This window comes from Moschus berezovskii, chromosome 3, assembly GCF_049115385.1.
Source record: "Moschus berezovskii isolate FMDL1 chromosome 3, NW_MosBer_1.0, whole genome shotgun sequence".
In the NCBI taxonomy this organism is placed as follows: Eukaryota; Metazoa; Chordata; class Mammalia; order Artiodactyla; family Moschidae; genus Moschus; species Moschus berezovskii.
The window spans coordinates 108,448,831-108,691,549 of NC_142462.1; the positions used below are offsets into that span (position 1 = coordinate 108,448,831).

General features: G+C 40.5%; 1 protein-coding gene across 5 annotated transcripts; it reads left to right on the top strand.

Moving 5' to 3' along the window:
- The first annotated feature begins 1,019 nt into the window (after positions 1-1,019).
- Positions 1,020-233,868, top strand: CALD1 (caldesmon 1). Of its 5 annotated transcripts, XM_055421298.2 has the most exons (16): positions 25,623-25,938; positions 75,102-75,142; positions 105,752-105,844; positions 129,453-129,564; positions 194,955-195,101; positions 199,015-200,101; positions 201,331-201,408; positions 207,431-207,573; positions 211,899-212,157; positions 214,809-214,949; positions 221,482-221,525; positions 221,631-221,709; positions 223,883-224,020; positions 224,467-224,562; positions 230,797-230,877; positions 233,748-233,868. In XM_055421298.2, exons 4-16 carry the CDS (start codon positions 129,494-129,496, stop codon positions 233,751-233,753), a joined length of 2,370 nt encoding a protein of 789 aa, XP_055277273.2. In that variant the 5' UTR covers positions 25,623-25,938; positions 75,102-75,142; positions 105,752-105,844; positions 129,453-129,493; the 3' UTR covers positions 233,754-233,868. The 5 variants fall into 5 exon arrangements, with proteins under 5 accessions (XP_055277274.2, XP_055277273.2, XP_055277272.2 ...); XM_055421299.2 differs by lacking the exons at positions 25,623-25,938; positions 75,102-75,142 and adding an exon at positions 1,020-1,129; XM_055421297.2 differs by lacking the exon at positions 75,102-75,142.
- The last annotated feature ends 8,851 nt before the right edge of the window (positions 233,869-242,719 follow it).

Here is a 242,719-nt window from a genome sequence, read left to right on the forward strand (position 1 = left end):
CTCATCAAGAGGCTCTTTAGTTCCTCTTCACTTTCTGCCATTAGAGTGGTATCATCTGCATGTCTGAGATTGATGATATTTCTCCTGGAAATATCTTGATTTCAGCTTGTGATTCATCCAACCTGGCATTTAGTATGATGTACTCTGCATATAGGGCTTCCCTGGTGGCTCAGAGGTTAAAGCGTCTGCCTCCAATGCGGGAGACCCGGGTTCGATCCCTGGGTCGGGAAGATCCCCTGGAGAAGGAAATGGTAACCCACTCCAGTATTCTTGCCTGGAAAATCCCATGGACGGAGAAGCCTGGTAGGCTACAGTCCAGGGGGTCGCAAAGAGTCGGACACGACTGAGCGATGGAACGGAACGGACTCTGCATATAAGTTAAAAAAGCAGAGTGACAATATATGGACTTGACGTACTCCTTTCCCAATTTGGAACCAGTCAGTTGTTCCATGTCCAGTCCTAACTGTTGCTTCTTGACCTGTATGCAGGTTTCTCAGGAGATAAGTAAGGTGGTCTGGTATTCCCATCTCTTTAAGAATTTCCACAGTTTGCTGTGATCCACACAGCCTATGGCTATGTGGATCATAATTTGTATCTTCACACTATTTAGCATAGTACCTCGTACTTAAAAGGCATACTACTATTTATTTAGCAATGAAATAAATGCATCCAAGGCCAGATCTACTGCACAGCAGTAGCCTGCGACCAAAAAGTTCTTACAAATAAGGATAGAAAAAGTCAAAGCTCCACTTTCTAAGTTTCAAATAAATACTTCCCTTATTTTCTCTATCAAAACTCAGTACTGAGCATATTGAATTTGGTCAGAATCAACTGCTCAGTTTAGAGTGTAAACTAAAATAAACTCAAGTAAACATTTTTCTTTCTCTTTCTTTTTTTCTTCCTTGGGAACAGATGACACTTTACTAGACAAAAAGGAAAAATATCTGGGTGAGAGAAATTGGGTGGGGCCAGTTAAGCCCACATTCCACTACTAGATTTAGTTGAAAATACCAAGCTGTTTTCAAGAAGTCTGAATTTAACTGACTCCCTCACACCGTACTCAGGGGTGCCTTCCTTGAAGAACTGAAAGCAGAAGGAGTTGGGAGCTGAAAGTAATGCAGAACAAAAGGTAATTATTTTAAATCAAAACATATGCAGGAAGGGTGAACTTAAGCTAAATTCCAAGGGGCAATTGCCACTCAGATTTCACTTCTCAGACCTATCTTCTCTGATAAATTTTCCCTGGTTACATTTAAAAAAAGAGGTGGGGTGGGGTTTGCTTTACCATTCTTTAAAATAGCACTTTTAAATAAACCGTCTCATTTTAATATGCTAGTGCCTCTCATCTCCCGATTGCATATAATAGCTGGTACGATGTGGTCTTAATATGTAAGTAATGAGAAGATGAGGAACGAGTGGTAGAAGAATTAAAAGGAGGAAGAAAAGTTAGGAAAGATAGTTCCTGCACTGTTTACTCAATGTCTAAGAGTTCTGGGAGACATGGGAAGCCTTTTGGTTGTGGCAATGGTAGAATTTATTTTTCAGTTTGTAATGCATAATGTTATCTCTCATGGTTGTGTGGATTCGATGAAACAACTGCTATTAGTTTGGGATGATTGGGGAGAATCTATGGGCAATCAGTGCAAAGAGTCTAACTGGGCTGAAATCTCCAACAGTGATAACTTTGGGGCACAGAGCTTAAGTCCTGTCATTTGGACTTTGGGGAAGGAAGAAATTGGTGAGAAATAATAATTAGAGGTTAGCCTAATGAGGCTAGAGAAATGAAAACAGAGGCTTGTTTATATTTCTTCACAAGTTCAGAGAAAGGCCTGTCAGCCCTGGCCCCACCAATGGAAGTGACGCAAGAGTGCAGAGCAAGGAATAGGACCCTCAAGGCCAAAGCCAACAGAGTGAGATCAAGGGCAGATGTGCCCAGGGTCTAGCCTCAAAGGGCTTCTGGCACAGAAGGGCAAGATGCACCCGCAGCTAGGGACCGAGATGGACACGCTAACTTTGTGAAGGGATTCTGTTTAGCCAACCCTAGACCGGGGCGTTTCAAGGTTCCAGAAAGCAGCAGGGAGTTTTAATAGTGCCTAGGAAATACACAGATATCTGAGAAGCCAGAGGTGCAAGAGTGGGTGACATTTCTGGAGTTTTATTTAGAGAACATAGATTTCTAGAGCTCAGAGTTGGAGCAAAGATGTTCTTGATCTCACAGAAAGAGCAAATTCTGAGACCTCTTTAGGGAATGCAATTCACAGTAAAGAACAGCATTCTAGGAAAAGCAGGTCTCCCAGAACTAGAGAAATAAGAGGAAGAAAGAGAGAATGACCCCTTCAGAAACCCCAAAACAACTGTTCTGATAAGGTGAGAGCACTGAGGAACTCAGGGTCGGGATGGGTACTGCCCCTCAGGGTCCTGAGACCTACCTATCCTGAGTAACACCTCTCCAGTGGATGACTTCCTCTGGCTCATTTCTGCCCATTGATGACCCAGCCTAACCTCTAAATCCTCCAATAAAATGGCACCAGCTACTTTACCATCCTCTCCAAACATCTGGCCTTCCTTGGATCTTCCTCTTGATCATGAAATTCCTTTTAAAAACCCCATTGGTTGCCATGGATTTAAAAAATTTTTTTATTTTTTGCTATTTTCTGCTCACTTAGGGCTTTAACATTCCCGATGCTTTCTCTATTAGTTCGGGTCCATTCAGAAGATAAAACTGCTACTAGTTATTTGAACAGAGAGAATTTAACATATTTTTAAAGCCTGTTAATGAGACATAGAGCTGTTAGCAAAGTAACTAAAAGGATAAATGTGTGCATGCTAAGTCACTTCAGTCACGTCCTACTCTTTTGCGAACCTCTGTACCATAGCCCGCCAGGCTCCTCTGTCCATGGAATTCTCCAGGCAAGAATACTAGAGTGGGTTGCCATTTCCTATTCCAGTGGGTCTTCCCAACCCAGGGATCAAACCCAAGTCTGTTGAGTCTCCCGCATTGGCAGGTGGATTCTTCCCCACTGTGCCACCTGGGAAACCCAGTACCACGATATATACATAATTTATATTCAATGGTCAATTCTAGATCTTACTCCTGTACTAGTTTTATCTGTCAGCAATGTGTCATTAATGTTCTCCTTCTGAGCAGATGGCCCCTAACAATTCCAGAGCAAGCTGTTTCTCGTCTAACTCATCCTCACTCTGAAGTGTTTCCGTTCATATGTTATTCATGTGAATAGCTCCTTGACATATAATACCACCTAGGCTTCCCTTATTAGAGACCCATCATTGAGGACTAGGACTTGCTCTCCCCTCACCGTATTTCAGTATGGAATCTCTTCCTACCATGTCTCAAAAATCACACTGTGATGTAATTTCAAGTTCCCTTTGCTTATGCCACACACTCGGTAGGTCAGGGAGACAGTTTGGTGTAATCCTGGACCATATTATGTGTGTGCACTCAGTTGCTCAGTGTGTCCGACCCTTTGTGACCCCATGGACTGTAGCCTGCCAGGCTCCTTTGGGTCCAGGAAATTTTCCGGGCAAAATACTGGAGCAGATTGCCACTTCCTTCCCCAGGGGATCTTCCTGACCCAGGGATCGAACCTGTGCCTCCTGTGGCTCCTGCATTGGGAGGCAGATTATTTATCGCTACGCCTCCTGGGAAGACCCCTGAGAAACCCCCTGGACCAGATCGCCCATATCTAAATCCTTGCCTTCCCTTTCACTTGCTGTGCATGTCCTTGTGAACACAGCTTCTTAAATAAGCTTTGTTTCTATAAGCTTCATTTCTCTATCTGTAAAGTGTAAGCAATAATGGTATCTACTTTAAAGGATTGTTTTTAAGTGTAATAGTGATTCAGGGAGTAAATAATCAATGACAGGTATTATTATTATAAGGATATTAAGTCTATCAGTTATTTCCTTCTCCTCGCCAATACTTTCTGGGTACAAAACACTAAGTCCCTCCCAATACTCTTATTCTTCTTCTCATCTTACTACAGGTACCACTTTCATAGGTTTATCAAGGTGACTGTCTCCCTCTCCTTCTTTAGTTTTCAATCAAGTCAGTTAGATTCTGGTTATACATATTTCCTTGGCCACGCATCCATCACTCCTCCCAGTATCTAAGACCATAGTTTTGTCTTTTAAATCTCATTTCTCATCATCATCTCTTTATTGGGATGTTCAACTCCCACATCGTCCTTTCTCTTCCAAGCCTTTGCTGTCAGTAGAGAAATTATGTCTATCATCTATGCTATATTGGCTTTTGATTCCTAGTCCAAGGCCTCTTAGTTTCTTTTCAGTTAATGTTGTTCTTGCAGCATTTTAAACTTGAGATGTGCTGGGAGGAGATTTCCAGGAGCGAGTTAATAGCAATCTTCAAGTGGCAGAGGAATCATGAGAGCAGGCATGAGAGCATAAGATAATAACTTTCAAGAGCTTGGTGATCTGTCTTGGGTATTTGACTTGGACAGAATGCTTCTTTCATATAGGTTAAGCAGGGCATCTCAAGACTGTCAGAAAATGAATCTGTCTTTGTTATGCCAAAGAAATCTGTTATCTAGTCAAAACAACTAGTCAAATAATTTCCACATTAATTTTTCATTTTATGCTTGCATTTGCACATCCAGCCCAAAACTCTCCAAGGAATAAATTATTATTTCAATATGTGAAGGTTTAGTTTCTTTTCCTGGCTACTCCAAACCATCCAAATTATAAAAGTTAAACTATCTATCGTGCTTCATAAACGTACTTCCAAGAGCCAGAGAAGAGGCATCAGGAGTAGGGAATTTCTTATGTGTCCATGCATGTACAGAGTTCAAGCTCTAGGAATAAATGTGTCAAGAATGTGTAACTGCTGCCGAGTAATTATGCAACTTACATTTCTGCCAATAAAATTTGAGCCTGAGTTATGTAAGACTGAATTATAAATCCAACCTTTGCACCAATTATCACTGAGATGTGGAAAGAAGGAACATTATAAAGAGTAGGGGGAAGAAAAATGAATGACACGTAGTAGTCTTTAGGTAAATCTGGGAGTGCACGATAAATGTTAGTGTTGGTTACTTTAGCTTATACAGCTGCCACTATCATTTTTTAATTCCTGCAACATGTCTTCTTTGTGACGTTTTAATAGCACACTTGTCTCAAGGGTGCAAGCACAGAATGGGAGTGTAAATTTTTTAAAATGTCAATAAAAAACACATATATTCTCCTGTTCAACAAAGGTAAACGTTAAAAGTAACTAAAACTGACTTCCTTGCCTAATCCCAGTTGGCTCCCAGAGGTGTCCCCCATAAACTGAGGTATAATCCTTCTAGTTCATTCACATACAAAGACATATATATATGTTATATAATACATATAATTGTATAATATAAATATTATATTATATAATTGATTAATGTATGTGTATGAGAGTATGTTTTATATATCTGGTATCATACCATACATGTCATTATGAAACTTACTTCTTTCACACAACAGTATATAATGAAGATCATTGATTTCACTACATACAGATCTATCTCATTCTACTTAACTACTAAACTCTATCTGCATACAAATAAGATGTTTCTAGTTTATGTGATTACAAACAATTCTGCCACGAATAGCTTGTATATGTGAGAGTAGAGTTTTCTTTAAATGGAGAAATAAAATTGTTAGATCCTAGGGCATATGCATTTTTAATTTAAATGTGTATCGTCACATTCATACCAGGAATGCAAGAGGATACCATTTCACTATACCCTAGCCAACAGTGATCTTTTACATCTTGTCGATCTGAAATGGTATTTCTTAATTGATGTGAAATGTTTTCTCATTATTGATGTGGTGAAAATATGCTTCATTGTTGTTCCAATTTGCACTTCTTTGACTGGGAGTGAGATCTGACATCTTTGTCTATGTTGATTGTTACTTGTATTTCCTCCTCTTTGAATTCACTTTTCATATCCTTTGCACACTTTTCTACTGGATGGTTTATTGATCTTTTCTTCTTATTGACATAGGAGTGCTTTAAATATCTTGGATTTTGATCAAGGCAACTTTAGGGACACCATTCACACTGTGGTCTACATGAAAGGCTCCCCCTGGTGGTGTGCGGTGTACAATTTACATGGTCACACTTGGCAGTTCATCTTTTGTTTGTGGTGAATTATGTAAGCATTTTACCCTTAATCTGTCTCCTGTCTTTTAACATTGGTTGTGTTATATTTTTCATAGTAAGAATAATCATACCTAATCAGTCTTTTCCTTCGTGTTGTTTGCCTTCTCTGTCTTGTTTAAAATGATTTTTCCTACCAAAGGTAATGACACATTTTCCTGAATTTCCTCTGATTGTTTTCATAGTTATCTTTTAATGCTTGTATCTTTAATGTTTCTGAAAATTATTAAATTTTGTAAATGATGTGAAATAGGAATCTAAACCTTATTTTTCCTATTAATCATAACCAATAATCCCAACAAATTATTGGACAGTTATCCTATCCCCTTATCTAAAATACTACCTTTATTATATACTCTTTTTTCCTGTACTCATGACTGCATTTGGGGGTTCTACACTATGGTCTTATGATTAAAATAATATTTGGAGAAAGTACTCGTTTAGCTACACTAGGGTTATCGCCATCTACTAATAACTGAGAGGTTGAGATTAAAATAAGAATCCATTCAATATTGGCTTTAATTCATAGTATACAACTTGATGTTAAACTTTGTGTAATAAATTATGTGAAATTCTCACTTCTGAGAGGAGGCTCAGTCTATCTTATTAATCTGTCTGTCATCTTTATAGAGTCCCTACATTGAAGACCCTGTCTACTTGCTCTTATAAACATATAGTTAGGACTGGTGGATCTTAAATAATGTCTCTGGTGCCCAGATTCTGGTGCCCAGATTCTGGTGCCCAGCTAAGCAGCCAAACTTTTTCTTCCTGAGTACTGTGCTTGACTTGAAAATGCTTAACTTGATTTAACCATGTACATAGTAAATTAATAAAAATTAATAACTATATCTTTTAACTTTAAATGAATAGATCACTTGCAACAAAAGTGTAAAGCATTTGAGCTTTTCTGTAGGGCCGTGAGGACCTTAAGTGTAAGATACATCTGATAGCCCAGTTTGACAGTTAGTCAGCACTAAATACACATTTGCAAGGTGAAAGAAGCTAATACCAGGCTTAACTTTAAAGAAAAACTTTATTTTTAATGGGAGTATAGTTGCTTTACAATGTTGTGCAAGCTTAACTTTTAAAAAAAGCATTATTATTATTTCTTTTTTCTAGGCACTTTACTGATTTGCTTCATTCAGAGTTGCTATTTTGCTCTTATTGCTTTACAATGTATGATATTAGAAAAGTTCAGTCACTCAGTCATGTCCGACTCTTTGCAACCCCATGGATTGCAGCACACCAGGCTTCCCCGTCCTTCACCATCTCCTGGAGCTTGCGTAAACTGATGTCCATCAAGTCAGTGATGCCATCCAACAATCTCGTCCTCTGTCATCCTCTTCTCCTCCTGCCTTCAATCTTTCCCAGCATCAGGGTCTTTTCCAGTCGGCTCTTTGCATCAGGGGCCAAAGTATTGGACTTGGCATTAATCTGTATTTCTTAGCCAGAAAACTTCAAGTCAGTTTATCCTTTTATTTGAGATCTGTTTAAATCCAAGACTTAGTTATTTGGTTATTGGTTAAAAGAAAAAACAACCTGAGGTATAAATCTCTTTGTCCATATTTGCTTTCCATGTAGACCAATTGAATGAAAATTAACTTTCCTCTCCTTTCTCTCTAGATATGCTGGTGTTTTTGAGTGATGCTAGCTCATTCTGACTGCTATTTGCAACTCTGTTCTTTCTTAAAGCGTGTGTGAGATAATGCAAAAGACAAAGTCAAATCCTGGATTCACAGATTCTTAGAACTGGAACTGCCTTGAGATATTCTAGTCTAACCATCTCATTTTAGAACTGGGATGAGTGTCCTGTTGACACAATTTGATATATATATATATATATATATATAATAATTTTAGTGATATATAGTTAAACTTTATATGAACTAATCATTTGGGATAAGAGTCTAAATATATTTACAAACACATGAAGTTAGCTCTTCTTTCTTTAAAATATCCATAGCGCCTACTGAATGTACACGAATGTGCAATTATAAGAATGTGAGGATGGAGAAGTTACTGATCACCCATTAGCCTGACAGGAATGGTTAAAATGTGAAACAATTTCCAGCAACATGGGGAATTCTGGCTGGCTGCTTTTTTATTTCAAAGTCTGTTTTCTTTATGAAACAGTTTCTTATCACATTTATTTATTATTTCTCAAAGGGGTGCTGGGAAATATTCTGCCTTTATTGCTATTCTCATGTTCACACGTGAGAAAATCAAGTTCACACAGAGCTTAGCATTCTCTTCCTGGAAATATGTACTTAAAATAACCCACAAAACACTCAGCTATCTGTCACTCAGCCCAGCACCCTTTTCTAGTCCTTTCTCTTCCAGCCTGAGGGCTTTCACACAGATGAAGCTGATATTACATGGAAATTCCCCAAATCAAGGCTTGTTTAAAAATCCCCAAGAGACACTGTGCTAGGCATATCCCCATGTGGCTGAAAATACATGCACACAAAATGATACCAATAAACTTGGGCAGAAGATATGTGATACCAAAAAGGCACAATTAATAGAAGAATGGTTGTCTTCAGCAGGGAGAGGTGAAATAAGAGGATGTTGTGAAAACAACATTAAGTTTTATTTTTGCTTTCCCCACCCCCATTCCTCATCCCAACCCAGTTTTCCAAAAATATCTTATTCCAATATTTAAGAAAAACTGTAGTGTTTTTCTCTGCACACAGTGGAATTTCACCAATTTCTTCGGAATGACAAGTATCAGAAAAAGTTCTGCGGCTGCTAAAATCACTGTTCCATAATCTATCAAGAGGCAAGATCTCACAGGAAGAAAATTTGCAGTAGATTAACTTAAAGTTAAAAAAAAATAATAACTGACAGCCAGGAGACCACTTGGGTTTTAATCTCAGTTCTGTGCTGATAATGATAACCACTCATAGCTAATAACTTTTTTAACAGTTTATAAAACATGTTCACATTTATTCATCTATTTGATCTTCATAGCAACTCTTCAAGGGAGCTGTTATATAAATGAAAGAACTAAAGCTCAGACTGCTTAAATGACTTTTTAAAAATCATTTTAGAATATTTATTTTTACTTATTTATTTGGCTACACCAGGTCTTAGTTGAGTTAAGGCATACAGAATCTTTGGTCTGTGTTGTGACAGACTGGAACTTTACTTGAAGCATGTGGGATCTAATTCCTTGACCAGTGATTGAACCCAGGAACCCTGCAATGGGAGTGCAGAGTCTTAGCTACTGGTGATCTATACTCTTTCTGTGTTCTGAGGGCAGGTTCCTAACCTTTCTTTGCTTCTTATTAGTAAATATAACATTTGCCAATTAACTTTACAGGAATGTATGAGAAAAGAGATGATACTATGAATGAAATGGTTATTTGGGATAAAAGTGCTAAATAGGTTAATTAATATATAATAATAAGTTGAGTATTATTTAATTTAAATTAAATTAAATAATGTATTAAGTAATTTGAGTACTATAACATTGTATTAAATTAATATATACATTATGTATAAATAAATTAATATATTATTTATGTGTAAATAAGTTTACACAATATATGTGTATATATAGGTAGATATAGTTCGTTACCATTATTTGTATGTTATTATTATTATATGGCTTATTATTACTTTTGAAATATTTGTAACCAAGTCTTTGCAGTTTATAAACTATATTAAAGGGATGGTATTTATCAGGGACCTAGGAACATTCAAATTAGAGCCACACAATCAAGCAGCCTTCTCTTTGAGTTTCTCAAGTGAAATAATGTACAGAATCTAGTGTTGGGTGAAATATCTTTTTATCTATTAGCTGGAGATCTGGCCCCAAATCCAGGATAACTGCCAAGTGAGATTGGCTGGATTAAATTGAATCTACAATTGAATCTTGGATTTTATCCCTCCATTAAGGAAGAAGCCCATTAGCCAGAAAAATGAAGAGAAAGTATGTGAGGGGGGAGTGGAGGAAATGAATGGCCCACTGCTCTCCTGAGGATAGCCAGCTCTCCTTAACACTCTGATCCGGAAAAGCTAGAGCATCTGACCCTAAGGAGATCTACTCTAAGGCTTTAGCTCCTAACACCTAGAAAACTAGCCCAGTTGGTGTCCTTGAGCTTGACCAATCCCTAGCAATGGTTTTCTTCTATGGAAGGGAAGAGTGTTAACAGTGCTGGATTGAAAGAGTTGCTGAAAGTTCTCCTATCTGTTTCCAAAGTAAGAAGGATCCCCAAACTTGGGAATGATATTCAGTTCAGTTCTGTTGCTCAGTCGTGTCCAACCCCGTGGACTGCAGCACGCCAGGCTTCCCTGTCCATCACCAACTCCCAGAGCTTTCCCAAACTCATGTCCATCGAATCAGTGATGCCATCCAACCATCTCATCCTCTGTCATCCCCTTCTCCTGCCTTCAATCTTTCTCCACCTCAGGGCCTTTTAAAATGAGTCAGTTCTTTTCATGAAGTGGTCAAAGTATTAGAGCTTCAGCTTCAGCATCAGTCCTTCCAGTGAATATTCAGGACTGATTTCCTTTAGGGTTGACTGGTTGGATCTCCTTGTAGGCCAAGGAACTCTCAAGAGTCTTCTCCAACGCCATAGTTCAAAAGCATCAATTCTTTGGTGCTCAATTTTCTTTATAGTCCAACTCTTACATCCATACATGACTTCTGGAAAAAGTATAGCTTTGACTAGATGGACCTTTGTTGGAAAAGTAATGTCTCTACTTTTTAATATACTGTCTAGGTTGGTCATAACTTTCCTTCCAAGGAGTGTCTTTTCATTTCATGGATGCAGTCACCATCTGCAATGATTTTGGAGCCCCAAACAATAAAGTCTGCCACTGTTTCCACTGTTTCCCCATCTATTTGCCATGAAGTGATCTGACCGGATGCCATGATCTTTGTTTTCTGAATGTTGGGCTTTAAGCCAACTTTTTCACTCTCCTCTTTCACTTTCATCAAGAGGCTCTTTAGTTCTTCACTTTCTGCCATAAGGGTGGTGTCATCTGCATATCTGAGGTTATTGATGTTTCTCCCAGCAATCTTGATTCCAACTTGAGATTCATCCAGCCCAGCTTCTCTAAAATTCATTCATTCATTCCATAACATTTTGTGTTAGGTATTACACTATGTATTGGGATACAGGGATGAGTATTTGCTTGTGACTGTGTGTGCATATAGAGAAAGAGATATGGACAGATTATGAATAATTGACTTAAATGAAAACTTGCAGGAAATTGTCCACTCAACAGAGAACAGATATAGACGTAGTCCTCTGGAGATAATTTCTTGGAAAATATATTCCTGTAGATTATGTGAAGATAGTCAATTACAAATAATATATAAATTTGAGATATGTAAGTTGAAAGAATTCAATGTATATGGCAAAGAGAATTCTGGTGTTTTAGACCTTTGGACAGAAGAAAATGCCAGTATTCCCCCAGTACTATTTTAGACGTTCTCTCAGCAATGGAGTCCTATTCTTTCAACAGAAATGTTCCTTAAAGACTGGCATTTTAGTCAGTCACCACTGAAGAAGCGAAATCATCTCTCCAGACTGGCCAGCCTCTTGGGCATTGGGTCAGAATGTTCCCTAATGCCTCCCTCAGCATCCTAAGCTGCCTGTTGGAAAGGAGACTTGATTCAAATGGCCACCTCAATTTTCTGTCTCAGGATATGTTTTAACTTTTAGATAATAAGTTAGCACTCTAGTTTCTAAGGCAACACTAGTCATACCCACTTGTCCGTTATTTTTATCATGGCTCTTACTTCCCTGCCTTCCAGAAGAGCCACGAGAACCCAATATCCCCAAAAGTCTATACATGGATAGTTCTGTTTGAGGTATGCCTGGTATCCATATGCGTGTGGGAGTTCACCTCCCCCAGCCACCTGCTCCTCTTAATTAGGATTGCAACAGCAAGATTCCAGGGTTCCTGGCCTAGACCCAGTCACACTCACCAGTCCCCAAGCACTGACTTGAACTCTCAGTTTTGGTCCTAGGTTTGCATACAGTTGAATATAAATAGTTTTTGTCAAGATTTTACTATTTCACTTGCTTGTATTTCCCAATTCTGGTCCCCCCAAAGCAGTGTTGGGGGGACATAAGTAAGCATAATATATGCCCCATGATTTTAAGTATGATCCCTGTTTCTATTTAAGTTTTTTTTTTTTTTTTTTGCTTATTTTATTCATTTATTTTTGACTGCCCTGTGTCTCTGTTGCAGGGAGAGGGGCCACTCTCTAGCTGTGGTGTGAGGGCCTCTCATTGCGGTGACCTCTCCTGTTGTAGAGCACAGGCTCTAAGGCAGGCAGGTTTCGGTAGCTGTGGTGCACGGGCTATATTGCCGTGAGGCATGTGGGATCTTCCCAGACCGGTGCCTGAAACTGTGTCCCTTGTACTAGCTGGTTCACCAGGGAAGTCCCTGGCCCCTGGTTTTAAAAGTTCTGTGCCTTGTTTACCACTGCATCAGTAGGACCTGATAGTGTTAACAATGCACAGCTGACAATCAAGAAATATTTTTTCATTATCAATTCAGTTCAGTCGCTCAGTCGTGTCTGACTCTTTGCGACCCCATGGACTGCAGCATGCCAGGCCTCCCTGTCTATCACCAACTCCTGAACTTTACTCAAACTCATGTCCGTCGAGTCAGTAATGACATCCAACCATCTTATACTCTCTCATCCCTTTCTCCTCCTGCCTTCAGTCTTTCCCAGCATCAGGGGCTTTTCCAATGAGTCAGTTCTTCGCATCAGGTGGCCAAAGTATGGGCATTTCAGCTTCAGCATCAGTCCTTCCAATGAATGTTCAGGACTGATTTCCTTTAGAATTGACTGGTTTGATCTTCTTGCATCCAAGGGACTCTCAAAAGTCTTCTCCAACACCACAGTTCAAAAGCATCAGTTCTTTGGTGCTCAGCTTTCTTTATGGCTTTCATTATCAATTAATTAACCATTAATGAAATAACAGGATAAGCCACATTAGTTAATTAATCTAGGATGTAAAAGTCCACATGAAATGATCAAGTCAGTAATGGATAAATAGAAAATGAGTCGGTTTGACATCAGGTTTGTAATTCATTTAAGGAGGGCTGTTAACTGAGGGCTGAGATTTTAGTGATGGTTTGCAGGTGGATCTGGAGCCCAGGAAGTATGGAGGAGGAGGAGCCAGGTGACTGGAGTCCCTGAGGCAGAAGGTACATCATCAGAATGGGAGGGAGAATGATTTGTGTCAGAATCATCAGAGGAGCAAGAAAGAGGGTGATTATGAAAATCACTGTAAAATACCAAGTCAAGTTTTGACTTTATTGTTTTGGTGGTAAGATGATACTGAAGATTTCTGAGCAAGGAAATTCGTGATAAAACCTAAAGTTCAGTGTTAAATATGTATTTTTATTTAAAAATACATGTATTTAAAAGGCAAGCCCCTTTATGGGAAGGGGCCATACATGGCCTTATATAGGACCAAGAAAAGTTTCAGTATGGGGAAAGTACTTCATAAATGTTTGTCCTATGAATAAATAAATGAGTGTTTAGTTCACAAAGCAACTTCATAACCATTTTATCTCATTTAATTCTTACATCTACCCTGTGAAACAGCTATTATTATTCTCTGAGAGAGATCAGACCTGGGCTTAGGGGGGGATGTCCAAATTGTGGGAAAAGAAAGAACAAATGGGAAAATCAGAGAGGCCAGAGAGGTAAGACAACAGTCAGGACACCAGGGGCAGGAGCCACCAAAGACAGAGCCAAGAGAGCTTGGGGGCCGGGGAGGACTGCACGGGGGTCAGCTCTTCAGGGGTCACAGACAGGACTGCTCAGAAGAGGGGGAGGAGGGGACAGAAGGGAAAATGTCCAGGGCCAAGAAGAAGGGAGGTCATGGAAGAAGAAGTGTGGGGGGAGACTGCATCATAAATGCATCGTTTGGAGAAATTTGACAATGAAAGAGAGGAGTGAAGTTCAAAGAAACAAGACGCAAGGTGATTTTCCCCCCAAGCCTCGGACTTGTTTTGGACAGAGGGCACTGACCAGTGCAGAAAGAGGTATGCATGAGGGCGCATGAGGTGAGGTGCTGCCAGACAGCAAAGACATCTCAGGTCTCACACGCGCGCTCTCGCTGATGTCATGTGATCAACCCCAGCATAGCTTGATCAGTGGTTAGATGTAGCTAGTTTGCTTGTTCCGGAGAACCATCCTTCCCCATGTACTATCTTTGAAAATATGTTTTCTTTTTTTTTGGATCTTAAAAATAGTCTGACCCCCCCCCCCCCCCGCAAGAGAAATCACTGCCTCTTAGAGGACATTCTGCCAGGCCAAAGCTACAAAACCTCACCCAAAATAGATCAAATATTTTAAATATTTTCTTATTTGCACCCCTCACAAGTATGCCTGCAATGCAGAGCCAATTATGAGACTGACTTTTTTTTTTCCTGAAATAACAGAAGATATATTTTCTGGTAAAAAAAGTGGACACTAGGTCTCACCACATGGTGTTGGTTGGATTTCAGCCAGCCTTCCCTAAGCCTGGGACAGGGAGAGGGAACACCTAAGGCTGGGTTAACACGTGCAGAGTAAGGAGGTCTCTGTTAGCACGAGTCCAGCTCGTGCACTTGTCTGAGCTTCCCCATTAGAACAGTGATTCTCTAAAGGCAGGTGCAGTGTTTTTACAAGATTACAAAAGGCACAGAGCCTAACACTAAGCCTTTCAGGTAATAGATGTTCAGAGGTTGGTTGAATGAATGAATAAACAAAACTGTCTGAGAAGAATCCAGTTTACAGCTCTGAGTGGCAAGAGGAATTTCTTGTGACTGAAACCTTTTTGCTTTCTCTGAGGGGAAAGCAAGTACAACAGAAAGAGTGAGGGAAGAGTGGAAACCATAGAGCCATAAGAAATAGGCAGACAGAGGTTTCTTGTTGGACACTGAGGGAATTGTTTAGTCCTGTTGGGTGGAAGTGGAGAACAATAACTTGTCTCAGATGGCCCTTCTTCCCTCCACACTGGATCGTCTCCAATCTCACTCCCTATTTTGTCAAGTCCTCACCCTTATCCCATGCAACCATGTCCTTCTTCTACCTGGTGCCTTGGGAGACCGGCCCCTCCTTCTTTCTTCTTTGCCCCATAAGTGAAGGCTCTCCCTTCAACCGTACCCTATTCATAAAACATAGGCTATGGCTTAAGGTGTTAGCCCTTAAGGGTAACTACTGTTTCCATGGTGTCAAAGCTTTATGACAAATGTGTGACTAAGTTGAGGACTTCCCATTCAGGGCAGATCCCCTCTCCTGCTAGTCAGGCTGGCCCTGAGTGAAGAACACCACTCACTGGTCTGAGGACAAAGAAGGGCAATGGCTTTTCCCAGTGTCCTATAGGTGACCGTGTATTCGTGCCCTGGAGAGAGTTCTCATCTGTATAGCAGTTTCTTAAAAAAAAAAATGTTTAAGGATAGAATAAAACCTGTGTACATGCTCTGCAGAATTAACAAATGTAATAATTTTGTCATCGTTGCCTGATATCTTCTTTTATATATTGCAGAAAATTTTCAAGTTCCTTGATTTTGTGGCCGTTCTCTCTCCCTCTCATGGGAAACCACTATGTTGAACTTTGGGGCTTCCCAGGTGGTCTAGTCTGCCTACCAATGCAGGAGACGTAAGAGATGTAGGTTCAATCCCTTGCTTGGAAAAATCCCGTGGAGATCACTTTGGTATTCTTGCCTGGAGAATCCCATAGACAGAGGAGCCTGGCAGGCTACAGTCCATGGGGTCACACAGGATCGATCACAACTGAGGTGACTTTGCAGTAGCTTGTTGAATTTGGTGTGGTTCTACCATCACAGGTATTTATATAATTCATAGGAATAGAATCAATCACCCATCCCTTTGGGCTGCTATATAGTATTCCATCCTGTACTTTAATTTATATAGCCTCTCCCTCACTGATGGCTGTTGGAAATTTGGCAATGATATTGCAATTACAGATGATATCCCAAAGAGCTGCCTTTTACATGTCCCCTTGTTAAAGAATGTGGGAGTTTCCCAGGAAGATATACCTAAAAATGGAATTGCTAGGTAAGAAATGTATATACGGAACATCACTGGATGTTGCCAAATCACTGCAAAGTGAATGTACCAATTTACTTTCTTACACAAAATATATACACATTGCCAGCAATATTTAGTTTTTCAAAATCAAATGTCTTTTTCTTTACCAATTTGCTGGTCATGAACTGGTGTCAATGTTTCATCATGCATTTTCTGGTTACTAATGAGTTTGGGCATCATTTCATGGCTTTTGGCCTTTGAATTTTTTTCATCTGTGAATTGTAATATCCTGTTTCCATTTTCCACTGGGTTTTTCTCTGTGTGTGTCTTTGTGTCTTTCTCTCTCTCCCTCCCATACCTACCACAGTTGATTTTCAGGCATTTTTTGATATTCTAGATTCTAATCTTTTATTTTATACCTTGCACATATTCTCTTGGCTTGTCTTTTTACTTTGTATATGATGGCTTTTGTTGCACAGAAGTTTTTACATCTTGAAATTTTGAAGTAACTAAATTTTCTTTAGTTTAAATTTCTTTAGCTTAATTTTTACTTTATAGAAATAAATATTACTTAGCTTTTTCTTGGTTAAAAAATGTTTCAAAATCTCAGTGGCTTATGACAAACATTTATTTCTTACTCCTTGGTCAGTAGCAACTCTGCTGGTCCTGGCTGGGTTCACTGCCCCAGCGGAGCTCTTTGTGTGTCCTCTTCTGAAACTCAAGCTGAAGAGCAGCCATGATCTGGGCTGTATTCAATTCCTGCTTTGCTATAACAAGTTACCACAAACTGGGTGGCTTAAAAAGACAGAAATTTATTCTTCCACCATTGTGGAGGCGAGGAGTCCAAAATCAAGGTGTTGACAGGGTTGTTGGCTTTTTCTGAAGACTCTGAGAGAGAATCTGTTCCATGCCTCTCTCCTCGCTCCTGCTGGTTGCTGGCCATCCTTAGCATTACAAATATTTATTTACTTATTAGGCTGTATCAGGTCTTATTTGTAGCACCCAGGTACTTCACTGCAACACATGGGATCTTTCACTGTGGTGCGAAGGCCTGTCTCTAATTGTGGTGCTCAGGCTCCAGAGTCCATGGACTCAGTAGTTGAAATCCATGGCTTAGTTGCCCCACAGACTTAGTTCCCCCATGGCATGTGGGGAAACTTAGTTTCAGACCAGGGATCGAACCCATGTCTCCTGCATTGGATGGTGGATTCTTAACCACTGGGCCATCGGGGAAGTCCCTGTCCTTTTCTTATAAGGACACTTATCATTGGATATAGGGCCTACCTAGATAATCCATCCAGGCTACAGTCCAGGGAGTCAAAAACAGTCCGACACAACTTAGCAACTAAGCACAACAGAGATAATCCTGTATGATTTCATCTTGAAATTCTTAATTATTAATACACCTGCAAAGATCCCATTTTCAAACAACATCACATTGACAGGTTCTGGATGAATATATCTTTGCAGGGGATGGGGAGACCCCATTCAATTCCATGGTGCCTGTTATCACAGCAAAGGGCAGACACTCAAGAGTAAAAGCAAAATGTGATGCCTCTTAAAGCCTCCACTTGGGATGGGCACATCGTCACTTTCAGCCAAATCCACGATTCACAGCAAAACCCAGGTCAAGACCTCCTAGGAAGAGCACTGTGGCAATATAAGGCAGAGGACATGAGCATTTAATCCCAGGCTCAGAGGAAGTGAACATTTGGCTGTAAGAATCCAATCTATTACAAACCGCATTATTTTTGAAGTCAAATAATACATGCAGCTTTCAATAAAAGGCAGTCATCATCTACCTCACCCACTCCTGTAACTGATCTTCCCCGTAGGCAACGACTCTCAATGACTCCTTCTCAGCCTCCTTTCCTGGGCTCTCAATGGGGTGTCAGTTCCCACACCTCCTCTCTTCACTGCCTGCATCATTTTTTTTGGGGGGGGTGGTGGTGGTAATTTGTTCCTGGTTTAAAAATACTATCTATAAATGGACAACTCTCAAAGGTGCATCTCCAGCCTCATCCTCCCCGCTTAACACCAGATTTGTTCATCCCAGGACCTATCTGTGCTTCTACTTGGATGCCTCTTATCATCTTAATATGCTTAACATATGTCTCGTGTGATTCCCACCCCTCCTTGAAATCTGTACCTCCCTCAGTGGTCCCCGTTTCATGAACTAACACTCCCACTCAGTTTTCCGGACCATGAAAGGAGATATCCTTGATTCCTCTTTTTCTCGCATCCCTCATTCAAACCATCCAGATGTGTCCAAAATTCAGTGCTTTCTCAGTCCCCTGAGCACAACGGCCCTAGTCCCAGGAGCACCTCATGCCTAGGAGGAGGCAACAGCTCCCTCCTGCTTCTTCCCTCGCACTCATGCCGCCTATTCTGCACAAGTGTGTGTGCACTCTGGCAGAGTGACCCTTTTCCCTCTGCTCGACATCTTCCAGTGCCTTTCCCTCTGACTTGGAACAAAACCCAAAGACCTTGCCGTGGCCGTAAGGTTCTGGATGATGTGAGCCATTGGAGGTCACTTCTCCCAATTACTCCGAAATCTCTGTTATTCCTTCGGTACGTACCTGCTGTGCTTGCAGCCCGGAATGCCCTTCCCTCATTTAGCCTCACTGCTTACCCCTTCATTTTTTTTATCCACTTCTCTATTAAGAACTTTTCCAGAGGACTTTCTAATTTCCTCTCTTCCTCTGCACTTTCTTAGTTTTTCTGTACAGCTCTTTCCCCTGACTCATATTATATATTTAATGTATTAGCTAATGCGTTTATCTGTCTCCCTTCATCGAAATGTATTTTGTTCACAGTGAACGCCTAGAACAGGCCCTGGCATGTGGGTGAGACTCAATAAACATTTGTTCTGTGAATGAATGAACTATTGTAGGGGGAGTTGGTAACTGCTTTCATATTCATAACAATACACTAATTCTACTATTTATTAAAAGTTCAAGAGTAGATATTTATTACTAATTTCCTGCTAAACAAAATGCAGATTTAGCTCTCTTATCTAGCATCATCCCACTAACATGTTCTTGCTCATTCTCCTCTGAATCTAATTACATCATCACTGTTTTGGTGAACTCAGCATATAATGTTTACACAACTACGGCTGTAAATTTTTCTCACAGTTGACCTGTGTCGTGTACAATAGCCACTTTTCCTTTCTCATTCAAATATTTAATTTTTCCTGAAATTATAATGACCTCAATCTTATAGTTACTTATTTTCTACATACCTATCATAAATACTTTTCCCAAGAACATATCAGGTAATCTATCTACTTGCCTTTTTCTTTTTTTGTTTTTTTTTAATTTTTTAAAAAATTTATTTAATTGGAGGCTTTGCCTTTTTCTTAAAATATCTTTCCTGGAGTCCTCTGCTCCAGTCTCTACTGATTGGTTTCTGGACCAGCTGTTGTCCTGGAATTTTCTTTTACCATCATCATGAGACCACTTTTTACCTCTGTCTTTGGTTTGCATCCTCTGTTTTCTGACCCTTGTCTTTGAAGCTTCTTGGTTTCTAGTTTTAGCTCCTACTTTTTTCTCCCTTTATATATATATAAATATATAACATTATATATATAAATATATAACATTATATATATATATAAATATATAACATTATATATATATATAAATATATAACTTCAAGAACTTGATGACTTCAGAATACAGTTTGTTTTCATTCATTTTACTGGATGACCAGTGGGCCCTCTGAATCTGGAAACTTCTGCCCTTTAGTTTGAGGAAATTTTAATTTATTATTTCTTTTGTAATTTCCTTCCCACAATTTTCTGGAGTGCTCAGATGTTGGCTATTTGGTTGATTCTCTAATGTTCTTTTCTTTCTCCCATCTTGTCTTTTTCTTCTACTTTTCTGGAAGATTTTTCTAAACTTTATCCTCCATTTCTTGAATTGAATTTTTGTGAATTTCTGTCATAGTGTTTTTCATTTACAATAGTTCTTTCCTGTTCCCTGAAAATACCTTTTTACAGGGTATTTCTCTTGTTTCGTGGCTACAGTATCTTCTCTTATCTCTCTGAGAATGGTAATTATTATTTTCGTGAAGTTATATGGTAATTATAGTTTTCTTGAAGCTTTCTTCCATTTTTCACCCTCCCCCTTTTTCCTCTGAGTTTCTTTTTTTCTGTTCTAATCTTTCTTTCAGAGCTTTTCTTTAACTCAGTGTTCATATTTAAGAGTGAGATGCTAAACAGCTGATTGAAAGTTCCTTTCAATTCACAAAAATTCACAAAAGCGTTTTGGGTGATAAGATAGACATTTCCAGAGTCCCTCAAATTTTGTGCCTTTAGATCCTTTTTCCATGGGTCTGCCAGTTTCTCTGGAGTGGGATCCCCCAGTTTCCTTTCTGTGGAGTACAGGCTAAGTGTTCCTTGGGCAGACATTCATTTCAAAGTATGTTTTCAGCACATGGCATCTTTTCTGTCCACTGCTTTGCCTGACATTCTGAGGCCAGCACTTCTCTTCAGAAAATGAACTTCACGTCTGTCTGGTTGGGTGAAGGGTGGGCATCTGGGTTGGTGGGGACAGAGGAGTATCTAGGCTTCTAACTGTTCCTTACTTGGATTTTCAGCCTAACCCGTTTTCCGCTCCATCTCTCACCTCAGAGATTCCCAAGCTTCCACATCCTGAGTTTTTCCTGGTTCTGAGGCTAGAATTGGCTTCTTTCTTGTTCATCGGCCTTCTGCTCCACAGGGTCAGAGTTCAGTTTCTCAGCTCTGGTAAGTCAATTACTAACCATCCATCTACCTTCCATATTTCAGAATTTGGCTCACATTGACCTGCGTTGACTCTTTTCCAGTACTCTTTGCCCTGTAGGATTTATTTATAGTTTTTTATTTCTTTGTTATCATTTTGATGAAATTTGGGGAAGGAGCAGAAATAAATGAGGGATGTGCATTTAATCTGCTGAGTTTAACCATATCCTCAATTTTTTTTTAGTCTTTTCATTTGTATGTTCTGCTTTATATGATTTAAGAATTCTGCCATCCTCTATCTTAAATATATTCTCCTACAATTTTTCCTAATCATTTTCAAGTTTTGTTTTTCATGTAGTCTAGATTCTTTTGCTGTGGGTGGAAATTCTGAATCTAATTGTATTATTTTCATATAATTGGTTGTAACCTTACCATGAAAAATACACCATTTTCTCCCTAATCTATAATGCCTTCACTATTATTTTAAATGTTTTCATAAATGCTTGGGACTGTTTCTAAGCTTTCTACTTTATCCTGTTAATCTATTTGTCTTATTTTAACTAGAATTATCTTATAAATATATTGGTGCTTTTCTTTAGACCTTTACTTTTCCATATTACTTTTAGGATGATTTTGTCAAATTCTATAAAATAGATCATTTAGGGATTTTAGTTGTAATAGTAAATGCATAGGTTAATATGAGAAGAATTTACATGTTTATGATTTTGAGGTTTGCCATTTTATAAAAGTGATATAGTTCACCATTCAGGCAGACCTTTTTATGTCCTTAAATCCAGGACATAAGCATTTTATAATTTTCTTGCACATATTTTGTTACATTTATTTCCCAGGTAATGCACACTTTTGTTGCTAATAATAACACATTTTTCCACTATATTTTAAAATTAAAGATGGCTGGTTACAGAAACTCTGAATTTTTGCGTACTGAACTTGATTCCAATAATCTTGCCAACCTCTTGTAGTAGTTCTAATATATTTGATGATTCTCTTTCTACATAGATAATCATATCATAAATAGCAAATAAATAAATCGTATCATAGCAAATAGCATGTTTTTCTTTCGAATTTCAATAGCTCCTATTTCTTTTTTCTATTTCTTTGTCTTGGCTAGGACTTCCAATCCATTTTTTAATTGCAGAAGAGATAATAGTCATTCTTGTCTTTTCATTGATTATAATGGGAATATTTTTAAATTTCATCATTAATTGTGATGTTTGCTCTATATTTCTGGTAAATATCTCTTATGTTGACAAAGATTCTGATGCTAGCTTTTCAAGAGGTTTTTTTTTTCCTATAAGTGATTACTAATTTTACCAAGCATTCAGTTTCAGTCTCAGTTCAGTTGCTCAGTCGTGTCCGACTCTTTGCGACCCCATGGACTGCAGCACGCCAGGCTTCCTTGTCCATCGCCAACTCCTGGAGCTTGCTCAAACTCATGTCCATCGAGTTGGTGATGCCATCCAACCATCTCATCCTCTGTCGTCCCCTTCTCCTCCCACCTTCAATCTTTCCTAGATCAGAGTCTTCCAATGAGGTCAGTTCTTCGCATCAAGTGATCAAAATATTGGCGTTTCAGCTTCAGTATCAGTCCTTCCAATCAGTTCTACCAAGCATTATTTTTTATCTATTGAGATGAGCTTTCATTTTCCTTTTTTCTATTTTTATAGACTTTTACACTGCTAATAGTGTATAATATATCAATAGATTTTCAGATTTTGACCATCACAGAATTGGCCCTGTCTTTTTGTTTTTTCACTGTTAGATTCAATATGCTAATTTTTTCATCTAGATTCATAAGTACATTTAGTCTAATTTTCTTTTCTTTTTCTTTCTTTCTTTTTTTTTTTTTTTTACCATTTTTGTTGTCCAACTTTGATATTAACATTCTACCAATCTGATTTTATTGTTTATAAACTTGAGTTTCTGGACATACTTCATTTGAGTAAAAGAAGGTATGTGTGTATGTGTGAGACAGGTTGTTTTACTGCCTTTTAAAGTGTTTGAAATACATGTTCAATTCAATAAAGTAGATATTTTAAGTTGGAAAAATGTTTATTTTTCATGGAACTCAATGAATTGATTTTAATTTTGAATGAGAAAAGTATGGCTTGCTTTTACTTTTCCCAAACTGACACACTAGCAAAATAAAACTGCTCACCACTGCATGCTTGCAAATACTTAGTTGGAAATGAAAGAATACAATGAATCATCCAGGTGTTTCCAAATGTCTTTTTAGAGTTGTTATGGTTTGATCAGGTAGATACAGCCTATGCTAGGCAAGCTGTTCTTTATCTGGGATGATCCAAGTGGGAAATATATTCCACAGAAGTTTCCTATGTAAATCCTGTATTTTTAGTGTCATTTACAAATGACTTCTGGAAAAAGTGAATATTATTATCCCATGACAGGGATTAGCAACATATATCTCTTTTCTTTCTTTTTATTTCCTTTCCTTTTTTATTCCTGTTTACTTTTTTTTAAAGTAAATAGACAATGAGAAAAGAATTTTTCTATGTCATGGTGTATATTACATGAAATTTGTTAAATTATTCTTCCAACTACATAGTTCCTGCACAATAAGTCTATTTTCAAATACACAAAATAGGTGGAATGATTGCTCATCCACAAAACCCTGGACTCAGAATTTATCTAGGGAAACATACATCTCTTTCCTAAAGACATAATCCAAAAATATTTAGCCATTTATCTCCTAAAAACCATGCAAAATGCATGTCCTTTCTATGTTTCCTGCTGATAATACTTTCTCCATTTGTAGCACAACTTTTCTTTCCTCTGGAAAGCTGGTACTTATTTTATTCATAGATGGTAAATTATGCCCTGATCCTGCTCAACCAAAGGGTATTACTCAAACAAGCAGGGAGAATGCTGCTTAGCATATAATCAGCAGTGGCCATGGAAAGCAGCACATTGAAACAGGCCTTACTGAGTTACAGTCATACTGCCTGGAGACCACAGGCACCAAGCCTCTCTTGACACAGGTCCTATCTTCACATAAACTTCACCAGCCAAGTTGTTTTCAGAGCTCAGGGATGCCTGCCCCACCAAGTGTTCAAGCTCAGCAGTTTACCAGACTGCGGAGTGTTATTCTATCTACAACCTGTCCCCAGCAGCCCAAACTGGTTGTGTTCCCAAAGTTTATTTCCAAATCATTTCACTGGGATCAGAGAGCATTTTCCCATAGGAACAATTTTTATAAACAGTGGTGTTCCACAAATGCCTGGTTGAGCCACAGCGTACTTGAAATGCAGCAGTGACCGTCCTATTCCCACAAGCCGTTATTTATTCTGCTTCCCTGGGAAAGTGCATTCTGGGTTTCAACTTGGGATGCCTGGAGCTCACCTCTCCCTCTGCCTGGCAGCCTTTGCTGTAGATTTTTTTTTTTAGGCTGTGCTGCAGTAGCAGTTGGAAAGAGGGGACAGAGTAGCCTTTCCCCCAAAAAGGTGAGTGTAGGTTGACAGAGATGCCTCTGGGTAACTTAGTGCTTTGGAACTGAGGAAGAAAGCCACGATGGGGCTCAGTCACTTCCCCAGTCTTCTGAGGGAGGCAAAATGGGCAGGGACTTTCTCCTAAGTAGAACTCATTTCTAATTCGGATCTTCCTAAATAGGAAAAAAGCTTATACAAGTTATACCTAAGATTTTTGAAGACCATGCTTCTGGGCTTGTAATTAGCCAGGGAAAATTTATTAACTCCTTCTGGTTAGTAATGGAACAGTCTCCAAACACAGAGCAATAATGAATGAAGCAGAAATGTAGCACCTAGCCCCAGCACCTGGCTCACAGTCTCTTGTTACTGAATTGAGTACTGATCGACTGAATAAATTCTGTATTGAGAAGTACAAGACCACAGAATATATATACACACAGGCTAGTTAATTTCAATTCAGCATCTCCTAATTCTGACCCTCTCACAGCACACATCCTACCAAGGAAGAGTAATTTGGAGTACTTTAGGAAGACACTAGGCTGTCAGTGTCATCTCTGTGGGCATATGCATCCACCTACACTAGCTCCAAAGCAGGTGCTAGATCCCTTTACACCCTCTCTGTTGTGCAGTTTCCAGCATTATCTCTCTGTCATCAAATCTGAGTAAACAGAGGGAAGAGGGAAGGAGAGAGAAAGGTGATGTGGAAAACCAAAGAGGATAGCCAAGTCTATAGGACCCTGCCTGGATGAATTTCTGGCAGCATGCTTATTCTACTAAAAAAGACTTGCTTTTTTTTTTTAATTAGTTGTTTTTATAGCACATATTTTAGAAGGCTGTGCCTCTTTCAGTTTAAAATGTCGCCTGTACATTGGACCTGGGTCCTAGCCATTTCAGGCTTTAAAATTGCATACACAATTAAATTCCATTTTGTAAGTACAACTACTTTTAAAAGAAATAGGCTATCAAAACTCTCTCAATTAAAAAGCCTTTCCCAACCCCCACCCCAATAAACGTACAGACTGTTAAGTTTCATGGACCGTGCTTTCTTTTTAAAGCTCCATTTGTGTTCTACAAGACAGCCTCTTTCTCTAAGATTAACATTTCTTATGATTGTTCCTGACAATGGATTCACTTCCAGAGGCCCTGCTAAGGATAACCAAAAAAGGGCATGTAGCAGGCTGGTTTTGGCAGCCTGCATGCAGTTTCAGAGCTTTTTAGGTCTTGGTTTTTTCTGATGAGTGATTTCCTGAGCATGCCTAGGGAATGACAGGCATCTCCACAGGCAGGCTGCATCCACCTCGGCTGGGGTGTCGTCATTGGCTGCCTATTAGAAAAACTACAGGACAATGCATACCACCGATGCCGACTGTAAACATAGGGGATATGTGTTCACTTAGCATGGACTTCTGGGAGGGGCTAAGGAAGGGCGGTCTGGAGTTTTATTGAATAGAGCAGTGTGTATTAGGCTGCCTGCCTGCCTGCCCTCTTGCTGTGCTCCTGCTTAAAGAAATCAGTCCTTCCTTTCCGACTTAGTCCCCGGGAAGAAGTTTCAGCCTACGAGGTAAGGCACAGAGGGCTTTCTTTTAATCTCCTCCAGAGAGCGTGGGGGCTTTCTCTGGGTTTCAGTCAGCATTCCTGGGCAAGGTAGCTGGAGATGCAAGATTATAAAAGTCAATAAACCACACAAATGCTCGGGATTGGGCTTTGCTGCCCTGCAGATGTTCCCGGAAGACAAACAGGATGAGATTTCAAGTTTTGTTCTTAGAGTCAGGATGAGAGGAGAGATTATAGAGAGACTTATATTCAGGGACAACTGGCAACTTTGATAAGATAGCCTTTTGTTCAGGAGTGCCCTGGGGATTGTACCTGATCGCCATAGGCCAGTGTCAATAGTCATACGGTGCCTATTAGCTCATGCCAGCCATCTCTCCTGCATCTTTTATTATCAGAGATTTAAAGAGGTTTTGCTTTAAAAGCAACGATAACTTTCTAGGTGGATGAGAAGCCAAAAGTGATCATTTTAAACCAAACGCATTTACATTTTATTCTGCTACCAGTGTTTAAGACTTAACTTCTAGAGCTGCCAGGAGATAAGGTCGGGGGTGAGGGGAGGAAGAGCACTGGCATTTAGCATCGGCTGGGTTAATGTAACTGATCTGCTATTTGCCCAGACAGAAGATGCCTCCCGTGGTCTGTTTCCTATAAAACCTAATAATGAGAGAATGCATGTGCTAGTGGGTGTGTTTTTAGAAATCGCATTTCACATCTGACCAAACTGTTTCTCAAGAAATCCTATTTTCTGTTTGAAAGCATGCCTGAGTGTCACTGGAGAATTTGAAAAAGGTGTAGGTTGCAAGTTTGCTCTGGGAAGGGAGGGAGCCGGCTTTCATTTCAAGATAGTCAGACATATTGGGGCATCTTAAACAGCAGTACAAGGCAGCTAGTTGGTAGTAGCCTGGAATTCCTTTTAGAAAGAGATGATTGTAAAGGGTGGGGAAATTTTAGTGGCAATACATGATCAAAAAAAAAAAAAGATGAGTGAGAACAAAGTACTTGGTATTCATGGATCCCATCTGTTTATCAGACTATGCAGATGGACTTGTGAGCTGGAACAGTGAAATCCTTCTAACGTGTTTGGCAAAACCAGACGTGGATGTCTAGAACTTAAGTGAAGACAAGGTGGTATGGGGCAAGAAAGGCAAATCTGAGCATTTTTTTCAAAAATAAACCTGGATATTAAAGGTTTCCAGTTCCAAATGACTGACTCGATTTGATTTTATTCCATGAATAGAGTTGGTTTTGTGTTGAGATTCATTAAATAATCTTCTGTCTTCGTATTTAAAAGTTTGGGGATACTTTTCTTGAGAATGCTTCCCACTCCTTCTAGAAGTGATATATGAGAACAGAATTCCCTGTGAGTTTCTCTTCCTGGAACAGTTCTGAGTAAGTGTGAAAGAAAGGCTGCAGGCAAAGCTATAGTTTGATTATTGTCATTCCCTCGAAGAGATCAAGTTCCAAACTATTTTCACAGTGTTTTTAATGTCAATCAAAATATGGATAGCAGTTTCTTTCTCAGCTGCTCTCTAAACCATGTAGAGAATGTAGTTTGGGAGGAAATCTATAATCTTGGGATTTGAGGATAAATTCCATTTTGAAACCAACATCTCTGAATCCCTGACAGTTCACACTTGGCTACCACCACTCTCTCCTACCTTCCTCGTATGCTCCCCAACCCCCAAACAACCACAAAAATACATTTTCTCAAAATAATGCTTCAAGTGTTCTACTCTACATAATTATGGAGCAGGGGGATTTGGGTATTATACTTTAGGTAGGACTTCAGGCCACTCTTTCTGTTACTTTTGTTGAATATTAGCTAGCACACATCTCCCCAAATGGTAAAGCAAAGGAGCACAATGAAACCACAGTGCAAAAATTTTTGTTTGATTAAAATCATTTAATAAAAAGAAATACAGTGGCAAAAATCTGGACTAAAAAGTCACTAATGAAAAGTGATCTCAGCACATAGGAGGAATGTACAATAAATTGATCCATAGGTAACATGCTGGGTTGTTTTCATTATTCAAAACCAGCAGAATGTACAATTTAAATAATTCAGATCAAAAGACTGCTTTAAATAAACACGCACTTCTTACGTTGAAGAAAAGGTTCAAACTGAAGTTTAAAGGATTTAAATGAGATGCATATTAAGTATTCCCTGACAGTGAGGCCATTAGCAGTTCTAATTGGCTCTTGTGACTGGCCTGAGGATCTGCTCTGGGGCAGATGGTATACGGTGGTTCTGTACCTGGCCATGTTTTCTGTTCTGATGAGTACAGTGTACCTGTGTACATGCTCACTCAGTCATGTCCTGCTCTGCAACCCCATGGACTGTAGCCCACCAGGTTCCTCTGTCCATGGGATTTCCCAGGTAAGAGTACTGGAGTAGGTTGCCATTTCCTTCTCCAGTGGATCTTCCCAATCCAGGGATCAAACCCGGGTCCTCTGAGGCTCCTGAATTGGCAGGAGGGATTCTTTACCAACAAGTCCCTTGGAAAAGTCCCCAAAATGTACCTTAGGAGACCTTTTCTTAAGAACACATGTAGTTATCTCCATTTGTCATTTTCATGGTAGGATGGTTACTGGTTAGTCATTCTTTAGCAAGACAAAAAATGACCTGTACGTGGGCATGAGGAGGGACTGGCAGGTTCCCCATCTGCCTGCAGCCTGTCACATGTCTCGGAAATGTGGTAGGGTGAGGCCGTGGTGGGGGACCAGGGAAAATGCTGACGGAGTGGTATGCAAATAGCATGGTAGGACTAAGGAGGAGGTTAGAAAGATGCTGCCAAATAATCTTCAGACTTTAAAAAAGAATTTTCTGGGTAAATTCTCCCAGGGCCCAAAAATAGAAACATTTTCTCCTTACTGAAAGGCCGTCATCCATCAAGTTAATTCAAGTTTGATATTGGAGAAATGCCCATAGGATTGGAGTATTTGGTTAATTTAAAGAGATGCTTGTAGCTCTGGCTTCACTCCTGAGACTCAGCCTGAGTACTGGTTCCCCTATTTAAAAAGGCCTGAACTTTGAGGGAAGTCATCAGTCTTTGGCCTCATCTGTGGAATGGGCCTTCTAACGTTTCTCCTGCCTCCTGCAGCGGTTAGGATGTGTGAGTGAGATGAAGCTGTTTACCTTCTTCTCTATAGGCTCGTATGCTCCACTGCCTTCAATTTGAGTCCTTTGGACATTATGCTCATTTTGGCTGGTATCTCCCCTTCTTATCTTTTTCCCTAATTATCTCCTCCATTCGTCCTCACATTTGAAGACCTTTGAGTGATACCTTCTAGATCCTGGTTCTTTCTAAAACCCAGAACCGAGTTTAGGGAATACTGGTCCACCCCAGTGCCAGAACCGAGTTTAGGGAATACTGGTCTACCCCAGTGTTGACTAAACTTTGGCTTTCATAATCAGAGACCAGGATGACAGAAGTTTCAGGAATTGAATAAGATGGGTCATCAATGGTGTGAGGCCACATCCAGGAACCAGGAAATCTGAAGATCCTGTTTAATAGAAGACCAGTGACAAGGTGCTGACAACAGAAAGGCCTTGGTAAATGGGGCAGTTTCTCTGCCCTCAGCCAAAAGCACGGAACGAATCCCAGCATGTCAGGCCTGGGTTTTGTGAGGAGGCTGAGGTAATCGAGAGCACCTGGCTGTGGTTCCTGTTGGTACTGAGACAAGAGACAGTCATGCATCTGGCCTCTCATCTCTGCTTGCTTCAGTCTTCAGCACCCCCAGCTGGTCCCCTGTGACGGACCCTGGGTGGCATCCCTCACTTCCTACCCCAGGCCTCTGCTTCTACCAATTTCTCTAGTTCTTCCATCACCAGGCCAAACAAGGGGGCTTTCCTGATCCAATACAGACAATTTACAGTGGCTGGGCTATAGGGTGAGGCCCAGACAATAGCAGAAGGATCGAGCCTAAATATGCTTGAGATAGGGAAAGCCTCATCACATTTTTAGGTCAAGGGAGAAGGGTGAGAGCAGATGCAGAGCAGTTTCTGTGGTAAAGAGCCACTCTTCAGCTCACAGGCTGGCTGCTGGTGGATGAGTGTTGTGAGCAGAGGGGAAAAGGCAGGGGTGATGGGGCTGCCCTGTCAGCCTTCCTTCCCTGTGCTGCTGTTGTTGTTTTCTCATGGAAGCCTTTTAGAAACTGATTAAAAACTCTAACCCCTCAAAGTCCATTGAGAACCCACTTTTCTGACTGACTTGTGAGAAACCATTGAGGCTGGGCTGGAGAGTGGGATAAAGTGTTGGTTCTCCCTGGAGACAAGAGTGAATGGGAGCAGAACATGTGAGGAGGTGTCCTTCCTTGTTTCCCAGATTCTTTGGAAGGAAGACAGGGTGGTGTAAATATACACATATATAGAAGGAGATGACCTCATATGGCTTCCATTTCGAAGAAAACATCGTCTCTAGAGAAGCAGTATTCTGTGGAGAGCTGAGGGGCTGAAGAATTCAGGAAAGGCTGCTGTTAAGCTCTTAAGTGTATGTTGAGAGCTTAGGAAAAGGATCGATAAGAATGGTTGAAAGAAAATGAGTATGAGGGGAATAGTTTAGGTGAATTGGGTGTTCTTACTAAGCACTCATTTTAGAACATGACCTTTCTTTTAAAAAATGTATGTGTACCACTGATGGCTAACTTGAAGATAAATTAATTTTTAATAATTTCCTGAGGCTTCTAACATGGTTTTGAAAATATATAGATGAAAGCACTTAACTGCAAGGAGGTCATCCCACTGCTACTACTGCTAAGTCGCTTCAGTCATGTCCGACTCTGTGTGACCCCGTAGACGGCAGCCCACCAGGCTCCGCCATCCCTGGGATTCTCCAGGCAAGAACACTGGAGTGGGTTGCCATTTCCTTTTCCAATGCATGAAAGTGAAAAGCGAAAGTGAAGTCACTCAGTCGTGTCTGACTCTTCACGACCCCATGGACTGCAGCCTACCAGGCTCCTCCGTCCATGGGATTTTCCAGGCAAGAGTACTGCATCTCACTAGGAGGGGAATATATTAAATAGGAATAGGTAATTAGTTTCTTTTACCCTCACATGCAACATTCCCTCTTGGCTCAAGCTGGGGAACTGGGCAGGTTTCACCTGTGTGCTAAAGAGCGGCAGGACCAGGGTGAGCCCCCCACCCTCACCAGAGACCCTAGGGCCAGAAGTACCAAGGACCTTCATTCCACTGGAGTCAGGAGGGTCTAAGCCACATAGACGTAAAATACACCGATGGGCTAACATGTGAATTACAGCCAGATAAGTAAAAGAAAAACAGCAAAAACCAGAAGTCAGACAGAGGTTAAAAACCAAAAGCTTGCTTAGCAAGGCAGTGAACAGACAGGTACAGTAACATATGTGAGAACTCTTGGCACACTGCTTGGAACAAATAGACCCTTATATTAATCAGCTTCAGTAGCTTGAGTAAAGGGACAGAATGAAAAGATACATGTGGAATAATAAAGGGATGGAATTTCAAGGAAACCCAAGGATAGAAGCCAAGATAGGACCAGAGTCCAAGGAGAATGGGGCTGCTATCAAGGTGGGTCAAACCACCCAGCAGAGGGCCATGTGCTACCATTAACGCAACTCAGCTGTAGCACGTATGGCTGCTGCTTTTTGTTGACCTGCAGACTGGGAAATTTTTTCTGCGCTTCCTGGTTAAATTCTGAGGGAGAAAATGTGATTGGTTCAGCTAATAACTATTGTTTTTGGCAAATCCCTTAGGAAAATCAAGGATGACTTGCATGCCTATGGATGAATTACCAGTGTGTCTGGCTGCAGTCGTCACCCCTGGGGAAAAATATAGCCCAGTGGGCAATTTTTTAGTTAGAAGAGAAAGTTAGGCATGGAAAGCAAATTAGCTGAAATGTCCAACAGCTGTCAATGAATATCATTTGAATTTTTATGTGACAGAATTTTTGGAGAATCAAACACCCACTGTCAGAGTCATACAGTTCCTAATGATCACTTAGGCATGGAATTGGCCTGGAAGCTTGTACCATTGATAATTGAAAAGATAAGAATTATCCATTTTAGAAAGATTCCAAAGAAAACATGAGTATTTTCATATGCGTCATTTGTGTGATATGGCTCCCCACAAATTAAGGCAATCTTTAAAATTAAATATGCAATGCCTTAGTAATGTTAATAAATAAAAATAACTATCAGTACATCTCTTAGGCCTTCCCTGTCTCAGTTGGTAAAGAATCCGCCAGCAATGCAGGAGATCCTGGTTTAATTCCTGGGTTGGGAAGATCCGCTGGAGAAGGGATAGGTTACCCACTCCATTACTCTTGGGCTTCCCTTGTGGCTCAGCTGGTAAAGAATCCACCTACAATGTGGGAAACCTGGGTTCGATCCCTGGGTTGGGAAGATCTCCTGAAGAAGTGAAAGGTTACCCACTCTAGTATTCTGGCCTGGAGAATTGCATGGACTATATAGTCCATGGAGTCCCAAAGAGTCAGGCAAGACTGAGCGACTTTCACACACACGTATCAATACATCTCAGTGTAAATCACAGTCCTAGTAAGTTAAATGCATAAAAGCTAATATACTGTTAGTAAACATTTCAGTTCTTGGTAATGTTTGCAAGACAACAGTGCATGCTAAGTCAGTTCAGTCATGCCCAACTCTTTACAACCCCATGGACCATAGCTTGCCAGGTTCCTCTGTCCATGGGATTCTACAGGCAAGAATACTGGAGTGGGTTGCCATACCCTCCTCAAGGGGATCTTCCCAACCCAGGGACTGAATCTCTTATGTCTCCTGCATTGGCAGGTGGGTTCTTTACCACTAGCACTACATGGGAAGCCCCCACAAGACAGCAGAACTAAGTATAAACAATTCATGGATTTTTAAAAGCTAGGCAAGACCTTAGGAGTCATTTAGCTCAGGGCATGATGATAAGTTTTCATCTGTTTGCCAACTTTAAACAGTTGGTAGTGACCATCTGGAATACTCTGTGAAGAAGGATTCTGAGGCTGCGGCTAAACTTCCTTTGGGCAATTAAATGCTGTCATTGATAGTGATGTCTGTTGTATAAGAAAAGAGCCATTGCTGCTCAAGTACCATGTATTTCATGAGATTAATATAGTCTGTAGTTTCCTAACCTCTGTACCTTGGACCCCTGGGAGGCCACTAAGTTACTGCAAGAGGTAAATAAGTCCATATATGCAGTAAATGATTTTGAGAAGCTGAGTAAACAGTATGTGCTACTATTTTTCTAACTATATAGGTGCATTATGATGATAAAAATGTTAATTTATTGTAAACAGTTATTGAATTCATAGTAGCTTTTGGTATCAATGGACCTAAAACATGTAATCATATTGTGTGTGGGAAGGTTGGAACAAGAAATTTGGGATCTTAAGAAGAAATTATTAAAAAAAAATGAATCAGTAATCTACTCTTCATTTTCTAGATGAGAAATTAAAGCTTAACCACACCAAGTAAAATTACACACATATTCGCAGGTTTCTTTGATTCATGTCAGTAAGGTTCATAATGGCAGGAAACATCTTTTTTTTTTTTTTCCATTATATACCTAATGCCTGGCACATCACAGAAAACCAGTAAATACCTGCTGAAAGAAAGAACAAACCAAGTGACTCGACCAAGGTCACCCAGTTAATTAGTGGCAAAGGTGGTTCCAGAACACACATGTCCTAAGTCCCATGCTGTTAATCTTTCAGTACACCAGATTGCTTCTCCTGGTAACTTAAGAAAATGTCCCTCCCATTTTAACAGTTTATGGATTTGGATTGTACACCGCAGCCCAATTTGCCTATCATCCAGGAGATCTTAATCAGAGTCAACTGTAGGGTTTTCTGAAAACATCCCTGAGACCCATCTACAGAGATTCTGTTACAGTAGGATTAGAATGGGATCCAGTTTATGAAACTCCCTGTGATTCTGCTAAAACACCCCGACTCAGAAACAGTTCTGTACATCTGTGCTTAAAATAACTTATAGTAGATCCATGGAATCACTTACTCCTCAGAAGCCTTGTTGTTTAATTTCAGATAATTTCTTTCCAAAAGTTACAGCTGTCTATTCCAAATAATTGGTATTGCTAAAGAGTCTCTCCAGAAGCACTAGAATATTTATCTGAAAATTCCTCCAGCTTCCAATACTCTTTTGGTTTGGCTACAAAGTGATCAACCCTGTAAGGTCAAGCTCTCTGATGAGATTTCCAGTGTTTGCTTTTGTAAAGCACTGAAAATGTGGCAAGAATAAAATTTCTCATGGTATTTCCACTTCCTCTTCCAGCCACCATTACTAAGTGGAATTTAGGCTTCAGGGGAGGGGCGAATTGAAGAAAAATTGTCTCTTTAAGTATTTCTGTCCTTAGGATGTTTTGAAGATTGGTTACTTTAGATAGTTAGCTTACCAAGAAAAACGGAAAATGTTTTCCTCTGTTTTCCACTTTGTGGTGAAGAATGTACAAATCCTCCACTCTCACCATCTATCTCCTCTTGGTCTGGGGCCTTGGATGCTTCCCTGGGTGGCCCCTTCAGAAGTCTGTTAGCCCTAAGAGACAAGAGGCCTCGGGTTCATGGACAGGGGGAGTAATTTGTTTGTAGGACAGAAAATCCATCCCTAGGGTTTTTCTTTACACAACAGTCAGGAGGTGCCTCCGAATTACGCGGAAAAATCTGCTATATTCAGAGCACCAAGGACATAAATTATATTCACTAAGGCTTGTAGAGTTAAAACCATATCTGTATGAACAACCTGGTCCAATAAGAATGCCAGAACAGTTGCTATATTTGTGCCGATGGTATTTAGTTTACAGAGCAGTGCTTCCACTGTGTACTGAAAGCAGAGCTTGCTGGAAAAAGCAACTAAAAAGGAATCAGATTAGGACCCATGTCTGCATGAGGACACAACTGTGACTCAGTCTTCTTTTCCTCTGAAACGTCTCCTTACCCAGTAGCGTGTGCAGCCAGCTCATGCTAGCTACCAAAAGCCAATTGCTAAATTTTCAAGATTTTGAGAACTAGTCATTATACAGTCATTATCAAAAATTGAATTACATAGACTTTCAGTTAAATTATAGCAAATAACAATGTGAGAGTTGGACTGTGAAGAAAGCTGATTGCCGAAGAATCGATGCTTTTGAACTGTGGTGTTGGAGAAGACTCTTGAGAGTCCCTTATACTGCAAGGAGATCCAACCAGTCCATTCTAAAGGAGATCAATCCTGGATGTTCATTGGAGGTACTGATGCTGAAGCTGAAACTGCAATACTTTGGCCACCTCATGCGACGAGTTGACTCACTGGAAAAGACTCTGATGCTGGGAAAGGTTGGGGGCGGGAGGAGAAGGGGACGACGGAGAATGAGATGGCTGGATGGCATCACCGACTCTGTGGACATGAGTTTGAGTGAACTCCGGGAGTTGGTGATGGACAGGGAGGCCTGGCGTGCTGTGATTCATGGGGTCGAGGAGAGTCGGACACGACTGAGCGACTGAACTGAAGTGAACTGAACTGAACTGAACAAGGTTAAAAAAATACTCAAAACTGATCTCTTCCTAACTATTTTACATTTTACTATTAATTATGCTGTCGAGGTTAGTTACATCTATTTTATCCATATAATGGAAATACCACCAAATACTGTGCAAGAGAACTTCTTCTCCCAATTCATTCACTGATGACATGTTGGGAGCTTGATGTCAACCATGATGGAAGTATTTACACCCTGGAAATTAGGAAATATCACAAATCAGACTCCCCGCCCCTGCCAACCCCCAGGGATTGTTATTGAACATTTATTAGCATACCATTGACCCTAAAATATCAAGTCAGTAAAATTAATTGAAGAGTCAATCAGGATATCCCTGATGTTTAGGTACATGCATATTCATAATGTATGCTTATGACTGCCTATTTGTTTACTTGTTTATTGTTTCCCATGCTCCTACAACAAAGCACTATGAACTCAGAGACCTTGTCTGGATTTTTCAAGTGCTATGACTTGAGCCTAAAAAAATGCCTTGCCCCACATAAAGTAGGTGCTTAATATGTGAGTTAAATAATTAAAGGAATAAATGTCCATAATTTCTTCTTGATAAGAAAGGCGGAAGCCAATATTCATGTTTGAATTCATTGATTGTTCTCTAATTGTATCAGTCCTGAGTGCTTACAACAGCCCCTGACAGCCCCCTAAGTAGCTAATTAAATAAATACTCTTCATCACAATCAGCTTGACAGATGAGGAAACTGAGTTACACAGTTAGGTTAAGTAACACATCTAATGTCACACAGATAGGAAGCAGCAGAATCAGGATTCAAACCTGGATAAACTGGCTCCATAGTCCACATCCTCAACCACCACACTGTGCTGCCTAGTTACTCCATTCGAGCTTGTGTATGTTTCTGGGGATGCGGCCTATCTGAGAACACACTTTAAAATCAGGAAGACTTGAGCTGGAATCTTAAACTTAGCGTTATCTGGCCCATTTCTTTACCTCAACAAGAGGATCATTTTTTCCTCCTTTCTGTCATTGTTATAAGGACTAGAAATAATAGAGTTGAATTGCTTTGCACATGACAAGCACTAAGTTAAAAATTGTCAGCTACTAGCCGTGGCCTCCTGTGGAGGCATGGGACTCCTTTTAAAAGTGCCAGCGCCCTTAGCTACCCATTCTCCCAAGTTGCCTACCCTACTGCTATCCTGTAGACAGAGCAAAAGGAGCCAAATTCTTTCATGTCCAGTGCTCCAGGAAGTAAAACTAGGACCAATAGATACAGTTTAGAGAAACCCTGTTTCAGGTCAGCATAAGCGCTTTCTAAGTAGATCTATCTGTCTCTGGAGCTCAGACAGCCCTACTCTGCAGAGGCAGACAACCCCCACCATCCCTTTCAACCACAGGATTTTCTCTCCTACACTTATCATTGGGTCTGTGCTGCCTCGAACAGTCTAAATCATCTTTTATCTAGTATGGCTAAAGAGTTTTATTATTCCTGAGACTGGGTTGTTTGTAGGATTTTTGTGTTTTAGACTTAGAGTGAGAGAGGTAGAGAGGAAAGAGGAGAGAATGGGAGAAGGAAGAAGATTGAGACTTATCTAGGGAACAAAGCACTGACCTTGGAAGATAGAGCAAACAAACGAAGTGATTGATAGCTCCTCTGAGCCTCTAAGTTAGAGATGGTTGTGAAGGTAAGCTAACTCAGTAAACTACCCTGTTGGCATGCTTGTTACATGACAGGCACTGTTCTAGTAGAAGATAACTATCTCAGATCAGTAAAGTAAATTCAGTTCAGTTGCTCAGTTGTGTCCGACTCTGCGACCCCCATGGACTGCAGCACGCCAGGCTTCCCTGTCTGTCATCAACTCCCGGAGCTTGCTCACACTCATGTCTATCAAGTTGGTGATGCCATCCAACCATCTTATCCTCTGTCGTCCCCTTCTCTTCCTGCCTTCAATCTTTCCCAGCATCAGGGTCTTTTCCAGTGTGTAAGTTTTTCGCATCAGCTGGCCAAAGTATTGGAGTTTCAGCTTCAGCATCAGTCCTTGCAATTAATGTTCAGGACTGATTTCCTTTAGGATGGACTGGTTTGATCTCCTTGCAGTCCAAGGGTCTGTCAAGACTCTCAAAAGTAAATTAGTTGCCCAAAGTCACACAACTGGCAAACAGCTAAGCTAGATTCAATAATATTCCCTGACTCCAACCTTTTCCATTTCCCTACAGCTGTCTGTTCTGTGTCTTTCCTGGGAAGAGCGATGGAAACCAGAGCAGGAGGTTTCCATAACCAGTCATTATAATTTGTCAGAGAGCCACACTGCAGTTCAAATAGACAAGCACATTGTCTTTCCCTGCCATATAAGGAAGCAGGGCTAAACACCACTGCTTTCACTAGTGACTCAAGAGGTTATTCAAGTGAGTGTTCGATGGGATGAGATCTAGGCCTATAACAGCTTAAAAAAAAAAAAAGTAATGTGCAGAAATATTTTTGTGTTTTCTTTTTCTGGTAGCAGAGATAGTTTAACAAGCAGGTTAACAAGTCTTTTCTCTAACACAAGATGAGATAGTCTGTACTAAAGGAAAACTCTTTGTCTAAATACATCAAGCTGTTTTGGGTTTTAATCGTGTCAAATTTAGATACTCAAAAGGTGGAAACAGCTGATTCTGTGAGGATCAGGTGGGAAGTCCTCCGCTTTGGTGATCAGCTAAAGAAATGAGGGTCTGCTTTCCGTGACAGCTGTTCTCAGTGTATTTATTCATAAGGCTCCACATTTTAAGTTTGGTCTTCCTGCCCCAAACTCAGAATATTTCTGTGATCACCCTTCACCTTGCCACTCAGTCATAGTGTGGATTTCAGACCACAGGCCCTGTGATCAACTCCATGGAGGGAGAAACTGAGGCATGAACTATCAAAATTATTTCCTCAGGATCATCCAGTCCCACTTGCCATAGGGACTCTTTCAGATAACTCAAAGAAGCATTCCTTAGTCTTCTTAGGGAGATGAAAAAAACTGTAATTAGTCTGGCGAGCTTCTCCTAACTCTCTCATCTTCCACCAGACTGCATCTCTAGGGTATCAGTCTCCAAGGACTGCTATAATAAAGAAACACAATCTAGATGACTTAAATAACAGAAACCTATTGTTCTGGAGGCTGGAAGTCCAACATCAAGGTGTCAGAGGAGCTAGTTCCTTGTGAGGGCTGTGAGAGCAGGATCTGCTTCAGGCATCTCCCCTTGGTTTATAGATGGCCTTCTTCATGTAAACATAGCATCCTCTCTGTATGCAAATTTCTTCTTCTAAAGTTACCAGTAGTATTGGATTAAGGCTCATCCAAATGACCTCATTGTAAATTGATTGCCTCTGTGAAGATCCTATTTTCAAAAAAGGTCACATTCGGAGGTACTGGGGTTTAGGACTTCAACATAAGAATTTTGAAGACACACTTCAACCCTATGCCCCAATTCAAAATAATGGTAGAAATCTATGAAACATAGTTTTTGAAACTCTAAATACCAAAGACCCTCTTGCTGGTGGTATTCCATCTTCCCTCTGGGTGTAAGCAAGGCTTAGCTAGAAATCACTTGGCCTTTTGAACTTGCCCTTGACATTTACTTTCTGCTTTTCGCAACACAAAATTCCGATCCAGGAAAAAGTCAAAAGAGGTCTCTGAAATGACGCAGCGAAGGGCAGCTTCACATACTGTGGCCTATCTGTGGAAGCCTGTGAAACCACAGTGGCAGACAGTCTGGTATGCAGCCATCAGAGGTGGGGGAAGGGGCTTGGTGGGAAGGCTTGCTCTTTGCAGCCTGCAAGATTGAGAGGCAGAGAGTTAGGAGGAGGTGAGCAGCTTTGGAGCAGCAGGCTAGGAGACAACAGCAGATGGGACTTTATGCGTGCCTACACAGGGTGGAAAGCCAGGATGGCCATTTTAAGTCATTTTTATACATGCTGATCATAACCACGAATCCCCCAATACAGCGGGAAATATAGGAGTCTAAACATATCTGTGCTCTGAATCATGTCTCTTGTCTTTGGTTTCTTCTATCTCTTCCCCATCCATCTTTAAGTTTTCATACGCTTTTTCCTCTACAAGGCCTTTCTAACTTCAACTGTGTTTGGCATAATTGGTTACAAATTGTCTGTACATTATACCTGGTCTCCTTTTCCCCCTCTTTCTTTAGCTATTGTTTCCTTTTACCCCTTCCTTAAAACTCTTCTTGGTGTCATTGCCCAGGTTGAGTCCTGCTTATGGGTACATTCTGTCTTTGGCCAGAGGTGGTCTATACAGACGGTAACTCTATCATTTATTATCTAAACCAGGAGGGAAAGGAAGAGCTATTAATAATTTTCCTAAAATAACAGTTCTAAGTGGAGACAGTCCTGGGTAATTTGGGATGGACCCATTATCCTACCCATGATTGTTTTCTGCCTTCCATAGAGCCTACTTCACTTAGCAACAGCTCCCTCTATTTCTGGATCTTAGAAAAACAACACCATTTATGTTCTGATTCTTCTTTTTATTTTCACCCCCAGGAACCTTTTTGTATTTTTTTCATTGTGAGTTTCTATTTTCCCTTATCCCCTCCTCACTTTTCTTTCCTCTTCTCTATTCCAGATCTTACGTCACCACTTGAGTCCCTCTTCTTCTCTTTGTTTTGCTACAATCTTGACTGCATCTCAAAAAGGCTACATTTGTTTGCCATAATACATGCAGGACAAATCTGTCGCACACACACACATAAACACCACCACCATCAAATGGGTCTCAAGTGAGTCCTTTATAGGACTGTCACCAATTCAGCACCTCTGCTCAGAGACTAGAACAATCTCTGTCCTACATAAGCAGCCATACCTAGAACTGTCACATAGATGCATTCTGTGTATGCATCTGGGATCTTACAGGGCATATTTGCAGTATGTGTACATGTATACACTTAGAGTTGAAAATATATGACCTGAAAAAGATAGTCAAAGCTGACTGTGTTGTGACTTCAGTAAGCTGGATTATTTTAGCCTCTAAAGTAATATATCACTTCATGGGAAATAGATGGGGAAACAGTGGAAACAGTGTCAGACTTTATTTTTTGGGGTTCCAAAATCACTGCAGATGGTGATTGCAGCCATGAAATTAAAAGACAATTACTCCTTGGAAGGAAAGTTATGACCAACCTAGATAGCATATTAAAAGCAGAGACATTACTTTGCCAACCAATGTCCTTCTAGTCAAGGCTGTGGTATTTCCAATGGTCGTGTATGGATGTGAGAGTTGGACTGTGAAGAAAGCTGATCACTGAAGAACTGATGCTTTTGAACTGTGGTGTTGGATAAGACTCTTGAGAGTCCCTTGGACTGCAAGTAGATTCAACCAGCCCATCCTAATGGAGGTCAGTCCTGGGTGTTCATTGGAAGGATTGATGCTAAATCTGAAACTCTAATACTTTGGCCACCTCATGCAAAGAGTTGACTTGTTGGAAAAGACTCTGATGCTGGGAGGGATTTGGGGCAGGAGCAGAAGGGAACGACAGAGAATGAGATGGTTGGATGGCATCACCAACTCAATGGACATGAGTTTGAGTGAACTCCGGGAGTTGGTGATAGACAGGGAGGCCTGGCATGTTGCGATTCATGGGGTTGCAAAGAGTCGGACATGACTGAGCGACTGAACTGAACTGAAAGTAATATATACTAAAAATCTAGTAATGGCTGCCATAAGCTTAACATATGCAGAAATAAACTTTGAGGTGAAAAGATTAAGAATAAACATTGACTTAGATCTCTTTCAAATGCAGTTCTTTTTATGATTCAGTCATCTGCAACTTACGGTTCATTCTGAAAAATCACATCAGTTATCATTCAAGGTCATGCAAGGATGTGCCTTTTCAACTCTAAAATGAGAAAGGCAAAATAGTTTCCTCTTGTGAATTACTGGAAACAAGCCCTCAGTTCTGAAATATTTGACAGTATAGCACTGTGTCGGGCTTCCCTGGTAGCTCAGTGGTAGAGATTCTGCCTGCAATGAAGGAGACAGGACATGGGGTTTCAATTGCTGGCCCAGGAAGATCCCCTGGAGAAGGGGATGGCAACCCACTCCAGTTTTCTTGGCTGGAGAATCCCATGGACAGAGGAGTCTGGCAGGCTACAGTCCACGGGGTCGCAAAGAGTCAGACACGACTGAAGAGTATGACACAACTGAAGTGACTGAGCACAGATGCATGTAGCACTGTGTCAGCCAGAAAAAGCTGCTTTTGTCTTTTATTTATTTACTTATTTTAGAATTTGGATCATAATTGTCACTCTTTTTTAAGTACTCAAAAAATTAATAAATAAGGGAAACAGAAAGAAGATACTTTTTGGAAGGAAACAAGGGTTTTGTTAAAGTTTACTCCTTTCTTCCCGCCATCCTTCCTTTCTCCTCGCCATCCTTCCTTTCTCCTCCCACTACTGGACTGCCTTCCCTTTCATCTTCCCCCCCCCTTTTGCTTTTTTTATTGAGGGTGATAGGGAATAATTTATTAGAAAATGAGATTTGATTAAAACAAAAGTAGAGAATGTTCACTAAAACCTTCTGGTCTGATTTTGGAGCCTGTGGGAAAGACTGACTCAAGGCTGAAGTGTGACATCCTTCACATTTTTTGAGGTGCATGTACACTGAGTTGTAATATATGTACAGTGAAGTGCACTAATCTTAAAGGTACAGCTGGAAGAATTTCTACATATGTATACACCTGTATAACTATCCTCCAGATCAAGATGGAGATGAATTCCATCCATTCTCCTCTAGCCCCTCTCCCCATTGCTGTACCTGGGCCCAGGGAACCAGTGTTCTGGCCTCTGCCCCTTCCATCCATTTGTTCCTAGACTTCATGAAGGGGCACCCTGTGTGGCTTGTGAAAGGTGCCCTGTCACCAAGCCGGCCAGCTCTTCACCCCTGACCCTGCCTGTGGCGTCCTTCACCCTTTCCCTCACTTTGCTGACAGTCCATTGAATGATTATACCCCAGTTTGCCTGGTGGAAAACTCAAGTCATTTCTGACTTTTGATGAATATGACTAGAGCAGCTAGGTATGTTGTGGCACTCCTCCTGGTGGATCACATTCAGCACTCAATTCTGTGGCTTTTTTTCCCTCTACTATTTATTTACATATTTATTTGGCTGCTCCGTGTCTTAGTTGGGGCACATGGGATCTAGTTCCCTGTCCAGAGACGGAAGCCCAGGCCCCCCTGCATTGGAAGCACAGATTCCTAGCCACTGGACCTTCAGGGAAGTCCCTCAGTTCTGTGGTTTTTCCTCCAGGTGGTGCAGGCATGATACTGATGCCCCTCCCTGATCTCCTTCTATTTGTTGTTGCTGTAGCTGTTGTTTCTTCTCCCATTGAGATTTATTTGGTTGAAAATGTTCTATAGCTGTTGGGTAGCCATATGCTTTAGCCATGAAGTTCTTAGGTCTCTCTTGCTTAGATATATCTTCTTTAAAATATTGATGATAATAAAAGGAAAACTCAATTTTCAAACACTCTGCAGGGTAAGTATAATATACAGTTATGGCAATGATGGAATGGAAATATCTAGCCAAGGAGCTCTCTAGTGCCCCTAAGATTGGATACAGAGATTATATCAGCCAGCCTGGAACTGCTGACCCACCTGTGCTTGAATAAATAGGAAATGAGAATTATAGAAGTTTGAGAATTTTTTTATATGTCTTAGGTTTCCATATTTCTGCTTTTCGTTACGCTGTTAAAACAGTCTTACCATTGGGAATAGTTTGCTAATTCTTTTTCCTGAGAGCATGTGCAATGAGGTTTAAGTTTTTGCTATCTTGGTTCTTATGTTTTGTGGGCACCTCAGATTCCAGGTGGGTGGTCTCACAGAGAAGTGGCCCTGGTGCCTGCTTCATGTCTAGAGCTGATAACCTGTGTGGTTTTGAACAGACTTTTATGCCTCAGGCTTCCTGGTTAGAAAACTCATAATAGCCTTTTTCCTTCTCTGTAAACCCAGGTAAGGAGCAGTGAGATCTTAAACATAAAGGCACTTTATGTAGTAAAGTATCTTTAGGACATAGTTTTCTTTTATTTATTTATTTATTTTTGAAATATGAAGACTTTTGCTGGTTGGTTTTCTGGGAAGATATAAGTCATATTGAATACATTCTTAAAGAAAACTCTTTAGATTCTAAGTTCAGAATTTGAAGTTTCCAAAAATTATGCCGTGCCTGACAGCTTCTGCTTTCTCTTTCTGGAGTAAGCTGCCCCACCCCTGGTTCAGCCTTTCCTTCTCTTCCCCCCACCCCTTCCCCTTCTCTTTTTTTTTCCTTTTTAAGGCTTCTGGGACAAGCACATTCCTTTATATTCTTGCCCTAAAAAGCAGTGTTGACCAGCATCTTGTTTGGAGACAATCTGAAACACCAAGGTGCTGAAAAAGGATGGTTAAGACAAACTACCATCCAATTTGAGCTTTTTCTCTAATGTAGTCAGAAAAATTTTTTTACAAGCTTTTCTGAAACCAAAACACAAAGCGAACAGTTGCAGATCTTAGAATCTTGTCACCCTCCAATTCGCTAAAATTGTCTGCATCAGCATTTAAATTTCTAACACATGAGATCACATATATGAAAGTGCTGTGCTTTGTAATGTCTGTGATTATAGTATCTATAGCCAAATATGTTAAAGTTTAAAAATGCTCTAGGAACCTAAGGAGAAGAGTAGAAGAAAAGCAAGTTTGATCCAAACAAGAGTACTTGGGCCAAGCTTGCACAAGCAGTCCCATGGGTGGGTCATGCTGTTTATTATTTTTAATCTAAAATTTCATTTTAGAATAATAATTTGTAGATCTATAGAAGAGTTGCAAGGACTTTGCAGAGTTCTCATATACCCACACCCAGTATCCTCTGCGGTTAACATTGCTGTGCACGTGTGTCACAACAACTGAAACATTATCTGTAACATAATTATTGACAAAACTCCATAATGGCTCAGATGGTAAAGAATCTGCCCGGAATGCAGGAGACCCGGGTTTGATCCCTGGGTTAGGAAAATCCCCTGGAGAAGGGAATGGCTACCCATTCCAGTATTCTTGCCTGGAGAATCCCATGGACAGAGGAGCCTGGTAGGCTACATAGTCCATGGGGTCACAAAGAGTCGAACATAACTGAGCAACCGACACTTTCACTTTCATACTTTATTTGGATCACCTTAGGTTTTGCCTGGTATTCTTGGCTTAATTTTTAAGCCCCTTAAAAGAATTGTGCTTTACAGTAAAAGTTTTATATGTACATCATTAGAGATATGGATGGAACATTATTGCATGTATGAAGATTGTGTAATCCCCTGAGGACTTTCTACCTGAAATACCCAAATACTCCTCTGGATTCTGGCTTGTTTCCCTTGAGGCTGATGGCAGATTCCTCAGCCTGCTCTACTTTGATGCCAGATTCTGGAACCCTCTCGCTGCTTTACTGAGATGGGTCATCCCAAACAAATGGTAACATCCAGCAACACCTCCCACTCTCATTTTACAGTTTTAGGCAGAAGTATTAGAGTGAAAGGGTTTATTTACCTGGCTGTTCAACTCCTGACACTCTGCTTTGAAACTGCATCTTATCACAGTTATTTGTAGGAGCTTCAACACTAACAAAGGCAAGAAAGATGATCCATGATCTCCCAAACCTTGAAATCTATAGGTTTTAGCCAATTTGAAAACACCACAATTTATATATTTTAAAAAAAGCCTATTACTAAAACATAAATTATGGAGGGACTTGCCTTATAGAAGTTATCTCAGTAACTGTCTTCCTTATACTGAGCTTCCAAACTTTCTCTGAAATATGAGTTAGCAGTAGATAATAGCAGAAAGAGTTGGCAGTAGATATAAGTTAGCTAGATAATAGCAGAAAGAATCCGTTTAATTCTGCCTTTGAGCCACTTGATGATGTCAGACAGGTGACTCAACCTTTTGGTTGTCGGTTTTTGTAATGAAGAAGTTGTACTAGATGTGGTCTCTCCTAGCTCTAATGCCCTGTGGATCATTGGCTTTATGACTTCCCCTCAAAAGGCTTGCTATTGTCCTTTCTATCAGGGTTACCTCTCTAATGTTGTGCTTTGGTTGGCAAATCATCTTAAAGGGAGAATAACAGCTAGTTTGGGCATCCCTGGTGGCTTAGCAGTAAAGAATCTGCCTGCAATGCAGGAGACTTCCAGGAGATGCAGGTTCAATCCTGGGGTTGAGAGGATCCCTTGGAGAAGGAAATGGCAACCCACTGCAGTATTCTTGCCTGGGAAATCCTATGGACAGAGGACCCTGGCAGGCTACAACCCTTGGGGTCGCAAAGATCAGACATGACCAAGCAAGTAAACAACAACAACAAAAAGCTAAATTAGGTCACACGGTCATTAGAAATCAGTTGCTTTCAAGGTAGCCAGGCTTTCTTTTTTGTTTTTTATAATGGTTTGTTTTTAAAGTAGATTTTGTGTGGAGATGTAACACATGCAATGAAAACAATAAAAATGAAAATATATATTAATGAGGAAGGTATCCTTTTGTTATATTCATATCAAAATTAATTGAAGGAATCTACATATCAGTGAGTGAAAGTGATAGTCTTGACTTAAAGATAGTCCTTAAAACCTCCTGATAAGAACATTATCATCATTGAGTTTGTTATCTACGTATAAATAAAGCTGGTAAGAGATACCTTCCATAAAAGAAATGATTGAACTGACTCTAAAATAGGAAGACATCAAAGTCGAGGAAGAGAATAAAAGCTAAAGCCATGGAGTGGAAATGGTTACTGGGTTTAGCCATCTGCTTTGGTCTTTCCTGTTCCACATGTAGCTATATAGTTTACATAAAAATATCTCTCCAGAGGATCAGAAAGAACAGATTTATGGAACCAGATGTGAGTTAGCATTTCTACAGGTGTGGCTCTGCAGCTGAAAGAACATGTTGTACCAGGGATGGAGTTTCTTATTATGTAATCAATATAAATTACCTCTAGACTTTTACAGAGGTTGATAAAGCAAACATGTGTCATTTGGACTGGCCTTCTGATATATAAAGAGAACCTGCTCTACTTGGGGCACAACGTGAAAAAATGCACCATGTAGTATTTATGAAAGACTTGGTAGCAAATGCCATCACAGTGATCAGGCAAAGTTGTTACAGTTTGCACCCAGAGGGAGTAGCTGGTGAATAGATGGAAATGGTATATATGTATTTTTCTTCATCAGCAAAAACAAGGAACAGGTCATAAGCATTCATGACATTTTTCAGCATCTGATAATAAAGGGCCAGGAGAATGAAAATGATTCGAGGACTGGGGAAAAGAAAAATAGAACATGAGAAAAGATGAAAAAATTAAACTAAAGAGGCAAATATTCTGCTTAAATGATACCTAAAGTCAGGACTATTTAAAAAAATTAACTTGGTAAATCGCAGAGCACTTTAACAATTACACACAAAAAGAGGATTTGAAAATTCTAGACAGTGAGAGTAAAAATGTTGATGGCTAATTAACTTTGGTCACTAGATTAACACAAATGTTTTGATTCTTTAAAAAACTGGGTGCTTTTATGTTAGATTATCTAATGAAACAAAAATGAATATTCTGACACTTCTCCTTTGCTTAAAGCTTTTTTGATTGAGTATTTTTCAAATATCTTATATACTTATTAATTTTTTTAGTTTCTTAATCTGGTAATTACTAAGAGAGCTGTGACTGTGAATTTGTCTACTTCTACTTGTAAAATTTGTCATTATTATGGTTCACGTGTTTTAAGGCTCTGTTATTGATACATATATTTTCGTGATTTTTAAATCTTTCTGATGGAGTGTTCCTTTCATCATTAATTCACCTTAAATTCTACTTTGCCTGCTATTAATATTGCTCCAATGCATTTCTTTCTATGGTTATTTACTTATTAAATAAATTTTAAACCTTTCACATCAGTATTCCTATGTGAAATAGAAATTAAAAACATTTAAAAAATAAAAATAAAGTGGCTTTTTCATAAATGGCATATAGACAAATTCTAAATATCCTCAAAGATTTTTATCATTTGATGTATAAGCCCATTTTTTATGATTCATGATATATACATGATTCATGATGTTTGAAAATTCTGAAAACTTAGGACGAACTTAATTTTTTAAAAAGACACTTATTTATTGGCTGTGATAGGTCTTCACTGCAACACCAGGCTTTCTCTATTTGCAGTAAGTAGGGTCTACCCTTCATTGGGGTGTGCAGGTTTCCTATTGCTGTGGCTTCGCGTGTTGCAGAGCACAGCCTCTAGGTGCAGGCTTCAGTCATTGAAGCACACAGGCTCAGTAGTTACGGCTCTCGGGCTTAGTTGCTCTGCAGCAATTGGCATCAAACCAGTATCTCTTGCATTGCAAGATGGATTCTAAACCACTGGACCACCAGGGAAGCTCTGACTTAATTTTAAATAGTAAATTAGCTACATTTTAACATAATTTGCTCACTGTATTTTTCTTCAAGCTTCAGAAGACATTTCAAGTGAAGTGTCTCTAAATTTAAAGCAATGGGACCAATTATTAATCTTAAAAAAAAAGTATATACACTATTTTCCTTGAGTTTCCAGAATTGTTAGACTTTATGTGGTGTGTTTATTATATAAGATATATTGCACATATTATTTGGAAACGGAACTAACCTGCAGAATAAGCATGCCAAATCCTTATCTGCTGTAGCAGAAAGTTAACAGGTAATCTCGAATACTAATAAGACTACCAAAATCAAAACAGTTTGATATTGGTGTAAGAATTAACAAACAGATCTATGAGACAGAAGGGAAACTACTGTCAGAAATAGACATCATATTCCCCATTTTTCTAATAATATTATGTATAAATATTGCTCCTAGCTGACCACATAGTATATATTAATACTATTATTACTTTTTATTTGTTATATTACTACCTTCCTTCTTCCAACTCTCATAATTTAATAGTTACTTTGTTTCTTTTACCTGCTTAACTTTCTATCATTAATGCAAACATCGAACTCTTTTCAATACAGTCTAATACGTCAGATAAATTGACTTTTTTTTTTCTTTAAAGGTATCCTTTTTGGAAACAGCTTAGAATTTTTCTAGGTTTGTTGCACTGCTAGCTGTTCTAAATCTTTACTTCACAGTCATCTTAGGAATTTCCTTCCTAGGATTGAAAGGAATTTCCTTTGCATGTGGGTTGAAATTTGAATCCTATTCCCTGATTCCCATTCTTTCCCTTTTTTTAATACCTTGATTTGAGGGAGAAGATCATCTAGGATCTTCCTGAACGTGGATGCAGAGGAGAAGAACAAATTTTAGTGTCTTTCATTTATCTTATACTTGGTTGATTATTTGGTTACACATAATTCTAGGCTGAAAATCATTTTACCTAGAACTTCTCAAAGTATGCCTACATTGTCTTCTAGATTCCAATCTTGATTTTTTACATCTGATGCCATTTTGAGTCTGAACGTTTGTATGTTGCCTGATTTTTTTTTTCCTCTGTGGAAGCATTTAAGATCTTCTTTTTATCTTTAATATTCTGAAATTTTATGACAATGTACCCTGGTATTATTTGGATCTTTATTCATTCTTTTGAATACTTTAGTGCACCTGTTGAATCTAGAAAAACACGTCTTTTAGTTTGGGGAATCTTCCTTGTATCATTTTGGTGGCCATTTCCTTCTCATTAATTTTGCATGTTCTCTCTCTCATATCTTATACACTTATCCTCTGGTTTTTATGTTTTCTCAGGTCTTTTTAGATCTTATTCTAATACCTGAGAGGTTTCCTTAATTTTGGCTTTATATTCCTTGTTTTTAACCATAATACTTTGAATTTCCAAGAATTCTTTGGTTGTTCTTATTGTTTTGAATGTTCCTTTTTATAACATACTGACTTTTTTCAGAGATACAGTGGTTCCCCCATCTCCTTGGAAATATCATTTATACTTTTAAGTGCTTTTCTCTTCCTGTCGCATCTATGTTTCTATATTTTGTTGTTTGTGCTGGTTTCTGTCTTTAATTCCTTCCGAAAAATACTGGTGATCCTTGACTGGCTGTCGATATATGGAAGTGAGACAATAAAACACCAATGAAACTGTAAGTACAGGGGCACTCTTAGGCCCACTGGCATATATTGGACCAGTTTCTTTCAATGGGCAGTCACCAAATGCCTATATCTCTAGATTCTTTTCCTTGAATGAGTTTATCCAAAGACATTCACAATCTCATCCTGGTACTCATAAGCACACCTCCAGCATTTTGAGATGTTTTAAGGCCTGAGATGGTTTCTTATTTGTCTTCACTAGTCTGTCAGTTTCACTGGTTTTAGATCATGTGTCTCTGCAGTTTCTGGGCTGGAAGTTTTAAGTGGGAAGTTCAGATTTGGATCCCATTCCCTTACACAGAAAGAGGTCTTCTCGCTTTCAGTCCAGGGTTTGACTCTTGCTGACAGATTCTTTCCCCATTAGTGAGTTATCATAGGTAGAGTATTCCTATTCTTGTTCACAGATGGAGCACCATCTTCTTCGATATAGTTTTTTCTGTCATGTTAACAATGAAATGTGCCACACCGTCAGTAAAGGCTAACCTCTTTGTCTTTGAATTCCCTCTGTATTCTGTAACTTATGAGTGTTCCTCTCTTGCTTTCAACCTCCTATGTTGTTGTTCAGTTGATAAGTCATGTACAACTCTTTGAGACCCCATGGACTGCTGCGTGCCACTTCCCTGTCCTTCACGATCTCCCACAGTTTGCTCAAGTTCATGTCCTTTGAGACAGTGATGCTATCTAACCATCTCAACCTCATTTAACTGTTTCTAAATGTTTTTCTGCAACATTTACGTGTTTGGAGCATAGTAGGAACACTTCTTGAATCTGCTTAGTCTACATGTTAAGCAGAAATATAAAATAATTGATTCAAAATACTTATCTCTTAGAGCTCTGAGTAAGTTATAATGCCTACATTTGTTTTTGTGTATGTTATCAGTCCTTGGTCATTAATTTTATCTGCAAAAAGTTTTCTCAATATAGTTTTTATAGTACTTGTTTTTCTGTGTATATCAGTTAGTTAAGTCACTAAACAAACTAGTAATTTGGGGGTATTGGTCTAAGGGACATTTTTTTCTGGTAGCTTTTTTCCTCCTTTTTTTTTTTTCTTCCTTTAAAGTCTGACTCCCCAAAAGTAGATCTGATAGATGAAACTGAATGCTTTGGAATATCTTGATAATCTTTGTTGCTTTTTTTTTTTAAGTTTCAAATTTTTACCTATTTCTTCATTCAGTCTGCATTATTATTAATAATTGAGGAAAATTAAGTTAACCTACTGAAGATTTAGCCTTGAATATATTTTAAAAGGAAATTTGTTGCCTCCTCTGAGATAGCTGTGATGGGAGGAAGATACTCAGAAAGTCAACCTTCTGTGTTTGTGTGTAGGTAGAGAATTGTTACGGGCTTCCCTGGTGGCTCAGATGGTAAAGAATCTGCCTGCAAGGCAAGAGACCTGGGTTCAATCCCCAGTCAGGAAGATGCTCTGTAGAAGGGAATGGCTACCCACTCCAGTATTCTTGCGTGGGGAATTCCACAGACAGAGGAAGCTGGAGGGCTATAGTCCATGCAATTTCAAAGAGTTGGACATGACTAAGAGACTAACATTTCACTTTTCAAAAAACAGTCATGATGGTCGGAAAAGCTAGTTTCTACTCCTATTTATGTTTTTCCATGCTCAACTTCTTAAACAGAGATGATTCTCCTAATGGGAGAAATATAAACCTTGCACCTTAAGAATCATGAAGAATATGAGATCTGGAGACGTATAATTGCATACATATCTAAACATTAACCCGACTATAGAAAATTCTTTCTGTGATAGAATGACAAGAAGTGATTTAAGAAGTCTCAAATCACTGGGTGTATAAAGACAACATGGCTTTATTTTTTTTTTTAATTAGTACCTTTAACTGTCCTGTTTCAGACTTCCTTTTATCATAGAGTAGAGGAGTCCCTTAAATACATCTCTGCCCAGCATCCAAACTCAAGAAAGATAAATGTTTATTTTAAAATTTCAATCTCATCTCTTATTTGATTCAAAGCTCTGCTCCCACCTCTACTCCCAGGATAGTCTAGTGGCTTAGAGTAGCATGGCTGAAGCTCTTCAAAAACTCCCCCTGCCCCTCCTTCATCAAGGTGAATAACTCTGGAATCCAGGGGGTTGGGAGAGGAGAGAAGGAGGAAGAGGTCTCTACTGGGCTTCCACAATACTGGTTGTTGTGACAAGACCTACTCTAATTTGCCTGGCTCTTTGTGGTTAATGTCAGTAGTCTCTAACTATCAGATACAGTCACTGCTTCCTCCCAGATAACCAGGTATGTTACAATGGAAACAAGGCTCAGAAACTAAGTTCTGCACACATGCAAACACTCATTAGCTGGTAGGCACAAAAACAACTAGAAAATCTGTTCTGTAGACTTGGAGAAGCTCTCACTTTGTCCTTTCAGTTGCTCTGACAAACACCTTTTACAAAAGGTTTACTCCCTGGCAAGCATTACAATATTCTGATGACTGCATCAGTTTCCCTTCTAGCCAGGTCTAAATTTTTAAATGGGCATATTTGAAGCCCAAATAGGATCCTAGAGTTATGGCACTTCTCCAATGCAGGGCTTGCCAGATTCTTAATTGCTATATACACTAGGATGAGATGCATGAACAACTCTTTCTAGGCAAATCAATCATATAGATTGAACCCCCACTCACTTGCCAAATGAAAAGCTACTTTTGCATCCTTTATGCTAATTTATAGGCTTCTTAGATATGTATTTAGATAGTGGTATTTTGGGCTTCCCTTGTGGCTCAGCTGGTAAAGAATTTGCCTGCAATTCGGGAGACCTGGGTTCGATACCTGGGTTGGGAAGATCCCCTGGAGAAGGGAACGACTACCCACTCCAGTATTCTGGTCTGGAGAATTCCATAGACTGTATAGTCCATGGGGTCACTAAGAGTCGGGCATGACTGAGTGACTTTCACTTTCACTTCCAGTGGTATTTTAAACATCAGTCTTATACACTTCATGGAGTGTATATTCCTAACCAGAGTCCTTCATATGCTAATTAACAGTAGTTCCTAGCATACAGGTTAGAGTTAATTTACACACACATGCATTTGTTGTTGTTCATTGCTCAGTCATGTCCAACTCTTCGAGACCCCATAGACTGCAGCATGCCAGGCTTCTCTGTCCTTCACCATCTCCCAGAGTTTGCTCAAACTCACATCCATTGAGTCGGTGATGCCATCCAACCATCTAATCCTCTGTCGTCCCCTTCTCCTCCTGCCTTCAGTCTTTCCCAGCATCAGGGTCTTTTCCAATGAGTCAGTTCTTCGCATCAGGTGGTCAAAGTACTGGAGCTTCAGCTTCAGCTCTAGTTCTTCCAATGAATATTCAGGGTTGATTTCCTTTAGGATTGACTGGTTTGATCTCCTTGCTGTCCAAGGGACTCTCAAGAGTCTTCTCCAACACCACAGTTTGAAGGCATCAGTTCTTTGGCGCTCAGCCTTTTTTATTCTCCAGTTCTCACACATATGTATAAATTACATTGAATACACTGAGGTATTTAAAAATAAAATTTCAACAGTGTAACATTGGTCATAACTCTGAACTAACTCTTTGAAAACTAGTAATGAGGAACCCATTCCAGAGGGATGAAAAAAAGTAGTTAAGGCATCTATTTCTGCTTCATTGACTATGCCAAAGCCTTTGACTGTGTGGATCACAATAAACTGTGGAAAATTCTGAAAAAAATAGGAATACCAGACCACCTGACCTGCCTCTTGAGAAACCTGTATGCAGGTCAGGAAGCAACAGTCAGAACTGGACAGGGAACAACAGACTGGTTCCACATAGGAAAAGGAGTACGTCAAGTTTGTATATTGTCACCCAGCTTATTTAACTTATATGCAGAGTACATCATGAGAAACGCTGGGCTGAAAGAAGCACAAGCTGGAATCAAGATTGCTGGGAGAAATATCAATAACCTCAGATATGCAGATGACACCACCCTTATGGCAGAAAGTGAAGAGGAACTAAAAAGCCTCTTGATGCAAGTGAAAGAGGAGAGTGAAAAGGTTGGCTTGAAGCTCAACATTCAGAAAACAAAGATCATGGCATCTGGTCCCATCACTTCATGGGAAATAGATGGGGAAACAGTGGAAACAGTGTCAGACTTTATTTTTTGGGGCTCCAAAATCACTGCGGATGCTGATTGCAGTCATGAAATTAAAAGACGCTTACTCCTTGGAAGGAAAGTTATGACCAACCTAGATAGTATAAAAAAAGCAGAGACATTATTTGGCAACAAAGGTCCTTCTAGTCAAGGCTATGGTTTTTCCCGTGGTCATGTATGGATGTGAGAGTTGGACTGTGAAGAAAGCTGATTGCCGAAGAATTGATGCTTTTGAACTGTGGTGCTGGAGAAGACTCCTGAGAGTCCCTTGGACTGCAAGGAGATCCAACCAGTCCATTCTAGAGGAGATCAATCCTGGGTGTTCATTGGAGGGACTGATGCTAAAGCTGAAACGCCAATACTTTGGCCACCTCATGTGATGAGTTGACTCACTGGAAGAGACTCTGATGCTGGGAGGGATTGGGGGCTGGAGGAGAAGGGGACGACCGAGAATGAGATGGCTGGATGGCATCACCGACTTGATGGACATGAGTTTGAGTGTACTCCGGGAGTTGGTGATGGACAGGGAGGCCTGGCGTGCTGTGATTCATGGGGTCACAAAGAGTCGGACACGACTGAGCGACTGAACTGAACTGAACTGAACTGGAGGAGTCTAGGGTGGTAAGAAAATTACAACTAGGGGAAAGACTAACATAAAAAATCTATGTTTACAAAGGAAATGATAGTAAGGCTAAAACCCATGAGGATAATATATTCCTCCAAGCTTTCTACTTTCAAGCTAAAATTACCAATATGATTTATATATAATAAGTCCATACTAAGTCGCTTCAGTCATGTACAACTCTTGAGACCCTTTTACTGTAGCCCACCAGACTCCTCTACCATGGAATTCTCCTTGCAAGAATACTAGAGTGGGTCGCCACACCCACCCCAGTGGATCTTCCGCACCCAGGGTTTGAACCCATGTTTCTTATGTCTCCTGCATTGGCCAGCAGGTTCTTTACCACTAGCACCACCTGGGAAGGCCCTTATGTGTAATAATGGGAGTGCAAATAATATTCTTGCTACCAATCATGCTGCTAGCCTTTGACTGACACTGCTATTTAAATGTAGCATTCTTTCTCATGACTTCAGAGTTCTTTTCAATGCAGTATTCTAGGCAGCGGAAGCTGATAGATTAGAATTGACAGATAAGTGAGAACCTGGTGTAGGACAAAAGTCACAGGGTCTGTGCAGTATATAAGACCTATAGGTAAAATTTTGAACCCCTTCAAATTTTCATTTCCTCATCTGTAAAAAAAAAAAAAAAAGGCATGGCTGGAAGTTATAAGAACTAAATGAAATAATATAAATAACTTAGCACAGAGCCTGTAGAGGTTCAATACATATTAGTTCCCTCTTCTTGTAACCTTAATTTTTTTTTTTTACGAAGATGATACATGTTACTTTCAGCTCATGTCTCTTCTATGAGAACAACTCTTCATCTAGAACAAAATGTACATTCGACATGGTACAGTTGTCTATATTTTGACTGTCAGTTTTAGCCATGTCTGTCATTTTTTATTTGCCAACATGAAAGAAAGGTTTAGGATAGTAGTCACATTGGAAAACAAAGACAATAAGATTAAAATTCCCTCAAATCAGCTTTGGAGCCACAAAAAAATATTAATGCCTTGACAGCTTACTCACAATTGCAAGAGGCTGTGAGCCAACATCTTGCTTTGTATCATAGAGGTGATGAGAACATATTTTCATTGCTAGAAAAAAAATTAAGCTATACAGACAGAAATGGGACATGAGAGCCAAATTCCACAAGAACACCCTCAAGTTTAAAGAGAATTTTTTCCCCATAATTTGACAAAGTTTAGAAAACCAAAGACTATACACTTTTAAAGGATTCTTGGATAGCTTACAGATATAGTAAGGTCACCAAAACACTTAGCAGATATTGAATTTTAATAAAAGTACTTAAATTGATTAATATTAGTCTCAGAAATAGCATAAACTTAAAAATCAGAAATGCTTACTACAGTGAACGTATTGTGACTAGTTGCCAATTGTCTAATTAACCCAACTGGCCTAATCCTGCATTTTCAAGGAACAGACAGTTCCTGCCTGTGTGAAGAGAATCAAATGGTTGGAGATGGCAAATCATCCAGTGAATTATCCTCTGCTGTCTTAATCAGTGTTTTCTAGATTTTTCCAGTTTCTGACACACCTCTGAGTTGCCAGATTATGCCTGGCGCGGGTCTAGTCTCCCTTTCTCTGATTGGTTATAATTATATGGGTTATAATTACCATGATTTATTTACAAGAATATGCACTATGAACACACTGTTGGTAGGATATCTGCATGTTGTTTTTCCAGTCATCAATATATTCTTGTATAGCACCATAGGTCAAAAGTGTGCCCTCTGCAATGGCTCCATGGAGTGCGAGCTACAGTCTACAACCGATGATCTGGCCATAGAGAAGATCAAACCACTGACTTCTTCATTCATGTTCTTCTTTGTGGTGGCGGAAGGCCTTCTCTTTACCCATACTCAAGTGTATGCCGGTTTTTAATTGGGTAGCAGTTTAATGAAACCCAAAGTTTATCTGTGAGGTTTGCTCAGGTTATCATTCTGTTCTCAACCTTTGTATTCTCAGTCTGAATATACCTCCCATTCCCTTTCAGCTGACAGTGCAGCTGCTAGGTGTGTGTAGGCAAGACTCTTGGCATCTCCTGGACCAATGAGGAATGAGGTTACATACACCCAGGTTACATACATAATTTTCCAGAAACATGTCTATCAACACAAGCCATCACCTAAGAAGAATGTGTCTTGGTCCTCGGGTCCTTTTTCATTCACTCTCTACAGACTGAAAGTCAGTAATCCATAGTTCAGTTCACGTACCACCACCACCTTCTTGTCCCAGTCAGAGTGGATGGAGAAGTTTCCCACAACTTAAACCTCTGTGTATTATATCTGACCAAAAAGTTTACTATTCTTTTCTCTCCACCCCACCATCAGGCAGGAACAATTTTCATTGATCTTTGTATATCCTGCCCTCAATTCCACTGTAAATTACAACTTCAAGTCCAAAGTAGAGGATCAACAAATGCTGAATTGAATTCAGTTAATTGAAGACAGGAATGTTCACTGACATGATTAATACTTCTGATATTATTCTGTCTCCCTGGCAGCTCATAACTGGGGAGAAGGGTTGCCAAGTACAATCAGAATTCGCTGGAGAGTTTTTTCAAACTACCCAGGCTGATAGTGTGAATTTTGCTACTCAGGACATTCTGAAATTATCCTCACCTGTTCTCCCACCAACCCTCATCCTGGTTGAGAACCTTCAGAGAAGGCTGTCTAAGATTCACCATTAGAACCTTCTATTTACTCCTATTCATTTTAATGAAAACTTCATCAGTTCAGTTCAGTTCAGTTGCTCAGTCGTGTCCGATTCTCCGCGACCCCATGAATCACAGCATGCCAGGCCTCCCTGTCCATCACCAACTCCCAAAGTTCACTCAAACTCGTGTCCACAGAGTCGGTGATGCCATCCAGCCATCTCATTCTCTGTAGTCCCCATCTCCTCCCGCCCCCTTACTCCTATTCATTTTAATGAAAACTTCATAAAACTACCCAAAGCTGTGTTTCCATCACATTTGAAGTTTAATTGACTGATAGCTTGGGTGTGATGGAAATGCTTAGCTGGATTATCTTAAATTACATTTAAACAAAACTATTTACAAAAGATCTACTTCTTGGATGGGCTATTTTTAATGTTTCCTAAACAAGTTTTTGTAGGTGGGCCAATTTTCCCTCTTTGCTTGTCACTTTAGAAGCCCATTTCGACATGTTCTACCCCTGATCTGGTTCTCTCACCCCACTGGCTACAGAGTAGTGCGTTCTTGTTTGAAAGGGTCAAAACATTCAGAATCTGACATCCAAAATATGTGCTCTTTTCCCTTTTTTTTTTTCCTCCTGGAGTCAAAACCCCTGAAGTATAAATCCTTTTTAAATGAAGAAAACAGTGCCAAAAGGAATGAAACATTTTTGGTCCCTCTCCAAAACAGAGAGATAGCACTGAAACAGGAAGTGGATGATTTAAATATCCACTCGGCATCTTGGCAACATATTTATGTTTGAGGGACTTAAGGTTAAAAGGTTTTAGTCTGGCCTGGGAACACTCTATCTTCCCTTCGGGTTTGGAGCTTTGGGGAAAACTTTTAAGCACTTATCAAATATTCGCAATTAGTCATTTTTTTCCTGAGACCAGACTGTTACTAAGAATGTCACAGGACCGTGCTCCTGATATGTAGCATGCCACCATTACTCTCCTGCTTCTTATGATTATCTCTTTAGCCATCTAGGCTGGTATGGTATTTTCTATAAAGAAAGAAGAATGCAGTCTCCAGTTCTGCTTCTCCCAAATCTGGAACTACACAGAAAAACTGAACAAGCAGAATACAAAATTGGGGTTCAACTGACTGTGTATTCCAGGGGCCACTGAAGGACTCCATCCTCCAGGAGAATGTCCCTCTCCCCTCTCTAGGCTCTACGCCTCTCTGCTCTCACATCACCACCTGACCATACTGTTATCATTTATTTTCTTTCTCTCTTTTTCTTTTTTCATTCTTTCTTCTCTTCTTCTACCTCTCTTTCATTTCTCTCTTCCATTTTATCCCCATTCTTTCAGGTAATGCCTTGTGGACCATTTGTTGAACTTGGGATTTTATTCTGTGTAAATCAGGAATCAATTAAGTTAATTTAAGCTTTAAGCAATTAATTTAAGCAAAAGAGTGATGTGAATTGACTTAGCATTTACATCTGACTCCTGTGTTGAGAACATACTCATGTGGGGAGGGTGGGGCGGTGGGGAAGCTGATGTAGCTCAAAGAGAATGATGGCTTGAATTAGAGTAGCAGTGATGGGGACAATGAAACGTGATCAGCTTCTAGATATTTATTTTGAGCATAGAGCCATCATGGTTTGCTAATGAATTGTAAAGTGAAAGAGAAACAGTAAGTGGTATTCTGGAGCCAGCTCATTAGAGCTCATGAGAACCAATAGCTAAATTTTTAGGAATTTTGTAAGCCAGTTGTTAAACACAAGCTGTATTACAAATTAATTATATAAACTTCTAATTAAAAGCTGTATTAAAAGAAAGGTTGCTGCTGCTGCTGCTAAGTCGCTTCAGTCGTGTCCGACTCTGTGCAACCCCATAGACGGAAGCCCACCAGGCTCCCCCATCCCTGGGAATCTCCAGGCAAGAACACTGGAGTGGGTTGCCATTTCCTTCTCCAATGCATGAAAGTGAAAAGTGAAAGTGAAGTCGCTCAGTCGTGTCCGACTCTTAGCGACCCCATGGACTGCAGCCTACCAGGCTCCTCCATCCATGGGATTTTCCAGGCAAGAGTACTAGAGTGGGGTGCCATTGTCTTCTCCAGAAGAAAGGTAATGAATACTAAAAAAAAAAACAAAAACCTCTCATCATTTCCTAGTTATTTTACTACATTTTACAATTACCTAAGCTCTTGAAGTTATTTACATCTTTGGTTATCTGTATGGTGGAAATATTACATGAGGGAGAGCACGTATGCATCTCTTTGCAACTTAGTATTCAGTGATGTGATCTTTGCCACTAGAAATGCATAACTGTGGGAGCATTTATACAGAGAAAGTTGGACCTTCTCCTACTGCCCACCCTGTTACAAAACTTCTTACGTGTTTACCAGAAAATCATTGGAAAAAAGGAGTCAAAAATGAGCTCAAGGTTTTTTAGTTTAAAAAATTGGAAGAAAGGAATTTTCATTTACCAAGTTCAGGAAAAATATAGACATTGGGGGTTGGAAATCCATAGTTTGGTTTTGAACATTTTGAATTTAACATAACAACTATTCATCTGATTGAAGTTGTTAAATAGGGTGTTGGATATATAAATCTGGGGTTCAGGGGAGGGGTTCTGGGTGAAGATAATGTTTTTGAGAGTCATCAGCACGTTCATGATATTTTAAGTCAAGTGACAAGATGTGATCAGGGACGTGAGTTAGATAGAGAAACACAATCTTAGGACAATTTCCAGGGTCCTTCAACTTTTAAAGATCAGAATGAAGGCCAGGAACCATCCCAGGAGACCAAGAAGAATGGCTAATGGAAGTAGAAAGAGAACCAGGAGGGTGTGATGTGCTAGAAACCAAGAGAAGAAAAGACTTCCAAAGAGAGGAAGTGACCATGTCAAATGCTAATAGGCCAAGTAAAACAATGATCATTGGATTTAGCAATGTAGAAATATTGATGACTCTGAAAGAGAAGTGGATAAAAAGCCTGATTGGCGTGGATTTCAAGAGAAAATGGGAGGAAAGAAGTAGAAACTGTGAGTAAAGGCAACTCTTTCCAGATTTAAAAAAAAAAAAATTATTTTTTTATTTATTCATGTATTTATTTTTCGTTCTGTGTCTTGTTGCTGCACTCGGGCTTTTCCCTAGTTGAGGGGAGCTGGGGCTACTCTTTAATTGCAGTGCTCAAGGCAATGGCAAGCCGCTCCAGTACTCTTGCCTAGAAAATCCCATGGATGGAGCAGCCTGGTAGGCTGCAGTCCGTGGGGTCGCTAAGGGTCAGACACGACTGAGCGACTTCACTTTCACTTTCACACATTGGAAAAGGAAATGGCAACCCACTCCAGTGTTCTTGCTTGGAGAATCCCAGGGACGGGGGAGCATGGTGGGCTTCCATCTATGGGGTCACACAGAGTCGGACACGACTGAAGTGACTTAGCAGCAGCAGCAGCAGGCTTCTCACTGTGGTGGCTTCTGTTGTTGCGAAGCTTGGCCTCTAGGGCTCGCAGGCATCCTTACTCTAGAGCACAGGCTCAATAGTTGTGGTGCATGGGCTTAGCTCCATGGCATGTGGGGTCTTCCTGGATCAGGGATGGAATCTGTGTCTCCTGCATTGGCAGGTGGATTCTTTACCACTGACCCACCCAGAAGCCTCAGAATTTTTATCGACAAAGGAGCAGAGGATTATAATAGTTTTTGAAGTGTCACATGAATTTAATAAAAGTTCTCTTTTCTTAATTTAAGATGAGGTATATTTAGGCATGTTTGATGGTTGAAATAATTTGGTGGAGAAAGAAATATTGATGATGCAGAAGAGAAATAGCAGTTGCTAAAACAATGCCCTTGGGAAGGATTCGGCTGTAGGTAGATTGGGAAATATGGTGGTGGGAACCTGTGAAGTTTCCATCTGATTTCCTCCATTTTCTCAGTGAAATAGGAAACAAGTTTATCAGCTAAGAAGAGGAGATTTGGGAGGTTTTAAGAGAAGAGAGGATGTTTAGACTCAGGAAACATAGAACTTTCAAGTAGCACTAAGGATCCACTCAACATTAGTAGTAATTAATTTTAAGTAAAACCAGTCAGCTTAGCTGTGAATTTCCTCCAGCTGGGTTCAGTTGCCTGCCTGTTACATGGAAAGTAGTGTTTAGAGCGATGAATCAAGCTGGTATCATCTGGAAAAGGAGGTGGGTGGCTGAGATATGATGGAGAACAAGATCATTGGAGGAGAGGAGCTCAAGGAACTAGGAGGCCACGTATTAGAAGGATCACGTACATGAAATTTGAAATCACTGAGAATTTTGGCAGGTATCATGTTGAAAAGAGTTACAACCAGGAGCTAAAATCTTCTAGAAATGAAGGGGAGTAATGCAGAAATCAGTAAATTACTGTAACAAGAAGGGGTAATGGGTAGTATTTTTAGGGAGAAATAAGGGATGAAAAATGGCAAAGAGGAGAAAGGAGGATACCTCCTCCACCCTCAAGCTTTGTGATACACGGGTGTGGATGACAGGACTATAAATTGTAAAGGGATATATGAAGCATGAAATTGGGGGGAATAATTGAAGAGTTTGTGATATGGGATCTTGGTTGATGATGGATTCTGAGTTCTAGAGAAATCAGGTAGGGGGATGTTACGGAATCAGAACAGGAGATGCATAGAGTCATTTGGACTTGGAATATGGGTAGTGTAGGAGGATCTGACAGTCTTGGGAGCCTTGCAGAATGTAGCACATGTTACAATCAGTCCTGATAGTCTCATGTGCAGACTGTGATAGTAAGTCTGGGACTGTTGCTAAGAAGGGAGGGATTTCTTTCCAGGAACATGCAGAATTCTGGGGCTTCTTTTCCAAGCCAAGTTAGTGATCAGTAGTGGCTTGTGAAGGGGTTGTTTACTAGGAGTGCTAAAACTCTACAGGCCACCTTTACTCCTGCATAATATCTGTCCCTTCTTTTTAACCCTTAGCTCACTAAGATTTAATACTGTTTTACTTCACAGTCTTCTGAAACACTAGAAGTTCATGCCTATGTCTGTGTCCCTAGTCCTAGCGTTCTCTTGTAATATGATCAGGAATATGAACAAGTGAATGAACGAATTAGGATTTGAGTGAATGGTAAGTCTTTAAAGATCTACTGTTGGAAAAAACAAGTAAGCAAAGTGAGAAGCAGCTTCTGCTCCCACCCAAGATCTTTCCTCAACAGACTTCTCCCTCCTGAATCTTGAACTCACTAGACTTGTTGACTCCTATTGGCAGCCTTAGCCAAGCCCTTCACGCCCTGTCTTTCTGACTGGACTGCGTCATCCTCTGTAAACAGGTGTAACTCCAGTAAACGAAGGGCTTCCCAGGTGGTGCTAGTGGTAAAGAACCCGCCTGCCAGTGCAAGAGACACGAGAGACATGGGTTCGATCCCTTGGTCGAAAGGTCCCTGGAAAAGGAAATGGCAACCCACTCCAGAATTCTTGCCTAGAGAATTCCATGGACAGAGGAGCCTGGTGGGCTACAGTCCATGGAGTCACAAATAGCTGGACACGACTGAAGTGACTTAGCACACAGCCAGAACATGAATCTAGTGACCAAGTCCCAACTCTCCTAATCCTGACCTAACTCACTGCTTGCCAGATTCTGAGAGAGGGCTTTGAGCACAAGTTTTGCTCCTTCACTGGTGTGTTTAGGATGACCTGGTAAGCTACCTGGCCTCACTTCTGTGGCCCTCAAAAGCAGTATGTGGGGACTTGCCTGGTGGTCCAGTGGTTAAGAGTCCACCTTGCAATGCAGGGACGCAGGTTCGATCCCTGGTTGGGGAACTAAGATCCTACATGCCACAGGGCAACTAAGCCAGCATGCTACAACTAGAAAGTCCATGTGCTGCAACAAAAGATCCCACATGACGAAATGAATATGCCACAGCTAAAATTCAATATAGCCAAATAAAATGTTTTTAAAAAAGCAATATCCGGCTGCATCCTCTCAACCCAAAGCAACCGTTGCTTACGATTGCTCTTCACCGTTTAGTATACTCAGTTAATGGTGCCATCTTGTTTTGTAAGGAAATAGTAATTCTAATTAGTTTCAGGAGGCTTAGACTTGAGACCTCTTTAGGGAATAAGATGGGTGGGTTTGGGACTTTGATGTGGCTGATACTAACCTGAAATTTACTTATAAGATTTAAATTCTACATTTAGAATTGTCTTTCTGAGAATGATAATTACTTTCAATTAACCATATTTCTTGTCACACTGTGGTGACCCCTAAGATGATTACAGAGAAGGGCAAAGTCAGGGACTTTGAGATTGTTAGAAACTGGATGGATGAAAGCTACATGATCAGACATATAACCATAGAGAACAGGATAAAAGAGTATGTAGTTAAATGATAGAAGGCGGGTGTCAGATCCAGCCAGAGCAGGAGAAAGAGTTTAAATGGAAGTCATCATGATCTAATAAGACTACTGAGAGGAGATGGGGTTTCATCTGGGGTTTCATCTGCTTAAAGATCAAGCAGGAGTAAGACAGAGACAAAAATATGTCATATGGAGACATTTATATTAAAGCACAACAATACAGACGTGATTGTAAGACTTTTGGAGAATTCACTGACCTGATGACAGTGAAAGGTGAATGTACAGGAGTAATGAAAGGTAAAGTTGAGTCCACACCTGCAGCTATGAAATGGCCTCTCAGCTCTTCAGCTGTTGGGGGTGTAATTGCTCGGTGCCTCAGCAGCTGAACTGTAAAGTCTGTGTTCTTGCTGAAACCACAGATCCCATGGAACCTTGCCAGGAATATCAAAGTAGGCTTGTTCCTGGGAGATGTGGGATTCCTCTGGTGGGCAACTTGGTTTTGAGGACTACCCTAGGTCTTGACTGACTTCTTTTTTAAGATTGGGGGTGGGGGGAAGGACCATTTTTAGTCTTTATTGAATTTGTTACAATATTGATTCTGCTTTATGTTTTGGTTTTTTGGCCAAGAGGCACTAGTGATCTTAGCCCTCTGACCAGGGGTTGAACCCACATCCCCTGCATTGGAAGGTGAAGTCTTAACCACTGGACTGCCAGGGAAGTCCTTGCCTGACTTTCTCAGAACTGCTCTCTAATCAAAAATTATTCCTACTACCCACCTTCCTTCTCTCCCTTCTTCACGGAGCTGAGCCCTGCAGCCACTCTGTTTCTCGCAGCTTCTCCTGGTTCTTCACAATCACCAGCAGTGTTCCTCCAGTCAGCTGCTCTGATCTGCACCAGCTCCTGCTGGGTCACCAATGTTGTACCCTAGTCATTGGTCTGGAGGAGTAACCAAACCAATGGTTTTCTTATGACTTTTTTTTAAGGTTGTGGGAATGTTTAGGACTATGAGATCCCAGTCTCAGAGTTTTATTTTGACTTCTAGAAGCTGACATGGTCTAGGGTTTTGACTAAGCTCAACAACTTTACTGAACCAGTTGGACTGAGAAATCTGATGCTTGAATCAAATGCAAGGAAAGAGTGAAAGTAGAGATCAAATGTGTGTTGTCACTTGTGTGTGCATGCATGTTCAGCCTCTTCAGTCATGTCCAACTCTTTGAAACCCTATGGACTGCAGCCCACCAGGCTCCTCTGTCCATGGAACTCTCCAGGCAAGAATACTGGAGTAGGTAACCATTCTCTTCTCCAGGGGATCTTCCCAACCCAAGGATCGAACTTGGGCCTCCTGCATTGAAGGCAGATTCTTACCATCTGAGCTAATTGGGAAGCCCAGATACTTAACACTATTAATATATGACATTCTCAAAAGATTGTTTTTATCAAATAAAGCATTTAAAAATATCTTTCCTCTAAAGAAAAAGTCTATTAAAAAATCAAGTGGTGTATATTCCTTTTGTGAAATATCAGTTTCTTAAGAATCTTCCTTTTAATTGCAGTTGTGTTAACCAGGGTCATTGAGTTGTGAATCCATCTAGTCTTCTCTTGACCAGATCTAGAACACTAGTTTTGCCCATCGCTTTCTGTTTTTCTCCCAGCCTAGCTAAGGGTTGGGTAATTTAGTTCAGTTAGGTACTTTCCTTCTGGTTGCAATCTTCCTTCGGTCCTAATATTTTATTTTTCTGGAAAAGTGCAAGAGCTTATATGCACAAATATAGACTATAGAGTTTTAAAATAAAGCAAAATGTTATATCAAATCAAGTGTAACAGCATCTGGTTATATGTGTATATCAAATCAGCAACTGTGTTCCCAGAAAAACTAGATGAGGTTGAGGAACAGAAGGATCCTGCCATCACCTTCAGACTAAGAATCTCACAGCTTATCAATTAGCAACCTTTTATTGAAGGAAATTACTGGAATTCTTGCATTTTCCAGTTAGTAATTTTCATACGCTAGAGAAAGTGGAACTTGACTAATTATATTTAGTTTGCATTTTAAAGGCTACTCCAAAATATTTAAGAATTTAGGGGATTTCTCTGATGGTCCAGTGGTTAGGGATCCATCTTGCAATGTAGAGGACATAGGTTTGATCCCTGGTCGGGGAACTAAGATCCCACATACCCTGGAACCAGCTAAGCCCACAAGCCACAACTACTGAGCTCAAGCATGGCAACCAAAGATCCCACATGCTGCAACTAAGATTTAAGGCAGCCAAATTAATAAATAAATAAATTTCAAAAATAAATGCGTTTAGGATATCTTTCTTAGATCAGGTGTACATTCACAGCAACAAAACCATTCCTGAACAGTCTCTATTCAGCCATTTAAAGCTAGCTGTGGGCTATTTTGTATGTGCTGTGCTTAGTTGCTCAGTTGTGTCCAACTCCTTACAACCCTATGGACTGTAGCCCATGGGTATTCTCCAGGCAAGAATACTGGAGTGGGTTCAATGAGTCTGGAAGATTTATATTTATGTTACTGCTTTGACTGAACTGGCATTTTAGAAGACTTTTGGAGTCTCCAAATTAATAGGTTAAGTTTAGAGAGAAGGATACTTTGGACATTGATCATATGATCAATGTTGTCTGCCAAATACAAGTAAAGACAATTTCATTGGTTCCAGTGCAGGTCACATTTCATCGACAATCTCATGGCTTTAGTAGGTGAGGTTTTACTAAATCAGACGGTAGAACAATGAAATTAATGATGAAATCCCTGAAGAAATCTGTTTTCTTCCTGGCTTTAAAAATAATCATGTATCTGTTGTTTTTGAAACAGTGGCTATTAGAGGTGTTGATTCATTGAGTTGGATTATTTATTGTAGAGCATGTTAATGTTATAACCAGAGCCATGAAGTGCTGTTTACGTTTGCTAGGAAATTGTGATTGTTTGGGTTTTATTTTTATTTTCATTTTTTATCACTAGTCTTATGTATGGTCAAAACTGTCAAGAGCGTGCCTTAGGAGGAGTGTAAGGCAGACAAGCTTGCTGTCTACAGGACTAAGTCCAGGAAGAGTTCCATTTAACGAAGAGTTACAGTCTCAGCAGACACACACCTTCAGAAAGGGCTGTTTTCTTTGTTTGTACTTTTTTGACCACTGACATTTATTTTCATTTTTTAACTTGCTATTTTGAAATAATTATAGATTTGCAGGAAGTTACAAAAATAGTACACAGAGCTCCTTAAGAACCCTTCACTCAGTTTTCCCTTCTGGTAATATCTTATATAACTACAGTACACTATCAAAACCCAAGAAATCAACTTTGGTACAACCCACAGATCTTATTCATGTAGGAAGGACTTTGTCAAACAAGAAATAATTCATAACAACCACAGTCGTCTTCTAAAACGTGACCTTCTTACAGGGAAGAACCTGAGTGTTGTTTATTGAGCACTTCTCCACACTTTTCAGAGACAAACTCACCTGGAACGGAACTTTTAAAAAAATTACATTTCTTCTAAAAGATTGTCTTCACAAAGTCCAGCATGTTGAGGACAGAACAAAGTTATAGTTTCCTTTCATGAAGTATACAAAAGCTAAATGGAAAAACCATATGGGAAGGTAGAAATCAGTTTGCACAAAGTACTTAGAAAGCTGAGTGAGGCAGGAATTCTCTTACTCACTCCATTATATAAGAAGCCTTTCAAGACAGAGGATATTGTTTTTTTATTTCCCTATATAGGATTTGCCTGAAAAGTCACAGGTGTGTGGCAGCAAGATAGGAATTTTCAAACAATAGTTTTCCTCAGGGTAACCTTCAGCTCACTGAGATATAACCTCTTCTTAATGAAACCACAGTTTTCCCTTTCCCCCTTTTTCTTAGTTAACTGTTTTCAAGTTTGATCTATATATATACAATATACGTATATCAGCGACTTACAGCTTTTATAGGAGGAGGCAAGTCACATACACACAAGTTGTTTTGCATTGTTATTTTTTTCATGATGTACTTAAACTGGGTTTCCCAGATCGTCCTAGTGATAAAGAACCCACTGACCAGTGCAGGAGACATAAAAGACATGGGTTTGATCTCTGGGTTGGGAAGATCCCCAGGAGAAGGGAATGGCAACCCACTCCAGTGTTCTTGCCTGGAAAATCCCATGGACAGAGGAGCCTGGCAGGCTACAGTCCATAGGGTTGCAGAGTCAGACACGACTGAAGTGACTTAGCACGTGCACACACACACTTAAGCTATTTTGAGTGCAAACACCCAAATATTCTGAGGTGAATATAGTGCTTTACTTGTCAAAATTTTTATTAGCAACATGAGGTGTAAGTTACTTACCTCTCTGTATAAGTTTAAGGTCGACTGAACTGAACTGAACTGATATAGCATGAAGGGTTGATTTTCATATGTAGATTGTGAAATGATTACCACAATAAGTTGAGCTAACATTCATCTTTTCTCATAGATAAAATAGAAAGAAGAAAAGAATAAAGGGAAAAACAATTTCTCTTTGTGATGAGAACTTACAGGATTTCCTCTTAACTTCCTATCAATATATCATACAGTAGTGTTAGCTATGTTGTATTCCTCAGTTCAGTTGCTCAGTCGTGTCCGACTCTCTGTGACTCCATGAATCGCAGCACGCCAGGCCTCCCTGTCCATCACCAACTCCCGGAGTTCACCCAAACTCATGTGCATCAAGTTGGTGATGCCATCCAGTCATCTCATCCTCTGTCGTCCCCTTCTCCTCCTGCCCCCAATCCCTCGCAGCATCAGGGTCTTTTCCAGTGAGTCAACTCTTCGCATGAGGTGGCCAAAGTATTGGAGTTTCAGCCTCAGCATCAGTCCTTCCAATGAACACCCAGGACTGATCTCCTTTAGGATGGACTGGTTGGATCTCCTTGCAGTCCAAGGGACTCTCAAGAGTCTTCTCCAGCACCACAGTTCAAAAAGCATCAATTCTTTGGCGATCAGCTTTCTTCACAGTCCAACTCTCACATCCATCCATGACCACTGGAAAAACCATAGCCTTGACTAGACGGACCTTGGTTGGCATAGTAATGTCTCTGCTTTTTAACATGCTATCTAGGTTGGTCATAACTTTCCTTCCAAGGAGTAAGCGTCTTTTAATTTCATGGCTGCAGTCAGCATCCACAGTGATTTTGGAGCCCAAAAAATAAAGTCTGACACTGTTTCCACTGTTTCCCCATCTATTTCCCATGAAGTGATGGGACCAGATGCCATGATCTTCGTTTTCTGAATGTTGAGCTTTAAGCCAACTTTTTCACTCTCCTCTTTCACTTTCATCAAGAAGTTTTTGAGTTCCTCTTCACCTTCTGCCATAAGGGTGGTGTCATCTGCATATCTGAGGTTATTGATATTTCTCCTGGCAATCTTGATTCCAGCTTGTGCTTCTTCCAGGCCAGCGTTCCTCATGATGTACTCTGCATATAAGTTAAATAAGCAGGGTGACAATATACAGCCTTGACATACTCCTTTGTATTCGTAGTACTTACTTATTTTTTAACTAGAAGTTATTAGCAGTAAATTTAGTTTTCTGGGATAAGGATGGAACACTGTAAATACGGAAGTACTACCTTAAGGTCAGTGATAAACCTGATACCATCTGGAATAGATCCAAGACTGGTTTGAAGTTTCAGCTAGAATTTCATCCAGCATACTTTTTGCATCTTAAGTCTTAGTGCTGGTTGATAAAAGGAAAAGTAAACTGCTTTCTGATAACCAATTATCACAGAAGGATTTCTGCTCAAAACATAGATGTATTTTATTCTTGGGTTCCTCTGTTTTTGAAGGATTCAGTGTTTATTGGAGGAAGGTTTATGTCAATTATCTAATCAGAAGCAGACCCCAGGCTCTGCCAGAGATATTTTGGAATGTACGATCTACTTCAAAGGAAGGTTCCATGTCTCTGTACCCAGATGAACCCAATTTTTCATAGTGAAGACCAAGGTAATTAGATTTTCTTTTTCAGAGCAAAAATTATTTTTAGGTTGAATTTAATGGGTCATATTTCTCTGCTCAGTAAATCTTGCAATTATCACTCCTCTCTGGAAAATGTAACTGGATGACCCACCAGTGTGCCAGAGCTTCTGTGGGTCACCACGAAAGCAGGACAGATGTCAGCCACGCTCCAGGAAGCCCCTGGATGCAGTGAGAGGTTGGTGTCTATGACACTCTCCAAGATAAAAACCAAGCCATCAAGTGATGGCAGTAGTCCACATGCCAACATTTTTGTTTGTTTGGAATGGAAAACTTTAGGAGGAAAAAGACAGGAGACTGGATGCCAGGAGTATGTGGTAGAGATTTTAACCATGTTCAGGCACTGGAGAAAATCTGAACTGACCACTCTAAAGAGGGCCTTTCTTTGAAAGGAAAGGCAGTAAGTCCAGATCTAAATTCTACACATAGGTCTTCCTCTCCTCTCTCCTCTATAAGCTCTTCTGATACTGTACAAAGCAAGAGGAACTGAGGACAAGGAATCTGACCAGACAGAAGAGTGACCCCAGGTGAGGCCCAGGAGAAAGAACCAAGGCCCTAGCATGGAGAATATACTTGAGGCACAAATGACTCTCTCTGGGAGATTAAAACAGATTCTCCATGCCGTTCCACACCCTCCTACTCCACTATCTTAAGTCTCAGCTTAGATGGCACTTCCTCAGGAAAGCTTAACAGACTCATGTTTGGCTAATTGCCTTCTCTGTATTCCAACAATGCGCAGTTCTTTCTCTATAGCAAGATTATCACACTGCATTGTGATATTTGATTTTCATACCCCTAGTAGACTGCAAACTTAAGAGGACTGGGATAATGTCTCTCATGTTTATAGCTTTATTCTCAGTGCTCTTAGCACTGTATCTAGCACATAGTAAATACTCACTATAAACGTGCTGTTTTGAGTTGGTGTAGTGAGGCCCAAGTGATATCCACACCCTTAGTGTTTGGGATACTTTTAGACATAGGCATTTAGAACAGTCTTTGGGACTCTGTGGGAGAGGGTGAAGGTGGAATGATTGGAGAGAATGGAATTGTAGCATGTATATTATCATAAGTGACCAGTCCAGGTTCGACGCATAAATTTTCCTCTGTTCATTTCTTTGCATTTGTGCTTTTTTAATAAAATTCTTTTTTAGAAATAAAAAATTAAAAAAAAAAAAAAGACTGCTTAACAAAAGTACTTGCATACCCTTAGAACCTCAATCCAGTCCAGTAGTGTTGAAATAATCTCTATAAAGTTTTGGAAAGTTCAGTCAACAGCTAAGAAGCCATTGTAAAATCACTGTTCAGTTCAGTTCAATTCAGTTCAGTCGCTCAGTTGTGTCTGACTCTCCGCGACCCCATGAATCACAGCACACCAGGCCTCCCTGTCCATCACCAACTCCCGGAGTTCACTCAAACTCATGTGAGAGTTGGACTGTGAAGAAGGCTGATCGCCGAAGAATTGATGCTTTTGAACTGTGGTGCTGGAGAAGACTCTTGAGAGTCCCTTGTACCGCAAGGAGATCCAACCAGTCCATTCTAAGGGGGATCGATCCTGGGTGTTCATTGGAAAGACTGATGCTAAAGCTGAAACTGCAATACTTTGGCCACCTCATGCGACGAGTTGACTCATTGGAAAAAAATCACTGTAGAGCCTCACAATGACTGCACATAAAACACATTGTTTTTATCATATTTATTATCTTTTTAATCATAAAGTCCCTATAGAGATGGTAAAGGAAAAATAGCTTTAATTTCATAAGTGAAGAGAGTCAGACCTCACAGTAGAGAATTATCAACCAAGGTTATAAAAATTGACCAGCCTATTTCTGGCACCTCCCAGACATGGTATCCCATAGTTCTGTATGCTGTAGTTAACTGCCACTTGAATATCCCTCTGCCACCAGTGGCCAGTCTTTATTGCCCAGTGGAAAGAAGAATTGTGGAACACTAATAATCTCCCAAAATAAAAGTTTCTGTTTCTCTAGTCGTCTTCCAAGTTTTAATGAAAGGATTAAGATAGCCATGAAAATATACCTGCAAAGATAACAGGAACTAAAATAATGGGTCTAGTGAAAATCAGGCATGGTCTTATAATTTTGTTAATGTGCTTATTTTTTAGCTTTCTACAAAGTTCAGTTTTGACTTTCAGGAGAATTTGAATCTAAAAAAGGAGCTTTGAGTCATGTCTCTTTATATATATGATAACCAGAATCTTCTAAGACATAGTCTAAGTGAACTTCAGTCCATATTGATGAGAGTAGTTGGGTAGTCTGTCTACACTGTAGTAAGATTAAACTGACTGATCTGATGATTTTGACCCTGTGTAGATGGACAGTAAGACTTCCCGGTTAGCACTAGTGGTAAAGAACCCTTTTGCCAATGCAGGAGACATAAGAGACGCAGGTTCCCTGGGTGGAGAAGATCCCCTGGAGAAGGGCATGGCAATCCACTCCAGTTTTCTTGCCTGGAGAATCCCATGGACAGAGGAGCCTGGTGGGCTGCAGGCCATAGGATCAGAGTGAGACATGATGAGACTTAGCGTAGCACAGCACAGATGGACAGTAAGCTATGAGGAACTGCCCTTTAAACCATTTTACTCCAAAGTCTATTGGTTTCTAAAAGAAAATAGTTCTGTTTTTTAAAGGAAGATCAGTAAAATGTAGGAGAAATCTGACACAGGTAAAAATGAATAGAGCACATTTAGTCTTCCAGGTAAAATACTTCTGGGCCTAAAAGACTGCTGAAAGATATATGAAAGTCTAGATGTTGGATGATCCTATTCAGATACTTTTGTGTGATATACAGAATATTCAAGAAAAGTTACAGTACAAGGTATATAGAAAATAGTACACAAGATAGAGAAAAAGCATCTGGCTACTGGAAGACTTTTTGGCTGTATTATCCACTAGAAATGTTTAAGTGATCTGAAGGTCTACCTTTCACCTTTCAGTTCAGATGCTCAGTCGTGTTTGACTCTTTGCAAACCCATGGCCTGCAACATGCCAGGCTTCCCTGTCCATTACCTGGAGCTTGCTCAAACTCATGTCCGTCAAGTCAGTGGTGCTATCCAACAATCTCATCCTCTATCGTCCCCTTCTTCTCCTGCCTTCAGGCTTTACCAGCATCAGGGTCTTTTCAAATGAGTCAGTTCTTCACATCAGCTGGCCAACATATTGGAGCTTCGCTTCAGCATCAGTCCTTCCAATGAATATTCAGGACTGATTTCCTTTAGGACTGACTGGTTGGATCTCCTTGCAGTCCAGGGAACTCTCAAGAGTCTTCTCCAACACCACAGTTCAATAGCATCAATTCTTCAGCGATCAGCTTTCTTCACAGTCCAACTCTCACATCCATACATGACCACTGGAAAAACCATAGCCTTGACTAGACGGACCTTGGTTGGCAAAGTAATGTCTCTGCTTTTTAATATGCTATCTAGGTTGGTCATAACTTTCCTTCCAAGGAGTAAGCGTCTTTTAATTTCATGGCTGCAGTCAGCATCCGCAGTGATTTTGGAGCCCAAAAAAATAAAGTCTGACACTGTTTCCACTGTTTTCCCATCTATTTCCCATGAAGTGATGGGACCAGATGCCATGATCTTTGTTTTCTGAATGTTGAGCTTCAAGCCAACATTTTCACTCTCCTCTTTCACTTCATCAAGAGGCTTTTGAGTTCCTCTTCACTTTCTACCATAAGGGTGGTGTCATCTGCATATCTGAGGTTATTGATATTTCTCCTGGCAATCTTGATTCCAGCTTGTGCTTCTTCCAGCCCAGCATTCCTCATGATGTATTCTGCATATAAGTTAAATAAGCAAGGTGACAATATACAACCTTGACGTACTCCTTTTCCTATTTGGAACCAGTCTGTTGTTCCATGTACAGTTCTGATTGTTGCTTCCTGACCTGCATACAGTTTTCTCAAGAGGCAGGTCAGGTGGTCTGGGATTCCCATCTCTTTCAGAATTTTCCACAGTTTATTGTGATCCACAAAGTTAAAGGCTTTGGCATAGTCAATGAAGCAGAAATAGATGTTTTTCTGGAACTCTCTTGCTTTCTCCATGATCCAGCGGATTTTGGCAATTTGATCTCTGGTGCCTCTGCCTTTTCTAAAACCTACTTGAACATCTGGGAGTTCACGGTTCACATATTGCTGAAGCCTGGCTTGGAGAATTTTGAGCATGACTTTACTAGTGTGAGATGAGTGCAATTGTGCAGTAGTTTGAGCATTCTTTGGCATTGCCTTTCTTTGGGATTGGAATGAAGACTGACCTTTCCAGTCCTGTGGCCACTGCTGAGTTTTCCAAATATGCTGGCATATTGAGTGCAGCACTTTCACAGCATCATCTTCCAAGATTTGAAATAGCTCAACTGGAATCCCATCACCTCCACTAACTTTGTTCGTAGTGATGCTAGTGTTAAGGAAACAAATTTCCCTATGTTTTATAGTAGAGAGTCAGGTGATGTCTAAAGATGACATCTGTAGTGAAAACAACAGTTATAACCCCAGTCTGTCTGTCTGTCTGTCTAGCCATCCATCTTTCCTTGTGTCCTTCAAAGATTTAGCATATAATTCTTATAAAAATGGGTAAACTTCAGCACCCCAAATTCTATTGGCCAGACACTTGTAGGGGAAAGTCCTAAACTATTAAAAAAATGAGAGTGAAAGTGAAAATCGCTCAGTGGTATCCAACTCTTTGTGACCCCATGGACAATGCAGTCCATGGAATTCTCCAGGTAAGAATACTGCAGTGGGTAGCCTTTCCCTTCTCCAGGGGATCTTCCCAAATCTGGGATCGAACCCAGATCTACGGCATTGCAGGCAGATTCTTTACCAGCTGAGCTACCAGGGAAGCCCTGTTAACAAAATAGTTGAGACTAACAAAACAACTGACAACTTTGTGACTTTTCACCAAAAAGATGATGATGATGCTCAAGATGGTGTCAATCCTTGGGCAACTCTATCTTGTTTTAGGTACAGTACTGCTTGCTAAGTTAAAGTTATACATAGAAGGGAAATCAGACATGTTCAGTTTTAGAATTTTGTGTTTAATGAGATGCCAATAGCTACCTTTTACTATTACAATGTCTGGACTTAAAATGAGGTTTGCCTCATTTCTCCGGTATGTGGGAAAATGTTATATTTCTTGCTTTGTTCTAACAATCAATTTATTTGGTGAATGATAATGGGTAAATTAAATGAAGAGAGACTTTCTGGAATTTCTAGAATCATGTGTCTGAACAAGACATACATTTGATCGACTCATTTGTCAAATGTGTTGCCCAACATGGTATAAATAAGGCATGCAGTAGAGTGACTGAGATTTTATTCTTCAGTTGAATGTCATATTGTGGTGATTTTCATAAGAAATTTGACAAAATGTAATGTTATACAAAATGTAATGTTATAAAAAAAAAGCTGAACCTCCAATACTTTGGCCACCTCATGCGACAAGTTGACTCACTGGAAAAGACTCTGATGCTGGGAGGGATTGGGGGCAGGAGGAGAAGGGGACAACAGAGAATGAGATGGCTGGATGGCATCACCGACTCGATGGACATGAGTTTGAGTGAACTCTGGGAGTTGGTGATGGACAGGGAGGCCTGGTATGCTGTGATTCATGGGGTCGCGGAGAGTCGGACACGACTGAGCGACTGAACTGAACCGAATGTTATAATTTTTTTAAAGAACACACTCCTGGAATGTTGTCAGTGTTGAATAACTGTCATATGAGTAAAAGCTAACACTATAAATAATCTATGACATGGATTCCTCCTTGTATAAAAGTATTTCAGCTTTCTAAAACAGTGCCTCTTGTCATCACCTTTTCAAACTTCCTTTCCAGATCTTAAAGCAGCTTGTGCTACTTCATCTGAAGAGAATCAGGTGTGTTTAATTGCACTTTTGTTTATTTATTTCTAATGTAAATTTTTGAAATGTATTCATTGATTTATTCGGCTGCTTTGGGTCTTAGTTGTGACACGAGGGCTTAGTTGCCCTGCTGCATGTGGGATCTTAGTTCCTCTTCAGGGACTGAGCCCAAGTCCCCTGCATTGGAAGGCAGATTCTTAACCACTGGACCACTAGGAGAGCTCCTATTGCATTTTTTATTCTCAGCTTTCTATTTTGTGACATAGTTGGTTGTGTCTGTCTCCCTGTTTAAGTTCTTTGAAGACAAAAACTGTGCCTTCATTGACGTTTGTTTTGCTCCCTCTCCACTATGACTAGTACAGTACTTTATATATGGACACTCCAGACTCAGGTCCATAATCGTTGAGTTGCTTTGAGATTAAATTGTTGGATAGGTTTTTAGAAAACTTCCTGTGTAATAGGCCTGTGACAAAGCTCAAATGTGATCGTGACACAGAAAGTTTTGACACTATAAAGTTATAAACTGATGTTCAGTTCAGTTCAGTTCAGTTGCTCAGTTGTGTCTGGCTCTTTTCAACCCCAGGGACTGCAGCACGCCAAGCCTCCCTGTCCATCACCAACTCCCAGAGTTTACTCAACCTCATGTCCATTGAGTCGGTGATGTCATCCAGTCATCTCATCCTCTGTCATCCCCTTCTCCTCCTGCCTTCAATCTTTCCCAGCATTAGGGTCTTTTCCAAGGAGTTAGTTCTTTGCATCAAGTGGCCAAAGTATTGGAGTTTCAGCTTCAACATCAGTCCTTCTAATGAATATTCAGGACTGATTTCCTTTAGGATGGACTGGTTGGATCTCCTTGCAGTCCAAGGGACTCTCAAGAGTCTTCTCCAACACCACAGTTCAAAAGCATCAGTTCTTCAGCACTCAGATTCTTTATAGTCTAACTCTTACATCCATACATAACTACTGGAAAACCCATAGCTTTGACTAGACGGACCTTTGTTGGCAAAGTAATGTCTCTGCTTTTTAAAGACATTTTTCATCGTTTAGCTTCGAGCATGTGATATGTGACTGAATGGAATTCCCGGAGAATTGTATTAACATGTTCCAAAGAGCTGAATCCTGAGGAAAGGATTAGGAGTGCACCTTCAGAGATGCAGCCTAGTTTCAGCCCAGAGACCCCACAGAGACTGAGACAGAACTGTCTTTGAGTGTCTCCTGAGGAGGTACTGGTAGGCAGTGGACTGCTGCAGGGGCAGGGGCTCTGGGTGCAGTGGACCTGGGTATGGCTGCGTGCAACAGACCTGGGTATGGCATAAGCCCTCTTGGAGGAGGTCGCCATTAACCCCACCATAGAGCTGCCAGAACTTACACAGGACTGGGAAGTAGACTCTGGGAGGGCACAAACAGAACCTTGTGCGCACCAGGACCCAGGAGAAAGGAGCAGGGATCCCACAAGAGACCAACCCAGACTTGCCTGTGAGTGTCCAGGAGTCTCTGGCGGAGGCGTGGGTCGTGGTGGCCTGCTGCAAGGTTGGGGGCCCTGAGTGTAGCAGTGCATGCCTGGATCTTTTGAAGGAGGTCACCATTATCTTCATTACCTCCACCACAGTTTGGCCTCAGGTCAAATAACAGGGCGGGAACACAGCCCCACCCTTCAACAGAAACTGGTGTTTTTTTGTTTGTTCAGTCGCTCAGTCGTGTCCAACTCTCCGCGACCCCATGAATCACAGCACGCCAGGCCTCCCTGTCCATCACCAACTCCCAGAGTTCACTCAAACTCATGTCCACAGAGTCGGTGATGCCATCCAGCCATCTCATTCTCGGTCGTCCCCTTCTCCTCCCGCCCCCAACCTTTCCCAGCATCAGAGTCTTTTCCAGTGAGTCAACTCGTCGCATGAGGTGGCCAAAGTATTGCAGCTTCAGCTTTAGCATCAGTCCCTCCAATGAACATCCAGGATTGATCTCCTCTAAAATGGACTGGTTGGATCTCCTTGCAGTATAAGGGACTCTCAAGAGTCTTCTCCAACACCACAGTTCAAAAGCATCTATTCTTTGGCGATCAGCTTTCTTCACAGTCCAACTGTCACATCCATACATGACCACGGGAAAAACCATTGCCTTGACTAGACGGACCTTGGTTGGCAAAGTAATGTCTCTGCTTTTTAAAATACTATCAAGGTTGGTCATAACTTTCCTTCCAAGGAGCAAGCGTCTTTTAATTTCATGGCTGCAATCAGCATCTGCAGTGATTATACCCATCTGTAGACTGGAAAGTTTAACTTTGGAGCCCTTAAGCAAAAATTCTAGAAAGTCTCCATTTATCTCATTTACCCATTATCATTTACTAATCTCTGTGGGTCATCCTGCCAACCCCAACTGTCCCCTCATCTATGTTCCTTGAAATACCAGAGTTGCTAAAGGCTTGGGGAAGGTTTGGTTTTCACATTATCTTCTTATGTACACCCTGACATCATCTCAAAAGTACAATTGGTATAATACTTACATAAAAGGTGTTTATGAGGATAAAATCAAACAAATAACTAAAGACTTAAGCACTCAATATGCTTCCTAGATGGCTCAGCGGTAAAGGAGACATGGGTTCGATCCCTGGTCAGGAAGATCCCTTGGAAAAGGAAATGGCAATCCGTTCCAGTATTCTTACCTGGGAAATCCCATGAACGGAGGAGCCTGGCAGTCTGCAGTCAGCAAGGTCACAATGAGTTGAACATGATTTAGAGACTAAACAGCAACAGCAAGCACTCAATAGAATGAATACAGAGTAGATATTTGCATGTTTCACAGATTTTACAGGGCAGCACACATCTGCTTGAAAAGTAAAAAATTCATCCCTTTAGATGACTGATTCCAAATTGTCAAACATTAGGTATCTTGTCATCTACATCTGGTTGATAGAATGTGAATCCTCCCCCACACCCCTTTTTTTTTTTTTTTCTTTTTGCCAGATGGCTTCAGCCATAGATAAAGCATGGACTTTTCCATGTTTCACATGGTACTTGATGTTTTAGAATTCAGTTTTTGTGCTGTTCTTTTTTTCCCCTCTTGCTATTGCCTGGATCTCATTAGAAACCATTAGTGATGTAATACTAAACCTATGGAATCTTAAACATGCTTTTAAAATCCTGTGGAATAAAGATGTCTCCTACCAAACCAAAAATGCAGTGGGAATAGACAAAGTTACATTTCTTTAAGAAAAAATGACTCATTTCATAGTTTCCAAACTGTTTTGACTGAAGCCTCTCAAAATAAACTTTCTGCAATATGCAGCCTTTGATGTCTGACTTTGAAAAAAAAATCATTTCTAAAGATACAATTCAGTCTTTTTTGGGTGTTCATGTATTTTTGCAGATTAACCTACTTTTATTTCAACCAGTGAGTGACACAATATTAAATAGCCATCAGACTAAAAAAGAAAAGTATGTTTGAAGTGGTCTTAACTCCTACATAAACCAAATGTAAAGAACATGCCATATGACTTTTTAAATTACCACAAAAATAGAATTTCCAGAACATTACCAGAAAGGGGATTTGGTCCATTAAGAATAACAAAACAGTGTAGATGTCATGAAAGTGGAAGATTAGGAGGGCAGTTAAGCTTAGTAATGATATTTTTGATTCATATGCTATTTCCTAGGCTAGGCAACATTTTTAATTTTTCACAGTCCTGAACCTTAATCCTTAAAGGGTAATTCAAGTTTCGGAGCTTACATGCCGCAATTTGTTTGGGGTGGCAATTTGCCACTGACTTGCCTCCGGCTTCTTTTGTGCTCTTCCAGCTGGGGGACTCAAAGGTGGTCATTTATTAAGTCCAGGTCTACATATGGCCACTGAAATAACTGACTTTCAATCAAACCTTTATAAAAAATCCAAACAACCAGTACTTGTGCAGTTGATCAGATTGATTTAAGACATCAGCTGCTTCTGTTCAAACAACAGTGAATGAAATAACTGGGTACCTGAACAACCTTTTCTTTCTTTCTTTAATTCTTTTTTTTTATCCTTTTTTTGTTTGTTTGTTTTTTTGAATGTTTCCCTTTGGAGTGGCGGGAAGGAGCTAGATTAAGATGTGCATTCTACTCCAACTCTTCCACCTCTATCTGATGCTTGGCAAGTTCCTTAACCTCTCAAGCCTGTACTTTCTCATCTACAAGTGGAGAGAAAAAACACTCCCCTCGTGGGTTTGTCTGAAACATTAAAATAGAGATGTATGGCATTTGACACACACTTAGCATATGGTAAATATAAATTTCTTTCCAGTTGCCTGAATGGCATATATGTAGCATCTTCTGCTTTTTCCACTTTCCACTGTAATGATAACTTCTTAATAAAAAAGTGAAAAGAATATTTGACACTCAAGTCATTAGACTATTATAAATATCAGAATCCAAGATATATCTCACTTGGTCAAATTCAAGTTCTATAGCCTGATGTCTGAGATAATGGCAAAAAGGGACTATTGTTGGAATTTATGTTATATTATGAAACCTGTACATCCTCTAGAACTTAGTGTTATCTTCAAGCCTTCTTTTTCTTTTCTTTCTTTCAGAGGACCTTTTAAGTCTATTATCCAGTAATATCTCTAAACTCTTCTTGAACCTATATGCATTTTTAGCCTGGTACCAGCACTGCAAGTAATGTTTTCCAAGTGTTTACTACCCGTAATTTGAAGAGGTTCTGCTATTATTTGGCCTGAAACTGTCATTTCAAAGCATCAAAACTGAGATAAAGCAGGGAATGGGAGATGGGGAAAGGGCAAGGCAATTAATATTTACAAGATAACAGAAAGTTTAATAGAAAATGAATGGGTTCATACATTCTGGTAGGCTTGGACTTCATTCCAGCTCTGTTTCATTCTACTTCATAGGGTTGTTAAGAGGATGCTATGTACCTAGTTAAAACAAATCTGCTTTGTAAACTTTGCTAATGCTAGTAGACAGTTAATTTTGGATTCCTTCTTTCAAATCATTTATTTTAATGAGTAATTAAGGGAACTTCTCTTGTGATCTAGTGGTTAAGACACTGTGCTTGCCCTGCAGTGGGTGCAGGTTTGATCCTTGGTGTGGAGATTAAGATCCCACGTACCATGTGGTGTGGCCGAAAAAGTAACTAGGGTAGTTTATGGTCTTTAAATTGCTATAAAATGTCTAATTATTAAAGAGGGAGAGAAATTAGTATTGTTTTCTCTGTGTAAAGATAATTTCATAGCCTAACTTTCAGATTTGTAGAAAGTGAAAGTCGTTCAGCCATGTCCTACTCTTTTCAACCCCATGGACTATACAAGTCCATGGAATTCTCCAGGCCAGAATACTGGAGTGGGTAGCCAGCCCTTCCCTTCTCCAAGGGATCTTCCCAACCCAGGGATGGGACTCAGGTCTCCCACATTGCAGGTGGATTCTTTACCAGCTGAGTAAGTCTTATATATATTATTTCCACCCCCACCCCGTGAATTATTGCTAACCATTTTTATTGCTAAGGGCATCACCTTTAATACTTTAACATAGTGGGTCTCAAACTTTAACACTGGAATTATCTGGGGAACTTGTAAAACACAGTTTGCCATGCCCCGTCCCCTGTCTCTAATTCAGTAGGTGTGGGGAGGGGCCCCAAAGTTTCACAATTTTGAGTAAATTTCTATATTATATTGATGCTGCTGGTCTGGGGACTACATCTTGAGGACCACTAGGGTGGTATTTTATTCTAGATAAGCATCAACGCCCAAGAGCTAGGTTTCAAGTTGTGCCCAGGTGCCAATAACCTTCCCATGTCAAAGAAAAGAGAAAGTTGATTGGGAGGATCAAGGTTTCCTATGTTGCAGGCCTTCCTCAGGGTGAAAGTTCTCATTCTTTCTGAGACAATCTCTTACTTTTAGCTGGATTTCAAGAAAAATGTAAGAAGTGGGAACTAAATCTTTATAAGGTAGTGTTAGTCACTCAGTCGTGTCCAACTCTTTGTGACCCATGGACTGTAGCACACCAGGCTCCTCTGTCCATGGAATTCTCCAGGCAATAATACTGAAGTGGGCTCCATTCTTTTCTCCGGGGGAATCTACCCAACCCAGGGATAAAACCCGGGTTTCCTGCATTACAGGCAGATTCTTTACCATCTGAGACATCTGAGCCACCCTGGAAAACCTTATAAGGCAGAGGCAGGCCTAAGTTTGCTGTGTGTATAATATGTGTATTCTTTCAGAATAATATGGAGATTTCTTTTTTACTGAGTGGATTATTGGTCTATATGATTTATAAAATTGTATTCAATCATATAATTAAAGACCTCTATTTGCAAAACAGCCCAAAGTCATTTTATACTTACAAAAAAAATGATCTTGGCACTTCCTGTAGATGAATCTTCCAAATGATTTATAAACCATTAATAGCTCAATTCTTAGACCCAGGAATTAGAGTTAAGTGTTGTATCTGAGAGAAGATAACTCCACAGAGTAACCAGAGGAGATAGGACAGGTTGGAGAGAAATAAAAGCATCATTTCTAGATTCTTCACTGACTATCTTTTCATCCAAAGTTTCATTGTCACCATTTTAGTTAAGATTTCAAGAATCACCAAACTTATTTCCATATTGTTTAGTCCCCTCCCTGACCCATCTCATTCTAGACACTGTGAATCTTTCCAAACTATCATTTATATTTAAAATTCCTAATTCCTGTTCCAAGGATAAGGTGTGAAATGGATATCCAAGGACATAATCAATACAACATGCTTCCCCAACCCTCCCAGCCATACTTTTGAATGTGCTCGCTCATGAATTTAACTTGTGTGTTTCTGCTCAAGTGGCTTTGCTTGGTTCCTAAGCAAGACTGAAATATCCTCACTCCTTTTTTTCTAGTTATCCTGAATCTTAACTCTTGCCTGAGAGCCAGTCTTCTCTGTGAAGCCTCTTCTGAGTACTGTGTGTATGTGTGTGAGTGTGCTGAGTCGTTCAGTTGTGTCCAACTCTTTGCGACTCCATGAACCAGGCTCCTCTGTCAGTGGAATTTTTTCAAGAAACAATACTGGAGCAGATTGCCATTTCCTACTCCAAAGGATCTTCCCAACCCAGAGATCAAACCCGCAACTATTGCATCTCCTATATTGGCAGACGGATTGTTAACCACTGTGCCACCTGGGAAGCCTTCCTGAATACTGTGGCTCATCTAATCCATAAATAGCAGAGCTCTTCCAATACACCCTTCATCCTTTTACCCTTGAGGAACTTGAGGTCTGCAGAGTTCATGACTTGCCCAAAGTCCCATGACTAGTTAGCAGTATCACCGGAACCTAAAATTGAGGCCATTTAACATCTAGCCAGTACTTTCCATTACACAGTGACAGTTGTCTGAATTATTTAAACTAATCATAACCTTTTTTTATTGTTTATTAATTGTTCATAAGTATGTAACCTGGAAATGACACAGCTCTTCCTGGGTTATTGGGGCCTCAATCTCCATATTTCTAGGAATCCCCAAGAAAGAGAGTGCTGGGAATGCCTATGTTTTCCTGTCACCTCCTGCTCCAAATTCCTGTCATCCTCTTAGAATTTTCTACCCCTCCCTACCTCTCTCAGCTTCACCCTATGCATGGAAAAACTCTTTTCCTGATTTCCAAAGAACTGTGTTGTTTAATAATCTTTGATGAATGGTTTTAAGTGTTAGAAGAACATCATGATTCAGTCCAGACTGGATCACAGTTTAAAACAAAATGTTAGACACAGTGGCCAGTGGGGCCTAAGGAAGAAGAGGGCAAATGAAAAGTTACCTGAGACTGGAATGGCTGTGGGGGAAAAAAATCAGCTTTTCAGCTCTTTGCCTAATTCTCTCCCAAGCAACTTGGGAGTGGAACACAACTGCACTTTTACAGAAACAAAAATAGATCAAAGTGTTCAATTTACATAAAACAAAACAGTCATCTGCCCTGGGCTTATGCTCTTAGTAGCTCTAAGTCACAAAAATGTTGACGTTAGTTTTTCTTTAACTTGGGCCAGACTGAATTTTTAGGCAGCACTCCATTTCTCAATGACCAAGGCAAATTTCCAAGGTCAACGGTATATTTTTCCCTTTGAATTTCTGCACAGGTAGTTAGGAAAAAGCCTCCAGCTGGAGTGTTCAGAATGCCCTGAGATTAGGAAGAGAATAGACGCAGAACATCGGCGCTTGCTGACGTGTCCGAAGCATTTCCTTCATGTCAGGTGTCACACTACCATGTGACATCTCATTTAGTTCCCACAACAACCATGCAAAATAGATGCTTTCCATTTTTACAGAGAAATTAAAACAGTCCGCAAAAGTCACCCAGCAAGTAAGTGGCAGATCTGAAGTGCAGATCCAGATCTGTCCGACTTTAAAACATTTCTCATGCCTCAAAACAGCCGAAGAAATTGCAGTGCCTGGTCAGATGACAGGCACAAAAGTTTATGAACAAAGAAAACAATAGTGGGAATGGAAACAAGGAAGCCCTTATGACTGAAACAGCCCAAGGAGAATTCTCAGATTTGATGACCATTATATTTGTGGACTTCCCCAATGGCTTAGCTGGTAAGCTGGTAAAGAATCCACCTGCCAGTCCAGAAGATATAAGAGACATGGGTTCAGTCCCTAGGTTGGGAAGATCCCTTGGAGAAGGAAATGGCACCCCATTCCAGTATTCTTGATTGGAGAATCCTATGGACCAACGAGCCTAGCAGGCTTCAGTCCATGGGGTCCCTGAGAGTCGGACATAATGGAGCACACATGCATACGCGTTGTATTTGTGATGAGGGAAAGGGTGAGTTTAAGATAGTGTTGATATCTGGATCTGAGTACCAGGAGTAAGAAGCAGAAATGTCAGTCAGAGATGTTGTTTGCAGAAGATAATGATAAATCCATGATGGGAAATGGGAAATTTTCTTTCATCCTTTCCTCTGTGTGAAGCTGTTTGATTTTACACAAACTCAGAGGCCCTCCTACAGAATCTTAATTGGGTATGCTCAGTCACTCAGCCTTTATAACCCAAGAAGGGCAACGTATTCAATGTAGTATCACTGAGAGCCTTCTTGGGCAACTTTTATTTATTCATCTTGCCTGTGAGTGGGCAAGGCGGGCAGGTATCTGGTTTTTGTTACTGTGTAGAAGTCCTTACAGTTTTGTTGATGTGAACGGATCAGTACTAGCATCTGAACAGCAATTACTCTACGTCTAAACAGAGGACTCTGGCAGTTTTCTTACTAAAAAGTTGTTAAATTTGGCAATCGTCACTCTGTTCCAGTCATCCATTTTCTTAGCCATATTAGGTTATATGGAAATAAGCCAGTATCATGGCCAGTGTATGAGTAGTTTTTCTGTACCAAGGCAGTTTTCTTGAGAGCCTTTCCTCAAGAAAAGTAAAAGAGGCAAATGTGGCTCAGAGTATATTTTGATATATGGCTGGAAAGAAAAATCAAATCTTGCCAATCCCAAAAGTATTAGGAATAGCAACTGAGACCAAAATCAGATTTTTAACCTGGAAGACTTGGGAATATTTGGGTATTTATTTGTTTCTTATTGAAGGGCTGTATCAATTTATTAAAAGTCCAACTAACCTTATCACAGAAGCAGAGGAAGAGATTAGAACAAAATCACATTAACTCTCATATTTTCTCCTGCTCTTGTTATCACTCAGTCTCTAGTGTTAGAAATTCAGAATTTGAGTGCTGGACCCACAGCAGTCTGAGTAATCGTAGATATTGGACTTAATTTCATTGTTCACCAAATGGAGATGATATATTCTCTATCTCACAATGTTCTTATGAGAATCAAATGACATCATGTGTGATTCAGCTATTAACGATGGAAAGTATACTTTCTCTTCCAAACTACTTTTAGAGAAAAGTGTAGCAGCAGGTTATTTACCTGGTTGCTTTGGTATGGTTATCTCCCCTTCATTCAGAATTTAATCATATTCTATTTTGACACCTAATAAAAATTCATCCATATATTCATTAATCTATTCAGTTTATTGAGCACTTGGTCAATGACAAACTTCATACTCTATCTACAAATAGATAATAAACCTATAAATTAATTAATTTATAATTAATTAATTCCCTATCTTGTCACTGGATATTCTTTTGAAATATTGACTGTTTCTTGGTCACTTATTCATTTTATACGTGTTTGTTGAGAGATCACTATATTTTAGGTAATTGCAAAGTGCTTGGGGATCAATGGTTTTTAAAAAAAAGCAGACAACCTTTATGGAGCTTTCAACCTGGTAGGAAAGACAAACATTAAATAAATACATAGACACTGAAACATAAATATCATTACAAATTGTGATTGTTGTACATGAAGATAAATAACAAGAGCCATAAAAGAATAATATGAAGGGAAAAAATCTTAAAAATCTTCATATCTAATACCTTTAATTTTATATACCTTGGCAATATAAATGGATAGAATACTTAAAGCTTTAATCATGTATCTTGTGCTTGTGCTATAACAAAAAAAATAATAAATCAGTGCTTTGTGAGTGTTGCAAAAACTTTGACTTTGTGGGTTTGAGGAAAGCTAAGGAAGGTCCAGAGTCCGAAGCCGGGAAGGATTGGGGGCAGGAGGAGAAGGGGACGACAAAGAATGAGATGGCTGGATAGCATCACCGACTCGAGGGACATGAGTTTGAGTGAACTCCGGGAGTTGGTGATGGACAGGGAGGCCTGGCGGGCTGTGATTCATGGGGTCGCAAAGAGTCGGACACGACTGAGCGACTGAAATAACTAACTAACTAAGGACTATCCAAGTAAGAAATGTGATGATATTACTAAGGAAATGTAGGGGAATCATTTCAGTCTTAGAGAACAGCATGACCTAGGGCCTGCAAGATTTGGATCCATGCAAGAAACTGAAAGAAAGTCTGACCAAATCACAAAATTAGTGATACAAGAGGAAACTGGAGAGTTAGGCAGGAACAGATCATAAACAGCAGTTGCAGGTTGTATAAATAATTGAATCTATAATCTAAGTGCCCTATGAAGCTATAGAGGTATTTTAAGCTGGGCAGTGATCCAATCAGATTAGTGTTTTTTAAAAGGTCTTTATTTGCAGAAGGCCAGAAAATTTGAACAGAAAGACGTGTAAAGGAGCCTCCTGGAATGATCCGAAGAGATAAGGTGGCTCGGATTAGAGCAGTAGCAATAATTATGAAGATAAACGGACGGCTTCTACTAAATATTCTGGAGGGAGAATCACTGGACTTATTTATTGCATGGGGAGTGGTGGGGAATATACAGTGAGGACAAAGTGGCTGGAAAGACTCCCAAGTCAGGGCTCAAGCAGTCAGGTGAATGCTGGAGCCGTATTTGAAGATGGAAAGAATTCAGGGATTATGGACTATGTTCAATTATTAACATATTCTTTTTGCTGAAAGAAAAAGGGGCAGTGCTTGAATGTTTTGAGTTGTAGAGTGGACACAAACGTGTAAAGTATAAACCCCACCTTCAGAGTTCTTGCACTGTGAGCATTAAAGCCACCATTGACACTGTTTGACTTCCCTGGGCTTCCCTGGTGGCTCAGACAGTAAAGAATCTGCCTGCAATGTGGGGAGACCTGGGTTCAATCCCTGGGTTAGGAAGATTCCCTGGAGAAGGGAACGGCTTCTCACTCCAGTATTCTCGCCTGGAATTCCATGGACAGAGGAGCCTGGCAGGCTACAGTCCATGGGGTCTCAAAGAGTCGAACATGACTGAGCAACATTCACTACCAGACCTTCCCAAACCACCAGTGGCTCTCCTATGACACTGTGGGTTACCTCACTACTAGGACTTATTCCCTCTCCTTTCTCCCAGTGTGTGTACCTACCTATAGCGTGTTTGCTTACAATACACTTTTGTGTATATTTTGCTTATAATACAGTTTTGGATTATCTCATTTCTCAAGATGTAAATTGGTCAGTCTTGAAAGTTAGGTATTTTGTTTTGTTTTTGGCTGTGCCAGGTCTTAGATGTGGCACACCAGTTCTTTGCTGTGGCATGCAGGGTCTTTAGCTGCAGCATGCAAACTGTTAGTTGCAGCTTGTGGGATCTAGTTCCCTGACCACGGATTGAACCCAGGCCCCCTGCATAGGAAACGTGAAGCCTTAACCCACTGGGCCACCAAGGGAGTCTCCCAAAATTAGGTTCTTAAAAACAACTTTTGCGGGGTGGTGGGGGGTTTTTCTATAATCTTGGCAATGAATGAATAATACTAGAGGTCTTTTCAATTTTGTCTTGCTATGAATATATTATTTGCTATAACTCATCAGTAAGTATTTTGGTGGCGTTGCAATTATTGTTCCAACTTTTCTAGCTGGTTATTTGAAAACAAGAATTCACATAAAGAAAATGTGATCAATTTGATCCCTGGAGCATCACTACACCCTCTACATTACTTAACAATTAGAAACAAAGTGATTGAGATTTGGGGATTATGGTTTATATATAAGAATGTCCATTACAATATTATTATAACAGCCCAAACTTGAAATATATGTCCAGTCATAGGGGAATGATTATGTAAACCATGATATTGTTAATCAAGTTAAAAAAATGGTATAGGGAAATATATGTAGGTGAAAAATATTAATACATAACATATTAAATTTGTTTTTAAAACACTATCATATGTGTTAGTAAAGAGAACCAGAAGGAAATATATTTAAACTTTAAATCTCAGAGTAGGAGGGATTAAGAGACTTTAAAATTGTTCTCTCAGTTCAGTTCAGTTCAGTCACTCAGTTGTGTCCGACTCTTTGCAACCCCATGAATTGCAGCATGCCAGGCCTCCCTGTCCATCACCAATTCCCAGAGTTCACTCAAACTCAATATTTCTCTATTTTCTAAATTCTCTAGAGTGAAATTTATGTTTGTATATTCTCCCTTTTGTTGTTGTCTTTTAGTCACTAAGTCATGTCTGACTCTTTTGTGACCCCATGGATTGTAACCCACCAGGCTCCTCAATTCACTTCAATTCGGTCACTCAGTCGTGTCCAGTTCTTTGTGTCTGCATGGACTGCAGCATGCCAGGTCTCCCTGTACATTACCAACTCCCAGAGTTTACTCAAATTCATGTCCATTGAGTTGGTGATGCTATCCAACCATCCTCTGTTGTCCCCTTTTCCTCCCTCCTTCAGTCTTTCCCAGCATCAGGGTCTTTTCAAATGAGTCAGTTCTTCTTATCAGGTGGCCAAAGTATTGGAGTTTCAGCTTCAGCATCAGTCCTTCCAATGAATATTCAGGACTGATTTCCTTTAGGATGGACTGTTTGGATCTCCTTACAGTCCGAGGGACTCTTGAAAGTCTTCTCCAACACCACAGTTCAAAAGCATCAGTTCTTCAGCACTCAGCTTTCTTTATAGTCCAACTCTTACATCCATACATGATTCCTGGAAAAACCATAGCTTTGACTAGACGGACCTTTGTTGGCAAAGTAATGTCTCTGCTTTTTAATAAGCTATCTAGGTTGGTCATAGCTTTTCTTCCAAAGAGAAAGCTAGTGGATGTGATGAAATTCCAGTTGAGCTATTTCAAATCCTAAAATATGATGCTGTAAAAGTGTTACACTCAATATGCCAACAAATTTGGAAAACTCAGCAGTGGCCACAGGACTGGAAAAGGTCAGTTTTAATTACATTCCCAAAGAAAGGTAATGCCAAAGAATGTTCAAACTACTGTACGATTGCACTTATCTCACACGCTAGCAAAGTAATGCTCAAAATTCTCCGACCAGGCCAGGCTCCTCTGTCCATGGGATTTCCCAGGCTAAAACACTGGAGTGGGTTGCCATTTCCTTCTCCAGGGAATCTTCCTGACCCAGGGATCGAACCCCCATCTCCTGCATTGGCAGGCAGATTCTATACCACTGAGACACCTGGAAAGCCCATTTTCTCCATAATAAGATGTATATCTACAGAGCATTCAGAGATACATCTGACTTTACAGATTTAATGATCTGAAACCTTTTTCAACAGAGTAAAATAGAAATAAAAGTAGTCTTGAAAAGCATCAGTCTTTCAGTCTGTCAATAAATAATTGATGAGTACTGCACAAGTTGCTGTGGGGATATAAAGTGATAAAATGTTACTCCTTACTCAAGGAACTTATGATCAAGTGCCTGCTCTCCTAGATTTCCCCTCTTTGGATTCAAATAGCCTAAAAACATAATTAGGACAGTTTTTGTCTCTGAGCTTTTCCTTTTGAGATACATCAGGAAATGAAAAGGCTCAGAGAGAGAGAGAGGAAAAAACATTACCCGAGTAGCTTAAGTATCTACGCAGCCTCAATGCCATTTAAATCCTGGCTAAATTTAATGTTTTCTTCTCACATTTCTAGTATATTTCATGTAATGTATTTGTAATTCTATCCAAAGTCCTAGGATGGCGTGTGTATGCAAGCTTAGTTGTTCTGAATTACGCAGAGTCATTTGTTTTTCATTCTTTAGCAGTAATTTCTCACAATCTTATTTTGTGTTCCAAACATGTAAGAATTGTTGTCTCTGAAAAGTGAATTTTCTTTATAAAGCTGCAAGGTATGTTTTACATACATGTCAGCTCTATTCAGTCTTTATGTGCTTTTGTAATGCCAGAATTGCCATTTCAAAAGACAGAGAGCTGCCCAGTATGAAATTATTTGGTGGTGGCAATTGCCCAAAAGATTTTATTGAACTAATTTGTCTCTTTCATTTAATTCAATGAACTCAGCAATAAATGCTGTCCCTGATGAGACTTCTGTTGGTATGTTTATTGGCATGTGAATAAAGACACTGCTGTTTAAAAAATGCTGTTCTTTAGAGATAAATTTACTATAGAATGTTAAATTTGAAATATTATATTAATGTGAAAATGGATTTTATTGATCCATCTGTATCTTCACTGCATGCTCCATTTGTTTAATCACACACAGTGGTTTTTTTTTTTTAGAGAGATCAGCCTGGGTTTAAGTTTGTGGCTGTAAAAGATTGAAGCTGAGGTATTGTCCACACAACCATCAACCATCTAATATATAATTGCCAATAAAATTGTTAGTAACATGGTTCAGTGAGATTCTGATTGCCCTATTCCAGTTTGAATCTGGTCCCAGAAAAAAATGACCCTGGATAATAAGTCAAGATTTAGAAATGAAAAGTCAGAACATCTAGAGACATCACACATATTTACTGAGAAACTAACGTGTACTCAGAACTCCACAAAGCACTGGGGATATAGAAGTGAAGAAGACATTAAGAAAGTAGATCATATGTTAAGGGTTCCTAGTCACAAATTTTTTTGGCTTGAACTCAAGCCAAAAAGATAACAAAAAAGTGAAAAATAGTTTAATATTTTTTACTTTTCTCACTAGGGAATTAGCTCAGTGAGGGCAGAGATCTCGTCAGTCTGTCTCTGCCTCATCCTTAGCAGTTTCCATTTTATAACTAGAAATAGAATCTCAAACTGGGCTGATGTTTTGTGTCATGATATAGGAATAGAAGACGAGCAGATCTCGAAATATTTTTCACCCTGTGTGATGTGTGAGGAATGATATTCACAGCGAAGTCTCACTCTCAGGAACACACATAAGAAGGCCTTTCTTCCACCCAAGAAAGATTCCGAGAATGCAATTGAGTGAGAGTCAGGTTTACAGAGATAACCTTGACTCTTCCCTAATGTTTTAATAAAGAGTAAATCATCGGTAACCTCAGATTTCTGATGACACTTCACGGATACTGATGCTATGATTGAGAATTCATGTGGAAAACCTCTGGTGGGCCTCCATACCTTCACAGATCTATTTTGATGTTCAGGTGCTTTGAGGTTAAGATGATTACTTGAAGGATTTAGTGATTGTAGCACTCCCTGCACCATGTCATTACTGCAAAGACAGTGCAAATTGTAAGGGTAACAAAGAATCAATTCTCAGGATTGTTGTTTTGAAAAATTTTATCCCATGATACCAGTTGGGAGTCAAATAAATGGATGTATCTGTCCCCTAAAAACAAATATAGTGATTGATTTGTCTTAAAATAAAAAACAACCAGCTCCTGCTGAATGAACTTGGTTGTTAAGTAACCAACTAGAGTCAGAGTTGTGTTCTACAAAGAGCAAGATCTGGAGACCCATGTCTACTCACCACTAGCTGAGAGGCCTTGGACAAACCATTTAACTTCTCCAGGACTCTCTAGGTCCTGTTTATAAAATGTTTCCAATAATATTTATCTTACTGACATCCAGGGTTGACATGAAAATCATTTGGGAAAAGGAATATGAAAGCTCTGTTTACTATAAAATTGCTTTCGTTTGTATTCTTAGTCCATTGATGATACCACTAGTCACTTGGAAATCAGTCCACAAAGGACTGATCCCATTGATGATAGAAGCATAATTGCCTTGTGACCAACCACTTCATCCCTACCAAGCATTCCAGACATTTCAGTGCAAAAACAAGGTCTATGGGAAAAAGTCAAAAGGCAACTGATCAGAGGAATTCCACTGGCCCTTCCCAGGGCCCTGTGCACAAAATGGTCCCCTGTGCATTGTTATTTTGCTGTGTTTGCTGATGTCCACAGTTTCCAAGACAATCACACACTGATAACTGGGGGGTTGTGATGAACAGAGACACATTGACCGTGATGTTGTACCAGTCTTCTAGTGCAAAGGCCCCTCTGTCTCATCCATGGGGTTGCAGCCTTCACTATCTACTCTTTGAGTTAAATGTGCAAATACATCATGCAGAGACTGACATTTTGAAATACTGAGGAATGACATCAGCCAGCAAATTGTTTTCAAGGCTACACACATGGATGCTTTTGTCTTTGTTATATGGGTAGGACAAAGTGATTCTAGGTTCTAAGCCCTCAGTCCTGCTGTTCACATTCCTGGTCAGACTTTTGTGCTTAAGGCTCTGAATCAGGTCTTGGCATAAAGCCCTGGAGTGGAGGAGAAAGGTGGGCAGTGCTAGTTGATTACAACATAGAGAAGAGGAACAGGTTCATTCCACTTTCAGTGTTGTTTTGCTTTGTGGCTTTGCTCATCTTGAGCAACCAGCCATACAAAAAATATATAATATACAGTCCTTGAATTTTAATCAGTACTGACTCACTGGAAAAGACTCTGATGCTGGGAAGGGTTGGGGGCAGGAGGAGAAGGGGACGACAGAGAATGAGATGGCTGGATGGCATCACCGACTCTGTGGACATGAGTTTGAGTGAACTCAGGGAGTGGTGATGGACAGGGAGGCCTGGCGTGCTGTGATTCATAGGGTCGCAGAGAGTCGGACACGACTGAGCGACTGAACTGAACTGAACTGAACTGAAAAGCTAACACTAGTAAAAGTTTTAAGAATACTTTAAACAAAGTACATATTATATAATAGAAACAAGAATATTGATTCACTAAATCAATAAAATGTGCTCAAATTTTCCACTGAGCTGACTGAATTGAATAAATAATCCAATTGCTTTGATTATCTGTAGTCTCAACAAGAAAGTACTGAATTAGGACACCACTTCTTTGTGAATATCCAAAATTCCTGAGTACTGAGATTGTTAATAAACTGAGAGTCTGTTGGAACTAATGGGTTTGATTTAATGAACTGTAACTAAACTTACAATTATCAAACTTATTCTATATGCCTGAAGTTTGCTGCTGCTGCTGCTGCTGCTAAGTTACTTCAGTCATGTCCGACTCTGTGTGACCCCATAGACGGAAGCCCACCAGGCTCCCCCGTCCCTGGGATTCTCCAGGCAAGAACACTGGAGTGGGTTGCCATTTCCTTCTCCAATGTGTGAGAGTGAAAAGTGAAAGTGAAGTCACTCAGTCATGTCCAACTCGTAGCAACCTCATGGACTGCAGCCTACCAGGCTCCTCTGTCCATGGGATTCTCTAGGCAAGAGTACTGGAGTGGCTTGCCATTGCCTTCTCCGGCCTGAAGTTTACTGCACAGCAAATATTTACAAGTTATTCACCTTGCATAGCAAGGATGTTGGAAAAACAGAGCCCTGCTGGTAGGAATATCAAATGGTGCAGCCACTTTGGAAAAATGTCTTGTAGTCCCTCAAACAATTAAACATAGAATTACTGTGTGACCCTTCAATTCCACTCCCAGGTATCTGCCCAAGAGAAATGAGAACATAGGTCTGTGCAAAAACTTGTACACAAATGTTTATACCAACATTATTCACAACGGGCAAAAGAAGCCAATAAAAAAGAATGAAATACTGATACGTGCTACCATATGGATGGAGCTTGAAAACACTGTGCAAGAGAAATAACTCAGTCACAAAAGGCCGCATATTATATGGCTCTATTCATATGAAATATTCACAACAGAGAACTTTATAGAAACAAAATATAGTTTAGTGGTTGCTTAGAGCTGGAAGATATAGGGGATATTATGGTGGGTGGGGTCTTGAAAGATGATGCTGTGAAAGTGCTGCACTCAATATGCCAGCAGATTTGGAAAACTCAGCAGTGGCCACAGGACTGGAAGAGGTCAGTCTTCATTCCAATCCCAAAGAAAGGCAATGCCAAAGAATGCTCAAACTACCGCACAATTGCACTCATCTCACACACTAGTGAAGTCATGCTCAAAATGCTCCAAGCCAGGCTTCAGCTGTATGTAAACCGTGAATTCCCAGATGTTCAAGCAGGTTTTAGAAAAGGCAGAGGCACCAGAGATCAAATTGCCAACATCCGCTGGATCATGGAGAAAGCAAGAGAATTTCAGAAAAACATCTATTTCTGCTTCATTGACTATGCCAAAGCCTTTGACTGTGTCGATCACAATACACTGTGGAACATTCTGAAAGAGATGGGAATCCCAGACCACCTGACCTGCCTCTTGAGAAACCTGTATGCAGGTCAGGAAGCAACTGTTAGAACTGTACAAGGAACAACAGACTGGTTCCAAATAGGAAAAGGTGTACATCAAGGTTGTATATTGTCACCGTGCTGATTTAACTTATATGCAGAGTACATCATGAGGAACGCTGGGCTGGAAGAAGCACAAGCTGGAATCAAGATTGCTGGGAGAAATATCAATAACCTCAGATATGCAGATGACACTACCCTTATGGCAGAAAGTGAAGAGGAACTCAAAAGCCTCTTGATGAAAGTGAAAGAGGAGAGTGAAAAGTTTGGCTTGAAGCTCAACATTCAGAAAACAAAGATCATGGCATCTGGTCCCATCACTTCATGGGAAATAGATGGAAAAACAGTGGAAACAGTGTCAGACTTTGTTTTTTTGGGCTCCAAAATCACTGCAGATGCTGATTGCAGCCATGAAATTAAAAGACGCTTGCTCCTTGGAAGGAAAGTTATGACCAACCTTGATAGTATATTAAAAAGCAGAGACATTACTTTGCCAACCAAGGTCCGTCTAGTCAAGGCTATGGTTTTTCCCGTGGTCATGTATGGATGTGAGAGTTGGACTGTGAAGAAGGCTGATTGCCGAAGAATCGATGATTTTGAACTGTGGTGTTGGAGAAGACTCTTGAGAGTCCCTTATACTGCAAGGAGATCCAACCAGTCCATTCTAAAGGAGATCAATCCTGGATGTTCATTGGAGGGACTGATGCTAAAGCTGAAACTGCAATACTTTGGCCACCTCATGCGACGAGTTGACTCACTGGAAAAGACTCTGATGCTGGGAAAGGTTGGGGGCGGGAGGAGAAGGGGACGACTGAGAATGAAATGGCTGGATGGCATCACCGACTCTGTGGACATGAGTTTGAGTGTACTCCGGGAGTTGGTGATGGATAGGGAGGCCTGGCGTGCTGTGATTCATGGGGTCGCGGAGAGTCGGACACGACTGAGCGACTGAACTGAACTGATGGTGGGTGGGGAGATGGCTAAGATTGTGTTGATGATTGTGCAAATCTGAATGTACTAAAACTATTGACTTACACACTTAAACAGATAAATTCTCTTGACATGAATTGTGTGGTGTGTGAACTATATCTTAATAAAACTGTCATTTAAAAATAAAGTAATACCTGATAAATAAAATATACTCAGTTGAAAAATAAAGAAGCCATACATAACCACATAGGCAGATGAGTGCCGCAAAGACTGTATGCTTTGGAGATTTTAATATATGTAAAAATTAAGGGTACCATTTATTATTACTCATGAGAGCCCAAGTATTTAAGAGTGCCTTACAAATAATTTAAACAAACACCAGTGCTTGTTGATAATGATAATTATCATTGGTGGTGGTGATGCTGATGTTTATGATGATGATGGTGACAAAAACAATTGCCATTGCCTCTCCACAATCTTTGGACTTCTAAAAATATCTACATTAGGTTTTTCCTGATGGGAGGCAGTTAAACAAAATGCCAGGTGCAGGCACACCATGATTCTGTAAAGAGAAAGATTGCATTTTTCTTAGGAATTAATGTCTCATATGTTTGTAGCCACAGGAAGCTTATCAAACACTGACGTCAGCTACTTTCCCATGAGAAGCTCAGAAATTTCATAATACCATAAATTACTTTCGCTTTCCTGCTTGCTTTAGACAAGTAGAGAACTTTTCATAAAGCTTAAAAATAAACATCTAACCCTCACCCTGCCATGGACACATTCTTAAGGCTTCTCTGATCAGAAATTATCTTGCCTCTAAAAATTCACCCTTATTCTTCTACTAACAATTGAAAAATCTTGGCCAATGCAAATAGCATCATGGATTATTCCTATTCAAAAATTGTCCGAGAATAACAGAGGAAAGACTGCAGCAAATAGGAACCGTTTTACGATATCAAAGCCCTTCTATTGTACCATTATGTGATTTCATTCTGTTCAAATAAGAATTTTTTTCATCTTCATACTTGTACAAAATTGGCTCCTCTGTGATCAAAAATACAAGCTATGTCTTTGGCTTCCTATGAAATCTGAAGGGGAATTCAGAAAAACTTCCTTGGCTACCTTGGCTAATCCTGGCCATCTAATAAAAATAAGCTAAGGGTTGATTCATTCTTCTTTCCAGATAGAGAATAATGAAAGGAGGAGGAAAAGAAAGGGGTGATATTCATTGGAAGCCTATAGCATTCTTGGTTTAGTAATGGACACTTTATATATTATCTCATTCACTCACTCACCAGTGAACTTTTACAGAGTATGATGTGTTCATGGAATTTACTAAATACTTGGGATAGAATTATGAGTAAGACCATTCCTTGCCATCAAGATGCTCATGCTCATATATATAGTATCATCTGTAAAACAAATTATTAATAGCAAGTGGGAAGCAGCTGTATAGCAAAGGGAGCTCAGCTTGATGCTCTGTGATGACCTAGAGGGGTGGGATGAGAGCTGGGTGGGAGGGAGGCTCAAGAGGAAGGGGATATATGTATACATATAGCTGACTTACATTGTTGCACAGAAGAAACTAACATAACACTGTAAGGCAATTATACTCCAATTTTTTTAATTGTAAAAAAATTAAAAAAAGCCCATGCTCATAAGATGACAGCCCACTGTGGCAATGCCTCCATAGCAGCATTAGCAAAATACTGCATAGGCACAGATGACTAAAAGCCCTTCAAAGCAGTTATTATTACCCTCATTTTAAAATAGTATCTGCTGTGCAGGCATGCTAAGTCGCTTAAGTCGTGTCCAACTCTTTGCGACCCTATGGACTATAGCCCACCAGACTCCTCTGTCCATGGAATTCTCCAGGCAAGGATACTGCAGGGGGTGGCTGCCATGCCCTTTTCTAGCGGATCTTCCCAATCCAGGGATTGAACCCACATCTCTTAGGTCTCCTGTATTGGCAGGTGAATTTCTTTACCACTAGCAAAAATAAGTAACTGATACCTAAGCTCATATATCTCTCTTACGACCACACAGCCTGTCTTTTCACAATTCCATGCCGCTTTTAAGGGAAAGACATTTCCAACCCAACTGAATACTGTAAAGCTTTGTTAGTAATCCAGTGAAACTGTTTGTTGCAGAATACCAAGACAATTTTTACTTTCACTGGATAATTGACTTTTTCTTGAATTATAAGAGCAATTTCCTTAGTCTCTTGCTTTATTTAGTCTGCTTGGTGGCTAAATTCCTAACATAGTATTCTGTTGATACATGTTGTCCCTCTTATCTACTAGTTTATACAAATATCTCTGTATATCCATATGCATAATCTCATAAGAATATGAAAAATGCATCCCACAAAAATCAAGAGATTCTCCCACAGACATAAAAATTTACACTGAAATACAAGCATACTATAAGCAAGTGTTATTTAAGATACACAGGCAAAAACTTGAAACAAACAGTTGAAACAAGTGAAGAGGAAACTTTGTGCAAGAACTTAAGGTACACGTAAGGCACTGCAGATAGATTTGGGAAGAGCGGTGGTGGAAAGTGAAGAGGAGACACTGGTTAGTGAGCAAGGGTCTGAATGCACCACGAGGTTTTACAGCATCTTAAGATGATAAGTAGTCCCTGTATTTGAACTGCTTTGGTATGGGCCACTTGCAAAAACATTCAATATTTCCCTTCTAAGATATAGTAAGCCAAAATATATATCTGGAAAGTTCACTAAGTCATTGGTAAATAATCCAGTGTTGACTTTTAATTTAGAAATAACTGGCCAAATTGATCCCAGCCTTCCCAACTGCGATTTTCCCCCTGCAGAGTACATTCATTTGTATTACCTTTTTGTTTTCTCTCATTGTTGGTCTTTCTTTTTATAATTTTATTTTCCTACTCTAATATATAGTAATATATGACTGGGAATATTAAATTTTCATAATTTTATATATTTTGAGCTCATAAATTCCCTTTAGTTGTCATCTTTCCAGATTGAGGCTTCATCTTTTTCTATTCACATGTTATTAAAATAATCTTTTTTTTGATGTGTAGCATACAGAAAAGCGCATAAATCATAACTAGAATGAGCAAAGTGATGTAGTCAGCACCCAGATCAAGTAACAGAACATGACGTAGCACCCCAGGACCCACTTCGTGCCCCCTTCAGTAATGCCTCCTCCCCTCCCCTCCTCCACTGCCCCAGGATAAGCATCATTTTGATTTCTGACACCTAGTGACAGTTTTGTTTGTTTTGTTTGTTTTTGTTGAATTTGGTAGTAATGTAATCCTATAGAATTTGGGGGAGGGGGGTGTCCAGTCTCTGCTATTTAAAATTATGTTTCCGAAGTTCATTACATGAGTGATAATTATATTATTCTAATTTGCAACACCATATTTTGTTGTTTGCCAACCACAGTTTATCCATGTTATTATGGATAGACACTGAGGTGATTTCCACTTTGTGGATGTTGTGAGTAGTGTTGGTATGAGCATTCTAGTTCGTGTTTTCTGATGAATATATGCATGGATCTTTGTCATCTAAATACAAAGGAGTAAGCTTTCTGGGTCACCAGTTAGACCAATATTCGGCTTTAGCAGATACTGCCAAATATTTTACCTCAGTGATTACTCCAGTTGACATTCCCACAGCAGTGCATGAGAGTTACAGGTGCTCATCAAAACTTTGACTTGTCAGTCTTTTCAATTTTAGCTATTCTAGTAGTATTAATTTGAATTAGAATTTTCTAATGATTAATGAAATTAAGCACTTTCCATATGTTTATTGCCATTTTAATATCCTCTTTTTGTGAAGTACCCATTAGAGTCTTTACTTATTTTTTATAGAGTCATTTTTTTATTGATTTGTGGGAATTCTTTGCATATTTAAATGCAACTCCTGTCAGATGTAAGTTTTGCTAACATACATTTTCTAAATCTGTGGTTTGCCTTTCACTCTCTTTATGGTTCTTAATTTTGATGCAGTACAGTTTATCAATTTTTTCTTTTATGGTTAATAATTTATATACCCTATTTACAAAATCTTTGCCTGTCCCAAGATCATGGAGGTATCTTCTTTTTTCTGAGAGCTTTAATGTGTAAGTTTTCACATTTAGATCTATAATGAATCTGGAATTGGAGGAGGGAGCGTATGATATATGATATTAAATAAAAGTCACGATTTTCTTTTCTTTTCTTTCATATGGGTATCCAGCTGAGGTGCTAGGTGATGTTACTTTCCTCCAGACTGAGTTACCTTATCTTCTTGTAGTTTGATAGAATTGGGAAAATTCCCTTTAATTGAATTTGAAATTCATCTGCCATTTCCTGTGATTCCATTGACTTCCAGTTTGCCCCTTCTCCACAAATGAACTCTCCAAAGGTCTGAGACTATATCCCAAGACCCTTTCCTCATTTTGTTTTTTGCTTGCCTTTTTTTAATCAAAGTATAATTTATATATAGTAAAAATTTACTCCTTTTAGTGTACAGTCCTGTAAGTTTTGACAAATACAGATAGTTGTGTAACTTCCACCACAATTAAGAAATAGATATATCAGCTCCAAAGTAGTTCTTCTTTCTTGTACTTTTGAGTTTTTCCTACTCAGCACCATAATAATGCAGAAAACTCTGCCATGCTTTTCAGAAACATTTTTTCTTATTCTCTTACTTACTCTTGTCCTTTCCATTCCAAGTCTTCAGTCCTAGAAAGAGCTTTGAAGTTGAACAAGTCTGGGATGCAATTTCAACTCTGATACATGTTAACTATGTGACAATGAATCTGAATCTGTATCCTTACTTTGAAATAAGATACTAAAACAACTATTTTCAGTTTTCTTTTGAAGGTTAATTAGATAACAAATATCAAGTACCTTGCACATAGTAGGTGTTCAATAGATTCTCCAAGATCTGTAAGATACATTCATCTTTTAGAAATAATGGAGAAGGGGTGGTGTAGGTGGTCCCTGAAAAGCAATTCTTTTCTCTGGGAACCTCCTTCGATGCTGAACTTGATTGAACTTGTTTTATTCCCAGCCATAACTAGGTCATTCATAGATACTGAGACATACACATTATATATTTTTTCCTTAAAAAACCATAGAATTATACGAAAACCCTCTGAATTGGAGAGATCTTTAAAAATCTATTCCAAATGCTTCATGTTACAGATGAAAGAATTGAGGGGCCAAGAGTACTTAAATAACTTGGTCAAGGTCAACTCACTCATTAGTATTTACTTAAGTGACCCAAATTCCCTGAGATCACATATTTCTTCTCTTCCAAAATACTCCTAGGTCCCATATTCAACTATAAATGTAAAACAGAGACAATTCACAAGAGACAATTATTAATGTTTTATTGTTACTGGCGCATTTTGACTAAAACCCATAGATCTATTTTTAAATATTTTATTTTAATTTCCATTCCCACAAATTATGTGACTTCCTGCCAACTAAGTCTGAAATAGCTTCTTACCATTCCTTTCCCATTCCAAGGATTATATCCTGTAGTGTTTCATTCTTTCATTATTAAGAAATAGTCTGCTTTATTCTCCAATGCACAAGACTGAAAGGAGCTCATGGAAACCCACAGAAGGCAGCTCTCTTCAAGTTTACCCAGTTAACAGAAGTGCAGGGGGACGTCTGTTGTCCTGGGCATCCGATGCTCAGGTAACCAAGTGCATCCCTGGCATGCTCCCCGATGGCTAGAGACAGATGACCAGCACCTCTGCCATCCTCATGCTTTCTGGCAAAGGTGGTACTCTGCCAATCTTTTTTTTTTTTGGTGAGTCCCATTTTGTTCAGCACATCTTTCAGCATTGTATATTCTGTTAATGGACAGATTAGCGTGAATCCCATATGTACTGAACAACTTGGAAGAGTTTCATGATCACAGAACACACAGTCATCTCATAAAGCCCCTACCTCCCACCAGGATTCTCAAAAGCTCTTCCAGAAACACTCTTCACATGAATAACTCCTTAAACTAGAAATATGTTTTCAGCCCAGGTATCTCCTCTTCAGAGAGACCATCTCTCACCATCCAGCGTTCAGTGGCCCTCTATCACATTAGGCTCTTTTATTTGCTCACTGTTGGAAATATGCGTGCTATCTGTACTCCACCAGAATATAACTTCCATGAGAACAGAGTCCTTGCTTCTCACTGTGTGTTCCATACTGGCTTAGAGAACTCACTCAGTCTGTAAATGAATATGGGCACGTATCCTTCTCATACACTGTCAGGCTGAGTCTGCCCTCAGATTTGAATACTGGCTTCATTACTTACTAGCTGGGTGAATTTAGGCCAATGTGTTAAACACAACAAATTTCTCAGGGCTTCTCCTATGTTAAGAACATGTATCTCATTAGGTTGTTATAATGATAAATGAGATATATGAAAGGAGCTTAGCACAGGGTCTGGCACTAAAAACCCTTAACACGTAATAGTTATCAGAATCTCCATAAGGAGAGCAGAGCGTATTACAAAAGTGTCATGGGGGATTTTTTAATATAAATATTAATGTTGAAATGAAAGGATCCTAACTCAACTCCACAAGGCAATATATAAATTAATGAAAACCCAGTTCTTCTTGTTGACTCCACGAAGTTATTCTTTTTTATAAAGGATCTCTAATTGAATCTTTTTGATAACTCCCTGTCATAATAAGTTATCATTTGAGATACTCCCCTTTATCTGACCCTTTGATATCCTTTTGGAAAATGGCATCTTTCTATGAATACTTGTGATAGGAATTTTAAAGGAGAAGCATAACCACTTTTTGCAAGTATGTACTGTCAATATTTTCCCATTTGTGTAACCTAGGAAGGTACTCGGAGAAGGCAATGGCAAGCCACCCCAGTAATCTTGCCTAGAAAATCGCATGGACAGAGGAGCCTGGTGGGCTGCAGTCCATGGGGTCGCTACTAGTCGGACACGACTGAGCGACTTCACTTTCACTTTTCACTTTCACACATTGGAGAAGGAAATGGCAACCCACTCCAGTGTTCTTGCCTGGAGAATCCCAGGGACGGCGGAGCCTGGTCAGCTGCCGTCTATGGGGTCACACAGAGTCAGATGCGACTGAAGTGACTGAGCAGCAGCAGCAGGAAGGTACTGGGTCCTGCTCCTCATGCTACTGAATGAATTTACCTAGAGGTTTCCTGAAAGTTTTAAGAAAATCACTCCCCTTAGAAGACTAGAAAACTGATTGAAAGGAGAGAAATTCCTCCTTTCTTTTTATTACACCTTGATTCTCCCATAGTGAATGCTTTCATATAAAATCCCAATTTCCCCACTTGCCTGAGCAGACAGTTCAATCAAAGGAGCAATAAATAGCAGCTGGCCATTTGCCACTGGCTGGGAAGGCGACTGGACGAAGGCAGCGGGGCTCGTTTGCCTCATGCAGACCAGCTTGCTCTTCCGGCCCCTCTTCCTTCATCTCGAGTCATTCCCTCCTTACCATGTCCGGTCTAGACTTAGCTTTGCCTGCAGAGAATTTCAGCAGCTGCCTCTGAGCCAAGTCAGTCCGTTTCTATATGTTGGGCACCAAATGAAAAGCTTAAGGATCCAGAGAATAATGGTTCACCCAGGCAAGTTTCTGAAGTTGCAAGGTAGCAGACAGTAGAAAATGGTCTTGGAACAGGAAATGAGAGCTTCGTCAACTTTCTGGCCCTTCCGTCCTCAATCTGAAAAGAAAAAGTATATGTGAAGACAAACTCTGTGTTTAGTCACTGTGCTATTCACCTTATGGTTTCTCTCAAAAGCCTTTCTATCTTTGTCTCACTAACAAGATGGCTCATTAACATATACATAGACACTACAGACCAAAAAAGAAACGTTTCCCCAGATCCCTGATTTCTTTATATTTTTCTTTACTCATTCCCAATTTTAAAAATAAAAATACTGAGGGAATTGGGACCAGGGAAAGGGAAACTAGGCAAATAAGTACTGACCCTACCAGAGGGTTTGGGAGAAGGTACTGAGGATTTTTTTTCCCAATAAGTTTAAATCTCTTGATTCATTCATTAGGCAAGTAACTCCCTGATTTCTTCTAGTCTTCTGTTCTTTCGATGAAGCCTGAGGGTCAAGAATGAGAGGCCTATGTGGAAAGGGTGGACTTCCCTGGTAGCTCAATGGTAAAGGATCCACCTGCCACTGCAGGAGACCTGGATTCAATCCCTGGGTGGGGAAGATCCCTGGAGAAGGAAATGGCAACCCACTCTAGTATTCTTGCCTGGGAAACCCTGGAGTGCTACAGTCCACAGGGTAGCCAAGAGTCAGACATGATTTAGCAATTAAACAATAGCAAGAGCAACATGTGGAGTGAGTACTGTAATCTGCATCAGCATCTGAATGTAAGGGACTTCTTGTAACGTGCAGATTTCTGGACACCTCTCTGGAATTTCCCGTGTCATATTTTCTTGAAAAAAGCTCTCCCAGAAAATTTTGATATGCAGCCAGTCTGAGAACCTCAATTCTAGGGGGACAGTGTACCATAAGTGCCATGAAGCCAGGTTCCATGGCTGTTTGTTCACTGGCAAATCTCAGATATGTTCCTGTCACATAGAGAGGAGCAGGACCTGGAGGGAAATCTCTCCCACCTGCACCCTACATGTGCATGGGCTCAATGATTTGGAAAAGAAGTCTGCGTCTTAATCTCAGTGTCTTGCAACCTGCCAGCACTTTAGACTCAAATATGCCTGGGGCCTAACCCCCCAAATCCTCGTTAGGTTGATCAAAGGAGGGTCCCTGGGTTGGGTCATTATTTCAGAGCTCCTTGAGTGATGGCAGTGTACAGCCAAGGCCAAGACCATCAACTAATGCTTAGGCCCTTGAAGCTGCCCTGAAGTTAGGAGGGTCAGGGATCATGCCTTCCCTACATTCTAGAGATGATGAAAGAAAGGCCAGGGAATAGATGCAGTAGGTCTGGATGTGGCAGCATGGGGACTAGGTACTCAATCCTTATTTGTTTTTAAATTTGCTCGTGGGATTTGTTCTCATCTAAACTCTATCCTCTCATGCTATGCCAGGGCTTCCCAGCTGGTGCTAAGGGTAGAGAACCCCACTGCCAATGCCAGAGACATAAGAGCCGCGGGTTCGATCACTGGGTCAGGAAGATACCCTGGAAGAGGGCATGGCAACCCACTCCGGTATTCTTGCCTGGAATATCCCATGGACAGAAGAGCCTGGAGGGCTACAGTCCATGGGATTGCAAGGAGTCGGACATGATGAAGCAACTTAACGTACATGTACTAGTGCTATCCTAATCATTTAGGCAGTGGTTCTTAATTTGAGGGGGAGGGGAAAAGGGAGCAGAGACTACTTTCAGAAATGAATGAAAGTTAATACACAAAATCTGGCCTACAGTTTTGAGGAGTTCATCACCCCCCTCTAACTCATAGGTTTTGTTCCCTCACTCAACAAAATTTCTTGATGCCCTGCTGCGTGCTGGCAGAAGCCTAGGAGCTGCAGGGAACTAGACTGTAAGCCAGGCTTGAGCAGCTTCTCCAGCTAGCAGATGTCTCACAGATTTTCTTGTCCCCCTTTTCTGCAGTTTTATAAGGAAGACCTCCAAAATGAGGCCCACAATAGAAGAAAAGGAATTTAAATGGGATTTGGAGCTCTTACCGCTTTCTGGCATTGTAACCTAGAAGGATAATTATATCTTTTATCACTCCAGCTAGATATTAGGCTGCTTAAGATCAATGCCCACATCTCCTGAATACTGAGCAAGGTACTGTAGATGTACGACAATAAAACAGTTGAAGTGTGCATTTTGGACAAATAGGAGGAGATGGTAGAGATTGAGGGAGGAGAGCTGGAGGCAGTCTGAGTGACTGCTCAGAAATAAAGAAATGGAATAAGAAATAACACTTGGCCCTGCTAAACAATTTACAAGCCCCTCAGGGTTCCCCATCCTTAGTTTGCAAACCAGCCTTCCTGAGATGGATACAAACCATTGATACCATGCTAGGCAGGTTTTTGTTTGGTTTGCATTTTACCTTTGAAATCTGAAATGAGAATCTAGGAATCTAAGATTGATTCCCAGCAGTGTGATTCCAAGCCAGTCCCTAAACTCCAAGAACTTCTAATTTCTTCCAATGCAAAAAAACCAAAGAATGGGGTAGGGGAAAGCAAGTTGTGTCCTTAAGGTCCATGTGGGCCCCATTATTCTACCAAAAAAGGCAAATGTTAAAACCCAGAGCTCCACTTTTCATACTCATACCCATAGCATCCTTGCTGCATCATGTTGGGGCAGGTTAGGGATGCAATGGTGATTTGCTGTTGCAGTTCATTATTTCTTTGATCTAATATTTAATATTTGTTGCTGTGTTTCAAGTACAAGAGAGTTACCTCTAGATTATCTACTAGTGCATTCTATCATTATTTGTAATCTTCTGGAGCCTTCTCTTTTACCAATTAACCAAGTTCCTAACCATCAATAGCAGAAGACTTTGGGCAAAGCAAAGGGTCCAAAAAGACTTTGAGAGTCTTAGGTTTAGAAGGTTTTGAAGGTGAACTTAGAAAAGGCAGTGTCCCTGACTATATTCTAATGCCTTTGGTCTTTGATTATTGGCATTGGTAGTGCTCCCTGCTTTGTACAAACCATCTCTCACCTCCATTATTTAGAAGAATTTAGGGACTGACTCTGTAATAATTGTATTAATTTTCTTTAAAATGCAACTATCAATTGCAAATGCAGTATCTATTTATATCTGTGCTTTATTTCCCTTTCATGGTCCTAACCAACATCAGTACCTGAGAAAGAAATTGTATCTTAAATATTTGGAATAGTTCTACATTAACCAAAATTCACTCCACTGTGTTTCTATCCTTTTATGCCAGGTAATCATTGAAAAGCTTGAAGATCATCCAGGCAAATTCATAGTGATTGGTAATCAACCAGAGGTTCACGAGCAGACATTTGACTGCTTACCTGTGAGTACAGTTTATGTGGTTTTGTTGGTGGGGAGGGCTCTGATCTTAGCAATTACATAGCCTTTCTGCCTGATTGTCTAAATTCTCACACCTAAAGATGCATTGTGAGAAACCAAGGGTTCTGCTATGCCCTTCATAGTTTATTTACCCAGTAATCTATCAAGTTTGAAAGAACTGTTTTCCTGTTTTGTAATCTGATTTTTTTTTTTTGCTTTATTTTTATTTTTTTCCCTGCATCTATAGTATATTAAGCAAAACCGTCCCCAATCAATAATGAAGTTCTCACTTCCCAAGAATGTTGCTGACTTGAGGGAATAGAGAGATGATGAGGCAGTCTTCAGGGTGAAGGAGCTCACCTTTGAACAAATAATGATTTCAGAAGGAAGTACTCTTCACTCTCAGCAAATCCTCCTCACCTGGAAGAACTTCTACCAGTAGACCTGGGGAGCAGAAAGAGGAGCTTTCAGAAGGTAGAGGATGGAGAAGCTAAAGGAAACTTCACTCATTCACAATTTTTCCAAGGCTGGCACTAGTAAGGAGAAGTGGTTTTCTGTGGCTGCCAGAGCAAAATACTGCAGACCGGGTGGCTTATGTAGCAGAGATTTATTTTCTCACAGTTACGAAGGCTGGAAGTTCAAGGTGAAGGAGTCGACAGGTTTGTTTTCTTCGAAGGCCTCTCTCCTTGACTTGCAGATGGCCCTCTTTTCCTGTGTCTTCACATAGCATCCCACTGCCAGCACATGTTTGGAGTGCTCTCTCTGTGTCCAACATTTCCTCTTCTTAGAAAGCCCACAGTCATATCGGACTAATGCATGCTCTAAAGATTTCATCTTAACTTAATTACCTCTTTAATGAACAGATCTCCAAATTTGTTTATATTCTGAGTTGTTTGGAGCTAAGATGTCAACATATGAATTTGTGGGAACACAGCTCAGTCTCTAATATCTGATCATTTTTCCCCTATATGCTGATGTTCAGTTTGTTGCATATGGACGGCTCTCTGAGTCTCCTCTCCTGAACTACCTTAGCATTTATATCACTCTTAGAATATTTGGTTTTCCTACAGTATGTTGCAGTCCTTTTTATACATCTCTCACTGCCCTGTTTCATTACACAATTTTTGAAGCTGAAAAGTGTGCCTTTTATATCTTTCATAGCACTAGAGGAGGCTTTGTAAATAGTGAGCATTCAATAGTACTTATTAAATGAATAAATGAATGGAGAGGTAAGATACAAGTCTCTGAACCTGTAATTTGCTTTAAGACTACCTCCAAATAATGATTATTAGTGGTGCTTTCTCCTTACTTGCTGCCTGTCTCCTGACTTCCAAAAAGTGGAAAGAAGTCAAAGCTGGAGAGAGAGTCTGAAAAATAATATATATGATTAACTGATGGCAGGAGACTTACCTCATTCCTCAAAGAGTAAATAACATGGACCTGCTCCAGATACTGAGAACACTCTTTTGGGAGCCAAGAGGGAAGGACAGTGAGTTTAGACTGAGATTTGCTGAGTTTAAGGGCCTGTGTGACATCCAAGGGTGTGTGTATAGAATACAAGGGCTATGCAAGTCTGAAGCCCAGGTAATAACTAGAGATAGAAATTTTCATAATCATAACCTACACATAGGAATTATGAGGCCACCCAGAAAGACTGCAGAGGGAGAGGAGCAGCGGTTTAACAATGCCACTAGAAATTGCATGTAGAAAGTTTTCCTGGTAAATAACAGGAGGAAGAAATCTAAATGGCATTTCTAATGTAAGAACATGTGTATTGGCAATTGTGGATGTCTATCTATTTCTCTCTTCACTTATTCCTTTGGTCCTATTTTATACCTTTTTCTGTCCTCTCCTTTAGGGCTTTGCCCCAAACCATTCCTGGGGACTTTCTCTACCCGACCTTGCTCCTCTCTAGCTAACTCCACCCAGGAGCATGTGTTTGACTCCCTACCTGCTTGCCCAGGGCTGTCATACATCAGCACTTCCCTTTAGGACAGTTTTCTCCGTCACAATCAGAGCTGATCAGACTGGATAGTAGGGGAGGTCCAGGATTAGACTACTCAATGTCCAAAGAGACAGAAGGCCAGGTGGCTGGGACCCCTCTGCCACGGAACATCATCTTGTCCAGACAGTCAGTAAAGGACTCAGATGAGGGGAATGTACTTTCTTTTGCACTGTACCCCTTCCATAGTCTCCCCACACTTCGTATGCCTTCAAGCAGGCTTTGGTGATATTTTCGTGTTTCATGTGCAGGACAGAATGGGGGCTAATGAAGCATGAACGGACCAGGCCTTGAGTCATGGTGGCCATAGCACACTTCTACTCTCTGGGTCTCACCATCAAAAGTGATCTCTAATTGGGCCATCTTCACCCCAGCCCTGAATTTCCCACTTTTTTCCTGCTTAGTGTGATACAAACAAAAGGAGGAAAACTATTCATTCACTTCTCTGTTATTCTCTGAAGTGTCACTTCTTTTCCTTGCTTCTCCGTGCCCACCCGCCTCCCCTTTCTCCATTGGTTCTGTTTCTCTAGCAGAAACCCATGATCTTTCTTTGGATTATCTGATTATTAGCAGGAGAGCCTGTCAGAGGTTTGTAAACTTCCTCCTTCTCTACATACCCACTTCCATTTCTTAAAAATAAACTCTGAGATACCAGATTTCTTCAAGTACCCCCCACTTCCTACTTTCCTCTTGGCATTCTTCAAGTTGCCAGGGAAAAAATGCCATTTTTCACTCACTGACCTAAAGTACTAATGGCACTTGGGTCAGTTGATTTTACATAAATTGCTATTTGTATAAAATGAGCAGGGAGAAATTCTGAAGTCAAGAGAAAACAGCTCTGCAATCCTTGAATGGCCTAGCTGGGGTATTCCAAATGAATGGTGGCCAGTGGCCAGCAGAGGTGCCTCCAGACTGCATTTCATTCCTTTCAGTCAGCTATAGGATATGGTGGCTCAGAGGTTAAAGCATCTGCCTCCAATGCGGGAGACCTGGGTTCGATGCCTGGGTCGGGAAGATCCCCTGGAGAAGGAAATGGTAACCCACTCCAGTATTCTTGCCTGGAGAATCCCATGGATGGAGAAGCCTGGTAGGCTACAGTCCACGGGGTCACAAAGAGCAGGACATGACTGAACGACGGAATGGAATGGATAGGATATGAAGAGAAAGATTCTTTTCCTATGAGCATGTATAAGAAGTGCTTTGAATTGTAAGCACCTAGCAGGGTTTGCCTTGTTTTAGAACAGCATAAATGGGAGTTTTTATAACCACTGTGGGCCAGTATTTTTAGAGTCAGTTGAAGCTCCATATGGTATGGAAAGAGAGGGTTTTTTTCCCTTTATCTTCTCTTGAGTTTTGCAGAACAAGCCTCTCTGGACACTCTTGACACAATATTCAGCCTCCTGTTTAGTTCAAGTGTGTTACAGCAGAATCTGAAGGGATCATTCTTGCACTAAAAGTCTTTTCTACAGATTTCTGGTAGTGGTTCTCAGGTCTTCCCAGTTCTTGAAACTTTCATGATAAGGAAGGTAACAGGACATTCCAGCATCACCATGTGCAGGTTTTGTAACTTTGGCTGAGTGATGGTGTTTCCTTGGCCATGGAATTGCACCTGACCTTAGGAGGCACCTGCATTAAGCACACATTCCTACCCAGATGGCTGTTGATGGAAAGAGGTTTTGTCAGGGTGGGCAAACCAAGATCAAGGCACAGATAGCAGGGAGAAAAACAAACAATGGTGCCAAGGAGTTCTTGCCTAGAACTCTTTTCCAGATTTCTGTTCCAAAACACATGAGTGAGTAGGCTGTAAAGAGAAAAAAAAAAATGATCCTGCTATTTAGCTTTTAAACAAAACTATCAGAAGTCTGAGGTTCCAACTGTGATGGGATTTGTACAGTTCAAGGACACAGACTCAACTACTTCCAAAGTTTGCTTTGGGATGTTCAACAAAACAAAGCTGCAAACATCTTCCACTAGTCCATGGAACGGTCCTCCAGTAGGGTTTAAGGCTCAATCTGAGGGGGGGTAAGACTGAGACGTTTTCCTTCCTACCAGTTTCTGCATCAGGTCCAACTTAATGCCAAATTAAATCTAGATTTTTTTTTAAATCAACTTTTACTGGAGGAAAAAGCAGAGCTGCATTCCCTGAAACAGATATTTTAAGGCCAAACTTATTACTTGGGTTTTTTTTTTCTCCTGCTTTTTTGCTAATTCAAAACAAAATGTCTATCATTCACTCTAACACCAGTCTTTAAGAGCTGGAGACAAATGGAGTCTGAATATTCACGCCAACATGGTATAAATGAGCTGTGATTTCAGGAGGCTGGCTGTTTCTCTGACAGGGGAAAAGAGAGGTTGACTAGTTTAATATCTTTGGCTGAAAACACTTTGTTAAAGAGGGATGGAGACAGCCAACATTAATATCAAGTCCTGTTATTTAATGACCAAGAACGACATACTGTGGAACGGGGCATCCTGAGTTTGGAGAGAAGTGTGTTTATCATATTCAGAGAATGCAGAGAGGGAGTGAATACAAACATATGTCAGGCCTAAAGGAAGGCGTTCTTCTAAAAGCATTTTCTTCAAGTTCTTCAAAAGATTCCTCCTGTAAGTATATTATACCCATGACTGTGAATCTGATTCCATCACAGACTCTCAAGATGTATAAACATGAAGACATTTGTTACCATGAGGGACTCTGGGGACCTATCTACTGCCTCCCCCAGCTTGCTGGCTAATGGATTAGAACTAAAAGATGCAGTTATAAGTCAGGGTTGGTGGGGGAGGCCTGTGACCACTATTAGCACCATCTGCCCTTTTCTTGCTCTTCAAACATACATATTCAGTCACTCATTAATTTATTCACTCTACAGTTATATACTGAATTGGAACTTCTCTAGCCAGTGATATATTAGGTCTGGGCTACATTAACAATTCTAGTGTTCCTTCATTCTTCCTATAAAATGGACTTTTTTTATTGAATGCAGTGGAAAATCTAGTGACTCCAATAATATACTCATTGACATAAATTGTGATTTCTGATTCTTTTATTTATTTTTTATTGGTCTTATCTTAACAAAGACTCATAATATTTTATATATCTCTGCTGTCTCATCTACCTATCATTCTTAATTATATGGTTTACAGGCAAAACACTGCAGAGTATTGGCTGTATCTCTAATTCTACTTTTCTGAAAATTGCTTTGAAGAATGATGCTTAATTGTCCCCTGCCTTATTTGCTTCCTAAATTCTGTTTTCAAGAAGAACTTTTTAGGGAAAGACATAACTATAGTATCAAAATAATTGAAAATTAAGAGCAAAGTAAGGGTTTGTGACTTTTTTATTGGAATGCTCAAAGAATCAAAGGTGACAGACCCAGAGTGATTCACTGTGAAACCAGTGGTGCTTAAGCCATAGAGCCCCTCATTTGAACAGATGTCTGTCACACCTCTGCCTAAGTTTTTACATTTAACATTGTATTTGCTTTCTTAAAGGACTCCCAAATAATTTTCAGGTCCCACAAAATCTGAGTCTGTCTTAAGACAGACACTAACAGATAATCTTAGATGATTTTGCTTCCTGTCTGAAATTAATTAAATGAAAAAGCAAAAAGAAATAGTCAAAGTATGTTTTATTTTTTAAAGACTTTAGGATGAATTCAGCTTATTTTCTAAAGTGAACCCCACTTAAATGAAATAATAAATTAGTTTACCAAAGCCCAAATGAACATCAACAAGATTCATTTTCATTTCATTAATAAACATCAAATATGGACTCCCCCTAACATCAAGCAAGCCAAATCCTTCCAACAGGAAACAAATTCTAGACAAGGTTGTTTGCAGCCGAGTATGGATCCTTCAGACAATTAAATGGTCTTTTCATCAGTGAGGTTTTTGCCATAAGCTACCTTGTATTACATCTTGTGAGAAGTAGCATAGTCTCACAAAGCACAGACTCTAAGGGCTAGGCTGCCTGGATGTAAATCCTGGCTCTAATATTTGCTAACTCTGTGACCTTGGGCAAATGACACACCTTCTCTAAGCCTTAGTCTTTCTATCTATAAAATGGACTCAATAAAGATTGTTATAAAGATTTAAACTGATACTTATAAAGTTCTTAGAACTGTACTGGGTACATAGCATATGCTATATAACCATTGACTAAATAAATAAACTCCTCCATCTAGAATATAGGGTGATAGATGAATTCACATAAGTTCACCCTTTAACTCCGCACAGTGCCTAGCCTGGCACATGAGAGCCATTAAGGAATGATTGTACATATTAAGGATTACCAACAAGCAACCTGAGGTCCACAATGACCTGAAAATGGGCTTCCTTTGCCCAGCATGGTTTTCTTGAAATTTTGATTTTGAATTTTTTTAGGGATGCATGCATTCTCCATTTCCCCACAAGCCGCCACTCCCCAAGTATTTAACTTTTTGGGTCCTTGAAAGCATTTGAGTTTGTCATTCCTGGTGTAAGTGAATGAACAGATAACACATGAGCACTCATGCAGTTAGCAACAGTTTTATGACTCATTGGGGTAGGCAGATGGGGCATTTCCACTTCAGATGAGCCATTTCCACTCCCTGAAGCCCTACCTGGGAGGGCTTAGATAAGCTAGGTAAGCCCTAGCTTACCCATTCCTATTTCTGTGTTAGAAGCCATAGAAAATCAGTAAGTTGAGTAAATACCTCATGAAGCAGTGCCTAATATCACAAGATCATTTTTGTCATGGACTAACTTAACCATGGCTATGTCAATCATGGTGAGCTAGGTTATGCTGGGGTTGGGGACCATTCAAAATCTTAGTGACATCAGCACAAAGGTTGCTCCCTCATGCTTTCTCTCTAACCCTGGACAGGCAGGGGTCTCTGGTCCACATCACTGCCATCCTTACTTGGGGACCCCAGGGCAGAGAGAAAAAATACTCTGAAGGATCTCATATCAACAAATAAATGGTCTGCCCCAGAAGTGACGGGATACTTCTGCTCACAACTCATTGGCCAGAACTAGTCACTTGACCCCAGCTGCCCACAAGGAAGCCAGAAAGTACAGTTCTATAAGGTGCCCAGAAAGCGCAAAGGGTACTAACGGCCAGAAGTGTGGAATTTTTGGAACTCGGATTTTTAGGCCAGAAGTTTTTCATTAAGTTCAGTTCAGCAACCATTCTCATGCATCTATAAAGGCAGAGCAAAACACCCAGCACTGCAAGGGGATATCAAAGGAGATGCAGTCCCTAACATTGAGCAGCTTCACATTTGCTCGAGAGAAAGAGAGGTTATAACACATTTGAATAACAAAGCTGTATAGTTCAGTTCAGTCAGTTCAGTTCAGTCGCTCAGTCGTGTCCGACCCTCCGCGACCCCATGAATCACAGCACGCCAGGCCTCCCTGTCCATCACCAACTCCCGGAGTTCACTCAAACTCATGTCCACAGAGTCGGTGATGCCATCCAGCCATCTCATTCTCGGTTGTCCCCTTCTCCCCCCGCCCCCAACCTTTCCCAGCATCAGACTCTTTTCCAGTGAGTCAACCCGTCGCATGAGGTGGCCAAAGTATTGCAGTTTCAGCTTTAGCATCAGTTCCTCCAATGAACACCCAGGATTGATCTCCTTTAGAATGGACTGGTTAGTATTGACCATCAAAAAGAACAGTGCTAACAATGCTACAGAGTTGAAAGACAGGATGCTTCTGGAGTCAAGAGAAGACTGAGCTACACTCTAGAAAAATATGTGGGATTTGCAGAAGGAATGGAGGGCACTGCAGGTGACAGAAGAGAGGAAACAGGGACAAAGGCCCAGAGGCAAAAATTCTAGCTGGATTGTTGCAGGACTAAGGAAGTGGCCTGGCTGTGGGGTCAGGAGAGGTGGTGGGTACAGTGGAGTCATTCCATGCAGGGCCTCTGAGGTGGACAGGGAAACAGGATGGTGGCTTTGGCGGGGGGGGGGGGGGGGGGGGCTGGGGGAAAGACCATCCCTCCTCTCTAACCCCTTCAAAACCCAGGCACCTAAACCTCCCAGGCATCAGCTTATTCCCCAAACCCAGATTCCTGGATGCCCAGTCTTCCCAGACCCACAGGGCAGTCATTGAATGGAGACAGTAGTAAACCTTGGGTTGCTCCTGTTTTCAGTTCCAGGATTTGATCGCTTGTCCTACTAACAAAAGAATATTCAAGTTCAAGTGAAACAGCCTCTCATTGCTGGGGTCAGTTCAGCCCTTTTGCTATGGAACATCTGTTTTTGAAATTCAGCTGAGACCCTGACTTAAATCTGTTTAACTTAAAAAGCAGCAAGAGAACATCTTGTTTTCATGAATGTCCAGGGGCTGTGTGTCAACAAATTAAAGGTCTGCTTGTGGTATTCAAAGTAGAAAAGCTGGTCATGAGATGTTCTGCCACTGTAGTAAATTTATTATGGGTTGTTCATTTCTTGGAATCATGAACTAAAATTTGAAAAAACAAAGTGGACCAGCTACACTTAAATCAACAAATTTCTGCCCAGTGGTGAGTGAGAAACATGCTTTTGTTGTTGGAAGGTCACTGAGTTGGGTGGTTTCTAGAAAGATGCCCTCCACTCTAGCCATGTGAAATTTATATCTTAAGTGGATTCCCTATGTCTGTACCAGTTCTGGCAGACCATATTTGATAGGTCATTAATTTTACATTACTTACATAGGATCTGAAGTTGGAGAGAAAGGGTGAGAATAGTTCACTATCCTTCAAATCTGACTAGCTGCTTTACTTTACTCTTCACTCACGTTTTTAGGACAGAAAAGTAGAGACGAGTTCGATTTATAAACACCTAGAAGAGCAAGTGCCTGGCACAATCTAGATTTTGATATATATTTAATAAATACAAACCTCAGCCTCATACATTTATGTTCCCTCAATGCTTGTCTGTAGTGTATTAACATTATTCTTTTTTGAAAAAGCTTTTACTTCTTAAATCTTATTTTAACCCAAAAGAAACCTTGAGTTAGAACTCTGCTCGATGTAAAGTACCAGCTTGGATAGGAGGGGAGTTTGGGGGATAATGGATATGTATATGTATGGTTGAGTCCCTTCACTGTTCACCTGAAACTATCATAACATTGCTAATTGGCTATTTCCCAATACAAAATAAAAAGTTTACAAAAATATTAAAAAGCAAAACAAAAAAAAAAATACAAAGAAAACCGTGAGTCATTCCTGTAGTTCTCTCTCATAGCAGCTTATATTTTCCTTTCCTAACCCCATCCCAGTTTATATTTTATTGATTTATTGCCTGTCTCCACCATCAGACTATAAGCACAGTGAGGGCAGAGTAGCTGCATTCACAACCCATTTGCCACACCCAGCAAGGTAGCAAATGGTAATTCATAATATTTGTTGAATGTTGTTTGTGAAGGTTTGATTGTGACGATGGATGTAGAGCCTTTACCAGTCTTGAATATGTTGTTGTTATTCAGTCGCTCAGTCATGTCCGACTCTTTGTGACCCCACACACTGCAGCACACCAGGCTTCCCTCTTCTTCACTATCTCCCAGAGTTTACTCAGATTCATGCCCACTGAATTCATGATGCCATCCAATCATCTCCTCCTCTGTCATCCCCTTCTCCTCCTGCCCTCAAGCTTTCCTAGCATCAGGGTCTTTTCCAATGAGTTGGCTCTTCACATCAGGTGGCCAAAGTATTGGAGCTTCAGTTTCAGCATCTCTTGAATATACATGAATTTAAACACAGTGAAGAAGACATTAGTTCTTAAAATTCAGTTGAATATAGGAAGCCTTTTGTGTGATGACACACTCCCATTCATTTGGGCATACTCTCTCCTGAAGGTCATGGCAGGATGGGTTGGTCTAATCATCTCTATGTTCTCTCAACTGAAAATTGTCAGACCACATCTGCAATGTAGCTGGCCAAGATTAATGTCAAAGCACATGGCAACAGTTTAGGGCTTTTTTTCCCCTCTCAAATAGTTAACTCATTCCTGGTAGGATTAAACCTATGACATTAGCCTTATTTGTAATAATTTTTGATCCAGCAAGCTCCCTGGTAGAGACAGTACAAAGATCTACAGTCAGAAAGTTGTTTCAGTTGTCTGATGGGCATATGCCGTTGTGTGCTCATTCACTTGTCTGGTGGTCACCGTTTACTTTTCTGATGGTCAAGCAAAATACCAACACTTTAGCTGAGTGGGGACAAAGTGGATTCACTTGCTCTGTTTTACTGTTGCTGTCTGTGTAGACAGGATTGAAATGGGACTTACTTGTGAGTTCTAAAGAATCTCAAAAGAAATGCTCATTCGTTTACAGGAGGTGCAATTCCACAACACTTTCTTGCTTTGTATACTTGAAAACATTCCCAAAGAAACAAAGTTGGATGCAGAAAAAATAATGGGAGGAAAGAAAAATAATACTCTGAATTCTGAACAATTCTACTTTAATAGGTTGATCTGTCTGCCAGCTGGCCTCAGTGTTGACTACTTGTAATATATACTTTTGGTAGGCCGCATGTAGTTCTTGGAACTGTTTATATTAGACTGCAGAAACTTAATTATTCTGAAACTGGCAGGACTCGCTTTGGTTACTTAATACAGAGTTGCTTAGTCATCTTTATACATGGTGTGGACAGCATTGTTTAAGTGTGAAAATTTGGAAAATGCAAATGTGTTCCGAAGAGATTACAGGTCAGGTAGAAAAACAAGACGTTATCGTTGTTTCAAGATGCTAGGCAGGTGGTTGCCACATGTTTTAATTTGACAAGCTAGGTGACTGTTGAGTTGAAGCCCTTGATTACAAGTATTTTTCCATTTTCTTTGTGAATTTTGTCAAAAGTAAAAAACTGCTGCTGCTGCTGCTTCTTAAATCATATTCTGATCCACACTTTACAAAGTACAGATTTCCCACCAATAGTGTGAGGTACTCTAAAAGACACTATTGAAATGGCTTTCTTGTTTTCAGAAACAAATAAGGATGTTATTTCACGCTGGTCATTGCAATGATCCTTCTTTTTAATGTTCTGGTTTGAATGCTTATCTTGCCATACTTGAACTACTGCCTTCCAAATGCAATACAGATTTATTGAGCTTCAGTAAGGAAACAGGCAGACAAAATGAGTTTCTTCCGTGTATTTTAGAGTCTGAAGTGGCGCCGGAGGTCTCCAGGTTTTCCAGGAATGCCCATGGCAACCTCACACTCTTCCTGTGACCTGGGTAGGAGCTCCTGAGAGAGATGGTGAGAAAAGATAAAGGTCCTGTAGCCAATGGGTAGTGACACCAAGCTGGGGAGGGTAGGTTCCCGAGAAAACATCCAGAACAGTGCCTTATGTTTCTAATTACCGAGTGTGGTTACAGAGTAAAATCAGGCAACACTTTTTTTTAGACTGATGGAAGCATTTAAATCAGCTCTGAATGTCAGTGTTTTCTAATTATGATGGAGGAGTGGCAAGGCATCTCCAAAGGCCTTGGAAATTTGATGTGTTCAACCCTGATTCTCTTCTTATTCGTTATCTCTTCTTTCTCCTTTTCCTATGAACGTCCCAGAAATTCCCTCAGTTACAAAGGCCTAATACCCTTCTTTCCTGAAACCAGAATGTCTTTCTAAGACAAGTTTCTTTTCCACTAGAAGAAAACAACCACAATTACAAATCTCAATATAAAATAGAGCTTCGTAGTGAACCACCATCCCCAAGGTTACTAAGAGTTCAACTGGAAGCATGACCTTTTGATCATGTCTTAGCCAAGTTCCTCTGTTTACCAATTAAATCCAAAAATAAACAATGCCCTGGAACCCACTTTAATTCAACAAGTGTGAACTTAGTGCTGACTATAAGAAAAAAAATGGTTAAAAACTTTGAGGGTTGACAAAAATGAGTGATAATCACTAGGAGATTACAGTCTTCGACTACAGTGTGTGAGTTGCTCAGTCGTGTACAACTCTTTCCAACTCTGTGGGCTATAGCCTGCCAGTCTCCTCTGCCCAAGGGATTCTCCAGGCAAGAATCCTGGAGTCAGTTGCCATTTCCTTCTCCATACAGCCTTCTAGGGAAGACAGATATGTATTTAGTAATTAAGATGCAATCTCCAATAATACAGGTATCAGTAAACATTCATGTCAGTGAATGCAAAATTCAGAGATCCTGTCATCTCTGCTTGTTGTAAGTGGACTTGCACTCTGAGCCATTCTTTATTTGAAGGAAAGTCCAGAAATTCCCAAACTAACAAATGGGTGAAACTACCATCTAAATGATTCATGAGAAAGGAAGGAGGAAGCAGTCTAGGCACTTTTCAATTTATTATTTAACTTCGTTGAAGATTTATATGTTAAACTGTGTATCTATTACGTTTGAGGGACATAATGGATAATGTCCCTCAGTTTGGTTTCAAAGCTTATCATCTTAGATTACAAACTCCTAGAATATAGTCTCTAACTTGCTTCAAAATTCTAAAACACAGCAAGTGCATTTGATGATCATGATGAATAGATGTTGAATAATTTACTAAGGAATAATTAATCCCCTGATCGTAATAACATGTCCTTCATGTGCAAAAATGTCACCAGTACAAAGTATCACGAGGGCATACCGTTGAATTGTTTCCAGCAATGTAAATGGATTTGTATCCTGCTATGGGCCTCCCCACGGAGAAGGCAATGGCAAGCCACTCCAGTACTTTTGCCTAGAAAATCCCATGGATGGAGGGGCCTGGTAGGCTGCAGTCCATAGAGTCGCTACTAGTCGGACACGACTGAGCGACTTCACTTTCACTTTTCACTTTCACACATTGGAGAAGGAAATGGCAACCCTCTCCAGTGTTCTTGCCTGGAGAATCCCAGAGACGGCGGAGCCTGGTCGGCTGCCGTCTATGGGGTCGCACAGAGTCGGACACGACTGAAGCGACTCAGCAGCAGCAGATGGGCTTCCCCATGGACTCAGGGGTAAAGAATCCGCTTGTGATGTGAGAGACGAGGATTCAGTCTCTGAGTCAGAAAGATCCCCTGGAGGAAGAAATGGCAACCCACTCCCATATTCTTGCTGGGAAAATCCCATGGACAGAGGAGCCTGGTGAGCTACAGTCTTGTTATTGTTCAGTCACTCAGTCATGTCCAACTCTTTGTGACCCCATGTACTGCTGCACACCAGACATCCCATCCTTCACCATCTCCTGGAGCTTACTCAAACTCATGTCCATTGAGTAGGTGACACCATCCAAGCATCTCATCCTATGTTGTCACCTTCTCCTCCTCCCTTCAGTCTTTCCCAGCATCAGGATCTTTTCCAGTGAGTCGGTTCTTTGCATCAGGTGGCCAAAGTATTGGAGCTTCAGCTTCATTCTCAGTCCTTCCAGTGAATATTCAGGACTGATTCCCTTTAAGATTGACTGATTTGATCTCGTTGCAGTCCAAGGGACTCTTGAGAGTCTTCTCCAACACCACAGTTCGAAAGCATCAATTCTTCAGCACTCAGCCTTCTTTTTGGTTCAACTCTCACATCCATACATGACTACTGGAAAAACCATACCTTTGACTATAGGAACCTTTGTTGGCAAAGTAATGTCTCTGCTTTTTACTATGCTGTCTAGGTTTGTCATAGTTTTTCTTCCAAGGGCTACAGTCTATAGTATCACAAAGAGTCGGACACGACTGAGTACATCTAAACTCTTGTCACCTTACTAATATCTTGTACTAGCAGGATACCTGGCTAAAGCTCTGGATCTTGTTGTTGATCACTAAATTGGAAATGTTAGATGAGAAACCAATCATGAAGAGCAGTCTCATGCGTTGCTGATATTTTTATAGCTGAGCAGACTGGAAAGGCCAGAGAGTCATGCACAAGTAAAACTACTGTTATGTAAAATATGGTGACTTCCGTACCATGTTTATAATTGGTGAAGACCTATGGCCTCTGACCTTTTGTTCCAAGTAAGCCACTCTTGGGTCTTGTTATGCAATTCGAAGTGTGATCTCTCTTCAGTGTCTCAGCTTCTTTTGCATTCACTGAGCAGTCATTTCACTTTCTTAGTTGCAAGTGTGCTCAGAACAGCAAGACTGCGGATCTGAAAGGTCTCCCATAGGTCAACAAAGAAGTTACTAATGTGAGGATTAAATGAGCACATCCCTGCTTTGAGAGGCTGGCCTATACCATACCCCTCATTTCCATTCTGTCTACTCTAGGAGATATAAGGTCCTTGAAGACAGAGACGTCTCTGAACTGCATAACACCATGGTAAAGTCACTTCATATTAGGAGTTGGAAGGCCTTACAGTGGGCTGTCCAATAGAATTTTCTGTGATGATTGAATATTCTTTGTGCTGTCTTACATGGAAGCCACTAGACACATGTGGCTACAGAGCACTTGAAATGGGGCTGGTGAGACAGAGGCACTGAATTTCTAATTTTACTTAATTTTTATTAATTTAAATCACCTCCTGTGACTAGTGACAAGCATATTGAGCAACACAGCCTTAGAATCTCAAAAAAATAGCTTTCCACTACAACCCTAAACAGATGGCCAGTTCACCTCTACCTGACTATTTCCAGTAATTGGGTTCACATTTTCTCAGTAGCCCTACCCATTGTTGGATTGGTCCAATGGGACAAGGATCCTACCCTGATGTGACATCAGAATTAGCCTGTTATCAGGTATGCATTTCGAAAGCACATTTAGGGATTTTTAAAGCATCAGTTCAGTTCAGTCGCTCAGTCGTGTCCGACTCTCTGCGACCCCATGAATCACAGCACGCCAGGCCTCCCTGTCTATCACCAACTCCCGGAGTACACTCAAACTCATGTCCACAGAGTCGATGATGCCATCCAGCCATCTCATTCTCTGTCGTCCCCGTCTCCTCCCGTCCCCAACCTTTCCCAGCATCAGAGTCTTTTCCAGTGAGTCAACTCGCCGCATGAGGTGGCCAAAGTATTGCAGTTTCAGCTTTAGCATCAGTCCCTCCAATGAACATCCAGCATAGCTATGCATTTTTTTCTCACCTGGGCATAGATTGGTGGAGAAGTTCTGTCTTTGCCGTAGCATTCGCTCCCATGACTTTTGATGCTTTTCTCTTCTTTCTGGGCCAAGAGAGCAACAGTGACCATATGCCTTTGCTGATTTGATATGTTCTGTTCTGTGTCTTTTGGTCTAATTCTCTTGGACTTTGCTGTGAAAGAGTATTTCAATCTCTCAAAAAGGGTACCAAAGGAATAGTATTCCAAATTTTTAATTCTTTCTCTCTTATAAGAAAACTTTTCAGCTTGGTTTAGAGATTAGTCTAAATACCAGTCCTGGTTTTCCACTGATGGGCTGTGGTGCAGGAGCTAATGCCACAGTCCTATTTGTCTCAGTCTTTTCTTTAAATAGAGGTGAATCTACTTTTCTTACTTGGGAAGATCCATGAAATGCCACAGGACTCTGAACAACTTAAAGTGCTCCAAATGGGTAGTAATTCTTGGAGATGAGACATAAAATTCCGAAGTGTGTGGTCTTCCCCAGTGTGGAGGCCAGTGTAGATAAACACCATCCCTTCACAAATCTAAAACGCCCAGTGTCCACTCCTCCTAAGGTGGAAAGGAGGCCATGAAGACACTGATTTTTGTAACATTGAGACGTCTGTTCTCCTGTTTTGCAAGTAGAGAAATTATGAATAGAGAAAAAAGTAATAATGAAAGACTGAGCAGAGGAGGAAGGAAAAAACAAGTCATGACATGTTAATCTGCTCTCAGTAGGGCCTTGTGTTCTGTAGTCCACTGATGAGAGGAAAGAAACAACTTGAGAAGGCAGAGTTCCTCAGATTGATCCCATTCATTCTTATTTCTGTGTTCCTGGGCTTGACGCATGTGTCTTGGTGATCACATTTTTCAAGAAGTAGCACAGATTTTTGGAGCAAAACAGTGAAGGTTGAGCTTAAGTTAAGTCCAACTCTATGTTAGAATCCATGTGTTTATTTTGTGTTTGAGTCCCAAATGAACTATTTAGTTGAGAAAAGAGTAAAGCCGGTTGATAAATTGATTTTTTTAAAAAAGGACAAAAGTTCATTTTCTATCGTCAGAAAGAAAACACTGCCAGATCTACTGTGTAACTACTGCAAATGTGGGTTTATATAACTTTTGAGATTCATATATGGCCTATTACCTAGGTCTTTAATTCACTTTGTAAACACTGATAAGTCAGTAAACCACAGAGATGATTCAGCTTGAGTTACATTTTTCTCTCTCAGCATGGTAAAATCAAGAATAAAAATCTAATAGTTCAAATCAGCTACAATTCCTGAGTGCCTGCTATGTCTCAAGGGTGAAAAGAGCTTTTAAAAGGCTGTTTTTATTCATAAGTGACCTTAAGAATGAAAGCATATGGAAAGTAAATTATCAGTAACATATTTAAATACTAGTTAGAACAACTAGTACTAGTAAACCAGGGCAAGGCAGTACATTATTAATTATCAAAATTGAATGATGGATATTCAAGGAGTGAGATATCACTACCAAACTGGAGTCCTCAGGAAAGGCATAAAGGAATTGAAATTTGAGCCAGAAATGCATGACTGAATTGAATATGGACAATGAAACTATTCTGTCTGATACTGTAATGGTAAATACATAACATTATGTGTTTGGCAAAACCCACAGAATGTACCAAAGTGTGAAATTTAATGTAAACACGAACCTTAAAAGCTAGCGGAGGTGATAGAATTCCAGGTGAGCTATTTAAAAACCTAAACGATGATGCTGTAAAAGTGCTGCACTCAATGTGTCAGCAAATTTGGAAAACTCAGCAGTGACCACAGGAATGGAAAAGGTCAGTCACTTTTCATCCCAATCTCAAAGAAGGGCAGTGTAAAAGAATGTTCAAACTGCTGGACAATTGTGCTCATTGCACATGCTAGTAAGGTTATGCTCAAAATCCTTCAAGTTAGGCTTCAGCAGTACATAAGCCAAGAACTTCCAGATGTACAAGCTGGGTTTAGAAAAGGCAGAGGAACCAGAGATCAAATTGCCAATATTAGTTGGATCATAGAGAAAGCAATGGAACTCCAGAAAAACATCTCTTTCTGCTTCATTGACTGCACTAAAGCCTTAGTGTGGATCACAACAAACTGGAAAATTCTTTAAGGGATGAGAGTACCAGACCACCTTACCTGCCTCCTGAGAAGCATGTATGCCAGTCAAGAAGCAATAGCTAGAACTGGACATGGAACAATGAACTGGTTCAAAATTGGGGAAATAGTACAACAAGGCTGTATATTGTCACCCTGTTTATTTAACATATACAGAGTACATCATGTGAAATGCCGCACTGGATGAATCGCCAGCTGGAATCAAGATTGCCAGAAGTATCAACAACCTCAGATATGTAGATGATACCATTGTAATGGCAAAAAGCAAAGAGGAACTTAAGAGCCTCTTGATGAGAGTGAAAGAGGAGAGTGAAAAAACTGACTTAAAACTCAACATTCAAAAAACTAAGATCATGGCATCCAGTCCCAACGCTTCATGGCAAATAGAAGGGGAAAAAGTAGAAGTAGTGACAGGTTTTCTTTTCTTGGGCTCCAAAATCACTGCAGATGTGACTGTAGCCAAGAAATTAAAAGACGCTTGCTCCTTGGAAGGAAAGCTACGACAAACCTAGACAGCATATTAAAAAGCAGAGACATCACTTTGCTGACAGAGGTCTATATAGTCAAAGCTATGGTTCTTCCAGTAGTCATGTATGGACGTGAGAGTTGGAAAAGACCCTGATGCTGGGAAAGATTGAAGGCAAAAGGAGAAGAGGGTAGCAGAAGATGAGACGGTTAGATAGCATCACAGACTCAATGGACATTAATTTGAGCAAACTCCAGAGACAGTGAAGGACAGGGAAACCTGGTGTAACACAGTCCATGGAGTCACCAAGAGTCAGACACGACTTAGTGACTGAGTGACAAAAACAACAGATCAATATTAGCTCATTAATTATAACAAATATACCACTGCAAGATTTTAGTAATGGACTGTATTAGTTTGCTAAGACTGCTGTAACAAAGTACTACAAACTGGGTGGCTTAGAATAGAAATTTATTATCTCACAGTTCCAGAGACTAGAAATCAAAGTGTCAGCAGGGTCTCTCTGAAGACCCCAGGGAATGTCTCACTCCTAGCTGCTCGTAGCCTTGGGGGTTCCTGCCGCATCATATTCTCATGTGTTCGCCTATGATCGTCCCTCTGTGTATATCTGTCTCTATGTCCAAATTTCCCCTTTTTATAAGGACACCAGTCATACAGGATTAGGGCCCATCCTAATACTCATCTTAACTTGACTACATGTGCAAAGACACAATTTCTAAACAAGGTCACATTCTGAGGTGCTGGGGGTTAGGACTTCAACATATCTTTTGGTGGGGAGTACACAGTTCAGGGCAAACACAGAAACACCAGGTGGGGGTAAAGGTGAGGGAATATATGGGTACTCTGTACTTTCTGCTCAGTTTTTCCTTAAACTGTGTTGTTGTTCAGTTGCTTAGTCATGTCCAACTCTTTGTGACCCCATGAACTGCAGCACGCCAGGCTTCTCTGTCCTTCACAAGTCCCTGAGTTTGCCAAACTCATGTCCACTGAGTCAGTGATGCCATCCAACCATAACATCCTCTGTTGCCCCCTTCTCCTTTTGCCCTCAATCTTTCCCAGCATCAGGGTCTTTTCCAATTAATCAGTTCTTTGCCTTAGGTGGCCAGAGTATTGAAGTTTCAGCTTCAGCCCTTCCTAGGAATATTCAGGCTTGATTTCCTTTAGTATTGACTGATTTGATCTTCTTGCTGTCCAAAGGACTCTCAAGAGTCTTCTCCAGCACCACAGTTCAAAAGCATCAGTTCTTCGGTGCTCAGCCTTCTTTATAGTCCAACTTTCACATCTGTATGTGACCACTGGAAAAACCATAGCTTTGACTATACAGACCTTTGTCGGCAAAATTATATCTCTGCTTTTTAATACACTAGGTTTGTCATAGCTATTCTTTCAAGGAGCAAGTGTTTTTTAATTTCATGGCTGCAGTCACTGTCCGCAGTGATTTTGAAGTCCAAGAAAGTGAAATTTGACACTGTTTCCACATTTTCTCCATCTATTTGCCATGAAGTGATAGAACTGGATGCCATGATCTTAGTTTTTTGAATGTTGAGTTTTAAGTCAATTTTTTCACTCTCCTCTTTCACCTTCATCAAGAGGCTCTTTAGTTTCTCTTCACTTTCTGCCATTAAAGTGGTGTCATAGGCATATCTGAGGTTATTGATATGTCTTCCAGCAATCTTGATTCAGCTTGTGATTCATCCAGCCTGAAATTTCACACGATGTACTCTGCATAGAAGTTAAATAAGCAAGGTGACAATATACAGCCTTGATGTACTCCTTTCCCTATTTTGAACCAGTTCATTGTTCCATGTCCGTTGTTCCTTCAACTTAAAACTACACTAAAAAATAATTAATTAAAAAAAATTTTAATTAAAAAAATACAATCCAGCACATAGCACATATTTGATTCATGTTGTTTACTTTTGGAAGTTGCGTTGACTTAGCATCCCTGACACAGCAGATTTTATTCTTGATGTGTTCTGAGACCAGTGTTGGCACTGCCCCAAATTTCAAGGACCTCCTGCAATCATTCACCATTCACTTTATGATGATTTGAAGGTAGACAGAACTTAGCTTTCCCTACAAATTTCTCCCCCTAATAATGGAGGACTGGCTAGCTAGCTACCACCTACTGCCTTGACTATTTTTACACCTGTGCACATGTATGTGAATACACATATTAATACATGCACATACACTCACACACAAACACATACACACCCACGTATGTGCACACACATACACTTCCTACCTGCCACCAACCCGGTCTCAAACAAAAGCAGAAACTAGTTCTCCTTATAAAGGTGTGTCAGGAAATATCTCTAGTGAAGTCCACATATCCATGAAGGAAAGAAAAAAACTTTGCAAAGGTAAAATATAATAATAGTTCGAATTCGTGATTGAAAGATGCACATTGGAAATTAAACTCCATATTTCTAAGGAAAAGAATCCTAGATTGGATTTATTAAGTAGACTTTAATTCCCAGGACAGAGAGGGAAATGAATAAGGAAGAAAACAAAGGAAGTATCGCAGATGAGCCACATAAAGAAAGGAAATGACAGAAGAAATATTGAGGAATATCTCCCCATCCCCAAAAAAGACGTTGAGAGGGAAAAAGAAAGCAGAGAGAAGAAAGGGAAGGAGGAAGCTTCAGGATGCTCTGGCATGGAGGTGAGACATGCCATAGACACACAGGAGGTCCACTCACAGCACCATCCACCTGTGTCGTCGGCTTGGTAGTGCCATTACCCAAAGGAAGGGCAGCATGTTAAGTAATTTGAAATCTCTGACATTGACTTACTCCTTAATTGTACCAGCATAGACATGCCCTATTTTAAGGAAATCTGGTATTTGAGAACCCATATTGAAAAGACAGGTACATCAGTGGGTGATGGTTCTCCTGCTTTTGTAAAATGCTTTTTCTCCCTTGACAAAAGGAGTCGCACCAAGGTTTTTCAGTAGCATGACTACAATCTCCCCAGCACAAAAATTTAGATTTTCACAAAGCTTTTCAAGAACCCATCTGTCACATTCGTGGATACATACCTCCCTTCGTCTGCGTCTGTCTTTCAAGCTACTCTGTCCACTTGTGACACTCACGAGCTCCACTGTTTACAGAAGCTCTCTGCCTTGACATGTCATCACTTGGTTGATGGAGAGTTTGTTTCCTGTCCAATGTTACTGGAAGGAGTTCAGCATCGACTGGGGGTCAGGGAGGAAATGAGAGATTACTAGCTGAGGACATGGGAGCTGCTGCTTCCAAAAGAGGGGAAAATTCACTTACAATTCTCCCCAGACGTGGCTCCCCTTACGAGGAACAGTGCCAGGGAGGTTCAGAGAAGTTCTGTGATGATATAAGGGTGTGAGAATTGAGAAGACTTCCAGCTCCATCCTACAGTGGGACCAGCAAAGAGCCATTTTCACAAGCACAGACAACCTCCCCCCAAACACAACACGTGTCCCAAAAGAAAGTCATCCCGCACCACCCGGTACAGAAATGTGCTCCTTCCACCACCTCAAGTGTATCCGTCACACATCCGCAAAGCAGAGCCCAGAAAGGCATCATGTGTGCAGATGCTTCATTGAGCGCTCAGTCCCTCTCGCTTCCTCCTAGTGCCTTACTTCATTCAAGAGCAAACACCTGGTTAGGTAGAGTTCCTATACGGTTGAAGAAGAAAAACACCCAAATAATAAAAGATGGGATCTGCTTGCAATGTAGGAGACCCAGATTCGATCCCTGGGTCAGAAGATCCCCTGGAGAAGGGAATGGAAACCTACTCCAGTATTCTTGCCTGGAGAATCCCCTGGACAGAGGAGCCTGGCAGGCTGCAGTCCATGGAGTCGCAAAGAGTTGGACATGACTGAGTGGCTAACACACACACACACACACACACACACACACACACACACACACACACACACACACACGATAAAAGCTGAGGAGTAGGAAGAGGGAATGGGTTGGGGAAAAAATTTGCATGGATCGAGAGCCAGTGAGGGTGGCCAACCACAGTGGCCACATGATGTTAATTAACTGCACTTCCCGAATGCTCCAGGATGCTGCTTGGCTCTGCCAGCCAGGCGCATCTTCGGCCTGCTTGGAAATGTCTGTTTCACCACTCGTAGGCACCTGCGCTATAGGTGTAGTCTGAGAAAAAACCCAGCCGCCACTGCCAGCAAACCACCAGCATGACTCCTCGGTTTAATGAGGCTGGAGTGAGACCCAGAGGCTTAGAGGCTGCTCTTCAAGCTACTTAGATAAATTAAGAAAAGTGAAATTGTTTGCTTACAGACAGAACCTCTTTCTCCCGTTTCTGTTTGCTGTTGCTATAGTTATTTCAGAAGTGGTGTATATACAACAAAAGACTTTACTGAAGAAAGGAAGGAGAAGCCTTTGCCCTCACTGCACCCAGCACTCAAGTGATGGAGGTCTGGTCCCACTGCCCCCAGGGCTGTCCTAACACACCCCGCATTGAACGGAAGCCCACCCCAGGGAGACACATGGCCTCTCAGGAGACCCTCAAATCACTTTCTTTCTTTTTTTTTTTCCATTCTGATAACTATGGAGAGATCAGACGGAAAAATATAAAGAAATTTTTTCTTGGTTGCTGAAGAAATTTTTCGAAAAAGAAAACTGATTTTTTCCCTTTATAACTAGCTAGGTATTTGGAAAGAACTCTTTGTAAAAGGCAGATAGAAAAACATTGAAAAATAAAAAATCCCCAAATAAACACCCAAATTTGAATTGCTAAGGGATTTATGAGCAGTATAAATAATACCTGAGGGAATAAGAAGGGAGGGGGAATTCAAACGTTGTATCATTTTGGTTGGCTGAGATTTTATTTTTGTTTTTGTGGGTTTTTTTTAAGGGGGGAAATACTTGGAAAAATAAAAGCATCTAGTGATTTCAGAAGGTTTCTGAACTTGGCTTTAAAGTCTCAGTTTTGCTTCTCACTCGCTCACACAAAGACGCCGTTAGGGGATGGCTGCACGCCTCTCTCTTCTTACGCAGGGCAAGTGGCTTGTCTCATGTGCGCAGAAAGGGCTGGAAAATATTTTTTGTGATCTGAGTGCAGCACAGAGTCTAGGATTCCAGAGGAAGTGGAGGCCTCCCGCTCCACACAGGAAACAATCTTCAAGCAGGCCTTAAATGCCAGATTCCAGGCCGAGTTTAACTAACCACTGACAGCTCTGTAAACAAAGCAAGGACAAAAAGAGCCCGCTTCCCCTTTTCTGGTAGTCATTTTGGGTTTGGGGGCTGCAGGGGAATTCTGGAATACTTGACTCCATGGCACAGAGACACAGGAAAAGCAGACTCCTCAGTTGAAGAGCTGAAAGGGAAGATCTTTCTGGGATTAAAACCATCAAGGAGGAGGTAGGAAAGGAGAAAATGGTTGGGTTACAAAGAGCGGTGACTTCTGAGCTCTGAAAACAGTCTGATCATATGTAACTGCTTTGAAAAATGCTGCTGCACTGTGTTCAGTCATGGTACTCTTGCTGTGGTCTTTATTATCGTTCTGATATTAATATTCTTTTAGGATATGCAAATGATGCCTAGATGCTTATATTATTTCATTTCTCTCTTTACTTCTGCCTTTCTCTTAGTTCCAGACATTCCTTTTCTTGCCACTTTTCTTTTTCTCACTTGTGTTCCCCTTTCCTCTTTGTTCACTGATTTTTATAACTTTGGTCTGTAGTTCAGCAGGTTACAACGATATTGAAGAACAATATCATTCAGTAGCTTTCGAGTGATCCCAGCAATATTTCAAGTCGTCAGACCTCTCTGTCTCTCAAGGTCTTTGCTTTAAAAACAAAAACCTGTGATTCTGGGATTTTACTTATTTGTCTCTAAGTTGCATGAATGGGACTGAATTTAGCACATAAAGGACACAGCTTGGCTTGGGAGTCAGAAATTGATCACTGGCTACCTCATTCATCTTCTAAAGTGTTTTTCTTAAGAATAAAGAAAAGGTGGATAAAATAATAGTGAGAGGCTGAGATGACTCATCTATGATATCGATTTTGCTTCCTCCCCTTTAGATCCAGACGTTCTCTGGTCTCCCTAAATCTGAACCCACACCATGGATGATTTTGAACGTCGCAGAGAACTCAGGAGGCAAAAGCGAGAAGAGATGCGTCTGGAAGCAGAAAGGTAAGGTTTCTCTGTTCTGTTATACACAATATTGGTTTCAGGCCTCAAAGATCACTGGCCTCAAGGGCCAAATAGATGGCACGCTAAACTGTTTGCAAAGCAGTTGTAGAAAATATTCCCAGCCATTAAGACTCTAAATTCTGGGCAAACAAACATCAAGAAAAAGAGAGATTGGAGATTTAATCTGTGTCTTTCATATTATCCATAGAATTTTAAATGACAAAGACAATGTATGGATAAAAGTTTTAAAATCACTTGTAATATTGAAATGCCCCAAAAAATGACAAATATTGAATACTGAAACCATTTAGGAAATGGAAGTCTTCAGTCTGAAAGAATAAAGGCAATAAGATCCGGATGGACCTCAGGACAAATTTTTATTCTTATGAGAAAAGCAGCCAAATCCAGTAATGGACATATTATAGGTTAGTAGCTGGCAGAGTGTGTTATTGTGGAGATTCTAATTGAAAGTTGTTGTGTTGTGTGAGGCCTCTGTTGTGTTGACTTTCAAGGGCAGGTTGGGGAAATAAAGCAGTGACATACGAAGCACAGGACATAAAAGCATCTTTTAAATCTTTAGGCCTCGGAGCAAAGGACAGTGGCATTTAATGTGACTTAACTCAGACATTCATTTGAGAAAGCAGAATAGGCATCCACAGAAAGAAAAGTGTTAAACAGTTATTTAAAATCAAATAGACTTGCCTCATAATATTAGTAATTCCAAAAGATGGTAGTAAGATAATACCTTAGTGATTCTGTAGTAGAAAACTAGAAACTTACACTGATAGCAAAATATATTTAAAGCATGTGCTAAATTGCTTCAGTCATGTCTGACTCTTTGTAACTGGTAGCCTGCCAGCCTCCTCTCTCCATGGGGATTCTCAAGGCAAGAATACCAGAGTGGATTGCTGTGCCCTCCTCCAGGATTTAAAGCTTGGGATCTACTTATTTGTGTAGAGAATTCAAAATAAGAAAGTAAGATTACTGCCTTTGATTAAGTCAGTCAGAGTAGATTTCTGTATGCCACATGGTACCATGAACAGTACCTGGCCTCCATAGGTTCAGATCACACCTCTCACTTATGAGCTCTGTGGCCATGAGCCAGTGACTTCTCTCTACACCACAGCTACCTTATTTGTAAAATAGGCATAATATCTATGTAGCTTCTGTGGTTGTTGTGAAGATTATTGAACTTAATAAATGGCCTAATCTAGTACCTGGCACATAAATGTATGTTACCATTTTTTTTTATTGGAGTATAATTGCATTACAGTGTTCTGTTAGTTTCCACTGTACAATGAAGTGAGTCAGCTACATGTATACATATATCCCCTCCCTCTTGAGCGTCCCTCCCACCCCACCCCCACATCCCATACCTCTAGGTCATCACAGAGCACAGAGCTGAGCTTCCATGCAATACAGCAACTTCCCTCTAGCTAGCTATTATACCCATGGTAGTGTAAATATATCCATGCAACTTGCCCAGTTCATCCCGCCCTCCCCTTCCCCCGCTGTGTCCACACATCCGTTCTCTACATCTGCATCTCTATTCCTGCCCTGCAAACAGGCTTGTTTGTACCATCTTTCTTGTATGTTATTATTTTTCAAAACCATTATCCTTAGCTAAACAAGTAAGAAACAACAGAGCAATATAACCAGAACTAAAAATTAACGCCAGAAAAGGCAGTTGTCATACTGTGATGAAACTAGCCAGGAAAGGCTCCCTGGAAGTGGAGAGTCATGGAGGAAGTTAACAATGGTGATGATGAATGAATATAAGGGGGGCTGTGTAGAGGAGGGAGTGACATTTTCAGAAGCTCAGAGGTGGGAATGAGAATCCTGGTGCAAGAAACCTGTTGAATGCTTAGGGAAGAATGAGTTAGATTTCTATATATTGGGTGTTTCTATTTCATATAAAAGGCAATAGAGACTTCGCCAAGGACAAAAACATACTGAGGGATGTTATCTACAGTGGGCTAGAGTGTGGGGGTACTGGAAGGGTTAGTGTTGAACACACGACGATGAGGACTGAATCAGGGCAGCAAATATGAAAATGAAGATCAAATGTGAGCATCTTTAGAGGGAGAATTAGCAAATCTTTCAGGAGAGGGAGAAATTTAAGACAATCCCACAGAGTATAAATCGGGGAAACTGGGAAGTGTTGCATGCTTGGGTAGGCATGAGGAGAGTGCTTAATTTCAGGTAGAAACCACAATCCGAAAAGAGATTTCCTTCAGGCATTGAAAGATAGACATTCCAATCTTTGTTCAAAATGGGGGAAAAATTATTATTAGAGAAGTCAGTTTGGGCAGACTCAGTGCAGCAACGGTAGCGCAGAAACAGAGAATGGATGGCAGCAATGGTGACGTGGAGACAGAGAGAGGTCATAAATACATAACGGATGGACGCCTCTAGTGATCCAGTGACTGAGACTTCGCCTTCCACCTCAGGGTGCAGGTTCAATTCCTGGTCAGGGAGTTAAGACCCCACGTGCCTCATGGCCAAAAAGCAAAGCAGAAAACAGAAGCAATATTTGTAACAAATTCATTAAAGACTTTAAAAATGATCCACATCAAAAAAGAAAAAATAATCTAAAAAAAAAAAAAAAAAAGATGAAATGGAAACCATCACAGGAGACAAAAAATCAGCGAGAGGAGAACCAGGGAAAGCATGGGCAACCATGATGAGCGTACATGGAAGTCTTGTAGGGGTGTTCAGATCCGTTGTGCTATGTGACCTCAGTTTCTCCTGAACGTCTACAAGATGCTGCACCCTGCGCATGTTTATTCAGCATCAGCACTATGCTAGGAACACTGAAAAATGGGAAAATATTAATAGACATAGTTTCTGTCTTTATATTCCTCATGATGTGCTAGGAAACCAAAGTACAGCAGAATCAGAATACAGACCAGGCCAGGATGAGGGGGCAGATCTAACAGAATTGGGGCTAGAGGGATTCAAGAGTGGGTAAAGGAAGTTGGGCATCAGGCTAGATCAGTATCTTCAACTTCTTCCTTGATTGTGTGAATTGGGAAATGGGGACTCAACAGGAGAGGAATAATAGGATGAATTTGTTGTGGTTACGCCCATACTATAATTACAGTGAATGAGCAAGATTCTTTTAGAATTTTGCCTAAGAATTTTCCATACATCTACATGGTTCATTCCTTCCAGTTTTTTGTTTTGTGTGGAAGGATATGTCTTCATTTAAAGTCAATTGTAAAAGAAATGTACCCAGTAAAGCTTAGCTGCTGCTAAGTTGCTTCAGTCGTGTCCGACTCCGTGCGACCCCACAGACGGTAGCCCACCAGGCTCTGCCGTCCCTGGGATTCTCCTGGCAAGAACACTGGAGTGGGTTGCCATTTCCTCCTCCAATGCATGAAAGTGAAAAGTGGAAGTGAAGTCGCTCAGTTGTGTCCGACTCTTAGCAACCCCATGGACTGCGCCCATGGGATTTTCCAGGCAAGAGTACTGGAGTGGGTTGCCATTGCCTTCTCCGAAAGCTTAGCTAGGTATACTTAATAACCTAAAACAAATTCACACAAATTTGTACTACCCTTGTTTAATTTACATTTCTTCAGGGATATTATAGTTCATGTGACTCCTTTTCTTTCTTTCTTTTTTTTATTGAGAAATACTTAAGTACTTCCTTATATTTGTACTTATTAAGTTTAATGTTTCAAGGGGAACACTTTAGTTATGTTATTTTGTAATTTGTTAAGCAAGCTGATGTTCACCCTATAGGATTTTGTAAAATCTGATCATTTATGGAAATGGTGAAGGTCAGGCTTTATGGTCCAGCCAACTTTGATGGGAAATTTCAGGGTGTGTACAGGAAACAGATGTCCAGAATCAGGAATTAAGCGCCATCTAAAAGCATCTGAAAGGGCTTAAGACCCTGGGCAAGTCCCTTTTCTTTTAGCTTTAAAACTTGGCTTCTTCATCTGTGACTAGAGTAGGGGATTGGCGATAATTTTTATTTTCCTTTTGCTTTTGGTATTGTCTAATTTTTACAATGATCATGTGTTTCTTGGCTTAAAAGCAAATAAAACAATAAAGCAGATTTCCATTTTGAAAAATAGGATTCTATGGGCTTTAGCATTGTATCTGGGGTCAGGATGGAGAAGATCAAATTCTCCTTTGGTTTTCTGGAACTAAAAGAAAGAACTCAGCCTTGATCTGGAATGGCCTGAAAGCTCAGGGCTGCAAGCTCATCCATTCAACAGAATTTATTGGGCTTCTACTCTGCTTCAAGCTTTATTTTGGGGCGCTGAGGACAGACCAACAGAATGACAGAATTGGGGAAAGTGTGCTTAATGCTTTTCAACCTGCGTAAAACCAGGTGGTGATCAAGCAACTATACTCATATGTCCTTAAATGTAATATGTACTCTGATATTCACTGATAGTTTTTAAAGATGGCTTATGCCCTTTGTACGCTGTACCCCTACAGAGAGTGTGGGGAAAATGGTAACACAGAGAAGAGGCTGTTGGCTTTTCCTTTTCTCACCCACAAACCCTTTCCAAATGAAAATACCCTGTTATTTTAATTAGTTATAATTGAGTTTGACTAGCAGGTGCTGTTCTACTTTGCAGTGATAAATAATTTAAAACTTGTACTCTCACCAGATGTTAAAACCACAAATTAAAATGAACCAGATTCTTTACACATTTTATTCCTCAGAAATAGAGTTTTAAAAAAGATTACTTAAAAAGATAACTGTACATTTTGGGCCATGCTGGCTTTTCAGGGTTTGGGACTGACAATTCTTCATTGCACCTCAACTGCCTTGAGACTCTTGTGCTCACACCTCATTCCAAGGGTTTGCAGTCCAGTGCGTTTCAAATCATTTTGCCTGCTATCACCTCGACTGGGAACCTAGTTACATCAAAAACATACTTCCCTTCTTTGTCCTGCCCGTAACCTATGCATCTTTTTACTATTCACTTGTCCTTATCCAACATACTCCATATTTTTGCCTGGAGAATCATATGGACAGAAGAGCTTGGCAAGCCCCAGTCCATGGGGTCACAAAGAGTCGGACATGACTGAGCTACTAACCCTTGTCCTTGTCCTTCACTTGACACTCTGAGTCCTTAAGATGAAGACTTTAGAGTTGGTAAAGGAAGTACTTCATTCAGTCTTAAGATCTGGTAAAAATCCAGAGACTATCTATTGTATCTATTCGGCACAAAAAAGAATGAAATATCTTTAAAGTACAAGATGCTATATTGAACCAAAGGGATAAGTTCTCACCAATCCAGGCAGTATCTCAATAGCCACGAAGCATATATCATAGATGAATTAGTAACTTTAGAGCCAACTTGATCAAAAGGGGAAGAAAAAAATTTCATTAGGCAGAATGAATTCAGCAGAATGAAATCTGTGAAAATCCTAAATGTTTTGTTTCTAAGAAAAAATGCTATTTGTATACATCTCAAATTAAACTGTACTTCTGGATCAATTACCTATTTGAACAAACAATTTATTTTGCTGTCTATTATTCTTTACCTATGTCATGGGGATACAAAATAAATAGGTATATTCATTCATTCTGCTTCCCTTTCTGTTTCCTGTATTTCAATCCCTTTCTATCTCTGTCTATATTCCTTTTCTTTCTTTAAAATTTTTTGGCATGCTGCATGGCATGTGGGATCTTAGACCCCAACCAGGGATCAAAGCCGTGCACTTTGCAGTGGAAGCGTAGAGTCTTAACCACTGGACCACCAAAGAAGTCCTATCTCAAAAAAAAGAAAGAAGTTCTGCCTCTTTATTTCTTAGTGCATCTTGATGTGTTTTCCCCTGGTCCATGTGCATCTTTATCAACAGTCCATCCGCTTGTTTCTATTTCCATCTCCTCCTCATTATCTATCCTGGATTATGTGTAAATGCTCTTTTGCATCATCAGGGAATACGTTTTCAAAGGGGAAAATGTAGGGTAAAGGGATACATTTTCAAAGAGGTCAAGTTCAGCTCTCTCTCTGTTCAACAAGTACCCCTCTGCCCCAGCAAATGCCAAGCATTTTATGTGTATCTGGCAAAGATGGACTGGACACAGCACCAATAATACTTATATAAGTATTATAATACAATAATAATAATGTGTGAATAAAACACACGTTCTGTGTAAACGAAGAAACACGGAGAGGCCTAACAGTGAGAGGCAGTAGAGCTTAGCAGTTAAGGGCATGGACTTGAGCATTACACAGCTGTGCTGTCAAATCCAAGGTCTGCCACTAAATAGCTACATGATCTTACATATTATTCATTCTTCCTAACATTCTTTTTCATTATCTGTAAAATGGGGGACATAAAGCTATCCACTTCATAGGGTTTTTGTGGGGATATAAATCGATAATACATGCAAGTATTAACACAGTACTAATCATCTAGTTTTTATTATTTAAATAATAATTTACTATTATTTAAATAATTATTTATTACTCATTGGATTACTTTTATTTACTGACTGTTATTCAATAAACATCAATATTAAATTACTCATCTAATCTGATTCTATGCAACACACAAAGAATTGAAGGAATATTTTATATTTACCATAAAACAAAACAAAATAAAAAACATGAAGATTTTCTTTCTACACTTCTCAAAGGACACAGGAACCTCAGGAAGATGAGGAGCAGGAATTTGCTGTTGAGTGAAGAGTTTTGAGGATGTGACTGGTAACAAGGTCTGTCTCAGTAAGAAGTTCAGTTCAGTTCAGTCGCTCAGTCGTAGCTGACTCTTGGCGACCCCATGGACTGCAGCACGCCAGGCTTCCCTGTCCATCACCAGCTCCCAGAGCTTGCTCAAACTCATGTCCGTAGAGTCAGTGATGCCATCCAACCATCTCATTCTCTGTCATCCCCTTCTCCTCCTGCCTTCAATCTTTCCCAGCAAAAAGGTCTTTTCAGATGAGTCAGCTCTTCGCATCAGGTGGACAAAGTATTGGAGCTTTAGCTTCGTCATCAGTCCTTCCAATGAATATACAGGACTGATTTCCTTTAGGATGGACTGGACTCAATTTAATTTAAATGGACTCAATTAAACTGAGATCTTATATTACATTTGGACAAAAGGGTTTTGAGCTTTGATGTATCTGCTGAGAAACCTGCAGTGATGGTTTATCCATGAAGAGAGCTTCAGTGAGACATACTTTTCCCTGCATTTAGCTTGCTTTCAAAAGCAGCTCTCTCGCTTTCCAAGACATGCACTCATTGCATTCCCAGCTCCTGCTTTCCATACCCGAATGTGAGTTTCTCTTTCTGATCAGAAGAAAGGCTGCTATTGTACAGTTGTTATCAGATTCAGAGGCTCATATATGTAAATAAAGGGAGTGAAAACACTCATGCTGTTGTCATCGTTCATACATTTGTGTAGGCCTCTGAAATATACTGATGATTAGACATTTGAAAGTAAATATTTTTATTTCACTAAAAAAAAAAACAGTTTTTTAAAGTTCATTGAGGCTAAGTAGTGGCCTCCCAGAACTGTATCACTGAAACCTTTTCACATGATTTAATGATGTGACCAATCAATGATTATACAAAAACACTTTTGTTTACAGTAGCTTAGCGCTGTGACATTGAAATTTCAAATCAAAGCAGTTTTTTGTTACTCTGTAATCAGAAAATTATTTTCAATTAGGAAGTTAAATAAAATATTCCTTTGAAACTATTTAAATTTTTGGAGGAGTTAAATTTGCTGAAAATTTCCCTTCAGTTCTCTCAGCAAATTCATCACTCCAGAGGAGCAAAAAATCGTTAAGATTTGTATCTGCATTTTTACTTTTAAGTAAAAAGATTTTTTTCAAGTAATTCATTTGAAAGAGATTTTTAAATATTTCTGTAAGGTTCTTATATTTATTTGATGTTGTATAGGGTCAGCCTAACTTGAATGTAGGGGCACTGAGAGAAGGAGGTAATTTTCACTTAAAGGATCTTTAATTATTTATTTGTGTCCAGTCACATGAAAAATCAAAATATATACACATATTCATATTCTTGCTCTCTTTCTCATGCACCATAAATAGACATCGTTTATTGCCTCTATTGATATATAGATGATCAAATTATAAACAATGAAGATGGCATAGTTGGACCAATTTCCACTAACCTAACAATTCCTCTGGTCCTAAAAGTATCCTATTTATGATGATCAGTAGATCAAGAATTCAGGATCTGCCCGAGGTGACACTTGTTCAGTAGCAATGAAAAATCCAGATTCTTAAGGACTTCACATGCTGACCCATAACTTCATTCTTAGCTTGAAAAAACTGTGGCACGTACATGAGTCAATATAGTTTAAAATAGCACTGAAAATAAAAGAAAAATAAATAAATTAGTACTGAAATTTTCTAAACAATTTATATATGTGACTTATAATGTATCAGCCTTCACTCACCTGAGGAGAGACAGGACAATGCAGTGGTTAAGTGTGTGAATGATGAAGTCTGACAGACTTGAGTTCCAATCCTGACTTTGACAACTACTGGTTGGGTAACCTCATGACAAATAACTTAAATATCTCATGCTTCAATTTCTTTATGTATAAAAATGGGGATAATTATTCTACCTCACAGGATCATTGTAAACAGTAAGCTAGTTAACCCATGCAGGGAAATTATCACAATGGCTGGCATAGAGTATATGCTCAATAAATGTTAGATGTTATTATTAAAGTTATATTAATGTTTTGGTAAGCTTTTGGTACAAAATAATATTTTACTGGGTTTGAATTTTCACTTGTCTATCAGGTCAGTCATGATTTGTTTCATCCTTCTTTCCTATATTGATCTGTACACTTGCTAAGACCCTTGCTAAGATACTTGCTGAATACTTTCTACTGAAGTTGGGAAAGAATGAAAACTTCTGACCATAAATAAGTCTACTGCACAAATATAATTGCTTTATGAGTATTTAAAAATCACATATTTTAGTTATGAAATTAATCCATTCATTCATTATGTCTTTATCTTAAATATAGCACATAAAACTTAACTCAGAATGTTACCTGAAGAGTTCAATTCAGCAAAAATAGTTCTCAAGTTGAAAAAAGGATAACCAGATTTTTCATCCAGTGTTAAAAAGGAAAAGGAACCATCATTTGTTTAGCATCAGCCACGTGCCAGGCTAGGTGATGCACTTTATACACTGTGTGTGTGTGTGTGTGTGTGTGTGTATGCTCAGTCACTCAGTCATGCATGACTCTTTGCAGCCCCATGGACTGTAGCCCACCAGGTTCCTCTGCCCATGGAATTTTCTAGGCAAGAATACCGGAGTGGGTTGCCATTTCCTACCCAAGGATCTTCCACACCCAGGGATCAAAACTGCATCTCTTGCGTCTCCTGCATTGGCAGGCAGATTCTTTACGTCTAGCACCACCGGGAACGCCCCTATACACCTTATATCATTTAATTATCAAAACAACTGTATGACATTATCTTAGTTTGTTCACTCTGTTATAACAGAATACCATAGATTGAGTGCTTTATAAACAATAGAACTTTATTTCTCACAGTTCCAGAGGCTAAAATGTCCAAGATAAAGTCAACAGCAGAATCACTGTGTGGTGAGGGTCCACTCCTGGTTCATAGACAGCTGTCTTCTTACTGTGTCCTCTCCTGGCAGAGGGGTGAGGGAACTCTCTGAGGTCTTGTTTTAAAAAGGGCACTTACCCCATTCATGAGGGTTCCACCTTCGTGACCTAATCACCTCTCAAAGCCCCCAAATCTAAATACCATCACATTGGGGATTAGGTTTCCACATATGAATCTAGTGGGGAGACCCATTCAGTTTACGGCAGACCTGGATATCATTATCTGAGAGGTTAAGTTATATGTCCAAATTCACATGGCTATGGACCACAATCTGGTTCTGCCTGCCCCAAGTCTCAGAACCTTTTCCCTGTAATAAATTGATCAATGGAGTTTTTCATGTTTCAACTGGCTGTCTTGGCTGAAGATCCATCATCTCTACAATGCCAGAATAACTCCCTAAGATGAGGAGGGGAATCATTCAAAGAAGTTATGTGGCAACAGAGAAAATGAGGCTATTGGGCTTAACTGAACTGCCCTTTATGCTTATTCAGGTAAATTACTTACATGTGTAGACAAAATCATTGTTTTCTTTGCCCTCAAAAAGAATCTCCCATTTATTCCCATTTCACAGAAAAATAGAGACAGAGAAGATCAAATTTCCTCCCTCCTAGCCAAAGGAGGTTGTTGGCATAAATCTTCTTGACTTTTCTCTGGATTTTTCTCAATAAGATTGTGTTCACCATTAGGATGGGACTTAGTCACATCATCACTCATGAAATGTTAAGGCTGTCACTAACTTTATAGATAATCTGCTTCAGTGGAATGTTACTTTTTCATTTTCGGATCACACTACTTTGAGTCTCTGATGAAAGCTATAGACACACCTCCAAGAAAAATTTATATATTCACCCACAAAACTTGGCACTTACTTTCAGTGGCGTCATGGTCCTCCATCCACAGACCTCGTGGGGGTCCTTAAACATGGGGCCAAGAATCCCTGATCTAATGAATTTTAAAAGTTCATTTTACATAAGAAGAAACTTATCTCGAGGAACGCGGACTTCCTCCAGATCACCCAGCTAAACTGGGGCAGAGCCGGCTGGCACAGTGCAGGCTCCTGAATAAATAGAATTGTCTATAAAGATGCCATGACTATTGATTAGGAAACTAGAGCATGCTTTAGGGAAAATAGTGTATACTATAGTATAAGATGTTTTTTAAATTTAAAAACAGTTTTTGGATAATATTACAAAATAAGAGGAGACTGTAAGATTACTTCACAGTGAGTAAAATGAAAAAGAAAGATAAGTAGATAGGGCACAATGAAAAGTTAATTGTTAGCAACTAGGAATCAAACTTTGCCTTCTTAGTCAAGAAGGAAAAGAAAACTGTGGGATTTTCCAGAGAACCCCGTTGCCATCAGTTTTGGAAGTATTTTATTTGACATATGTTGTCTTGGCAAGATTTCTTTATACCAAGCTTAATTATGATACTGAGTTATTATGTAGGATTTCTCTATCTTTACCAGTTTCATTTGAGCAATTCAAACTCATCAAAGGATTTTTCTCTCTATAAATGAAAGAGGTTAAGAACTGATATGATTAAAGACGATCTCGTGTTTCACCTTTATCATGACAATCTTTTGGGAGAATGGGCAGATTTGAGTGGGACACAGACATGAGGCTGTCTCCCAGAAAGCAGAATCATGCAGAGTTGGTGCAAGTCCTGGCTGGGTTAGGAAAGATGATTCTACTTAGTCTCTCTGAGTCCATTTTCTCATCAGAAAAATGGCCTCATAGCAGTTCCTCCTCATGGGGTTTCATATAGATTACAAAGCATTAGGTAGATAGATGACCGATGATAGACAAATGGATAGGTGGATGACAGTAGAATATATATGCTATATATGATATGAATATATGATACCTAGATATGATTGAAAAGTGAAAGTAACAGTGTTAGTTGCTCAGTCATGTCCTGCTCTTTGCAACCCCATGCACTAAAGCCCACCGGGCTCCTCTGACCATGGAATTCTCCAGGCAAGCATACCGGAGTGGGTTGCCATGCCTTTCTCTTGGGAACCTTCCAGACCCAGAGATCAAACCTGCCTGCATTGCAGGCAGATTCTTTACCATCTGAGCCACCAGGGAAGCCCCATGATTAGTGCATGGTAAATGTTACCTGTCGGTGCGAGTTTTCAGCTGGCTAGAAGACAGAGTAAGGAAGGAGCTATTGGGAAAGCCCTCTCCTAAGTCATCTCCCAAGAAACTTGACCCCTCTCCAGCTACATTCTGGGGTTTCTGAATCACTGAGCATGTGCACAGACCCCACGTCTTCAGACAATCTTGTTTCCAATCTACTCTATCTCAAATCTGTTCTATCAGTCACTTTGAAAGTGATGGGAGAGTTATGGATATGAATTCTCCATGATGAAAAGAAGATCTACCTCCTTATTTTAAAGTCTTTTTTTCTTCCATACTAGTTTGAAACCAAGATAAAAATATAGGGTAGTCTGGTATCTAACGTATCAAGATTTTTTATCTTGATAATTTATGTATTAGTTAAACACATATTCTAAATAGTTTTTTTTGTTTTGTTTTGCTTTGTTTTTTGCCTAGTTGAATTATGGTGTTTTTTTCATATTACATAATTGTGGTTTCAATACAGCCAAAGAAGTAACTAAAGAAGTTATGTGCCTAGTTTTGACAAAATAACTTTTAATCACTTTATTCTAAATTAGTGATTTTATTCATTTTAGTTATGAAAAGCCAATACATACAAAATAATATTATGTAATGTATATAGAGATTATAGGGCTTCCCCGGTGACTCAGGAGATTGCAGGAGACAAAGTTTGATCCCTGGGTTTGGAAGATCTCCTGGAGAAAGGAAATGGCAACCCACTCCAATATTCTTGCCTGGGTAATCCCAATCCATGGGTTTGCAAAAGAGTCAGACACAACTGGGCAACTAGACAACAACAATATAAAGGTTATAAATCATTGTAATGCATACACTATAAACTTGTCATTCATCTTAAGACCTAGAACATTTCTAGTACCACTGAAACTCCCTCTCCAACCCCACTCCCTTGCTGCCCCCCGCCACCCACAGAGGTAACTAGAAACTTGAAAAATAAAATTCTAAATAAGATAACATGAACTTAGGTGATAGTTTTTCTAGGACCCTGTGATCCAAAGTTTTCCAAAGATTATTTCCAGACTCAAGTGAAGGTGTTCATGAGAAGCCCACCGTTCTCTGAGAGGGCAACAAATTTGTCTTTCTAAACATAGAGTACCAAAGAAGTCCTTCTGTGTCTATAGCTGGGAACTTTGGAGAAGTATTACAAATAAAGAATTCTCTACAAACAGAGAATACTCATCAAAATCAAATAAAGTGTAATGAAGGCTATCAAATATGTATTCTGAATACATCTATTTCGCTCACTGGTTTTCTGACTGACCAGCCAAGTATAAGAGATCTGCATTGCAGCCATCATTTGACCAGGTGGGAATGGTGGACAGGAATGATTACAGACTATTCCAAATTCTTATTCAAGGGAAATCTATCTCAATTGCTTTGAAGTCTTCTAGGGAAATTCTTGACCTTTATTAGCCCAAAAGTTCTTAACATTTTTATAAGAACGTACCACTGGATGTGAAACATGAGCATGTTGGAATGAACAGTGGCTATATAAATGGATTCTCATCCATCTGTGAATGAAGTTAAAGAAGAAGAATGTGCATACCTTATAAATAAAACCAGTTCTTTTCATGAGTTTGCTATATAATAAGTAATGTTCGTCAGGAGTCGGAAAATCAGTTTTCAGTCTCATAAATCTTCATTAATATTCAGATTCTTCCATTTTAAAATCTTTATGAGACTGTGGAAAAGTATAAATTTGAACTATTTGTAAATAAAGGATTTGATTAATATTTTAAATATGCAAGCTGCATTCCACGGCTTAGTTATTAAGCACTTGAGAACACAACTTTTTAAAGAATTTTGGAAGAATTCACCCTCATTTAAAGGCTTAATTTGCTAATTATAATTCATTTTTATGTATGCAAATTTTAAACAAGTTTCTAATGTTTTGTTAGTCTGGTTGAAGTCACCAGACATTCTTGAACATATTTTCAAAACAGAATTTCTTTCAAAATATTGCATAATTTGTATGGGCCTTCCTTTCAGTTGGGCTTCCCTAGTGAGTCAGATGGTAAAGAATCTGCCTGCAATACAGGAGTCCTTTCAATTACTCTAGATTAGTAAAATTTGACATTACATCTGAGATTATTACCAACTAAATAAATTAAAATGTGAGTGTGTATTTTCCATTTTAATAACCCCCTACATCACATACAGTTCCTTTGTTGGAATAAAAATCTTGGTAAAATACACATCAGCCTCTATAAATAGCAGCATAAGCCTGTACATTCAGGAGAGTCTCCAGAGAGTGTATTTTAAACTGCACATTGTTTAGAATAGGAAATTCTTCTGATGTTCATATTTTCCATTGTGAGTGACATGGTCTATTCCATGTCATATCTTCATTGGCTTCCATCTTCTTATACCATTTAGGGATCCAACTGGTAGATTCCAGAAAATTGCTCAATATGTGCTTTTTAGTTTCTTAAGTAGTCTGGGTTTTACTGACCATGGGAATTCTGCATAATGAGGGGCTCTCCAAATGAAAACTAGATAACTTCCAGAGCTGGGCCCAGCAACTAGGTCATTGAAACAGTCCTTTATCTTTGGAGCTAGTAACTCTACTGTACTCATTCAGTATAATAGCAGTCAATCCATTTTTCATTCCCACAGAAAGCTTTGCACTGTTGGCAGGACTTTCTGGAGAAATCAAGAGACTAATATGGAAAATTATTGAGCAGGAAGTGAACAAACAGACAAACATGATGAGATGATGGGTTATCATGCAGATTCCAAGACAAGGAGCCTCAGCAGCTGTAATTACACTGCATCTTTCCCAAGGCACTGTTGGCAGCCATAGTAGCTGTATGCCTCTGCCCACTCTTTCCTTGACGAGTCCTTCTGTTTCTCTAATCAAAACTGTTGTGTAAATATAATTTTTTTTTTAGTAGGGGCCCATTTTGGAGATCTAATATTCCCTCACCATTTCTCCTTCCTTGATGAAGAGGATGAAAAATTACTGTTTAAGGGGACTTGGACAAAAGTTGTGCTATATAAGGAGTTGATATCTGATGCCCTTCCTTGCTGATACTCCCCTTTTAAGAGCCTTTAACTCTTCCCACCTAACTAACCATGAAAGCAAAACATTCCTACTATATGTATGTTTTCTGAGCCAGCACCCTCAGAGTATATCCTGGCTGCCCAGGGAATATCATTGCTACGGAAGCTCCATGGTTTATGAACTGAACAGAATGAAGCTTTTATAAAACTCAAGGCTGAGGCAGGATGGAAAATCCTAATCCTTTCATTTTTAAGTGCCTTATACCAGAGGCACATGAATATAAGTTCTATCCCATTGAAACATTTATCAGAGCAACGGTATCACGAACTGGGGAGACATGCCCTTCAGAAAGGAGTTAGTTTTCTGTAAGAATGCTGACTGAAGTGAGAATTACTGCTAGGAAACATCCTGGTATCATGTTGGGTTGTGTGATCAGAAATTAAGACTCTTTTCCCTGAGTTCTCAGGAAAGAGTTTAGAAATTCAAATCATTGAACTCAGACTTGTAAAGCAGCACGTCCTAGAGCATACAGTCAGTGGCAGCGTTCAATCTGGAAGCGCTGTCATTTACTTTACCACTGTTCTTGCCTGGAGAATCCCAGGGACAGGGGAGCTGGTGGGCTTCCATCTGTGGGGTTGCACAGAGTCGGACACGACTGAAGCGACTTAGCAGCAGCAGCAGCAGGCGCTCTTCTCTCTGCATTGCGCTGCGCCTCACCCCTCCAGCTGCCTCAACTCCATGAAAGAAATACCTTTTAGATCAATGATTAAAGAAAAAGGACACTGTATAAAAGTTGAGCAGATCTGGGCTTCTTCAACAGTATAGAATTAACACTTCTCAGGGTAGCTGAAAAAATGAAAAGACTTATGGACAAATACCACCGAAAGTGTAAGGGGCTGTACATGACAAATGCTTATCAGGTAGAGACACTTACATGATTCGTTTAAGTCAAATTCACTTCCATTTAACTCTATGTGTTGTGGCAAGTTTCCTTCTGGTTATATACTGTGTTTCAGACCTTCTGGTCATATAATGTGTTCCAGAAGAATGTTCACACTTCACATTCTGCTGTGTTATGCTGTCTAACTGGCCCTCAGGCATTCAAGTCTTTCAAAAATCTGACTCAAAGAAAACGCTGTAAAATGTTACCTCCCACTCTCCCCAGAGGCTGTCACCCCTGGAGAGACCTTAGGACCTCAAATGCAGATTAAAAGATCATTTTATCTTCCATTTCCTAGTGGTGAATTGAAGAGAAAATTCAAAATATTTTAAAACAATGACTTTATCCCATTCAGAATTAAATCCTGCTGTTAGTCACTTACCTGTCTGATTTTGCATCTAAGTGAGCAAAAGCCCTCAGGCTTAGAGGGATTTTGTGCTGCTCCACAGCACTGTCCTTCCCTCCTGAAACTCTTATAAATGGTGAAGTCTTACCTTGAAGCCCCATCTCAACAGTCATCCTCTGGAAGAGTCCCTAATCGAAGTGACTGATTTCCAACCTTGGGTTTCCCGTAGCACTTTTCTGATACAATAATTATTATCATCCATTTTATTTCTTATTTGTTCACATGTCGGTTTTCCCCACCAAACTGAAAGCAACTCTAAATCCAAAACTACATCTTACTTTTATTTCCCCAAAGACTCATACTCAATGCTGAAGAAATGAATGAAAAAACAGCTACTTCAATTTATATCTGTGTACCAAGGCAGAACTTTGCTTACTTCAATAAGCTATTTAGGGACTTCCCTGGTCGTCCAGTAGTTAAGACTTCACCTTCCAAAGCAAGGGGTGCGGGTTCAATCCCTAGTCAGAGAGATATGATCCAACATGCCTTGAGGCCAAAAAAAAAAAAAAAAAACCAAAGCATAAAACAGAAGTAATATTTAATAAATTCAATAAAGACTTTTTTTTCTTAATGGTCTTTAAAAACAATAAACTTTCAGGGGGAGGCAGAAACATTGGTGGCCTCTCCGGTATTCCCTGAGTACCAGCACCATCCATATAGTGCTTGAGGTTCCAACACTCTCCTGATGAAGCACTGGAATTTTGACTTCCTGTATTTGTCTCTAGAGATATGAAGAAACTCACCTCCTGTATTTCTCTGATTATTAAGGATAGTGGACTTCTGTTCCATGTAATTTTTTACCATTATGTTTATTTAGTTACCTCATGAAGGCAAATGATATTAATATGTTAAGAGTAGATTCCCTTTGAGCTTCCCTGGTGGCTCAGCGGTAAAGAATCTGCCTACAATGCAGGAGACCCGGGTTTGATCCCTAGGTCAGAAGATCCCCTGGAAGGGGAAAATGACAACCCGTTCCAATATTCTTGCCTGGAGAATCCCATGGACAAAGGAGCCTGGCAGGCTACAGTCCAAGGGGTCGCAAAGAGTCGGACACAACTGAAGGGACTTAGCAGCAGCAACAGATTCCCTTTAGCTGGCCTATTTGCTGTAGTACTCAAGCTCTTAAGTGTTATTTGAAATTAATATGTGCATTGTGAGACCAGATAATCATTGAATTACAGGGTTCATACCAAGCTCCAAAGAGTCCAACAGTGAACAAACTATATAATCAAAAATTTCTCTAACGAAAGACCAAGTTTGTGGTCTGAAGGAGTAAACTTCTTCAGCTAATCCAGGAGGCTGGGCAGAAGTAGATGAGGGTGAGGGTCAACCTCAGACGAGTATTTACTAACACTCTGAAACAAGAGTGTTTAACACGCAAGTTAGGTCTAAAGTTTAGACTCTAAACAGTGCACTGTTTTCTAGCATTGGGATGTTGTGAGGAACCAAGGGGAAAAAAAGGAACAGAGAAAGATGTTAGAAAACCCAAGACTTTTAAACCAAGATATGGACGATATGGACAGTTAACTTTATTTTCAGTGAAATGGAAAACTTTTTGTTTTTATTAATAGTTTATACACCTCAAAAAGTATTGTTTGGAAGAAAGAGGAGAAACATTTATAAATAAATGTTTATTTATAAGTAAACTATTTATAAATAGTTATGAATCAAAACTCTAAGATTCAGATTAATTCGGTAAACATTGACTATGATGCAACACAGTAGGCACTAGGTTTCTTAATTATAAAAGTATAACCTTTGGTTGATTTGTTACCCTAAAATTTATAATAAAAATGAAGTTAATGAACTGGAACACCCAGAACAGATAGGCTTGTAAGCACTATAGAATAGTCTCAGAATTGTATCTTTTAATTTTTAATTTAATTTTTAATTCTTAGATTCACTGAGAAAGAGTCAAAAGGAAAGATAACTTGAAATTATCCCAGAAAGACACTGAATTCTAAAATACCTATGGGAATCTCAGATTACATCAGCTTTCGCTACTTTGAAACATAGTTTAGAAAACTGAATGCATATTTCAGGTCACTGGCTTTCAGATTTGACTTGACCGAATGCTACTTTTTATATAAGTATCATCCATTTTATTTTCTTTGTTGTCTTCACGAGGTCTTAAAATTAAAAAGCTTTCCAGATGGCTTTTGACTTCTAAATAAGAAAAATGAATATGATTTTTTTTAATTAAATGTTTGCACTAAAACCCCTTCCCTGTTCTGTTCTATAAACTAATGAACAAAAAGGAGCTCTATTTGTTTTTCTTGCCTTGGTCTTAACAATAGTTTTATTTCATTGCTCAATAATTTTCAAAGTAAAATAGTGTCCTAAAGCTGAAGAGCTTCCTCCTAGTCTACTTCTAATCTCTTGTCTCAAGGCATATCATAAAGACACTCAAAAATTATACAAAAGAATATTTCTAACAAATTCAACACATGTCAAATTACATTAGGTCTCCCAGATGTAAGCGAATGGAATCTAACTGTAATCTACTCTATTAGTCAGTCTGGACTGCTGTAGCAGAATGCCAGAGACTGCGTGGCTTAAATAGAAAAAGTTTATTTCATGTAGTACTGGAAGCTGGGAAGTCTAAGATCAAGCTCCTGGCAGATCTGGTGGCTGATGAGAGCCCTCTTCCTGATTTGCAGTTGGTTGGCTCCTTGTTGCATCTTTACACAGAGGAGAGAGACAAAAAGCAAGCCTTCTCATGTCTATTCTAATAAAGACACTAATCCCACTCATGAGGACACCACCTTCATGACCTAATTATCCTTCAAAGGCCCCATCCCCTAGTACCATCACATCCAGGGTTAGGATTTCAGCATATGAATTTTAGGAGATACAAACATTCAGTCCACATTCCTGATGGTATCAGTAAGTCTGAAAAAACAATGGGTCAGTAGAAGAGGTCTGCGTGGGTGCCGGGTCCAGGGTTGGCACTGGGTATCTAGGAATATCCAGATGAGATAGACCTTGACTCTCAGGATTTGTTCAGTCTTGGGATGTGATAGATATTTTCTCCACGGAGGGAGATGTTTCCTCACACCTCCCCTTAGTCTGGGTGAAATCTTCTTTATGGTGCCCTTTCCCTTCCCTTTGCTCTGACTCCATGTCATGAAGCAGTCTCTGGTGAATGAGACTTCCTGACACTCTGGTGTGGGAACTGGGGGCATCCTGGTTGGGAATTAGGAGCTCCCCAGGCACTGAAGAGGGAGATCATCCATTCTATCTTAATTAACTGGCCTTAACTGGGCATTCTGATGTACACATCAGTTTCTCGTGAGTCTGTGAGTCAGCCAGTCTCTTTGAGACCTGTCCGTCCTGAGAACTCCCAAGATTCAGTGGCTGGGGCAGCAGAGCATCTAGAACTTGAACCATGAGAAATACTCTGAAAAAGACCACTCCGTTGGAGTATCTGGTGGGACCGGCCAACTGGCCTTCTTCATGCAGCATCTCTAGTCCACTGCTCTCCCCCTTTAACCCAGACAGCAAATGATGAGAATTATTTCAGCGTCTGCCATATGTCTGACACTATTTTAGGCTGTATCAGATGCCAAAGAGGCGTTAGGAAACATCCCTGCCAGAAAACAGGTGAGAAGAGGTATATACACGTGAACAGTGACTAAATAAGACTCCCCGTATCCATTCATCTATTTCTATCTATAGAAATAGATACTTCTATAATACTAATTCATGTGATCTGTTAATTACAAAATAGGACAGTACCTTAAAAAGTGTCATTTATGTAATATAAACAGTAAACACTACCTCCAAAGTATCCAAAACACACAAAGGATTATTTCTCTAGCAATAGGAACAAATATATATTTTAATCCAGGTCTGACCACCTAATAAAGAAATCAAGTTTTTCTCAGACCTTACATTGTATCTCTGGGAAAAAATCTGGATTTGATTCCAGCTCTGAAAGCCATGTATAAATTTTATATCCAGATGCATAAAGTGGCCAGTAGAAAATAAATTTATGGCGTGGAAATATTTAGATAGTTTAAACAAGAGTGATATACACTGTGAATTCCATGGCTTATGAACTACCATGCTTCCTTTGAAGATGTGACGTTTTCCCTGCACCAGAGTTATATTCTGAGACCCCACAATAGTTTCTTAATTTCTTTCACAGTTTAATTGTATCTATATACAAGAAATCTATAAAGTTATCGCCAAGGGCCAAATCCAGTTTCCTACAGGCAGAGACCATATCTTTCACGTACACATTTCTTCCCTAGAATTATATAAGGTATATATTATTATTTTCTGAGACCAGAACCAGGGGTTTATAAATGTGCACTAGCAACCATTCATTCAAGAAACTGATGTTGAACCCTACTATTTTCAAGCACTGTCTTACCGTTTTAAAAATGTGTTTCAAGCTGGAGCGTGGAGGGGAGTTGGAGGCACAATCTTTTTAAGATAATAACTTTTTTTTCCAGCAAAAGAAAGTAGTCCAGCTAGCTAAAGCCCTCAGATTTTAAAAAGAGCTTAGAGACTAGACCTAAATAATTGTCGCAAAAGAATTTAAAAAGAAATGGAACCTCACAGCAAGTTAGTTGGAAGGGCTGAGTCACACATAACACAACTATTTCTCACATGCATGCAAGCAAGAGTGGGCTCGAACTTTCTCATCGCTCCTCCTAAGATGATAAATTACAAAGAAATAAAGTCAAAACTAGGGCTTCCCTGGTGGCTCAGAGGTTAAAGCGTCTGCCTCCAATGCAGGAGACCCGGGTTCGATCCCTGGGTCGGGAAGATCCCCTGGAGAAGGAAACGGTAACCCACTCCAGTATTCTTGCCTGGAGAATCCCATGGACGGAGAAGCCTGGTAGGCTACAGTCCACGGGGTCCCAAAGAGTTGGACACGAGCGACGGAACGGAACGAGGCAGACTTTATACATGTGGAGCCAGACACTGGTTCTTAAAGAATCACTAGAATTCAGAGAAGCAAAGGAAATTTAAAAGGCCGTTTTAGGGAAAAGGAGAAAGAATAGCCTCCTTGGGTAAAGGCAGAACACTTCAGGAGATATCGGGAAAATGGTGACAAATGCCAATAATCTTTTCCCTGAACAAAAGTCTGCTTTATGATCCATGTTAGGGTACATTGCACGGAGGATGTTCGTGCGCTAGATTGCCGGTGGGTACAGCTGGAGGTCACAATTTCCTAAGGGGATGAATTAGCAAGGTAATGCTGGGGTTCAACGTTTGGTCTTGAGAAGGAGAGAATGCCCTCCTTTTAACTGAACGGTGGGGTCTTGAGCAGAGGACCTGCATTTCACCGTGAAAATACAGAAGCATCAAGGCAGAGTGAAATGATGTCTCACTCCCATGCACCCATCCTGTTTTATTCAATAACCAAATACATACTAGGGTGGCATTGATGGTGAGCCCACTGGGCCAGCCGGGAGGAGAAGAGGGGAAGAATAGTTCACCGGATTAGATCTCAAGAAAGCAGATTAGACAGATTCAGGAGAAACACTACCTCCTGAAAGGAAGAAAGGGAGAAGGTCATCCTGGGAGAACTCACGGAGCACTAAGTGACTCTGAAAGTCTTCTTTCTTTAGCTGAATGGTGAGCACACAGATGTTCATTATAGTTTCTTACTCCTTTTAGTTTGTCTAAGATTTTAGAATAAAATGTAATTTTAAAAATGTACAAAAACCTTATAACCGGCACCCATATATCATCAGATCTGCCTATGGATGTCAACAAAATGACATTACTAGTGGTGCAATTCTTAATGATCCCTGCTGATGCAAGACTAACTCCACCAATAACTTTTTTAAAAAAGGAGTCCTTCTGTTTCTAGAAGTCTGATTCACAAAATCTAACAAATGGCGCATTCAGCCACCATGGGCAAACTTCTGTGGCTCCTACCACTGATTCCCTGCCCCAGCGAGGCCCTGCCCCATCCTCCACCACTGCCCTGGGGCTTACTTGAGACCCTCCATTTCCACATCAAAGATGCTGTCTCCTGCCCTTACTACAAACTTTCAAGTTTCCGAAGTGGTCCTGCGTTTCCTTCACTCTTCCAGAATTCCAAAACGGCTGTGGTTATAGAAGTGTGTGTGTTGGGTGGGGGGAGGGCTTTCCTCTGCCCTCCTTTGTCACCAGGCCACCAAAACTCAGCCTAGACATCTTGTGGTTTTCCTGAGTGGTTTTCCTTTTTTGACTCAGGAAACACCTTCCGCTTCCCTGAAGTCCACCTTGGTCCTCAGGACACAAACGTATGGCAATGGGTCTTGGCTCAGGGGCCGATTCCAAGGCATGGGATAGCAGACAATGTGCCAAACCTCCATGTGGATCGGCTCCCTAGACCCCCTTCACCACACAGCCACACGTGCCTGGATGCATCTCAGCTCCAGTGGTGGGCATAACTGGCCTTGAGGCTGGGCCACCAGTCACATCAGTTATCCTCTCATTTCAACTCAATGACAGAAGAAAACAAATTAGCTTGGTCAAGGCCATTATTTGCTCTTTATGAAGCTATATGCCCTAATTTACTGATGCCACACATATTACAGAAGGGCTGCTCTATGCCAGACATTGCACTAACTGGGGTGAGAGGAGGGGGCTCAAAGATGGGCACGACACAGTCCTCCTCAAGGAGCTCACAGCCTAATAACGGGAGGTCGAAATATGTAAATACACTGGGAGTGCAGTCCAGGACCTTGAACTCTATGTTGCTTCAAATAGATCATTAGAATTCCCAGACATTGACATGTAGGTATATATATGCTCTCTGAAAGATCGTGTCCTCCTTTTTTGAAGTCATATTATGTGCTTCAAGCAGGAGAGCAAGAAAAATACTATAGAGAGTAACCTGAAAGAACTGAAGAATGAGCCTCTGGAAATAGAGTGAAGGTCTTTGTATGAGGGTGATTAATAACAACAAAAATAGCTTAACATATAAACGCTGGAGATAGGTTGATTAAACAACAAATCTGAAGGGAAAAAAAGCCACCCTGGATTTAGCACAAAAATTAATGAATGATCTCTATAAGAGATGCTATTATCAACGTGAAAACAGTGTTAGGATGTGTTAACAGGAACGTGGCAGGCAGTGCTGGGACTTCAGCCAGCCACATTCAGCCTTGGTCAAGCCTTTATTATGTCCAATTTTGGTTTCCCATTTGAAGAGTTGTTAAATTTCAGGCTGATATTAAAAGGAAGGAAAATAGGCATTGGCATCTAGCCTAGAAAAGACGAGACTGAGGATGACTTAATACCTGTGGCCCTAATAGAGATAAGTGGATTTCTATTTCAGGCACAGGAAGTTTAGTTCAATCACCGAATCAATTGAGCATTTAAGAGTGATTAAACACTGGGACCTTGCTCATAGGATGTTACCTTAGAAGTAGAGTATTTCAGCTCTGCCACTTTCAGAATACTGTTCACTCTCCATCTTGCATTAATATTTTAGAATGCAAATCTTATCTCCCTTTGGGACTGCCCTTCTTATCTTTGGAGGCCTCATGGCTCTTGACTCTATGACTTGCTTGTAATAAATATTCAAATAGTGTTAGGTAGGGGGAAGGTGTTGGAATGGAAACTATATGGGCACCATTATAAGGTAGACAAGAGAATGTAGCAGCCCAAGCTGTGTCACAGGCCTGGAGTGAGACCAAAGAATAGTTCAGAGAATTGTCTCAGCAAAGGCCATAAACATTCTTGTGATGGACAGGGCGCTGCACTGGAAGACTATGAGAAGGGGTAAATGATGGCTTTCTATAACAGTCCATACATCCCTCCACCCGCTCCCCCGCCCAGCCCAACACACATTCCACAGTGGGAACTACAGACTTTAGCTAAGACATGATATGGAAGGAGAGACAAGGAAAATACTGGATGGTAGAGAGCAGAAGAAAGAAGGAAGAGTAGTCTGTAATTTCTGCAAAAGGAGATGGAAAAGGGAGAAGCATTTCACAAGAAGGTTACTCAGGAAAATCTGTTAAAAAAGCAGTAATCCCAGGAAAATGCAAAGCAATATCATTTAAGTGAAACATGTTCAGTACCATTCGGGGAGAGGAATGGGGAGGAGGGTGATGCCTCAGCTGTGGAAGAAAGACTCTGAGAGGCCACTCTGAGAGGAAAGGAGGAAAGATATAGTTAACCCCTTCACTCCTGTTCCTGGTGAGCGGCTGTCTAGGCAAGATCTTTTGCCTCATTCTAAGAGTATAGTGTCTGTGAATTTCTTAACATGAAAAACTTTCTTCGAGAACTTTTAAAAACATCCTCTTTAAATTACTTGAATGGTTGCCTCTCATGTGTTTAGATTTCCTTTGACTTTAAGTTGTGTTTCTGTAGGAGGTGTGTGTGTGTGTGTCTGTCTTGAGTGCATTAGGGCAGTACACGGGGCACTTCCCACATGCCTCTCTTTTCCCTAGGGAATTGCTCCAAGGTAGAAGCTGTTCTTAAACAACCATTGCAGACCATAAAGTCTGGAACAGATCATGGAGCTCCTACCTCCATGAAGTAAAGTTATTTTTTAATCATATTTTATTAATAAAGGACCACCCTGTGGTGGGAGCTTATTTCTTTCTATAGCACTGACCTCCTTCAAACCTTCCCAGCCCAGAATCTCTTTGACGAAAAATGAAACAAACTACCTAAAAATGAAGGGTCCTATCAGTAATTTCCTTGATGCTGGAAAAGATTGAAGGCCTGAGGAGAAGGGGACAGGGGACAGCAGAGGATATGATGGTTGGACGGCATCACCGACTCGCTGGACATGAGTTTGAGCAAGCTCCGGGAGTTGGTGATGGATAGGGAAGCCTGGCATGCTGCAGTCCATGGGGTGACAAAGAGTTGGACACAACTGAGCGAGTGAACTGAACTGATTAGTAATTCAAGAGTGGCCCAGATTCTCATTTCCGCTACTCAAAGAGGCCAGAAATGTCACACGTATGACACCTACTCTCTCGCTGAAGGATGACTGGCCCAGCTGTTCATAGCACCAATGAGGGATCATTACTCTGGCTCTCAGAGACACCAGTTCTGGCAGCTGGACTCTGAGTGCCTGTGTCTGTGCTGCACAGTGAAAGCACATGTGCTTGCTCGTCTCTGCAGAAACAGACGCTGTTCACAAGTTACCTTCTGGTATGTTCTTCCTGATTCCTCTCACCTCGCCTCTCCAGCCCCTGGCGGCTGGACCTCAGAGGGCTACCTGGAAGCAGCTGCCTACTCCAGCCCCACTCTCGTCTGGTGATTCTCTCATCTTCCTGCCTCTCAAGTGCATCCAGTCTCCCTCTCATTGTCCTCTGTGCCCTCCCTCTTCCCTACTGGAGTCTGACCCGAGCCCCAGATTCATTCCTCTCTTTGCTCTTGTCATGTTAGTACCCTATGAGGTAGCAGGAGTTATGACATCCATTAGTTTTACAAACTGAAGACAGACAGCTACTTCCCAAACACATTCCATTAATAACAAGGGGCCAGCTACAAGTGTACATGATTTCCCTGTTTCTATGTACAACTAGGAAAATAACTCGGTGGATATCTTTTATACAGCTGGCCATTAGCGTATTTTCAGTGCATGAATGTCAGCATGTTAGTGGAAGATTACTAAATTCTTGCTCTCCGCTATGTGTGTGTGCATGTGTGTGTGTGTGTGTCTGTGTGTGTGTGTGTGGAGAAAAAGAGTCTGGCCTGGAAGAACCACTGAATTTTTTCCAGGCTAGTCAATTTTATGAGTTTATTCTGATGATGCCAAAATTATACTTGCCACCTCAGAATTGGAGTGGGAGTGGGAAACAGGAAATCAGGAGGTGAAATGTATTCCCAAGGTCAACTGAGTCCCATAAGCAAATGTATTGGTTTTCTATCACTGCTGTAACAAAGAACCACAATCGTGGTGGCTTAAAACAGTAAAAACTTACTATCTATTGTTCTAGAGGTACAGAGTCCAACACAGTTCTCTCCAAGCTGACACCAAGGTATAGATAGACAGGGCTGCATTCCTTTCCAGAGGCTCTAGGGGCAAATCCATTTCCCTGCCTTTCCAGTTTCTAGAAGCCACCACATTCCTGGATTCCAGGCCCCATGCCTCTATCTTCAGTGCCAGCAAGGTCATCTCTCTAGCTTCTATTCTACAGCCATATCTCCCTGTGACCTCAGCGGGAGAGGCTTATCTCATTTTAGACACTCGTGTGACTAAGAGTGAGCACATCTGGGTAATCCAGGATAATCTCTCCACCTCAATGCCTTTAAGTTAATCACATCTGGAAAATCCCTTTTGCCGTGTAAGGTAACATATTCACAAGTTCTGGGCATTAGGACATTGGATGTCTTTGGGAGAAACATTATTCTGCCTGCCACAGCAAATCACTGAATTTTAGAGGAAAAAATTAAATGGGAAAAATGTGGTAGAAAGAGGAATGGCAGAATGCCTCAATACATGCATCTACCACAGCTTTGGAGCAATAAACTCAAACCAAGTCAGTATTTTATTAAAGCCTCTTGTGTAATCTCTAATTTTATGAGTGTCTTGTGCACTTTAAGTAATCTATATACGTTGAGTGATAATATACATAATCAAAGGGATGTCTAAAGGTGTATATTCATTATGTGTGTGTGTGTTAGTTGCTCAGTCGTGTCGGAGTCGTTGCGACTCCATGGACTGCAGCCCGCCAATCTCCTGTGTCCATGGAATTCTCCAGGCAAGAATACTGGCATGGGTTACCATTCCCTTCTCCAGAGGATCTTCCCTACCCAGGGATCTAATCCAGGTCTCCTGCATTGCAGGCAGATTCTTTACCATCTCAGCCACTAGGTAAGCCCATTCATCATAGTATATGGAGATAATTAACATTGAAATTCATTAAACTCTATTACTCTATAAACTATGACTTTGAGAAAAGCATAGGACTTAAGCAGAAAAACAACCAAAATTTTCTAGTTAGTGAAAGTGAAGAGAGGATTTAATCTAACTAAATTAAATTTCTTTAAGTTGAGCACAAGCGTACCTGCTTTGGTTCCTCTCCATGACTTGGGGTGAACTTTTGAAATGCTCAGTGCTTTTGCATCCATGTTTGCAACATGAAGCCATAGATCTCAAAGATTTTTTTTTAATCATGTGAAGGATGTGAGTCAATGTGTGAAGGAGATTGTTCCTCCTGCTATATACCGAAATAATCATCTTAACCCAACATTGTGGAGATCTGAGTCGTTCAACTGATTTAACAGAAAGCCAGTCCCATCAGTATCTTGGTGCCCCAGCAGCAATCTGTTCATTGCTTGTTAGAGTTGAAGAAACACATTCACAACTCAAGCCTAGACCAAGTGTCATCTCCAGATAGAATCAACACCACCCCCTCCACAGGGGCTGGAATCTGGCTGCTTTCCAAGCTGTTGCTGACCAGGCTCCCTTGCCTGGCCTGGCTGATGAGATCATCACACCAAGTGCCACGGGGGCAGACCAGGCCCGCTGTTGCAACATGTTCCTTCCTCAGGCTGTTGCCTTCACTTCACCAAATGCCCTGTATAACACAGCATATCTCTGATCCTCTGGCTCTCTTCCCTTTGCCTTTGTATGCACTTTTATATCATGCATCTTCCCCTGAATAAAAGGGATAATAGAGGTTTCTCAGATTTGATTTCTCAGTGGGAACTGTTTGCTTTGGAAGCCACCTACACCAATTCTAATTGAGAACAGAGCTCAGAAGGAGGGCCTGAGAACTGCACCCGGATGAACTTTTTGGTGGGCTGATTTCCGTTGATGTTTTTAGCATTGGATTGTGTATGTGAGTGATTTCTAGGGTCGACTGTTTTCCAAAAGCCCGGGCACGTGGATCAATCAGTGTCTTTTTCTTTAACTAGTTCTCTGCCTTGGAAGGATTCTTTGTAATTGATCATATAAAGTCTCCATCATGAAAGCTACTGGGGATCCTGGGCCCCGCTATCCAGTCATAAACATTGTGGAAATCACGAAGCAATCTGGGCCCTTTACAACCTACGTCTAAACATGATGAGCCTCTATTAGAGAGATTACAGTAAAAAATAACAATCAGCTCTCTGATGATCCTGTGCGGAGGGAAAGGGTGGGGAGGAGTAGATTTGGCAAAGGACAAGCCCAGACTTTCGTCACAGGGACAGACCAAAGTGTTAACACAAAGGGAGAACCCGGGAGCATCCCGCACACTGCATTTCAGCCCAGATAACATGGCACTTCCGCGGGCCGGGTCCACGCCCTGACCGCCGGAGGGTCTCAGCACCTCTGCGCCCGCCCGCCGCCCTTCCAGCTGCAGACATGCTCGCGGGATCCGGATCTCAGGGAAGACGCAGTCTGGCCGCGCTCTCCCAGTGAGTGCTCGCTTCACCTCTTCGGGTGTTTCTTCTTCTTTCTTATAAAGGAATTGCTGTTTTTAAAACACTTTTTAATTGTGGGAGTGGGAGGAGAGAGGAGAAGCCAGGAGGCAAAGGAAGGCAGTGAGTGTGTAAGTTTCAGACCCGTATGGAACTTTTTTGGTCTCAACTTGGTGGTGGTTCTGATTGGTTTTCCCCGGTTCCATTTTTTGGGGTGGTTCGTAGACCATTTGCGGGGGGTTGATACCTAGGCACTGAGTTTTCTTATTCCAAATACCGATCCATAAAGCATCGGGTTTCTGAAGATCTGCTGTTAATTTAGACCTGAGCCCTCTGCTCGGAATGATCCATCTGCAGGGCTCAGAGACTTTGGCTAAAGCACACATTGCCCAATCCGTAGAGTCAACAGCCCAAAGCCCTTAATACACTGACCATCTGACTGTGACAGAACAAGACCCAGAGCACATGCTATCGATCAGAGAATTGTTCAGATAACAGGCTCCAAAGTTTAGGATCCTGGAATCTTTGAATGTTCAAGCTAGAGGGGCCCCTAGGGCTGTTTGCTGAAACTCTTTCCTATAGACTGAGAAACTGGAACCCCAAGGGGCAACTCCTCTCACCCAAAGCCAGACAGCAGTCAATAGCGGGGAAGCCAGTGTCTTTGTACTTGCAGGCAAGGGCCCTTTTCACGCTGGCGTTTATGAGGTTTGGAAAACTCTCTGGATCTTGGGAAAAGGTACCGCACAAGAGTAAGAACACCAGATGGCCTTTCAGTAAATCTGTCCCATTTCTGAAAGTTTTGGCATCGATTCAGCATGACAATTGTTGTTCCAGTCGCTCCAGCATTTGTGCAACAGTTCATCAAATAAACAGGAACTCAACAGGGTCCTAAAAAATGAGACCCACGTCCACTGCGTTGGCAGATCTCTTGGATAACCAGTTTCTTTGAGTGTGATCGCTCAAGTGTGAGAGCGAAAAGGGGTGTCAGAGGTTATCTGTATGGTTATCAGACTGGTTGGGGGGTTTGGGGGGGTTTGTAGCAAGTTTACTGTTACGAGGAATTCTGTTACATAAAGGAGATGTTCTGATTAAATGGGTGGTTTTGGATCTAGAGCTTCTCTTCACCGCTGCTCATCCACCTCACCCCCCGTCCTTCTCTACCCCACCCCACTCTACCCACTCCACCAAAATTTTCTTGGAATCCTAGGTGTCCATGGAATTTGAGAAACCCCCGATTGTGTTCAATGGCTCAATTTCGAATGAGGAAACTGAGGCACATGGGGTAAAGGGCTGGCCCAGTATTCACAGCTGATCAACAGCAGAGCCTGGAATGCAGGGCAGAGAGTCTGGGGTGTGTGTGTGTGTGAGTGAGTGTGAATTCCTGGTTCCGACTCTTCCTGCTTTATCATGTCCGTGCTTCTATCAGTTTACTTTCTCCATATCTCTCGCACTCTTATCTACTTACTCTGTCATTTTCTGAATTTCAGCAGTTACTGCCCTCCCCCCACACACACCTGGACAATTCTAATTGCCTCCTATATGGTTCCAGCTTCAGTCACTGTCCCCTTTCTGACCGTGTCCCCTCCGGCCCTCCCACCCCTCACCCTTGAAGATGGAGCTCACTGTCCTCCGCGTGGCATTCACAGTTCTCCACGATCTGCCTTTTGTATCCCTGCCCGTTCTGGCCACCCCCCTGCTCCGGCCAAATCAGATTACTCACTGGTCCTCAGACTTATCACATAAAAGCCACCTCCGTTCGTTGGCTCACCCTGTATCTTATGTGGAGAACACTCTATAAGCCTCAGTTTCCCCTCCAAAATGGAGGAATTGAACAAGACTGGGGCTTCTCAAGTGTTCTGTGGAGACCAAGGATTCCAAGGCAGTGTTGGTGGAGTGAGCAGGGCGCGGGGGGATAGGGAAAAGACAGGGAGCAAGGTGGGAGGTAGGGGCAGCGGAGGGGCGGGGTGTGACTGGCGGGTGCAGTAGGGATGAGTGGCTCTCTCCCATGTGCTCCTGAGTCCACTCCTGTCCTTCAGGGCCCTCATCAAATGCTGCCTTTCTCCACGGGGCTTCCTCCGCTCCTCTTTTGTCTCTGCACCACTAACCTTCATTGTCCATCCTTCTATTATTAGCTTTAAACTAAAGATGGTGGTGAGCATGCCTGTCCTCTTGCAATAAATGGTAATTCACTTGAGGGCAGGAACTATTTTGACTCTTTGGACCTTCAGCCTCCAGCATGGTGCCAATGGTCAAAAAATATTCATTAACTTTCCCGTTATTGGATAAATCAAACTCAGTTCATCTAAGTTCACACTTTTCATTGGAGTCATTTGAACACACAAGAGCTTCTGGACCTTCTGCTTCGGAAGAAGTTTTAGGTTAAATGCCAAAACAGATGCCCAACAAAATGATTTCTAAACTCCTTTGCATTTGCATCAGATAATTTATCAGTTTCATCACCTACGGAGCAAGATTGGAAGTATTTCTTTTATGAGGTACATTAAGATTCCTATATGCCAAGACCTACCCAGGGTCATGTTATTCTCAAGGGCAGTTGTGAATGGTTTTTCAGTTCTTTATAGTTTTCAAGGTGCTGTTTAATTTGTTCCTGGTACGATTATTGAGAGATTCAGTCACTCGCAGTCTAATGTTTTCACCACTTACTTTTTCGTTTTCCCAAAGCCCAGGTGAAATCTTCTTGAGTCAAGATAAGGGGTTTCCTGTAAATAGCCATGCTTTTGTCACATTTTGTAACAAATGTAGAAGGGTATATAAATTTTTAAACCATGATACCGAAGAAACATAGGACATTTTTTAGTTCATGCCACAGTTTTCTGAAGAAACTAAGTTAAAAGCACGACAGGGAAATAAGTGTATCCAGTTCTACTGGTTCAACTCACTATTCACAGTAGCCAAGACTGTCAGGAAACCCCATTACAACTGTGTTCAAGGCAGAAGTCCGCAGTCTGGGCAGAGGAACACTCCGGCACCTTCTCTCTTACCAAGTAAAGGGCATGTACATTTTGTGACCATTGATTTGTATACCAAACCGGCCATTTTTGTTCACTTTGGAGTTCAAAGTTTGGCTTTAAATGATTGACTTCACTGGACCTCTTATCTGATTAAGGGTAAAATTACCACTTTCTGTTAGTGGATAAAAAATAAGAAAAAATGGCAGAGAAACGGGAAGTTATGCCAGTATGGCGCACTCTATAAACGATACTGCTGAATTTCTGCTGGAATGGTGATTATACCAAATCTTTATGGAAATGGTGTCGACTTTCTGCATGTGTCTTCCTAGCCACCTGGCCATAAGCACACTGACTCGGTGCCTGGTGGATACAGGCCTTTCTTTCCCTCCTGGTTGATGCAGTTTGCCTTGCTCACTTCTCTTTCCCTCTCCTTACCTTTAACCTGTTTCTATCCTTGACATGAGCCCTCACTTCGTACTGCTTCTCACACCCTCTCCCCAGTTCCCCCAAAATGGCTTTGCAGAGGCAGGGCTAGCTGAGGCCAGAGGAATGGGGGCTGGGGAGGTGTTCCTCTGCCATCTGGAGGCTAATTTGCCTCTGGCATTCCTAACTGGACCAGTGAGGATGCTGTTTTCCCCCGTAGAAATGCAGTTTCAGTTCTCAGTACTAGCTTCAGATATATCCTAGGTTTTAAAAGGTGGTTGTGGGCTGGCCTGAGATCCCAACTGCCATGTATAATAATGTTTGAAGTTCCAAAAACCAATTTGCAAATTAAGGTTTTGGAAACAAACTTTTCATAAATGTAGGACTGCCTGAATTCACTTCCAAGCCTAATTGAGTTTTTAAGAGGAGCCTTTAAAAATCTGTAAACCTCACTCATTTCCATGCATTCATTCAACAAATATTCATTGAGGGTTTCCTGTGCCAGTTAGTGCTGCTGGGACTAGGCACTGAGAACATAAAAAAGAACAAAGCACAGGCTCTGGCTTCAAGATTATCTAGTCTTTTAACCTCCCGCCCACTGCAGGAATGCTCCTCTGTTCTCATCCCACACCCACCTCCCAGCGTGCACACATCCCCCGGTCCATCAGGGGGCTGCCGTCAGAACAGCACAGACACCTGATCAGCGCTAGCCGCATCAGTGTTTCCCTGTTTTCTCTTTCCCTCTAACCCTCTAAAAGAATACTAGTTTCTATTATACTTGAGTATAAACTTAAATATAATAAACTTAAGTTTATTTTGTGACTCAATATGTCAGTGACTCAATGCACATGAGTGTAAGCAAACTCCAGGAGTTGGTGAAGGACAGGGAAGCCTGGGCTTCTGCATACCATGGGGTCGCAAAGAGTCAGACACACCTGAACTGACTAAGCACACAGGGACCATATATATATACACACATATATCTATTCGAAACAAATATTTCACAAAACATTGCTCACTCTTGCTACGTACAGTGCCCTCTGATGTTTTCTTTTTTCAAGTTGTACTATTGATTTTTTTCACCTTTATTAAAGTATGACTGACAAATAAGATTATTATAATACGTCCACAGGATTCTCCAGGCAAGAATACTGGAGTGGATTGCCATGCCCTTCTCCAGGTCAATTATTAAAGTCTAATTGACAAATAAGTTTATAATATATTTAAAATGTACTATATGACGATCTATAGATCTATACATTGTGAAAGAAGTCCCATAGTTAAGTTAATTAACATATTCATCACCTATCATATTTACCTTTCTTTCCTTTTTTGGTGAGAACACTCAAGTTCCACTCTTTTAGCATATTTCAGTTGACGACACTGTATTATTAACTATAGTCACTATGTTATCCATTGGATCATTAAGACTTTATTCATCTTATCACTAAAAGTTTATAGCATTTTACCAGCCTCTCCCCATTTCTCCTAGCCTCCAGCCCTTGGCAATCACTATTCTAGTGTAACTTTTTTATTCAAATTCCACATATAAGTAAGTGATGGCATGCAGTATTCGTGTTTCTCTGTCTGGCTTATCTCAGCACAATGCTCTCCATATTCATTCCTGTTGTTGCAAATGGCAGAATTTCCTTCTTTTTTTAAAAAATAAGTTTTGTTGGACCTATAGTTGATTTACAATGTTGTATTAGTTTCAGGTGTCCTTCTTTTTAAAGGCTGAGTAAGATTCCACATTACTATGTATATATTGTATACGTTATAATATTCCATATTATATATATTTATATACACATGTATATGGATCTCCATTCATCCATTGATGGACACTTAGGTTGTTTCCATACCTTGGCTATTGTGAGCAATGCTGCAATAACATGAAAATACAGATGTTTCTGATATAGTGATATAGTTTCTTGCCCTCTGATATTTTCTTTAGTCTATATTTCATTAAAAAATGCTAGTCATAACCTACTAAGTAGATTTCAGAAGCTGCAAACTGAATTTTGAAAGCCATTGAACATATTGCATAATCTTGATGACCCTGACCCTGCTAGCTGCCTGTTTCAGAGATCAGCCTAGATACTTAAAGATAGGCTTTTCAAGTGGGAATCAGAGGATCTTGATTCTGGTCTAACTCCTTCAGCAATAAGCCCTGTGATCTCCAGGAAGCCACTTCATCTTGCTGCAATGCAGCTGTAAGATAGAAATGCTCGTGTCTGCTCAGTGTAACTTGCAGGGTGGTAAGACCATCCAGTACAGTGATGTGTGTCAAAGTATATGGGAAAAAAACTAAGTACTAAACAAATGCAAGTTATTATTAAATAGCCTTATTTTTCCCAATTAAAATTTAATATCAGAGGAGCAACTTGGAGAGACCATTTGTTCTTTATAGAGTTGTGGAAAGATCCTTGCATGGGCCATGATATTATGCAACTTCACAAATGAAAATCTCAGAATGACATTTGTTTGGGATGTTGTAACTAGGTTTGTATTTAAGAAGCTCAGCCAGGTCATCCTCTTTCCTCTGCCCTTAAATACTTTTTCCGGTTGTAAAATCAAGGAAGCAACTAGGTGGTCGGTGGGTTTTTAACTTCTGAGCCAATTTGTGAAGGAGTATGCTTTGCCTGATAGTATCTGCTCTGGCCCACTGCAATGATAAATGCTCATTTCCACTGCTATTAAGACTGCTTTTTATTAAAAACAACTGACATTAGATAAAAGTAATGAGTAAAGGAGATAGCTTTCTTAAGAACGGCTTAAAACAGTAAATTTCTAAAGAAAATATGGTACTTTTCTCACTGACCATTCACTTTTTCTTTATAATCTTTATTGTAAACCTCATCTCACACAGACATTGATTAGAATGCTTCTTACCTCTTGATATTGCTATTTAGGGCCTGGTATTTTAGGCTGGTATTTTCTATGCCAATGAATTCCTATTGAGGGTCTAACCCATACTAGACAGGCTCTTCCAGGCTAGCTCTGTCTTTTCTTTCCATGACTTCTTTCTGATAGTTACAAGGAATAGCACTCACCTTTTCTAGAACTCAGTTCTGTCAGTCACTATACCTTGCTCTTTATATGCAACAGATAATATGTGCTTAGTCAGTCAGTCATGTCCGACTCTTTGTGACCCCATGGACTGTAGCCTGCCAGGTTCCTCTATCCATGGGGATTCTCCAGGCAAGAATACTGGAGTGGGTTGCCATGCAATTCTCCAGGGGATCTTCCCAACCCAGGGATTGAACCCAGGCCTCCCGCATTGCAGACAGATTCTTAACCAACTGAGCCACCAGGAAGAGATAAAATAACAATATAATAAAGTAAGGACTATACTCACCCCAAGATAATTAGCCACTTTTGCTCTTTGAAGAGTAAAAACATCCTTGCACAGATAAGCGATACCCCACCAAAGGCCACAGTTCATAATTATCTTGCATAGTTTCCAGAGAAGGGTACATGCAATACAAAAAATTTAAGTAATTTTTTAACCTACATTTAATATGGTTTCATGATATTTATAGCTTTTGTGTAATTCCCATAGCTACTTAATGAATTAATATGATATGTCTAATTGAATTGAAAATAATGGTGTTCACACAACTTTTTGATAAGAGTAAATTTAAGGTCCAAGGTGGCCTGTGTACACTGAACTTTTGAAGCAGAAGAGATGGCTTTAAAGAGGAGCTGATCGCTCACCTCTGCTATTTCTCAGGTAGTCTTTCCAGAGTGAAATAGCACTGCTGGCTGGGAGAAACATTTCAGTACTCTTTCTACTGACCAGACCCACCTTTCCAAGCACTAAATGGACACATTATTGGCAGGTGAAAACTAGAGCCAGGTATCCTGACTCCCACATCGCACTCCCACTCCCACATGTGTTTGGACTTTGATCTTTGATAAGTGTGTGATTGAGCAGGTCTCTCAATTTCAGTAGGCCTAAGTTTCTTCATATGTGGGGCGGAGCGGGTAGCGGGAAAGAAAAGTATAGTATTTGTCTTGCAGATTTAGTGAAAATTAAAGAAAGTAATTACGTGAAGGTGTATAAACCACAGCAGATAATCAGTCAGTGTTAAATTTTCCACCTTCCTCTTCTGTAAGAGCTCTTTTCCTTCAGACCCTAGAAGAGAAATGGCTTGATATCTTACACCAACAAAGCTACTAGGGTGTAAGATGCTGGGGCAAAAGCCAGGTGAATTCAGTTTGTGATTGACATGTGTTCAAAAAAATCCATCTATTTTTAAAAAATCAGAAGAGCTCCTCATCTCAGATTTTAGTTGTTCCATGTACTTCCCACTTAAAAGCTATAACCCATACTGCAATACGTTAAAAGAAACTTGCTAAAAATAGGCTTTGGGGGCAAAATATAAAATTGCTACTTTCCAAAACTGGCCTAAACCAAGAGTGAGAGTGAGAGAGTGAAGTCGCTCAGTCGTGTCCGATTCTTTGCGACCCCATGGACTGTAGCCTACCAGGCTTCTCTGTCCATGGGATTCTCCAGGCAAGAATACTGGAGTGGGTTACCATTGGCCTAAACCAAACACATTGTGAAAGAGGACATAGTAAGAAGTAGGAATTTGTTTGCCAAAAACTTTGATGCCACCGATCTCTAAGTAAGCTCAGTGGAGAAGGGGAGTGTAAATTAAGAATATTAACTTTGAAAAAATGCAGATAAAGTTGGAGCTGGACTCAAATCCTAGTTGCATCATTTTATTAACTATGTGCCCTTGAGCTGATTACCTAATCTCACTGAGTTTTTTCAGTTTATTTGTCTATAAAATGAGGAAAAGATATGTAAAGTGGTTATCATGGTGCCTGGCACTTAGCTCAAAAAGATGTGTGTGGGGTGATAGACAGTAATAATTACTGGCATTAACTGGATGCCTGAGGGAATGAGTCTGAGGTAGCTTCCTGGTACAGTAAGCCCCCTACACATGAATCTTCAAGTAGTGAACTTTTCAAAGATGCGAACGTGCATTCCGTCAACATCAGGCATGCGTGAAATTGCAGCTTGCCCTCCGTCTCCTTGGCAGTCCTTCAGCTCTACCATCTCCCACCTCCACTCCCTCCTCTGCTCAGTAACTCTTCTTGCCTGTTCACTCAATGCCAGCCTCTATATATTAGCTTACTACTATACTTTTCAAGGTAATGTTCTGTAGGATTAAAAATGGTTTCTTTATTTTTTGTGGGTTTTTTTTTAATGTATTATGTATGTGAAAAGTATGCTATCACAGTACAGTACTATATAGTCAATTGTGATAGTTGGGTACCTAGCTAACTTTGTTGGACTTACAAATGCCCTCTCGGAACAGAACTTGTTCGTATGTAGTGGGCTTACTGTATTCACATAACTGTGAGTGACTGTGATGAGTTGTATTAGTTTCCTAGAGCTCACATAACAGTACCACAAACTAGGTGGCTTAGAACCACAGAAACTCATTGTCTCCCACAGTTTTAGAGGCTAGAAGCCTGATGTCAAGGTGTCTGCAGGACTATGCGCCCCCTGAATCCTATAGGGGAAGATTCTTCCTTGCCTTTTCTGGACGCTGGTGGCCCCAGCTGGGCCTTGGTTTGTGGCAGGATAGCTCCAATTTTTCCATTACTTCTCATGACATTCTCCCTATTTCTCTTCACATCATCTTCCCTCTGGCTGTCTCTGTGTCTGAATTTCTCCTTTTTATAAGAACTCCAGTCATTGTGGATTGGAGTTCACCCTAATGACCTTATCTTAACTTGATTACATCTTAATTCCAAATAAAGTCGTATCCTGAGGTACTGGAGGCTAGGACTTCAATGCATTTTTGGAGACAACACAATTAGACCCCACATAATTATGTGGGTACATAGAGTTCCTAGAATTAAATGCAACAAACCTGGGCCTTACCTCTACATTTTAACGTTTGCTGAGGTCTCCACAAATTGAGCAAACCTTCTGTACCCTGGAGATACCTTATGTGGAAATGGTATTCTGATGTGAGTTTGCTGAGTAGTAGATATTTCCAGGGGGATTCCCAGGTGGCTCAGTGGGTAAAGAATCCACCTGCAGTGCAGGAGAAGCGAGTTCAGTCCCTGCATTAGGAAGATCCTCTGGAGGAGGGCATGACAACCTACTCCCGTATTCTTGCCTGGAGAATCCCATGGACAGAGGAGCCTGGTGGGGTGCAGTCCATAGGGTCACATAGAATTGGACACGACTGAAGCAACTTAGCAGGCATGCACAAAGGTACTTCCTGATCACTAAAGGACAAAAGCTCCTTAGGCTCAAGCATTATGGGGCTTTCCTTTTAACCTCAGTGAGTGAAAGGCACCCGAGAAGTATGCATGTATAGCATAGCCTCTTCTCACCCCAAGGGAAACCGCCTGTGAAGTCATAAATTGAACCATGCCAGGCCTGTACAAGTTAGTATCATGGGAAAGATTTACTTTCCACTTATTCTCCCTGCCTTGTATACATTTTTAAACTTCTGACCTTAATTAAACATTCAGTTTGACCCAGGGAAGCATTATAAGTCTATCTCTCTCAGATCTGAAGACTTGCAGGCTGGAAGGGAGACCCTGTAAAACATTCCCTCCATCCAGGAGCTTAAGAAGGCTAGTTTTATGAGTCCACCTGGAGCTACAGGTAAATCTCAAACCAAGACCCTCAGACATCAGAGGAGCAAAAGGAACACAGCAAAGGTGAGAATTGAGCATATGAGGAAATAAAATTATAAGTTACAATGGAAGTCAACTTCATAAATTAGATGGGCTACTAATTCAATGTAATGAACCACACACCAAAATAAACAGTAGAAGGTGCTTGTAATTGTTGAGAAAAATTAACAAAGTAGAACCATGTTGTTCAGTTGCTAAGTAGTGTCCAACTCTTTGCAACCCCATGGGGTGAAACACATCAGGCTCCTCTGTCCTCCACTGTCTCCTGGAGTTTGCTTAAATTCATGTCCATTGAGTCGGTGATGCCATCCAACCATCTCATCCGCTGCTGCCCCCTTCTCCTTTTGCCTTCAGTCTCTCACAGCATCAGGGTCTTTTCCAGTGAGTAGGCTCTTTGCATCAGGTGGCCAGAGTACTGGAGCTTCAGCAGAAACATTCGATCCTTAAATTGAGTACTGTCTCAGTTTCCTCGGGCTGCCTTAACAAAGCACTACATACTTTAAACCAACATACTACATACATTAAACCAACAGGCAGGGTTGTTCCATTAAACCAACATACATTAAACCAACAGGCAGGGCCATGAGGGAGAATCTGTCCCAGGCCTCTCCTAGCTTCGCTTGGTCTCCTGGCTTCTCTTTGACTGTCCTTGGCGTGTAGATATATCACTCCAGTCCTCTGCCTTCCTCTGACATTCTCTGTTTCTTCACATAGTCTGCCTTCCATGCATGTCTTTTTCTGTGTCCAATTTTCTTCCTTTTTATAAGGACTCAGTCCTATTGGATAAGGGCCCACCTTATGACCATCATAACTTGATTACATCTGTAAAAGCCTTATTTCCAAATAAGATCACCTTCTGAGGTTCTGGGGGTTAGGTCACCAACCAACCTATCTTTTTTTTTTTTTCACAATTTTATTTTTTATTTATTTATTTTAGGCTGTGCTGGGTCTTTGTTGCTGCGCAGGTTTTCTCTAGTTGTGGCAAATGGGGGGCTACCCTCTAGTTGAGGTGCATAGACTTCTCACTGTGGTGGCTTCTCTTGTCAAGGAGCATGGGCTCTCGGTGCTCAAACGTCAGTAGCTGCAGCTCGTGGGCTCAGTAATTGTGGATCTTCGGCTCTACAGACTCACGGGCTTAGTTGCTCCAAGGCATGTAGGGTCTTCTTCAAGACATGTTCCATCCCTCCCAGATCAGGGATAGAACCTGTGTCTCCTGCATTGGCAGGTGAATTCTTTACCACTGAGCCACTAGGGAAGCCCCCAACCTATCATTTTTAGGGAGGACACACTTCAACCCGTTACAGATTCTGAGAGATTTAAAATACTTTAACATGACATTGCATAGTTTAATTCATAAGCAGTAAGTGGGATAACTTTCTAGTACAATTAAAATGCCAGCTGACTGAAGGATATGGGGGCAGTGTCAGGCCATCTGTCTAAAGCTATTCCAGTGACACTCAGAACCAACCTCAATGCGTAGAGTTCTGAACCATCAATTCTCCACTAAGTATGGGTGTTAAGCCAGCCCCAAAGAATAATAGAAAAGGGGATTATCCTCTTCTACTGGCAAGCATGCGTTTTCTGGCATGGGAAGATAAAGCTGTCTGATGTTAAATTTTACATTTTAATGACAAGTGACATGGGGACTAAGAGACAGAGAAAATGAGAGATAAAAGACATTCCACTTATTGCACATTTTTAGCTCCTACTCTTCCTCTCCACACTCCACCCCTCAAAAAAAAAAAAAAAACAAAAACACAGAAACAAGGTAGACAACAGGGAAGGAATAAAGGAATACCAACAAAAGAATATTTCCCTACGTTTGTTCTGCATTTCTAAGTCTTCTCTGGTGTTAATATTCTTAGTGAAAAGGAGTTTAAGATCCTTGAGTAGAAAAATCTTCCTGCCCAGTTCTCCCCTTCATGCTTGGAAACAGCAGCATGCCCTGGAAGATACAAGCACAGAACCTATTTTCTATATGATGATGAAGAGGAGGAAGAGAAGGAAGGCAAAAATAATAGTAATAATAAATAATAATAATAGTTAGCATTCATACAGTACTTAGAATGTGCCAAGCCCTGTGCTAGTACATTACACATATGAGTTTATTTAATTCTTCAACAGCATGACACGTTGAGTGCCATTATCTCCATTTTCAGTCAGTTCAGTTGCTCAGTCGTGTCTGACTTTGGCAACCCCATGGACTGCAGCACGCCAGGCTTCCCTGTCCATCACTAACCCCCAGAGCTTGCTCAAACTCATATCCATTTTACAGATGAGGAAAATGAGGCCAAAGAGGTTGATTCACTAGCCCTCTTCCTCCCTGTGTGGGTGTGTAATGCATGGCTCCTGCCTGCTGGCTGACTCCCGGTGGCTCCCTCCTTTCTCCAGCTAACACGGATGTTATTCCAAGCCTGTACTTTCACAGCTCTAACTAACCTCTGGTCTTTGAGTGGGAGAATCTGGCAGCAATTGTAATATGACATCAGATCCTGCTTGATGAGCAAGCTTCTCCTCCTGGTGGAGCAGGGCTGGATGGGGTGAGACGAGTGGTCTGTTGAGGGTCTTTGATCTTTCATGACTCTTTACCTTAAACAACCCACCCAGGGGACTACAGATTGCTTTAAGGGCCCTACAAAGAGGCAGTGAGTGTACCTTTCCCCCATGGTGAGAGAGCTGTGCCATTAATAATCACATGGCTTTCTTATGCTATTTAAAAGAAAATAAACTCTTTGAATAATTTTGACCTTTTCCATATCTTAACTTCTCAGTCCTGCCCTGTCAAAGAACTGAGACCTGAAACGAAAGAGACAAGCTATGCCATAGTTGTGCAAAGAACCCAGACTTTGGGGTCGGCCAGACATGCTAGCTAAGATCCTACATGTATAAGCCTGGGCAAGTGACTCGACTTCTCTGTGCCAGGTTTGTTCCTCTAGCCTGTAAATAGGAACTGTTGTGTATGTTCAGTGCTGTTGTAAGGGTTAGATGAGATGCATTCTGTGCATTGCCTGACACCTAGTCAGTACAGGCAGATCTCACTTTATTGAGCTTCACAGATACTGCGTTTTTTACAAATTGAAGGTTTATGTCAACACTGCATTGAGTAAGTCTATTGATGCCATTTAATCAACAGCATTTGCTGATTCTTGCAATATTTCGAACTTTTTCATTATCACTGTATTTGTTATGGAGATCTGTGATCAGTGATCTTTGATGTTGTTGTTCAGTTGTTAATTCGTGTCCGATTCTTTGCAACCTCGTAGACTGCAGCATGCCAGGCTCCACCGTCCTCCATTGTCTGCCAGAGTTTGCTCAAATTCATATTCGTTGAGTTGGTGATGCTATCTAACCATTACAGCCTCTGTCGCCCCCTTCTCCTTTTGCCTTCAAACTTTCCCAGCATCAGGGTCTTTTCCAATGAGTCAACTTTTCTCATCTTTGATATTACTATCATAATTTTTGGTATTTTTAGCAATAAGGTATATTTAATTAAGGTATATAAATTGTTTTTTAGACATAGTGCTATTGCACACTTAATATACTGCACTGTAACATAACATAACTTTTATGTGCACTGGGAAACCACAGAATTTGTGTGACTTGCTTTATTTGATATTTGCTTTATTGCCGTGGTCTGTGACTGAAACTGCAGTATCGCTGAGGTCTTCCTGTACTGTACAAATGGGAGTTATATATCACCATTGAATAAGCCCCCTCATTTTTTTTTAAACAATTTGTTTTTTAAAAAAATTGTTTGCTTCACTCATTCAAAGTCAAGGTCAGATGGTCTTATACATTCCTCTTTTTTTTAATCACCAATGTTATTATTTCAAATGGATAATGGCTATTTTGTTTGGATGATTAGCCTTAGAAATATTGAACTTAAAACTTTAACACGGAGTCAAATTTAATGGAATGAGTTGTTGGCTACAGCACCCAGAGGGCAAGGTGACTCCTGGAGCCACCTCCAGTCTCCTGGGGGGAGTAAGCACTTTTTTAAAAAAAGTCCCTACGGGAGCTTGAGGACTTAAAATCTCTGTGGTAGGCTTCAGAGCTCCATCTGAGTAGAACACCACAATTCTATGACATCATTGAGATGGAAGAGAGCACCAATCAGAATAGTTCAAAATTACAATGATGTCCTGACTCTGAACATAAGTCATTCATCTTCTCCGAGCCTGTTTCCTCAGTGGCGAAACAAGGATGATAGCAGTGTCTGCCTCACTACTGAGAGCATGTACGCGCTGGAAGTGTTTTATAAACTCTAGTTACAGTTAGAATTGTGTGGATGGACCTGAGTTTCTGAGTTGGCTCTGAAAACAGCTCAGCCACTCAACAGGATGGGATTGACAAGACAGCCCTGCTGACACAGATCATAACAGGGCGGCATCTCATTTTGACTTGGAAGCTGTTCCCGGTTGTAATAAGTCCTAGAAAAAAAAAAAAAGCCTGGTCTAAGCAGTGGAACACTGTGAAAAAAGGAAGAAAGTGGTTAGCTAGGACAAGGGTCAGAGCATGGAGAGGGGAACCTTTGTAGCCAGGTGAGAAGTAGAAAGACAGAAGGAGTCAGGGCTTTTATTTTGCTTCAGGTTCAAAACCAAAGACACAATGATGCCTCTAGGTTCAGGTATCTGCTTTAGAACTGGGACGGGCCATCTAAGCCTAGCCCTTCTTTAGGTTAAGACCAGGTACTCATTGATTATACATATTCAACCCCCTGGAAGCATTCGACTGAAAATTTCCTTGCCTGCATTTCTAAGTTTCAAAAACACCCTTCCAAAATAAACCTTGCATTTAAAAAATATTAAGATTGTGTTTTTTTGGTTTGGCCTTTAAAAAAAATTTTTTTTTTTAATCCAAAACCATAATTGTGGCCTACCAAGATGGATTCTCCTCCCATACAGAGAGGATTTAATTTTTCCAGTCCCCTCCCTCGGTGCCTGTTACCCTCTGCTCATTTTTGATGAACTGCACATGTTGTAGAAGTCACTCCTGGGCCTCAGACACGAGCAGTCTCCCTCGCCACTGCCAGTGTCCTAATAAGGGAATGAACAAGCTCCTATTGGTGAGCTAAGAGGAGTCAGGCGGTGGATGATATTTTTGCTGATTGAGGAGGATAAGGTGTGGTTTGGCAGGTACCTTGTTGGTTTGGCTGGCTCCCGAACTAGTTTTTTTTTTTCTTTTTTTCTCTTTTAGAGTTCAAATTCTGTCAAACAGGCACTCAGAATTGTTTTCTCACTTAAAGCTGAGCTGAGCTTCAAGAGTATCATCTTGACACAGATCATCCACGACAGGGGGAAAGATAGGAATTTGGAGTGAGATGAAGTTTTCATCCTGAATGGAGGTTGAGGGGCTGCCACCAGAAGGAAGGTGGCATCAGACTCAGTCAAATTTGGTCATGGAGAGAACATGCAATAGACCACTCAGCATACTTAACCAGTGTTTCATAAGTTTAAAATTTTTATCTGCACAAAAGTATTACATAACATTCACTTGCTGCCTGCAAATATCGATATACCCTAATTTTAAAAAATAAAAGAAACAAAAAAGAATATCTCGGATCATAAGGACAAGTGTCCCCATCTATTTCCACTCTGATCTCAAACTACTTGCCCACTACTCCTGTCTCCACTCTTGTTTTTTGAATGACCCTCCGTTGCCGTTTAACGTGACTGCATCTGGCCCAAACTGTTCCTCAGTCACTCATTATGAATCAGTGTTTCTCAACCTAGAACCACTTGGGGAGCTTTAATGCCTGGATCGTAACCCACAGTGGGTCTGATTTAATTGGTTTGGGGCACAGCCTGGGCAGAAAGATGTTTAAAAGCTCCCCCAGGTGATTCTAATGTGCAGCCAAGGTTGAGAACTGCTGCTCTGAATGCATCCTCTATTGTATTGTCCAAGGTCCTGGATGGCAGGGCCGGCCTCTCTCTCTTTCTGATGTTTTGAAACCTCTTTAAAAGAGAATACAACATGTATATGAAACGAGTTAGACAGGTTTCTTCTCAGGTTGGTAAGTTCAGTTCAGTTGTTTTTAAACCTAACAGTAGAGACTTGTGCTTTCAACCCAAATCAACTTCTAGACATGTGGGTATCATTTGAACTTTACTTTCCATGCATGTAAAGGAGTGAAATTCTCTGCCAACTAGTCAAAAAACTGTTAATCCATTTTAAAGGCATAAGTAATGATGCTATATTTTAATGGTTTCTCTGTGTTTATGCAAGCTATTCATCTCTTGATATTTAATTTAGTTAATGAATGCTTCTTTGTTTGACTTTTCTTCTAATATTAACAAAACTTCACATCCTGAAACTGTGGACTTGCTATCTGCAGCAGGGATAGGATGATATGACTGAGAAATTTTTAAAAACTATTTTCAAGCGATCCATCTTTGAAAACAAGAGGATCTGAGAGTGTAGTTCCACCATGGAGAGAAGTTTTGAATTTTGGAAAAGTCATGATCAATCAGATGTCCAGAATGACTCATTACTCTCAACTTCTTCACTGGAAATTTCATTATCAAAGAAAAAGATCATTTAGAAAGTCAGGAGAACAGCCTACACTGTAATTTATATGGAATATAGATTAGAAAGCCATCACCTAAAAATTGACTAACAAGTTATAAACATAGGTGGGATTACTTAGGGCAAGTATGTCGAGTAAGACTAGAGCTGAGGAAGACACGGTGGAAACTGCAAAATATTTCATAAATGATAGGCACAGTATTTCACGTAGGAAAATATGGTCAACAGCGTCAAAGACCTCTGTGAAGTCATTTAAAATGGGGTCTGAAAAGGGCCACTGAACACTCTGTTCCAAAATGTAGCCCTAGAGAGCACAATTCAATAATACAATGTCATTGGGGATTATGGCTACTAATGCCTGGATCAAAAATAGTCAACCTAGTGTTCGGAGACATTTAATTGTTCTTGTTGTTCAGTTGCTTAGTCATGTCCAACTCTTTGTGACCCCATGGACTGCAGCTTGCCAGGCTTCTCTGTCCTTCACCATCTCCCAGAGCTTGCTCAAACTCGTGTTCATCCAACCATCTTATCCTCTGTCATCCCCTTCTCCTCCTGCCTTCAGTCTTTCCCAGAATCAGGGTCTTTTCCAATCAGTCAATTCTTCCCATCAGGTGGCCAAAGTATTGGAGCTTCATTAGTCCTTCTAATGAATATTCAGAGTTGATTTTCTTTAGGATTGACTGGTTTGATCTTGCAGTCCAAGGGACTCTCAAGAGTCTTCTCCAACACCACAGTTTGAAAGCATCAATTCTTGAGTATTTAATAACCAAATTGAAATGTTCCTTTTTTTTTTTTTGGTTATTTTGATCAGGTGGGCAAGTGGGTAAGATGTCTGGAAAGTGTTAGTCACTCAGTTGTGTCCAACTCTTTGCAACCCCATGGACTGCAGCCCACCAGGCTCCTCTGTCCATGAGATTTTCCAGGCAAGAATACTGGAATAGGTAGCCATTCCCTTCTCCAGGGGATCTTCCCAAACCAGGGATTGAACCCCGGTCTCCTGAATTGTAGGAAGATTCTTTATTGTCTGAGCCACCAGGGAAGCCCCAAGATGCGTGGAGATAAAATCACTTCATTAGCCTTTGTAGATACATCTCTGGGTGAGTTTCGGTTAGCTACAAAGTAGATTAAACTAAATAGAAGCCTAACTCTGAAAATAGATGTAAAATAACAAGACTTCCCATGATACAGTGGAATTAGCTATTTTTGATTATCTTAATGATTTATCCCATGAGTTACAGAATCTGTTTTGACTAGAGCACATAAAAATATTTCTGAAGGACTGCCTAACTCAAATTTGCTTAGTTTACCTACTTGTACTGAAGTATTTTTGCTTTCCACACACGTAGCAAAAGGCCAAAACCAATACTAAGCTTGATAGTGAGAGGAGAGAGAATATGGAGGGATAGAAGGATTTTATAAGGGAAAATGATACAAGAGGGAGTGATGGGAGTTGGGGGGAGGCATGTGCCAGAGTAACAGGAAAACAAAGAGTTTCTGCTCTGCTCACAAACCATGCTGAAGCCAGTCCTGTGACAGGAACAGAGACAGGCCAATGGCAGGCGTGCACGTGCATGCACTCACATGCACAATTCTCTGAAGCAGGCCAGGATCTGCAAACAAATGAGAAAACACTAGTTGACTCAGTTTAACTTTAGTCCCTGACTACTGACTACATTCTAAAGTCAAATATCTTTCCTGTTCATAACCATTTGTTTCTTCTTACCCAGGAAAACATACATATTCCAGCTCTAAACTCAGAGTCTAAGTCTAAAGTCTAAGAGGATTTCTGTATGTAGTTACAACATAATCTCATACATAGAGAAAATAGCATTCAAATGAGAAACAAATTTATAATAAGTGCATTAAAATTTTGGCATTTTTGGCCAGTGAGCTACATTTTCCAGATACCCACAGAGACACTGCAAGATGGCTTTGATTAGTAGCTATTCCCAACCTCCAGCAGGAAGGACTTGAGAGAAATGTGAGATATTGGGGTTCTACCTCCTGCATTTATTTTGCTAACCCTCTTCTGTCTCCAAGCATAGTGTGGAAGCTGCCACTGGCACTCCCAGTTCCAAGTAATATGGCTGTCTTCCATCACTTCACAGTGTTGAAGTTCAAACCTGAGATGTGCTTTCTTCCCATTGTGAATGATTAGGCTTCAGTTGCTGGAACTCATGGTCAGAGAGCAAGTCCCATGACCGATGTAGTATGACCATGGGCACAGCTAGATTTCCTGATTCATATTCACAAGCCAATGTAGAGTGTCTGCCTTCTTGGAGACTCACAAAACTTCTGAATGAGTGTGCATGTTCATGCACACGTGTGCCTTTGGGGCATCCTTTGGGGGTGGCTTCTCCCTCTGATAAAGCTCTAATCACTCTAAACATCATTTTCTCAGTAAATACTTGTGAGCCTCATGTAGAATTGTTGACCTTTCCCTGTTCATGAAACTGAGTCACATCTCATTGATCTGTCCTTTGGGGAAGCATTGTTGTCCTGTATTTGACACAAAAACTTTTAAATAGCTTCATGTTGACTTATTTGTCCTTTCCATATCTGATTCAGTTAAATCCACATGAACTTAGGCAGTTCACCTCATATGCAGGGAACTGAATTAGCCTTCATCATTGTTAGTTAGCCATATTGCTCAGTGTCTTTTGCTGTATGCCTTTCTTGAATTTATTACTAAAAATATTTATTAAATACATACCTTATGCAAACACATTGGGGAGGAGGTCTAAAAATATGCATAAAACATGACTCTTGCTTTCATTAAACATGAAATAGTATGAGAGAGAGAAATGCATGAGTGCTCAGTCGTGTCCGACTCTTATCGACCCCATGGAATCTAGCCTGCCAGGCTCCTCTGTCCATGGGATTTTCCAGGCAAGAATACTGGAGTGGGTTGCCATTTCCTTCTCCAGGGGATTTTCCCAACCCAGGGCTCGAACCTTCATTTCCTGTGTCTCCTGCATTGGCAGGCAGATTCTTTACCATTGAGCCACCAGAGAAGATGTACGAGAAATAGGATATTACACAAAGAACAATGGCCAATATTGAAAAATATCTGGAAAAACTGCAAAGATTTCAAGGGAAGAAGGAGTTCCTTCCAGTCGACTTCCATTATGTCTGGTAAGACTCACACAGATTTGAGCTGGCCCTGAGGGGTAGAGAAGAACTCTCTGGGTAAAAACAGAGAGGTTGGAAGAGGGCAGTCAAAGAAGAGCAGGCAAGAAGGTATAAATGAAGTTAAACTAATAGGAAATGAAGCTTGACTGATGCTTATTATGCTTTCTGGCCCTGACACCATCACTTAGTTCCCATTTCCAGTCATGCGTGACTGGTCTTGAAGGAAGAACAGGAGTTCCACCCCCAGAGGTGAGGCGACCCTTGTCCTTTCCCATGCTGTGACTCCTTGCAGTTTACTTGTAACTGGGTAAGTGCATCTACCAATGGTATCGCTTATCTAGTTTAAAGTAAACTAGCCTTTGTGAAATGGATTCAGATTTCTGGACTCAGAAGTATTTCTGTAGAAACTGCAGCCTGATGGGAATACTGACCATGTGAACCCAGGGCAAGTCTGAGAACGAGCTCTAGGTGTCACTAATGCGTGTACGAGTGCTTAGCCACTGAGTCACGCACATCACCTGTGCCTTTCAGTGAAGGAGAGCTTTCCACAAAGAGTGAGGAATGTGGCCGTTTTTAGAAGAAGCTCATGCAGCAGAGAAATCATTTGGGAAATAATCCCATTGTTTTGTGACTTTTTTTTTTTTTTTATCTAAAAAGATGGAAACATATAACCTACCTAAGACTATTGGTCTTCATACCACCTTGGGGCCAGCCTTTTCTAATCTATTAAAAGAAACCTCCCAAGCAAAACATAACAGTGAATTTGAAGCTGTTTATTTAAAAATGTAAAACTAGAATAGCTTTGACTGACTTTAAGCAAACAACTGGTTGATAACATGACAAACATAAATCTCCTAGGCAAATTTAAAGAACTGCATAGTTGGTGGGGGAGATGGACTCAATTAGTATAATGCATAAAAATGCCAAGCCAATAATGTGTTCTTTCTGTTTGTATGTACCTTTTAGGAGTTTTTGTTTTTTTTCATTAAGTTATAGTTGTCATTTAAAATCAACTATCAAAAATAAATTGAACTTGTAGACAGATTTTCAAACTACTGATCCAGTATGTTAAACTAAGAGTTTTCAAAAAAATATTTTATGAACATTAACAAATTAAACTTATTTTAAATATTCTATTTTGTTGTCATTATTTTTCTGTTTTATAAATCTATAAACATTTAAACAGCACTAATGTATATTATTTATAAATAAGTGAATATGTACATGTATGTGTATGTGTTCATATATGTACATAAGCATATATGTGTATATACATATATATTTTCAAATTTGTGGAAAGTACACTCTCTGTTATAATTACCCAACTCTGTATATATGACTGCTTTCACATTTGAATGCCAATCTGGGAATGACTATGCTCCAATAAAACTTTGTTTACAACAATAGAATGTGGGCTGGATTTAACCCTGGGGCCGTAGTTTGCCAATCTCTGACTTAGATGACTGGAGCCATTTGTTAATCTACAGAACACCCTAAGAAAGCTGAACATAGTGTCACAGGTTAGAAAGAAAACAAATATGGGCTGTGAAGACCTGGGTCTAGGCCTGATTTTGTAATTGCTTGTGTGAGTCACTTCACCTCTTCACCCCCGCCATTACCATGTATAGCATGGATTGAAAACAACCTCCAACATTCCTTCCAGTTTAATTATTCTATGTTTTTAATATCTTGCCAGTTTGCCACAGTGGTGGATTGCATCTGGGATTTGATGAACACGCAGAATAAGTCAAAATTTGATTTACTCTATGTGGGCAAAGTGGAGATGAGACAGTGGAGAATGTGGCAAGAATATAAAAGAACATAATGCCACTCTGAAAAATTGGAAATCATAGTGTATTGCTCTTGAAGGATCCTCCACAGTGCTTCTGTTCTAAATGATTGTAGGATTTGCTGAACTGAAGTCTCCTCTTGTAGCTAAGATTTATGAAGCCCTTGATATTGGGTAGCTGGCCCTTTATTTCTCAGAGAAAGCTGTGGAGTGAAATGAAACACCTGGAGTGGAAGCTGAAACTAGAAAAGCCTCCCTGTGTGTTTCCGTAGGGCCACCGCCATGAAAGAAGCCTCCCGCCTTAAGCTTTGTAAAATGGTCAGTTTACTCTTCCAGTTACTGGAAGCTGTCCTTCTGCATGTGCCAAGCACAACTGGAGCCTCACTAATACCCTTCATGTACTCCAAGCCCCAGCCAGACTGGATTGTTTGCTTTCTCATGTCCATATTTCCTGACTCTGCAACCTTGCTATTTGAGCTCTTTGTATGCGGGAGGATCCATTTCTGTCCTCCCAGCCCTAGTCCTAAAGATCTACACTTTCTCCATGTACTTTTATGATCCCTTAGCTGGAATTGCCTTCTTCCTCTTCTAAACTTCAGATCATTTCATCAGCATTTCCGCTGATATTTACTGCATTCTACCTACTATTACGTTCTTATACATTTTTTAGCTTCCCTACCAGATTACAAACTCTTTTCAGGGTTTTCATCTTGGTTTCCACCTTCAGTGGCTTGAATAGAGTAAATACTCAGTAAATGTGGGTTGAATGAATGCATTAATTCCAGTCACCTAGGTGTCAATTTGCACGTTAAGAGTAGCATTAACAATCAGCACCCCTATACCGTAAGTTAAAATGCCACATTCATATCTGGCACATCACCCACCACTTCCTCAGAATCTAGACTGCTCATGGCCCACCACTCTGATGTCCCACTTTGTCCAAGTCTATGTTCTGCGTGGATCAGTGGTTTGGTTGTAGAGAATATTTAAGATTAGATACCTATAAGGGCTTCCCTAGTGGCTCAGATGGTAAAGAATCTGCCTGCAATACAGAAGACCCAGGTTCCATCCCTGGGTCAGGGAGATCCCCTGAGGTAGGAAATGGCAACTCACTCCAGTATTCTTGCCTGGAGAATTCCATGGACAGAGGAGCCTAGCGGGCTATAGTCCATGGGATCACAAAGAATCAGACACGACTGAGTGACTAATACTTTAACACACTTTCAGAAACCTATAAACCAGTTCCAATGCTGTTACTTTGTAATTTGTAATTAAAAATATATTTTTTAAGTTGGCTATCTCCCCTACTGAAGCAGTGCCTCCTGTACTAGGTAACAGTTTTAAAGAACTAGTGATTTCACTGGTTATGCACAGAAGATTGCATAAGCCTTGCTGGTTTACACTCTGCTGTTGGATTATCAACCTGCTGGTACAGGACAGGTACCTCATGCAATTTAAGTGTTATCCGAGAATGTTTCTAATGCCCATGTGCCCCTCTCTCAGAGCCCTGGCTGTCTGATTCTTAAGCTTTTGGTGATTCTAATTAGATTAACATGCATAAATGTGGGAGTTTAGCTATTGAATATTACATTAACTATTTAAATGTTCACATTTTTATAGGGGTCTTCTATTAACTTTAACCGTGGAAGAAGGTTTTTATCTGGTTTGGTTTGGTCAGACTGGCTCTTTAACCAAATCACAACAAATAGATGTCTGCTTTATCCTTTACCCATGGTGCAGGTCCCAGTGTAGTTAAGATCTCTGTTGATTGAGGAAGATGATCCACCAAGCACAGAGCAGACCCCTTGACTTCTTTTCCTAACCGTAGGGAGGTTGGGCCCATCAGCAGTTGTTGGCTCCCAAGTCCCCTGCAAGAATAAGTGTTCTTCCCACAGGTCCAAGCTTCAGGATTTGGCCTTTCATTTTCCATTTCCTGTCTCTATCCAAAGTTTGTCTTTCTACTTGCTACTACTTGTAAACAAAACTCTGTGGTCCTAGCAGGGAAGCTATGAGCCAGCTGGATGTTAAGTATGGGTATGTGTGCACTCAGTCATGTCTGACTTTGCGACCCCATGGACTGTAGTCCACCAGGCTCCTCTGTCCATGGGATTATCCTGGCAAGAATACTGAAGTGGGTTGCCATTTCCTACTCCAGGGGATCTTCCTGACTCAGGAATCAAACCCGCATCTCCTCTGTCAGCAGGCGGATTCTTTACCACTAGTGCCACCTGGGAAGCCCACAGATGTTAGGTAAGGTTGTGTAATACCTCTAGAGTTGGGGAGGTAGTAATCACCCCTCAAATGTACTTTCTTGTACATATAACAGTCCCTTCACTCACCAGAGTTGCCAGAAACAATGCTCCAGTGTCATATCTATGAGTATATTTGAGCTTTCGGTTTCTGAAGAAGAGAGGAGGGAGAGAAAGGAGGGGTGGTGATGGGAGGCCATGCCACCCAAAAGGAAATGGAGCCAAGAGAGTGCTAGAAAAGAGGAAATGAATACTAAATCTTTTTCCAATTAAGAAAAATGAGAGTGGAAGCAGGAAAGCTCCAGAGGGCACTTTTGGGGGAGGAGAAGATCTTAAAAGGCCTGTTATGAAAATCCATTACCCATAAATTTCCCTGCATTAAGCACTGCCTATGTAGAGAGGATGCTGAGAATCCTCTCAGCTGACACAGGACATGTGACTTCAGTTAGCAATACCCACACACCATGTACCATTTCCATCAGCATGTCTGAAATACTGTTTTCCCTTACAAGAATTCCTTCTAATTACTCATAGGTTCATCATCTTCTCTTAAGGACATCTTGTTTTTGTTTTTCCAGTCACTTTGTGTCTTTTATTCGATGTTTAGCAATGTGATAGCAGTACCATAATTCAAAGCCCCACCACATGGAATTATGGGCCTTTGTACCGCATCATACAAGTATTTCAAATTTAGGGGTAATATGTGAATTTCTAGATCACACTAAAACTCATCTAAAATGAGTTCATATATTCACATTTGAAGATGGAAATGAAAATTTCTGCTTCTAGGAGATTGTTTTTGACTGTGAAAAGAATTTGCTTGTTTATGTATCTGTGGTCAGATGTAGTTGCATCCAAATCGGCCTGCACCCTGCTCTCATGTAGTTTTTTTTCCAATCAGTTGTATATCCACATTCAGACCTACATGCAAGAGAAAGAACTGGCAAGATGTAGCATTGCCAGTCATAGATACCTGGATCAGATGAATTATTTTATCATGTTTCATTTGAAAATAAATTACCTAAGCCCAAGGTTTATTGTCCACATCTCTTATGCACATTAAAACAGGATTGTCCTTTCATAGATACCTCAGGAAACAGCCCCAAGTCAGATTTTACTTTTGACTGATAGCATTTGAAAAAGTCTAAGTTTATTAATGATCATATTTTACTTAAGATTCTTACTAGACAAAGAATCCTAGGTTGAGCATGAAGAAAAAGTAATGTTTATGAAAACACAAGTAATAATTAGGGTTATCCCCCAGCCACATTTTATACCAGTTGAATTTCAAATTAGAGTTAAGAGAGGAAAGTTTGGTTGCTTTATTTTGATAAATATTATTTTACTAGCCACTTAAACATTTCCCTTACTCCTTGTCATTCATTTCAAATCAAAGCTTAACTTGAATTATCATGTGAGAAGTAAAATATATCTTCTCCATCATCAACCTTCTCTTTCCATAACTACACTTTCTAAACATTTATAAATTAAAAACTGAACTGCATCTGACCAAGCTTATTGTTTGAATAGGGTGGGATCGTGGGAGTGGTGCAAATTCAGTCCTGTTTGTGACAGAATAAATAGAGTTTACTTTATCTCAGGAAACTGCCATGGAATTATCCCTCCAAAATCCGTGTTTAATAGATTTGACAGAAGCATTGTTCTTTTAAAAAATGTGAAAAAAAAGCAATTCAAAAAGAAATAAATCCCGATTCTATTCATTTTATTTCTACTGAATATCACCAACCGTCTGTGGAGTTTTAAAAAAAACATGGCACCCATTGGGTAAAAAATTAGACATTTATCTCATCCAAACTAGAATCTCAAGAAATGTTTAGGAAACCTATGTCTCATCTGTCATTATAAACTACAGCTATTTATATAAATATAGATGAATCTCAGAAGGATACTGTTGGGTAAAAGAAACTAATCACAGGATTCATACAGTTATATACAGTTCTGAGAAGGCAAAATTGAAAACCGATTGTTTAGGGGTACATCTGTTGGGGTAAAACTACAAAGTAAAGCAAGAAAATAATTAAAATAGGAAAAAATCAGGCTAAAGGTTATTTGGAGGCATTGAAAAAGAGAGGCGGGTGGTGTTGAAGAAGAGCACGTGAGGCTCTCCAGGGTGCTGGTGCAATATAAGCTGGATGGAAGGCAAATGGTATTTGTTTCATTATTTTTCTTTTAAGTGGTCATATACTATACACTCATTCATAGGTAAAGTATATTTCATTCTAAATATCTTTTTAATTTAAAACACCGATCCAAACAACTGGAGTTCATCTATTAAAACTTTCCTGTGACTATGTGTATCAATTCAGAAGTGAGTCTCTAACCTTAGGAATCTGCCAGGGTAGGACCATTCTGAGAACTGTGTTCACATAAGCCCTTAGCCATATAAACCTGAGTCACAGTCAGAACTCCCTGTACTCCCCGATATGTGATCAATCAGACCCGATCTATTTGTCTGACAAGACGTCACAGTTACAATTCTAAGAATCAGCCTGCTCCGAGAGTGTGAGGAGGCAAGTGAAGAGATTTTCCTCCCACTGCCTGGTGGTTGTTTCTTTCTACTGTGTTCTGCAACAAATGTTTCCCCATCATGGTCTGTGGTTATAGAAGCTCATGTGATTATGGCCGTCACCATTATATAAAGCATATGGTAGGCTGGTGGTGATGACTTGTGGTGACAACATATATAAGAACCCTGAAGTGTGCAAGCATACAGTGTCTTACTACTGAGAACCAAAATTTATGGCTGGTTTGCAAACTTAGTAATTCTCAAATGTGTGTGTTTGAGGAGATGGGGTGGGACATACCTTTATTCCTAAGTAAACTTCTTCAGAATATCATATCCCCTTGCATGCCAGCACTTCCACAAAAGGCATACCCTGACATAGCAATGAATCCTAAAGTGAAATTCAGCATATTTTTACCTCCCCTACCAGAAAAAAAAAAAAAAAATATATATATATATACACACACACATATATTCTAAAAAGAGGGGCTTTCTTTCATTTCGGTCTGCATTAATTACTAATAGACCAATTGACTATTGGCTATTAATCCATTTCTAAACATATTCTGACCTGAAAGTGTTTTTATTTTCTTGATTTTTTTCCTCCACTGTAATTTTCAATGCCTTTCTTTTAAGGAATCCAAGGAAAAAAATTCAGAATTGGACCTGATGTGCATTAAATGAAGCCACAACATTTTACAGATACCACATATAAACAAAATCATATTTAAGAGCCTGGAATGTATCTGTAAACCTCTTTTTAACTTTCAAATACACAATAAATCTGTAGAGCAAATATGACTCATTTCAGTAGCTCAGGATTTTTTCCCTCCTGATCACAGCATCGCCCGAAATTTTACTGAGAACATTTGAGCAATTCACAGAACTAACTGGATATGTTTGGAGAATCGCTTGCATTTCATATTATGAAAAGAAAGAAAAATCACTGGGGTATTTTGGTACATGAAAAACAATACTGAAAGTATGTATGAATCATTCTGCCTCCTAATAGCTGATGAGTACATTTTCATCCCATAGGATGTTTTAGCTCTAAGTTGGATCCCATTGTAAAACCCAGGTCAAGACAATGACATTGTCAGAACCAAGAATGATGGAAATCAAAGAAATGTAATTGGCTAAGAAGTTGGCCTTTGTGGCTAAACCCCAGGCTGTCTTCCTCCTGAGTCTGGCCTGTGTGGGGAATGTACAGCTGCAGAAAACTGGGGGCAAGATCATGTTTTGGGTTGAGTATCTCAGTTACCACCTGGAATCTTTTTCGGCCAGCACCACCTTCTATCAGATGACTCCTTGCATGAAAGCAGAGTTATGGAGGGATACAGGGAGATGAAAGCTGAACTTGGGGTTCAGCTAAGTGTCTACTGGTCTGCAACTTACTGTAAATCCACAAATGATGAGCTACTGGTAGGAGTCCTTCTTTCAGGCAGAGAATTTATTTGTTCTGTTGGAATTTTAGGTACAACATTCTCTTTTTAAAGTAGAAGAATGTGGCAGAAACAATCAAGGGACACAGAGAGACTTGGAAGTTTTGATCTGAATGAGCTCTCTTTAAGTCTTTTGTACAAAGAGATCAATCCTGGATGTTCATTGGAGGGACTGATGCTAAAGCTGAAACTGCAATACTTTAGCCACCTCATGCGACGAGTTGACTCACTGGAAAAGACTCTGATGCTGGGAAAGGTTGGGGGCGGGAGGAGAAGGGGATGACCGAGAATGAGATGGCTGGATGGCATCACCGACTCTGTGGACATGAGTTTGAGTGTACTCCGGGAGTTGGTGATGGACAGGGAGGCCTGGTGTGCTGTGATTCATGGGGTCGCGGAGAGTCGGACACGACTGAGCGACTGAACTGAACTGACACAGGCCTCATTTTAGTGCCTTGAGCCTTTTGTTTTCCCGAGGGTTTCATCACTTAATCAGTGGGTCTGCATGTGTGCTTACCGAGAACAAGGAAAGTTAAAGGATGCAAAAGGGCTTGAAGGGGACAAGTCCAGTGTCCAGTGGCACTCTGGTAATCTTCTGTACACCAGTGGTTCTCCAGCAATGAAGTTACTGAAAGAGGCCCAAGTTTATATCCACGCCAAGTGTTTTCTGTAGTCTGATAAATAATTTTTTAAGGTGTGAAAAACTGTTCTCCAAATATGTATTCATACACTGTTTTATAAAATACAGATTGCTTTCTATACACTGTTGAATTTATAGGCACTTTATAAGACATTTTTAATAGATAACAAACGTATAAGCAATTGTCATAATATTTTATTTTTTCTTGATATTTTAAAGGGATTAACATTCCTCAAATGTTACTAACTACTGCTATAAGATATGGAAAATTAAATCTTTTCTGTAGTGCTGTTAACCTTTTAATAAAATCAGCCCTCTCAAAAATAGTTATTATTTTCTTTTGTTCTATTTTTAAACATAGTTTCCTAATAAGCGATCTTGTTAATAAAATGTTATTGCCAGAATTTTAAGTTGAAAGTTTAAGGATCGTGTACACGAGTCTCAAATCAGAAAACAGGAAAAAAAAAAATTTTTTTTAAGAAAAAAATCAAAGGAAATTGAGAGTAATAACTGTGGAGAACATGAGGTTAAAAAAAACTCTGAACTGTAGATGAAATCATAAAAAGAATTTTGCCAGTGTTGAGCAAGTCTTGAGAAGTGTTTATTGGAGAAGATGGGATGCAGGGGACTTGGGGCAAGCTGACAACTAGTGGCTTGCTCCAGTATCTGACTGTGGAAGCCTCTGCCACTTCCTCTTTCATCTAGTATACATTTAGACCCTAGCCCAGCCAAATGTAAAGACACTGAGTCCTCAGTGGTTTCATTATTTGCCATGTCTGCAAAATTTTATTTATTTGAACTTTCTATCTAAAAGGCACAGCTTGTAACATGATTACTGTGTTACTTGAATACACTGAGGCAATAGAAGTCTGGTGGCAAAGACTTAAAAAGTCTTTGGTGTGAAAGCCACAGCATTCCAAGAGAGTTTGCCCAGTGCATAGATCTGTTTTTTCTTATAATATAACACCAGGATATTTAGGCAGTGGTTCTGGGAATGGAAGAAAAGCCAGTCCTTTCTGCTTTTTTCATACCACTGACACAATCAAATAACATCATGTCATTACTATTGCCTTTTGAGATTGGTCAACACTTATTCATACACACACACACACACACACACGCGCAAGATCGTCTCTCTCCCAGACATCTGATGTGCCATTTTGCTGCCTCAGCGCTTGCCTTCCTGCAGTAAGATCAATCACAACCTTCTCCAAGTGTTCTCTAAAACATGAGGAAAGGCAGTTACCCAGAAACAAAGCATAATACTCCAGAGTAAACCTGCTTACACTTAGCCTGGGTGGGAAAGTCATAGATTCTGGTTAATTGAACATTTGATTTAATAAGAGGTGCTTTACAATATCACTTGAGATTTTGTTATTGTTGTTCAGTTGCTAAGTTGAGTCCAACTCTTTGCAACCCCATGGACTGCATTCATCAGTATTCCCCGTCCTTCACTATCTCCCAGAGTTTGCTCAAACTCACGTCCAGTGAGTTAGTGATGCTATCTAGCCACCTCATCCTCAGCTGGCCTCTTCTCATTTTGCCTTCAATCTTTTCCAGCATCAGGGTCTTTTCCAATGAGTTGGCACTTCACAGCAGGTGGCCAAAGTATTAGAACTTCAGCTTCAGCATCAGTCCTTCCAATGAATATTCAAGGTTGATTTCCTTTAGGATTTACTGGCTCGATCCCCTTGCTTTTCAAGGGACTCTCAAGTCTTCTCCAGCACCACAATTCAAAAACATCAATTCTTCAGTCCCCAGCCTTCTTTACAGTCCAACTCTCACATCCATACATGACTACTGGAAAAAGCATAGCTTTAACTATACAGACTTTTGTTGGTAAAGTGATGTCTCTGCTTTTTAATATGCTGCCTAGGTTGGTCATAGCTTTCCTTCCAAGGAGCAAGTGTCTTTTAATACCATGGCTGCACTCACCATCCACAGTGATCTTGGAGTCCAAGAAAATAAAAATCTGTCACTGTTTCCACTTTTTCCCCTTCTAGTTACCATGAAGTGATGGGACTGGACGCCATGATGTTAGTTTTTCGAATGCTGAGTTTTAAGCCAGCTTTTTCACTCTCCTCTTTCACCCTTATCAAGTGATCATTTGGGATTACTCATTTTTAAATAAAGTGCATTTGATTAAAACTTTAATAAACATAGTTTAATCTTTCTCAGATGATTCAGAGGAAATCCGCTGCTTGTGAATCATCTGGGAACATCAATTATCTTTGTAGTGTAGGATACAGTAGACTGGTTACTGCCAGCATCTGCTGAAGTTTCACAGAAAGAACAAATGGATTGTTATGCTTTCATTGCAACCCAGTGGGCGGTTAGGTATGATTTTTACTAGTCAGCAGCATTTCAATACATGTAAATGTGGTGTGTGGAAAATCAGAAATGTTAACATTTTGTCTTTAACCAAAGCCTAAAGCAGTTGTGCTATCATGTGGGTGTATTAAGGATGCTGTGTTCTCATCTGTCTTTTTGAGTAAGTTCTTGTTATGGTGAAATTAACACTCACATGTGACATACCTTTCTGGAGAGCAGTTTGTCAATGTATATCAAAAAGCCTTTAAATGAGCATACTCATAAACTCAGAAATTCTAACTTTTGAGAATATTTGCTAGATAAGTAATTGAAGAAGTGGTAAAAGTATATCTATAGTGAGGTCCTTTGCAGCATTGTTTATAAGAACATAAATTTGGAAAAATCTTAACTGCCCGTCAGTAGAAAACTGGTTAAATAGATTATAGTACACCATATACATATATCTACTACATACATCCAGTCAAAGAATACTGTGTTGCTGTTGAAAATTATATTTTGCTAATGTGTTAAAATAGTAATAAATAAGGTAAATTAAAGAAATTGTTTCTAAAATAATGTATATATCATGATCCTACTTGGTTAAAAATTAAAATATCTATGCATGCATAGTTCTTCTCTGGTGGCTCAGATGGTAAAGAATCTGCCTGCAATGTAGGAGACCTGGGTTCGATCCCTAGGTCAGGAAGATTCTCTGGAGAAGGGAATGACAACCCAACCCATTCCAGTATTCTTGCCTGAAGAATGCCATGGACAGAGGAGCCTGGTGGGCTACAGTCCATGGGGTCGCAAAGAGCTGGACATGACTGAGAGACTAACACTTTTATGTAAAGATAGGAGAAGTTCTGGTAGATCACATTGGATATTAATCCTATTCATATCTGAGGGGTGTGATTAGGAAACTGATTTTTACTTTCTCTTTTATACATTTTTAAATGGTTTAAGAAAACAATAAATGCATGTTACTTTTGGAGCCAGAAAAAAATTTAACAATTAAGTTTTTTCAATTTTGAAAGAAATCTCTGGTAGTAGCATGAAGGGTAGTTGTCATGGGAGAGGCCTGAAAGCTAAGCAGCTCTGACCTTGGAGAGCTGATGTAGGAAGCTGCTGCTGCTGCTGCTAAGTCACTTCAGTCATGTTCGACTCTGTGTGACCCCATAGACAGAAGCCCACCAGGCTCCCCCATCCCTGGGATTCTCCAGGCAAGAACCCTGGAGTGGGTTGCCATTTCCTTCTCCAATGTGTGAAAGTTAAAAGTGAAAGTGAAGTCGCTCAGTCGTGTCCGACCCTTAGCGACCCCACGGGCTGCAGCCTACCAGGCTCCTCCATCCATGGGATTTTCCAGGCAAGAGTACTGAAGTGGCTTGCCATTGAAGGCTCACTTTCAAAGAATTTCCACACATATCAAGTCATTTGGCATGGACACAATTTCACATATAAAGTCAACTGATAAGTCATTGAGCCAGCAACTGGGCACATTCTAATTCAAAGTACCATGAAATCATTTTGTCTCCTTTTTTGTTTTTAACTTTGAAAACAATTTTAACATGTTTCTTTATTAATACCCGTATGTATTAATAAGATAACTAATGAGAACCTACTATATAGCACAGGGGAAGAGGAAGGTACAATCTGTAGGACATAAATGAAGCTAACCTTAAAAATACATCCCAATACACATTGCTATGCTGTGCTGTGCTCAGTCATTCAGTCGTGTCCGACTCTTTGCAACCCCACGGACTGTAGCCCGCCAGGCTCCTGCATCCATGGGATTCTGCAGGCAAGAATACTGCAGTGGGTTGCCATGCCCTCCTCCAGGAGATCTTCCCAACCTAAGGACTAAACCCAGGTCTCCCACATTGCAGGCGATTTCTTACCATCCGAGCCACTGGGAAGCCCATGAATACTGGAGTGGGTAGCCTATCCCTTCTCCAGGGAGTCTTCCCAACCCAGGAATCAAACCATGGTCTCCTGCATTGCAGGCAGATTCTAAACCAGCTGAGCTACCAGGGAAGCCCCGATACACTTAGGTACAGACAAATACTGTTTGATTCCACTTATACAAGATATCTGGAATAGTCAAGTACATAGTGAAAGTGCACTGGTAGATGCCAGGGGCCAGGGGTGAGGGGATGGGAAAGGAGAATTGGGAATTAGTGTTTAACGGGGACAGAGTTTCCGTTTAGGAAGGTGAAACATTCAGGGGATGGATAATGGTGAGAGTTACATGACAGTGTGGATATACTTAGTGCCACTGAACTAACTGTACAGTTAAATACGGTTAAAATAGTACACTTATATTATATTTTACCACAATAAAAAAACATTAAAAATAAATAAATGTCCTCAAAAATCTAGCTCTGGCAATTGTGTGTCTAGACAAGAGTCTACCAATGGAATGTAATGGTAAATTGTAAGCCAAATAGGAAAAGGAGTACGTCAAGGCTGTATATTGTCACCCTGCTTATTTAACTTATATGCAGAGTATATCATGAGGAATGCTGGGCTGGAGGAAGCACAAGCTGGAATCAAGATTGCCAGAAGAAATATCAATAACCTCAGATATGCGGATAACACCACCCTTATGGCAGAAAGTGAAGAAGAACTAAAGAGCCTCTTGATGAAAGTGAAAGAAGAGTGAAAAAGTTGGCTTGAAGCTCAACATTCAGAAAACTAAAATCATGGCATCTGGTCCTATCACTTCATGGCAAATAGATGTGGAAACAGTGGCTGACTTTATTTTTCTGGGCTCCAAAATCACTGTGGATGGTGATTGCAGCCATGAAATTAAAAGACACTTGCTCCTTGGAAGGAAAGTTATGACCAACCTGCTGCTGCTGCTGCTAAGTCGCTTCAGTTGTGACCAACTCTCTGCGACCCCACAGATGGCAGCCCACCAGGCTTCCCTGTCCCTGGGATTCTCCAGGCAAGAACACTGGAGTGGGCTGCCATTTCCTTCTCCAATGCATGAAAGTGAAAAGTGAGAGTGAAGTCGCTCAGTCGTGTCCAACTCTTAGCGACCCCATGGACTGTAGCCTACCAGGCTCCTCCATCCATGGGATTCTCCAGGCAAGAGTACTGGAGTGGGGTGCCATTGCCTTCTCCGATGACCATCCTAGGCAGCATATTAAAAAGCAGGGACATTACTTTGCCAACAAAGGTCCATCTAGTCAAGGCTATGGTTTTTTTCAGTAGTCATGTGTGGATGTGAGACTTGGACTATAAAGAAAACTGAGCGCTGAAGAATTGATGCTTTTGAACTGTGGTGTTGGAAAAGACTCTAGAGAGTCCCTTGGACTACAAGGAGATCCAACCAGTCCATCCTAAAGGAGCTCAGTCCTGGTTGTTCATTGGAAGGACTGATGTTGAAGCTGAAACTCCAATACTTTGGCCACCTGAAGCAAAGAACTGACTCATATGAAAAGACCCTGATGCTGAGAAAGATTGAGGGCAGGAGGAGAAGGGGATGACAGAGGATGAGATCATTGGATGGCATCACCGACACAATGGACATGGGTTTGGGTGAACTCTGGGAGTTGGTGATGGACAGGGAGGCCTGGCGTGCTGCGGTTCATGGGGTCGCAAAGAGTCGGACACGACTGAGTGACTGAACTGAACTGAAGCCATATGAAGTAAGAAGAGACAGTGGAGATGATCTGGTTGTTCAAGGTCACTCCTCCAATGAGGAATCTGAGATGAAGGAAGATTGAGTGTGACCTGGCCAAGACAGATGGCCGATCTAGGTGGTGTCAGAACTAAAAGCCAACAGCCTCCACCATGAAGCTCATTGGGTGGGTGGGAGGAGACAGTAACATCTCAAATTGTTCAAGTGTAATGGGAAATTAATGGCTGCAAATGAGATTCCATTTTTAGGAGAGGGGAGAGTTTTGTTTCTGGCATAAAGTGTCCCATATGGAGCTTTTTTGTGTCTTGCTTGTCTTGGAAAAGGAAGGCCCCAAGTAATAGCCAAGACCTCATGGCTGAACCAGAGATGTAGAAGGGCAAATTAAGACTCTGTTTGATTAGCTTGGGAAGCCGTCATTAAGGACTCATTCTCCCTGCTGTGGTTAAAGTTGTCTATTGAGAAATAAGCCAAAGGAATATGAAGCCAAGAATCTGAAGACTGAAGCCAAACCACTGGGAAGGGCTTTTGACTGCAAACTACAATGTGATTGAATTAGAAAGGAACATTTGAATCATGTCATGCTGTCACCTCGAATTCAACAAGTCTAAAATTGAACTCATCTTTCCTCACAAAGCAGCTCCTCCACTGCACTTTCCTAATAACGACAAAATACTACAGTGTAGCTTGCCTTACCACAACACACCCATGATTTCTTTTGATTATCACCCACTTCCAGACAAGGCAGTGTAACACAAGTTAATCAAAGAGCTGCAGGCTAGGGAGAGACCAGTTGTATAAACCAGGTTTTCTGAATATTAATCTAGTTATCCTTTAACTGTATCACACAACCCTTCTCTCCATATTTGTGGAAATAAACCAGTCAGCTTTATAGAATTACTAAGTAAGAGTTTATTTATATTGGCATTTGAATATTGCACACCAGCACATTTTAGCAAGTATGAAGTCAGAGTTTCTTAAGTAGCAAAGAGCAAACCAACCAACCTTCAGAACTGTTCATCTTATTTTGTAAGATACCTAGGTCCAAAAACATTCATAGCATTTGTATTACTGAAGTCAAAAGATAAAGTACTGGATCTAAAAATACCTAGTTTGTAAATCCAACAGGAGCAAACTTCATCTGTTCTGTTAGGTTTGTTTTGTTGGTATAAACTGTATGATTTCATTTGTAAATTATTTTAGCTTAGTCGTGATTGATAGGCATGTAATGTTTACGTATCTGCATTTTCTATTTGTAGATATGTAAGTAACACTGTTAAAAAAAAAAAAAAAGCACGTGAGCTCTCCAATGTAAAAAGCAGTCTGGTGCACAAGGCAGCTGCATCCCAGGCCATGGAACCATCAGGTCACCCAGCACTGCCGTGCCTTCTCAGCGCTCTGTATCTGTCAAAGTCCTCCCTCCAGAACAGCCAGGTTAACCACGTAGGCCTTCTCCGTTTGCGTCTGGGCATCTCCAGCACTCCAGCTCCAACTCTTTACTTGGGAATAAATATTAGAGGAAACATATCTAACTAGTGATTCCAATTGCATAACTTCCCTAAATAGCTCTCTGCTTCAGATAGACTAGGAAAGCTAAGTATCACATATGCCTGTGAAACCCTCTCTGCCTCTTCTACTTGCTATTGTTGCTGTTGCTGCTCAGTCTCTAAGTCGTGTCGGACTCTTTGTGATCCCATGGAATGCAGCACGCCTTAGCCCACAGGTTCTATCTAAATACACACCTGTAAGCTCCCATGAGGTGCCCAGTGTGAGGGTGGTGGGACACTAAGGCAGTTTTAGAACAAAAAATAAGAGGGGACCATAGAGGGCACTGCCAGTGGCTCAGTGATAGAGAATCCATCTGCAGTGCAGGAGACATAAGAGACGCAGGTCGGGTCCCTGGGTCAGGAAGATCCCCTGGAGGAGGAGATGGCAGCCCACTCCAGTGTTCTTGCCTGGAGAATCCCATGGACAAAGGAGCCTTGCAGGTTACAGTCCATGGAGTCACAAAGAGTCGGTCACAATGAGCACACACACATATACATAGAGGGCACTGCCCTGAGAGTGAAGCCTCTTCTCAGTTGTCAATGATACCTTCTTTCTTCCATGAAAAGGAATGACAAGGGAAAAAATAAATCCAAGCAAAGAGGATATCCTGCTCTGGTTTTCTTACTTAGCTATTTGGCTTGTTAATGCCAGATTCCTGGCTTGGTAACATAACTTGATTCTTTTCTGACCTCTGTGAAAATGTATCCACAAATAATTCATACAACATGCTGAATCTTTTCGAGAAGTGTTTTGATTACTTTCAGTTCAATTCTTTGGATTTCTGCTTCTAAATCTTTACTAATCATCAGCTTAGTAAAGAAATCTAAATAAGCTAACCCACAATCTTCAAAGGCAGTTACTGTTGTATAAATTTTTTCAGTTTAAGCTGTTATTTGATCATTGTCAATTATCCTCTGTAGCTATTGGACTAATGCTTTTCATATACTTAAAAGTTTAAAAACTCATCAGATCAGTTCTCTAAATGTTAAGAAACAGAACCGTCCTCTTAGAACTCTGTGGTTCAGTAAGTAGTCACGTTCAGGGTCGATCCTGCCAAGATGCTGGTAAAGATGGTTGGCATTTGACTCAAGAGGTGGTGTTTTCAATGTTGCAGAATCGCCTACCAGCGGAATGACGATGACGAGGAAGAGGCCGCCCGGGAACGGCGCCGCCGCGCCCGACAGGAAAGGCTGCGGCAGAAGCAAGAGGAAGAAGCCTTGGGGCAGGTGACTGACCAGGTGGAGGTCAATACCCAGAACAGGTACTGTCCTCTTCAAAAGGGCACATTTCTCAATTGCTTCTTAGCCAGTCTGATGAAAGAAATATGTTGGGCAAAGCACTCCTTTCTCAGCCCAACTCAATCTCTTTCACTCTTTCTAACTTGTTTAATTCTTGTGTGGCCATTATTGGCAACTCACCAGACTGGACAGTTGATCTGATTTAGACATCAGGACACCAATACTCCTTTCTTCTCACCCCCTATCCCATCCCCTAAACACACCCCAATTGAAGGATATTTTATTTGTAATCTAGTAAATTTTTTATTTACTAAAAATCATGGATCATATTCTTAAATAAGGAAAACTATTTACATTCATTCTTTAAGGTATTGTTATCTGTTCTGAACTAAAGATATATTAGTTTAATAGTCCTCTGTACCTACCAGAAGCAGAGATAATACTTCAGTTTTAAAAGTAGTCATGAATTACAGATTTCTTATTCTTCCTAATATACACCCTAACCCAGTATTCTCTATTCTCTGTAATATTCTGCAAGGTGCAGAATCCTGTTTAATTTAATGTAGTTATTCAAACATGCTTATGAGTTTAGTACTGCATTTTTCCCTACACCAGTCCGATTGGAAATCAGGAAAGTCGAGATCTCTTAGTAGTAAGTTCGATGTGTGTTAGTTGCTCAGTCGTGCCCAACTCTTTGCGACCCCATGGACTGTGCCCACCAGGCTCCTCTATCCATGGCATTCTCCAGGCATGAATACTGGAGTGGGTTGCCATTCCCTTCTCCAGGGGATCTTCCTGACCCAGGGTCTCCTGCATTGCAGGCAGATTCTTTACCATCTGAGCCATCAAGGAAGCCCTAACTTCTTCTAAAGGGACTTTTAAAAGTTCACACATGCAAGGTCACTCAGTGCATTATGCTAATAGTTAGTATATGTCATGTATATGCTCCAAGGTGCAGAAAAGATGAGGGTGTTTGAGGGGGAATGGAGCAAAAGATAATTTTATTTTAAAATTATGGAATGGTTACATGTAATGAAATCATCATATAAGATCTTTTGTGTGGTTTTGGTTTTAGATTCTCTTATTTTGTGCATGTTGGGAGGGAACTGTATTTGATAATCCCCTGCATTCAATCTATGTAGAAAATTCTGAAGGGAAAGAGTTCTGACCTCTTTAACGTGAATTTCAGTGGGTACACAGAAGGTTTCTGAAGGCAGTCGTGAAAATGCTGGCAGGATGACTCAATTAGGAAGTTTCTTGGTTAGGTGGACAAACAGACCTCATCCCTCAGTAAGTAGCTCCTAATTAGGGAGGGTGTATAGCCAAGAGGTTGAGGTTTATTCTTTGGGGTTCACCACCTGGCTTTGAATCCCAACCTGACCCTCCCTTCACTAACTCTATTTCTTCAGTTAAATGGAAATAAAAATTATACTTTTGTTTTAAGCATGTCATTAAATTTAAATGAGATGATAACACATGTAAAATGCACATAGTAATCTTGACCATTATTAGGAAGATGTAGCAGAATCTTGTAAATCAGAGCAGCATGGTCATCACTTCATTTTCCATTTTTGAGCTGAGGAAGATGAGAAAAAAGAGTTTAAACACGACATTTTACATTTTAAGGCCTTCCATGAATCTGGCTATTAGGGAGTAATCAACAATGCCGTAAAAAGTTACTAGTGCCTGTAGTTTTCTTGCTTTTAAAATCTTGCTCCTACTTCTATTTCTCTTCATTCACAATTTACTGTTACTAGTTATTTCATGCTATTGATTGAGTACAAAATTCTTTTTTTTTTTAATAGCTCATATTCATGTAATTTACCTCTGATGTGAAGAATAAGTATTCTTCTTGGGGCTGCTGCTGCTGCTGCTGCTAAGTCACTTCAGTCGTGTCCGACTCTGTGTGACCCCATAGACAGAAGCCCACCAGGCTCCCCCATCCCTGGGATTCTCCAGGCAAGAACACTGGAGTGGGTTGCCATTTCCTTCTCCAATGTGTGAAAGTGAAGTCACTCAGTCGTGTCCGACCCTTAGTGATCCCACAGACTGCAGCCCACCAGGCTCCTCCATCCATGGGATTTTCTAGGCAATAGTACTGGAGTGGCTTGCCATTGCCTTCTCTGCTTCTTGGGGCTAAGCAACTGTAATTGGTACTCAGCTTCTACTGATAATAGCTGTCCTGATTTATAAATAGCAAATAGCAAAAAAAGATTCAGTAGAGTCTGTTGTTTCTTAAGAGTTCTTTAAGCCAACTAGCATTTTGGAATTTGGCATACCTCTTAAAAATTATTTAAATTCAGTTGATCCGAATGTCTCATATACATAGATTTTCCCCCTTAAATTCTAAACTATTTGCATTTTCAGAGATGTTTAACCCTTTTGTGTCTAATTCATCAACACAGTACCTTACAACAACAGCGAAGGCCAAGAAAGTTTAAATCTAGCCTCTACTCTGCCATTTCTTATTGTTAAAGGTGAAGTGTATTTTTCCAAAATTAAGTGAACTTGAACTTCGAAAGGGCCAAGGTTGGTATGAACCATGAAATTTGATGGAGTTTCAAAACACTGCAAGACATACTTTTCCAACTTGGTCACAGGCCTAGTATCACATGACTGGTTGTTTCCTGCAGTGTCCCTGGCTTCGGCAGTGTCCAGCCAGCATCCCACAGTAGTGAGCATGATGATGGACATGCTGCAATTTGGTTTTTAGGGATTTTCTCTTCTTATTTGATAAACATCAAATCTAACTGTTCTTTGTCTACTGTAGAAAAGAAGGGCAAGAGCCCCTTTACTCATGGAAATCTTGACAAAGAATGTAGATGGTATATTACATATATATTAGTTAGGGTAACGTCAGCTGCTTTAACAATGAGTTCCCAAATTGGGTATTTCTGATTGGTAGAACTGGTCCACTATCTTCTTTCCTCTTGTGAGTCTATCAACCTCAGGGGCTCTGGAGTTCTCTGATCTAGCCAGCAGACAGAGATTGAAAAGGAAGAGAATGTACCTCTGCGTCTTATTTGTCCTGGCCTGGACGTCTCACTTCTGCTCATACTTCATTGGAATTATTGGTCTTGTGGCCCCACCCAAATGCAAGGAAGAAAGGAGGGTTAGGCAATGACTTGATGGGCAGTGATTTCCATGTGACTAAGGAAAGAGGACCATGAATTGTGGTGGACAATTGGCTGTCCCCACCGTGGGGGTTATTAGCTTGAGTATAGTATAGCATCTCTGCACTATTATTAATACATACACTCCCTTCCTCTCAAAGTACTTTGTGTTCCAGAAATCCAGATCAGGAATTCCAGATGACTTGGCAACATGTGGGAACACTATATGATATGAGAGGAATTTGTTTCTTCAGTTTGGTCCTTGTCTTAATTTGAGTTCTCCAAGAATCAGATTCTGAAACAAAGATTTGAGCACAAACAGTTTATTTGTAAAGTGATCCTAGGAAAAGCCGGTAGCAGTGTGGAAAAGTGAGGCAGAGATGGCAGCGCAACCAAATAAAGGTTTTCTTTCTGAGAAAATTACCACTGTGAGTGTCTGGAGCTTAACTGCACTGGGAGTTCTAACATCCAGTGTGGTGCAGGTACCTCAGAGCTATCTGATTCCAAAGGTGAGGGGAGCTGAGGTATTTATTCACTAATGCTCATCAATTTTTGCTAGAGGCACAGTGCCCAGGGGGCATTAATACTCAGCTCTTCTGTTTACAGAATAGACTCACCATGGCCAGAGAAAGACCATGGACAAAGGTTTGCATATGCTGTCATTGAAAGCTAAGCAGGAATGTACTAATATGGGGTTATATATGGGGAGTGTGTGTATATATATTTCTCTATGTATCTGCTATAGTTCCCACGTGGCACAGTACATGAATCCAGCTGACCGATTAATCAGAAAGCTGTCCTTGGTGTTGTTTCTGTTGTCCAGTGTGCCTGACGAGGAGATCAAGACAGCCACCACCAACACTCAGGTGGAGGGCGATGATGAGGCTGCTCTCCTGGAGCGACTGGCTCGGCGGGAGGAAAGACGCCAAAAGCGCCTCCAGGAAGCCCTGGAACGGCAGAAGGAGTTTGACCCAACAATAACAGATGCAAGTTTGTCGCTCTCCAGCAGAAGAATGCAAAACAACACAACAGACAATGAAATGGCAGAGAAGGAAGGAAAAAGTGAAAGTCGCCAGGAAAAACAGGAGCTGGAGGAAACGGAAATAGTCACCAAGTCACACCGGAAGAATGATTGGATGGGAGCGGAAGAGAAAAAGAAAGAAGAGAAAGAAAAGGAGGAAGAGGAAGAAGAGAAGCCAAAGCCAGGGAGCATTGAAGAAAATCAGGTAGAGGTGGTGGTAGAAGAGAAAACAGCAGACACCCAGCCGGAAACAGTAATGCCACTGAAAAATGGGCAGATCAGTGCAGATGAGCCTAAGACCGAGGAGGAGGGGGAAAGGGGCTCAGATGAGATTCTCCAAAATGAAAAGATGGAAGAGGAAGCCAGGGAAAGAGCCGAGGCAGAAAGGGCCAGGTTGGAAGCAGAAGAAAGAGAAAGAATTAAAGCTGAGCAAGACCGAATCATAGCAGAGGAGAAAGCAAAAAAGGAAGCAGAAGAAAAAGCAGCTGCCCAAGAGAGGGAAAGACGGGAGGCAGAAGAGAGGGACAGGATTAAGGAGGAGGAGAGAAAGGCAGAAGAGGAGAGGAACAGGATCAGGGAGCAGGAGAGAAAGGCAGAAGAGGAGAGGAACAGGATCAGGGAGCAGGAGAGAAAGGCAGAAGAGGAGAGGAACAGGATCAGGGAGCAGGAGAGAAAGGCAGAAGAGGAGAGGCAGAGGGCAAAGGCAGAGGAAGAAGAGCGAGCTAAGATAGAAGAGCAAAAACGTAAGAAGCAACTAGAAGAGAAAAAGGGGCAAATACAAGAGAAAAAGATTAAAGGGGGAAAGGTAGAGGAGAAAACAGCAGGGAAGGGGGTCAATGAAAAGAAAGTACAAGAAGATAAACCTCATACAGCTGTCCCAAAGAAACAGGTACAGTAAACCTTTTGCACCAAGTGTGTGATGCCTGCAACTTGCGAGAAATGTAATGCACATCAAATTTGGGACTGAGGCCACATTCTTAAGGCCCCACGTGCTTAATCATTTGGCAAGCTGTTCATTTTTTTTCGGTCATAGCAATATGCAAGCATAGAGCAATCAACTGAGAGGTAAATATTCCACCAACCAAATTTACTGGTACAACCAGAGAGAAGTGAATTGCTCTGTGCTTGATTGCTATGAATACCAGAAAAAATGAATTAACCCAAAGACGACAAGTGTGGTGGTGCTGCACTGAAATGATTCTGCACCTGCATCTAAACTCACTCCTTCTAACAACTTACCTCTCTGCACAGGTCTACATGAGGCAGGGGGACCATAAGTCCTCACCTCATCTGCATGTTTGGCATCTAATAAAAGATGCTAAAAGTTGGGGTAGGAAACTGACATGATGAGTCATGGTCAGAAATATCTTAAGAAGGCAAAAATAACCCCCTTGAAATTAACTGGTAATAAAGAAGGGAAAGGGCCATTTTGGACCTTTTTTTTTTTTAAGAAAAAAAAAAGGTCAAAACCCTGACTTGCCGTCATGTAGACCTGAGCCTAATGTAGACTTGCAGAAAGCCATTCATCTGGGGCAGCATCAACTTAAAACTGATTGGTAATCACAAGCACATTTTGCTTCTTTTACCATCTGGGTGATACAGATTTATGTAGCATAAGAAGAGTGGACTGGGACTGGGGGAATGTCTGTAATCTAAGAAACATTTTTTTTTCCTCTGTCTGCAAGGCTACATTAAAAGCACTATACCTAACCAGAAAAGAGGTGCTTGTGTATTCAGCTTTCCAAAGAGAACTCTCTGTCGCTAAGTCTGCATTGCACTCAAGTCATCTTTCACTTCTGCTTCTTACAAGGGGCTCCTAAACACAGCTATCATAAGAGATGATCAGGAACTAGATGCACCAAACACTCACGAGGTTTTCAACACTCACTAGAAGCACCACATCACGCTGGACTTCAGTGAGCACGATGGCAGGCACATGAGGAAAGATTTGGTGGGAGGAAACTATCCCACACTGCTGTTTAGAACCAGTGGCACTGGGGAAATGTGAGTATTGGTACAGCCACAGAGAAGTCACTTCACGCCACATGCAGAGTGACCTGAGCACCCTCTCACTCTTGCTTTTAAATAAGTGACCTTACCATTCTTGAAAATAAAAAGGAAGAAGAAAGGGGGGCTAAAGTGCCAGCTAAAAGAGAAAAGTCCCAAGAAGACAAGGCTGCCTTCAAAAAAGAAGAGGTAAATATCATTGAGAAGGAACCTAGTCATAAAGCACAGAGAGCAGTGTTCCATGACGTTTCAGGTCAGATGATCTCAAAATTGTAACCTCTAACCCAGTATTTTTCAAGCCATGGCTCATGATCCATTGAATGGTGAAATCAACTTAAAGCAAAACTAGTTAAAAATGTCAATCTGCATTTTTTTAATGAAGTAGAATAGAAAATATCAGAGGGCATCATGGCCACTAAGTATTGTATTGTGATATAAATTGTCTTTTCTACTATGGGTCACAGTCAGAAAGCTTGAAAAAGACTTCTGTGATCAACCTTTCCTGCTTTCTACTCTCCTCCAAAAAAGCTATTATTTTTTTCCTTTGAGCCATCCTACTTTCATTTCAATTATGAAATATTTCCAACTGGCTTTGATTAATGATTTAACTTTTCAAAGGGAAAACACTCCCACACCTCTCAGTAGAAAATCTGATGAAGTGAAGATGATATTTGGTTTTCAAAAGAAAAGTTTGGCACAGTGTTCTGCATTGCATTTCTGAGGCACACACAGGAGCTGGTGCCAGGGTGTTTGACTGTAGGTAAGTAGTAAACAAGTCGGTGGACCAGAGGCTGCTGCAGAGAGCATGTCATTATGTCCCGACATAATCAAAATGCCACATCAGAAAGCCTGACCTCAGGACTTCCGTGGCCATCCAGTGGTTAAGACTCTTCACTCCCAATGCAGGGGGCACAGGTTTGATCCCTGGTTGGGGAACTAAGATCCTGCACGCCACATAGCACAGCTTAAAAAAAAAAAAAGGAGAAAGAAAGCAAGCCTGATCTTGTTTTAACCATCATGCTTATGTTAGCTCCAAGCAATCCTAAAAATGATGATAGTATTTAATAAGCTCAAAGTACTTGATCGTGGTAAACTGAATTATCAAACATAAGATTTGAATTACTCTGCCTGTGGGACTGAATTGTAGTTATTGAGCTCCAACTCAGATGGACTTTTGCTACATTTCTCTGCCCATTATAGCACAGAATAAGACACAGACAAATCTATATTTAGCAAATAGATGAGATTTAATAAGAGAATGATTATTTTCTTAAACCTTTTTTTCTTAAGATTCATGTAAAAAGAACTCTAGTTCATGTTATATTTATTTTGTTTTTGGTATGTGTTCCTCCCATTTTCTAGTAGAACTTGTGGTGGCTTGGGAGTAAAAACCAAATGTGAACACTGCCCAGTTAAAAGAAGGAGAAAGCATGAATGCTAAAAACTAGAAAACTAAATTTGGCTCTAATGAGGCTGCTGAGAAATTTGTTGAACATGTTGGGAAACAACTGTTCTCATTCTGTAACAGAAAAACAACGACAAATTCATTTCCAAAAAATGAACATTACTTTTGGGACTAAACTCAGAAATATCCCACATATATTATTTATTTGGCTTCCCAAATATATATTTATATATCCCACATTTATTATTTAGCTTCATCTCTAAAGCTAGCCTTTTGTGTGGGGGAATATCTTTAACTTATTTTTTAATTGGAGTATAATTGCTTTACAGCACTGTATTAGTTTCTGCTGTGCAACAGCATGAAATCAGCCACGTGTATGCGTATATCCTCTCCCTCTCGAGTCTGCCTCCCCCCACCCATCCCACCCATCTAGGTCATCAGAGAGCGCAGAGCTGAGCTCCCTCTGCAATACAGAAACTTCTTAAGGGGAGTATCTTTAAGTACAGGAGGAAGAGGGCATGAAATCATAGCTTGGGGATTACGTTTCTGTGGAGCAGGAGAGGCAGAATGACTGTATGAATTCTCCATTTCATTCAGTTCAGTAAGATGTGGATTGTTTTTAAGGACCAAGGCATTCTGTGTCCACGTGTTGTGTCTGTGAACTAGAAGGAGCTCACCAGCAGTCATCCCATCATCCTTTAGCCTCTTTTCAGATAAGGCCCCCAGTTCAACGATGGCCGTGGTTCCATGATTTCAGTCCTGCCTGCCCCTCTCCCAGTCTGCCCTCCAGCACATTCCAGTGTCCCAAAACTTGGCCTCTTTTTGACACAAGAACAGATTAGCTCCTTAACCCAAACTTTGGAAAGAAAAAACAAAAACTGCCATTGCTGTTTTAACACTGCATACATAAATTACTAGTTGAATAACTAGGTTTTCCCCTCTCCACCTGTTTGTGTAGCTGCTCCACTTAGATAACTTTACATCACAGTTTACGCGATATGGCCATTTTAAACGCCCTCCTTCTGCCCCCATCCCCATTTTTGTTCTCAACTTTCAACAAAAGTCTTTCCTCTCATGGAGTTAGCAAGACAAGGAAACACAAACGTCAGGTGAGCTACATTTCCAGAAGTCACTCCAATACCTTACACAAAACCTTCTTTCTCCCAGTGCAGTTTAACTGTTTGCAGAAATGAATCACAGATGACCAGTAACCCTGAAACTTAATTTAACTTTTTCTCTTCCCCAACTATAAAATGCCTTCTTTTCATTTTTTTTTAAATTTTTACTGAAGTACAGTGTTGTGTTTATGCTGAACAGCAAGTGATTCAGTTACACATATATTGCGTGTGTGCGTGAGTTCATGCTCAGTTGTGTCCGACTCTCTGCGACCCCATGGACTGTAGCACACCAGGCTTCTCTGTCCATGGGATTTGCCAGGCAAGAATACTGGAATGGGTTGCCATTTCCTACTCCAGGGTAATCTTCCCAACCCAGGAATCGAACCCACATCTCTTGTGTCTCATGCATTGGCAGGCAGATTCTTTACCCCCTAAGCCACCAGGGAAGCCCTTTCTACATATACATATATTCTTTTTTTATATACATTCTTTTCCATTATGGTTTATCATAGGATATTGAATATAAAATGCCTCCCTGTAAAATGCCTCCTTTGAGTTCTTCACCCCAGAGCTCATTTTTTGTTCTGGCCTCTAATAGGAAAACAGTTTCCAGCAGAGCTGTTCATATAATAATGAAACTAATATTCATATCACGTAGGCCAGAGCCTCTCACTAAACATCAGGGTACATGCTGGTCACCTGGGATCTTATGAAACACAGACTCTGACTCTGTGGGTCTGGGTAGAGCCTCAGCTCCCCAGGGAAGTCCATGTTGTCCATGGACAGGGCCATTCATGTGATGGACATTGGGCCTGGAAAAGGAATTGAGGCTTCTGAATCTAACAAAAGTATGTTCAACTTAGTCTGAAAAAGTGTAACTTGCACCAGTTCTTATCATTCTTCTGGAATCAAATGATACAAAGCAGTACAACAGAGAAACTGGTGCCTCAGTCCTTTTAGACTTGTTCACAACTTTTTGAGTGTCTCTCTGCAAAAGAGTATGTCACTGGAATTCCTAGCCCTACACACATACACCCATGTGTTACCCCACTGATCACAGGTGTTTTTTTTTTTTGCTGTGCTGTACCCAGTTGTGTCCGACTCTTTGTGACCCCATGGATTGTAGCCCAGGCTTCCCAGGTGGCACTAGTGGTTAATAACATGCCTGTCAATGCAGGAAATGCAAGAGACATGGGTTCAATCCCTGGGTCGGGAAGATCCCCTGGAGTAGGGCATGGCAGTCCACTCCAGTATTCTCACCCAGGATAACCCCATGGACAGAGGAGCTTGGCGGGCTACTCTGACAGGGTCAGACATGACTGAAGCAACTTAGCACGCACAGACAAACTCACCAGGGTCCTCTATCCATGGGATTGCCCAGGTGAGAATGCTGGAGCAGATTGCCATTTCCTATTCAGGATACATGGCCCTGTATTAATCCATCAGCACAGATTCTCTTCTTGGTAACATTTTGATCTAGAGGCTCTAATGCTTTTCCCAGTGGGCTCAGAATATCCCATTAGCTTAGGTTGAATCTGCTATAGGAGCCAGCCCACTGTGCTCCTTAAAATGTTACGGAATTTATTTATTCATTTCCCAGAAAGAAAAAATAATTTGCAGTCAGCATTAAATTATCATTATTTCTTTGGGAAAAGTCTTCCAAAGAGAATATAAACGTACCATCTACCACAACTTTGCCAATACAGGCAGAACTTGAAAAAAAAGGGATGTTTCTTCTGTTAGACATGTATTGTTTTACAAATCTATTTTACACACTTGGTCAGTAAATTAGATAATGCATTTTGGGAGACTGGAAATATCTCTGACTTCAAAATAGGAGAAATGACTTTCTCTTTGTATACTCCGCCACAAACTGTAAGGTGTGACTCACCATTTCTTTCATGGGTTCACTACAAGGGGACTCCCTCACCCTTAAATATATATCCCCAGATACTTCTTAACCAGGATATAAACTCCCATCCATAGTTTCTGGGGCTATTCCCAACAATGATAGGTCAGAATGAGAAGAGACTTTGCTTGCTCCTGCCTGCCCAATAAATACTGACTGACCACCAGGCAAGGACAGTAGAATTAAAGCTGCGGGACAGACCAGGAGCTTCCTTCTCTTCTCTGAGCCTCTTAGCACAAATCTGGAGCCAAGAGGGAAGGCACAGGATGAAGGATTAGGAAGGGATCATCTAGCCCAACCCTCTCTTTTCATGCACACAGAGCCAGCATTCCAGAGATGTTAGGTGACTTAAAGTAACAGATTGTTGACAACACTAAAACTAAAACTCAGATTTCCTGACTTTCAGACAAAGCTCTCAGAAAGAATAGCAAAATAACAGCCTGCCTCTTCAGCAAGTCCAAGGGATGTCCTAGATATATGCCGCTTGGAAAAAGATTAAAAGCCTTAACTAGCTAAGGCACCGTGGTAGTGAATAGTCCATCGATAGTAATCTAATCAAATAAACTCAGCAAAGGCAATCAGGCAAAGGACTACTGAAGACTCATCAGTAAAGAGCAAAAAAAAGAAAATCCTTTTCTTAAGAAAACATGCCCTTTGGTAGGGGTTAGGTATCAGAAGCATAACAACTTCAAAGAGGTGAGTGATCAGGTAAGGGGTGGGACCATTCTTGGCAGCCCCTGGATCCCTGAGTTCTTACACCCAAACCCTCCTCCTTTGGTCTCTTTAGAATGTTAGTGCTTTGTCACTGTTAGCCTTCAAATGAGCAGTAATGAACCTCACCTGTTCTCGTACTCATTTTTTAAGAATGGGTGAGATGATAAAGGTAATTTGAACTCCTTTCACGTCCCCAAAAAAGCTGTGCAAATTCAGTATACTTTGAAATAATCTGTCTCACTGTGAGGAACTTGTAACACAAAGCCTACGCGTGCACACAAAAATTAGAGCTAATACCTGCCCTCCATCTACCACCTTCCTCTGGCTCCCACAACAATCGCAAAGCCACTTTCAGAGACTAAATTATCACTTTCAGTGGAAGTCAAGGTCAGCCCTGGAATTTTTCCTTTGCGTTCTATCTTTAATGCTTTAGATGACTACAAACATGGCCCCCCAGGTCTCTGTGTCATCCCTCTAAAGGTAGGGTTATTATGTCTTCTATCCTGAAGACCCTAGTTATTCATTTGATTAAAATACTGGGGTGGTCTTCCTCTGACATCTGCCAAGACTGACTTGACAGATCTGGCTAACTCAGTAGGTTTCTTATTTCCTCCTCAACACATTCAAGTCCTTCTCAAAGAAGCACCCTTCATCCAAGAAGAAATCTATCCAAGTAACTTGGCCATTCTCCCATCAAGGCCACACTAATAATTGCTCTTCCCAGTGGGAACTGAAAACAACCCCTCTCATGTGGAGTTTCCATAACATAATGGTTTCCAAATGGTAACACCTCCGTCACTTTTGAAAATAAAACCTCAGTGAAATAAAGGATGATCTTGACCTCCTAAAATTGTGGTCAGGGTCTTTGCTCAGAAGCTGGAGGACCATAGCTCATGCTCCAAGAATTTCCTCTGATTCCAGGTCTACCACATCATTCTCCAGTGGTTTGTTTTAGTTCTCAGTTTTCTGGCTTCCTAACAATGTTGGGTTTTATTTGGTGATACCAACCGAAACCTAATAAGATTTTTATCGTTATGTTTCTTCCTGATATGTACCATTGGTTAGCTCAAAGACGAGAAGACTAAAAAGGACAAAGAAAGCAAAGACGTTAAGAGCTTCTTGGATGCAAAGAAGGGATTTACAGAAGTGAAGTCTCAGAATGGAGAATTCATGACCCACAAACTTAAACACACCGAGAATACTTTCAGGTAAGACATAGTGGCTAGCTAACAGTGACTGTGCTCATGTGTGGAAAAAAAAAAGTCAGTCTCCCTACCCTGTGACTCCAGACAGAAACGTGCTAACAGGCAACATACTTTTGTTGTGAGGTCACTGGCCATTGCCTTAGAGATACTCCATCAGCAGATCAGGCTATCAATCACTAAGAGGAGAACAGCAGGCCCTGCTCAGACAAGGTTTGATCTGCTTTTCCCATTATTTGACAAGGCAGATCAATCCTGCGTGGTATCCGTGCTTTTGTTCACTGACCTAATACATGCATATAAGATCAGCTTATTAGAAAACGTTGTCACCGGAGTTCATGCCACTGATTCATTCTCCGCAGGGTCCAGCAGACTTCCTAAAAGAAACTTCTCAATACCATTTTCAAGAATGTATTTTCTAAACGTTGTAAATGTTGCAGAAAAGGAAGAGTGCCCTATGGCCAGATACTTTGCAAACATTAGGTTAAACTAAATAAGTTCCGTCTCTTTACCGCAGGACTTAGAAACCGCAGGACTTAGAGAGCCTTTGATGTTATTTTGCCTTGGGGAATCTCTAAGAGGGAGGAAGAGGGTGAGCAACTAATGCTCCAGTTTGGAAAACCCTCTTGCGGAGCTTCAGATTCCCCTTTTTCATCCCCTCTCCTATCACATTGAATAGATCTGGGCGATTAAGTTTAGGACAGATAGACAAGTGCGTGCATGCTAAGTCGTTTCAGTCCTGTCTGACTCTTCACAACCCCATGGACTGTAGCCCACCAGGCTCCCCTGTCCATGGAATTCTCCAGGCAAGAATACTGGAGTGGGTTGCCATGCCCTCTTCCAGGGGATCTTCCTGACCCAGAGATAAAGTATATGCAGGCAAATTCTCACTTCTACGTTGAATATGGAGAGTTCCCCCTGCCCCCGCCCCGCCCCCAGCTTTGTAGAAGAACTCAAGTTACAGAAGCCTGCCATGGACACCTGGCTACCTGACTCTCTGTGCCTCATTCCTACACACACTCGCTCCAACTGCTGGTGCCAAATTGCAATCTCTGTTATGTCACTGGCTGCTGTGCCAAACATTCTGGAAAAGAGTCTGGGGTCCCTGTAATGTGGATTCTCAGAGGGTTGATCTTTGGCGGCCGCCTTGCCTGTAGACCCTGTTTTTTGGAACTCTTCAAATAAGAAAGTCCCAAGCAGGTGTTGTATGGAAGTCAGACTGCTCCTTACACCAAAGCATGGGTGACACTCAGAAGCAAGCACAACTCTGAGGGATGGACATTTCTAGCCGCTTTAAGATGCTAAAGTGTTAGGTAAATATAGTTGTTATGCACACAATTTTTCTACACAAAAGTTTGAGCAGAAATCTAGTCATAGTTTTACAAAAGAGAGGTGAAAGCACATGGAAGAAAAGATGTGTATTCAAAGCCTAAATAAAGTGTGAAAGAATGAGAAGGGTAGAACCTATAGATGTTACTTGGGATTGGCAAGAAAGTAGATGTAAAATTAAGTTTATTAGGAATTCATAGAAAATCTAGAAATCAAGCTGATTCAGTCTGGTAAGCTGAGTGCAGAGCTTGCTGAAGTGCCAGTCCTTTAATGTGTTAGAGCCCAAGAACAGTGTCAAGTTCATGAAAAGTGTTCAAAGAATATTACCTAAAAATATTATTGTTTAATTACTTAAATAAGACCCTGATCCTGGGAAAGATTAAGGGCAAGAGAAGAAGGGGGTGACAGAGGATGAGATGGTTGGATGGCATCATCAATTCAATGGACATGTGTCTGAGCAAACTCCCGGAGATGGTGAAGGATAGGGAACCTGGCATGCTTCTGTCCATCGGGTTACAACTGTCAGACACACCTTAGCGACTGAACAGCAACCACAATTACTTGATAGTTTAAAATATGAGCTGTAGGTGCAAGTACAATTGTTTTAAGAGAAATAACTTTAAAAATCTGTCAGTAGAAAGAAGTTTGGTTAACAATTAGCAAGTTTCTCAACCAGTTTTAGTCAAAACTCAGATTGACAGTTAACATGCCCATTGTTTGGAAATCCAGAAAACTGGGTAACTTGGAAAGATAACTCACAGGAGACGGCAACAGACTGAGGACTGAAAACCCATAATTAGGACTCTTGCTTTAACTTTGCTATGTTTTGACAGGAAAAAATGAAACAAACTGCTACTATATTATTAGTTTTTAATTTAGCTGCCAACATACGCTAGTTGTAGTATCAATTAGAAATTGATCCCTATAGAAGCAGAGACAACTCACTTTGCTCCACATAGTTATAGAGTGAGGGGAGCTGGGGAGGAGTGAGAGCCTCTATTTAGATTAGCTTAGTACCTATTAGTCTAACTGAAAACTAGCTGTGTTCATAGTGAAAGGTCTATATTCATCTCGACTTTCATCTAGCGAAGCCACAGAAAGAGGAAAGAACCTTCTGGAAGAAATTTCCATATTAGTGGTATCCTAACACTCAGGCCATGCCAGCACATCTGAGCAGATGTGATGCGGCCAAAATTCTTGTTCCTGTTTTGAGCATAGCTCCTTTTGTTGATTTAATTACTTTTCCCTTTGATGGGCCCATGTTCTTATAGATAGATGTTTTCTCTAAAATATGATATGAAAATCTCAATTCAGGAGCAAGTTAAGCACCCATCACCTAAGGAAACCACCAGTAACATTTTCCCCAGATACTCTTTATGTGTGTACATTCAAAACAGACATAGGTGTATTCAGTTCAGTTCAATCGCTCAGTCGTGTCCGACTCTTTATATGTGTATAATTATAAATCTCTGTTTTAAAGTGATTCTTTCACTGAGCATAACAGTGTATCTTTTTGCTAGCTTTCTACACCAGGGAGTATGTGCCTACAGTTAATGTTAGAGTGTTCTACTGGGTGTATGGGTCATGACTGATTCAATGAGTCCCTAATGATGGGCATCTGAATGTCCAAAATGAAGACTGAGCGACACCTAGCGGAGTCCAGAAAAGTTTCTATAGGCACGTGTTAGCAGTCCTACCAAACGCTAACACCATGAACAGGAGGAAACAACTCTGAAGGTGGAGAGGCTTTAACTGAAAGGAGAGGGTTCCTCTCTGGAGTCACAGGCCTATGGACATCTAAGACTTTTAAAGAGCAATATCAAGTCTTAAGGGGTCCCCTAATGGAAAATCCCATGGACGGAGGAGCCTGGTAGGCTACAGTCCATGGGGTCACAAAGAGTCAGACTCAACTGAGCGACTTCACTTCACTAACCTTGACTGAGTTAAAAATAAGAGTTGATCTTTAGCTATCAAGAACCTAGAATGATATTTTTTAACTTTTTAACCTCAACTCCTAGTAAGATGTAAATTTTACATCATATCCCGGTACACATCTACATATGTATTTATAACTGAAACAAGAATGTCAGGAAAAGGTCATTTCCCTTGTTCCATGCAATACCCTCTGATGTTTTCTCGTTGGTTCTTTTAAATGCTAATCACAGTCCACTAAATTGATTTTACAAAATGCAGCTTGAAAAGCATAGTACTAAAGGACATAGTTTATTCAGAACTATCTCACTATTTTAAAAGCATGAGATGCACACAAAAAATCAGTATCGGTAACTATGTAATCTTGAACTCCTTTTCTGTTCCTCCTCTTGCTTCATAGCTAGAAACACCAGTGCTATTCTCTGCATGGAATAAATGATAGACCATGGTAATTCATCTGTCACAAAACTCTCAGAAATGGGCCACCTATGTTCAGATAGAGTTAAGAATGCCCTCACTACCTGTTAATGAGTATTTATATAAGATTTCTTCCATTTTTGTGGCTCAATAATATTCCATTGTATGTACTTTTACATTTTTGTAATACGTTCATCCATCAATGGGCACTTAGGCTGTTTCCATATCTTGGCTATTATAAATGATGCGCATGACCATGGGTGTTACAAGTATCTTTTTGAGTTAGTGTTTTCATTTTCTTTGGATAAGTACCCAGACGTGGAATTCCTGCATCATATGGCAGTTCTACTTTTAATTTTTTGAGGAACCTCCATATTGTTTTCCCTAGTGGTTGTACCGATTTACAGCCCCACCAACAGTGCCTGTTTGCTCCCATTGTGCAACCTAGAAAACCCAGGGTAAGTGACAGAGAGGGGACTCGGATTCAGACCTGGGAATTCCAGATGGACCCCAACTTAGCCATGAGGATCCGCTGTCCAGTGAGGGCAGTGGAGATTTCCGTGTGGGATGCAAGGCCTGCAGACCGACCTCCCCTGCTTCCAGGGGCGGTGAGGGTAGGCTGCAAGGCAGATGAGTGTCCCACTCCTTTGCAGCCGCGCTGGAGGGAGGGTCAGCGAGGCCAAGGAGGCTGAAGGCGCTTCCCAGGTGGAAGCCGGCAAGCGGCTGGAGGAGCTGCGCCGCCGCCGCGGGGAGACGGAGAGCGAGGAGTTCGAGAAGCTCAAGCAGAAGCAGCAGGAGGCAGCCCTGGAGCTGGAGGAGCTGAAGAAGAAGAGGGAGGAGCGAAGGAAAGTCCTGGAGGAGGAGGAGCAGAGGAAGAAGCAGGAGGAAGCAGAGCGAAAAGTGAGAGAGGAGGTAAGGCGGGCCGCAGCGCGGTGGTCTAGCGCCTTCACTTACCCAAGCTCTCGAGTGCGCGTCTCCCCGTGAACATTCTGGCCCTGGAAAATAGTTTCTTCCCTGATGAACTGCTGCTGCCCTTTTGAACTTGAATTCTTACAAATGCATGAATCTGAGCAAACTCCGGGAGATAGTGAAGGACTGGGAAGCCTGGAGTGCTGCAGTCCTTAGGGTCACAGAGTCCGAGACGACTTGGCGACTGAACGACAGCAGCAGCTTGCTGTGTGCTTGCTCGGCGTGGTTCTAAAACGTTTATACACCTTAATTTATTCAGTTCTCCTAAGAGCTCTCTGATATAGGTAGTCTTCTCATCCCCATTTTACAGATCAGGAAACTAAGGAACCGAGAGGTTTCCTAATTTTCCGCAGGTCCTACTTGTCTTTGTCTTAATGCGTGACCCTATAAATGTCCCTCAGCAAAGACAGTGAGAACAGGGAAGGATGAAAAAGCCTGCAGGTCAGTTACAAGAACCAAGAGTCACATGGCAGTTGTTTGTTTTTTTGAAGAGGTTTTATAGAGAAGATTTTCCCAAAAATCGTTTTGGGGGTGTTTTAAGTGGAAGAGTAAGTAATTAGATTTTCACAGGCAGGGACAGTACCTTCTTTGTTCATTGCTGAACACCCAGGACCCAACACAGCGCCAGGCATGTAGCAGGAGCCCAGTGATTATGAGCAGATGAATTTGTTCCATCTTCTTAAGCAGAACTGAAAATGACAGATAAAGTTGCAAGAAGGCAAATTTTGAGAACTGAAAAAGTGCTTAACCAACTACTGTAAGCATCACAGTAGTTCACAAAGAGCATTTTTTCCTTGTATCCTGAGGTACATTATTATCCTCATTTTATGGACAAAGAAATGGGAATCAAGTAGTTTGACTGACTTGTGTGAAGTCACTTGACTAATAAGTGATAGATTTGCTACTGGGACCCAGCTTCTCCAACTGCGCCTAGAGCTTTCCACACAAATCTCCGGAGACTGCGATCGCCCATCATTTAAAATATGCAAAAAGACTTTAGATGACTTTCTGACATGGATCCTATACAAACATTCCCCATACTGTGTGGAAAGTTTGGATACATTACTCCAAGGTCTCTTTCAGCTCCAGCTCTTCTTGAGCCTATGACCTTTGGTTAGAAAGTAATTGGAATGATCGTTTTAGAATCAGACCCTCTGCTGCTGGCAAGCTGGGACCTTGGGAGAGTCACTAGACCCTGAGACCTCTTTTCCTTATCTGTGAAATATCTATTTCAGGACTGTGGTGGTGATTAAATCATGGTATTCAGGGTGCCTGGTACATAATAGACACTCAGGAAGTCAGTTTTCATTCCTGTTATTATTGTTATGGCTGTTCTCTAGAGGAGCAAAGTATCAATGAAAGCAGAGGAGAACCATGCCCTCTGAAACCTGGATTGGACCTCAGAGATGATTTGGTCTAACCTCCTACCAAGTATGGTGTCTTAGTGGCAGCCGCTATAACAAATTGCCATAGACTAGGTGGCTGATAAGACATACAGGAGATGCTTGTCTCACAGTTCTGAGGCTAGGAAGTCCAAGATCAAAATGCCAGCAAACTTTGTGTCTGGTGCGACTTCAGTTCACAGATAGCAGTCTTCTCGTTGTGTCCTCACAGGACAGAAGGGGTGAGAGAGCTCCCTGGAGCCTCTTTTAGGTTCCATTCTCATGGTCCCCAAACCCCCACTTCCTAATGCCATCACTCTGGGGGTTAGGATTTCAACACAGGGATTTGGGGGAGGGGGCACAAATATTCAGTCCACAATACACAGGATCTTTCTGCAGCATCCTCTGACACATGAACATCCAGTTCCTGCTTGAGAACATCCAGTTTGAAAACTACAAAGACTACGTAAATCTGTCAGAAAACTGTTCCTAGAGGATGTTCAGGCTGATGAGAAGACAGAGTGTTCTAGGCCAGGAATGAAGGCATGGAAGGGTTGATGAAAGGGATTGTAAACATCTGTGATTTCACCACTAGGGAGCAGTATCTACACCATTTCAGATTTGTCAAACTATCTAGAAATAATCTACTCAGCTAAGGAAGGGATAAGCATGAAACCATCTCTTGTACAATTTAGTAAAAATGGTACTGTGCATTTGTATACCTTAGCATATGAATCATCTCATTTGTCTTCACATCTCTCCTAGGAAGTAGGTGGAAGTGATAACTTATTTTACATACACAAAATGGAAGGCCAGTGTTTGATGACTTGACGAGGTGATGATGACTATGATGATCGTCCTGCTGAACATGAGTCTAAGCATTCTACCTGGGCCGTCTCATTTAGTCTGTGTTAAATCCCTAGTCAGTGGATACTATTATTATCCCCATTTTAAAAACAAGGGAACTGAGGCATGGGGTAGATAAGTAACATGGCCAAGGTCACACAGTTTAGAAGGGGCAGTGCCAGAGTACACATCAGCAGCTGGACTCAAGTGCTCAGGCTTAACCTCTGGTGCCACCCTTGAGGAAGGGATAGCATCTCTTCTGGAACCCGGGTCTTTTTCTTCTAAGACTATGACCATTCCCATACAGCACTCTTTCCTTTTGGCTTGAAGCTGATGTTAACATCCTTGTTATTTGTTCTTTCTTAGGAAGAGAAGAGGAGGCTAAAGGAAGAGATTGAAAGGCGAAGGGCAGAAGCTGCTGAGAAACGCCAGAAGATGCCAGAAGATGGTTTATCAGAGGACAAGAAGCCCTTCAAATGTTTCACTCCTAAAGGTTCATCTCTCAAGGTATTTTTCCCCAGAAAACCTTCTTGTGTTTATTAAAATATGATAGAAACATGATTTCAGCCCCTGATATAGTTACTGATTATTCAAAGTTTTTGTTCCATTTATCTTTTTGCTCCCTCTGTCAGCAATGTCATAGCTTATTTTCAAGAGAGAGATCAAGTGGTGTACTTTGTATCTTTTGTTTATTAGATCTTTGATTAAAATGACTTATGGTGATTACCTCTAGATTTCATTGACCCACACTCTCAGCATGCCTTATTACTTTGAGCAATTAAAAGCAGAAACATTGAAACTTTATAGAATGGGCAAATATATTTTAAAGGTTTAAGCTGCTTTTTCATGCTAATTTCATTGTTTTTCTTTGTCATTATTAAGAGCAGGACAGCTGGGGATGGTACAGGTCAAATTTCAAAGCTGTTATCATCAAAGGAGATGAAGTGTGACTCAGATAGGCTCCCTTACCAGAATGAGTTTGGTCTGACTACTCCCTTTGGTGGGCATAGCTCCTAATAAAGGAAGACAGAAGTGCTGCTGAGAGAATGAGCAGGAAGGAGCTGAGTCAGGGCGATGATGGGATGGTTGAGATGGAGGGACAAGAGCATAGACTCAAATATGTATTTTTGCTCATACAGTTAGCATGTTTTGAGTCCCTGGCACAGTGAAGATACTCAGTGATGTAGTAAGTGCTTATTGGATAAATACACAGATGAATGAATCTTTAGAGATTGGAACTTTGAGCAGTTTTTATTTTCTGTCATCCTAGCTATGTTACCAAGCCCTGACAACAGGTTACAAAGCACTGCCAACAGGTAAAGCCAGTATAGAATCATAGCCAGGCTGCAGCTGGTTAATGTGTGTTGTGTGTATGTCTATCAGTGTGTGCACATTTTGATCCAAAGTCAGTTATTTACACTTATACTTATTACCTGTTTCACATGGAAACCAGTATGTTTTATTCCTAGATCATTCCCTTTAGTCTTTAGGATGGTCTCGCTCCCAGTCTACCATGGTCTCTCCGGACCACCAGGGAAGCCAACCATGGTCCTAAACCCTCCTAAATAAACTCCTTATACTTCAACCTCATCTCAAGGGCTGCTTCAGGGGGAATTGAAACTAAGCCACGGGGAATTTTCTTATTTGATATTTATAACAAATCTAATATGTGCTATGAACAATGAAGGAGGGAAGCACAAAATGAGGTCACTGTCCGTAGGGCACTCATACAGTTGACCGCCTCAGGAAAACTCGAGAATTACAAGGGTAACCAAGTGCAGACTACCAGCTCAGTGAGGTCTCTGAGTGGAGCAGAAGGAGGAGAGAGAGGCTGTGTGGAGTAAGTGAGCTTCATTTATGGATCTGAAATTTGAATTTCATAAAGTCTTCCTATGTTACAAAATATTCTTTTGACTTTTTCCAAACCATTTAACAATGTAAAATGTTCTTAGTTTATGGGTAGGTGGAGAACACGGGCAAAACTATTTGCATAACCCTACTGAAGGAGAAAGAGCAGAAAGATGCAAACCCTGCTCACTTTAGACCATCTCTGCACAGCCACTAGGTCCCCCCCTGTCTGGGTCCATTTCTTCCTGGCTCATCGATAATCAAAAAAAACGAAGTGTCTCTCTTTCAACCTTCCTTCAATTGCCACCTGAGCTAAGCTTTCCTTGAACTGTGTGGGAACATGAGAAAAGTTGTAGTTATCGAGATTTCTAATGCTTTTCAAAAGAAACTGCAGCCCATCCTCTTTCTTCAGATATCTCTCTACCAAGGTTCCCAACTTAACTTCTCTAGTGTTTCCATCAACCAGACTCCAGAGTTCCCACAAAGCCATTTATGTGCTTATTCTGGTAGAGAAGGACAGGAAAGCCTGGCATGTTGCAGTCGCAAAGAGTCAGACATGACTGAGCAACTGAACAACAACATTCTGGTAGAGAGGCATGTGTGAGCCATCAAAACTGATATATAAAAAAGAAATTTTCAATTTCTGTGTAACAGAGACGTGCTTTCCAGAGTAGGCAATCTAGTGTTTTTCTCCATGCTATGGCTCTTGTTTTATAACTTCATTTCATGTCCTACAATTGAAATTCCTGCAACTGTTGACTCTCTTGGCCCTGCAGCTTTTATAAACGGTCACAAGCTAACATTGTCGAATGCCAGCAGGAGGAGAAGCATTTGATATTTGACCACAAGACATTATCCACTGGTGTATTTTGTTGATTTCTAATGGCTTACGTTCCTCATCTGAGAAGCTCAGAACCTGGTTTCTCATAGTCAAATTATGCTGGCAGTGAATGATCTTTCTTACATAAGACATACAAAGAATAAGTTTTAAGTAAATTAAATTTAGAATTTTGTTTTTATTATTATTATTTTCATATACTCGTGGTGGAAGGGGTGTGGAGTTAAGGAGAGCACCAGTTTGCTGAAATGTGTGTGATTTTCCCGTTTTATTAGGACCATACTGCCACCTCTTGGTTTACAGAAGAACCAGTTTCTCTCTTTAAACTCCTTACCCAGAACGAGTAATTTACAAATTTAGTAGAAATTGTTACATTACCCAGAGTCACTAAGTACAGGCATTTGCCAGCAAAAATACATCAGTAAGTCCTGACAAAATGTGATGATGAGATCAAGCTGTATTGACTACTGTAGATACAAAAGGAGACATTAGAGTCTGAGAGCCATAATGTGAATAAATGTGATGACCAACGTTAACAAGATGACCCCCAGGTCAGAACGATGCTAGAGGTGCCACAAAGAACAGGCCTCCTCTCTGTCTCCCCTGTCCATTGTCCTTCCCCGACACTGAGCGGTTCTCCATCCTTCAGTCGCATTGCTCTGCTTGCTTCTTGGTTCCCCAAATCTTTGTACATGTGTCTGCTCCACTACAAATGTCCTCTCCCCGCCAACGCACACACTCCCCACCCTCGCTTTCATGAGCTCATTTATAAAGCTGTGTAAACTATAAACTCTAAAAATCAGTGCAAATACCAGAACATCTGAAAAACTTTCTCCAACTCTACCCCATTTTTCAATCTTTAATATGGTACCTACTGTTTAGTTTTTTAATAATTTTTAAATTTTTATTTTTATTGAAGTACAGTTGATTTGCAATGTTGTGCAGTCTCTTCTGTATAACAGAGTGACTCACATATATACATTTTACACATATATACATTCTTTTTTAATGTTCTTTTCCATTATGGTTTGTCCCAGGAGACTGGATATAGTTCCCTGTGCTTTACAGTAGGACTTTGCTGTTTATATACCTCTGAATTTTAAAATTTTCATTTATGTGTTCTGCTAGTCTCCCCTACTGACTCCTTACAGAATTGGAGCCCTGTCTTATACATCATTGGTGTTTAATTTTATATAATAGGTACTCACAGATAAATTACTGGTTTGTTGGTTGTTTGACAGATAGATTGGCAGGGATAAAGGTTGGATGGATAGATGAGTGCATAATATTATAAGTGCCAGTACACTGTGTGGTTCTAATGTATCTTATCTCATTCAGAAAAAGTTTAGCTGGGAACTTTTCCTCCAGAAATGCACTTCTAAGTTCATGTTAAAATCGGAAAAATAAGGGTTTGAAACCCTTTCAGTTCAGTTCAGTTGCTCAGTTGTGTCCGACTCTCCGTGACACCATGAATCACAGCACGCCAGGCCTCCCTGTCCATCACCAACTCCTGGAGTTCACTCAAACTCATGTCCACAGAGTCGGTGATGCCATCCAGCCATCTCATTCTCCGTCGTCCCCTTCTCCTCCCGCCCCCAACCTTTCCCAGCATCAGAGTCTTTTCCAGTGAGTCAACTCGTCGCATGAGGTGGCCAAAGTATTGCAGTTTCAGCTTTAGCATCAGTCCTTCCAATGAACACCCAGGATCGATCTCCCTTAGAATGGACTGGTTGGATCTCCTTGCGGTACAAGGGACTCTCAAGAGTCTTCTCCAGCACCACAGTTCAAAAGCATCAATTCTTCGGCGATCAGCTTTCTTCACAGTCCAACTCTCACATCCATACATGACTACTGGAAAAACCATAGCCTTGACTAGACGGACCTTTGTTGGCAAAGTAATGTCTCTGCTTTTTAATATATTATCAAGGTTGGTCATAACTTTCCTTCCAAGGAGTAAGTGTCTTTTAATTTCATGGCTGCAATCAGCATCTGCAGTGATTTTGGAGCCCAAAAAAATAAAGTCTGAAACCCTTTACACCTCATAAATTCAAGGATACCTATAGCACATTTTTGCATAAAGTTTAATTTCAATGAGTTTGATTTTATCTTTGTAAGAAATCATTGGAAAGGATGAAGTGACCTCACTAACATCTATAAAGGTATTGTTCAACTGATATTAGGAGTGAAGCATGTTTTCCAAAAAGCTTAAGGTTATTTATTAATAACCTGTGAGTCCTAGGCCAACAGTCTAGAAAAACCCATTGACATTTTGAAGATTGTAGGGGAAGGCCAACTGCTCCAGTATTCTCATCATTGTTGTTCAGTTGCTAAGTCGTGTCCAATTCTTTGTGACCCCATGGACTGCAGCACGCCAGGTTTCCCTGTCCTTTAGTGTCTCCCGGAGCATGAATTCTTTGGCACTCAGCTTTCTCTATTGTCAATGCTCACATCTCTACATAACTACCAGAAAAACCATCAGTTCAGTTCAGTTCAGTCACTCAGTCGTGTCCAACTCTTTGCGACCCCATGAACCACAGCACGCCAGGCCTCCCTGTCCATCACCAACTCCTAGAGTTCACCCAAACTCATGTCCATCGAGTCAGTGATGCCATCCAGCCATCTCATCCTCTGTCGTCCCCTTCTCCTCCTGCCCTCAATCTTTCCCAGCATTAGGGTCTTTTCAAATGAGTCAGCTCTTCACATCAGGTGGCCACAGTATTGGAGTTTCAGCTTCAACATCATAGCTTTGACTATATTGACCTTTTTGAGCAAAGTGATGTCTTCGCTTTTTAATATACTATCTAGGTTTGTCATAGCTTTCCTTCCAAGGAGCAAGGGTCTTTTAATTTCATGGCTGTGGTCACCATTGACAGTGATTTTGGAGCCCAAGAAAATAAAATCTGTCACTGTTTCCACATTTTCCTCATGTATTTGCCATGAAGTGATAGGACCAGATGCCATGATCTTAGTTTTTAGAACATTGAGTTTTAAGCCAACTTTTTCACTCTCCTCTTTCAACCTCATCAAGAGGCTCTTTAGTTCCTGTTTGCTTTCTGCCATTAGAGTCGTATCATATGCTTATTTGAGGTTGTGGAAGGACTGATGCTAAAGCTGAAACGCCAATACTTTGGCCACCTCATGCGATGAGTTGACTCACTGGAAAAGAGTCTGATGCTGGGAGGGATTGGGGGTGGGAGGAGACGGGGACGACAGAGAATGAGATGGCTGGATGGCATCACCGACTCGATGGACATGAGTTTGAGTGAACTCCGGGAGTTGGTGATGGACAGGGAGGCCTGGCGTGCTGTGATTCATGGGGTTGCAAAGAATCGGACACGACTGAGTGACTGAACTGAACTGAACTGATTATGTACCAGTTTATGGTAACTATAATCTAGTAGATTCCTGAACAGGACAGAAAATGGACCTGTGTGCTTTGCACATGCAGTCATATGCAAAGGTGTTACTATTTGCTGATGACAGAGGATGCATGGCAAAGGCTATTTCTAGCCTGGAGTTGGGTCTCATGAGGAGTGAACAAATATTTGCTGGCTTATGAAGAACATTTGGATTTGAGTGATGCAGTTTTAGTAAAATACAATGTTTGATTTAGCAGCTTTAGTTGTAGCAAAAATTTATAACTTTAAAAAAAATGTATTAAAAAGTACTAAACTACCATCAGTATCCTCATAGCAGTTTCTCTGGGCTTATTCCCTTATTTCCCATTTGGACAACTAGGGTTTTCATGAGAGTCCTCGGCCATTCCTGGTGAGCTGTGCCCCAGTTTCACTCAGCCCCACATCGGTCTTCTACATTCAGGGCAAATTAAGTTCAGTAATAGCTATCAAAATTAGGAAACCAGGCTAAGCAGTAAGTGAATAGATCACAGTTCCTGGTTATCATTCTTATATATACAAATATCAAATCCTTATGTTGTATACCTAAAACTAATGTTTTATCATTTATACCTCAATAAAAAATGAAAAAAATTTAAAATAAGTCAGAAAGCAAAAACAAAAAAAGTTAGTCTTGAAATGTGATTGTTTTGCCATTGATTTATGTTATTTCAGAGGCATTTTTATTCCATTCTATCTAGTCTTTGTTTCCAGAACTTCATATTTCTCTGTCTTCTGTCAATCCTGTCTTCATCTCCCAGTCTTACAAACCTCATTATCAAATACCTAATGTGTCATTTTCCTCCCTAGCAGAGGTGCTGTGCACAGCACCCTCTCACTCTTTGACATGCTTTGGTGTTTTTATTCCCCAGGTTCAGGGAAGATAGTAGTATGGACTGAGAAACCCCCTTTATAAGCTGAAAATATTAACTGGTTTTATTTTTTTTCCTATTCCTAGATAGAAGAGCGAGCAGAATTTTTGAATAAGTCTGTGCAGAAAAGGTAAATATGGTTGATTGTTGAATTGAGAATCATCAACCATTAAATGTAATGGAAAAATTCTCTCATATTTTTACGCATGTCTGTGTCTGTTTATTTACTTAACAGTGGTGTCAAATCAACTCATCAAGCAGCAGTAGTCTCCAAGATTGACAGCAGACTGGAGCAGTACACCAGTGCAATTGAGGTGAGAGATGTCCTCGATGTTAGAAAACTGAAGTGAAAGTGTTAGTCACTCAGTCATGTCTGACTCTATGCGAACCCACAGACTATAGCCTCAGTGTTATGGTCAAACAGAAATACAAACAGATTGTATAAACAATCAGAGAAACACTTAGGACAGTAATCAAGTCCAGTAGTGTTAGAATGTTAATGATGCTTTATTATTTTGAACTAGTTATAGAGAAAGCAATAGTAAAGATAAATTATAGAAAAGTTTTAAATAAATTATTATTTATTACTTTCCACCTGAGTATTCTTTAATGAAGGTGTAATTTTTTAATGAATTAGTTTGTTACCTAACTGTATTATTTATATGTTCACAAGTATATCTTCAATATTCTTAATTCCTTATAAAAGGTGTTCCCATATTTAGTTTAAACAGGTCCTTTACAACCATGTTTAGTCCTTCTTTGTCTTTAAGAACTTTCATTATCAAATAAATTGGTAGTATAAATTAATATAAAGATGATAGCCAGCTGGAATTTAATATATATTTCATTTTATATATATAAAGAAATGGTCAATTTCAAATTTAAATTTCAAATTGATTGTTTTATATTTGAAGGATCATAGTTTTATGCCTCTGTCTAATCCAACTTTCTTTCCCCACCTCCGCGATTGACCTAGGAGTTCTACTCTATTTGGAGATAATGTGTATTTCCAAGTACCAAAGCACTAAGAGGGTAGGGTGCCATTGATCAGGATGCAATCCTGATTTTTTTTTTGTCCTTTGTATAGACTTTAGTTTTAGTTGTCTGTTATGATGTAACTGTATTGGTTTGATTTGATTTGATCCCGTCCTTTGTACTACAGAGTGGAGAAGCCTATAAAATAGCTTGTAGCAAATGACAAGAGGGAATAAGAAAGAGTTCTGGATGGTTTATCAAGTGAATAATCAAGTCCTAACATTCAAGAGGAGATTTTCAGAAGATTAAATGGCCACTAAAATATAAGACAAATAAGACAAATTGCAAATAGTTTTTTTCTGTGATTGGATTGGTCATAACTCTAACAGGGGTAATGAAGCCAAGACTGTGGCTTCAGCCTTTACATAGTCCAGCAGTGGGGTCACTCGCCTGGCTGCCCACCTTGCTGACACATGCCACAGGCCCCAAAGCAGGACCAGGAGAGAAACTACATGATTTAGGGTATGTGCCTCACTGCTGCTGGAAAAGTATCTTAGATGCACATCTTTCTTTTTGCACCTGCTCCTTCCTCCTTCCAGTATGTTCTCCATGCAGTGGTCTCTCAGCCTTTCTCGATGTTTTGGCATATCCCTGTCTTTGGTCCTTGTCATATACTGTTAGCTCTGCGTGAAACGGTGTTTATGCTTTCCTTCACCAACATCTTTGAAGTCTTCCATCAGATCTGGGTTTAAATATCTCATCCTCAAAGTGGCCTGCTTTGCCCCCCTAAACTAAGTGTGTGCTCAGTCTCACGGTCTTGTCTGACTCTTTACAACCCTTCAGACTGTAGCCTGCCAGGCTCCCCTGTTCATGGGATTTTTCTGGCAAGAATACAGGAGTGGGTTGCTGTGCCCTCTTCCAGGGGATCTTACCAACCCTGGGATCAAACCCACGTCTCCTGCATCTCCTGCAGTGCAGGTGGATTCTTTACCACTTGAGTCACCTGAGAAGCCCCCTAAACTAAGTACCACTGTCCTGTTGTGTGATCTCTTGGCATGCTTTCAGCACCACACTCATCTTTCATAGCACTTATTGCAACGTGAAATAATACTGAATAACTAGTTATCATCTGATCTATTAATGTCAGTCCAGTGGGGCTTACAGGGCAGACTATCTTGAGTGCCACCATGTCCCCAGAGCCTGGCACAGTGCCCTGCACACAGCAGGCACTCAAGAAGTGTCTGCTGAAGAAATGAAGTAGCATATCACTATAACAATAAGTGTGTGTGGGGGTGCCAATGAAAAGCATATTTCACTTTGAAAAGATCCTCTGAAGTAGATATAATGGGTGATAGAGATGTTATCAAAATGTATACAAATTATGGGTCATTTTTGATGAAGGTGTTTACCACTGAATTTGTTGAGTGATAACGTTGAGGAAGACAGGCTCACTATAGTTTTATGAGAACAAACTTATCCGCGCCAATCCTAAAAATAATTCACATACTTCAGGGAACAAAAGCTGCAAAACCTGCAAAGCCAGCAGCCTCGGACCTTCCTGTTCCTGCCGAAGGTGTCCGCAACATCAAGAGCATGTGGGAGAAAGGCAACGTGTTCTCATCCCCCACCGCTTCAGGCACACCAAACAAGGTGAGCAAGGATTGCTGTCTTTTCATTCTGGAGGTTGGATTCCCCCCTCTTTTTTTTTCCTTTTCTTTATTTTTTTAGGAATGACATAGTTAATTACAAAAGCTGTGAAGAAAGTATAATTCTTACTTTCTTTTCCAATGACCACAAAAGTAAGTTCAGAAAGAGTGTGTTCCTGAGGTTCTATACTATGCCCTGGCCAGAGGCCTCTAAATACAATGCCCGGAGTTCATCACTAACCTTGGGATTGGCAGGGGAGGGGAAGTGCAGGGGGAAGAAAACCAGATATCATTATACTTTCAATATCGAGTTCAAGGTTTATTTTCCTTAAAATAGTCTATATATTGATTGGTGCTGTATGAAATAATACTGAATAGTATCCTGAGGTTGCTTTGAATTTCCAGGTAGTTTTTTTTCCCCCTTTAACTTTGGATGCTTGACCTTTACAGGAAACCGCTGGCTTGAAGGTGGGGGTCTCCAGCCGCATCAATGAATGGCTAACCAAAACGCCTGAGGGAAGCAAGTCGCCTGCTCCCAAGCCTTCTGTAAGTAGCTCCAGGTTTTTCTGACTGTCTTTGATAGCTCAGCTTCCAGCAACAGAAGAAAACAGGCTGTTGGGGTATTTGTTTGGGAAAAACAGGGCCCCTGTTCTTGGCTGTGACTGCTGAGTAAGAAGCCAGGAGGGGCTCAGATGAGAGAGAGCAGTCTTGAGCAGCTGCACCATCATTACCCAGAAGGTAAAACTGAACTGTCATCACCTCTCCTCCCGGAACGCTGAGGCAGTTCAGATTTACCCGCTTAACTGTCTGCATGTTTAGTTTCTATTCTACGAGTTAAGCTAGGAATTTGAAAATGTCAAATCATCTTGGCCGTTTCTCTCTCAAGAGCACCCCTAGACTTAGAATGTTATGCTGGCTATCAAACTCACATTTTCTAATTTGCCTAATTTCTGTAACTTAACCCAAAAATACAGTGATTAGGTAGTTGTTGAAATAATTGCTGTAATTTCCTTGTCAACACCTCCAAAGGAAAGCCATTAAAAACAAAACAACAGTAAGACTAGAAACTATAAAAACTGGTTATGAATGTTATTTTTGGAAATTTAAAATCTTCTTATTAAGCATGGCTTTCTTACTAAAAATATTTTCTTAGCCTTTTCATTGAATGTATATGGTAGTTGCCTTGCGTTTATCATTATAATCAAAAGCCTTAGGAAGCTTCTACTGTACACTGGTGAGCTTTCTCTGTTCAGTTGGCTTTTATAGCTTTGTTGGTGCCCAAGGTAGCAAAAGACTCTGTTGTCACAACCACCCCATTCCAGAGGCAGAAGAAAACCTTCTCAGACCCTAGGTCTCTGCACCATTGAGCGTTTAATTGCACCCATTGGCTCCATGTTTAATCTCCAAAGTCACTAGAGTTTATCACCTTTTCAACTGAAAAAAGAAACAATGGAAATATTTCCATACTCTTCTTGCGTACAGTTCCTTGTAATCAATTAATATTCAGCCTGAGATTCTTTGCATAAAGGCCTCACAGAGATATAAAACTAATGTGAACCCAGTTTACAACTGGAAAGTTAATATATTGAAAAGAAATCTTTTTCCCGCTCCCAATAGATATAGACTGTTTGTGACTGTGGACTGTAGCCCCTGAGACTAGTCTGTCCATGGGATTTTTCCGGCAAGAATACTGGAGTAGGTTGCCATTTCCTCCTCCAGAGGATATTCCTGACTCAGGGATCGAATCCACATCTCCTGTGTCTCCTGCATTAGCTGGCAGATTCTTTGCCCTCTGGGCCATCAGGGAAGCCGTCAGATATATGAAAGAAGGCCTATAAAAGGAGATAGTAGGGCTTTCTGGGTGGCCCTGGTGGTGCAGAACCCGCCTACCAATGCAGGAGACTTAAGAGACACAGGTTCAGTCCCTGGGTCGGGAAGATTCCCTGGAGGAGGCGTGGCAGCCCACTCCAGTATTCTCGCCTGGAGAATCCCATGGACAGGAATCTGGCAGGCTACAGTCCACAGGGTCAGAAAGAGTCAGACGTGACTGAAGCGACTTAGTGCACACAAGGCAAGGGGTGATACCCTCAAGGTATGTGACCTTTAGTGCCCCAAGTTTCCCCAGCACCCAAGGTGATATCAAGAGTGGAAATTATTTTTTAATGGCAGTTTATATAAAGCTTTATGGTTCCAGACCAGTGTTTATCAACCTTATTGAATTATGGACCCCTTTGAAAACCTAATGAAACCTAAGGACCCTCTCCCCTAAAACATTGCATATAATACAAGTTCAGCAAGATTGAAAGGACCCATTTAAGACTTCTCATGATAGCAAGATAAGAAGAAAGAGGTGTATGTTTTTCTTCTTTCTTCTTGGATGAATATGGCACATTGCTAAAGGAGGTGGTCAGTTTTTTACATGTATTTGCAAACTTGTTTCATTTCAGTCCCAGATTATACTCGTATATTTGGTCAAGGACCTGACCCATACTCTTTTATCAATACTTTAACTGATAAGCCTATCATCTATTTTATCCTAATGGGAGGGTTAAAAAGATTCAATTCAGTTAGTATTACAATAGGGATAGCTGAGTCAAGGTTTCCACAAAAATCCACATTTTCTGGGAATTATTTATGACCTCCTAAAAATGGCAGGACAAACAGGCATTACAGGGAAATTACAGAATCACTGCCCGCTTTATCTACTATTTAATAAGTAATTTGCTAGACTGTCTACTAGGGCAGGGGTCCCCAACCCCCGGACCACAGACCAGTAGTGGTCTGTGGCCTGTTAGGAACTGGCTCACACACAGCAGGTGAGTGGCAGGAGAGCAAGTGAAGTTTAATCTTTATTAACAGTTGTTCTCCATCACTTGCATTACTGCCTGATTCTGCATTTTGCTGAATTGTATAATTATTTCATTGTATATCACAATGTAATATAATAGAAATAAAGTGCACAATAAATGTAACACACTTGAATCATCTTGAAACCATTCTCCCCTACCCATGGTCCATGGAAAAACTGTCTTCCTTGAAACTGGTCCCTCATGCCAAAAAGGTTGGCAACTGCTATGCTAGTGTCTAGAGAAGAAAAGCAAAGGAGAATGTGGCAATTAGTATACATCAGAATGATCTCTTTTCCCCATGTCCCATTGGATTTTGTAGACTAGTGTGGCTTCCTCGATAAAGACCAGGTCGAAAGATAATGATACATAATTGATGTTATAGATAAAAGGCCAGAGTGAGTATTCTTAATAAGCAACTCTGAGCTTTGTGCACGTTCCAAGAGTAGTAGAGCAGCAACATGTCATTCAGGAAAAGAAATAACTTGGAGTTCAAGAAGGTAGGATTGTGAACCACAGACAATAAGGATCCAACAGAAAGGAAATGAAAATGTCCAAACTACTGGAAGGAGCCGGAAGGATCCTATAGATATGTGTACATGAAACTTATCAGACAAAAGGTTAAATCCAGAAAGGCGGCTTAGAAAGTCAGGTCAGGAAAGGCTGTTGTCTAGGTCTTGTCCAGGGGGTTTCACTCTGGTGGCCTGCAGCTAAGATCTGTGTAGACCAGGCCATCATGCTTTATTTTCCCTTTTAAAATTATCATTCAAACACATTTTTGAGGTGTGGAGGCATACACTCTTTAATTTGTCCATTCCCTCTTTTTCAAAATTTAAAATTTTCTTCCACCAGCCACTTCCAGCTTTTGTGTTTCTAATCTGTCTCTTCATGACAGGCATGTGAGTTTGACAGCCTGGGGATTCTGGTCAGGCCAACGCTGAGCTCAGGATGTCAGAAGATTACCTAAGGACAGCAGTAGAGAGGAGGCTCCCAAAGCCACCCTTCTAATTGGGGGCCATAATTGATTTATTCGTGGCCCTTGGTTTCTATTCCTTGGCATATGTGTGTGGAGGGGAAAGCCAGGGTTGTGTTTGCAGATGTGTGGCACGTAGCCATTAAGGAAAAATCAGAGAGAAATTTTCTCACCAAAATAGTGCTCACCCAGTGAAACCTCAAGAAGAAGGAAAAGAGATTCGTGTTCAGTTCTAAACTTCACCTAATATAAAAACTATCCTCTGCTACTAGCTATGAATTAATTTTCATGTAATTAAAAATGCTCAGAAGCTTGTCAAATCAATATTATTTGGGGTTTCTGAAAATTGATAACTTATTTAAACACTGATCTATACCTGATTCTTTACTGGGACATCTATTGCTATTTGTGGGTAGAATTTACAGGACTTCAGTGTCACGGTGTAAAATTCTGAATATGTCTGTTGTACCTGCTTTGTCTGTTCTTTGTGTCTAAACTACATGTTATATACAGCAATTAAAATGCTAATTTATCTTTCTTTTTGTTTAAAAAATAAACCAACTTTGTCCTTCTCAGCTGAATTCTCTTCTTCATTCTTTGATCTCTGGTTGACTGGAAGTCTGCTTTCCTGCCTTCATTTCCCCCTCTTCTGGAGTGGGTCTTTCTCTAAAGTGTAGTAGGCCGGTCAGGTAATTTAATTTATATTTCCCATTTGATTTAAAATGCCAATTTGCTACTTGGATGTTAATATTTTCTTTAAATGGACGAGTTGGTGATGGACAGGGAGGCCTGGCATGCTGTGATTCATGGGGTCGCAGAGAGTCGGACACAACTGAGCGACTGAACTGAACTGAAACTCTTTAAGTGACCTCAAAAGATTCATAGGCATGATTTAAGGGAGATACAATTCATTTTCCTCAATAGAAGAGTATTCACATTAAAAAAAAAAGTATTTGTCTTATATGAATCAAATAAATAAAGTAGTAATAGCCACTTTCCAGCGCTACCATTAGCATGTTCCTAATTATAGTCTCCAAATTTTTTAAACAGTCTTCCAGACAATTTGGCAGCTTCTGCCTACATTGGAATATACAGTGGAATTCTTCAACAACAACCTGATTTGTTGCTTACTGGTTCCAAGTTAAATAGGTGTAACTAACAGAATATCAGAAATCCACATCACAGTGAAAATCCAGAAATTTATTAATAATAAGATTAAGGTAAATCTGAACTGCTTTACATGATACTGTTTAACCAATGCATCTTCAACGTTACAATCTCAATAGTTATCTATGAAAAAATATATGTCCACTTAGACTGGTGTCCATGGGTAAATGCAACTGCTGTTAGCTTTGCCTTCTAATGAGAAAGCGGTTTGCCAAAATAAACATTACTATTTCAGTAAAACACATTTATTTTCCAGAAACTGCCTTTGCCAAGGACTAATATAAGCAAATGTTAGAAGAAAAGTAAATGGAAACAGAAATTTGGATCCTTGTCTAAGTCAAATTCATTATGAGGTAGTAAATAACAAATCCAAGATATATAGCCGTTATCATATTTTAGTGTTTTCTTCCCAAGATTTTCACGCGTTCTTGCATATGTCATCAACCTGTCAATTTCTCTTATGGGTACAGTTTGTAGTAAATGTTTACTTTCATGGGGCTGGCTTCTCCTGATACACTTATGAATTACCACTTGCTTCTCAGAAAACATAAATTTTAGTCTGAGGAAAGTGCAGTTAGAAAAATGTGCTAAATTGGGCTGCCCTAAAATAGTGATTCCTGTGCAAGTAGTGTACTTGGGACATGAAGAAAACACTATAGGAAGTGAGGCGGGAAAAGAACAGCCAATTAAGAATGTTTATTAAGCAGCTCACTACGTGAGCTTTTAAATGTAACCCCACTGGAAAAAGCCTAGAAGCCACCACAAAACACATGCTTCTGAGTTACCCTACCTGAGGCGTGAGTGAGTCTAAGAAATATTCTCGCACCAGATCTCATGGATGAGTGATTGAAGACTGCTCTTAGGAATGACTCTGAACATCCAGGTTGCCCCCTGGGTGGGCAAAGTGGACACGTGTAGCCAGAGGAAGTCCTCAGGCGAAGAGATGCAGGGTTGGCCATTGGAAGTCCAGCTGATATGCATTAGTCTTAAGGGCTGGGGGCCGTGGGACCAAAAGGAAAGTTAATTGGCAAGGGATGAAGTGCTTATCCAACCCCCTGAAAATCATTTATTTATTGTAGGTATTTTTTATTTTTTAAACTTTTTATTTTATATTGGAGTATGCCAAAAAATTGGACTTCCCTGATAGCTCAGTAGATAAAGAATCCACCTGCAATACAGGAGACCCTGGTTCAATTCCTGGGTCGGGAAGATCCCTTGGAGAAGGGATTGGCTACCTACTCCAGTATTTTTGGCTTCACTTATGGTTCAGCTGGTAAAGAATCCGCCTGCAATACGGGAGACCTGGGTTTGATCTCTGGGTTGGGGAGATCCTCTGGAGAAGGAAAAGGCTACCCACTCCAGTATTCTGACCTAGAGAATTCCATGGACTCCATGGGGTCGCAAAGAATTGGACATGACTGAGCGACTTTCACTTTCATACCAAAAATTATTCAAAACCTATGCGCTATTCACTTCTAAGGACATAGAAAGTTAAAAATATGCTATCTCATTTTAAATATGCTTATATTCCAATTTTACAGGTCAATAAACAGTGAGTCCTCAGTGAATAACGGGACCTCATTGCTGGATAGTTTGAGCCCATTCTTGTGTCACAGCATAGGTCAGGGTCTATATAAAATCAAACAATGGTTAGCAATCCTTTTGATTCAAACCATTTCATATCACTTGGATAAAGTGTGTTACACAAATAAACAACACATGTTGTGATTTATTTAGACCTGGCCAGAAAATACAAAGAGCCACGTATCAATTTTTCTGCTTTCTGTTCATCAGGATTTGAGGCCAGGAGATGTATCTGGCAAGCGGAACCTCTGGGAAAAGCAATCTGTGGACAAGGTCACTTCCCCCACTAAGGTAATCTACTGGGAGATTTGTTTTTCATGTTTTCATTTCCTACTGTATCCTGCAATGTGAGGTCCCAGGGTCAAATGAGAAATAGCACTGATCCACAGAGTCTTACCTGAGTAACGATCAGTTTCTAAAGACCTGTATATGGTACAGTGAAGGGCAGTGTCACGGAGCCTTCAGCATGGTAGGTTTGTCAGTTACACAAGATAAATAGTCCAGAACCGTGAGATGGTTCCCAGACATTCGAGAAACACCGTAGTGAAAGGGGCATTGATCTATACCATGAAACTCTTTCTAAGACATTCTAAGTCCAGGTTTGAAGATCAGAATTTTCATATTGCCCAGGGAAGAAACATCTCTCTCCCTACAGGGTGGTTTGAAAGCTGCTTTCTGGAGCCATTCTAAGGGGTTGCATTGCCAGCAGCCTAGGACTCAAGGCTGATATGACAAAAAATTAAAATAACACTCAAAAGTTAGCAAAATTTGCTACCCTATGAAAACTAGTGGCTAAGAATGTTTGGATTTGTCTTTTTATCGTCTTCTGCTCATTCTTCATAAAGGGGACTCTGGACAATACCTAAATGATGCACAAACTAAAAACAGGACCCCTTGCTGTAGCATTTTATTTCAAGTAATAATTCCAGTCTTCTCTCTTGGTAGAGGGAAAATTGAAAAAAGAAAAATCAGGGAGTAACAGTTAGTAAAATTAGGCTAGTCTGCTTATGGGCCAGGGTAGAACTCCATACACAGAAGCACTTTTTAAGCAACTTAGGACTGAAGAACATCTCAAAAGCATCTGAAGAATCACTACAATTCACAAAAGGGAAAGAATTGCTTCCTCTTTCCTACTGCTGCTGCTAAGTCACTTCAGTCGCGTCCGACTCTGTGTGACCCCATAGACGGCAGCCCACCAGGCTCCCCCGTCCCTGGGATTCTCCAGGCAAGAACACTGGAGTGGGTTGCCATTTCCTTCTCCAATGCGTGAAAGTGAAGTCACTCAGTCTTGTCCGACTCTTAGCAACCCCATGGACTGCAGCCTACCAGGCTCCTCCACCCATGGGATTTTCCAGGCAAGAGTACTGGAGTGGGGTGCCATTGCCTTCTCCATCTTTCCTACTTCTGTGTGCTAAAGTCTGGTGCTTTTAAGTCTGAGTGTGTTACTACATCTTCTCTATTAGTTCTTAGTTGTTGTTACATTCTGGTAAAAAAATCCACTGGCCCAGCCTCTCTACTTAAATGACTTTTAAATAAGCTTTCTAAATAATCAATAAATATATTAAAAGTATCAGTAATAATTATCACCATTACAAATTGCTAACATGTAATGAACATACACTATATACAAGACACTGTTCTACCTTCTCAACCTACCTTATCTTATTTGATCCTCCAATCACCATTATTTATTTTATTTTTCAGTCACCATTATTATTCTTAGCCCCATTTAGATCTGAGGAAAATGAGGCACAGAGAGTTGAGTAACTTTCTCAAAGTCACAGAGCAACCAAGGAGCAAAGTCTGGATTAAACTCAGGCAGTCAGATCTGAGCCTGCATTCTTAACCATTATACATGATGGGGTTTTTATGACAATTACATACTCAATAGAAAATATAACATTCTGAGTTTCTTATACAATTTTCTCCTGGTGGAAGGGAAAGGAGTCATTTTTCAGCTGTTCTTTAAAAAAAAAAAAAAAGAAAGAACTTTTGTTGGCCTAAGCCATTATGACCTTTCTAGGAAAGATCTTTCATAAATGACAGTCCAAATGTTTATAGAGTCTCCTTTCTGAGTAGCTGTCAGCTGTCCATAGGCCATCATCACAAGTTTAATAGATCCCCCCTGGACAGCATTCCTCTGAGCCAGTGTTCTAGAAAGTAAAGATATGATCCGGGATGGTCAGACTCAGACAGTACCACTCACATACAATACAACACAAATGATACTCCCTGAAATTGTGCAACATTGTGATAAAGGGTAAGACTTCACACATACCAGCCCCTCCTCTTTGATCTATACCATGAAACTCTTTCTATGGTAATAATAATAGCATAACTAGCAGGCCCAGTGGAGAAGGAAATGGCAACCCACTCCAGTGTTCTTGCCTGGAGAATCCCAGGGACGGGGGAGCCTGGTGGGCTGCCGTCTGTGGGGTCGCACAGAGTCGGACACAACTGAAGCGACTTAGCAGTAGCAGCAGCAGCAGCAGGCCCAGAGCTGAGTTTACGAGGTAGCAAAATAGAAGCTCCTTTGGGCCAGAACATCAAACTCACTGGTGTCATGCAGTAATTCCTTTGAAATGAAACTATTTGAAATTGCAGACTCAACAACTCAACATTTGTGAATACCTCAGCAAAGATTTTTATCAGCTAGCAGAAGAAAAGAAATGGTGTACAATAAGACCATGGATCAGACAAGTTTCTAGGGTAGGGGTGTACGAATAGGAAGTAGGAAATCCAAAAACTGGAGAGAACTAAAGATAAGCATAGTCTGCTTTACCATCATGCCTTGATGTGGCCTAGAATGAGCCGTTCAGTCATGCGTGCCTATCTTGGGATGCATATCATAGAGTTTTGGCCCTTATAGTAGAGTTTAAAAAAAAAAAAAAAAAACCTCTTTGACCCTGAATGCAATAAGCAAGGCTCCAGATCAAGATATGAAAAAGGGAACATAAAGAAGAAAAAAAGGAAAGCGATAAAATCAACAGAAGAAAGGATAGACTGAAAGAAGAGGAGCATATTTAAATGAAATGCCAACAATAATCCTCCCTTTCATGAACATTTATTCCTGCCATATTATGATTCTTTTTTTCATTCTGACACAAATTGTCTAGCTGAAACACCATGGCCTACCTATTTAAAGCTTTTTCTCTTAGCAGGTTTGAGACAGTTCAAGAAAGAACCAAAAGTAGCCGCTCAAGATGCTGGACCAGCTCAGTTGAAGAGGGCTAATTTACTCTGTTTTATATTTATGTTGATTTACTAAATTGGGTTCATTTCCTTTTTCGTTGTTTTTCATTATCCCAGTAAACCCATGTATATTATCACTATATTTAATAATCACAGTCTAGAGATGTTCATGGTAAAAGTACTGCCTTTGCACAGGAGCCTGTTTCTAAAGAAACCCATGCTGTGAAATAGAGACTTTTCTACTGATCATCCTAACTCTGTGTCTGAACAGTGATACCAGCCACATTGAAAGTCAGCAAAAGGAGATCCGAGTTGGAAGTTGCCTGAGGAATGTGCAGTATCCAGAAAAATGAAACCTAGTGGTTTAAAAAAAAAAATACAGAAGTCACGTCATTTCTGCACTTTAGAATAAAGCATGGAAGAAATTATCTTATAGGCAATTATAACACTTTGTGAAAGTAACCCATTCAGATTTGAGATACTGCAATGATGTTTGTCTTCAAAATAGAAAGATGTATGGTTAAGGTATTACTTTTTTCATGCTGATGAATATCTAAATTGGATTATGATGTTAGCTGACAGTGGTACTGATTTCTTTAGGTTGGTTGCTTTGTGGATTTCTTTGGTAGTGATAGTAAACCACATTTTAGATGACCCTGATCATGTATGTATGTGCATACACGTATACAAACACACTAATGGTAGAAAGCTTTTTTATGTGCTAGGCTATTATATTTAGCAGTATGTCCCTGTAACTAGCCAATATCACTGCTTTTTAAAAACTAAAAATCACAATATTATATTAATATTTCATATTTGCCAATAGAAACATGGCAGAATAGGTATCGATATGTTTCCAATGCTGGATAACCTATAAGAAAGAGATTCAAAGTGTCAAAATGCATTGACATTTTCTATAAAACATAGTATTTAGTTTATAATTAAAAGCAATCTTGAAGTCCAGTGTGAATTGTACCAAATCTACCAAACTTAAAGCTTGCTCAGAACTTCACTCTTAAGAATCAAGTTCACAATAGATTGGCTTAAATGCTATCTGACTTTCTCTTCCTTCTCTGAAACATTAAGATAAGAATCTTAGTGACAAAATGGTACAGTTTGGAATTCCATGAATAAGTATACTAAGACCAACTTTGACTAATCTCTGGAAGCAGAAAAGTAAGCAAAAGCCACTATTTTGGAGTCATGACCTACTTCCATCTTTAACATCTTTTTAGTTAAACTTTTCTACCTTTATTAGTCATTGGTACTTGCCATAAGTTGATAATGTGCTGAGCTTTCAAAAAAATATATGTAATTTTTATAAGTTTTACCTTTTTCCCCAAGAATCTATCAACTCATCATTTGTACACACACAATCCAGATATCAGATCTTCTTTTAGCTCATATGCATTCATCTATTCTTCACAATAAATAAGAGTACTCCAGTGTCTTGGCAATATGTTCTAGCATAGAGCTATGCATATAGTGTAGTTCTATAAACCTATACCTCATGACTTACCAAAGTTATCTTAGTCTCAATCCCTACCACAATGAGGGAGCCTCCCAAATGACCCTTTTCTAATCCACAATGTTCTCTGGGGGAGCTTGCCAGGGTAGGGCTGGCGTGAGGAGTGACTAGCGCCTTCCAGAGGCTCTTTTCCCTGAAAATCAATAGAGTTGTTGACTCCTCTAGCTTTTAGCATTCCTGGGCCAAAGAAAGTAAAGCCAGCAATATTGCACAAGTCACCCACCCATGACAGAGTAGACATGAGTCTATGATAAGATGAACTAGAATTCACATGCAGTGCCTGAGTTAGTACTGACTCCCACCGCTGGAGTGAAATGGATCAAAGTTTGAATTATGGCCAATGGCGAGATAAAGTTTCTTTGTTGTACTTTTGAATAAGAGCTTCTCCTGATCACTGTTATATATTTTTTCTAGAAAGTCTAAAGTTAAGAAGAGAATATATCGATTGATCCTGACTTTTATTCCAGTATTTGGATGGAATAACTTTTAGGGTAGATTTTTGTTCGGTTTGAATTTAATTTTTTGAAAAAGAAATTCTTCGTTTACTTGTTTGATTACAGTTCTCTTTGTTATCTTTTTAAGAGATAAACCTGCAAGGTGACTAGCATGTTCTGTGAATCTGCCATTCCTAAAAATTTTATGAACACAATATTTTTCACTGACAATTGATCGCTGCAATAAATATATATTGTGAAAATGCATCCACAATAAATGGAATTCCTCCAAATGTCTTTGCCTCACTTGTTTTATGTACTATATTGATTACAACAGTTCTATCTGATGTAATAAAGATGATGGCATAGCAAAATGTGTATTTCAGATTGAGTCTTGGATTCATTTTTTAAGGAAGAAAGCCATTTCATATTTTTAGATACTTCTTATTACAAGCAGTTTTTCAACAGAACATTAAGAATTGCTCTGATTGGGACAACTGATCAAACATATATGGAAAGCTTGAAAAGAGGGATTAAAAACTTTTTCTTAAAAAAAGAAAACATTATCAAACGTTCCTTCCTCCTCCTTCTCATTCCCCACGTTGTCACAAGTCATTGCTCTTGCTTCTATGGTGGCAGTATTTTTTTCTCAAAGGCAGTGTCTTTTATAGTAGAAATACCCGTTTAATATATACTATTTGTCTATAAAATACTATTTGCAAGGCACTGGTGATTATATTTAAATCCAAAGATATTTTTTCATAGCAGTTTTATATATTTAAGTAGTACTACTTGAAATCTGAGGCTCGTCTTACAAAGGTTTTATTTATTTATTTGTATTATTTTGACTGTGCTGGGTCGTCATTGCTGTGCGCAAACTTTCCACAGTTGTGGCATTCAGGCCTCTCATTGCGGAGCACGGACTCTAGCACACGCGGGTTCAGTTGCCCCATGGCATGTGGGATCTTAGTTTCCCCCACCAGGGATTGAACCTGTGTCCCCAGCATTGGAAGGTGGATTCTTAACCACTGCACCACCAGGGAAGTCCCCTCGTAAAGGTTTTAAATTGTGAGTCCAGAGGCTCTGAACAGTCCCCTCAGTCCTGTTCACAAGACTGATGAAGAGTTAACAAACTACTGTAACTTAGAAACATCTAGTACTTTTGACATCTCCATCCTAATAAGAAGGGCTCTAAGTTTAGACAATAAGATAGTTATCATCAAAGTCTATCACAAAATTAAGCAATGAAAAGCATACAGCCTGTAGTACCAGTACCAAACTGATAGGATTAGGGATGGGTCAAAATTAGTCCTACAATGTGCATATTCAGGGTTTGAGCTCAAAGATGTTACGGTCTTGTGTGTGATGTACAAACAGGTCTGTTTTAGGGAGTTTTTTCTACTCTTGCTTACATGTGTGTTCCAAGTAGAAAGATGGATAAGATCTCATGACCCTAAACATATCTTCTTCCACAGGAGTAAGGAGATGGCCTAATAAGCTCTTGATTTGAGTGCTGTGTCTATTTGTGTTCAAGCTTATTAATCATGTTGACCAAACATTCTATATCCTTACTAATGTTTTGTTCCTTTCTTCTAGCTATGACTGGATGAGGAATGTGAAAATCTCCCTCTATTATTATGGATTTGTCTGTTTCTACTTGTGAATATTTTAATTTTGCTTTCATATTTTAAGCTCATGGTTTTGGTGCATACAGAAATCTGGAATCATTTTCCAAGTGAATTGAATTATTTTAGTATTAAGAAGTGCGTGTGCCTGCTAAGTTGCTTCAGTCTTGTCCAACTCTTTGAGACCCAATGGACTGTAGCCCACCAGGCTCTTCTGTCCATGGAATTCTCCAGGGAAAAATACTGGAATGGGTTGCCATGCCCTCCTCCACAGGAAACTTCCTGACCCAGGGATTGATGGAACTGTGTCTCTTAAGTATCTTGCATTGGCAGGCAGGCTCTTTACTGGTAGCACCACAATTATGAAGTGACGCTCTAATTATAGCAAAGATTTTTGCCTTAAAGTTTGTTTTCTCTATTCTTAACATTGCTACCATGGCTTTCTTTTGGTTAGCGTTTGCAGGTGGCTCAGTGGTAAAGAATCTGCCTGCCAATGCAGGAAACACAGGAGATGCAGTTCAATCCCTGGGTCAGGAAGATCCCCTGGAGTAGGCAATTTTCTTGCCTGGAGAATCCCATGAACAGAGGAGCCTGGTGGGCTACAGTCTTTGGGGTCGCAAAGACTCAGACACAACTGAGCAACTGAGACTTGGCAACTGCTAACTTTACTTCGCGATGAGTTGACTCACTGGAAAAGACTCTGATGCTGGGAAGGATTGGGGGCAGGAGGAGAAGGGGACGACAGAGAATGAAATGGCTGGATGGCATCACCGACTCAATGGACATGAGTTTGAGTGAACTCCAGGAGTTGGTGATGGACAGGGAGGCCTGACGTGCTGTGATTCATGGGGTTGCAAAGGGTTGGACATGACTGGGAGACTGAACTGAATTTTACTTCTACCCTTTTACTTTTTCTTTTTAACTTCACTGCCTCAATGATTAGTTTTAGTTTTTTGTCTCTTTGATTTTTCAATTTGTTTTATTGGAGTAGCTTTACCATGTTGTGTTAGTTTCTGCTATGAAGCAAAGTGAATCAGCCACATGTGTACATACCTTCCCTCTTCCTTGGATTTCTTTCCCATTTAGGTTACGACAGAGCATTGAGTAGAGTTCCCTGTGCTGTACAGTCAGCTCTCCACTCTTTTATTTTCAACCTTTGTGTGTGTGTGGTGTGTGTGTATTTGATATGTGATATAACTTTCTCTACCCCTTACTGTCAACATTTGTATATCTTTAGTTTTAGATACACGTTCACTTAGACTGGTATCCATGGATAAATACAATTGCTGTTAGCTTTGGCTTCCTAATGAGAAAAGAGTTTGCCAAAATAAGCATTATTATTTCAGTAAAACACATTTATTTTCTACAAAATACCTTTGCCAATACTAATAGAAGCAAGTGCTGGAAGAAAAGTAAATGGAAACAGAAATTTGGATCCTTATCCAAGCCGAATTCATTACGAGGTAGTAAATAAAGAATCAACATTCTAACCTCTGTTCCCCATAATTCCTCACAAGAGATTGCTATTTCCTAGGAGCATGCCTTGAAGACAGCCGCTTGTCAAGGGGCAAGTTGGGGCCACCATGCTCCTATTGAAGCCCACAGACAAAGAACAATAACAGCACTGAAGACCAACAGTGCAGCCTGCAACTTGGCCCAGTGATGAGATATCTGCCCTTTCCCCCCAGCCCTGAATCATCCTCACACAACAAGGAACTAGCAGCTTAGAAGAAAGAGGGGATGAATGTAAATAGTAAAACATCACTTCCCTCTCACTTTCTAAGTCACTAGAGCTAGGGACAGATTTGGGAGGTAATGAGGAGAAGGGCACTGAATCAAGCTTGAAATTGAAGCGTAACATGTACTGAATGTCAAATATCAGATAACCCCAGGTGCTCTCAGGATCCGTATGGCTTCCTCAGCCAAATGATGACAAGGCCTCTACAGCTACATAACCACTGACTTCTGTAATGTCATAAATAACTGATTACTCTAGTCACCTCATCTTCTCATTTAAGTCTCTGCTCAAAACCACACAGAATAAATCACATTCCTAACACAATTTACATTTGGCCATATGTTGCTAAAGTGACCTTACCTCCCAATTGCCACTCCAATAACTGTACCTTTTGGAGTACTGTTTTGGTTTTTCTTTTCTTACTATTGCCTTTTATATATACTGAAGGCTTAGAGGAGATGAATCCATCCAAAAACTGGAGAAGGAAAAGTTACTGCACAGGTAAACCTGACTTCCTAGGAAGCAGAAGCTGCTCCATGTGGAGCATATCCCTTAACCTCTGATAAGATCATAGACAAGGGGAACAAAAGCTCAATCTGCCATAACTGAGCTTTGGTTGACATTTACTCCTTCCACTTTAACTTGAAGGCAAAGAATTTCATTTTCACTATATTCTACCGTCTAGGACAGTAAGTTTTTCTTAAAAAAAAAAAAAAAAAAACCTAAAAAGCAACAGGTGCTTAAGGAAATCATTTTAAATTTAGCTGGGGAAGAAAGAGGTCCTAATGAAACCTCTTTCCTTAAAATGTAGTGACTCCAGCTAAACCAGCAGTCCCCTACCTTTTGTCACCAGGAAGTAGTTTTGTGAAAGACAATTTTTCCACAGACCAGGGGTAGGGGGTGATTTGGGGATGATTCAGGCACATTACATTTATTGTGCACTTTTGGCTCAGATGGTAAAGAATCTTCCTGTAATGTGGGAGACATGGGTTTAATCCCTGGGTTGGAAAAATCCCCGGGAGAAGGGAACAGATACCCACTTCAGTATTTTTGCCTGGAGAATTCCATGGACAGAGGAGCCTGGTGGGCTACAGTCCATGGGGTCACAAAGAGTCAGACACAACTGAGTGACTTTCACTTGACTTTATTTCTGTTATTATAATATGAGCTCCACTTTAGATCATCGGGCATTAGATTCCATAGATGGGGGACCCCTGGGCCAAACAATACTGCCTAGTATAATTCATAACATGGTCTTCTCTCAGAACCATTGTACTTGCTGATTCTCCTGCCTGCTAAGGTCTCCCCCTAGATATCCACATGGCTCATCCCTTTCCTTGGTTCGGGTCTCTGCTCATAAGCCTGTTCAGAGAGACTTTCCTGGGCTGCCCATCAAAAGAGCCACACCTACTGAGGCCCACCCACCAGAGTACTCCCTATGGGCTTTAATTTTCCATTTTATTGCTCTCCACGCCAATTATTATCACCTGGGTGCTTTTTTTTTTTTTTTTTTAACACCACCCTTATGGCAGAAAGTGAAGAAGAACTAAAGAGCCTCTTGATGGAAGTGAAAGAGGAGAGTGAAAAAGTTGGCTTAAAACTCAACATTCAGAAAACTAATATCATAGCATCCGGTCACATCACTTCATGGCAAATAGATGGGGAAACAGTGGAAACAGTGGCAGACTTTATTTTTTTGGGTTCCAAAATCACTGCAGATGGTGACTGCAGCCATGAAATTAAAAAACACTTGCTCCTTGGAAGGAAAGTTATGATCAACCTAGACAGCATATTAAAAAGCAGAGACATTACTTTGCCAACAAAGGTCCACCTAGTCAAGGCTATGGTTTTTCCAGTAGTCATGTATGGATGTGAGAGTTGGACTATAAAGAAAGCTGAGCGCCGAAGAATTGACGCTTTTGAACTGTGGTGGTGAAGACTCTTGAGAGTCCCTTGGACTGCAAGAAGATCCAACCAGTCCATCCTAAAGGAAATCAGTCCTGAGTATTCATTGGAAGGACTGATGCTGAAGCTGAAGTTCTAATACTTTCGCCACCTGTTGTGAAGTGCTGACTCATTGGAAAAGACCTTGATGCTAGGAAAGATTGAAGGTGGGAGCAGAAGGGGATGACAGAGGATGAGATGGTTGGATGGCATCACCGACTCATTGGACATGAGTCTGAGTAACTCCGATTTGGTGATGGACAGGGAGGCCTGGCGTGCTGCAGTTCATGGGGTTGCAAAGAGTTGGACACAACTGAGCGACTTAACTGATTGGTCTGTCTTCTCCCAGTAGGATATAATCTCCACAAGGAATACCTGTTTTATTCCCTGCAAAAGCCTTTCATGGGGAACAATCCCTGGCAAGTAGTAGGGATTGAATAAATACTTGCTGAATTAATGAAAGAATGAGTAAAAACAATTTTCAAAGTTTTTAAATTTTTATTCAGTTCAGTTCAGTTCAGTCGCTCAGTCGTGTCCAACTCTCCGCGACCCCATGAATCACAGCACGCCAGGCCTCCCTGTCCATCACCAACTCCCAGACTTCACTCAAACTCATGTCCACAGAGTCGGTGATGCCATCCAGCCATCTCATTCTCGGTCGTCCCCTTCTCCTCCCGCCCCCAACCTTTCCCAGCATCTGAGTCTTTTCCAGTGAGTCTTTTCAACTCATCGCATGAGGTGGCCAAAGTATTGCAGTTTCAGCTTCAGCATCAGTCCTTCCAATGAACTTACGCACTAAAATTTTTCTCTGTAGGATCACTTGAAATACAATTGTGTAAACATTTGAACTAAAGATCTTGAGACCTAAGTTCCAGCTCTGCCATCCATTTCTTGTGTAACCTGGTTAGATCATTTCTTGGAGTTTCACCTTCTATGTCTGACACTATGGCTTGCAATCTTGACTCTAAAATCCAACACAAAATAGATTTCATATATAAAAATTGTCTATGCATGTCATCTTTAGTAACATGTATGATCCAATACTTTGGCCACCTGATACGAAGAGATGACTCATTTGAAAAGACCCTGATTGCTGGGAAAGATTGAGGGCAGGAGAAGGGGACAACAGAGATGGTTGGATGGCATCACCAACTCAATGGACATGGGTTTGGGTGGACTCCGGGAGTTAGCGATGGACAGGGAAGCCTGGTGTGCTGCGGTTCATGGGTTCACAAAGAGTCGGACACGACTGAGTGACTGAAATGATGACATAAAACCAGGTACAATTATAAAGGGTTATTATTTTCCAAGAAAGTGTGATCTAATAATGTGTTCTATTTCTTTTTCTGGAAGGGCCAATCTTCCAAACCTCTGACCTCAAAAAATTATGTTATTTTTTGGAAACTGACAAAATTCAACCAGAGACCATTAATCTATTTCCATGTTTAAGCTATGGCTTTGCTCTTTATTCTACTGTGAACCTTGCTATGGTCCATCATCTCCATTTCTACAATATTACAAATCTCATGACACATAATGCCTCATGCAGGCACCAAACATTTTTATTTTTTTGGCTTTACTTGGAAAACTATTCCAAATAAACTATCCAGTAAGCTAAAGACCAGGGGGGAAATCAAGACTGAATATACAGGAATAATGACTAAGTCTGTTA

Coding starts and splice junctions, on each gene's coding strand:
- CALD1 (XM_055421299.2), top strand. CDS start 129,494: ATGGATGATTTTGAACGTCGCAGAGAACTCAGGAGGCAAAAGCGAGAA. Junction 207,574..211,898: donor CACACCGAGAATACTTTCAG/GTAAGACATAGT, acceptor ACTCCTTTGCAG/CCGCGCTGGAGGGAGGGTCA. Junction 224,021..224,466: donor CTTCAGGCACACCAAACAAG/GTGAGCAAGGAT, acceptor TGACCTTTACAG/GAAACCGCTGGCTTGAAGGT.